We start from the raw sequence: 288,358 nt of genomic DNA, 5'->3' as shown, positions 1-288,358 counted from the left end.
AGCTTCAATCCGGCTCAAAAGTGTTTTCTTTCAACACATGGGTTGCTCACCAGCACAAACTAAGTAGATAGACTAACTGCATTCCTGTCTTGTTTCTAATTTATTGTTCCCCATCCCCAAGACAAATTATGTTTGGGTACATTTACGGATAGTAATGATAGAACAATCTGTAATTAATGCGCTCCAACACGAGCCAATAGTTTATATGTTTGTATACATATTTATATGAGTGTATAAAAGGTTTAAGTTAAACTTTTCGTAGCGAATGAATCGTTAAAGAGCTCTGACCAGGTTAACATTACAGGTTAAAAGCTTCCAAAAAGTGAGAATGCTACGGGACTTTGGTCGTTAAACTTCTAAATTCCGCTGGACATAAGGAGTGACTGAAAAGTTCCTAGACTATTAAATTATCATGATTTTTAGTTAGCCTTCAAGACACGTGCATACATTATACAACTATCGTTATTAGTTTGTTAGATATTGTATTATCAAGAAACTTTTGTTTGTTAAAAAAAATGGATAATAAATACGAATTTATTCCAACGTAGGCTTGCCTCTAGCGACGTTTTCCTGTCCTCAGACCAGAGAATGCTCGCTGAGGACAATTTGCAATGATGCAGAGGTTATCGCTGAAACTGAAACTTATGATGAAGACAAATAGTACTATAAAAATGGTATCGAATTGAATGACCACTATCGTTGTATCGAAGGCCATACTGAAATCAAATTACATTTAAAAAAGTTGTTACGTACTTTTCAGCCCACCTGAAAGATATGATAAGTGGCAAAAACGGAACTGCTACTAAAAGTTATAGAATGTGTATACAGTGTAATAAAATATATTATTATACAGAGTTATGTATTCTACGTAAATATGTGATAAACAAAATTAGTTATAAGGCGGAGGATATATAAAAGTATTCATGTGGCTGTTGTAGATAATATATAAATATATTTTATATTATGACGCTTTATTTATTGTTACGAGCTAGGGGATCGGATAGAAAATGCCGTAAATTTATTCAAGGGTTTATTTCTTGATAAATCAATGAGGAATTTATGGGCACAAATTAATTGCAGAGATGCACTAATAACACACAAAAACACAGTCACTAATTACTTCACTTATGCACACTTCACACAGTACTTTATCACTTGTATTCACTTTATCGCTTCGGTGTTTCTCTCGTGTTATCGCATTCCAAACTAAAGGTGACTAGTCGCGTTTCGGCTTGCTTATATATCCCTGGGAATAATTCTAAACAATATTCGAGAACTTTCTAGACGGGCTTGCTACTGAGTAGCGATTGCGCAATTCTAGAACGTCCGCACTCTTTGTCTCTTTCGCACGTTGCTCCGTCCTTGTCGTACGGCGTTCTAGAGTGCTCAGTCTAGTTTCGAGAAAGTTCTGATCTTCTCTCTCTCTCTCGTATCATTTCATCCTTGTCTCACACCTAGAAAGTTCGGTCTAGAATATTCCTTCATCAAAGGGGTATACCTAGGCCTGAAAACGCCTGAAAACGGGTCTCCTGAAAACTGCACCACTCTACTACACATGTTCTGAAACCGACTGAAAAAGGTTTCAGCTTCCTGAAAACTAGGGTAACATTATGGAAATTACAATTTTCTAATATGTGATTGACCATCTCCTGAAACGGTCAGAAATCATATTACAGTCTGCTGAAAAGTTCTCTAACTAGTGGAAAAATCTAGAAACATTCAGTCGACCCGTCTTCGTAACATTATTAACACTTCGTTGCTTACATAAATAAATAGAATTTACATAAATGAACTGGAATACTGTGAGAAGAAAATTAAAAAAAAAGTAACATCACGTCATTGTCGTACGTTTACGTTCATTAGAGTCCATCTAAATCGGAAATAGGTTATTTTTTGCGACTGTATTCGGTTCTGATTTTATAGCCGAATTAAGTTGGTGGTTCACAACAATCACCAACAATTACGGGTATCTGTGACGACACCGAAAAACTAACGTTTTTGCCTCACCACCATCACCACCGCCACCTCTTTAGGGAACCAGCTGCCCACTATAGTATTCCCGAACCAATTCGACCCTTGGTCATGGCTGTAGTGTGGTGACACCGTCATCATGTGTCAATTCCTTACATGGCATCACGTGTGAACGGCTGGACCGATTACGTTAATTCTTCTTTTGTCGTGTTTATTATTGTCAAGAGAAGGTTCTTATAAAAGAAAATAATATTAAGAAAATTGCGCGGATAATTAGAAAATTTAAGAAAACTTCACCACCATAAAAAGTAATCCTGACTTTCTTTACGATAGCAATTTTTTTTCAATGCGTAGCGGGTTTACAATTCAAACTTATTTCGTGTAACCTTATGGTGTTTGACATAACATTGACAGAATGCGTGCTACAAATATTGTCAAAGAGAAAAATGAGTCTGAGTTATTATATTGATACAATACATATAAAATAATTACAGTCGCTAATTGTTTGTGGCATTAATCTTGGAAATCCATGTTTTTCACATGGCCAGTTATATGTCGGAATACCAACAAAACTATTTATATACGCATCAGAAAAACAAACAAAGAATGTTATCATAAAGCATTTCTAGTTAATTATACCAATTCGAAATCAATATTCATAGTTAAGACAGGACAACGTCTGTCGGGTCCGCTAGTAAAGAATATAACTGTAGTGGATTTATTGGATATTATCGGAAACATATATTACAATTTATGAGTGTGGGAAAACCTAAAGGGCTCATTTTGGCTACAAGTGTGCGATGATTATTAATTAATATATATAAGGTTACATAACTTACTTTAAATATTATTAATCATAAAAATAAACCAATTGATATACGAGGAATATTGAACATTAAATGTGACCTCAATAAAGTAATAATGATTGTACAAGGGCATATTGTGTAATTGATAATGCGTAATGGAGCTTTCATTCTTTAGGATTGTCCCAGTGGTTTTAAAGAAATTATAAAATAAAAATGTTCAAGATACAATTTAATTAATTAATATTACATAAGATAACAAATTGCCTCAGGGAACAAAGTCGTAAAACACTATTACGACTGTTTAAATGTTTCCTCCTTTTTGACTTCCTTGGGTGATGCTACTGTAAAATTTTCAGAATTTTTGCAAAACAAAAATCACAAGGATGTCTTTGTTCTATGATATAAATTCGGCACAATGTAAGTCATACTAGTTTGCCTTTGCTTTCCTGAAATACAACGCAATAACCATAAAGAGAGTTTTAGTTTCGTTTGTAATTCTACCAAATAATCATTAAATGCGACAGTTTAAAACTAAATAAAGACCGTTAATATATATGTAATATTGCCGCCAAGAGTGGATTCATTATCACGTTCTGGACATTCGTCGAAATTGCCGTCGTAAAGTGTCGTCCGTAATTATGTTTAAACAGTGAAACAATCGTAAAAGGCTCTGCTCGTCAGTTTAATAAGATGAATTACTGTAATAATAATCGTTTATTTGCCAAGATAGTGGTACAATTAGATCGATCAACTACAAATATCCGCACAATCAGCCATTTAAACAGGCTTACAAATGTCATAACAATTTTAACAATGTCTTATAGTAGGAACATTAACATAATGTCAAAGTTAAGCTATTGACAATTGGTGTCAAAGCTATGGTCCTAATACTCGCCTACGATACAAAGGCACCTTGCTTGCAAATATTTAATCATCTGTGTGATTGTTATGTAATGTATATTTAGTTTTTTTTTTCAATAAATATATAACAATAATATTAATATTGGTCAAATAGGCATGAAAAATAGCTATCATTTGATATACTATATACAGTGTCAACGCTATAAAACGACACTGAAGAGGCTGTACATTTTATGGCGTTAAAGACAGTTGTCGTGAAAAACGTATAGATGACGCATGACTCCAATTATTAGTCATGGTCAACAACAGTCTACCAGTGCAAGTTATCCCAATTTGTTAACAAAACAACGAATTTCTTAGAAAGTTCGTATGCATGAGGCCGACAGTCGAGGATAATAAAGCGACAAAAGGACGTACATAGCTGCAGTTTTTACTAATTTTTGCAACTTAAAAAGTACTTTATAACTGAATTGTTGTCGTTATTGAGAGTGGGTGTAATGCTATATACAGTATCATAGTATGGAAGACAAACTAAACCAACAAAAGCCAATTGATTTCGACGCTTAAAACGATGGACGTTACATGAAGTGTACACTATATTTGTAATTACTTAGTATCGTAGTAATTTTTTTTTATATACATGTATCTTTACTACGATATCATGGAACATTACGATCTAGCCTAACTTAAGACTAATAAGTAATTTAAGTCTAACCTAATTTACTAAAAAGGATTCTTATCACAAGTAAGTGTCCAATAACGCTACTTATAGCCTCTATTAAAGGCAAGACACTCTGTTCTTGTGTTCAATATATTTTTGTTTTCATTCACTGATTAGCACTTAATAATAAAGTTCACTAACACTAGTTCACTAGCTCAAATGGTTTTATCCTTTTCAATCTTCTCACTAGGTCAGTGGTGTCAAGGAGTTGAATAGCCTCGACATTCACGTGATGGTGGAGCCTATGTTCGTGTGCTCCAGCAGTCTTTTTTATTAATGTGGTGACGTCCTCTACATTAAGGTCCCGATGGAGGTCGTAATTTCGAATGTACCAGGGAGCATTGACTATTCCCCTGAGCATTTTGTTTTGGAATCGTTGGATTACTTGGATATTACTATTACTGGTACAGCCCCACAGCTGGCAATCATAAGTCCATACAGGTGTCAGGACTTGTTTGTAGATCAATAATTTATTTTGTACTGATAACGTGGAATGCTTTCCGAGCAACCAGTACAATTTAGAGTAACGGAGATCCAACTCTTCGCGTTTCTTTTTAACATGGACCTTCCATCGGAGTTTGGTGTCTAGCGTGATACCTAGGTACTTAGCTGAATTTTGGAACGGCACTTTGACGTTATCAATATAAACTGGCAGGTAGTTTGATGTTTTGTTGGAAAAGTTTATGTGAACTGATTTAGTTTTATCCGCCATTTTAAATCGTAGTAATAATAGCATTTCTTTTCTTCACTGAACAATGTAGATTTTGCTTTAACAACTATTCTCAGGGCAAGTGAAATGTATTAGCGACGGAGGATGAAACCGAACTTAGTATTTTAATTAACAGAAACTAATACTCAGCCAGATAGGGTACAAGGCTACATTACCAGTTCAAAGCAGGATCAAAATGAGTAGATGCGTAAACAACAGTTATAAATCGAAATGTTTTATGTAGATTTTTACATATATAGTACTAAATTAAAGACTTAGACCTTACCGTAAACTTTTTCAGATTATAATGAACAGTGTTTTTATATACCTAATAGAAAACTTAGCAATAATGTTGGTGAATAAAGGCCTCATACTACTTTTATCGAGAACTCAATAAGATATCTCATCGTTTAGCGTGGGAAAGAAACGTTTGATCGTTTTAACTAAATTTAATTTCAATTTAAGCTTATAACAATCACTAACGTGTAGTAATCCACTTTTGGTAAAGTAAATTTTCTTATGTAGCTAAGTTTACATTTACAGGATCGGCATGCTCGCTTAAATGTCATTGCTTGTGGCGGTGTCCATGCGTCGGGTTGTCTCCCTAAAATATGGCGAGAGGGCCGATGGATGACCATGCATCATACTCGTGAACTACTTTTGGTGACTGTCGTACTTGAATTCGTGTATTCGACTATATATTTGCGTGTCGTTCCCACGAGAATGTAAGTGCGTGCTTAATTCACCATGTCTCCTGCTAATACAGGATCTTTGACAATCTCAGACAAATCTTTGTTTTTAATTAATTTTATTTATTACTTAAGATGTCATGTGGAACATGGTGTAATGGTTGCAGCTGCTTACAAACGTTGTGTAAACAAAAAAAACTTGGCGATTAAAGTCTGGCGGAGAGTTTATTGCCAGTTCTTCTCTTCCGTTCTACGCCCTTGATTTGAGAACTGGCAGTAAATTAGAAGCATTTAATGTATATTTCCTTGTTTTGACGTTGATAAGTGTACATTGTGTTACTTAAATAAGTAAATATTTTTTGACTTTTACTTTTGATATATCATTTAGTAGGTCCAGAGATTACTCTCTCAGAAACTAGACCTTTACAATATTAAAAATAAATCATTGGCGCAACCTTTTTAGGCCTGGGCCTCAGATTTTTGTAATAGTCAAGTAGGTGGTCAGCTGTGCCTGTCACGCCGTCGCCTTTTTGAGTTTAAGACGAGCCAGTTTCCTCACGATGTTTTCCTTCACCGTTATACATAATATCCGGGTCCAGTGGTCCGGGAATCGAACTTATGACCTCGGGGATGAGTCGCTTAAGCCACTAAGCTAATACTGCTCTACTCTACAATATAGATAATAATTTTCTTCACTCGACCACAGCATCTTGATTTCATATATATATCTCGTAATGTAAATTAAATAAAAACACATTTGTAAAAATTCACTTTAATACAATTAATTCGACATATTTACAATATCAAAGACCGCTACACACGCGCCATTGAGACACATCTTCACACTTCTATACCACACTTATTTGACCCGATAATAATAAGTATAAATAACAATCTTAACAGCTTAAATTGAATAAGCAAGGCTTAGAATGCCTGCTTAGTCTAAATTTTGGGACAAAATTATTACATTATAACAATACTAAGAGATTTACGCTTGAAACACGAATGCATACTCGTCCGGACAGAAACCTGTGGAAAAAGATAGGCCGCTCTAGATGCTTCGTTGCTGACCACGTCGTTCAGACATGAGCTGCTTAACGAACGAACATAATCCAGCGTCTGTACTCTGCATCCCCCAAAGGTTTTAAATTTTGACTTCGACTTCGTAATTCTTTCAATTTCTCCACCTCTCTTAGTATATCTCTAAAAGTTCGAGAGCTAAAATCGACGACCATACGTACAACGTATACGTTATACGTAAAAATACAATTAACAAGATAACATTTGATTTGATATCAAAATTAGAAGCCACGAGTCGTAAATATAAAATATTGTGTAAAACACTTCCAGAACGGTTCGAGCGATATTTATGAATTTGATAGGTCGTAAATTATGCTACGACCGTAAAACGACCCGTAGCAACAACGATTCGTATTTTTAATATTACAGGGCTTAAGTAAGTTTAGAACGCAGTATAGAGTATATAGGGATTAGGGAAGAAATCGCAAAACGATTAACGATAAAATATTTTTTTTTTTAAATCATTTGTCATGCATTGCTTGTACTAATGGGCCTTAACACATCAGTGTGATCAAAAATTATAGATGTTTTTTACATTAGGGACCGTTCAAGTTAATACTGCAATTTATCCCCCCCCCCCCCCCCCCCCTTGTCAGCAAAAGTAAGCAAAGCTCTCAAAAGTTCGTTATTAATTGTTGGTAGGAATCCTCGAAAATGCATTAAAAATGATAACGTTAAAAAAAGTAAATAATTACTGTTGACGTAATCACCAAATATAAAAATCAAAGACCTCCCCAACCCCCATTGACATTTAGATTGAATTTTTTTGGTGTAATTTGACATTTTCATGTCTAGCATAGTATTTAAATGACATTCGACATTTATGTCAAACATACATCGCTCATCTATTAATACTTTTAAAGACATCGCGTTGCTAAATACATAACAAACAATTCCCTTCCATTCAATTGATATTGACATTATGTCATTAGAATACTGACCCCTATAGTTATAATACTTGAACGTTATAGGTTGAAGAACGTTGAAGTGGACGTTGAAGGTTATACCAGTGACGATACAAACTGTCGGTCTGGGCGTCAGATTTCTGTCAATAAGTAGATCAGTCAAAACTGACACACGCCGGCTCTGTTTGACACTAACATTTCTTGGTGTGTATTTTAAAAACTTATTTATCGACCTTAAGCCGCAAATTCCAGCTGAAGTATACCCGAACTTAGGATCATGAGCCTACCGTCACTTAAGCCGGCAACGCATTTGCGAGCCTGGCAGTGAGTGCTTCTACCCACTATTCTTTTAAAATGTATTTTTGTCAAAAGGCAACCATTAAAAGTTAGATTTCACCATTAAAAGTTCATGGTTGTAACGTCACTGGATTTATGTAAATCAAAACTATGGATATTTTGTCTCGGGCTATAAATACCCTATACTCAAGATACCGAACAAAAACGTCTTAGATACGAGAAAATCTACAAATGTAGTTTCAATTGAACACGATTCCTATATTTAACGAACAGTACAACAACCATTTAATTGGCTTTCAAAATATTTACAAGTTTCAACACTCGCTTCAGACACAGTTCTGGGTCCGTTTCGAAATTTATGTAAAGTCTAAATTCACAAAACTGTGAACCTATTATAAAGGTGGCTTTTAACTATAACGAGAAAAGGAAATCAGCGGGATTCGAACCAGAGCCATATATACCAATGATCGAAATTAATTCCCAACTGTTGACACGGCACATTCTGACATATGTCATAATGTAAAATTAAAATGAAACGTCAATTTTATTCGACGGCAATGCACCGCATACGTACCTACCGAACGTATAATTCCCAACTATTAACAAAACACATTCTGACATGTCAATATGTGAAATTGACATGAAACGTCAAATTTAATTGACGGCAATGCAGTGCAAACTTACCGCACGTACGCCTGATTGTTTTTTAACTAGACGTTTATAAAGGAAGGAAGGTTTTGGAAGAGATAAGGAATCTCTTCCAAAACCTCAAAATTTCCTTCATTTGAATGTCATAAGATGTAATTAGAATACTGACATTGTCAAATGCAATCAGAATTTTTAAATTGACGTGTCATCAGAATAACAATTGACAGACTTTAATACAAGACATCTTCCAATATTCAAATGAAAGTGTGATTGACATTTAAGTTGGATTTTATTGGTAAAAATTGACATTTACATAATTACATAAAGCGTAGGATTTAAATGACATAGCTTGTCTCGTAATACTTTTAAGAAAATCGCGTTGCCATATAATTCCCATTCGTCCATCCCCGTCGTATGTCATAATAATACTGACAATTGATAGACTCTAATGCAAGACATCCTTCAATATTCAAATGAAAGTGCTATCGACATCTAAGTTGCATTTTATTCGTAAAATTTGACATTGTCTCACATTTAAAGAACTATACAACGCTTAGGATTTAAATGATGACATCTGACATGTCTGTCAAAATGACATCGCTCGACTCGTGACACTTTGTTTTTGCGTTGCAAAATGCATAACGAACAATTCACCACCAAATTATGCTAATCGGCTTTGCACTGGCAAAATTAGAGGAACTGACACATGTCATTAGCTACAATACTGACAGTTAACGTCAAACTGTCACCTATACGTCTCCTTGTGGCTCCTCTTCGCAGACGATTTGATACGTTATAAGGTATTCGGGATACGCCTGAAAAAAAAAACATCATTATGAAAAGTTCATCACAAAACATTGGGGGACGAACTTCGAGAAGACTGAGCGTTGTTATTTTTGGATTCAAAGTCAAAAATCATTTATTCATATAGGTAACACAATGTACACTTATGAACATCAAAAAAAGAAATATACATTAAATGCTTCTAATTTTACATTAACTGCCAGTTCTCAAATCAAGGTCGTAGAACGGAAGAGAAGAACTGGCAATAAACTCTCCGCCACTCTTTTTATCGCCAAGTTTTTTTTGTTTTACACAACGTTTGTAAGAAGCTGCAACCATTCCACCATGTTCCACATGACATCTTAAGTAATAAATAATAAATTGAAAACAAAGCTTTGTCTCTGATTGTCAAAGATCCTCTATCAGCAAGGCATGGTTAAATAGGAACACGAACTTCACGTGTGATTCACGTGGGAACAACACGCAAATACATAGTCGAAAATACCTAATCACCGCATACACGAATTCAAGCACGACCAGTCATCACAAGCATTGATTATCTACTGAAAAGAGCAACCCTAGTGTTCTCCAAGAACTCAATTTCTTTGTGAGGCCTCAGTGAAGGCCAGAGTCTGTTGTATAGAACTCCGTTGAAGAAGTTGGTTACTGAATGCTGTTTCCGACTTTAGACATCTTTATACGTCCGCAGAGATTTCACAGCGATATTGTGTGTCTTATGTATTTATTATTATATATTATTGGACATTATCGTATTGGCTTCGTACTGTAACAGTCTATTTTTGTGAATTATTATTTTATTACTTAAGATGTCACGTGGAACATGGTGTAATGGTTGCAGCTCCTTACAAGCGTTGTGTAAAACCAACAAAAAGTCGTTTAAAAGGAGTGGCGGAGAGATTATTGCCAGTTCTTATCTTCCGTTCTACTCCCTTCAAGAACTGGCATTAAATGTAAAATTAAAAGCATTTAATATGTATTTCTTTGATGTTCGTTCGTTATCGTAAAAATCTATATTGAATTCAACCAATTACTTCGTTTCCATATCCAACGGGTTGTAATTACTACGATTCGTCAATATATGTCGAAAGTATTTTTGTGGAGCAATAACCTATATATAACCTATCAAACCTAGGTCTTGTTTACAAACAATATTTCGTGATACACAGAAGTTACCCATGAGAACCAGAAGGAACACTCACCTGTTCCCCTCTATAAACCACGTACTCGGGGTAGCACAGACCCCCGGTAGTGGGACGGCCGGCAACGCTATGATGACCAGGCGGAGCATGAGCCATCTTCATGGCAGTTGCCAGCTGAAAGCCCCGCCCCAATGTTACACGGCATAGGAGCATTTGTCTGAAACGAAAGAGTTTTCACGAAAAAGTTTTTCATCTGTCGCAGACCAATTTGACAGTTCCAAAACAAGTCAAAGACAACTCATTTATTTCAAAGGCCTATTGCAAGTTAATGATATCAAAAAAGTAATCGCTATATTTGATGCATAATGTCAATATTCATAGACGTAAACAACAGAAGACATTGTTACGAAGACGGGTCGACTGCAATGTTTCTAGATTTTTCCACTAGTTAGAGAACTTTTCAGCAAACTGAAATATGATTTCTGACCGTTTCAGGAGAGGGTCAATCACATATTAGAAAATTGTAATTTCCATAATGTTACCCTAGTTTTCAGGAAGCTGAAACATTTTTTCAGTCAGTTTCAGAACATGTGTAGTCGAGTGGTGCAGTTTTCAGGAGACCCGTTTTCAGGCGTTTTCAGGCCTAGTTATACCCCTTTGATGAAGGAATATTCTAGACCGAACTTTCTAGGTGTGAGACAAGGATGAAATGGTACGAGAGAGAGAGAGAAGATCAGAACTTTCTCGAAACTAGACTGAGCACTCTAGAACGCCGTACGACAAGGACGGAGCAACGTGCGAAAGAGACAAAGACTGCGGACGTTCTAGAATTGCGCAATCGCTACTCAGTAGCAAGCCCGCCTAGAAAGTTCTCGAATATTGTTTAGAATTATTCCCAGGGATATATAAGCGAGCCGAAACGCGACTAGTCGCCTTTAGTTTTGAATGCGATTACACGAGAGGAACACCGAAGCGATAAAGTGCGAATAAAGTGATTACAAGTGATAAAGAACTGTGTGAAGTGTGCAATAGTGAAGTAATAAGTGATTGTTTTTGTGTGTGTAATTAGTGCATCTCTGCTATTAAATTGTGCCCATAAATTCCTCATTTGATTTACCAATAAATAAACCCTTGAATAAATCCACGGCATTTTCTATCCGATCTCCTAACTCGTAACAATATGTTAAACTGATTCTAAAAGCAAGCCAAGAGCGAAGACAAGAAGAACTGGCAAAAAAACTCTCCGTTAGTCTTTTTAATCGCCAAGTTTTGAGTCATACAAACTGTTTCAACTGGAGCATATACAATTGACAGAATTAAACGAAGAGGTCAACTGGCGTATATCGCTTTCGAGCGATCTCTTCCAGGCCATCTTCCCATCTTCATAGGAACCAATGCGAGGAAATATAAAGACATATACAAAGCAATTCAAACGTATAAACAGTAATCTGGATTAAAAAGGGACACTTATCCATAATAATATTGTCTATTACCACAAAATTTCCAATGAAAGAAGCTGTGTAAAGCCTTACTACAAAATTAACGATTATCTAGTTGATAAAAGGGCCTGGAATTAGTGCTAGACTATAATTCTTTTTTTGGGACAAGGGATACGCTTCTTTAATAAAATCACAAAGGCTGTTTTTATCTCTGCCTTTTAATAAATTTAAGAAATGTATTAAAACAAAACTGTGTAAAGGCTTACTACAAAATTAACGATTATCTAGTTGATAAAAGGGCCTGGAATTAGTGCTAGACTATAATTCTTTTTTTGGGACAAGGGATACGCTTCTTTAATAAAATCACAAAGGCTGTTTTTATCTCTGCCTTTTAATAAATTTAAGAAATGTATTAAAACAAAACTGTGTAAAGGCTTACTACAAAATTAACGATTATCTAGTTGATAAAAGGGCCTGGAATTAGTGCTAGACTATAATTCTTTTTTTGGGACAAGGGATACGCTTCTTTAATAAAATCACAAAGGCTGTTTTTATCTCTGCCTTTTAATAAATTTAAGAAATGTATTAAAACAAAACTGTGTAAAGGCTTACTACAAAATTAACGATTATCTAGTTGATAAAAGGGCCTGGAATTAGTGCTAGACTATAATTCTTTTTTTGGGACAAGGGATACGCTTCTTTAATAAAATCACAAAGGCTGTTTTTATCTCTGCCTTTTAATAAATTTAAGAAATGTATTAAAACAAAACTGTGTAAAGGCTTACTACAAAATTAACGATTATCTAGTTGATAAAAGGGCCTGGAATTAGTGCTAGACTATAATTCTTTTTTTGGGACAAGGGATACGCTTCTTTAATAAAATCACAAAGGCTGTTTTTATCTCTGCCTTTTAATAAATTTAAGAAATGTATTAAAACAAAACTGTGTAAAGGCTTACTACAAAATTAACGATTATCTAGTTGATAAAAGGGCCTGGAATTAGTGCTAGACTATAATTCTTTTTTTGGGACAAGGGATACGCTTCTTTAATAAAATCACAAAGGCTGTTTTTATCTCTGCCTTTTAATAAATTTAAGAAATGTATTAAAACAAAACTGTGTAAAGGCTTACTACAAAATTAACGATTATCTAGTTGATAAAAGGGCCTGGAATTAGTGCTAGACTATAATTCTTTTTTTGGGACAAGGGATACGCTTCTTTAATAAAATCACAAAGGCTGTTTTTATCTCTGCCTTTTAATAAATTTAAGAAATGTATTAAAACAAAACTGTGTAAAGGCTTACTACAAAATTAACGATTATCTAGTTGATAAAAGGGCCTGGAATTAGTGCTAGACTATAATTCTTTTTTTGGGACAAGGGATACGCTTCTTTAATAAAATCACAAAGGCTGTTTTTATCTCTGCTTTTTAATAAATTTAAGAAATGTATTAAAACAAAACTGTGTAAAGGCTTACTACAAAATTAACGATTATCTAGTTGATAAAAGGGCCTGGAATTAGTGCTAGACTATAATTCTTTTTTTGGGACAAGGGATACGCTTCTTTAATAATATCCCAAAGGCTCATATATCTCTGACTTTTAATATATTTAAGAAATGTATTAAATAACAGCTATGTTGAAAGGCTTACTACAAAGTTTGCGATTATCTAGTTGATAAAAGGGCCTGGAATTAGTGCTAGACTATAATTCTTTTTTTGGGACAAGGGATACGCTTCTTTAATAATATCCCAAAGGCTCATATATCTCTGACTTTTAATAAATTTAAGAAATGTATTAAATAACAGCTATGTTGAAAGGCTTACTACAAAGTTTGCGATTATCTAGTTGATAAAAGGGCCTGGAATTAGTGCTAGACTATAATTCTTTTTTTGGGACAAGGGATACGCTTCTTTAATAATATCCAAAAGGCTCTTTTATCTCTGACTTTTAATAAATTTAAGAAATGTATTAAATAACAGCTATGTTGAAAGGCTTACTACAAAGTTTGCGATTATCTAGTTGATAAAAGGGCCTGGGATTAGCGCTAGACTATAATTATTTTTTTTGACAAGGGATACGCTTCTTTAATAAAATCCGAGAGGCTATTTCATCTCTGACTTTTAATAAATTTAAGAAATGTATTAAATAACAGCTATGTTGAAAGGCTTACTACAAAGTTTGCGATTATCTAGTTGATAAAAGGGCCTGGGATTAGCGCTAGACTATAATTATTTTTTTTGACAAGGGATACGCTTCTTTAATAAAATCCGAGAGGCTATTTCATCTCTGACTTTTAATAAATTTAAGAAATGTATTAAAATTCTCTAGTTGGTTAAAGGACCTGGGACTAGCGCTGGACAGGCTACTTCTAATTAATTTGCGATATTTATTTTAAAATAAGTGTTGTTTGATGATTTGCTATTTTAAAAGAGTACCGAGAGTTTTACTCCGGCTTTTTCTTTCGGCCTACATCCTGTCTTCTCCATCAGTTGGGATGTCTTATTAAAATTTAATGACGTGGAATAAGTGATACCTGTATCTTAAACCTTAATAAACACATTTTATTTTAACATTTATTTATTGTATACCTGATCTAAACTAGAAAGGAAGTTGGTGTGGTGGAAACACAACAAGACAGTTTTCCTGTCCACCAGGACGTCGAACATCTAATGTCTGTTGATTTGTCAATTCACTCACCTATGACAGAGATAGCAACTCCGGTCCTTGTGGGCCGGACAGCCGGATCCACCGCCGAACCCATATACATACTGATTACTTTTCGACGAATGTTCGGCAAAGTATATTCCCGCGCCGAACATTCCACCTGAAAACAAGATTTTTTTTAATTTGTTTGTTTTCTATAATATGTGTATGTGTTCATTAGAAGCGATTTTAATAAGTGATAACACGAGTCCTATAAACTAACATTACTTAAGTCACATATAAATATTTTAGTTAATAATAAGAAGCGTAAACAAAACGCAAACAATCATCGGACAGTTGAAGCCAATATTGAGTCCCATACTCGCAAGTTGTTTCCGATAATGTCCAATAGGTCGCCTACCTATACTGGTAATGCGGGGCATTTTTCACTCGCTTAGATACCGATCTCGTGGTGATGGATTGACTACTAAGTCGGACTATATATATATGTTTTAGCTAATAATCATAAAAATAAATCAATGGCGCTTCAATCTTTAGGTCTGGGCCTCAGATTTCTGTATCTGTTTCATGTTCATTTGTTAATTGAATAGGCAAATAGGTGATCAGCCTTCTGTGCCTGACGCACGCCGTCGACTTTTTGGGTCTAAGGCAAGCCGGTTTCCTCACGATGTTTTCCTTCACCGTTCGAGCTAATGTTAAATTCGCTAATATAAAATCCATTGGTGCACAGCCGGGGATCGAACGTACGACCTCAGGGATGAGAGTCGCACGCTAAAACCACTAGGCCAACACTTTACACTGGTCAACAAATAATGTTATCTTAGTTAGACATATAAGACAGTTGATCAAAGCTTCAAACCAACAGCATCATTTACTTGATCATTCCTCCAACAACGACAACCGAACCTAACTCAAAATGTACTATGACATATAAGAGGGAAAAATAACATAAAGATTCTTGACCCCCCCCCCTCATGAAACGCGGCCGTAACTTCTCTGTATCCAATAGTAAAACATGGAAAGTAAAGGTATGGAAAGTGTAAAGTACTGGAAAGTCGAACATAATATTATCAATAAAGCGTAATTAAATCCCCGCCCCGCGTCTTAACGTTCTGCAAGAGGAAACCCCCCCCCCCCAACATTCGTTACGTAATACGTGAAAGCTGCCTTACCTGAAAAATTCTTTAGGACAAAGACCAACATTTTGAGTCGTAAAAATTTCTCACCAATATAAGCGTGTCGTTCATCGAACCCCTTCTGAACGATAGCGTTGATGAACGGCGAACCGTGGAAGAGCATCCGTTCACTCGCGCCTCCCGCCTCTTCAGTCACCTCGCTGCGTCTACGCGCGTAACGCTCCCATAGGCGGCCGTTCACAATTTTTTGTATCTTGAAAATTCAGAAAAATACGGCAATTGTTAGCCTATGGAATATTAAACAAATATCATATCAAACATAAATATATACTCGTAGTATATATATACATATATGTCGGAGATATATCATCACTCCATCGTTATGGACTTCGTCGTGCTTAGTGGGTGGAGTCCCAAAGCCAAGATGACGCCTCGACCCCACTTGAGGCATTTGCTCTCTGATTGGTTGTAACAGTATACGTTACGTACACATAATAATTATTACGTCATAAATCATGTTTATCCGTCTGTCTCGCTCGCACGCAAGTGCATATCTTAAGTTAAGCTAAATAATGTTTAGTATTGCATAATTGCATATTATAATTGCATAATGAAGCGAAAAACATAAGTGTTAATACATTGAAAGAAGACAATTTTTTAAACGGATTAAAGCTATTTGTATTATTATAAACTTATAATTAATTAAATTTTCCGACGTTTCGCGTGGTCACGGTGACTGAAGACAAAAGGTGTTGAATTTCAAAAGTATCACAGCTGTAGAGAAAGTTGTGTTATCTGTATTTATTTCCCCGGAGTTGGTATCGACTATTTATAATATATTTGACGGCGCCACTATAAATGTTTTGTAAAACTGATGGTGCCACTATAAATGTTTTGTAAAACTGATGGTGCCACTATAAATGTTTTGTAAAACTGATGGTGCCACTATAAATGTTTTGTAAAACTGATGGTGCCACTATAAATGTTTTGTAAAACTGATGGTGCCACTATAAATGTTTTGTAAAACTGATGGTGCCACTATAAATGTTTTGTAAAACTGATGGCGCCACTATAATGTTTTTTAAAACTGATGGTGCCACTATAAATGTTTTGTAAAACTGATGGTGCCACTATAAATGTTTTGTAAAACTGATGGTGCCACTATAAATGTTTTTTAAAACTGATGGCGCCACTATAAATGTTTTTTAAAACTGATGGCGCCACTATAAATGTTTTGTAAAACTGATGGCGCCACTATAAATGTTTTGTAAAACTGATGGTGCCACTATAAATGTTTTTTAAAACTGATGGTGCCACTATAAATGTTTTGTAAAACTGATGGTGCCACTATAAATGTTTTGTAAAACAACGTGCAACGGGCGATTAGTTGAACGATCGTACGATGTGTCACTCGATCCCCACTACAGAACCTATATAAAGCAGCGCGCGCGCACAACTCGGGCAGTCGTTCATCGACCATTGCCCGGTGCACACGTTACGTAACTACCGAGTAGCCGGGTAGCGATTAAAATTGTATTGAATTAACGAGACTGAAATTAGAATTGGAATAAATCAAGTGATTGGGAGAAAACTTTGTGTTTGTTATCTTAACAACTCGTCGGGGCCTGACGCTACATATTTATATACAAATAGCTTTAATCCGGTTACAAAACATTGTTTTCTTTCAATGTGTAAAAGCTGTGTTAACCAAAGACTAAGTGTTATAACATCTTATATTGATAGAAAAACAGTGACACACTCGTAACGACCAATCAGGAGTCACGAGCGCGTGCGCAGGTATCTAAGTAACGATGCAACCAGCATCGCTACTGTCAGAGACTTTTGGACATAATCTTTAGTATTCTATCAAAACGATGAGAGGACATTTGAGCAAAAAAAAGTGTTCTACTCACCCTAACAACGTTGTATCTGGTGAAGTGGCCACCAGCGTGATCGCGATGAGCTCGCACCGAAGCCTGCATCTCTCTTTCTATTATCACATATTCACTATCACCACATTCTCCGGCCCCACACGCCACGTCCACGAGAGTCGTGCCGCCGTACCATTCTGGAAATTCCAGTTAAATACGAGATTGTAACGTTGGCGTACGTAGACGCGTACACGCACGCGTCTTCTGTATAAGGGAGCGTTCAATTACTTCACGCAATTTCTGGAGATTGTTAACCCCCCCCCCCCCCATCAAACGACCACCCCCCAGTGACTCTTTATTACTAAAAGTTACCATTATGTGGTGTAACGTACTGGAAAGTGCAAAATATTATTAACGATAATGCGTAATTCAATCCCCGCCCCGCATCGTAACTTTTACAAGTGGACCCCCCCCCCCCCAAATTTATTACGTAATACTTGAACCTGCCCTGGCCTGGCCCTGGAGGAGTACCAAAGAGTTGGAGGTCGTATCTCTCAGGGAAGCCTCAGAAGTGATAGTGATGAGAAGCATACACCTTACACCCTGAGAGGTGTCAGCGGTTACCCAGTGGAGTTTAAACCCATTCCAAAAGGTCACACAAACAAGTCACAATTTCCGTAAATCTTAAGTGCTTTCAAATGTCAAACAGACGTGAACGCTCCCGAAATGAGACTTAAGTTTAAAAGACGTTCTGAAACACTTCAACTCCCAAATGCCAGAATTTGGATTTTGACAGTTAAGCGTTGTCAAATGTCAAACAAATTGACAGTTAAGCGTTGTCAAATGTCAAACAAATTGACAGTTAAGTGTTGTCAAATGTCAAACAAATTGACAGTTCTCGATTCGGGATCAGTTCGTGAGGGTTAGACCTTACCGGAATGCGATTGCAGACTGTGCCTGGCGGCCTTCATCAACCTATGCCTGTGCCCGTACGCAGCCACGCCTATCGCCCGGAGATCCTCGTGTGACATCTCCGAGAGGATGTCCACCGTAATCTGCTCCCTCTCCAACACCGTCGCCAACTGCTCTAGGCCGATGCTGAAATGTCAACGACTTATAGGAAAAAAAAAAGACTGGTATTTTCACCAAAGCCAAGGGATTCGAAAGAAAAGCACCATTCATTGCTGTCAGTGAAAAACTACGTGCACCTTTCAGTAATATTTTTTAGTCCGTAGTTTACGCGATGACGTCATTAAAGCTAAACTCAATTCACAATTCTCTCACGAAATGTATTAAGAATGAGAGCTGTGCAGGCCTAGTGGCCATGTGACTCTCATCCTTCAGATGGTAGAATCCATCTCCAGGTTTCGTCCAGAAATCTGAGACCTAAAAAGCAGCGCCTCTAAAGGGAGGCGAATGACTTACCTAGTAAGAAACGTTTGAAGAGATTCAGAAGTTGAGAGGGCTGATGCAGGTCTACCCGCTGCGTCTTCCAAGCTTCCTCTTGACCCCTCCGACCAGTAATTGCTTGCCATTACCTGGAGTAATACTATTATTAGTATTCGAACACTACTGAACGGTTTTAAAAGAGCACAAGAAGCCAACTTTCAAATGCATATACTTACCGGAAGCGGAAGTGGCACTGTATCCCCACTAGGCAAGAGGACCGGCAGCTGTGGTGGGGGTAAGAGCGAGGCTGTCGGGACGGACACGGCCTCCGAGTCGGAAGAGCCGCCTGCCGCTCCCGTCATTGCGTCTGACAGCAGGGACCGTACGTCGTCAGCCCCCGCCAGTTCCAGGGCTGTTTGCCCCTCTTGGTTCTTCAGGAAGGGATCTGCCCCATGAGCGAGCTGAAGATACATTAAAAAAGACGTAATGAGTGAGCGTCGTGGTCAGCAAGGAAGCGTCAGTGTTTCCACCGCTTCCTGTTCAGCGTCTCTCTTATGACAGTGTACAGGGGAAAACTAAAGGGCTCTTTTGTTAGTAAACTGATTATCAACTAAAACATATATATAGTCCGAGCTAGTTGTCTTTCTACCACCACGAGATCAGTATCTAAGCGAGTGATACCCCCGGGCATTGCCAGTAAAGAATATAAGCAGGCGACCTATTGGACATCAGAAAGGAGAATGTAATATTACAATTTAGGAGTGGGAAAATCTAAAGGGCTTCATGTATGCGATGATCGTGTATATTTTGTCTATTACAGGGAATTAATTTTTATAATATATAATTATACATACGAGCAAGAAGAAAAGAGTATTATGCAACAGAAAGAGACATAAGAAGATATCGTCTTTAGTCCAATTTTCACATTCAAAATGATCCAAAAAATTCTGGGATTTTTTTCACCAGAATTGTCCGGGGAAGAGAAACAAAAGACCGATGTCTACTCACCAACAAAGAGCACAATTGCGTTCTGGCTTTATGAGCAGCTTCATGAAGGGGAGTAAAGCCCCAACGATCAGCAGCATTGGGGGGAGTTCCAGCTCGTAGTAACAACGCTGCAACTTCTAAATGCCCGTAAGATGCTGCATTGTGAAGTGGTACTAGTCCCCCTTTGTCCCTGGCTGATACAGCTGCCCCCGCTTCCAGTAGGGCTTCTGCTACTTCCAGGTTGTTGTATCCGGCTGTTTATAAAATAAAGTTTATACTATAATCGAGTATTAAGATAAATACAGACATAGACGTATAACGACGACGAACATTTCTTACTGAAGAAACATATAAAAAAATTAAAGTGCGTACGTACAAAGTACACATGTCAGAAGTGGATCTTCCCAAGTGGATAAGAGCCCCAAAAGAGCACTGTATACGTGCTAATGATGATATACATATATAAAAATCTGCGTTTACGGCACAAGTATTACGTAACGAATGTTGGGGGGGGGGGGGGTTCCTCTTGCATAACGTTAAGATGCGGGGCGGGGATTTAATTACGCTTTATTGATAATATTATGTTCGACTTTCCAGTACTTTACACTTTCCATGATTTACTATTGGATACAGAAACGTGACGGCGCGTTTCATGGGGGGGGGGGGGGGAACGCTCCCTAAGACGTTATGCGACAGAATTGCCATCTAAACTACGAAAGGAATACATTAACCAACAGCGTGTATTTTTCTCGATCTCCCTTTCTCACTCCCTCTCAATCTTCCTCACTATAGCTCTCTCCCACCTCTCGCTCCATGGCACTGTGTGTGATGTGCGGTTCGCTCCATCTCACTCTCTCGATCTTTCTCAATTGCCTGCTCCCTACTCTAGATTCATGGCAATTTCCTTCATTCTACGTTCGTCCTTTCTCACTCCCTCTCAATCTTCCTCACTATAGCTCTCTCCCACCTCTCGCTCCATGGCACTGTGTGTGATGTGACGTTCGCTCCATCTCACTCTCTCGATCTTTCTCAATTGCCTGCTCCCTACTCTCGACTCGTGGCAATTTCCTTCATTCTATGTTCGTCCTTTCTCACTCTCTCTCTCAATCGGTCTCAATCGCTCTCTCCCTTTTCACTGACGTTTCCTTTGTAAAAAAAATTACCCTCATGCGCCTAAAGAAGCTTCACTTCAAAGGTGACCCAGGAGTCACATGCATACTTGGACACATTTTGTGCACACAGCATGAAGCAGCATTTGTGCAGATGTGAAGCAAAACTCACAGTACCAGAAGACTCGCAAGTGCGTAAGTGCCTTTTTGGTACGCTCTTAACTTGATCGCGTTGATTAATAAAAAATACAGTTATAACAGTAAAAAATGGTTGTCTGAAAAGTCGATCTACGGACGATAGTTTAACGTGACAATGTCATAACAAAACTTTTATAAATACCATTGAATTATCACTATTTTACTACAAACAAGGTGAATCCTCGGACGTATACTCCAATCGAGTGGATCAGCGCAAGCGTACAACGAGCGTAACGGGACAATGTGCGTAACCGGACAATGTCCGTAACGGGACAATGACTGCATGCGGACAACTATCATCGATTTATTGTAGACGTTCTCATGTCAATTAGAATTTTAAAACGATCCTCTCTAAAAAGGCTGTATAAGAACATTGTACGTTACCAGCGAGATGAAGAGGCGTAGAATTCCTTCCATGCGCGTCACGGCAGTTGACATTTTGTGCGGTTATTAGTTTTCTGAAATTTTACGAATATTATTTACATTACATTAATTAACTATAAACACATTACTCATTACAAAAGGGTTGCTACAAAATTCATCTTTCGCTATACGACACAGCAGTCTCTGTTGTGGGTACCTACCTAGGTAACAATTATTACGTGGTACATGTCAAAAATTTTGTTTATTATAAGTAGTTTTTAATTAATGGTTAAAATCAAAAGAATCATATATATGAAATAATCATATATCAAGATATTGCGATTGGGAAAAAGTTGCTGCATCTGGTAAACTCCAATGATGGAGCAGCACCAGACAGAAGTGGTTTTTCACAAGCGTAGTCAACGAGTCGTATATATATGTAGGGAAATAATTATATTTCCTTGAGATTGTTATTTGTCAATTGTCAAAACTGACGTTTCATTGAATTGTAATATTGAGTTTATTAGTCTGTGGAAAGAGACGTTAGGGTTGTCATGTGATTTTTACGAGATGCTTTTTGATTTTTGGATTCTAATTAGGAATTCGATTACAATGATTTTTTTAAGAACTTTTATGAAATCCTTTAGATTACTATCTGTCATGTGTCAAAACTGACGTTTTATTTAATATCGACAGTTTGATAGTCTGTGGAAAAGAGGCGTGTTTTGGTTGATTACTTAAATTTTAATCATAAATCACAAAACTCTACAAAGCTTTAGTATTTCCAAAAAATCTAACAAAATCTCTATTTTCCTAAGTAAAATGGCGTTCAATTAAAAAATAATATTACAGTTAATATTTACAAATAGATTATTATATAAATGAATCACCTAGCTCTAGCGAGGTCTCCCCTCTTAGCGGCGTCCAACAACGCCGCATCACCCCTCAGCGCATCAGCCGTATCACTATCACCAGCTCGCACCAACTGGAGTGGGGTTAAGCCATCGCGATTCCTACGCGTTGGGTCAGCTCCATGCTGGAAAATTATCACAAAAATTGATGACTTCCGCATGATGATTTTAAAAATAAGATATATATTTTATAAACAGAACTGGACAGACGTTTGGCCACAATCCCACCTCATGAGATGTGGCACACCTGTCCAGGAGATGCCTGTTTAACCACCGCTTATATGAACCCATATTTAACTATCTAGGGAAAAGGGGAGTTTCACTCCTCTACTGTGAACAAGAAACTATCCATGCAGTGCCTTGAGACGTCAACTACGAAGAGATGCTTCTAGATAAGCGTTGTTTGAAAGGGGATCACGAAATCAGACAGTCTTTTTCCATGAAGCATTCCCCATGGGCAAAGGCAGACAACTGAACGGCGATGGTCAACACTCAAGAGTGTCCAACGAGTGAATCAAGTTCATCAATCCTCATAGCAAGACAGGTCTCATCCAAGATTTGGCAGCACCGTCCTACACCTGACTGCGTCTCTTCCCACACGTAAGAACAGCTTGAAAAAGATTAAGAAGCTGTTCCGTTCCGCTCTGCCATTTGGGCCTTAGAGTGAATAAAGCGCCCAAAGATCTCTTTGGACAAGACAAGATGTGATATTAAGAGATAACGTTGACAATTATTACTGGACCTGACGCCCCCATGACAACATACCTTTAAAAGCAGCCTGACGATATCCGCCTTGCCCTTAGCAGAAGCCTCGTGCAAGGGTGTGAAACGCCACAGGTCAGCCGCGTTGACACCAGCCCCAGCAGAAACCAACAGTTCTGTCACTTCAAAGTGGCCGTACGAGCAGGCGTTGTGTAAGGGCACAAGACCGCTGGAATTGTTATGTATACTCATTGCAGGAGTATTGGCCTAGTGGCCCAAAGCCTTAGACCCAATATACACATATTGGACACAGCCGGCTAATCCCCTACTTGAGAAATAAAATCGTAATTGTGAAGACGTAACTTCATATAAAGCCGAAAACCTTCGTATTTTTTATTTTACTAACTTAATTACAAAAATCGCTTGTCTGTAAAGTCGGTTAAATGACGATGGTTAAATTTGACAACGTCATAAGAAAATACTGATGGAAAGGTTGCTTTTTCAAAAGAAAATTTCAATTTTATTTGTTTGATAGATATTTTGTATGGATATAAATTACTTCAAAAACTTATATGTGCTAAAGTCCCTTTAAAGAAAACTCAGTTTTATACCTAAATTATAATAATTATATTTATCATTATCCAAAAAAAAAAAAAAAATTTACCCTTTATCCTTAGCGTGCACATCAGCACCTCTTTGCAGAAGAAGCTGAGCTAGTGGCAGTCTGTTGTATCTGAAAAGGTAACTTTTATGTTTCTCCGTTCTTTGACGGCTAATCTACGCCTTTAAACGAGCGTAAAAGAAAATACACAAATGTATACGTAATCACTACGTACACGTACACGTGCGCGTTCGTGAGCGTGACATCTTCATTCATCCGAAGCAATGTTAATACATCACCTAATCTTGCAAATTTCGGAAAGACTTAATTGTCGCTTGGTTTTGTTGTAATAAAAAAAAAATCCCATTTATCCCCTTATATTCCCCTAAATCAAGCCCGGATATGGCTGCCTACATACCCAGCGGCAAAATGCAATGGCGTTGAATGCCTTCCATCAACATCACGACAATTCACCAATCGCGGCCGAGAATCCAATATAGTTCTAGCAGTTTCTACATCACCCGTTCTAGCCGCTTCTAGAAGCCGAAGAGCGGCCGCGTTTGAGCATGCATCTGAAATATTTATACATAAATATATTAAGACTGTAGGGGGCTGTTTACTTGTCATATGGAATGATGGAAACATAAATAATATACTCTGGTTAATACATAATATATCATGAGACCGAAAATATATAGTCAAGACAAAAATATCTTCATATAAAGGAATAAATTTCAATATGTGGCCTAAAAATATAGCTGAGGAAGCAAGATGGATACACTAAATAAGAAAAAGTCTGGAATGGTGGTGATGAGAGAGAAAGAGTAAGAGTGGAAGACCATGCAGAAACTATAAGGAAAGATTTCAAGAAAAAGAAAATCATCTGGTATCATGAGGGCAACAAAAAATTGTCGTTTGTAAATACTGTTTACGGACGATAGTTTAACGTGACAACGTCCTAACAAAACTTTTATGAATAAAATAAAATAATTTTTATTGAATTATCACTATTTTATATGGATACAAAGGAGTGAATCCTTGGAGGCGTAACGGGACAATAAGCGTAACGGGACAATGAGCGTAACGACACAATAATTTATGCTTTTTCGTGCGTGCATTCATTCATCAATTTACTAGACGCTGTCACGTCAATAAGAAGATAGAGAAGAGTCAAAGAGCGACATTCAATAGAGGAACATTTGATGGGGGGATAATTCGACATACCATGCTGTGTATGTTGCGAGTCCAGGGTATCCGCCCCACATGCTAACAGTAACCGACAAGCGGCAGCAGAATCCCTTCGCGCTGCCAACGACAGAGCACTCTCTCCACGACCATCACATGCATTAACCTTTGCACCTACGAAATTAAAACATACAGCTTGATCCATTTCATAGCCAAGGTCTAACCATCTACTGGATCCAAACTCAATCTCAAAATTCATACAGGTAACCAATTACACTTATGAACGTCAACAAATGTTAAATTTATTGACTACCAGTTCGCAAGTCAAGGACGTAGAGAGGCCAAGAAAATCTCCGCCACTCTTTTGAATCACCAAGTTTTGAGTCATACAAATTGTTTGGACTGAAGCAAATCAATCCCAAGGATTATAAATCAATATAGCCTTTATTGACAATCTTGTAAGTCTCATCTCATTCCTACTTAGTTATTGACGAATTTTTGTTATAGTAAATATTATCTTATTATTAGACACCGGTTTCTGTCTTTCATTTCAGCATAGGCCTCCCCAAGAGTTCTCCACAACAATCTATCTCCTGCTTTCCTCGTCCATGTCGCTTCTGCCACCTTTTTAATATCATCTTCCCATCTACCATGTTGTCTACTCTTCTTTCCCGTTTTCTGTCTAGGGCACCATAACTTCTTTGGTTCCAGTTTAGTTTAGTCCAGTCCATTAGTTTGTTTTCCTATTGTTGTTAAACGATCTATGTCTTTTAGATTTATGTTAATTTTTCGAAAAATGAGGTCATAAAGAATTTTCACTTACGTGTGTACACTAGTACACGCACACATTTTTTATAATTAAAACATTTTAAGCAACCATAACCCTTATTGTATGTACAATGTATATTATTTTTTGTATATTCACATATAGTATATTTTTTCATGGATCTAGTTAGCGTTGTCTAATATTTCATAAGCCTTTGATTGTCCTCAATTCAATATTGAAATAACATTTCAGACAAGCATTTAACACCTGCAATCTTTAAAATTGACAAGCATTTAACACCTACAATCTTTAAAATTGACAAGCATTTAACACCGGCAATCTTTAAAATTGACAAGCATTTAACACCTGCAATCTTTAAAATTGACAAGCATTTAACACCTGCAATCTTTAACATTGACAGCGCATTTAACACCTGCAATCTTTAACATTGACAAGCATTTAACACCTGCAATCTTTAAAATTGACAAGCATTTAACACCTGCAATCTTTAACATTGACAAGCATTTAACACCTGCAATCTTTAAAATTGACAAGCATTTAACACCTGCAATCTTTAACATTGACAACGCATTTAACACCTGCAATCTTTAACATTGACAAGTATTTAACACCTGCAATCTTTAAAATTGACAAGCATTTAACACCTGCAATCTTTAACATTGACAGCGCATTTAACACCTGCAATCTTTAACATTGACAAGCATTTAACACCTGCAATCTTTAAAATTGACAAGCATTTAACACCTGCAATCTTTAACATTGACAACGCATTCTGGTACTTCGTATGGGCGGCAATTGACATCGGACCTATTTCCCGATTCCTTTAATACAAATCATGCACAGTTCAGATTCCAAATTGGAGCCGTTGACTCCTCGAAAGCTTCGTACAAATAAACTTATTTTTTTCGCAATTTTCGTTTTAAAATTTAGCATTTTTAGTACAAACATTTTGATAAAAACTTAATATATAGGTGTATTTTTCGTGTTGGCAGCACTAATGAATTGTATAGAAAACTTACCATGTCGTAACAAGAGATCCATGGCGTCCAAATGCGAGTGTTCGGTCGCCACGTGTAAAGCACTTTGTCCCGCGTTGTTCTTTTCGTTGACACGTGCGCCTTTGCGTAAAAGGCTCTCTATAACCTATAATTTATATTTTATTTATCTATTAAGAAAATTAACAGCACAATACAGAAACAGATGTATATATATGTCATCGTAAAATTGTAAATACCGTTAGTTTGTAATATATCTCGAAAGATTGTGAACTGACGAAAGATTGTGAACCTCAACGTACTGCTTGCAACCGACTACAACTTCGTTTAGAACTGAATACCGGTTATATAGACCGAAATCAAAGGTCCCGGCTGAATTATATGTATTAGGTACTTAACAACAACGTCATCGGCTGTTACGACCAAATATACATCCTTTCGATGCCGTTACAACAGATTTTGACTGTACGGTTAGCAAAACAAATGTTTCATACATTGTTTGACACCAGTGTTTGGTGGCAGACAATACATTTATAGAACTGTTAACCTCACATTTTTTTTAAAACTTATACATAAATTTAAAACAGCGTACTAATATTATAACCACGCGATAAGAAGTGTTCTAGAAGCTAGGAAGGGGCCAGGGGGTATCAAATCCTTTCCTATAGGGACTTTCGTCCGACACACTTTTGCCTAATTAAGCAAACAAGTACAGTTATAAACGTCAACAGAAGATGATAAATTGATTTTAAAAGTGCATTTACTACCAAATCAAGGACGTAGAGAGGGCAAGAAGAACTGGCAAGAAACTCTCCGTCACTCTCGTTAACCGCCAAGTTTTGAGTCATACAAATTTGAACTGGAGCAAATCAAAGACTAGGATCATTATCCCAGATCGCCTTCGCAGTGCGAACAAACTTCACACTTCCAATTACATTTTATAATATACAAATTTTCCTTACCTGTTTTCGTTTCGGATAAACACTACCAGCCACACAGTGCAGGGGCCGATCACCTGTACTAAGATGTTGAAAGTTAACTAATTCAGTTATCCTTTCATTTGGAATCGAACCCGCTATCGATTGACCGCTGGTCGATTGGACGTCCTGAAATTTAATTCATTTTCCTACATGGCTTGGTTCTGAGGCTGCAAAAACTAACACGATTGCATGGTCTCAAATAGGTATGGACGATTTTTGTATAATAAAACTTTTTTGTTAAAAATTCCTTATTGGAGCATGGCACAGCTGTCTCCTGTCACCCAAGTGTGGGGTCAAGCATCAGGTCCATTTTGTTACGACGTCGTAACTACAGTGTCACACTTTTCTCAACCGTCGATTAAAATTGGAAGAAATATCCAACAAAAATGTATTTATTGTTATTCCTTGCATTATTAACAATGACAAAGTTTCAATTATCTAACGGTTCAAACTCAAACTCAAAATATCTTTATCCATATAGGTAAACCTGTACACTTATGAACGTTAAAAACAAGTTAAATTAATTGTAAATTTACATTTACTACCAGTTCGCAAGTCAAGAGCGTAGAGCGGGTAAGGTTCTGATTGCTAGGTATTTTAAAATATAGTATTGTCTTTTGTTAACACGGCTTTTACACATTAAGAAAACACTTTTTAAATTAATTGCAGCTATGTATTATTATTATAAACTTATAATTATTTAAATTTTTCCGACGTTTCGCGTGCTTTACAGCGTGCATGGTCACGGACTGAAGACAAAAGGTGTTGAATGTCAAAAAGTATCACAGCTGTAGCGAAAGTTGTGTTATCTGTATTTATTTCCCCGGAGTTGGTATCGACTAAAAAAACGGGTTTTTTGCAGAAATGACTCACGGTGTCCTATATTTTCGCGGATTGTTTTGTTGTATGTAAAATAATTATAAGTTTATAATAATACAAATAGCTTTAATCCGGCGAAAAAGTGTTTTCTTAATTTTAAAATATATTATATTAATATTACAGGTAACAATACATCATGTAAGTTGTTCCTAAGTGTGTCACATTTAAGCCTAGAACTGTCTTCCAGATACTAGTATACATTGTCTTATTAAGCCTGCATAACTTACTAAATTATTCCCCATATAATGGTTATTATTTATTTACTGGCAATACTAATATTGACGACGCTTTTACCGACCCAAGTATGTGGAACTATATAGTCGTTTTTTCTTATTACAGTACATGGTGTTCACATATAATTATCAAATCAATGTACAAAATATTATAGAAACAATTTTAAAAGAGTAAATATTTATTTATTTGAATTCCGTCTTCCGTCTGTTGATTTATTTGAGTAAGATTGCAAAAATTAATCATTGTATTGACTATTTCCTGTCATTTGAATGAGCGATCGAGCCGCCATCTTGTCGAGGCGCCAAATTGTATTTACCTCACTCTGCTCCAGGTCATTTCTGATTCATCCCAATTGGTATCGTGGTAGGAAGCAGACATATCACTTCCAAGTTAAACAGTGAATATTTTCTTTATTACGGATACTGTGTGTATAATTTTCGGGCCCTAACGAGAATTACAACAAATTCAACAACATTATTGTACCTAAACAGTTACAACTAATTCGATAATCAAAATAATACCTACACCGATTACCCTATAATAAAAACAATTAAAAAAAATATATTTGTAGGCCTAAATCTAAACTAACAATATAGCAAGCAGCTCTTGTGAACTCAGCCAGTGTACCAACAAATAGGTCTACCTCAGAAGAAATTTTGTTAATTGTTCGTATTGCTCGCGTGAGTGGAGCTTTGTTAACCAAGTTGGAATGTGCTCGCGGTACATCCAAAAGTTTTGACGGAAGCCTCAGGTTTCTACTTGGTACCCTTGGACCCAGTTTCTCCATAATAACCAGTAGTATAAGTACACTGACACAGCTAGCTCTTCTGAGGCGTAGCTGGTCGTAACCCACCATACCCAGAAAATATGGAGTTTCTTGTGCTCGACCTTTTAGAAGGTACTAAAGTCATATATATAATATAATTTTGACGTTCAAAGTGCCATTTTATTAGTCCTAATTGATATAAATGATTAGACTTCGACCATACATTGTTACATTACTCACGATCCTGGTTATTTTTATTACATTTCAAGTAGTTTTATCCACTGACGTTTAGACATCAAAGTGACAGATGTAGTTAGTCTATGGCGTTCTAAATCAATATTGAGGCTGTCAAACTGATGTTCTGTTGAGTGACATTTGACAGCGCACAACAATTCTGACAACGGATTAGAATATAATATATTGTCGCAAAGTTGGTTTTAGAAATGCTCACCAGGACTTCAATGGACCTAATATTGTTTATATAACAAACGGGCAGAAGTCTCTCATGATGTTAAGTGATAGCCATGAACACTCAATGCCAGAGGACTCTCAAGGGCCGGCCTTTTAAGAATTGGTACGCTTAAGAAAAACACTTTTTGAACGGATTAAAGCTATGTATCATTATTAAAACTTATATTAGATAAAACAACTTTCTCTGCAGCTGTGATACTTTTGACATTTAACACCTTTCGTCTTCAGTCACCGTGACCACGCACGCTGTGAAGCACGCGAAACGTCGGAAAAAAAAATTTAGAATTATGTAAATAACTATAAGTTTTTAATAATAATACATAGCTTCAATCCGTTCAAAAAGTGTTTTTCTTAATGTGTAAAAGCTATTTTAACAAAAGACAATCTATTACCTAAGTCGAATTGGTTCGGAATAAAACACATACCTGTGAGTTCGTTATTGACAAATGTTTCTTCACTCTAGCTGGTTCAGCTAAACGACACGCCTCCAACAAACAGTAGCCACGAAATTCAACTGAAAATTCAATTTTTTTACATGGCTTCCAAAATACATCTTTTCCAGCATGAAACGACTGCACTCTGTGGCCAAGTTAGCACTATGTTAGCTGGTCCGGCTAGCGTTTTGGCATTTTAAAAGTGTTTTATTTATTTTATTAAAGTATTTCCACAGCTACTAATTAAACAATTACATTAAACACAAACCCAAAAACGGAATACACATTCAAACATAAACCTTAGTTTTACCTATTTATACAAAAAATATAACAAAGTACACATTCATACTAAATTCTAGATTATAAGTTCTAAGATTCATTGATCGTTATAATAAATGTTTAATATAAATGAAGAATAACAAAGCCATTATTAATAAAAGGTACTAGAGTTTTTTTTATTTATTTTTTTAAGCATTTTTTAGTCACATTAAATAAGTCTATTTGCTGGTAATTTGTGTTATAACATGGCTGAGTTACGTAAATTTTTATTAGACCGAGGAATCTGGAATAGTTGGGTTTGCCTTGTATTGTATGATGAGTTCATCTTTAAAAGGAAGAATCTAGGACCTTCGGGCCAGTCAGTTGTCTCTTTTGAATGGAATCTCGCTGTTGGCCTTAAGGGCCTTTACAGTTCATCTCAGGCTGTTTTGTACCGCGACTAGCGCAAGGGCGTCTCCTGTGAGACTCGAACCTGGGCTTGGGCCGTCGCGGGGTGGTCAATCGCCTGAAGGGCAGGACAGAAGCTCACTGGAGTGAGCGAAGTGCGAAGTAAAGGTCCTCGCCTTCCCCGGTGAAGGCGGTTTTTTACCCTAACCTAATCTTGGCTATTATTATTTTCGGCTTTTAATTTATTGTTAGCTACGGTAATTGGATCGTCCGGAACCGTTAGTGTGTGTCGAGGCCTCCTACGAGCCCTTTTTGTCGGGAAGGGGTAGCAATTGATGCTTTTACCAGGGGATTGGGATGGTGTTAAGCCTTGTCGATGAGCTATGAGAGGCAGCTCCAGGTCGTGGTGGAGTTCGACGTTTCTCACGTAAGTGAGTTGTCATCGAGAAGCCGTTGGTATATATGCATAGCTGGAAATGTTTCGTAACCGCGTTTTAGGGTATGACGTCATCGATACGTGTCACAGATTGGTGTTAGTAGACATATCGTAAATGGATGTTAGGTAGGTTCATACGTATTTTTAATGCTTAATTATGAATAAATTGTCCTAAAATAAACAAAAACACCCAGTAGCATTTCGAAGACAAAGTGACCAGAGAATTTGACATGAAGCTTTCCTACTTCCAAACCCAATATAAAAAAAAATGAAGTCTATGTCTGTGTCATTATCATTTGTTAATCTCAAGCAAGTAGGTGATCATCCTCCTGTGCCTGACACATGCCATCGACTTCCTGGGTCGAAGGCAAGACAGTTTCCCCATGATATTTCCTTCACCGTTCAAGTGAATGTTAGATGCTCATATAGAACGATAGTTCATTGGTGCACAGCCGGTGATCGAACCTACGACCTCAGGGATGAAAGTCGCACGCTGAAGCCAAGCCTGCTTCCTATTTAATACAGCTTAAGAGAAACACTCCTAGCAAGCATTCCAAATTCCTGTGCACCAATGGAGGCTGCAAAGAATCTACTTGTCTATGTGAGCCATATGCTGGATATACTTACAGGCGAGTCGATCCCTAAGTTCTCTCGTAGGTGCAACATCTAATGCTGACTTTCCATGGCAGTTCAGTAATGTCGGGTCTGCACCTTCGCTGAGTAGTAGCGAGCAGACCTACAAACACAAATAACCAGTTTGTTGTAATACATAAATTTAATTTAATCTTCAGTCTTAATTCTGTATTGAATTTAATCGTTAGTATTAAATCTGTAATAAATTTAATCTTTAGTCTTAAATTTGTATTAAGTTTAATCTTGTGATGGGGGGAGGGGTAGTGTAGTACCAACAATAACGTAAGGAAAACCTTTTAATAAATTAAAAGGCTTTATTTATGTATACCCTCAAATTTCGGTTAGTAGTCAATAAAGGAGATCAAAAACAGCGCATACGCAGACATTTGTGACAATGAAAGGTAAAACGCTAAATTAAATCATAACCAGAATTTGCTGTGTGCTTCATCACGATAGGTTATTTATTATTTAAATATAAGAATACTTATATATAACCACCATATATAGTAATAATGACTTTTGTTACGATAATTATTAGTGCCTTTATAATTCAAACCTTTTTGGTGTTGTTTATGGCGTTTGACATAACATTGACAGAATGCGTGCTGCAAATATCGTCAAAGAGGATGAAAGAAAAATGAGTCAAGAGTTATTATATTGATACAATACATATAAAATAATTACAGTCGCTAATTGTTTGTGGCATTAATCTTGAAAATCCATGGTTTTCACATGGCCAAGTTACATGTCGGAATACCAAAAAACTATTTATATACGCGCCAGAAAAACAAACAAAGAATGTTGCATAATACAGCATTTTTAATTAATTATACCAATTCGAAATCAATATTCATAGTTAAGACAGGACAACGTCTATCGAGTCCGCTAGTTTTAAATGAAAACGTCAACAAAATTGCTAGTTGAAACTGTCAAAACTGTCAAAAACAAATAACGTTATTTACACGTCTGTAGTCCAGTGTAGAAACACAGCCTTCCTAAAAACTTGTTAAAAGTGCCAATATCGTGTGGCATTGTGACCTTTTGTTTTGCTGCTACCTGGAGTCTTGGGGATTAGGAAAACGGACCCAACACTACCTGATACATTACAAAACATTTCACTCATATTATTTACTAGAAATTCGTCATTTGTTAATTATAAATACAATTTGACAAACATCTGCTATTTGCTTACACGTTAATAATAAATAACGCAAAAAAAAATTAAATCAATATAAACAATAATAAAAAATATATAGAATTCTAATGACATATTGATATATTTCCAGTACAAAGAACACCTACCTCCAACCTCGCCTTGCTAGCAGCTTCATGCAACGGTGTAAAGGCCCAGAGATCAGTCGCATTCACATCGGCACCAGCTCGCACCAACAATTCCGTCACTTCATAATGCCCATACGAGCAGGCGTTGTGCAGGGGCACGAGACCGCTGTAAATATAAGATAATCTTCACAAATAGAGAATTAAAAAACAATTATAGATCACAAATTTATGGTAATGAAAATATACCTCGATACGTACGCACGACACGTACGCAGTCTACGAGCGTTACGAACGTACTGAGCGCTAAGCGTTTCTCCGTCTCATAATTTTGACCTTAAAAACCTGCGCTTGAGTACACAGCTCGTAAAACTATATGCCGATGAGTACCGGGATAAAGAAAACTCCAGAGATCAAGCACCACATCTTACATTTAACCTACAGGAACATGCGGATTAGGTACACACACACACACAAACTGTGTCTCTATGATCACGTCAAAGAATTATCTTACAAATTAAAATCTTTTATTTTCAGATAGCGATTTTTTTCTAATTAACATAATTACGCCCATATATATACCCATAAGATGTAAGCCTTAATGCTAACACAATACTAAAGACAGTCATGTCATCATAAGCAAAAGTAGTTAGATAACATTATTGTCTTTTGTTAAAATAGCTTTTACACATTAAGAAAAACACTTTTTGAACGGATTAAAGCTATGTATTATTATTAAAAACTTATAATTATTTACATATTTCTAAATTTTCAATTTTTTCCCGACGTTTCGCGTGCTTTTCAGCGTGCGTGGTCACGGTATATCACTTGTATACGTATTAATCATTTCAAGTTAATAATTAAAATAAGTATTTTTAAAAGTGAATCCACAAACTCGTATAACAGAACGTAGCTATTCCCATAAGACATGTAACGCGTCGACTATGGGCTCGGCAGTACGTTGCCGGACCTTTAAGAATCAATTTAAAAATACATTGGCATGTCATGTACAGTTGAATTCCTGTATAAAAACGTTTTTGACATACAAGCATTCGTGTAACTCTCTCCACACACCGCACGTGCTAATTAGCAACCTTCTAGGCTTTTAAGCTTGATTAAAAAGAGTGGCGGAGAGTTTATTGTTTATATATTATGTAACATTAGAAGCATTTAATGTCGATAGTCGATACCAACTCCGGGGCAATATATACAAATAACACAACTTTCTCTACAGCTGTGATACTTTTGACATTCAACACCTTTTGTCTTCAGTCCGTGACCATGCACGCTGTAAAGCACGCGAAACGTCGGAAAATTTTAAATTAAAAATTATGTAATAATTATAAGTTTATAATAATACAAATAGCTTTAATCCGGTTTAAAAAAAAACCAGTTTTCTTTCAATGTGTAAGAGCTATGTTAACCAAAGACAACACTAAGCATTTAATGTATATTTTCTTTTTTTGACGTTCTTAGTGTACATTGTGTTACCTACATGAATTTTTGACTTTAACTATGACTTAGGTCTGTGGTTCATGATCCCATGTTTTATTTTTAATAGGCAAGACAAAGAGCAAGCAAGGGCCTGGCACATAGACTTTTGGGGATTACGCCGGTTTCCGCACGATGTTTCACTAAGTCTGCAGCACATACGGGGTTCGAGACTATGATCTTTGGGATGTGTGTGATGTTAAGTGGCATGCTGAAGCCGGTAGGCTCTACTCTATATGATATATTTCTTGCCAATTCTTGCCTCTACGCCATTAACTTGCGAACTGGTAGTAAATGTTGAAGTTCACAAGTTTACTTGTTTATCGATATGAATAATATTATTTTGAGTTTAAGTTTATAAATCAATTTAAAGGAATCAATGTCTCTGTCGCAGTAAAGTAGTTGAATCAGAGAGTCAATTGAATCTCTAGACAGTTAATTAAATGTCGATATTCAATCAAGTCGCTAGGATTTTGATTCAAATAAAGCAGCGTCGAAAACGTTTAACTAACTGTCTGACCGAAAGCCAGCGTGTTGATTAACAATGTTAAACAAGATGATGAAGAACTGAGAGCTTGGATATACCGTGTTTTGCTTTATTATAAATGGTTAGGTTAGGTTAGTCTCGTTGCCTAGCAACGTTTAAGAATATCGTTAAACGTTTCGTTCAATCACTTGTCTGACGGAACTTTACTGCGACAGCGCTTCAACTTTTTACGTCTGGACATCTGTATACATGTATATATGTATTGTAGAATTGTTTTTTATTTTATTCATGTTAACTGTATTATTTCGAAATATATATATTGTAATTAAAAAATTATATAATCTTTGGTATCTTTTATTAATGATGGCTTTGTACCTTTTTACTAAATATATATAATAACGATCAAAGCATGTTGGATTTGATTAGAAATATACACATCTGTTTTAAATTAGGTAATAATTGTTAAGGTTAACCTTTCGCCTTGCAGTCAGCCAGGCGTCAACCTAAAGTATGAACGTAGCCATAGCAGCTCCTGTGCGTCAACTAGGCTAGGCAGCACCGCGCTCCCCGACAGGCTGACCTGATAGCGGTTACGTCCCGATTTACAATACTTGAGATGGCTATCATAACCATAGAACTTGATGAAGAGGAATTGGACAGGGGCAAGAGTTGACAAAGAGACGTGAGTTCGAGTACAGAAAGATGTCATTGCGGAACTCATCGCATCGAGGTTCAGAGCCAGTTTTGAGGCGAGGCGATTGCGTTACGATTCCGATTAGTGCCTTGCAGTATGGAGTTTCATAGAAACTGCACTCGAGGTGATATGGTGACCATTAACTGTGCCTCATGTGAGTTTGGATGTGTATTCCAATTTTGGCTTTCGTGTATAATTGTTAAGGTTTAATACATAGTTGGAAAACTGATGAGAAAATAAAAAACTTCGTCCTATACTAATACCGTTTTGGAATTTCAGATTAAAGATAAAAATATTAGTTGAGAAACGTTTCATACTGGCCAGGCTGAGATTAGGAATTCTAAATTAAATTTTTCTCAAACCACTGTTTCATTTTCCCATTTTTAAAATGGAAAACATGACATAAATTCAAATTAATTTCTTCCAAAAGTAATACATTATAAACCTGGATTGTCAAAAGATAATTTTTCCTGTACCAGATGTACTTTTGGCACAGCCAATATCTCCCCAATTCTACTTCGACAGATGTCTATTCCCGTTGAATCAAAAATCATCCAGGATACAATTCTGAACTTCATAAACAGCAATGAGAATCTGATCAACTCTAGTCACAGATTACTGGTCAGTTTCTCATCCCAGTCCCACCCCAATGAACTTTTATATATCATTCGTTCTTACAGATACCGGCAAACTTCTTGAGCATTAAACAAGGGAGTGGGGGAAAGTTTGCGCATCGTACACAGCGCGGGACCCAAACGTCAACTGATTTATCAATCCCGCGATCGACACGTCACTACCTAAAAACCGCTTCTGCGCAGCCAAGGTCATTTGTTCAAGATGTTTGCCGGTACCTGTACCAAGGAAGACATCCTGAAACCTTTCCGACTCAAATGTGTCATGGAAAGGCTGATCACCTACTTGCCTATTAGATTACTTCGTATTTTAATTTACATAACACTTGAGTTAAACGTATATTAATCAATAAACCTTTTTATAAATTTGACAAATCGATTTACTCCAGATGAAACAGTTTGTATGACTCAAAACTTGGCGATTAAAAAGACTAACGGAGAGTTTTTTGCCAGTTCTTCCTGTCTTCGCTCTTGGCTTGCTTTTAGAATCAGTTTAACATCACTTCTGTTGACGTCCATAAGTGTACTTGGTAATATGAATAAAGTATACCAATTGAATCTCACCCTTTATCCTTAGCGTGAACATCTGCCCCTCTCTGAAGGAGCAGCCTCACCGCCCTGGCCCTGTTGTAGCCGGCTGCCAAATGTAAGGCAGTGGATCTCCTTCCATCACTGGCATGTACGTTTACATTTAGTGGTGTTAAGAGTGACGCCAGACGGTCATCTGCGCCGGACCTGGCTGCTTCCAACACGTCTGAGGCGCAGTATTCGCCTGGACAATTAAAAAGTTTTGGTTAGATTGGCGTTTAGTCGATCTACCATTCGTTACATGTTAAATAAAGGCTGTCAAAAGATCAACATAAAGTTGGAATACAGGTAAACCAAGAGAAATACAAAGATTTTGTTTGTTTTTACCAGAAAAATGGTATCAGTTTTGGACACGTCAGCCACTAGGGAAGCATCCGATACCGATATATAGGCGATACTTTGGGTCTTCTGATAAATCATTGGCGATATTTTAATTGCTGATACAACAACCATGCGCCGGGTTGTCTCTCTCCATAAAATATGGCGAGGGGGCCGATGGCTGACCATGCGTCATACTCGTGACGGGTGCTACTTGTGGTGACTGGTCGAATTTGAATTCGTGTATGCGGTGATGTTAGTTATTTTCGACCATGTATTTGCGTCTTGTTCCCACGTGAATGTAAGTGCGTGCTCCTATTTCACCATGCCTCCTGCTGATAGAGGATCTTTGACAATCTGAGACAAATCTTTGTTTTAAATTTATTTTATTATTATTAATTACTTAAGATGTCATTTTGAGCATGGTGTGATGGTTGCAGCTCCTTACAAACGTTGTGTAATACAAAAAAAACTTGGCAATTAAAAAGAGTGGCGGAGAGTTTATTGCCAGTTCTTCTCTTTCGTTCTACGCCCTTTGAGAACTGGCAGTAAATGTAAAATTAGAAGCATTTAAAGTTTTTTTTATGACGTTCATAAGTGTACATTTACCTATATGAATAAATGATTTTTGACTTTGACTTTGAACGATACTTTTCGAATTTCGTGCTTTAAAAGAGTAATGTAAACGTGCATCTTGTTTGATCTAGTTCGTTGCAAACGAGACACGCACTATCTATGCCCGGGAAATCCCCGCGTTTAATTCAGTTTGTTGTCCCTCTCACCCGTAAGCACCAACCTTGTGCCCGCGCATTCCAATTCGCTAGACATTTCAGTTGGCTTCTAACTGCTATCGAGCTTAGTATGTTTTTGGTACAAAATAAAATTACATTACAAAAATCTTATCAATGTTTATTTTAATTTAGCTATTTCGTTTAATAACTAAACCCTTAATCTTAATAATATAAGATGTATTGTACCATAATTAAATTTTAATAAGCGTTTGTACGCTCTCGACAATATTTCTATAAGATTATCGTAATTGGTATTTAACGGAATTCGTAAAAAAAAACAAAACTTACAGATGCACTGTTATAGAACTAACGGGGGAAAAATACTAAGAAAAATGGAAAAATATGGTGAAGGCTTTTAACATACAAAAAATAGACCACTAAAAAAGAATTGTAACTTAAAAATTTTGAAACTTATACTAACACAACTAATACAAATATTAAGGAATGTATACTAACCATTGTTGTATGGATTAATAAATGAAGCTTTAATAATAATAATAATAATCGGAATTGGTCACTTTGTCGTATCACTTGGCCACATTGCATGGTTTATTTTTTTTCAACGCGGAAAATTAGTTGTATAGAACCGAAAAAGCATCGCATAAAATGCCGTTTAAGTAGCGATAATTAAAAAAAAATGCTTGTAATAGATTATTTATTTTCTTGGATCAATCACTATCAGACCTAATACCTACCGGGTGATAGGACTTCCTGTCCTTTCGTCTTGATGTATCATCAATATGATCATCAATATGACTAAAAACTTTCATACGAAACCATTCTTATGAAAGTTCATTCATTGTTTGTTGTTTTTTTGTTTTATTATACATGTATACTAAGTCTTCGTTAAATTAATTTTAAATTTATGGCATGATGCAGAAGTCACAGGCTCCTGGAATACAGCTTTCATATTCCTTCCTAAATGTTATACGGTTGGACTAACACTTTAACACAGAAATCTTACAATAGTTTACAATTGTAATTGTTAAAATTTTATAGTGTTATGTAGGAATGACTGTCAAGTACAGATGGAAGAGACAGGCAAAGACACAGGGAATCTCAGTATGGAGGCTTGTCCAAGGCTTCGAGGAGCAAGAGCACAATTACCTTCCAAAAGGAACATTTCCTGTTAATCAATTAACATATTGACTTATCAATGTCACATATACTGTATTATTGTTGGAATAGTCAAAATTACATCAAAATCCGTTTAGTAGTCGAGATAAAACTATTACGGACGGATTAATCATTGAAAAATGAGTTCAAAGTTTCGCTATCTTTACTGACGCAGGCGCAAACTAAAAGCCTCATTAAGAAGCAGATAAATGAAGATGAAGTAGCAATAACAATTAACATTACCTGTGAGTACAGGCCTCGCTACAGAATCGGATAAATCAAGTGGAGTCTTTCCCTCTGTATTCCGTATGTTCGGATCAGCTCCATGTTGAAGTAATGCTGAAAAAAAAATGTCTTTAGTTCGACTTACAAAAAAAATCGTTTCAATATATACTAATTGACATCAATAAAAAAAATATAACCATACAGATTCAGTCTTTTGACTTAGGGAGCGTTCAAGTATTACGTCACGCAATTTTTGGAGATTCTTAACCCCCCCCCCCCCCCAAACGCGCCGTAACGTTTCGGGACCAACCCCAGTGACTCTTTATACCTAAAACTTACCATTATGTGGTGTAAAGTACTGGAAAGTGGAAAATAATAAAAACAAAAACGCGTAATTCAAATTCAATAACGTTTTACAAGAACCTCCTCCAGCCCCCCCCCCCCCGCAAAACTCGTTACGTAATACTCGAACGCTCCCTTACTATCATTTACCAACAAGAAGTATATATATATTTTTTCATGAAGTGAAAATGCGCTTACGCAGGCCCGCGTCACGCTCGATGGGTCTCCACTCAAAACCCTCTGCTACTCGAGAGGTAGCGAGACTAAACACACCTCAGCCCTACACATGCTCTTAAGGTGGGCCCTCGGGGTTCTCCAGACATTCTATCCAAGGAACAAGATATATATAGGTTATATATAAGGACAGAGGCTATTTCAGCGCAGAGGAATCAGTCACCCACGTAGTCCTAGAATGCGAGGCTGCGACTAAACAACGTGCAGAAATCCTTGGAACAGCAAGGTCGCTCCGTGAAGCCTGCGAAGTACCCAGGAGGCTTCTGTGCTTTTGGAAGGAGTTAGACTGGCTTAGTTAACCAGGACTTTACGCACAATGGACCTACTGAGCTTCTAAGTGCGGAAACTGAGTCCACACATACATACATACGTTATATAAATTCATCCCTGTGTATCTTAATTATAGTTAACTGCAGTGTTGGGCATCAGAGTGCAACATGGATCCTAGAGCTTGGATAACCGCTGTGTACAAATAGTCTCTATATATTGGAAACCAAACTGAAACTGGCTTGCTTTAATAACAAAGTCGTCGTGTGTCAGGCACAGAAGCCTGACATATTAAACAAATTGTTCGAAGTACTACTTATTACTTAATTGACTGCATTGCAGTGACTATAGTCTTATGAATTTATGTATGATCTGCAACTATATAAGCTGATAGATATCAGAGCTTCAAGAAGATGGTCCGTCCACAAAGCTAATGGGAAGGCATGCAAGTATTGGTTTCATTTTTTTAATTGCTTTTAAATGTTCATTGTGTACACATTAAGGTAGTATACTTATAAGAGTACAAAACATACAAATATCTATGTCAAGGAACACCTTAGGCATATAACATTTTGTTACGAAGACGGGTCGACTGCAATGCTTCTAGATTTTTCCACTACTTAGAGAACTTTTCAGCAGGCTGTAATATGATTTCTGACCGTTTCAGGAGAGGGTCAATCACATATTAGATAATTGTAATTTCCATAATGTTACCCTAGTTTTCAGGAAGTTGAAACCTTTTTTCAGTCGGTTTCAGAACATGCGTAGTAGATTGGTGCAGTTTTCAGGAGACCCGTTTTCAGGCCTAGGTATTCTAGACCAAACTTTCTAGGTGTGAGACAAGGAAGAAATGATACGAGAGAGAGAGAGAGAGAGAAGATCAGAACTTTCTCGAAAGTAGACTGAGCACTCTAGAACGCCGTACGACAAGGACGGAGCAACGTGCGAAAGAGACAAAGAGTGAGGACGTTCTAGAATTCTGCAATCGCTACTCAGTAGCAAGCCCGCCTAGAAAGTTCTCGGATATTGTTTAGAATTATTCCCAGGGATATATAAGCGAGCCGAAACGCGACTAGTGACCGGACGGTCTTCTGCCTTTACAGTGCACACGAGCCTCTCCATATACTGTATTGCCGTAGCTTTTATTAGTAAAAACTCAAGCAATCGCCGTTGAGGATCCGCCTTGCACCCACTTACGCCGACGCCGAAGCAGAGAAAGCGCTGCGCCTAGTCCGGCCTCCCACCAGCGGGTCTCACCGGAGGATGCGCATGTGCGGACCGAGCTGAGGTGTTCAGGCTGTGCCTGGCAGACTCCGGCTCCAGCTATGGAGCGAAAACCGCGTCGCGATGCGTCCGGCCCGCGTGCCAACGTACGCTCCCGCTCTCGCGGTCGAGCCGCGTTACCGCCGCCGCCGTCGTCGTCGCCGCCGAAATCAAGTTCGTCGCGCAACCGGTCCTTGAGTGGCTCTCGCTCGCGTAGCGATCGAGCCCCGGGACCCGGAGACGAAAAACCGGGCGAAAAAGCTGTTTTTGCGAAACAGCTCTCGTCGCGGTATACTGCCGTTCGACACCCTGTCGAACCGGCCCCCCACAACCCCTCCCCCGCAGTGTTTACTACAGCGGACCTTTCAGACAATTCCACACTAACTCACGCAGACCCCGAGGTCTCTGGTGACTCGCGCCCGGCTGGCGCTCGAGCCCCCCTCGCGGTACACAGTGAAAGTTACAGTGAAAGTGTTTGTGTTCAAGCTAAAAGTGCCGTTGAACAGTCGCAGCTCTCGTCGCGGTATACAGACGATGAGAGTACCTATACGACTACCCCGCACCGACCTCACCCCTCGACATCGATGGCGCCACCGGACTTAGCTACGCACCGAATAGCAACTGTAAGTACCGGTGTTGATATTCATCGTGCCGAGGGCGATAGCCACGCTCATGGGCACGACCCCGAAGAGCTGTTGGCCTATTTGGAAGGCGACCTGCGGCCATCGCAGCCCGTCTCACCTCGCGCCGGCTATGAGTTGGATGCGCTTTTTGTTGCGCAAACAATCATAGGCCGGTTCGCTACAGACGGGCTCGCACGCGCTATGTGTGAGTACCTAGCGCAGACCCGCAGGCGCCTTCTAAGTGAAGGCCTAATGACTTCGCCACTGTCGAGTGACGAACATGACGCGCTTGCCGAGGCAAGACGCGTACAATTACGCCGCCCGCCGCCGCGCGACTCCGATGAGGACGCCGCCGGGTCGGCACCCAAGCGTGTCTGTGCGCAGACCACGCCACCTGGTGTCAAGTTCACGACACCAATCACACAAGTGCAACCGGCGCCGCTCTCGCAGCGAGACCCGCGCCGCCGGCGCCAAACGGACATGCCCACGGACACGGCGCCTACCGCGGCGCCCCCCGCACCCCCCGCGCCCCGCGCTGCCCTTGCGACGGCTCTTCCGACGCCGCAAGATGCGGCGAACAATAATAACGATAACGCAGCGGCCTCTTACGCCGCAACGACCGCCTCGCCGGCAGTAGGCCGCCGGCCCCCCCTTGCACCCCTGCCCCCCGCGCCTCCAAAGCCCAAGTATCCGCCGTTTGTCATCGAGTCTCTCCCTGACTGGACAACGCACGTCAGGGAGATGAAGCGGCGGCTTGGGCGCACAATTAATGCGCGCGCATTCGGGCAGGGGTTAAAAATCTTACCCCAAGACGAGGAGGAGTACCGTTTGGTGCAGCGGTACCCAGGGGAGTTAGAGAGTAGCGGCGTAAAAGTCGTCTACTTCTCATACTCCCTACCAGCGGAGCGGCAGCTGAAGGTGGCGCTACGAGGCATTCCGGCGGACACGGAGCCCGAGGCCATCTTGTCGGAGCTGCGCGACTTAGGGTTCGAGCCGGAGCACGCTCAGCCCATACGTGCCAGAAGGGGCAGGCCGGGGTGCATATTTTTAATTATCCTGCGCCGCACCCCCGACCTCACCCCCGCTATATACAACATAAAGGAGCTGTTGTGTATACCGGGGGTCACCATTGAATCTTGGCGGGGCAAAAGGGGCCCCGCTCAGTGCCACCGCTGCCAAGGATTTAGGCACTCCTCGCACCAATGCCACCGGGCCTTAGCCTGTGTGCGGTGCGGGGAGAAACACCACTCCGCCGACTGCCCCCTACCAAAGGGGGCCACGCCGAAATGCGCCAACTGCAAGGGGGCGCATACGGCTAACCACAGCACGTGTCCGGTGCTGAAGGAGGAGGCGCGCAATAAGCGCGCAGGCACGGTGGCGCACACCACAGGGGGCAAGGGTGCCGCGGACGCGCGCGGTGCGCGCGGTACGCAGTATGCGGAATTAATTTCGTACCCTGCGGAGCCTCCCAGAGGTCAACGCAGGCGCCCCCGAGGTAGAAGAGGCCGGGGGGGGTTACAACCCCCCGCCCCCCCGCGCGCGGAAAATTCCGCGCACTTCGCGGAGGGCCCCAGTAGGGCCGCTCCTGACTCCGCTCCAGCCGCTGGAGCCTCCAGGACCGCCGGACAGCGCGCCGCACGCCCCCGCAGCGGGGGCCCTCTGAGGGGCCAGATGTTCCTCAGCGAGGCGGCGATTGCTGAGGCGGTCGACAGGGCGGTCAACTCATTGTTGAGCGCCCTCTACCCGACTCCGCCTGCCCCGACCCATGGAGGACGCCGGCCGCGCAGTCGAGGCGTAAGACACATACATAACCAACAACAACAATGATCTTACGCCTCCTACACTGGAACGCCGAGGGCCTTAGGGGGAAAGGTCCCTACCTGCGCAACATCCTACGTACACACAACGTAGATGTTGCGCTCATTTCAGAGACACACCTGCGCCCCACCGACCGCCTGAGTGCTGCGAGCTACTTCGTTTACCGCGAAGAGCATCAGGCGATCAACGGGGCGCCCATGCGCGGCCTGGCAGTGCTGGTTAGAAGGAGCATTCCTCACCGCGCTATCCAGGCCGTCAACCTGACTGGCATCCTGACGCTTACGCTTGGCCTACGCTCCCCCCGGCGCAAATTTCATTGAAGCCGAGCTGGAGGCAGCTCTCAGCGCGAAGCCGACGATCATCGCGGGTGACTGGAATGCCAAACACATCAACTGGCATTCCCAAGTCACGAACGCGCGAGGTCGTCGCCTCCTGCACCACGCCGAAGAGCGCGGCTACCTGGTGTGCGGACCTGACTCCGCCACCCACTTTCCTAGGATAGCCGCCCACAGGCCGGACACCATCGATCTGGTGGTGCACAACCGGCCTGACCTCCACCTAGCGCAGGAGGTCCTGATGGACGAATACCAGTCGGACCACCAGCCGGTGCTGTGCCTCATCGCGGGGGCTCCATCCCCGCCCGCACGCACCCGGAAGGTCACCGACTGGAACACCTTTGAGTCCATCATGGAAGACACCCCTGCGCCCGGCCCACCGGATTCGACAGGCGCCGTTGACGACATGGCGGAGTCCATGACGCGGCAACTCCAGGCAGCTCTGGCGGCAGCGACCTCAACGCGCACGCCGGAGATCACCTGCCAGGACCTTGCACCCTATGTGCAAAGGCTGATTCAGCGCAAGCGCGCGCTCAGGAGGCAATGGCAGCGCAACCGCTGCCCCGCGCTCAAAACGCAGCTGAATCGCCTCGCCGAACGTGTCAAGGCCGAGCTGGCCTCACACGAACGGCGCACATGGGAGTGCACACTGGGAGAGGCCACCACAGAGCCTACCCGCCTCTACCAACTTTGCCGCCGTCTCTACAGGACTCCAGAGCCGAAGCGTCCCCTTCGCGACAGCAACGGCGCCATCACTTACGATGACACAGATCGGGCCGAAATATTCGCCGAACACCTCCAGCGTCAGTTCTCGCCGAACCCCGCGACGTCCCCTACGCGCGTGGCAGAGGTGGTGAACGCTGTCGAGGCGTGGCTGACGTGCCCGATCTCTACCGATGAAGCCCAGATCTTCTTCTCGCCGTCACAAGTGCGGAAGAGGATCTCACGACTGCGACCCAGGAAGGCGCCGGGACCGGACGGCATCACCCACGAGGCGCTGCGCCATCTGCCCATGAGGTGGATAGTCGCGCTGTCGCGCCTCTTCACGGGTATCCTCCGGTATACGCACTTCCCCAGATCATGGAAAGAGGGCAAGGTGATCTTAATATCGAAGCCCGGGAAGGACTCTACCCGACCCGAGAGCTATCGACCCATCACCTTGCTCTCGACGCAGTCGAAACTGTTCGAGTGGCTGTTGCTGCAGAGGATCGAACAGTACCTGCAGCCGAGGCCCGAACAGTTCGGCTTCCGCGGCGAGCACAGCACGACGCTGCAGCTGACGAAGGTGCTCTACACTGCAGCCTCGGCCCTCAACAAAAAGGAGGGGGCCGCCGCCGTTATGCTGGACATGGCGAAGGCCTTTGACCGTGTCTGGCACGACGGCCTCGTGCTGAAGCTCATCGAGTCTCCACTACCCCGCCGAATGGTCGCCGTGCTCCGCGCCTTTCTCACCGAGCGCACGTTTTTCGTTGCGACGGGAGAGGCAGCGTCGAGACCGCGACCCATCACGGCAGGAGTCCCGCAAGGCAGCGTGTTATCGCCCCTGCTGTACACCACATACACCGATGACGTTCCGTGCCCCGAGGGGTGCACACTCGCCCTCTACGCCGATGACACGGCGTATGTGGCGACATCGCTGGGGGCCTCGCACGCCGCCCGAAAACTCCAACGCGCTCTGGACCTCCTGCCAGAGTGGCTGGACAAGTGGAGACTCGCCGCCAACCCGGACAAGACACAGGCAATTGCCTTCGGCCGGGGTAGGTTGCCACCACCTTTACGCTTCCTGGATCGAGACGTGCCGTGGAAGTCGCCGGTCACCTATCTAGGGGTCACCATAGACCGGAGTCTTACCATGAAGCACCACATCTCCAGGGCTGTAAGGAGCGCCAAGTGGGCGACGCACATGCTTCGCCCACTGATCACAGGCAACCTACCCCTCCGCACCAAGCTCGCGCTACACAAACTGTATGTGCGCCCTCACCTCACGTACGCGGCACCGGCGTGGTTCTCCTATGCCAGCGAGACCAACCGCCGAAGACTGCGCATCGTGCAAAACACCGTCTTACGACGCGCAGTAAAGGCACCACGCTACGTGAGGAACGCCACCATAGCGCGAGACTTGCGGATGGAGTCGATCGACGAGTTCGTCGCACGGCTCGCGATGAGGATGTTTGATCGAGCGGACGCCTCTCAACATCCTCACCTCCAAAACATCGCGCCGTGGCACTCCAGGCCGCCCGACCGATACAAGTACCCGCGTGAGCTCTTCTCCGCGGGTCCCGACGACACCAGGGCAGCAGCTGCGGCTTCGACCGCTGGTCGCCTCGCTGGGCCTCCCCCGGGGCCACCGGGGGTCTCACCCGGCGGAGCTTGACCGCGAGCCGCGCTAGCTGCCCGATACCACCTATCATGACACCAGGGCCAAGTCGAGACTACTCCTTGGCCCCCTCATTACCACCGGATTTGACACCCCGGACATGACCCCACAGGCTGCGCGCAGCGGGTAGAGACTGAGTCTCCCCGCGCGCCTGCAGCCCCCACCAAGGGCTATATGCCCGCCCCCGTACCGCCCTGTATCAGCAGGGCGCGAACAGAAACACCACTTGAAGGGGGCATACGCCCCGAACAAGACAAAACACCCCCCTCGCGAGGGAGGGTGCAACAATAACCACGATCGACTAGTGACCTTTAGTTTTGAATGCGATAACAAGAGCGAAACACTGAAGCGATAAAGTGCGAATAAAGTGTATATAAGTTATAAAGTACTGTGTGAAGTGTGCATAAGTGAAGTATTTAGTGAGTGTGTTTTTGTGTGTTATAAGTGCATCTCTGCAATTAATTTGTGCCCATAAATTCTTCATTGATTTATCAAGAAATAAACCTTTGAAGAAATCCACGGCATTTTCTATCCGATCCCCTACCTCGTAACAATATGAAGCGTAAACATAAAAATAATGTCAGTGCTTAACTGGTACCATACAATTTACCAAGAAAAAGTTGGGTTGGTGATAAAAAGAAGATAGAAAGAAGAGGTGTTAGTTGCTCAAGACAGAGAAAACTGGAAGAAAATGGTCAAAGCTTCTACCCCATTTGTATAAAAACTGTGTAGTTACTGTAGTATTATCAATAGCAGGCAGAGAGATTGATAACTATTGTAACAAATTTATTAAGCTTTCACAAAGTTATTACTACCACCTATATATAAAATCCCTATTTCCCTGGGTCACAGCATCACGCGTGAACAGCTGGACCGATTTTGCTAATTCTTTTTTTGTTGTGTTCGTTATTGTCAGGAGAAGGTTCTTATGAAAGAAAAACTTAAGAAAAGTGCGCGGAAAATTAGATTATGTAAGAATACTTTTATTGATATGACAAATTTATTTTTCATTGAATTGCGCTTTTACAATTCAAACCTTTTTGATGTAATGTCGTTTGACATAACATTGACAGAATGCGTGCTGCAAATATGTTCAAAGAGGATGTAAGAAAAATGAGTCAAGAGTTATTATATTGATACAGTACATATAAAATAATTACAGTCGCTAATTGTTTGTGGCATTAATCTTGAAAATCCATGTTTTTCAAATGGCCAGATATATGTCGCCTGTTCCCGTTGTATATCATAAAGCATTTTTAGTTAATTATACCAATTCGAAATCAATATTCATCGTTAAGACAGGACAACGTCTGTCGGGTCCACTTTTATTACATCCAACTTACCAATACAGACATCGACCTTCCCTTTAGCAGCAGCCTCGTGTAAGGGTGTGTAGCCCCAATTATCCCTAGCTGCTGGAGGAGCTCCTGCAGACAGTAATGCCCTGACCACATCAGCATGACCAAAGGAACATGCATTGTGTAATGGCTGCAGACCACCTTCATCGCGAGCTTGTAGTGCTGCACCACCCGCTATAAGGATCTCAACAACTTCACGGCGGCCATAACCTGTAAAATTTTGTGATGAAGTTTATAGTAAAAATTGTTTTATTAATAAAAGTATTTAACTAAATTATTGAGAAGTATAAAGTAAAAAAGAGACCACTATATCTGGCATTTATAGTTTACGCAAAAGCTTTCGATTCCATATCACACAGCAGCATGTGGAATGCCCTCCACGAATGTAAGGTACCATCAGGGGTGATTGAACTAGTTAAGGATATTTACTCAAAAACTGTAAGCTGAGTCAAACTAGAAAAAAGGGGACCTAAAATAGCCATTAAAAGAGGGGTTAGACAAGGTGACCCACTTTCTCCTGCCATATTTATAACAGTACTTCAAAGCATAATGCAAAAGCTTAATTGGACACAAAAAGGTATAATTATTGACGGTAATTACTTAAACAACTTAAGATTTGCTGATGACATCGTTTTATTCTCAGAAATATCACTACAAATAGAGGAAATGATAAACGAACTATGTTCTGTTAGTCGAGCAATAGGATTACAATTAAACAAAAACAAAAGAAAAATAATGACAAATCACCTACAAGATCCGGTCAAAATTAATGGATACCCCTTAGAATATGTGCAGAACTACATCTACTTGGGTAAGGAAATATCTTTTAAAAATTTACGGCATCATGATGAAGTTGATAGGAGAACTAGGATGTCATGGAACAAATTCTGGGGATACAAAGAAGTACTGAAAGCAGAGATAACAATATACTTAAAAAAGAAAGTCTTAGATACGTGTATATTGCCATGCATTTCTTACTGTAGCCAATCATGGTTATTTGACTCGAACACAAATAGAAAAATAACAACTTGTCAACGAGCAATGGAACGCAGTGTATTAAATTTAAAACTGAAGGACAAGATCCGAAGTACACAAATTAGAAACAAAACGAAGGTTGTTGATGCACTATCCCATTGCAAAAAACTTAAGTGGAAATGGGTGGGTCATACCGCTCAAATGAACAATGACAGATGGACAAACAGGGTAACAAAGTGGAAAGGTCCACCAGGAAAAAGAAAGCGTGGTCGCCCTCTTGCACTTAAGAAAGTTAGTGGAGAGGATTGGGAGAAAAATTTTCAAAACAGAGAGAGATGGAGCCAATTGGAGGAGGCCTATACTCAATAAGGTCCTTGAAAAAAATAGAAAATATATATACATATATATTTTATGTGTGTGTTTATTTTGTAAATTTTCAAGGAATAAATGAGGCTTAATTATTATTATTATTTAACTTTTAGTAATGCTTTAGGTTGCGATGACAGGAACATATTGTCAATCAACTGTACTGTTGTGCAGCAGAAAAATACAGGACATCATTTTCGAAACCTTAACTCTAACTGAAATCTCAAAGTATAATTTCACTATAATTCTCATCAGAGAAGTAATCATATTAGTGTAACTACTCATTAGGTTGCATTCTTACACTCTGGAGCCACTCTTAGAGATTCCCCTAAACAATATTTATGTTATGTGATTATCAAAATGAAGTATCCAAAAAAAATTGACTCATGATAGCTGATTAAATGCATTTATTGGCATAATATGAAGTCATATAATAATCACAATCACAGTTACTAAATTACAGCAAGTTCTATATAAAAAAATTAAGTCTCAACAGTAAGTCTTACATTTAGGGCTTTTTGAAGTTAAAAAAGTTGTAACTCCTTACACTAAATATATATATATATGGATACATCCTAGCCAGGATTAGTAAGTACCCTATAGAGTCTTTTTATATATCCTAATTTAAAAATTATTATATTTAGTACTTATTTTAGTTAATTTTATTTAATTTTCTGTATGACCTAATTACTTATATATATATATATTAAATTACGAAAAATATGATGAAGAGAATAGATTAAGTATTATACTGACTTGTTTTGTTAATATTATGTTATATTTTGTTAAAATAAATAGTCATAAATGAAATAGTAAGTCAGTAAAACAAATAAATATAATTATAGATACCTACATTAAAATAATAGTGTATTCTCGTGTTTACAACACATTAGTTAATGACCTTAATACACTTAATTAACATTTTAATGTTTTTTTTAATGAATGATCTAGTTAATCTCCAACATCAAATTGATTTTTATGATTCATGTATTAGTAACGGTAAATAACAAATGGAATATAACAAATTCAAAGTGAGGAAAACAAAAAAGATAAAACATGACTGAAATCAGCGACCGTAGAGCAATTATGCAATTTTAATCCCCAAAAACCTTTCACTATTTTTTTTCGATATAGTAACTATCGATGACACAAATTTGGTTCAAAAGAGTAAAATTTACCTGCGGCAAAGTGAAGAGGCGTAGATTTGCGTCCTGCAGTATCCCTTGCGTTTACAGTTTGAGAATTTACCAATTTTTTCACTCGATTTGCGTCTCCTGTTTTGCAAGCTTCAAACAATTCACGTAATGGGTCTGTTGGTGCCGGCAACGAATCTAAAGCCGATCCGAGCAACGAACGACGGCTCGACATTTTGTTATTAACTATTTAACCACGGTAAATGAACATAATTAAACAAAAATACTGTATAAAAACACAGGAAAAGTTGATACAGCTGCTTTCAGCAGGTTTTTTGACATTTAATCTTAGTATTGCCATTAACCATATGATTAAATTCCTATAAGAATTAAGAACTAAATTATAGAGAGCTCGTAAAAGTAAAGCTCCTGCTTTCTTCTCGGAATGTTAAATATTTTATGTTTAAATTGCTGTCTTGTTTTGCTGGTGGTTGTAACGCATTTATCAAATCATGTTTGAGGAAGCATTTAACCCTTAAAAATACTAACTCATTAAGTGTGTCGTTTGTGTACTTACATGTGCTATTAAAGTCGGTAAGAATGACCACTTACTTGGGTCAAATTATAATAACAAGCTGTTATAAAAAACGACTTATCTTCTTTTTCTAATTGGATGCTAAGAATCCCACATAGAAAAAAATAAGAAACCATTAACTTTCATCGGTATCAATTAAAGAAAATTTAGTCGTCTTTTAGATTAAAGTCTTGTCTCTATCTATTTATCTATCTTGTCTAGAACCAACAAGACATTACCTCAACATAAGTTTAAGCTTAACAAAAATGTTTATACTTTATATTGCTAAATTTAGTAATAAATATTTTATTTACTCAATTATTGGTCTAATGTTGTTCGTTTTATTCATTTTTATTTGTTAGATATTAATAAATACGTATTAAAAGTTTTTTTTAAATTACAAAAATACAGACATGGTACAAAATATTTAATATTTATAAGTTTATATTTCTGAACGATATCATTAAATTGTCTATGTCAGACGTTAGTTGACGAAATCAAAATGGCGTCTTTCACGAGATAGGTACATCCGCCGCATACGGTAGTGCGATAAAAATAATCGTGATATCTAAAATTTCGTGTGCGAATATAAACTGTTTGTGAACTTTTTTAAAGTGTGTGTGATAAATTAGTAACAAAGTGCAGTTTGGAATTTATTATCATCACTTTTCTCAAGTTTCTACAAGGTATGTCCCCTTTCACTCATCAAATAATTAAGGATTATTCTTTATTAAATTAATGTTTTTAGACTGAACAATTAATACAGTGTAGAAAGTAACCTTATAGGTTTTAAATTCATGTATTGCGGGCCGGAAACTGCGTTCTTTAGTTTAGTAGGTGACTCAAGTATCAAGTTTTTTTCCCCGAGGACGCATAGGCGAGGTTGCAGATCTTCAATTTTCATACTAGTTCCTCATTCTTGTATGTGTTCACTTGACTTATCAGTGCTGTTCAAATATTTGTCGCCACAACGTCGGCATCACTAATTAAATTAGGCGAAACTGGTCCCTGCAATTTCTCGACTGTTTGTGTACATTTTCACTTTTGCCATTCGTATGTGGTTTGACTATAAATTACGTGTTAATGTGATATTCTATGTTAGACAATATCTCCATTTGGAATTTCTAAAGTTAGAGATATAAACTCTAAAGTGAACCTCCATTTAAGCTAATTTGATTAAAGAAATGTGTCAACACATAATGAATACAATTTATTACATTAGAACTTGTTTAGCTAGATTATATTCTTATTTGCACTTAAGTTGAAGAAAAATGGCATTTGTAAATGTTATCTTTTTAGGTAAAATCTTGATTATTAATCTTATCTGTTATAACTTTAACTTAGTCAAGGTCAAATGAAATAGTTTTTGATATACTACAACTATTGGCCCTTATAGACATCTATTTCATATACAACTCAAGAAACCACATTTATGCACTGTACTTTATTGAATTTTAATCAAGCACATAATTTAAAAGCGTTTCATAGTTTAGCATTATAACATGCCTTTAATCACTAAATGCAGTATTTAAACTGTTAAGTTATTAGTTATTATAAATGTTACTTATTACATTAAGGAAGTTACATTACCAGTGACTATAGTAAAAAATAATACTCCATATGGTTAGTTTATGCAAATTTTGTTTGTTTTTACTGAAGGCCATGGAATATTTCATAATATGCGTAATTTTAATTAGATAAATATTTGATTTTCTAATTAAAAGAATTCTTAATATAGAGGACATCAGATTTGATTCTCAGTACTAATTATGTAACTTGTATTTCAATTCCAATATGTTTTTGACATACAAGACTGCTCAGTCCCTAGTCTAGTCACTTTGCATCTAGCTCAAACAGTGCTCAATCTTTAATTCCCTATATAGTCCAATCATATATATGAATTACAATGAAGTGAAATATAGTAATAAAATATGTTTTATTGTTTATCAATTTAGAATAAAATGTGAATGAGGTTGATACGCATTGTGACATAATCTTATCTTCATATTTAGAATGCTGATACCACCCACATTCATAAAATTATATGAAACTAGAAAAAGACTTGGAAGACAGGTTTTTCACTTTCAGGACAAACCCACCTTCCTATACTATAACAGAGCAATGCAAATGTTTAATCGATTGATACATTTCTGGTAGTGTAAATAGAGTTTCTCAATGTATGCTTGTTGTCTTAATTTGTTCAACATATTAGTTAATAGATTTGCCAAACTTTAATACCTTTTTCTGTTTCTGAAATGTTGAAGGTTGAAACTCAGAGATATATAATTTACATTCATATATTTACAATATTATATTATTAACAGTTATGTCAGTGGGTCACATTGATAGTCTTTCATAAAGGTGTTCATTAAAGACTCAATAGTATGTTCACATTAATGCAACAATACCGTTACAACTGTTAGTGTGTACCAAGTAACTGCTTCGGAAATCTTAATCTATGTAACAAGTGCAGAACAGCATCACTAAATGTATGCTCACATTCAAAGGAGGGATGAGAGTTTGAAGAGGTCAATAATAATAATAAAGCCACAGTAATTCCATACTATAAAAATTAAAACTCAGGTGTGTGTTACTTTTGTTTATATACTTAGTGTATGTAAATTATTGATACTTCCATTATTTTGTGTTCTGCAGCATGGTTTTGGGCGTCGTTCCACTTTTCATTTGGATCTGTTCTTTGCTTCCTCCATCCATTCAAGGTTGAAACCTTTTAGGATGCTTATAGTATGTAGACAGCAATGGGAACTGTAAATAGTTCTAAGTTATCTTACTCCCAAATATTTCCAAATACTACAAGAGGCTCTCTATTACTGGAGGTTGCCTGTCAGTCTCTTGAAGCGTGTCTTGCCCAGTACCAAATGCAGCAGCTCTTCCGCATTGATTAACACACTGTTTTTTAAAAACATACTTAACACTACTCGATACTTCTTTTGAGCTTGATTTACATTCATTTATATAAATGAATTGAATAAAAAGTCCTTATTCAACATGTTCGTAATAGAGGAACTGCTGAATAATAAAATCAATTACCAATTGTAATTTATTACAAGAATCTTGTGTGACTGATTGAATCTATCGTGAATTCCAAGCATTCTTGATAAACTATGAGTTCTTCCAGTGAGTGTCATAAAGATCATATAAGTATAATACTCTGAGACATAGACATAACATTTATTACTAACAAAACACTTAAAATAACAACAATCAAAAAATAAAAATGAATAATAATAAAAAAGGTTTAGTTGTGTAATGCGTGTGTGCTGTGGTTGTAATTGGCCCTGGCTCAGTATTATGCTGAGGAGCAGAGTTGTTCCACAGCGCTGGTCATTCTGCCAGAGACCACAGCAGCTAGTTTGCTCCTCAGTTGCAAAAAGAATAAGAATCTATTACTACTAATACTCAGTAGAAACAAATAATAATAGTAGTAATACCATCCGTATCACGTCGACGTCCGTCCCACAACTGAGCGTTTTCGAAGGCAGTTTTTGCCGCGCACCACCACTATGTGGAACCACCTGCCCACTGAAGTATTTATGAACCAATTCGACTTAGGGTCCTTCAAAAGCGAACCAATTCTTAAATGGCCGGCAACGCACTCGCTAGCCTCATGACATTGAGAGTGTCCATCGGCAGCGGTACACTGTTATATAAAAAAAAATGGTACATAAAGTAAATGTCCCCAAAAATCGAACATAGTACTTTCAATAGATAGTTGAAGTTCGTGCAAAATGTTTCGAAAATACACAAAACGTTTTGGAAAAAAAAATCAATGGCGCTTCAACCTTTTTAGGTCTGAGCCTCCGATTTTTCAGGTTTCACGATTATTTGTAAATTGAATAGGCAAGTAGGTGATCAGCCTTCTGTGCCTGACGCACGCGTCGTCTTTTTGGGTCTAAGGCAAGCCGGTTTCCTCACGATGTTTTCCTTCACCGTTCGAGCTAATGTTAAATGCGCACATATAAAGAAAATCCATTGGTGCGCAGCCGGGGATCGAACTTACCACCTCAGGGATGTACCACGCTGTAGCCACTAGGCCAACACTGCTCGAGAAGAATTTCGGAAGACGGTTTATGAATAATCTTTGAATAATGGCGCTGCGGCCCTTTTACATGTGTCCATACCACCAGCTGTGTAATTTGGCTTTTTATGGATCAAAGACGGTCGTCTCGACGTGTATAATAATAATTCCATATATATACCCCATAGTTGACTTATACAGAACAAGTGGATTGTTATCGGTATGACAATTACACCTGCTAAATGTGACCTTATATCTACATAAATCTATTTCCATTTAATTCTGCATGCCGGTATAGAAGACGGAGTGATATTTTCATGGTGACGTGGTCGACGAAGGTTCGTTAGATTTTTTGCAAGCCGTCAGGATGTGACTCGGTCTGCATATATTTACAACAAAAGAAACGCTAAACTTCAGTTGCATCCTAGATGAATCTATGATGATCCTAGAAGTTTTGTATGAATGTGAGAAAGTTATAACAGATTGGCAAAAAACTTTAACATATGAGGAAACTGAGCACATTTCAGTACGAACTCGGTAATTTGAGACATACATACATACAAAATTTGTAGTAGAATTTTCAGAGAAACTATGATGATTTTTTTACCGGCTTTGCTTCTTGGCAGGCTTCTGTTTTGTATTCTTTTCTAACAATCGTCTCAATATTGTATAAATAAGCGAAGTAGCGAGTCAACCCAAACACAAGTGTCTCTGACTATTTACGGGGGCTGTCTCAACTCATGTATTTTCGATTTTACTACTACTAACTTTCAGTACCTTTGATCAGAACGCCTCACGGATAAAGGCATTCAGTATTTTTTTAAATATCCAATCGATTCATGGCTTTCTCCACTCGCTTCCTGCTGATACCTTTCGTCATCGCCAAGTGGAGAGAAATTAGATTACAGCTCTCACTCCATCATCCACTAGGGCGTCGCTGTTCTCAGTGTAAATGATATTCTTAATTAAGACAAAGTCCATAACTAAACAGTTATGCAACGCTTTCCTCTCTAATTGAGTGATTTCGTTTATATTTTAAGCCGTAACTAAGTCGACAGTGCAGTGTTGGTCCAGTGGCTTCAGTTCTATCCCCGGATGTACACCAATGGTGAATCTACGTGCGTATTTAGTTGCTTCAACATCTTTAGATATAAAGAAATAAAATGATAGTTATCGAGCATGTACCCGAAATATTAAGAGTCTTCAGGAATCGCAACTGGAAGATATTTGCAGTGAAATGCGAGACGACGGGTCCTACTCGCCTATAAATATAAAATATGATTAGTATTATAAATATCTATATACATTATGTGTATAAAATAAGTCCCGCACCACAAGGGTCACGGATTGATTTTAAAAGGATTGGCCTCAGATGTTTCATGATCGTTTGTCAGTCGAGTTTTTAAGTCCAAATCCTCACAATGTTGTCCTTAACTGTTCGAGCGTCAATGTTAAATGCGCACATGGAAAGAAAGTCGGTGCACGGACGAGGATCGAAGTCGAGATCGCACACTGAAGCCACTAGGCCAACACGAGGAAGGAATGGTTTTCTTTCCATGGGAGATTGTAATGTTATAGCCATGATATCAAGTTGGGAATTTAATTTGTAGAGCGGCAAGTGTCGAACGAAAGCGTGTCACTAGGTCCACCTTACACCTGTACGCTCTCGTCCAGAAGTGGTTTTACGATTATTAACTTCTATCATTTGTGGTATTATAACACAAATTATTACGTAACTCATGTTTGAAGGGTTAAGGTAGAGGTTACACTGTTACGATAAAATATTTTTGAGATGGTATCGAAATAGATAAATGCATGGGTATCAAGCCAAAGATCAAAGTCACTTAACTTTGACTTTGGATTGTCAGTTACTCCACAGTGACACCTCTCACTCTCTCAGTTTCTGACATGGTGAACAATAAGATAAATCATTAAGTGAAACACGGTTTTGGCGGTAACAAACTACAATGCAGCAAAGAAAGACCGGCCACAGATCAGACACCTGTCAGCTGTCAGACAGATGTCAGCTGTCAGACAAATGTCAGCTGTCAGACAAATGTCAGAAAACAGATGAGCGTCCTGTTTTTTGTACATGCATAAACTTTTTGAGGCTCACGTCTGATTTTCTTTCAATTTTCCGGTTTCACCATTCGATAGCGTTCTTAATTTACTATTAGATGGCATTGAGAAAAATACTGATTATGAACCATCTTCCTCTGTACCATTGATTTCGTATATTGTGTATTTGCGTGTCAGTTATGTCTTTTTTGTCTTGAATAGACATTAGTAACTTATGAAGAGATAATCGCCAAGAGTGAAGGATATTTTGAGGTTACTTTAAAAATGGCATCGACAATAATCTACTCCATAATCGTTGTATCGCTCTCGAAGAATACATGAATAATCAAATTGTATACTGCCTAGTATACAGAATACAATCCGTATCACCTCGACGTCCGAGGTTTCGCAACTGAGCGTTTCTTGAGCCAGCTTTTGCTGTGCACTATGTGGAACCAGCTGCCCAACTTTATTTCCCAATCAATTCGACTTAGGATGCATCAAGAAAAGAGTGTACCAATTTTTAGGAGGGCCAGCACTTGCGAGCCTTTTGGCAATGTGAGTGACCATGGGCGGCGGAATCACTTGACATCAGGTGCCTCCTGTTACATCTATTATAATGTCATGAGGTCAGGAATATACAAATCTCATGAGTTCAGGTCCCTAACCATAACTGAGTGACAATAGCAAAACTAAGTGAGCCAATAAACGTTATGAGCAGTGTTGGTCAAGTCAAAAATCATTTATTCATACAGGTAACACACTGTACACTTATGAGCGTCAATAAAAAATAAATATACATTAAATGCTTCTAATTTTACATTTACTGCCAGTTCTCGAATCAAGGGCGTAGAACGGTGGAGAAGAACTGGCAATAAACTCTCCGCCACTATTTTTTTTCTGGCTCTGGCACTGGCTCATTCCTGGGGTCTTCGAGTCCCGGTGCACCAATGGACTTTGCGCGCTATATGTCTAAAAACTAAAATTGCAGTTGGAAGTGTAATATTTTTACTGTATTTTGTAAAATTTCATCCTAACTGTAGTTAAGCTCGGTGGTGGTTTTTGGATGTGTTCAGATATACGTTAAATGAAATGTTTTGAAGCTGGATAACTTTTTTTTTTTTTTGGAATCTCGCTGTTGGCCGTCTCCTGTGAGACTCGGACTCGCCTGAAGGACAGTACGGAAGCTCACTGGAGTGAGCGAAGTACGAACTAGGAAGTAAAGGTCCTTCCCCGGTGAGGGTGGTTTTTTACCCTAACCTGATTTTGGCTATTATTATTTTCTGCTTTTCGGATTGGATTATCCGGATCCGTTATTATGTCTCCAGGGCTTTTTTTTGTCGGGAATTGAATTTCATTGCACAAAACCTGAGCTTATAACTAACGCCAAAATGAATAATGTTTCCTCAATCTAAGATTATAAACAATCTTGAATTGATTCATATGTAAGGATCGATATCCATCCAATAATCATGCCAATATAACAAATCTGCTACGCGATTGTCGATCCTTCCTTCTCGAACGCGTTTCGTTCAATGCAATATGTTTGTTCAAGCATACTAATAGTTTGTTGTTTTTGGAACGAAATAAAATAACTAAAACTATGTATCTATAGTAATAAATATTTTTAGTTGTAGCTAATAATAATAACGTTAAAGTTCTCTTAAATTTAAGTTAATGTGGTTTTAGTGACGAACGTAACGTTTCATTTTTGTGACAAGTTTCTAAACCTAAGTGTCGTTTGGTTGTTGTAAATATTACCAATATTTATATTTTGTGTTTTTATTTCGCCAGCACATAAACGACAACGGTTAATGATGGATTATGAAATCGTAAGTATCTATTTGCCGTACAATATATAAGTTTTACAAAGTATTTCGCGTAATGTTATATAAGAAATTTATTTTTTGTTACTAGGCAAAAGGCAAGCCTTTGACAAAAGAGGAATCCAAGTTTCTGATAGACCTTATAGAAGCAAGCAAAATAATTACCACCAAGTCTACGAATGCCAGCAATAATACATTGAAAAATGAAGAGTGGGTCAAAATTACAGAGCGCTTTAATGCTTCGGCTAGCAGCGGTAGTAGGACTGCGCAGCAGCTTCGTTTGAAATGGGAGAATTTAAAAAAAAATTCTCGCAAACGCTCCAACAAAATTAGGATAAACCAATTGAAGGTTAGCCAGTTATAGTCACTTATTGTTGAGTTTTATCAGATTTTAATACAACTTAAATTAACAAATGTTTTCAGAGTGGTGGTCCCGCAGAGTTTATACCCCCAGATGAGATATTGGACCGTGTGACTGTTATGCTCCGGAGTACTGTGCCAATTGGGGGTGATAGAGAAAAAGTGGGGCTTGATGTTGGCGTGCCGATGGGCGGCGATGGTGGAAAAAGTGGAGATGGTGATGCCACAGTAGCTGTGGAACCAACCAATGTGGTAGATTTTAAACTCATGTCCATTGATGGTAAACAGATTGTGGTATGTGATGGTGAAGGTGAGGGTGTTGGTGTCAAGGAGAATGTTTATACAGATGAAGTCCCAAGTAGACCGAAAAGATTCTCATCTGATACAGATTGGGCAGGTAATAATTATTACATAATATATTTTTGGGTTATCCATATACTATATATATATACTAACTGCCTTATTGTTTGCCTTTTTTTTAGTTTTCCTACATGATAATGAATCTATCAATCGACTTAACATGTATCAATTTTTCAGTGAGAAAGAATGTTGATCAAGATGACAGCCGGTCTGCGAGAGACATGTCAATAGCTGAATATTTCTCAGCGAAGAAGAAATGCTTGGATTCTAAATTAAATAATCTCTATTTAGAAAATGAAAATTATAAATTGAAAAATGCACAACTGTCGTTGGAAATTGAAAAGTTAAAATTAGAAATAGAGAAACTAAAGAAGCAATATTAACGGTATCAATATAATTGTTGTGTATTTTCATTATTATTATAATAAAAACATTAGCATCAAAATATAGAATTATTTATTGATTACTGTCGGTTAATCCAAAAAGTTCAGTCAGTTTCATACTGTAAATAATTTCTTTGGTATGTGAATGTGCATCAATTTCTGCATCTTCTAGCAGAAGCTCCACTGCAGGAAGTTCCTTCATGTTGTAGTTTCTACAAATATTGTGTAAAACAGAACTTGCAATTGTTAGCCTGGCCGTTGGGTTATGACTTGACATTGTTAGAGCCGCTATAGGAAATCTTTGCTTTCAAACACCAAAAGTTGAATAACCTGAAATATAACAAATAAAATGATACCAGATAATATTATGGCAGTATGTTTCTACAATAACATCATTATATATGTACTATATTTTAAAGTTGTTTGAAAATAGCTCTACATTATTGTGTGATTTGTTATGCTTCAGAAGCAGGATCTAAGTGGTGTTAATAAATATGATCTGTTTGGATGAGCACTGTCACAAAGCATCCAGCAGTTACCAAACACACCTGCATCGCTTTGCTATAAACAAGATATAGTTTATTAATAAAGTTTTGTCACAACTTTAAAAATATAACAATTTCAAACAGTTTAAGCTAAGAACAGAACTGTTGAACATTGTAGCATCATGTGCTGGACCTGGCCATTGAGCAGCTGTATTCATAAATCTTAAATCAGCATCACAAATTGCTTGGACATTAAAGATACCTTTGCGTATTTTAAATTCTTCTCCTATTTTAAATTCTTCTCCTATTTTAAATTCTTCTCCTATTATATGAGCTGCAAGTAACCATTGTTAGATTTTAATATTATACTAAAGACAAAAACATATACAACTAGCGGACCCGATAGACGTCCTGTCTTAACTATGAATATTGATTTCGAATTGGTTTAATTAACTAAAAATGCTTTATGATAACATTTTTTGTTTGTTTTTCTGGACCGTATATAAATAGTTTTGTTGGTATTTCGACATATAACTGGAACTTTGAAAAACATGGATTTCCAAGATTAATGCCACAAACAATTAGCGACTGTAATTATTTTATATGTATTGTATCAATATAACTAACTAATAACTCTTGACTCATTTTTCTTACATCCTCTTTGACGATTTGCAGCACGCATTCTGTCAATGTTATGTCAAACGCCATAAGGTTACATGAAAAATGTTTGAATGTAATGAAAAAAAAATTGCTATCGTAACAAAAGTATTGTTAGATTTTCTTAATTTTTTGTTTCATAAGAACCTTTCTCTTCTGTTTGATAATTTTTCTTCTTATGTATTAGCTACTTATGTATATTAATTGTGAGTCAATTAACCTTTGGCAGAGCATTTACATGTATGTTTATACATGTTATTATTTATATTTTTCTTTGCATTTTATTTTATTTAATTTTAGTTATAGTTGCATGTTATTTCGATGATGTTCTATGTTAATTGTTCCAAAGAAGAAGAAGGATAAACCCTTCGTAGGTGTTTCTATTTTTATTCCCCCATATTAGGGTTGCCTGGAAGAAATCGCTTGTTAGCGATAAGGCCGCCTGTAGCCTAATAACTCGTGTAACTTATTTACTTTTTTTTGTATAGTTATGTATATTATGGTAACAAACACAACAAAAATTAACGAAATCGGTCCAGCCGTTCACGCGTGATGCCGTAACCAAGGGAAATGGGGATTTTTATATATATATATATATATATATATATATATATATATATAGATATACAGGGTTCTTATGAGAGAAAAAATTAAGAAAATTGCACGGAAAATTAGAAGAGTTAAGAATACTTTTGTTACGATAGCAATATTTTTTTTTCATTTCATTTAAACTTTTTTCGTGTAATCTTATGGCGTTTGACATAACATTGACAGAATGCGTGCTACAAATATTGTCAAAGAGGATGTAAGAAAAATTAGTCAGAGTTATTATATTGATACAATACATATAAAATAATTACAGTCGCTAATTGTTTGTGGCATTAATCTTGAAATTACATGTTTTTCACATAGCCACTTATTATATGTCGGATAGAAAAGCAAACAAAGAATGTTATCATAAAGCATTTTTAGTTAAATATACCAATTCGAAATCAATATTCATGGTTAAGACAGGGCAACGGCTGTCGGGTCCGCTAGTATCTCATAAAATCGCTAGTAATAGAATTTTAAACAAAATTTTACACTGTATTGTGTCGCGAAATTCTGGCATACGTGTGATTCGCTAGTGTAGTGGAGCGGTCGGTGAGGACGCGTGAAACATAAATTTTCTGAAGCCTAATGCGCTCTCAATACAAAAATCTATTTACGAATTTTTTGTGTTGTAGCTGGTTCGAAAACACGAAAATTCCCTCAATATTTTTCAATTGTAAATGGCCGAATATTATCGTAATTTATCGTAGTTTATTTGTAATCGTAAATCCACGTATAAGCCACTGAAATCTAAAAGTGTGGATCCGAAAACTAGTATCGCATTACCGTTTAACGATGTTTTAAAAATTGAGTGTACAGTGTAGTTCATGAGCTATCACTTCTCCTCAACCTCAACCCGGAGTTAAGTATTATCATCGGAAGTCCATCGCTGAATGTTATTATTATATTGTCCAATTCGACTAAGGGTCCTTCATGAGCGTACCAATTGTGTATGCAAGCCTTGGCAACGTGCGTGTCCATGAGCGTTGGTATGATGTAACGATAGATGATCTTCCTGCATGTTTGTTCCTGTTTGAAGGTACGAAAAGAGATAATGCAGAAGAACTTCATCACTCTATAAATAACTGGCTGTGCTCTGCAGTTCCACTCGCATTTTATTGTCTAAGGGAACGATACACGCAATTTTTGCACATTCTTGAAACACCCCCCCCCCCCATGATACGCACCGTAACGTTTCGTGACCACCAGTGACTCTTTATACCTAAAACTTATCATTATGTGGTGTAAAGTACTGGAAAGTCGAAAATAATATTAATAATTACGCGTAATTCAATCCCTGCCCCGCATCGTAACGTTTTACATGAGGACACCCCCCCCCCATAATTCGTTACGTAATACTTGAACGCTCCCTAAAGCTTTTTGTCAGTTAGAACCAAAAAAAATGTTTGTTAGATACATGGTCGCGGACTTTGAGATGCTGATGTATTTTATAAAACTGTAGAACATTGCAGAATTGTCAAAGTTTCCGCAGCATATAGTAATTTTTATTGCCAGTTACATGTTGGGTTATACTATAGTAATTACTAACAGAGACCTAACTTTTTGGATATACAGCCTATCTTCACCAGGTGTAACGAAGGGTTCTTACGGTAATGATTGAGCTCTGTGAAGCCCTGGTCTCTTGGGTAGAATGCTTGGCCAACCCCGAAGACTCATCTTGAGGTCGTGTGAAGGGCTGAGTTGTTTCTAGTGAGGAGTAGCCTCTGGCTATAAGCTGAATAGCAGAGGACGTTGAGTGTAGACCCAGCCCCGCAGTCCACGCGTCAAGCTCGACAGCCATGGCTTGGGCCTGCGCAGGCGCATTTTCTCCTCATTAAAAAATAATTGATTGAATACATTGTGATGCAACGGTCGGCTCTGCAGAAGTAGTTATCTAGAAGATATTTTAGTGATAAATTATGTATTATTCTTGGTACATAACGTTACGTTATCTAAGATAAGGTATAAGATAAACTGTTCTAGAATACAGATGATGCAAGATTTTACTTTAAAAAAAGTACTAGCGACGTCATGGATGTAGTGTATCTTTACTAGGTAGTATTTTGGATTTGAGCCTCAGATCTGTGTCTGTGATGTGTCTAATAGGCGCCTGGGTCAACCTTGTGTGCCTTCACACCTTCCCGGTCTAAGGCATTGCCGTTTTCTTTCACCGTACGAGTGTTTAATACGAACGTAGAAAGGTCATAGGTGTACAGCCGGAGCTCACGACTCCAGAGATGACATAAAAGTATATAATAAAAAAAAATATATTTGTTTATTCATTTTAAGTTCAATTGCATTACAATGTGTAAGATTTGGGAAGCCTTTTTAAGTAAAAAATACCTGTGTGTGTTCCAGCTCTTTCATAACAAACTTAATTATACATTCCTCAATTAATTTATATATAATTTACTTACATTTTTTATTTTATTTATTTTAGTTATTGATGTGTAACTGTTATCAACACGCTTGAGTGCTTAAGTGAGTGTGTGAGTTAGTCAGTGAGTACACAGTGAATGAATAAAGTCTGTAACTACATACTAGGCCTCAGAAGAAGCTCTAAGTCTGCGTAGGGTCATGTAGATGTTAAGCAGCCTATTTAATTTATTATAGATGCAGTCTGCTTGCATATTGCGTCTGGCGAAGTCAGTCCTTACGGTCTGACCGACGACAACATCCCTATTTCTGTTTAAGAACCGCCTACTATCAAATGGTAGCGCTCTGTGTGATTTTAAAATTAGACTCAGGACATACAGCTTCCTAACGGAAAGTAATTGGCTGAGATGATAAAGCTCTTCCGATGGGAGTCTGTATGGCCGGAACAGCATGACCTTTAACAGAGCCCTAACAGAGTCCCTGTTCCAATTCCAAAATTTTTGTTGTATTGGCCGCTCCCCATATGTTTATGCAATATGTCAATACGGTCTGAACGAGTGCTATGTAAATTCTTTTAAGTATTATATTCGATGTAATGTGTCGCAAAATTTTAAAAATATATTGTTACGAGCTAGGGGATCGGATAGAAAATGCCGTATATTTATTCAAGGGTTTATTTCTTGATAAATCAATGAGGAATTTATGGGCACAAATTAATTGCAGATATAACTAAACACACACAAAAACAATCACTTATTACTTCACTTATGCACACTTCACACAGTACTTTATCACTTATATTCACTTTATTCGCACTTTTTCGCTTCGGTGTTTCTCTCTTGTTATCGCATTCCAAACTAAAGGTGACTAGTCGCGTTTCGGCTCGCTTATATATCCCTGGGAATAATTCTAAACAATATTCGAGAACTTTCTAGGCGGGCTTGCTACTGAGTAGCGATTGCGCAATTCTAGAACGTCCGCACTCTTTGTCTCTTTCGCACGTTGCTCCGTCCTTGTCGTACGGCGTTCTAGAGTGCTCAGTCTAGTTTCGAGAAAGTTCTGATTTTCTCTCTCTCTCTCTCTCTCGTATCATTTCTTCCTTGTCTCACACCTAGAAAGTTTGGTCTAGAATATTCCTTCATCAAAGGGGTATACCTAGGCCTGAAAACGCCTGAAAACTGCACCACTCTAATACACAAGTTCTGAAACCGACTGAAAAAAGGTTTCAGCTTCCTGAAAACTAGGGTAACATTAAGGAAATTACAATTATCTAATATGTGATTGACCCTCTCCTGAAACGGTCAGAAATCATATTACAGCCTGCTGAAAAGTTCTCTAACTAGTGGAAAAATCTAGAAACATTGCAGTCGACCCGTCTTCGTAACAATATGTTAGATTGCTTAATCTACCAGTCTTGGACTCTAAATGGGGATATAAGTGTAGCACTTCACTAACGTGTACGAACAGGAACTACAAATTCAAATGGATTTGTTCTTATCAGTCTTCTTGCTAGGCCTGTGGTGTCAAGGAGTTGTACAGCCTCGAAATTCACGCTGCATAAAGAAGTGTGTGTGTGTACTAGTGTACACACGAAAGAAGTGAAACTTCTTTGTGATCTTTATTTTTCGAAAAATGATCTACTATATGCATATTTACAGAAATTGGTTAAATAAAGTTTAACAAAAGGCTTTTATTATCATAGACATGAATACAAATAATACAATTATCTCATTTTACCTTATCACTGCTAAGATTATTACAGAATTTCACTAATTGTCGTTATTATATATTATTGTTATTAATGGCTTCGAATCAACCGTGGTAGGGAAAAGAAAAATATGGCGCATTACGGAAAAATGTGACGGTAAATTTTTCCCAATGCCGATAAAGAAGTGTCATAGAAAGCTCTCATAAAACTTATTTAATTAAATAAAAGCGGGGCGGTGTCTAATTAAAAATTCACGTTGTTTTGAACTGTGCAGTGCAAGCCTTAATGAGGTTAACTATTGACCTATATACTGACCATATGAGGTAAATAAGTCTGTGGTCGTGATTGAACCAATGTTATATAAGTACTTGGGTGGAGCCACTAGGCCAACAAGTCTCGTACAGGTCGTACGTTCGATCTCCATCTGTACACTGGATGTAGGATGAAAATATGGCTGAAGCAGTTGTTGGCCTAGTGGCTTCAGCGTGAGAATCTCATCCCTGAGGTCGTAGGTTCGATCTCCATCTGTACACTGGATGTAGGATGAAGATATGGCTGAAGCAGTTGTTGGCCTAGTGGATTCAGCGTGAGAATCTCATCCCTGAGGTCGTAGGTTCGATCTCCATCTGTACACTGGATGTAGGATGAAGATATGGCTGAAGCAGTTGTTGGCCTAGTGGATTCAGCGTGAGAATCTCATCCCTGAGGTCGTAGGTTCGATCTCCATCTGTACACTGGATGTAGGATGAAGATATGGCTGAAGCAGTTGTTGGCCTAGTGGCTTCAGCGTGAGAATCTCATCCCTGAGGTCGTAGGTTCGATCTCCATCTGTACACTGGATGTAGGATGAAGATATGGCTGAAGCAGTTGTTGGCCTAGTGGCTTCAGCGTGAGAATCTCATCCCTGAGGTCGTAGGTTCGATCTCCATCTGTACACTGGATGTAGGATGAAGATATGGCTGAAGTAGTTGTTGGCCTAGTGGCTTCAGCGTGAGAATCTCATCCCTGAGGTCGTAGGTTCGATCCCTGACTGTGCACCAATGGACTTTCTATGTCCGCTTTTAACATCACCTACTTGTCTATTATATTGACAAATGGTCATGTAACTGATACAGTGAAAAAGTTTGTAGCGTTAATTAATCTTTGTTTGAAGCTGGGGAACAACTGACTTTATTGGTTTAAAATATGAGATTGTAACTAACACAATGTTAGGCGTATGCGATACAAACATAGCCAATTTTGTATTTTTTTTTCTATCTAAGGGTTCATAAATCTAAATGATACATATGTTATTGGACATCATTGAAATCGAGAATGTTAAAATACAATTTATGAGTGTAGGAAAAACTAAATTTCATTTATTTGTACACTGATTATTAACTAGCACCGAATGAGCAGTGTTGGCCTAGTGGCTTTAGCGTGCGACGCTCAGCTCTGAGGTCGTAGGTTCGATCCCCGGCTGTGTACTAATGGATTTCCTTACTATGTGCGCATTTAACATTAGTTCGAACGGTGAAGGAAAACATCGTGAAGAAACCGGCTTGCCTTAGTCCGTAAAAGTCGAAGGCGTGAGTCAGGCACAGAAGGCTGATCACCTACTTGCCTATTCGATTAACAAATCATGAAGCAGGTACAGAAATCTGAGGCCCAGACCTAAAAAAAAAGGTTGTAGCGCCATTGATTTATTTTTATGATTATTAGCTAAAACATATATATAGTCCGACTTAGTAGTCAATCCATCACCACGAGATCGGTACCTAAGCGAGTGAAAAATGCCCCGCATTGCCAGTATAGGTAGGCGACCTATTGGACATTGTCGGAAACGAGAATGTTATATTACATTTTTTTGAGTGGGTTAAAACTAAAGAGCTTCAAGTATGCGATGATCGTTTACATTTGGTTTACGCTTCTAGTTATTAACAAATATATATATATGTAACTTAACTAAAGGCTACATAACTCGCCACTGATTTGATTTTTAAACACTTGGATAAAAACGGGAAAGCTTAACTGTCAGATACAAAAGACTGAGTTTTAGTTAACACAACGAAATCCCCGTCTTATGTCAGCATTGTTAATAATATTATTAGTCATACGCTAAATAATATCTTACTTGGAACGATGTTTATAATGACATCATGTATGGTCGAGGATGTGTTGTTGAGAGGAGCGATAAGTATACGTCAAGTTCGCCACATTATATATGATGTGGTATCTAGGCCTCTGTGCGTTGGGTTGTCTCTCTCGCTGAAGGCAGATCGTACTTGAATTCGTGTATGCGGCGATGTTAGTTATTTTCGACTATGTATTTGCGTGTTGTTTCCCACGTGAATGTAAGTTCGTGCTCCTAATTCACCATGCCTCCTGCTGATGGAAGACAAATCTTTGTTTTTTTTGTGGTTTTCCGTTTTGTTTGCCAAGTTTTGAGTCGTACAAATTGTTTGAATTGAAGCAAATCAATCCCAAAGATTAGGATTGGGATAATCGTCAAAATTATACGAATTTAACACAAAGCTGGAAGGTGTGTATTTACAAACACGCACAGATGATTTATATGTATAAAAATCGCTAGTCGCTCCGCTGTCTTACGCAAACGTCGAAACACTGGCAGACTGCAAAGTAAGGTCGTGTTATCCTCTTGCATTTAATTATTCTCAATCCCTTGGGAGTGCATTCACATTGCAGGGTCACTATAATTGAAACAATCTCGAGAAGATACAGTTGACGGATTTAAATGTCTCCATTATGATTTATAACGTTATAATAAAGTTATACATTATTTATTTTATTTAAAAGAAAATTGTTTGTAAAAAAAGATATTTATTTTTGTAACTACCCTCGCGAACTTCGTTTAACCTTAATATATTTTTTCTTTGCCTAACTTTTTATATAAAAGGCTTCCTTAGAGATCAAGGAATAAAAATTTAATCTAATTGGTCCAGCCATCTTCGATTGTTTAAACGTGAATGTTTGAACATTTTTGTATATTATGTATTTAATCTTTGGCTATATGTTATGTATAATTGATTATATAATTTACTAGCTGACCCAACAGACGTTGTCCTGTCTTAACTATGAATATTGATTTCGAATTGGTATAATTAACTAAAAATGCTTTATGATAACATTGTTTGTTAGTTTTTCTGGCGGTATGTAAATAGTTTTGTTGGTATTCCGACATATAACTGGCAATGTGAAAAACATGGGTTTCCAACATTAATGCCACAAACAATTAGCGACTGTAATTATTTTATATGTACTGTATCAATATAATAACTCTTGACTAATTTTTCTTACATCCTCTTTGACAATATTTGTAGCACGCATTCTGTCAATGTTATGTCAAACGCCATAAGGTTACATGAAAAATGTTTTGAAATTTAATAAATTTGCCATCGTAACAAAAGTGTACATAAATTTTCAAACTTTCCGCGCAATTTTCTTAATTTTTTTCTTTCATAAGAACCTTCTACTGTCAATAACGAACACAACAAACAAATAATTAGCGAAATCGGTCCAGCCGTTCACGCGTGATACCGTGACCAAGGGGAATGGGGATTCATTTATATATATATACATATATATAGATTAGACATATAGGAGTCGATAAGTCTCGTTTCTGAATGTCAAAAGCGAAAGATGTATTTATAGATTGTCATTTAACAATATTTATTGTGTAATTATCGCGTGCCGGCGGAAATTTGTGATACTATTATAGTGGATGATGAATCACTGGATTGGTGTATGTGTTCAGAGCAAGCGGTTTATATGTCTGGCTGGGCTTATTAGCATATGTTCTAATAGTCAATGTTTTATTGTTATAATAATTAGATACAGAAAAATGAGTTAAATAATTGAATTTGACTCGATTTTATAGTTTGTAATCATTTCTTAACGAATAATAAGTGTATTGTTACGACAATGGCGACAATCACGAAAATGGTTATTTATTAATACAATTGATATTAACACGAACTTATATACACGACGTAATTCAAAATATCAGTCATTTATTAAGTTTATTAATTCCACATTACAACATTGATATATAAATATGTGAGCTAACGAATATATCTCAATTACACACTAATGAAATTGGGATTTTACTCGTTTAATGACTCAATAATCATTCGGCATTATGATGGCTTGATCAGAATGATCAGTTCCCTGTTTTGTTTCGTACTGTCAGCTGTGTCGCTTTGTGTCGTTTGGAAGCTGCTCTGTGATTTTATTCCGAAAAAAAAAAACAAGAATAAATCTGGATTTACAAATATTATCGTGTACATAGACGCATGAGACGATAAAGCAACACTTTGTTTAGTCACACTACAGTACAAATGTTTGCTTCTCAGTGACCTTGCGGGGATGAAATGATGAATTTTGCTAGTCTAATACTATGTTAACGGCTTAATGTTTTCACAGTGTCGTAATGAAAGTACTTTTCGCTTATACAACTATTACATTGTTGTGTACGTAACACGCCTGTGACTTGGCTTGTGTATGGGACACCGCCCACGCTAAGATAAGGCTCACGCTGACAAGACACGAGACAAGGACGAGCTTTGAGCTCGCTGTATTGCGATGAATTGATTATCGGAAATATTTAGTAGAAAGATTTACGGTGTGTGTTAGCGATGTGTGTGTGAAAAGACATGGTCTGGTCGCTCTTGTAACTTAGATTTAAGTTTGAATTTCTAGAATATCTGTTAAACGATCCGTATTGGGGAGTATTTTTTAATTATTAAGCATTTATTGCTGACTGTATATAAACATTTGTTTTATTCAAAGTCAAACTCAAAATACCTTTATTCATATAAGTAGACAATAGATTGCGTGATTGGTAAATCAGTTGACGTTTGTGTCCCGCGCTGTGTATGTGTCCCCCCCACCCCCTTGTTTAATTCTTAAGAAGTTTGCCGGTATCTGTAAGTTAGTTATTAACAACAGACATTATATTTATTTTTTCTTTTTTCAGACGCAAGCAGCGGTGGTAATAGCGGCATAATGTATCAAGGCGGGTGAGGCGCTGTCGCGTCGGCTCACGACGCGTACGCAGTCATGTCGTTCTTTAATAATCTTAAGAAGGTAAATACATTTCCATGGGACGTATCAGGTTTTTAATCATAGACGTTCCTTATTCCACAACTGAGCGTGTTTAATCACCACCGGTATGTGGAACCAGCTGCCCAATACCAATTCTTGAAGCCTGTGATGCAGTTGCGAGTCCTCTTGAAGAGTCCATGGATGGGTCACTGAGGTTTTAATCCAATCAAGTCTCTTACTTAAATAAGTTTGGCGGTGTATTGTTTGAGGTATACACAGAAAAGGTGTTTTAGTTGGTATTTATTATTATATTTCAAAGGCAGGCAACGCAAACCAACTTGCAAGCCTTCTGGCTGTGTCACTTAACATCAGGTAAGCTTGACCTACTTTTCTTAAGAAAAATCCCACGATATATGTATAGTTTTTAATCCGTCCATAAATATAAATTATTTTTATTTTTGTATTAACTATATACACAAATCTTCCAATAGAGATTAGATATCTGGCAGAATGACCATCGCTGTGGAACAACTCTGCTCCTAAGCATAATGCTGAGCCAAGGCCAGTTACAACCACAACAAACACATTACACACTTATAATAAATCTTATTCCTTGTTTGATTATTATTCTGTGTGTTATGATAAGTTAGATTTAGTGTTAATCTACGTAAATGTAAGCTTATTATAACATCTATATACTTTCAGGTGCTACACCTGGGCGGTGGAAATGACGCGAAAAAGAAAAAAGTTTTCAGTAATATTAGGGATAATAGTGATCCTAATGAAAACTGGGACATGATTGGGGAGCTGGGCGATGGCGCCTTTGGAAAGGTATTATTATTATATATACAGAAAATGTGTGTGTGTATGTATACGCATTAGAAGTTATACTTCTTTGGCGTAACAAGATAAAAATCTTTACACAAATTGTACTCTATGTTTGAAGAAAAAACAACACTAACAATAGAAAAAAGGTATTGAATACATTGATAGTTGTATTATAACGCATGATCTAGTTAAATAATGTTTAGTTAAATATCACAAAAAAACAAAATGTTGAGTATAGCTAACTTCAGGGTCGGTTTTTTTTTGTTAAAATTTACTCTAATAATTTTTCTCTAACGCGCCAAATGAAGAAAATGATTTAATTTAATAAACAAGAAGATTAATTATATAATGGCCGCCGAATGTGCCTAGAATCTGCAAATCTCACCCCTGAGATCGTAAGTTCGATCACCGGCTTTGAACCAATGGAGTTTCTGTCTATATGCGCGTTTAGTACATGGTCGAACGGTGAAGGAAAACACCGTGAGAAAATCGACTTTTTTTAGTCCTATTAGATTGACAAATGAGACAGATATAGAAATTTGAGGCCCAGACCTAAAAAGGTTGTAGCGCCACTGATAATAACAATAATTAGTTCATAGTGTTCACTAGTTCAAATCGTTCTGTTCTTTTCAATCTTCTCAATAGGCTCGTGGTGTCCAGTTGAATAGCCTCGACATTCGCGTGATGGTGGAGCCTTTGTTCATGTTCTCCAGCAATTGTTTTTATAATTCTGACGACGTCCTCGTCGTTACTGCGAATGTAACATGGTTTCTATTAATAATTTTAATTTCCAGGTGTACAAAGCCCAGCACAAAACAACAGCCCAATTAGCAGCCGCAAAAATGTGTGTCTTGGACAATGAGGACGATTTAGCAGACTTCACAGTGGAGATTGACATTTTAACCGAATGCAGACACCCGAATGTGGTGGAACTGCATGAGGCTTACTTCATTGACAATAAGCTATGGGTGAGTGTTGCTATATATATATGTATATGTGGTTTATTTCCTATAACCCCTAGGATTCAACGGCTTTGAGCCTAGTATTTCCTCTGTGCGTCATCTTCAATTGTCCGATGTCAGGTTTGCTTTGGACTTTACCGCTTTTCTTGTGGGTTCCAATCAAGCCTACTTGGGGATATAATTGGGATCTCATTGGGGTGTATGTCCAATTCATTTGCTCCATCCACAGCACAATAGAGATCTTCTCGTGCCAGTATTTTATATACCTAATAATAATGATTGTACCCATTTGCCTTCTTTCATCTCTTCTTCAAAATGGTGGTGATGTGATCTGATCATTATTAATCAGTTTAAAAGAACAAGTCAAGAAACTCAGTTGGTTTACATTTTTCTCTCTGTCTGAGATCGTTCTAGTACTCCTGTACATAGGCTTTAGATTGGTACAGGCCTTCAAAGTCAGTACATGCCATGCCAATGTCTCCAGTATGGAGTTATCTGGATAGAAATTGTTTTGACAGATTCGGCCGAAGATGATGTTGAAATGATGACTTAAACCAGTATTTCTTGGCTTAATCTAGTGAAGTAGTTCCGTTCAATGAACCACGAGAGTCAGTTTTATGACCCACTGTGGACAGTCCAGGCTATGCACCAGCTAACAGTTTGCGCCACTGCCTCGTTTGAGATTTTTGTCAGCTACATTCCCAGCATTCACTCGTCTGTCTATATCATCGGCAAGTAGCCGATCTTTCGTGCTTGTTTTAGGTCTAAGGCATGTTTTCCTAGAAGTTCCTGACTGAAATGATGTACCTTCTGTGACCTTAATGTGAATAGATGATTCATGCTAATACAAACCTGAAGATCAGCTAAGAGATTATGCCACTGGCTGATCTTATCGTAGTGACGTCTGAGCAACTCTTCCTTGCGCTGCAACTCGCATTTCAAGTCGTTGTTCTCTTCTTTAAGAGCAGTTTCGGCATCATAGCTGATAGTAAGAACCTGGAAACTTCTCATTCATAAAGTTTCAACTTCGGATCCATACATTTTGGATCGAAACTTGATGACTCAAAAAAATGTGGAGTTTTTGCCGCGCACCACCACTATGTGGAACCAGCTGCCCACTGAAGTATTTCCGAACCAATTCGACTTAGGGTCCTTCAAGAAAAGAGCGTACCAATTCTTGAAAGGCCGGCAACGCACTCGCGAGCCCTCTGGCATTCAAAGTGTCCATGGGCGGCGGTATCACATAAGAGAGTTAACCAATTCGAATTAGGGTTCTCTAAGAAAAGAGCATACCAATTCCTAAAAGGCCGGCAACGCACTCGCGAGCCCTCTGGCATTGAGAGTGTCCATGGGCGGCGTTATCACTTAAGAGAGTTAACCAATTCGACTTAGGGCCCTTCAAGAAAAGAGCGTACCAATTCCTACAAGGCCGGTAACGCACTCGCGAGCCCTCTGGCATTGAGAGTGTCCATGGGCGGCGTTATCACTTAAGAGAGTTAACCAATTCGACTTAGGGTCCTTCAAGAAAGGAGAGTACCAATTCCGAAAAGGCTGGCAACGCACTCGCGAGCCCTCCGGCATTGAGTGTCCATGGGCGGTATCACTGAACATCAGATGAGCGCCTGTTTGCTCTTGACAGCCTTTTAAAAATAATGCTTTATATTAACAATTATTTTCGCAGATGCTCCTCGAATACTGTGATGGTGGTGCCCTCGACTCGGTGATGGCGGAACTGGAGAAGGGCCTCAACGAATCGCAGATTGCCTACGTTTGTCGCGAAATGTGTAAAGGACTGGAGTTCCTGCACTCCATGAAGGTCATTCACCGGGATTTGAAGGCTGGAAATGTACTGGCCACTATGACTGGTGGTGTTAAATTGGGTTTGTTTGTTTGTATTTAGATGTGTGTGTGTGTGTGGACACCTGTCCCTGTATCCTGTACTAATAGAGTTTTTTAATGTCAAAAATATACACAATGAAATTTATGTTGAATCGTTGTTCAAATTCAACTCTGCTAATCGAAAAATACAAATAAATCGCGAAATATAAGTCGACGTTACAGCAGTTAAATCGTATTTAACTCGAAAATTCTTGCTAAAGGCCTATACGCTCGTCAAACTCCAAAAAACCACATTTATTTATTAACACTTCGTTACACTACAATATATATAAAAAAATTGAACAAAATTAAATGAAAATGAGGGCAACTAGCGGCCTTGTATAAATAAAAATTTATTAAATTACATAAGATAGGCAGGTGACACATTATTCACTTGTTTCTTTCCATTTTTTGTCAACGTTTCTCGAAACACCTTCCCCAGTGACGTCATCGACAGTGGTTGCAGATTTGATGGGCGTCATGAGGGTAATGCGCGAGCACAAAACACGACGATTGTAGTTTTCACAATATTTGATTTACACTGATGATACAAATAATAATAAATTATAAGTTTTAAGACCGAGCAGTGAGTTCAATGCACCAATCTAGCGACCAAAACTCAGGGATCCAACTCGATCCGTCCCCACTTCAAAAAGGCCCCGTAACAACCAACGGACTGGGCTATATATAGATGGCGCTTCGACCCCACTCGAGCAAAATGCTCTGCTCTCATTGGTCGTTTGTTTAATAACGATTACAATCTTATAAATTAGAAAAACGTAACTAATTTTAACTAAAATCACTAATTTGTTAACAGAAATATGTTACGTAAAATCGCGTATTAAGTTAAATTAAGATTAATGCAATCTGTTTAAATGATAAAGAGAATTTAATGTATTATTGTACAATCAACAAGCAACTCGTTGAATGGCTTCCTCCGACATATATATAATATATACTGGAGTTGAAAAGGTTATGTATCCATTTTGAAAGAACGATAAACGATTTAAATAACTTTGTAAGGAGCTGCAACCATTACACCATGTTCCACATGACATCTTAAGTAATAGTGCCAAGGTTCATATCGATCACTTATAAGCGTGACGATTTCCCAAATCGTCGGAGTTACGTCCCGAGAGTATAGCCCGACGCAGGCACTCTCTTCTACATACAGTTATTCGTTTCATAGCAATTAACTAAATCATGGGAGTTACACCCCGAGAGCATAGCCAGACGTAGGCACTCTCTTTGACTGTTAAATTGTATTCATTCGGTATATAGCAATTAGCACGTCATTATTTCGCTCATATTCTATTGTAACACGCGAATGGTAAATATAGAGTAAATCAATAAATCTCTATTATTTGAAGCATCCCGTTGACCCAGGAACCGTACATTTTGGTCCTTCGAGCCATCCAGAATCGTAATTAATACTAACCTGAAATGTAAAATTTTATGTACTATTATGTAATATAAATTTTGTAATGCCTTCTTTTGCTGTGCCCTAACAGGGTCCATAATATTGTACCTAGCTTTAAGCCTCATAAACATCTATTGTAACGTTATGGAATGCAAATAAATATATGAATATGACTATTACAGTACAGAGCCAATACGATTGTTAAATATATAATAATATATACATAAGACACACAATATCGCCGTAAACTCCTTGCGGACGTATAAATATGTCAAAAGTATTTGATTAACGGTTAGTTGTTGTAATTAATAGTTTTTATAAACCTTTGCAGCGGACTTCGGTGTGTCAGCGAAGAATAAATCCACACTGCAGAAGCACGATACGTTCATCGGAACACCTTATTGGATGGCGCCAGAGGTGGTTCTCTGCGAGACGTTTCGGGACCATCCCTATGATTTTAAGGTGATTAATTTGACTTAGACTTGACAGCAGAGCAGCAGGCCTGATGGCTCCAGCGTGTGACTCTCAGCTATGAGGTTATAGAACCTTGGCTGTGCGCCAATGGACTGTCTATGTGCGCATGTAACATTCGCGCGTACGAAGGATAACGTCGTGAGGAAACCGGAAATAGACATCTGAGGCCCAGACCTAAAAACGTTGTAGTGCCATTGATTGATTTGTAGAAATGTCGTCTATAAAATTGTAGTACATCACTTTGCTCTATTGTCAATAGTTAGGTTAGGTTATACTCTGATTTTTCGTTCCGTAGAGTTCTGATATTTCATAAGTGTTGGTACTAAAAAAGTTCTCCACTGAAAATTGGACAAATTTGACCAATTTGATACCAATAAAAATTAAATGCTATATATTTAAAATTAAATGCTACGTATTTTTAAAAAAATGTAACGTATTAAAAAAAATAACGTATTTTAAAAAAAAATACTAATTTTATATTAAACGCTACGAATTTTAGATTAAATGCTACGAATTTTAAATAATATGCTACGTATTTTATATTAAATGCTACGAAATTTAAATAACATGCTACGAATTTTAAATAATATGCTACGTATTTTATATTAAATGCTACGAATTTTAAATAAAATGCTACGAATTTTATATTAATTGGTACGAATTTTAAATAACATGCTACGAATTTTATATTAAATGCTACGAAATTTAAATAATATGCTACGAATTTTATATTAAATACTACGAATTTTAAATAACATGCTACGAATTTTATATTAAATGCTACGAATTTTAAATAACATGCTACGAATTTTAAATAAAATGCTACGAATTTTTAGTTTTACTTACCATCTAAATCTTAATATTTATAGTCAAGTGACCTAATAAAAAAATATATTTCAATATCACGAACAATATACCGAATTAACTTTAATTACTTTATTTTATTCTTTTGCTGGCAACAGTGCTTATTAATTCCAGGTTTCGTAAACTTTAAAAATATATATCTTAACTTGTTTTTTTTATGAAAAAAAGACGTTATAATCACTCTCCGTAAATCCACCTTTCATATGGAAGACCGTACATAATATAATGTATCCATAGACTAAGATGGCTACTCGTATTAAAAAATGCCGGGGCAAAATACGAAAGAATAATTTCACTGTATTATCGTCACTATCATTTGAATTTGATTTACACTTCGGTCTAAGTAACACGTGGTTGGCTATGCTAACACCAACACGTGGTAATCATGATATTGAATTGTAGCTTATATGACACGTTTGTCGGTCTACCATAGCAGTGCCATCTATTGATTACTTACTCAATGCAGTCGAAAAGTATCGACATCTGTTAGGATCTTTTGGAGTTAACAGATAATTGTGACTCTCAATTAATTATAGACAAATAATTTGCAATAAAATAAAATTGCGACTATAATTAAAGATCTAAACTATCATATCTCTTAAGTTGGACCAGACTGCTCACGGTGTGCCAATTTAATTTATAATCGGTTAAGTAGTTTAGGAGTCCATCGCGGACAAACATCGTGACAGGAGATTTATATATATTAAGATTATATTATATTATATGTTAATGAGTGTTATATAAAATTTGTGTTAGGTGGACATCTGGTCGCTCGGTATAACATTGATCGAGTTCGCTCAAATTGAGCCTCCGAATCACGAAATGACTCCCATGCGAGTGCTGCTGAAGATACAGAAGAGCGATCCACCGACGCTTGAGCAGCCCTCGAGATGGACCAAGCATTTTAATGATTTTATATCCAAAGCGCTTGTTAAGGTGTGTATTATTGTTCATTTTCCATATAACTTCAAGAGAAGAGCGTAACAATTTTTAAAAGGCCAGCAACGCACTCGCGAGCCCTCTGGGCATTAAGTGTCCAATGGCCGCGGTATCACTTAACATCAGGTGAGCCTCCTGCCCGTTTTCTCACTGTTCTACCAGTACCAATATTTAAAAGGCCAGCAACGCACTCGCGAGCCCTCTGGGCATTAAGTGTACAATGGCGGCAGTATCACTTAACATCAGGTCAGCCCTCTGCCCGTTTTCTCACTGTTCTACCAGTACCAATATTTAAAAGGCCAGCAACGCACTCGCGAGCCCTCTGGGCATTAAGTGTACAATGGCGGCAGTATCACTTAACATCAGGTCAGCCCTCTGCCCGTTTTCTCACTGTTCTACCAGTACCAATATTTAAAAGGCCAGCAACGCACTCGCGAGCACTCTGGGCATTAAGTGTACAATGGCGGCAGTATCACTTAACATCAGGTCAGCCCTCTGCCCGTTTTCTCACTGTTCTACCAGTACCAATATTTAAAAGGCCAGCAACGCACTCGCGAGCACTCTGGGCATTAAGTGTACAATGGCGGCGGTATCACTTAACATCAGGTGAGCGTCCTGCACATTTTCCCACTCTTTTATGAAGAAAAAAAAAGCTCTTTCTTAAACCCAAAAATAGTAGGTTGAGGAAAAATCAACAAAAAGAGACAGAACATCTTTTATTTCAATACTGGTGTGGCATATATGTGTGGGAGTGAGATAGCGTTAGTACATCATTATGGACATCGAAGACAAGCGCGACCACATTTCTAAAACATTATAGGACCCAGAAAAGCGTCCAACATCAACGGACCTTCTCAAGCACGAGTTCGTCAGCGGAAATCTCGACTCCAAATCTCTGAGGGATCTCTTACTGGAGTACAGAGCCGAGGTGGTCGAAGAAGAGCTGTTGGATGATGACTCCGAGGTTAGTATATATTTGAGAGAGCTCCCTGGCACGAATAGCTGTTTGAAAATGATATGGAGAAATTGGTGATGAAAGTATTGTGAACTTAGATTGCTAAAGTTAATTAATGGAGCTAAATTAATTCGAAGATTAATTTGAAGATTTTAATTTAATAAATTAATTTATATTGTAAATAAAAAAAATATTATATATGTATACTAACATGCACTTATATGTGTAATCGCACGCTTACTTACGGACAGAGGAGGCGACGCGCACGCCTAAACCGCGAGCAATATCAGAGGGTTGGTTAGTATGTGTATCGGCAGTGCTTTCAGATCAAAGTAAATTACAGTATAATCAAAATGTAGTTGTTTTTGAGGTCATTCCGGCTCGAAGGACCAGATAGGGTCGATCAATTATTTTGGAATTTGATATTTTTTTTTAGTTTTTCGTTGAAATTCAGTATTTGTGCTGTAATTTCAATAGGTCTGGAAGCAATGGTCTATGGGATTACAGTCGTAATCTATACAAGAGCTTTTGGTGCTCAATTCTTTTCAATCTTTATAGTATCGGAGTTGTTATAAAACATGGACTAAACAGTGTCGTTTTGGTTGCTATGAATACAATTTTTATAAATGGTAACCATGGCAACAGGATTCCACGTTTTATAAGATCGCCTTTTTAAAATCATTTTCTAAATGCCAAAAGGTTTTTGTAGAGTTTATGTATTTTTATAACCGTTGAATACTTATACACCAGGAACACAAAGAATATATGTCATAGGAAATATATAATTATCATAAAAATTAGAGGGGTGGGGCATACATACAAAGTACAAAACATACAAAGAGAACATTTGAACACGGTTCGCTACTGATTTGTAGACGGCGTGTCTAGTAAAATACTAGAAATATTAACAATATAAAAATCTCTAGTCACGATTTTTAGTGAATATAGTTTGTTTATTACGGTCGATGATTATGGTGTTGGACTTGTGGCTTCAGCTTGCGTTTCTCATACCTGAGGTCGTAGGTTTGTACCTCCGCTAGGCACCAATTGACTGTTTACGTGCGCATATAAATAGCTCGTACGGTGAAAAAAACATCGTGAGGAAACATGACTCAAAAATGTCGTTGGCGTGTGTTTGAGGAGGCTGAACACCTAATTGGCTATTAGATTGACATATCATGAAACAGATACAGTAATTTGAGGCCGACCTAAAAAGGTTGCAACGCCAGTTATATTTTTTATTATGATCGATTTTTTTTCTTTTACGATTACGTGTGTATGTATTATCCTATTAAAAAAACACTTTTGAAAGTCAAAATTACAAGTTAAAATATTTATGAAAAATGACTAGTTGCCGTACAAAAGGTTTCATATGGAGAAGACAAGGAACTCCAGACTCTTTTATAATATAATGCATATATTATTATGTATATGTCACAGCCAACTAGCTTAATTAGCCGTTGAATTTACAGCCTAGCCGTTTAACTAGCGGCCTGAAAGATGTTCAGCCAGTTGATCAAACAGCTAGGCAGATACACTTGGATCAATGATGTTCCATTACTTGCCTAGCCTGTTGACTGTTAATTTAAGTTTAGTTCCACTTTCTGCCACTCTCAAACTCGAAACTAAACTCTTCAAAGTGTCAATATGGCGTCGGCAAACCCCAACTTTGATGGTGTTGTCCAAAGTTTCACGAAAAGGCAATAAGAACAATGGAAGACTGTAATGACAATAAAAAAGTGAATTTGACTTAGCAATTTAATTTTAATGCCACCAGCCAGTTCATTAAATGTTGTAACAAACGCTACGGCTAAATATCTTTGAGGCCGCCACTTAAACGGCTACGTTTAGTTGAAAGGCTGGTCTGTTAATTGAACGGCTAATTAAGCTAGTTGGCTGCGATATAAGCACATATATTGCAATTATAGATTTTACATTATTATTTTAAAAAATATATATAGGCCTTGCGGCCTGAAGGCTTGGGACCCACTTGTCTAGAACAAATCTGAATACGAAACAGATATTGAAATTGAGTCATCGAAGTTCTAGTTTCGCTGGGTTAGTAGCACAGTGAAAAACACACTCGCTGATGTATACTTTAATATTTTTCGTATTCGTCACATTCACCCACATATTTATATATGTTTATGACTGTAATACCTTTGAGTGTTGTATTTAGAATTAGTTTTTTTTATTTGTATGGTTTTTTTTATTTGTATCGTTTTTTTATTTACATACGTTTCTCTTTTTATATCTTTAAGGACAGTTATATACTGGTGAATAGTATATAACTGTCATATGTCAAACTTTTAGCTTATATATAATTCTACTGTACGTGTGTACGTCACCGAACTCCTATTAAAGGTTTTTGTGTTGCGTTTGAGTGATGCTCTGGATGGTTTAGATTGACAAATTATCCCGGCAGATGGTACTGCAGCCATTATCTAGATTATTTATCTACTTCAGCTGGTTTTTCAGTTACGAGTCTCGGACAATTTGACTGGTACAGCGCTTTCCGCGTAATCAAACGACCTGGGTTCGATTCCCAGTCTGAGCCGTCCCAATTACTCTTCTATCTGTAATATGTAGAATCGTAATTTGTTGTTACCATGTGTATAGGTAGAGATTTTGTTTTGTGCATTGCTATCATTGTGGATCTGCAGCAGCGAGAGTTTCATCCCTTGTTGAAGGTAAAATTGAGGAAATATTGTTTTTTTATCAGGATACGATAATAATAAGACAATCCACATCATTTTATACATTAGACCACTGTTTCGGACTCACGCTCCACAGAGGGCCAATTTGATAGTTGTAATTTCAGTTTTTCATTATGTTTTAATATCTACTAACTTACGTGGTAACTAAGTTACGTGTTACTTGTTAACGAAACTAACCAGTGTATCGTTAATTTTCAAGTAATTTCTTCCTAAAAGCTACAGGCCAGTTTTAATCTAGTAATTTAATTTTTAATATTAAGGGGGAGGGGGGGTCATAAATTTTAATATGGTTAAGGTGGGTACAAAAACCTTGGGGAAACACTGCATTAGACAAAATCAGAGATGTATTCATTCAAGTCATTATTCCAAGATGCGGCTCCCGTCTGGGAGAAGGCCTGCTGTAACTTTGTCGACCCTATTTATCGTCATCCCTCAGCATCCAATTTTTGCAAACCACCTCCACCTCCCGCTTTAGGTCTGCATTTGTTTCTTTATCCTTTTGGGCCAGTCCATACGGTTGACAAAATCTCTTATAACGACATCGAAGGGACTCACATTTGGTCGTAAAAACCGGTAGTCCTAACAGATGACGTTGTTATGTATTAACCTAATACATAGAATTCAGCCGGGACCTTTGATTTTGGTTAATATAACTGGTATGCTGTTCTTAACGATGTCGTCGTAAATCCTTTTGTCTGTAGTTTTAGTTTAAGCATAACTGCCATCTGCATATCAAATTTTATTTGCTTATAAAACCCGGGTGTGTGTCGAATTACGTACGTACTATTATACGTATCTACGTGCACGTACCTACATGGCCAGTCTCAATAGAGATGCCGCATGCCGTCACCGATTTTAACCTCTCAATAAATGATTGCAGGAACATCGCAGCTCTCAAATGCAGATGGAGATCGAAGATGACTCAACATCTGTGCGGTCGGGCGAGACGCCGGACATCAAGAGTGAGTGGTTGTTTTTACATGTTGATCCAGCAGAACCAGCAGAGTGAATGTGGTATACCTGCCTGTATACCAGAGAAGCCACGTAGTAGACTATTTATGCAATAAAATTATTATTAAATTCAAAACCTCAGCAATGCATACGGCATCCAACGACCACTTTTTAAGCCTTGACTTGTTTAAGTCATCGCGGAATATACTTAAAATGAGTATTAAGAATATCGATAGACCTAAATCACCTGCATTATGAGCACACCAAACACACACGCCACATACGTACACACACACCCCACATACATACACACACACCCCACATACATACACACACACCCCACATACATACACACACCCCACATACATACACACACCCCACATACATATACACATACACACACCCCACATACATACACACACACCCCACAAACATACACACACCCCACAAACATTTAAACACATACATACACACACCCCACATACATACACACTCCCCACATATATACACACACACTCCATATACATCGACATACACTCACACACACACTTACACTCATACACCCCAAACACTCATACACCCCAAACACTCACTCACACCTCCAAACACACACCGTGTAAAAACAAATTAAAGTTATGAAGTTATTATACTATGCGTATAATGATGAGGGAGTGTGCGTCGGGCCGTGCTCTTATAGAACAAAGAAAGCCCGAGTGAGGAAGATGTTACAGCCTTGGCTCGTTTAACCATTACGAATTTCCAGTGTCGGAACAAGAGGCGTCCGCCCCCCGCGCAACCGCCGCAGCCCCGCCCCGATCGCCGCGCGCTGCTTCGCCGGCGCCCCTGCAGCCCTCGCAGCCCTCGCAGCCCTCACAGCCAACGCAGCCAGCGAAGCGGCCGCACGACGACGTGGACAACGATCACCGGCACGCTGACAGGAAGCCGCCCGTGAGTTATTATTTATAATTTTGTTGGGTGCCAAAAATCTGTCATTCATGTGGCATTTGTTTTTGATATGTTCAGATACATGTTGAATGAAACACTTTGTGTGAGGCGTTTCAAATGAGCTTATAACTGAGATAACATTAGGGCTTGTCGGGTTGTTAGACTAACAAAAAACTAACGACTTGAAGGGTTCGTAAATCTAAATGACACGTATGTTATTGAAAACGAGAATGTTAAAATACAATTTACTAGTGTGGAAAAAACTAAAGGGCTCTTGTATTAGTAAACTGATTATTAACTAAAACATATATATAGTCCGAGTTAATAGTCTTTCCACCACCACAAGATCGGTATTTAAGCTAGTGAAACCGCGGGGCATTGCTAGTAAAGAATATAAGCAGGCGACCTATTGGACATTATCGGAAACGAGAATGTTATATTACAATTTACGAGTGTGGGAAAAACTAAAGGGCTCTTGTATTAGTAAACTGATTATTAACTAAAACATATATATAGTCCGAGTTAATAGTCTTTCCACCACCACAAGATCGGTATTTAAGCTAGTGAAACCGCGGGGCATTGCTAGTAAAGAATATAAGCAGGCGACCTATTGGACATTATCGGAAACGAGAATGTTATATTACAATTTACGAGTGTGGGAAAAACTAAAGGGCTCTTGTATTAGTAAACTGATTATTAACTAAAACATATATATAGTCCGAGTTAATAGTCTTTCCACCACCACAAGATCGGTATTTAAGCGAGTGAAACCGCGGGGCATTGCTAGTAAAGAATATAAGCAGGCGACCTATTGGACATTATCGGAAACGAGAATGTTATATTACAATTTACGAGTGTGGGAAAAACTAAAGGGCTCTTGTATTAGTAAACTGATTATTAACTAAAACATATATATAGTCCGAGTTAATAGTCTTTCCACCACCACAAGATCGGTATTTAAGCGAGTGAAACCCCGGGGCATTGCCAGTAAAGAATATAAGCAGGCGACCTATTGGACATATTTAGAAGTGTAGGAAAAACTAAAGGGCTCATTTATTAAACTGATTATCAACTAAAACATATATATAGTCCGAGTTAATAGTCTTTCCACCACCACAAGATCGGTATTTAAGCGAGTGAAACCGCGGGGCATTGCTAGTAAAGAATATAAGCAGGCGACCTATTGGACATTATCGGAAACGAGAATGTTATATTACAATTTACGAGTGTGGGAAAAACTAAAGGGCTCTTGTATTAGTAAACTGATTATTAACTAAAACATATATATAGTCCGAGTTAATAGTCTTTCCACCACCACAAGATCGGTATTTAAGCGAGTGAAACCGCGGGGCATTGCTAGTAAAGAATATAAGCAGGCGACCTATTGGACATTATCGGAAACGAGAATGTTATATTACAATTTACGAGTGTGGGAAAAACTAAAGGGCTCTTGTATTAGTAAACTGATTATTAACTAAAACATATATATAGTCCGAGTTAATAGTCTTTCCACCACCACAAGATCGGTATTTAAGCGAGTGAAACCGCGGGGCATTGCTAGTAAAGAATATAAGCAGGCGACCTATTGGACATTATCGGAAACGAGAATGTTATATTACAATTTACGAGTGTGGGAAAAACTAAAGGGCTCTTGTATAACTAAACTGATTATTAACTAAAACATATATATAGTCCGAGTTAATAGTCTTTCCACCACCACAAGATCGGTATTTAAGCTAGTGAAACCGCGGGGCATTGCTAGTAAAGAATATAAGCAGGCCACCATTGTCGGAAACGTGTATATATTACAATTTATGAGTGGGAAAAACTAAAGAGCTCATTTTGGCTTCAAATGGGCGATGCTTGTTAACGCTTCTAATTATTAACTAAAATATATATGTAACTTAACAAATGTTAGGTTACATAACTCGTGTTATAGATATATTTATATAAAATATAATGTATTCCACTCCGGGAGAGTACTTATGAATTTTAGGATAAAAAACAATTGTATATGAACTTAGACATTGAACATTACAATCCAGCTTAGAACGAATAATTTAAAAGTTACCTACTGGACTAAAAAGTTTATTAAACTGACAGTCCCTATTGAAGTCTTAATCGTTAATTTACTAATAAACTGATAAACATTTCAAAAGTTAAAAAAATAGTATTGTCTATGGTTAACATAGCTTTTACACATTGAAAGAAAATAATTTTTTTACCGGATTAAAGCAAAACGTCGGAAAGTTTTAAAACTTAAATTATGAAAATAATTCTAGGTTTATAATAATACTAATAGCTTTAATCCGGTAAAAAAATTGTTTTCTTTCAGTTAAAAATATACAAATTCCGTGCAATTTTCGCAGGATAATGTTAATTTTTTAGTAATGAATTCTATAATTGTTACAATTTCAGGCCCCAAAGAAAGAAAAAGGCCCTGCGCCCCCTCCCCCCGCGGTATCAGCGACCCCGCCAACCCCCACAACACCCGTTACCCCAATACAGTCACCGGCGACCCCCATACCTCCAGCCCCCACACATCCGCCCGTACAGTCAACGACACCCGTCACACAATCCGCTACACAGAGTACCCCAACGCAATCACCTACCCCCATACAGACTCCAACGACCCCCACTCAAAGCCCTATAGAAACAGCGCCTCTGACACCCTCACAGGCCGCTTCGCGTGGTGGCCGCAAACAGCCCGCGCCGCCACCTCCAGCCCCCACTCCCGCCAGTCCCACCACCGCTGGCAAGTTTATTGTGGACCAGGTGAGGAAAATCTTTCTATCTTCTATTCCTGGCTTTATTTAAGTGAATCTCTGAAGTAACTGATTTGTAATCGTGACTGAAACAATAAGTTTTTATTATAAGACCGATTGCTACGTTTTACTACGATCGAACACATACGCGTACGTAGCGCAACGATCGAATATACGAATGTATAGGTTAACAATTGAATATTTCAATAAATTAATTCCAGGTGTGTCGAGAAGCCGAACAGGCGGTACAAAAACAATCAATAAATCCAGAGGTACAGTTAGCAGATACAAAACCAAAGCCAGATAGACCCGAGGTGACAGACAACGAAGGTGTCAGTGTCACTGTCAAACATGACGTTAACAGAAACAGCACGGAAATTGACAGGAATAATATCAAAATTGACGCTAAGACAGACGATGAGACAAACGACAAAAATGCAGATGTTAAAAATGTAATTAAAAGTACAGACGATTCTAGGAAACAAAAAGAAGTGAAGAGAAGAAGTATGGAGATCGAGAGCAAACTCGAAAAGTCCAAAGGTCTAGCCACGCAAAGGCAAAGTCTCACCGACGTCAGAGAAACTTTCGAAAAGAGAGCTTTGGAAGAGAGGAAGAGCTTCGATTCAGAGGTGAGAGAGGTTAAAAGAGAGGGAGAGAAGGAGAAGGCTAGATCGACGGATGAGATTGGTGCGAGCGAGACGAAGAGAGTCAGTGCTGAGATAAGTAGAATCGAGTCGAGATCGCGGAGTATGGACGATAAAGATCGATTGGATCGAGTGATTCGGGATTATTCGAGGTCCAGTTCGATAGATAAGAGTTCCATCGAGATCAAGCCAGTCGTGGTAAGGGTTTTAACTAGTAAATGCATGTCTTCTTCAGCTGCACTCTTCATTTCTGAAGGTCGTGTTAGTGGCGACCCAAAATTCCAGTCGGCAGCGAGCAGCCAGAGGACAACATACTGTATTTATTTCCCCCCTCCCCCTCCTCTTGTCAGCAATAGTAAGTGAAGCTCTCAAAAATAATGTATGGGTCATATGTACAAAAGTAAATAACTGTTGACGTACTAAATGAGAATACCAAAGCAGTCCCCCCCCCTCCCCCTATATTGGTTACGTAATACTTACCCCATATCAATATAATATATACTTTCAGACACCAATCCGTCAGCCATCACCATCCCAAGCGGTGACGGTCGTGTCTGTGAGCGCTGAACCGAACTCCTTGGACGCGGTGCCTTGCGGTCTCGTCACAGTAACCACGACGCATCCACCCGTGCTTAGCACGGGCGCCAGAGTGAGTAATTCAAACTATTTTTGGACTACCTTCCTTTAAATGTTATTTTTGGACGACCTTCCTTTAAATGTTTTTTTTACATACGTCGAATAAATGTATATCCTGAATAATGGTAACTTCTCGGTCATAGATGGCGGTAATATACAATTTTTAAAATAAGACAAATCCGTTCCGAACGTATATGTGCGTGCGCCATACGTTCGGAACGGATTTGGTTGCGTGCGAGTGTCGATAAAGAATAAAATAAAATTGAAATGAGACTTTTAAGTCGATAAATATTGTGTGGAATTAATAATTGATATACATGTCGCAGCCAACTAGCTTAATTAGCCGTTCAATAAATAGCCTAGCCGTTAAACTAGCGGCCTGAAAGATGTTCAGCCATTTGATCAAACAGCTAGGTATTGGATCAATTATGTTTCGTTGCTTGACTGTTAATTTAAGTTTAGTTTTACTTTCTGCTACTCTCAAACTCGAAACGAAACTCTTCAAACTGTCAATATGGCGTTGGCAAACCACAACTTTGATGGTGTTGTCCAAAGTTTCATGAAAAGGCAACAAGAACATTGGACGAGTGTAATGACAATAAAAAAGTTAATTTGACTTAGTAATTTAATTTAAAAAAAATTGTTTTTTATCTCATATTTATTATTTCTGACAAATAATGACTCTAGCACAAGCCAGTTTATTAAATGTTGTAACATATGCTACGGCTAAATATTTTTGAGGCCGCTAGTTAAACGGCGACGTTTAGTTTAAAGGCTGGTATGTTAATTGAACGGATAATTAAGCTTGTTGGCTGCGACGTGTATGCGGCAAGCTCGTGTTTTAGGTGGAGGAAGCGTATGTATGTAACGAATTTTGGGGTGGGGGTGGGCCCCCCTCTTGTAAAACGTTACGATGCGAGACGGGGATTGAATTACGCGTTATTGATGATATTAAAGTCACTAGGGGGTGGTCGTTTCATGGGGGGAAGGGTCAAGAATCTCCAAAAATAGCGTGACGTAATACTTGAACGCTTCCAAAGCTGATTTTAGTTGATCGGTAAACAACTTAAGTTCAGTTTAAAATCATGATTTGTTTGAAGTTATAAATTTGGTTTCAGCTGCCTCCAAACGCAGTGACGATATCCAGCACTCCGCCCATCAACGACGAGGTGGTGGTGGTGGGGGGTTCGGCCAGCGTCGTCACCACCGCCACGGGATCCTCCTCCGACGACGACTGTTTCGCGCCTTCGTCTCTTGACTCATTGGATTGCACCACTTGTTATACAGGTGAGTTGTTTGAAACTATAGTGGCTTCAACTCAAGAGTGGTTCAGAAGAACTTGCAAGAAACAGTCTCTCGCTCGCGATTACTGAGAATCAATCGAAATGTTTTTCGTAAATAAATTTGCGATTATTTAAATTGCCTGTTATGTTACAGAGAAGAGTAGAGGCCGTCGCCTGGACAGCAGTGAAGTGCTGATCCTTAGCCCTGGAGCTGGTGATTCGGGTCTCGGGTTCGACGATTCTCATAATCTCAATTTGGTGAGTGTTTTTTTTTTACAGAATCTAAATCATGGTATATTACTGAAAACCACTGTGGTTACATGCACGTTCACCCACACATCCTCTCATACACACACTCACTCATACACCCACACATTCACTCATATACCCACACATTCACTCATATACCCACACATTCACTCATATACCCACACATTCACTTATACACCCACACATTCACTCATACACCCACACATTCACTCATATACCCACACATTCACTTATACACCCACACATTCACTCATACACCCACACATTCACTCATATACCCACACATTCACTTATACACCCACACATTCACTCATACATTCACACATTCACTCACTCATGCAGTCACTCTTACACGCATGTTTCTTCATTAAAGAAAAAAGTATTTAAACCCTTAAATGGATTAAAAGTCGTATAGTTATCACTATTTTAAAAGTTTTACATTAAGCCAATAGACTAGACTCTTATCCCTGAGATCGTAGGTTCGTTCTCTGGCTGTGCACTAATGGACTTTCTATGTGCGGAATTTCACTGTCGTATAAAAGAAAGAAAATATCGTAAAGAAACCGGTCTTAAACCCAACACGACGGCCTGTGCCAGGCGCAGCCGATCACGAACTCTCCTAAACCGAGAAATATCACTCATATACCCAGACCTAAATATTTTTTTAAAATTTGAATTTTAATTTCAGGACACTTCCCATGTCTCAGTGGTGACGGTCGGGGCGGAAGAAGTGCGGGTTCGGGACTCGGCGGCGACGCACATAGCGTTGCCGCACAACGACCACGCCAGACTTAGCCCTGATAGCTTTGAAAGGTTTGTATATTATTTTCAGTTTCGGTAGTTCGTACGTAAGGGAGCGTTCAAGTAGGTAACGAATTTGGGGGGGGGGTATCCTCTTGAAAAACGATCCTATTATGACTTTCCAGTACTTTACACCACATAATGGTAAGGTTTAGGTATAAAGGGTCACTGGGGGTGGTCACGAAACGTTTTACTATTGGATACAGAAACGTTACGGCGCGTTTCATGGGGGGGGGGGGGGGGGCGGCAAGAATATCTCAAAAATTGCATTTTTACGTTATTAATGGGTTCGAATCTTTTCAAACCAATCCTGGTTACCCATGGACAAGAAAAAGACGGCGCATAACCGAAAAATGTGACGCGTAACGGGATAATGTGACGCTTAACCGAAAATATGACGCGTCACGGAATAATGTGACGCGTAACCGAAAAATGTGACGCGTAACGGGATAATGTGACGCTTAACCGAAAACATGACGCGTCACGGAATAATGTGACGCGTAACCGAAAAATGTGACGCGTAACGGGATAATGTGACGCGTAACGGGATAATGTGGCGCATAACCGAAAAATGTGACGCTTAACCGAAAATATGACGCGTCACGGAATAATGTGGCGCGTAACCGAAAAATGTGACGCGTAACGTAATCATGTGGCGCATAACTGGATAATGTGACGCTTAACCGAAAATGTGACGCGTAACGTAATCATGTGACGCGTAACCGAAAAATGTGACGCGTAACGTAATCATGTGGCGCATAACTGGATAATGTGACGCTTAACCGAAAATATGACGCGTCACGGAATAATGTGACGCGTAACCGAAAAATGTGACGCGTAACGTAATCATGTGGCGCATAACGGGATAATGTGACGCTTAACCGAAAATATGACGCGTCACGGAATAATGTGACGCGTAACCGAAAAATGTGACGGATTTTTATTCCAACGTAAAATTCCTGGACTAATAAAAAAAATCATAACCTACTTGAAATCAAGTATTTTTCCATATACTAATGTCCGGACATTCTACGTAAATGATGTTACGGATTTAAAAATGTATAAAATATTCGTTATAAAGTAAAATATTGATTAGATTATGAACGTACTTTTACGAACTTTTCCTATAGCAAAAATATATCTATAGTCCGGCTTACTAGACTTCACTACCACGCGAGTGAAACAACGGGCTAGTAATGTATTAATTAATCAATGGCGCTACAGCCTTTTTAGGTCTGGGCCTCAGATTTCTGTATCTGTTTCATGATTGTTTGTTAATCTCAAGCAAGTAGGATCAGTCTTCTGTGCCTGACGCCGTCGACCTGTTGGGTCTAAGGCAAGCCGGTTTCCTCAAGTTTTCCGTAACCGAATGTTAAATATAGAAAGAAAATCCATTGGTGCACAGCCGAGGATCGAACTTACGACCTCGGTGATGTGAGTCGTACGCTGAACCAACACTGCTAGTAATATATAGTTCATCAGTGTATTGTTTCTTGTTGCTTGCGTTAGCGTAGCGTAGCGTTCTTGTCAGCGTAATTGCCACTCTAATCATATATATTGTCTGGTTGTATATGAATATGTGTTGTATGATAAATAAATAAGACTTCTGGAAGTGGTTCGTGGTGAATGTTGAATTTTTTTTCTTCCAGCCGCCGCTCTGACAGTGGCTCCGGAAGGTCGGAGAGATCGCGCCGTGGTGATGCCGACTCTTTGGCGACAACGGCCTCGCATGACTCGCCACACCTCAATGGCGGTGGACGGTGAGTTTACCAATATTTATCTGTCTGTCTCGCTCGCACTTGTAGGTCTTATGTACGTGCTCGTACGCCTAGATACTAAATTATGTTCAGTATTAGTAGGATTTTTTATTTCTTCAAAATCTCGTTTATTAAAAAAAAAATAGCCTTTGGACGTATTGAATGTTATAAAATAAGTGTTATAACATCTTATATTGATAGAAAAACAGTGACACACTCGTAACGACCAATCAGGAGTCACGAGCGCGTGCGCAGGTATCTAAGTAACGATGCAACCAGCATCGCTACTGTCAGAGACATTTATTGATTACTCGGTTTAAATTCAGTTTAGTTTTTAGGTAAACTGTTATTTATCAACAGCTTGTCCTTTAAACTCAAAATATCTTTATTCATAGAGGTAACCAAGTGCACTTATGAACGTCAACACAAGATATGTTAAACTGATTCTAAAAGCAAGCAAAGAGCGAAGACAAGAAGAACTGGCCAAGTTCTCTACATGTCTCATCTCTTCGACAGAGGCTTCCTCTAAATTGTTCCAATCGTGGCGTTCTTTAGCGGTTGCAGTCCACTTTGGACTCGCTGCCTTTTCTATTTCTTCCTCCCATCTTATGTCTCTCTTTCATTTACTTCATGGAATCCGCTCCATTACGTTTCTGTTCCTTTCGACCATCTGTCATGCTGTGACCCATCTTTTCTTTACTAGTTTTCGGTGTATGCCTTATATCTCATTTTTGACTGGTCGAGGATGCTCCCTTTAACGTGGAACTGGTCATCATCCCCCATAGCATTCATGCTACAGAATGTGGGTACTTAAAATGGGGATGTATCTGATGACGTCACACGATAAAACGCGCTAACGAAATATTTCCAACAAAGCATATATACCTACAGCATCTCCTTTACTTTAGAGCCTGTCAGTGGTCAAACTGATTCCTCACTTTAAGCAGGAACCGGTACAGCGTCCTGCTTCACAAATTATTTAATCGCCGAAATGTGGTTATCAGGTTAGAGGTGGGGCACTCCTGTATATCATTTATGTTTTGTTTCAGGGTAAATAAAGACAGCCAGAGCATAGAAGAGAACGGAGAAGCGGAAGTAGTATTGAGAAGGAAACCGCAAGAAAACGTCAATAGGATACAGAGGTATTGGTTTTTTTTAATTTATTTCAATTGTTTTAATAAGTTTGTCTTGGGTATACTCGGCCATACCTCATCGAGATGACATGGCGACGTGGCCAGCGCCGTCGCCAACTAGTTCTTATTGAAATGTATGCCTCATTTGGCAACTGGCAACACTGGCTACCTGGCGACGTCGCCAGTTATTTGCAGGTGTTTGTATGTTCTGTCACTCACTCAGTCGCCAACCAGTTGCCGACATCATGATTATTGAACATTTTTCAGGGGATTTTCTTAAATCTTCACAGAGTTGGAGAAAAACACCGCTTTGGCTTCTGTTTGATTGATTTACCATATTTTATCGTTTTAAAGTTTCATCATTTGCGACGTTCATTTCTGACTTTTCTAGCCATGGCATCTCGGTGAACCTTACAGTAACCCAATCCAAAAACTCAATTTCTTTGTACCTACTGTCCAAAGGCCCACATGGTATTTGCGATACCAAGGGCCAGAATCTGTTGCACAGATCCTCGTTAAAGACGTTGCCTACTGAATGCTGTCTTCAACTATCGACCTGTTTGTCTTCGCAGTGGGAGTTCACAGCCATATTATGTATTTATTATTATATATTTAACAACATTATCGTCTTGGCTCCGTACTGTAACAGTCTATGTATTTGTGAATGTGGAAGCAGCTGCCCAGAAGTGTTTCAGAATTAATTCGACTTGGGGTCTTTCAGAGAACGTACCAGTTCCTATAAAGCCGGCATTTGCAGCCCTCTGGCAATGTGACTCCATGAGCGGCTTCACTTAACATCAGATGATCTTCCTGCCCGTCTGCCTCGAATCACTTTAACAGAAAGTTTCTTGACATAGTCAAAGTTGGCTAATTGTTATTCTGAACCAAGAGTTCTCTTACATCCCGGCTGCATCAGGAGGTTTCTTTGGTCGCAATTTAACAGTTTCGTGTAGGATTAGTAGGAAGCGAATGGAGAAACGTTCATTAAACAATGGATAGTTTCGTATCTGGGTCACTTGTTGACCGCCACCACCACCAATTATGGGAAAAATCCAGTGTTAACGTCGGATGATAGAAGGAAGATATCATGGCTTTGGAGGGCTAGGGAGTGGTCGGGTATTGCAGGAAGAGTTGCTGCATCTGGCACAGGATAAGACACGCAAAAAACTGAAGTAGTAGACTCCCGTAATGTAGTAGGAGACTCCAGTAATGGAGAGAAGAAGAATGGAAAATTAAAGCCATGGATAGAGATGTTTGGGGAAAGCTGAAGTAGGACTTTACCCGTTAAGGTTTCGAACGGTCCTCACGGAAGATTGGGAAAATCATCGTGAGCAAACCAGAGAATATCCAACAATTTTAGAGGCAGCGGTGGAAAATAGTTTTTTCTAGACATTAATGATGTAATAATTTTTTTCCAGGTCAAAAGAAGACATTCATATGGCGAACCTGAAGAAGAAGACTCGGAAACGCACGAGGAAGTTTGAAATTGACGGCGTTATCGTTACTACTACAACTCATAAGGTTAGTTTTACAGCCGGCGACGTACTCGCGAGCCTTCTGGCATCACACTCCATGGGTGGTAGGTATTTCCAAACCAATTCGACTGAGGGTCCTTCAAGAAAAGATCGTACCAATTCTTAATAGGTCGGCAACACACTATCGAGCCCTCCGGCATTGCGTGTTTCCATAATCGGCGGTATCACTTAACATTAGATGAGCCTCCTGCACGTTTGTCTCCTGTAACTGGACTTTTAGAAATGGGTTGAAATAAGTCCAATGCCATATTTGTATCATTTGTCCAGGTGATATGGGGCGACGAAGAAAGCGGTCGCACGTGGGACGACCACGCCCTGCGCAAACAGGAGTTGCGCGAGATCAAGATGCTGCAAAAGCAGGAGCAGAAGCAGTTCCAGGACCTCAGCGCTAAGGAGGCGCAGCTCAGGGAGCAGCAGGACAAGAGGTACGGCGTTTAATGTATTTTATCGCGCTTCTTAGGGGCCAGTATTACGTACGTACGTAAGCCATATAGGGGGGAGACTTTTCTTATTTTTTGAGAGCTTTGCTTACTTTTACTGTCAAGAGGAGTTTGGGGGGGGGGGAGAGCAAGACAGCCAGACGACTGCTTATGTAATACTTGAACGGCCCCTTATCCTACTACAGTCAAAAACGTTAAAAAGGACTCTTTATTATCTCCTTTCAGATTCTTTTCTCGTCTTCTTCTCTCGAACGTCTTTTGAGATTCTTTTCTCTTCCGACTAAAGCAATTCAGGGGCTGTCTGTCTACCTCTTGTTCTCTCTAGCTCTGGAAACTATTGATTTAAGAATTAAGTCGGCCTGATGGCTTTAACGTGCGACTCTCATCCCTGAGCTGGTTATATGAGGAGATGGTTCTTAGACCCAAGTCGACGTGTGTCAGGCACAGAAGGCTGACCTACTCGTCTATTAGAGGATACAAATGATCACAATGTAGATACAGACATCTAAGGCCCAGACCTAAAAGGCTGCAGTGGGTTTTCAGTATTGAGAATATACGGAGTGTCTAATTAATTCTTAAAGGGCCGGCTACGCACTCGCATAGCCCTCTGGCTAAAAGCCAGAGGGCTTGTGGTGAGGGAGAGCAAGTGTCCATATCACCTTACATCAAATGAGCCCTCTGCCCGTTTGCCCCCTGTTCTATCAGTATCCATTCTTTAAAAGGCCGGCTACACACTCGCGAGCCCACTGGCTTTTAAAGTGTCCATATCGCCTTACATCAAATGAGCCCTCTGCCCGTTTGCCCCCTGTTCTATCAGTATCAATTCTTTAAAAGGCCGGCTACACACTCGCGAGCCCACTGGCTTTTAAAGTGTCCATATCACCTTACATCAAATGAGCCCTCTGCCCGTTTGCCCCCTGTTCTATCAGTATCAATTCTTTAAAAAGCCGGCTACACACTCGCGAGCCCACTGGCTTTTATAGTGTCCATATCACCTTACATCAAATGAGCCCTCTGCCCGTTTGCCCCCTGTTCTATCAGTATCAATTCTTTAAAAAGCCGGCTACACACTCGCGAGCCCACTGGCTTTTATAGTGTCCATATCACCTTACATCAAATGAGCCCTCTGCCCGTTTGCCCCCTGTTCTATCAGTATCAATTCTTTAAAAGGCCGGCTACACACTCGCGAGCCCACTGGCTTTTATAGTGTCCATATCACCTTACATCAAATGAGCCCTCTGCCCGTTTGCCCCCTGTTCTATCAGTATCAATTCTTTAAAAAGCCGGCTACACACTCGCGAGCCCACTGGCTTTTATAGTGTCCATATCACCTTACATCAAATGAGCCCTCTGCCCGTTTGCCCCCTGTTCTATCAGTATCAATTCTTTAAAAAGCCGGCTACACACTCGCGAGCCCACTGGCTTTTAAAGTGTCCATATCACCTTACATCAAATGAGCCCTCTGCCCGTTTGCCCCCTGTTCTATCAGTATCAATTCTTTAAAAGGCCGGCTACACACTCGCGAGCCCACTGGCTTTTATAGTGTCCATATCACCTTACATCAAATGAGCCCTCTGCCCGTTTGCCCCCTGTTCTATCAGTATCAATTCTTTAAAAGGCCGGCTACACACTCGCGAGCCCACTGGCTTTTATAGTGTCCATATCACCTTACATCAAATGAGCCCTCTGCCCGTTTGCCCCCTGTTCTATCAGTATCAATTCTTTAAAAAGCCGGCTACACACTCGCGAGCCCACTGGCTTTTATAGTGTCCATATCACCTTACATCAAATGAGCCCTCTGCCCGTTTGCCCCCTGTTCTATCAGTATCAATTCTTTAAAAAGCCGGCTACACACTCGCGAGCCCACTGGCTTTTATAGTGTCCATATCACCTTACATCAAATGAGCCCTCTGCCCGTTTGCCCCCTGTTCTATCAGTATCAATTCTTTAAAAAGCCGGCTACACACTCGCGAGCCCACTGGCTTTTATAGTGTCCATATCACCTTACATCAAATGAGCCCTCTGCCCGTTTGCCCCCTGTTCTATCAGTATCAATTCTTTAAAAAGCCGGCTACACACTCGCGAGCCCACTGGCTTTTATAGTGTCCATATCACCTTACATCAAATGAGCCCTCTGCCCGTTTGCCCCCTGTTCTATCAGTATCAATTCTTTAAAAAGCCGGCTACACACTCGCGAGCCCACTGGCTTTTAAAGTGTCCATATCACCTTACATCAAATGAGCCCTCTGCCCGTTTGCCCCCTGTTCTATCAGTATCAATTCTTTAAAAGGCCGGCTACACACTCGCGAGCCCGCTGGCATTTAAAGTGTCCATTCACCTAAAAACCGTATTCTATAGAAAAAAAAATACTAAAACCTCTTTAAATATTTTGTCCAAAATAAAAAGGTCGGAATACATTAATCATGAGAGACTTTTACCAGGTTCGAAGCCGAGTTGGCGTCCCTATGTCGAGCCCACGAAGCAGACTTGGACACTTTGGCTCGTGCCCAGAGAGCGGCGGCCGAGCGAGCCGAACAGCAACTGGAGGCAGAGTTGCGGGCCCAAGCGAAGCGCCTTCGAGCAGACCACGAGCGGGATTTGCGCCACTTCAGGGATACGCTCAAGCAGGAGTTGCGGCTGCTTAAACAGGTTCTTTAATTTTTCGTCTTTGCTTACACCGCTAACTTCTACTATTATTATTTGTTTCTACTAAGTATTAGTAGATTCTTCTTTTTTGCGACTGAGCCGCAAACTAGCTGCTGTGGTCTCTGGCAGAACGACCAGCGCTGTGGAACAACTCCGCTCCTCACCTAATGCTGAGCCAGGGCCAATTACGACCACAGCACACACGCATTACACAACTAAACCTTTTTCTTTAAAAATAATTGTTATCTCTCTATTATTATTATTTGATGTGTGTGTGTGTGTGTGTGTTAGTAATAAATCTTATGTATATGTCTCTATTACTTCTGGACGTTTTCTGTTTTGTTTTTTTTGAAATACGTATCATTATCTTTATTATAATCCATGTCCTCTATAGATGCGTTGATATCCATCAAATTTTACTGAACTGATTTTAATGAAACTTTAGTTCTAAGTTGGATTAATTAAAGAAAACGTGTGTCTACGTATTGAAAGTTATATTTCTTTGGCGTGAATAAAAATATTTTTAATTTTTTTATCTTTTACGTAGAATCGTTTGCAGAAACGTTTCTAGTAAAATAAAGTTTATTTAAATATCACAAAATACAATGTTGACTGTAGCTAACTTCAGAGTGTCGGTTTTTTGTGACGGTTTCATCATTTTTCACTAACGCGTCAAAAGCATAACTTCGTTACGAAAAACGTTTCGGTGCGTACGTGAGGGTGTATACATGAGCGTGTGTACGTAAGGGTACGTACGTGCGTAATATTAGACGGTAATTGATTAAATAATTGCTTACCCTCATACTTAATAAAACCTTAAAACCTCTTCAAATAATTCGTACGCGGCTTGGGCAAGATGTTGTTTGCTTTTTTTTAATGATAAACTTAACTTAATACTCGTTAATATATTAAAAATAATTTACAGGAAGTAGAACTAGTCGCAAAGGACCGTCGCAAAGAGGCGTACAGGCAGCGACGGACGCGGCTGGACGCCGAGCACGCGGCTCGCGAGCGCGCGTTCGTCGCCTCGTTGGCCGAGAGCGGGGACGCGGTGCTCAGGCGCGTGCACGCCACGCACCGCGAGAGGCAGGCCTTGGCCGACAGGCAGCACTTGCAGCAGAGGCAGCAGGTGATGGAAATATTATTTCATTTGTTTGTTCTATTGGAATAACATTGAAGTGTTGTCCCCGAGCCCCGGCTGTGCACCAATGGTCTGTGTGCGTATTTAGCATTCGTTGGAGGAAAACATCGCGAGTTAACCGGCCTTTGAGCCGACACGACCGCGTGTGTCACAGAAAACTGATCACCCACTTGCCTATTAGATTGACAAATCATTATACAGACACATATATCTGAGACAGAAAAATGGTTGTAACATTAATGATTTTATTGGAATAATATAGATGATAATGTAGGTAGGTTACAGCCTAATCAAATGGCATGTTTTTTTATAGGTTATTGAAAGATTTATTGAAGTGAAACTTCTTTATCGGAGTTGGGAAATAAGTTACCGTCACTTTTTTCCGTTACGCGTCACATTATTCCGTTACGCGTCACATCTTTTTGTTGTCCCTACCACGGTTGATTCGAAGCCATTAATAACAATAATATATAATAACGACAATTAATGAAATTGTGTAATAATCTTAGTAGTAATAAGGTTAAATGGAATAATTGTATTATTCGTATTCATGTCTATGATAATAAAAGCCTTTTGTTAAACTTAATGTAATTTAACTTTATTAAACCAAAATCTGTAAAGTTCTATTTAGTAGATCCTTTTCGAGAATAAAAAAGTATCACTTCTTACGTGTGTACACTAGTACGCACACACATTTTTTTTATATTTAATTTTGCACACAACAATAAACACATGCTGGTGGCTATTAAGCGATCTCGTCCAGGCAACTCTGTTAAAGGCAATTTAATTTGCAATTCGGCAATCAGAGGTTTCTCGCGATGTTTCTCGTTAACTCAACGATAGAACGTGGTTGCTGCAATACCTGCAGCTGAGTTTCATCATCAGTCAAGGCAGAATACAAATTACCATCCGTACCACCTCGGCATCCGTTCCGCAACTGAGCGTTACATGTGGAACCAGCCCTTGGAAGTTATTCCGAATCAATCCGACTTAGGGTCCTACGAGAGCGTACAAATCTTTAAAAGACCAGCAGTACAGTGTTCCTGGATATCACTTAACATCAAGTTGAACCTTCTGCCTGGTCTTCGACATTGTCTCGTGTACCACAGACGACTTGGAACGCTCAGAATTGGACGATAAATTCTCGTTTTAGTCCATTAAAGACTTTTATGATAATTTTATAGATAATGCGTACCAGAGAAGCAGCTCTCTGGGAATTGGAAGAGAAGCAAATCCACGAGAGACACCAGCTCGCGAAACGACAACTCAAAGACGAGTTCCTGCTCAGACGGCATCAGATGCTGGTCAGGCACGACAAGGAGTTGGAGCAGATTAAGAGGTGAGAATTAACAATAAATTCCACAGATAATTGAAGATTTCAGCTGGCAACTGGTACTTCCGGTGAACTCAGAGCTGGTGCGTTCCTCAACGAATAAGCATCTCAATGCAGCGAGCAAATGTCCGCAATATGAGCACTGTTACAGGGACTATACTTTTTAAATTGTTGAAGTGAAGCTTCTTTAGGCGCATGAGGGAATTTTTCGTCACCACCCAGTGACTGGTAATACCTAAATGTTACCGTTAAGTGGTGTAAAGTAGAGGAAGAGAAAGAGGAACCTTCCTCTCTTCCAAACCCCCCCCCCCCCCCCCCAATTCGTTACGTAATACTTGAACGCTCCCTTGTGCAGTAAACGCAGATTTTTATATATGTATATCATCATTAGCACGTACACAGTGTGAATATGGATATACAAATACATGGAGTTATCATCTTTTGGGGCTCTTACCTTCGTAGTAATTCATTTGAGAAGAAGATCCACTTCTGACATGTGTACTTTGTACGCACGCACTTTATTATTAGTATGTAGGTTTAAAAAAATGTAAATACTGTATATTTGTATGTTAAAGTTTATTTAAATAAATAGCTAGTTTCATATAATATGATATAAAGTATTTAAAAAATGTTATAACTTTTTAGTGAAAGGTAAATGACGCCAGACCAGATACAGTTAAATTAATGATAAAAACCATCTTCAATCAATGTGATTTCAGAAAAAATCAACGCAAAGAAGAGGAGCTGGCGAAGTGCCAGGCGTTAGAGAAGAGATCTCTTCCCAAACGTATACGCGCGGAGCAGAAGGCGCGCGAGATGATGTTCAGGGAGTCTTTGAGAATAGGAGCCGCGACTCACAGTCATGATGATGAGAGGGAGAGGCTTAAAAAGGTATTGTAAAGTTATTTACTACATTGGGTATTTTTTTTTCACCTAATGTTAAGTTATTGCGTCCATGGACACTCGCATTGCCAGAAGGCTCGCAAATGCGTTGCCGGCTTTTAAATAATACCGTGTAAGAGATACAATAAAATGTGTTTGCTGATTTTTTTTTTATGAAATATAAATGTCATAATTTTAATGATTTATTGAAGTTATATATTTATAAATAACAGCACATAAAATACTAGTTTATCTCTACTAATTTACCTCCGTAGCATGAAGTGGCTATAGCCCGGTGACGTACCAGCGATTATTTGTTTTGAGACGCATATTTTGATCTTAAATTATTCGGATATATTGCCTATTAATTTACGGGAGTTCAAAGGTTTTTGACCAACTTCGAAAAATTCGATGGTTTTATCCACTCAACTCCGCTGGGACAAAAAGAGTTTTGGTGTCCATATCGAGAAACTTCCAGCACTACCTATCATGGCCATTGCTGACTTTGGCTTTACTCGCGATGTAGTTGGCGTCTCGCCTTTGAATAATATAAATATTATTGGAAGTGGATACGTCAGTCCTCTCGCGAGTTTTCTGAACAAAATAAGGTCCCGCGCAACAAGCAAGCTGCAACAAATCCTCTAGAAGGATCTAGATTCCATGTGTTTCTCTTTCAGTTCCAAGAGAACGAGAAACGTCGCTACCGAGCCGAACAACAAAGGCTGGCGACGAAGCACGCGAAAGCCAGGGAGGAGCTGAAGGCTGCGGGAGAGGTATGTGTTAATATTTTTCAATTCTAATAAAACAAATAAATAACTAATTTATTCAGAATTTTAGCAAAATATTTTAGTGTATAACTAATTTATTCAGAATTTTAGCAAAATATTTTAGTGTATAACTAATTTATTCAGAATTTTAGCAAAATATTTTAGTGTATAACTAATTTATTCAGAATTTTAGCAAAATATTTTAGTGTATAACTAATTTATTCAGAATTTTAGCAAAATATTTTAGTGTATAACTAATTTATTCAGAATTTTAGCAAAATATTTTAGTGTATAACTAATTTATTCAGAATTTTAGCAAAATATTTTAGTGTATAACTAATTTATTCAGAATTTTAGCAAAATATTTTAGTGTATAACTAATTTATTCAGAATTTTTGCAAAATATTTTAGTGTATAACTAATTTATTCAGAATTTTTGCAAAATATTTAATGCCGCTAAGAGTGGATTCATTATCACGTTCTGGACATTCGTCGAAATTGCCGTAGTAAAGTGTCGTCCGTAATTATGTTTAAACAGTGAATCAATCGTAAAACGCTTAGTTATAAATAACTATCTACACTTAATACATATCAATGATTTAATGGTGGAATAGAATTGCGAAAAGCTTCCATTTGGTATTTACAGTCGAAACCGTTGAACGGCTTCGTTTAGAACGACGTTCCGGTTATATTGACTTCGGCTGAATTCCATGTATTAAGTACTTAACAACGTCTTTGGCTGTTACGACCAAATTATAACAGATTTTGACTATATATGTGTGTATATGTAATGTATTTTGTATCCTAATAATGATAGTATTACCTATTATTGTTTCTGAAAAAATCTAATATCTTATTAGATTATCTCGTACATATAGTTTGGCCTCACCTAGTACGATCGCTGTTCATTTATAGTAATACTAATTTTTTATATAGGCCATATTATACATATATATATATATATATTATGTAAGAATACTGAAATTGTAATATATATCGATGTAAAAATGAAGGCCACTCATACTGAGACACTTTCTCAGTTTCTGTGTCGCAATATTGAAAGGTAAGGTATGGGGCAAGCCTTTTGGGATTGATTTTCGGTCCTAAGACAGTTTTAGGCCTCACGATTTTCCTAAGTAGGAGCGACCGTTAATATGTTGTACGTACAAACTCCGTTGGTGCACGACCGTGATACGAATGCGTACGTACGTGGGCGTACGCGTTATCAAAAGGCCAAAGCAATGTAAACGCTTTTAAAACTAGATTTCAACAATTCCAGGCGTTGCTCCGCGAACTGGAGCAATACCAGAACGAAAAGCGCAAAGCGCTGATGAACCACGAGAGCAATAAGATGAAGGCGATCGAGGAGCGATATGGGCAGGAGTTGAAGGAGTGGCGCGCCACTTTGGGAGACAGGAAGCAGGTAGGCCTTGGCTAAACTATCAAAGTGCTCTACACGAATCCATATCAATGACTACCCTCAAACTTTTGTCGGAAATTAATTTTTCTGTAACTATATTTTACGTTTAAAACATATAGTTTACATTGTTTTTATATGCTAATTTCAGTTTATAAGCGAAACTTTAACGGGCCTCTTAAAGTTGAGAGAGGTATATTGGTAAGCTTCGTGTTTTTCGGTACTTTGACTTTGAGGAGCAGGTCGAATATTTGTTGTTTGTATAAAAATGACTGATTTTGACATGCCTAAGGCATCAAAATCTGTGTCTAGTGTTAATTGTATATATTAAACTTCAAATTTTTATAGTCCCATCTTTTGGCTACCTTTAATTTTTGACAGATTGGAGACTTAGTGTCACGTATCGATGAAGTTGTTACAGTTGTCAAAATTTTTCTGAATCCAGTCGAATTATGTATAGTGAATGTTGCTCGAAGGATATTTTCTTCTTTCGTGAAGATTTGAATGTTAAATGTTGTTTGTAACTAAAAGTCGCAATTTTCAGAAATAATTTACTATTAACCACAACAAGATTGTGACTTCGGTAATGTTTGTTAATGAAAATTGCTACTTTTAGGTTTTGCATGTGTGCATGTGTGCTTGTGGTGGTGGGAAAAAGGCTTATCTCTTCAAACTAACCCCCCCCTTTTAGGAAGTGTGAACGTTTTGTACCGTCCGAGGGTGAAGTGTGAACTGTCACACTAAAACTAGAAAATTTTCTCAGAATCTTGTCGAAGCCTTCAAAAAGCAACTCGACGATCACGAGAACAAATTCGGCATTGCCATACCAGACCGGGAGGGTTACCTAAACGTACCCTGGCCGAAGAACGTCTTGCAACACGTCCTATCCACGTACCACCAACGGAACTCGTTCATTGGCTCCCTCTCGCGGTCCAGGACCAGCCTGAACTTGGTCATCTCCACCGCGAACACGCCGAACATGGAACGCAGGAGCTCGTCGCCGAATCGTCTCACGAAATCCGCGGCATCCAGCGCCACGAACACCGCCAAGCGCGGCAGACTCACCAAGGCCCAGAAGTTTGGATCCACGTCCAATCTGAAGCTTGTCTCCGAGAAGATATCCGGATTCTCCGTGTTTAACAATGACGAGATGAAGCGATATCCGATAATGGCCTACGATGTTATTCCTCGGGAGATCGAGGAGGAGCCGAGGAGGCTGGAGCGTTCGAAGCCAGTCCAGAAGAAGTTGAACAGGCAGAGTCTGAGCGAGCAGCTGTTTAAGGAAGTGAACGAAACGACGATGAAGCGGAGTATGTCCCAGCAGAGTTTGAAAGATGTCAGCATGGAGGCGGTGATGATAGATATGCCGTCACTGGAGGGGAGGTACGATAGCAGTGATGAAGAAAGGCATTTCAGTAGGTGGGGCGCAGTTAGGGGGTCGAATAGCTACGCGAACGCTCCGAGCGTGCCAGTCACTCAATTGTCGACGCTTAATTTGAATAAGGCTAAAAGTCCGGATTCCGTTGCGTAGTATTTGAAAGGACTTTTGATAAAATCGCTCAGTATAGGAATCCCATTTGAGACAAAAATAGTTTGATCTCATTCGGTCACAGCGTCAAGGTCGTTTGCTAAAATGTGATTTTAAATAGAGGGTAGTTTCAATTTAACCAAAATGCTTCATACATTGCGGCTTTCATAAGGAATAAAGAAGGATTTTTAATTTTTTAAACAAACTCAAAAATATTCATTAATAACGATTTCGTGTTTCGAGTAAAGTATGATAAGTATTTAAAGACAAAGCCGGGGCGTGGTTAACATGGCTATTTTTGATGTTTATAATTAGATTTGTCGGTGTGGTCGTGTGTGTGTTCGTGTCACACACAAAAGGGACATTATACCTTTATGGCGAAATCAATGTCCCATTAAAAAATTCGTGTATACGATATTAAAATAAAGATGTTGCCATGTACGATGCCAATAATTTAGTATAAGATTCGGTGTTGCCTTGTAAATTTTAATGCTTCCGAGTTTGTGCCTAAATAGTGTAATGCATTTATAATCGCGGCAGACGAGAAGCGTTCAGGGAAACTGTCAGTTACAGTAAAATGTCTACGAATGTCAAAATATACTAATACGTTTTTGGCTCACTCAAATTCGATGACAGGACAGTTATATAGGCAGGGGGATTATATAGATTTAGTTTCCAGAAAGTGTGAACGCTATCATGTCCCTAACCCCCATATGACTTGCAATAAAAAAGAAACACAAATAATTCATAAAAAAATGCAAATCATGCAACTGGCGGCCTTATCGCTAACGAGCGCTGTCTTCCAGACGACCCTAGTAAGAGAAAAACTTTAAAAAACTTCCTTTAACACTTAATATGAATTTAAAACATACAGATTGTACCTCTATCACCGCCCGTTGTTCTAACTGATCGTTTCTTAACGCAGTTTTTGCCACTGAAGTACTTACCAATTATGGTCCTTCCGTACGAGTGTACCAATTCTTCTAGTCTTTATTGCATTTGCGAGCGCTCTGGCTTTTAGAGTGTCCATGGACGGTATCACTTAACATCAGGTGAACCTCTTGTATCTTTGCCCCTTTGTAATAACCTGAAAAGTGGAGATGAATTGGATTTTCTTTCTATTTTGCGCATTTAACATTCGCTCGAACGGTGAAGGAAAACATCGTGAGGAAACCGACTTGCCTTAGACCCAAAAAGTCGACGGCGTGTGTCAGGCACAGAAGGCTGATCAACTACTTGCCTATTAGATTAACAAATGAATCATGAAACAGATACAGGAATCTGAGGCACAGACCTAAACAGGTTGTAGCGCCATTGATTAATAACCTGAAAAAATATGTCTTGAAAATCTATTGTTTAGGAGATAGACCGCTTTTTTAAATCCGAGGTCGTATCGTGTTACGTACACGCACGTGTGATCCCACTGCCAATCCGATCGCGCATTTAATGTATCAGAATTTCTAAATGAGTATTTGTACTATCACAAAAGCAAATTTTGATAAGAAAAAAATATGGTTTTGTTTTAAAAATTGTCAAATAACTTTGGGACAATTTTTTTTTTTGTAGAGTTGGCTTCAGTGACACGTAACAGTCCTATTATAATTAATCTCTAAAAGACATTGCCCACAAAGTGGATGGGTAAAAAATCTGCAAATAAATGTCGCCCTGCCTATATACACTCTAATCGATTGAGTCGCTTAGCGCCGTGCTTGACTCAGAAGACTTTCTGTCTTTAATTCCATTTTATTTAATTCTTTTAGAATATTTTACATTATAATTAGTCTTAATATATAATGTGTATGCATAAAATAATCACTATAACACACAATTTGATTTAAATGTGTTAGATCGGGGCCATTCTGTAATCACTGAAAATGTCTTCAATTTGGAATTTGGGAACGAAAATTGCAGGAAATCAAATTATTTTTCAAATGAATATACAGATTTCAGAGTCTTGAATGGTTCGAATTGTCACAATTTTTGAGTGCTTGGGTTCAGCCAGCAAGATCATACCGTCTTAACTATGAAGGCCTCTGAAATTTGCTGATCAAGCAGGATCAGTGTTCGGACGGATTTTATCGAAATCCAAAATTTTTATAGCCTTTTTGTATTTGTTAAATCAGACGGTTTAATGGATATAGATTTATTAGATTGCGTTAAGGCCATTCATATAGATGTTCAGTTGAGTTGGTTTTGACACAATGTCAGTTTTCGACAACCGTGACCCACTAACGACGGAAATAGTCGCGAATTCGGAAAAGCGATTTTGACACGAAATCGCGTTTTGGCGGGTGCTCTCCACTAATGACAAACTAATCAGTACATAAACGTTCACGTGGCAGTGTCACCGCTGTCGAATAGTGATTTTGTCTCAAGTCCCTATAAATAAATTTAGTTTTATATACACCATTCTTGGGACATCTTGCCAAAATTATATTAAACAAATGTTAAGCTAAAGAAGAATTGTTTTTATATATGTTATTAAAGATATAGTATTTAAAATCTAACTCACTTTAATATATTTCTCATATAATTTATATTGGTTTGTTTGCTCCATATGCGGAATATACGGAAGGACCTTTTTTCGTGACTTTGATACAATTTAATCTTATGTACTGTTTAATCACATGCCACGTCCAGTCCAGGCTATGGATTGGATTTATGGATAAATACAGACATTATAAAGATTTCGTGTTTTAAATGGTTGAATTTTGTCGGTAACTAACTTGGCGAGGCATGATTTTCCATAATTCAGATATGGAAGCTTATTTCTATAGGTCGGCCTTTGAACCATCCGTTCCCATGATTAACATTTCTATCATCCATACTTTTTATATGTGTGCTCCAGCAAAGGCCACCTCCAAATTCGGCCTCTGTCTTCACTGTGCCACTCTGACATATCAGTTCCCGTAATGGTGTATCCACCTACGAAAGTTTGCGTTCATTGTACCTTGAGCACCAGTTTTACACTTGCTCCACTTTTCTGGTCCTCTTGCCATGTGCCCCGCCTATTGCCACGTTAGTTTATTTTCATTGACAGTGGCGTAACTATACCATCAGGGGCTGGTGGCAATTTCTTCGAGAATTTCAGCGTACACGTACGTTGTAGGTCCCACTAATGCCACAATATCTCTCTTAGGGGAGAGGGACTGGTCTGTAGTTACCACGCTAGCCTAATGCGTATTGCATTCCATAGAACATAATGCATTCATCATCTATTCGCTAGCTTTTCGGTGATGGAAACGTGATGAAACCTGCATACTTACAATGCAATAAAAATAACAATTTTTTGAGCTCGCGGCCTCTTGGGCTTGGGTCCTCTTGGGTCGGGAATCTTGCCGAGCCAGCCACCGTATTGTTACGCCACTGACATCTGCTACCTTAGATAGACAAACACACGATACAAACAAATTGACGTACATACAATAATATGAAAAGTGTTCCGTCAGTACAATGGACGACCAGCGAAATTATTAACGTTATATTATTAAAATATAGAATTATTATTATCAATTTTATTTTTAAGTTTTACATGGAAGAGCTGGGAAGCCACTGGTATTATTTACTTAAAAGGGTACCCATATCATGCGCATTATAATGAATCAAGACATTTTGGAACGAAGTTCCTTCTTGCGTGTTACGAAAGCGGTCTAGACGGAAAAAATTAAGACCAAAAGTTGTAACGACACGCGCACGCCGCATGGCTATGTGCGCTTGTTTCTCTGTCTCGCCCTCCCCCCCCTCTATCTCTCCCTCTCTATGTATATCTGCCCCATCTATATCTCTTCCCTCTATGTATATCTGCCCCATCTCTATCTCTCCCCCTCTCTATGTATATATGCCCCATCTCTATCTCTCCCCCTCTCTATGTATATATGCCCCATCTCTATCTCTCCCCCCTCTCTATGTATATCTGCCCCATCTCTATCTCTCCCCCTCTCTCTCTTTCGCATTGAACAGTGTGGTGTCACACATTCATTTTTATAACTAAAATTGTGCCTATTTATTTAGTTTATATTACATTATATTTGTTAATCATAAAAATAAATATTATTATAACTTTTATAAAAATAAATACTACAATTCCTTCGCTCATTAATCGAAAGGAACTTCGTTCCATCCGGTTCCATCCCTTGACACAACTCAAGTTTTTTTTTTTCAAATTAATTTATTTGTTTATTATAAATGTCTACGCAGAACGTACATGTTTGTAATAGGTCGAATTGTGTTATGAAAAATGATGTATCACTAAAGTAACACAACATTTCTTGTAGAATAAATACGATGGAGAATGGTTGAGCCGGTTTTGTGTAAACTTGGTAATACAATGGTGGTGGAACCTTTGTAATATACGAATAATTTCTATTTAAAGCATGTCCCGCATTGTTGGAACGAGCGTAGTATATAAGTCTTTCTATGTTATACTCTGTACGTCGATGGCGAAAATTCAGGGTAAAAAATATAGTAAAAATCTTTTTAGTTTAAACTCTGATTCTAGGACCTGTTGTAGTGCATGTCTGACAAGCGCAGAACTAAAATATACTTTCAGATATGCAGGACTCTTCCCAATTTAGATATTGTGTTTAATGTGTGTGTGTACTAGTGTACACACGTAAGAAGTGAAACTTCTTTATGACCTTATTTTCTCGAACGATGATAAAGTTTAACAAAAGGCTTTTATTGTCAAAGACATGAATACAAATAATACAATTATTTAGTTTTAACTTATCACTACTAAGATTATTACAGAAATTCATTAATTGTAATAGAATTGTTACTATCATTGTTATCGTTATATATTTTGTTATAAATGTCTTCGAATCAAGTGTGGTAGGGACAAGAAAAAGATGGCTCGTAACGGAAAAATGTGACGGTACGGTTGAAGTTTCACTTCAAATCTGTCAATCCTAGACACGCATACATTTCACGTGGTGGTAAGACTTAGCGGAAAAGTAAAGCCGTTTTCGCCATTTTAACGTTTAGCTGGAGCTTTTTAATCTAATTGTAAATAAACTAACAAATGCCGTAATTGAACGGTCACAAGTGATATCTGCATGTTGCTGCCAACATTTCTTTGCATGGAACTTTTGGATTGCATGGTATGTTTTTTTTTTTGTATTTACAACTGTTTTAGATGGTCTTAATTATATACGCCGATGGTATTGCAAATTCTACTGGACAGGTGGATTCAGAGACAAGGCTTAACCCTATGTCTCATTACTATGTGATGAAGGCGCTTGGATATGTCTCCGTCTCTGAATTCACGCTCTGACGCTCACTTATCAAAATCTTGGCTACAGGCTTCTGATTCATTGGAATTTTTATTATTAAAAAATGATTGGTTCAGAAAGAATGTTGAAATCGCCCATTTGTACATCGCAACGGGCCTTTGAGCTCCACCAGTAAAAAACTGACAAAAAATGCGGGTATGAATACATTTTTTTAATTGTATATTATTTTAAAGCAAAGTAGTTGTGTATACAGCCACGGAATAAGATGTTTGTGTAGCGTGAATGGTGTCTTTAGTTTATGAAAGTGTGACATATGACGTATGTTTTAACCACGTCAGTTTGTCAAATTCAAGAATTGACAGATGACATTTTCTAATGTGTATTTTCTTTAGGCCTTGGATGATGAATTCGCCGCACAGTTAGAGGAGCAAGAGCGTCTAGCAGCCAATGCTAGGCTACCGCCTCCAACCTCTACAATGCCACAGCACAGCTCGGCACTACACTCTTCAAGATCAAGTCTTACGTCTAGCCATTACGAGTAATTGTCAAATAACATTGGTCTGTCAATGCATCGTCTGTCAGAATGCAATCTGCTTTGTCAGTGTGTTTATGCCAAGCCGAGATGTCATTTGTAATTGTCACAGATAATGATTCATCGGAACAATTTGAATCGTACCAAAGTCGATTAAAAATTTACTGTTTCGAGTTGGTAAGCAGGAATGATTTTCGTATTCGTCTGATAATATTTTTATTATGGTCTGAAATTAATATTTGTAAATACATTATTAAATAATTTTTATCTTTGCTTTCTACTTAACAATTAGCCTGTGTTCAGAAGAGTAATGTTAAATTTAACGATAAAATGGCCTAATTATTAAGAGCTTTGAAGTGCCAAATGAAAAGATATTTAATGGCGTTTCTATTGTAAGGCGTGGTTAGTTTAGGAATTGAGAGATTCGAGGTGCTTAGTGGAGACTGCTTAACATAAATTGACCCCAAGTTCGCTGTTCCCATGGTTCGTTTACGATAGTTTACGAAAAACAATTCGTAATTGCTACGACTGGTATATTAACTGACCATTGGTAACACTTGGAGATTTGCCGCACACGTAATGCATATGAAAACACGAGCCGCCATTTAAACAACGGTTGACGTGTGCGGGCTTATGGGTTGTTTGAAAATTTTAATTGACGGACTTATTTTTTTGTATTTCCATAGATAAGATTTAATAGTCAAAATTTTTGTGAGTGTATATTTGTACATACAAATGCTTTTCGGTCTTTTGACTCTTAGATAGTAAGTGGAAAATATTTTTTCATGTACAGTATTTCTTGTCTACTTATTTCCGCTCTATAGGTTAACCAAAGACAATCAGAACTACGACTAGTCTCCTTTGTCCATTTTTCTTTTTAACAACGATATGCACTGCACTAATTTGTTATGTAGATTTAAGTGTTTCAAAGCCTATTTTTAAACGATTTTATTGAAATTATTCTATTAATAGATGAAAAAGGCTCTCGCACTTCCCGTCACACACTTCCGGCCAATGTTTGAACTAAAGTATTTTAGTTTAACAGAACCTTCCATACGCTTAACACCGTCACATGTACAAACATATCTTTAGAGATTTATTTTCTATGTACAATAGCATAATTAAGATTATCAGAAAAAAAGTTTAGTTTACTAAATTAACTTTATAACATTTTGAGGGTATTACTTAAAATTTATGAAACGGACAGGCAATTTTACTCACTCTCACTTAGTTTAAATTAGTAAACTACAACATTTTATAGTCCATGCACTAGTAGAATCCGATTGTTTTAGGTTCTTAATCCGTTTGCATTAATCTACTTATAAACTGTACTAAAAAGTGGGTAGTTGCATATTTTAGACAAGTCCGCATATAACACATGTATAAAGACCAGAGGAATTCCGTTTTTTTAAACTGGGGATTTACTAAAAAGTAGGTAGTTGCAAATTTTAAACAAGCCAGCACATAACACATCAAGTATTCGGACCAGAGGAATTCCAAAGTTTGTATACAACTAGAGATTTAAAAGTGGGTAGTTGCAAACAAGCCAGCATATAACAGAGTCCTTACTATGAAATTTCCAAAAGCAATCCTGACGTTTTTTTTGTGCTTCTCCATCCATAGCTCTGACGCTTGGAATCCTTAACAGAGACTGGAGTTTGTTAATGGAATTTACATAGTAAGGAATCTGCGTTAATATACGAACAGTATACGATATGGTTTCGTATGGAATTTGAAACTTAACAGTAATTAAAATGAGAATTTTGCTCAAAACTTTATAAATTTGGGGTCTATTAATAATCGTTGAAGGTACCCGCGTTTTATGATAGTGAAATTTCTGTGTAATTTTTAGTTTCTAAGGCCCTTGGGTCCAATTTAGTGCAGACGGATTTCTTTTATTAAAAATTATATTATTTGATGTCGTTTTCAATATTAATTTTACGCCTTCACTTCGTAATATACCGTATATTGGAAATTCCAAGCTGATTTAATTAGGTATTTACAGAATTGATCAGCATCCTTTGAGACTCACTTTTCGACGACCGTGACCGTCTAATTTGTACGGAAATGAACACGAGATCACGGCTCTAGAACCCCCATACAAGTTCGTTTATGGTTGGTGGGCTACGATCGTCGAAAACTAATTGTCTCAACACCCAAGCGTAAGGTGTTTACAATTTGACAGACGCTGTCATATGACAGTGACAGTTATTGCATACAATTTTTAAACTTTATCCATAGACTATCATTCTATTTATTATCTTTGGTATATATAATATTGAAAACGGCGTTATTCAAGATTACCGCAGTATTGATGTAATGTTTTAGTTTTTATGTAGACCTAGCCATTTTAAAGTTAATTTTATTTTGTCTATATGCAGTAAAAAGTAAATTATTGTTACAACTTTTTGAAATATAAATACCTTAATTTGTAGTTTTATTTTATTACTTACGCCGTTTGAATCCCTTATAGTCAATATAATAGACACTACGCATATTTGGAAGCATCGAAAAACTGTGAAGAAAGAAAGAAAAATATTTCGCGTAATAAAAAGTATTAAAAGTCCGCACTGGATATTAATATCAGGTAAAGTTAAATAAGGCCTAAATACAGAGCTCCACTTGACAATTGATAATACAATTAGCCGGTAACTGGATCGTAACTTGGAAATAAACTAAGAAAAAACACATATAAAAAAGTGTTGCTCAAGTGGCGTTCGACTTTCTTCCCTGAGGTCGTAGGTTCGATCCCCGGCTGTGCACCAATGGACTTTATATGTGCGCATGTAACGTTCGATCGCTGAAGTAAAACGTAAGGAAACCGGCTTACCTTAGACCCAAAAAGTCGACTACTTGGGGATTAGATTTACAAGTAATCATGAAAGAGATACAGATATCTGAGGTGCAGACCTAAAAAGCCTTGTGGCGTCATTGATTTATTTTTATTTATTTAAAGGTTTAGACTCTGTTATAAACTGGTGAATAATATTAGATTAAAAAGAAATCTGAAGATATGAAAACAGGTCTAGTTCAAAAGTAATAATTAAGCCAGTGGATTAGAGTGATACCATATCAGCGGCGTCTTTAGACGATTTCATACAAGTTCCACTAAAATCTATAACGGTATATAGGTATAATTATGCCACAGGGTATTTATATACATTAGGTAATAATTCGGGCCAAGGACAAGTCCTTGTGGAACGCCAAAAATACACGTTTCGGTCGATAACATGACTATCCTTGTCGAAAGCCTTTTGAAGTTTAGATAATGTTAGTTTGGATATTACTATCTAAGGAATATGGAATCCCTGGAATATGTTGTCGGTAAAACCAAGAAGTTTGGTAAGGGATTATTTTCCAGCAGTGAACCCTGGCTTTGATCAATATCATGATAATGATGATGTTATAGGGTACTTTTTTCAAGAACTCTTTGAAGTGAAACTTCTTACGCTCCATCTTTTTCTTGTCCCTACCACGATTGATTCGAAGGGATTCGAAGTCATTAATAGCAAAATATATAATAACCACAACAATGATAGTTTAGGTAGTTTACTTTAGGTTGATTGGTCCTTATTTGGTTAAAATAAAACTTCCTAATAATTCGTAGAGAAGAGGTGAAGATGGAATGTGTTTATTTTTTAAAACTGTAGATTTATATACAAAAATTATCCTACACTGGCTACTAGTGGTTCCAAGATACGAAGGGTGCGTAAACGATAAAATCGAGGCAAAAAGTTGGTCTTTTTCTGCGCGCAGCCGTCGAAGCGTTCTCAGAACAGTTCGATATCGTGGTCTAACGATAACGCCAATTAACTGTTCTTTTCAGAACATATTATTGTTTAATGACGATAACGTTTACAACTGTCCTTGTCAGGACACATCACTGTTTCATTTGACACGTACTAATCACCTACAATAGTAATAAATCTATTACAATTAGTGAAATTCTGTAATAATCTTAGTAGTGATAAGGTAAAATGAAATAATTGTATTATTTGTATTCATGTCTATGATAATAAAAGCATTTTGTTAAATTTTATATAATATAACCAACCAACCAATTTTTGGAAACTTACATATAGTATATAATTTTTCGAAAAATAAGGTCCTAAAGAAGTTTCATTTCTTACGTGTGTACGCACACGTTTTTTAATAACGCACGCTTCTATACAATTTGTTTAATATAAGCTATATATATCCTTCAACAAGCTAAACATAATATAATTGTAAGCGTGGCCATAACCATACCCGTAGATCAAAATAGCTTTTAACCATTATACAAGTACAAAAGCTCTTAAAATTATGAAGAAAATGAAAATGAGGACAAAGCAAAAAATACTTGCCAAAGAATGTTCTGAAACAGTAAATTCTAAGAAATAAAAGTTAAGAAATATTATCAATTTTATAATGAATTAATATGCTATGTAGTTTTGTAACTATTTCTTTTACTTATTAACTTTGTGAATTCAAAAACAAATGGGTGATTAGGTATAAGACAAACTATACTAACAGGTTCGCTCGTGAATCTCGTTTAATTTCGTAAACAGATAACATAGAAATCAATATGTATGGCGCAATTGTTTATAAGTACGCGGTTGCGAGGCATAGAAAGGTCAAAATCAGCATAATAAACCGCCTTCACCGAGGAAAGCGTGAACTCTTCGTAATTCGCTCACTCCAGTGCACTTCCGTCTTGTTCTTCATTGCTTGATTCACCACGCTCAACGTGGCGCTTGACCAAGCCGAGGTCCAGGTCTCGCAGGACGCCCCTGTCCTAGTGTCGGGATGACGCCAATTCCGGCCGAGCTCTATAGAATATTCTTGAAGTCTTGTCGTATGTACAAAAAATATAAACAGTATAGTACTACAAAGTCAAAATAACTTTATTCATATTAGTAAACAAGTATAGTTATAAACGTCGGAAAAGAAGTAAATTAATTCTAAATTTACGTTAACTTGCACTTCGCAAGGCAAGGGCATAGAGCGGGCAAGAACTGGCAAGAATCTTTCACACAAAAATAAGTCTTTAAACGCTGATTTTTAAGACACAAACTGTTTGAACTGGAACAAATCATTCCCAAGGATTAGGATCATATAATATTTGTCAAAATTATAAAAAAGCTTTATTGATTGATTTAGGTTTGACGAGAGCTTTGAATTGTTTATTCATAATTCTTTGATTTCGCTTGGGAGTTTGTTGTAAAAACTAATGCAGTTTCCATATAAGGAGTGGTTTTTCTTCTAGAGCTTGGTTGGTGGTACGCTTAGATTAGTTCTGTTTCTAGTCCAGAGCTGGATTAAGCCAGCGCGGGGTCTGTAGTAAATTCTATCAAGGAGGCCCTTGGTTTGCTTTACATTCTCAAGTTTAGGATATTGAATAAAACAAAACTGTTACGAATATTTTTTCTGGATCTGGACAAATTGAGAGATAGTAACACTAACAATAGACTTTAAGCAAATCGTGCTCAATATTTAACAAAGTGAGATGATAAAAACGTTATTATAAAAAAATCTAAAAACATCTGGCCACTTGATAGATTTTAGTCTAAATATATTAAACATTACGGTAACATGTTTGTTAAATATCTGCTTATTTAGGTTTTAACGTCATGAAATCGAGTTTTAGATTTTTAAGTGGAAGTTAAGCAAGATATATTACGCTCCTATGTCATATTTTTTTATTGCGGTTACGGAACGTTGGAGGGCGGGCCCCCCAAATTCTCGGGGCCCGTAGCATTTGCTACTCTTAATATGGTTAATCCGTCACGGTTCTAGTCACTCGAAACAGTAAATAATTTTAATTTCTTCTTGTCCGCTCTACGCCCTTGACTTGCGAACTGGTAGTAAATGTAAATTTAGAATCAGTTTAACTTCTCTTCTCTTGACGTTCATAAGTGTACTTGGTTAGTTATATGAATAAAGTTATTTTGTTCTTCTCTATCTACACGACACTGGCGAAGTACCTTGTGCCCAGTTGGCATAAATAAAAGCCATAAACAAGACGAAAAAAAAGTTAGTTTGAGTTTTAAAGTTGTCTATTGATTGGAAATAGGTGAGTGACATGACAGTGACGTCACAAGTGTCAGTCTCATAAAATTCTCCAGAAACATGAAATAAATTGAAAATGCCGTCCGTTGGAACACTAACGTGTTTTGACAACAATGAGAAATATCAAAAGTGTGATTTCCTAAATTGCATCCAACACCTGGACATATACGGAAAGGTCTGTGCGAATTACACCAGAAAAAGCTCGGCCGTGTCGTCAATGTCGTCCTATTCCAGAAGCTTTACACAACCATGTGTGTCTGCGTGTTCAAGGCTCAAAGATTTCTCAATGAGAACAAAGATATGTGAACTACACCCGGGGAACGATATTTTGTCCAAAAAGAAAAACCGAGCAAAGAGCCCTGAAAAAAGTAACTTCGTTTGTAATAATGTTGTGGTCAGGTGAAATATATACATACATCTATTTTAAGGTTGTCTTATTTAAGTTACTGCCGCTGCCCTATGGTCCTGATGTTTATAGAACAGGGGCAGGGATTCTGTTAAGGGAAGCACAACAAGCCGCCTACAGGTGAGAACAGTTCTCACCTGTAGGCGGTATTCAACGAAGAGCGATTCGCATCGTCAACGACCAGTAAATTTCTGTGCGGCTTGATCCCCTGGCGATGCGTAGAGATGTGGAGTCTCTCTTGATCTTCTACCGCATTTACCGTGAAGGGTGTTCAGAGGAGTTGTTAGGAGTAATACCTACAGCTGAGTTTCAGTATCGGACGTCAAGGCAGATTACAAAAAACATCCGTATTAACTCGGCGTCCGTCGTTCCACAGCTGAGCTTTTTAATCCTGTTCTTGCCGCGCACCACCAGCATGTGGCTGCTGCCTACTGGAGTATTACCGAGCAGAGATTACTGAACATCAGATGAGTCTCCTCCCCGTTTACCTTCTTTTACATAAGAAAAATGAAATTAATTAAAGTTGATCAACACAAGGATCGTTTATTTAATTGTCTAAATAAATGTTTCCAGAACTTGCACCAACTTAGGAATCTAAAATATATATCTGTGACAATCACTAGAGATAAATTTCATTTATCTATGTTTGTTAACGAATTTCTCGTAAACTATGCTCTATCTATGAGCTGTACTATTTTCATAACTTCAAGCTTTATTCTCGAAAGGTTAAGTTTCCACTTACTATAGTCCTGTACTTCTCTTGCTTCATCCACTTTAGCATATGCTCTAGTTCCTCCTGGATTTGGTTCAGGTAAGACAACACTCTGCCAACCTGACCTCACAATCCACCGTTGTCTTGTATATACTACTTCTTAACCGCTTATCATTATTGTCTAAACCACAAAACCCTTTTCTCGTTCTATTAACTCACAATGTTCAAGAATCCTTACGTTCTCATCTCTATGGTATTTGTTCTACTTTCATTCTTTATTTTCCACACCCAACATTCACTTCTGTTTGAAAAGATGGATACTAACTTTCTTGCAAATTTTCCTTTCTTTATAAACCTAGATTGACTAGAACTAAAAAATGCTCTATAACTACGGCTCACCGAACTAATTTTAATGGTCCAATGAATAGGCATTCTCGCTCTTTCAAGTTAATTACCAACATTGATATATTTTACAACAATCTTCCAACTTACGGTAAGTTTATCACGTTATTAATAAGGTTTAAGTTTCCATTTAGTTTTAGTGTTTATTGTTGACGTGAAACTTCTTTCTTTTTATCCGTTAGGCGCCATCTTCTTCATGTCCCTACCACTGTTGATTCGAAGTCATTAATAGCAAAATTATATAATAACGAAAACAATGATAGTAATAATTCTGTTACAATTAATGAAATTCTGTAATAATCTTAGTAGTAATAAGATAATTCATGTCTGTGATAATAAAAGCCTTTTGTTAAACTTTATCTAATTTAACTTTATTTAACCAATTTCTGTAAAGTTGCATATAGAAGGTCATTTTTCGAAAAATAAGGTCATAAATAAGTTTCACTTCTCACGTGTGTACACATTACACATTTTTTTAAATTTTATGGGTGATTGTTTAATTTTTTCTTTCGCCAGATAAAATTATGATGTCATATTTTCTTTTATAATTTTATGCGAATAAATAAATAAAAGATTTTGTATTAATAAGTAGACATACATAAAGAAAACTACAGGCATATAGAAAAAGACAGAAAAAGCGTTTATATATACAAAAAATAACACTTTAATCAAAACTAGGCCCGACATGAGCTTTACGTTGTTTTCACCTCTTTGGGTGGGTATACGCAGTGTTGGCCTAGTAGGCCTCCAGGGTGCGACTCTAATCAACGGTTGTAGGTTAGAATTCCGTGGTCACCAATGGACTGTCTTTGTGCACATTTAACATTCGCTCGAACGGTGAAGGAAAACATCGTAACTGTTGTGGTCTCTGGCAGAATGACCAGAGCTGTGGATCATGTCTGCTTCACAGAATGCTGAGCCAGGGCCAGTTACAACCACAAGACACATTGAAAATGTACCTTATTCATTTATTTTCCTTTCATAATTTTATTATTATTAATTGTTTCGTTGTAGTTATAAGCGTTACGTCTGTCAGTGAGGAAACCGGCTTGCCTTAGACCTAAAGCCCATGGCGTGTTCAGGCACAGCAAGCCGATCACCTACTTGCCTATTTCAAAAAAGATTTTTTAGGCGCGTGAGGCCAGCACCATATAATAATAGTTCCTAGACTAGGCAGTAGTGAAACAAAGAAAACTTCTGCGAGAGTTTAGTATGTATATGTAGGTTAAAAGTATACACCCAAGAACACATTAAATAAAGAAAAGAATTGATATCACAGCAAGAGAAAAGAAAACGTTTAAACAAGAATAAATTAATTATAAGTTACTAAGAGAAATTCGTAATTCGCGCGCACAGGTTTCGCGTTAGATAGTTCGATTCGCACTGTCCGCTGGTCGCGCTGCCACTGGCTACAGGCTCCACCCACCGCGCCCGTGTCGTCACACATAGCGGTAAAATCACCGACGCGGTGGTAAAAAGGAGTAGTACAATTTGGTCGCCACACAGATATCTGAGGTCCTGACCTATTATTCCATCAATGCCAACTGTGACTGAATCTGCCTTAACATCCTTAAATCGGTTGTCTGTAAAGTCGGTTTACTGACGATAGTTGAACGTGACAACGTCATAAGAAAATACTGAGGGAATGGTTGCTTTCAAAAGAAAATTTCAATTTTATTTGTTTGATAGAGATTTTGTATGGACATAGAGAAGTAGGTAAATGGGAATCACAATTGAATTGATCAAATTACATTTATTTGTACGCATAAATACAATTATGACAATCCTCTTTGTCGATAGTTCCGCGTCTGCTTGCACTTCAAGCCTTGAATGCAACGCCTCAGAGAGAGGTAACGATGCATGAGTCAGGTTTCAGCGTGCAGCCGGCTCCATCGAATTATAAGACGTTGTCACGTCAAAACTCCGTTTTGTATCGCGCATCCCAGACATACAACGACCAATATTTAGGCTGAATTTAGTCTAACGCTCACCGTCAGCGCGTAGTTCATCAGCGCTGAGGCTCAGCGTGGCTCGTTTCAATATCGTACTAACCGCCTTACTGTACAGACGAAGAACAAAATGCGGAGTGTATTAGTTATTGCTGCTTTGTACTATCTCAAAAAAATGAGGGCTGACGAAAGTAGTTTCCACTCCGCGATTTGCCATGACTGAACACGCTGACGTCCGCTCCGTTCGACACTACAACGCTCACTGAAAGCAGAGGCGCTCTAGCGATTGTCAGCGCTGACAGCTACGCGGCTCCGACGCGTACGGCCGCGCAGCCATCAGCGCTGACCACCATGCGCGCTGATCGCTACGCGTCAATCATAAACGCTTCCTAGAAGTTCATATATCTCGACCATCAGCCTCGACTTGCTAAGCTATCGCGGAATATGGTTAAGAGGAGTATTAAGAATATCCATAGAGCAAAATCACCTGCATTATGAGCATACCACACATACACACAACCACCACATAGTTAAATGTATTATGTTTTTTATCTCTGGCTATATTGGAGTTTACTTCTTAAGAAACGATTTGAGTTATAAGGCCCGGTACGGAAATTTTATGAGGAGTAAAATCAAGTGTAACACGAAAAGTCTTAGTCTTAGTTCTACGTAACGCCTCAGAAAGAGACAAACATATATATCTGTAGGATTGAACTCATTCTCTCTCTAAAATTGACGGTTTTAAGGTCGGAGCATGCTCCGTCGATGACGACCTTAATGCTCCGATCAGCGAGAAACTAGAAATCCAGTTGCATAATTTCTCGGGGAGCCCATAGGCTGGAAGCTTCGAGAGCAGTGCTCTGTGCCACACCCGATCGAAGGCTTTCGCGATGTCCAAACTTACCGCCAGCGCCTCCCCCTTGGACTCAATTGCCTCTGCCCACCTATGTGTAAGGTATACAAGGAGGTCACCAGCTGAGCGACCACGACGAAAGCCGTACTGAGAATCGCTAGTCAGCTGGCTGCCCTCTAGATACCTCAAGAGCTGGCCGTTAATAATGGTTTCCATTAGTTTGGAGAACAAGGAGGTTATTGCGATTGGGCGATAGTTGGACGGATCAGAGCGATCGCCTTTTTTAGGGATCGGATGTATCAAAGCTGTCTTCCAGCACTTCGGAACAGTGTTAAGGGAGTACAGGTACCGGAAAAGGCGCGTTAGGACCGGAGCCAACTCAGGAGCACAAGTACGCAGCACAATTGGGGGGATGCCATCAGGCCCGCTCGACTTATGGATGTCCAGGGAAAATAAATGTTTACGGATAGCACGTTGCCGGAATGTAACTTCAGGCATCGTAGTATCACACCGCAATAATGTCGGTGGTTCCTTCCCCTGATCATCCAAAGTTGAGTTCGACGCAAAGAGACGATCGGCCTTCTCTTTTGCAGTATGGGCCAGTGAGTCATCCTCCCTATGCAGTGGTGGAATAGAGGGCTGACAGAAATTCCCTTGGACAGCTTTGGCAAGAGACCAGAAGGCTCGAGTTCCCGAAGGAAGGTGGGCCAATCTCTCACCAAACCTGGCAATATGCTCTGACTTTGCCTTAGCGATTTCCCGTTTGAAGGACCTAGAGGCTGAATTATATGCTTTTTTACGTTCGCCGATAGCCGCATCACAGGATGTCGCCGCTTCTGCCCAGGCTTTAAAGTATTCACGCTTACGGCGCAAAGTCTCTTTGCACGAACGCCTAAACCAAGGCTGGGACTTGCCACCGACCGGCACCGCAGAGAATGGAATAAAAAGTTCCATGCCCTGCAGGACCACATCAGCGACGGCATCCGGAGTACTCAACGAAAAGCAAATGGGCCCCCAAGGGTAGGACGCAAAAAAAGACCGCATCCCGTCCCAATCCGCTGACTTATAGTGCCACACACGGCGACAGCCCGCAAAGCTAGGCCGTAAAGGGCGCGTGAGCGGCACAATGCTCCGTACCACACAATGATCTGATGAACCCAATGGCGGGTCAACAGAGACTTGGTAGGTCTCCGGATGTGAAGTCAGCAGAAGGTCCAACAAAGAAGGTTTATGACCATCCACATCTGGTATTCGCGTAATCGCAGGGACCATTTGCGTCAAGTCGGAGGCTAAAGCAAAGTCGTGAAAGGATCTTCCCGCGTGATCGGTGGTTTCAGAACCGAGCCAATCGGCATGGTGGGCGTTAAAATCGCCAAGAATCACGATTTCAGCGGTAGGAATCCTTTCGAGCAGGGAATCTGTAGCCATTTGGATGTGCTCAATGAGTCGGTCAGTTTCGGTATTTCCGCAATGGGACCTATACAGGCATGCGTAGAATCGCGGATGGTCATCACAGTCTACTCGCAGCCAGAGGTTAGATAGGTCCCTTCCTTCAAGCGTCCCGAGGCGACGAGAACAGATATCCTCTCTGACGTACACGCAAACTCCAGCCCGCGGCACAAATGAATGTTCCAATTTGTACCCCAGGTAGGAGAGGTAAGAAGTATCAGCCGGGGAGGAAATCTGAGTCTCGGTAAGAAAGAGCAAGGCCGGCTTCGCTTCTCTAAATGATAGTGGACAGCGTGGATGTTGGAGTTGAGCCCCCTAATATTTGTGAAGTCCACGGCGAGTGTGGATGGGGGTGCCTTTGTTGGATTGCTCCGTTTGCCCCGAGACCGATACTTATTTTTTTTAAAGAGCGCAGAATTGCCCCAGAATACGAAGGGCAGCCTGTGCGTCCATCACCGGGTGCTAACTACAGATTAAACAAACTTCTGACTCTTATTAGCCACACAGCCCGTTTGTCGAGGCTGACCACTGTGGATTGGATACAAAATACTTAAGGGGATAATTAAAAAACCAAAAAAATATTCAATTTTAATATCTTATAAATTCACACTTATGCAGCAACGCCATCTTGTGCTCCATCTTCCTCTGAAAGAAAAAACTCACGTTAGACAATTGGGGGCATTCCAGTATTACGTAACGTTATGGGGGGGGGTCCACTTGTAAAACGTTACGATGCGGGGCGGGGATTGAATTACGCATTATCGTTAATAATATTTTGCACTTTCCAGTACGTTACACCACATAATGGTAAGTTTTAGGTATAAAGAGTCACTTGGGGGTGGTCGTTTCATGGGGGGGGGGGGGGTTGTCAAGAATCTCCAAAAATTGCGTGATAAACTTGAACGTAAATGACGTAAATTCCATGACCTGGAAATCGCGTTGTAAGAGCGTTTATGAACAATTCAAAAGCTAGAAACAGTAACTTAAGTCTATATTATAACAGAATTGAAACAGATGCAAAGGTAGGCAATACTTATTAAGGATTTGACAGTGAACTCGAGAAATCTCCTCTTTATGGGGGGAGGGGGGGGGGGGGAGTTTGGATAACTGTAATTATATTATTTAAGATTAACATCAGCTGATCTCCAGATGAGTTCGCAGTTCAATTAAAAGTCGACGCTCCTCATCAGTACCTTTGTCGTCTGTGTCCATCGGCTCCGGCGTTTCGTGGTACGCTGGGGCCAAGGGGGATACCACGACGCCGTCCCATACTGTGATCTCGGTAGATATATCCTTTCCACCTTCGAACGCCTGCAGTCCCAGCACATAGCGGTGACCCCCACGCGCGACCACGCGGAGGAGGCTGAATGTTATAGAACCAATACAAAAAACCCGCCAAAATTTAGACAAGATGGCGTCGCTCCATCCCCTATGACGTAACATGCTTGTAAACAAATCTTATACGTATATATTTAAACCAATCGTGCTGCGACGGAAATTAACCCCAAAAACATTATTTACAAGCATGTTACGTCATCGTTTGACTAATCTACGACCATTTTTATTTTTGACAAATAATGATTATTTACAAGTTATTTGACTCCATAACGACTTTAAAATCCATATTTTATGGAAGAAAAACTCCAGTGTCTCCACAACCTTTTTAGGTCTGGCCCTCATATTTCCGTATCTGTCTCATGAGCATTTGCCAATCCAATAGTGATCAGCCTTCTGTGCCTGACACACACCGTCGTGTCAGGTCTAAGGCAAGGCCGGTTTCCCCACTTTTCTCTTTATACAAGCGAATGTACACATAGGAAGTCCACATACAGGGTTCTAAGACCTCAGGAATGAGAGTCACATGCTGAAGCCACCAGGTCAACGCTGCTAAGTTCATAGAATACTAGCTGCTCCTTCTGTTCCAACCGCTTTAAGTCCAATACAGATGTTGTAAGCACATTTTATTCCAAAAAAATCAAATTACACTCACGTCTGCGCAGTCGCAGCTGCGTGATCTTGCGCCGGTAGATCCAAGGCAGTGTGGGCCCGGGCATGTGCCGCCTCGCACGGGTCTGGCAAACCCGCGCATCCCGGCAGGAACAACCCACCAGCCAGGAGGGATAGGGCACGCCTGTTGATTGTATCACTTGATTATGTGCGTGACCATGCACGTACGTGGTGACAATGTTAGTGACCATGCTTATTTTGCTTAAAGGGGTGGTCTTTTCAACACATCAATATGACCCATACCATAACAGGAACATGGCAAATACATTAAATAGCAGGGCTGAAAGTTACTTGTTTAAATCCAGTACTTTTGAAGAATTCACATTTCTTACCGGAAAGCCACATTGATTGGCAGAACCTGTCGTGCTGGATTGTTCATGATGCAGTGGTGGGCTAGGAGATCAATCATCCAGGGGGTCAGGGGCTCGAGGCCGGAATGGCGTGCGCACATGTCGCGAAGGAGACGGATTAACACCTGGAAAAATTTAATGTGATTTTGCGATCTTGACGTTACCATGGTAACAAAAAAAAAATACGCCGGAGCAAGACAGTTGCTAGGCTGAATAGTCAAATTAGCTTTTGTACCTCCTCTTCTATGGACCTCTATTATAACGAGGTTCTCTTCTCGACCTCCATTAATCAACCTCTTTTGGCGTCTATTATATAATTCTATTTAGTCAAATCAGCTTCTGTACTATTGACCAAAATTTTTCAATCTCTTTTAAACTCCATTATCTAATTCTATTTAGTCAAATCAGCTTAAATTTTAATTACTTCTTGGTTTAGGTCAAATAAGCTTCTGTACTATTGACTTCCACTTTTCAATCTTTTTAAAACTTTATTACCTAATTCATCAGCCTCTGAATTAATTACTTCTCAGATAAGTCAAATCAGCTTTTACACTCATGACCTGCCTAATGTCAAATCACCTACTAACCATCTCTCCAAAATCTTGATTATTATTGTTATGTAAAATAAAATGTACCTTAATCGATGAATGATGTGCATTCTCCTCAAACCACCGGCTGTGTCTGATCGCTGCCAAATGGCTGCTTATTACTTTATACTCCAAGTGAACCTGAACATATTCCAATATTATTTAATACACACACTATAAAAAATCAACATACAAAAATTACACCAGTCACTTGACACAAAAGTCACAGATTAGTCGACGATGACGTCACATGCTTGTAAGCAATCTCCTCGGCCGTCAGAACACTTGAAACGTGAAAAAAATACATTATCAGCTTATATTTCTTAAATTGGCCTTAAGGGCTTATACAGCTAAGCTGGTGCTGTATTGGGGAGCGTAGCTTTCCTTTATTTTACCCAATGAGGGTACCTATTAAAAGGCCGGCCACCCACTTGCGAGCCATCTGGCAATGTGTCTATGGGTGGAATCATTTAACAGGTCAGCTGCCTGCCCACTACCCGTTTCATTAAAGAAAAATCACCTCAGGCTCCAGTTTCCTTAAGTTATGATGCAGCGTAGTAACCAACACTCGAACAGCACTACTGGCTGCTGTGACCGTAAACCCTCGCTCATGACATGCACTCGACACATTACCCAGACCTTCAGCTCGCATGAGCTTGTTCACTTCCTCATTCACCTAAAACATTAATTAACAATTAATATGTAGTTTGGATTCAAGTGAACGGGATGAACCGCTGTCGAAGTCATCAGGTGAAATTGACTATGCCATAAGTGAATCTGGAATTGTATAGAAAAACTTTTGTATGGCAAACAAGGTTTATAATAATTGACCAAAAACATCAAAAGATCTTTCCTACTAGAGTTTTTAAAAATCAACTTGAGCGGAAAAACTCAGTAAATGACTGTGTTGTGACATGACTTATATGTGTGTCCAATCTATATCCGAGGGTTAATTTACATAATCACCTAGTAGAAATATTTATTAGTATACTAGCTCCCGCGAACTTAGTTTCTCATTACTGTGGTTTTACTTAGCCTACCTTGTTAATATATACCAACATGAAAAAAAATTCTATGCTACCTGAACTACTTTTTTGGTATTTCTGTGATTTTTTCTCTATGTAAACCAGATTTCTATATAAATCAGAGTTCAAGTCATAATTTTCTAGTTTACAAATACAATATGGGGGTTGATAGTATAGGGGTGAAAATTAAGGGTTGTATGTATGTTGTATCATAAAAAAAAAAGTTTTTGGGGTGGACCACCTCCTATCACTTAGGGGTTTGAAAGATAGATAGTAGCAGATTCTCAGACTGACTAAATATGTACAAAAAAATTCATAAGAATCGATTGAGCCATTTCCGAGGAGTATGGGAACGAACATTGTGACACAAGAATTTTGATATATAAATTTGTTGCGCCTTCTGAGAGGTATGCAATAATGAATGCATTTGTATTTCAATGCATAACATTGCGAGTTCATGTTACATCTCAATAGAGAAAGGCTGGTGTGACCGAGTCAGTATAGGCTATTATTACAAATAATGAAGATACAAATAAAATTATAAGGATTGTAAATGGTCTGAGTGCTTCCTTAGTAATAATAGTCAACACAATTAAATTAAAGGAAATTATGTTTACGCAATATATTCGGCAGCAATACATACTTACAAACTGAAACGAGCCTACAGGCATGAGGCAGAGCGGTGCTTATCTTATTATTCTATTGTTAAATCACAAATATAAAAAAAATACCTTATTGGATAATCCTTCCACAGCTTCTTTGGTAGGTAAAGTTTTCATAATAACTACAATATCTGCAACATTCTTGCCTGCCATCATTGTACCCTTTTTATATGAACCCACTTGTCGAACTTCTTCCAATTGCTGCAAATTATGATTAACTAGATCAGATTTAACATATAAATGATTACCAAGATGTTTGCTACTGTTACTTAGATTTGTTAAGGTACTTTAAATGTAATATTTTTTCTTTATTTCAACTTTGCAGAAGTTTTCATCATCAAGATAAAGTATTTTATAACTGATTCACTTACACATGCAGCAAAATCCCCAGGAGCAACCACTAAATTATCAAGTACAGTCTGTAATTTTGTGACAAGACTTAAGACTGCAGCCTGCTCGGCTGGTGTAGGGCATAGCTCTGCATGCCTCTTCAAAAGAGCCTGAAACATGTGATGTTTAATTATAAATACAGTCAAAATCTAGAACAATATCGAAGGGTCTACTCTTATTTGGTCGTTCAAATCAATAGTCGTAACATCCGAAGATGTTGTTACTAATACAATAGAATTCAGCCGGAACCTTTGATTTTGAAACAAATACTTATTCGCAAGTAGTGGCAATTTAATGTAGTTACGCTATAACCTAGTTTGGCTAACCTGTGTTAAGGCTGTATCATCAGGGGCCGGTTTACATCTAGGGAAAGCGGGCTCAGCAAGGATTAGGTCGAAAGGAGGCCTTAGCATCATAACTCGGGGCCTATTGAAGGGCGGACGACCCATTCCACCTCGTCCAGGCATACCTCGGCCCCTGCCGCCGCGAACCATTGTTTCACTGATCCCTATTTTAATATCTTAATTTGCATAAACAGTTTTATGTATAAACGTAAATAAACTTAATACTATGGTCTCTGATAAAGGTACAATAATTGTTAGTAATGGAAAACTTAGTATAAAGCCGGAAAATCTAAAAATTATATATTGGAAACACAGACGCTCTTTTGAAAGTTTATGTATACAGTACATAATCATCAGTCAGTCAAGTGTCAACCACAGATACAGTATATGAAATGAGTAATGAGTCAATTGCCATTCTTGAGTCGCAAATTTTATATACTTGTCTCGGTATGTAAATTATAACCATATTTAACTCTTTAAATCAAATATCATGTGTCAAGTGTCAACGGCATTGTTGAATCGTGATTCAAACCTTGATGACAATTAACGTTTCACAATGACGTGGAGTAGTTTATTAGAGATTTGTATTTTATCTCATATTTAAATAACTACAAATGATTAATGTAAAGTAAGCAGTGGAATTTGTTTTTACAATTAATAGGAATATACAACTACCAACATGATTGAGATATCTGATACACAAAGTAAGTAATTGCGCCTTTTTAACGTATCACTATACCATGGGATTTTTTGTGTATTTAGGTGTTAATTTATAAGTTAACTTATGCAATAACATGTTTGAAGTAGATATCGATAAATTAAATGTATTTTAATAGTTAATATCATTAATGTTTGTTATGAAAACCATTTAAATTCAGTGTTAACCCTCATGCAAGTCACCCAACTTAAACTTTTATTCATAAGATATTATAACAGCCCAACAAACTACATATGGAAATATATTTTTTTTATTGTAAAGAATATAATGCTATGAAACAAAGCTTTATAATGAGAATTTAAGTGATATCTGATAGTTTTACTTTAATTTGTGTTTCCTTCTGAGCCATACATGATAAGTGATATTTAAGTAAATCTTATTCATTTTATACTATTTCCATAGTAATATACAAATTTATGCCTACTGTAATTTTTTTTTGCAATTACAGAGATAGGTGTTGGCCTAGCTGGGTTTGGTATGACATTTCTGTTCCTTGGTGTATTATTATTATTTGATAAGGGGCTTCTGGCTATTGGAAATGTAAGTATTACAGGTTTCTCAACTTGGCTTTTGAGGATTTTTAGACAAATGTTTATACAGGTCATAATAATGGACTGAATGATGAATGAATTCATCACTATTATTTTATCTTGGACAATCATATTTTAACCTAACCAAGAATAAATAAACAAGAATTGAATCTAACCATATTCTAACGATATGCAATAATTAATTTTCGCTATTAAATAAAAATCTTTGTGATGGCTGCAGGATTTATTTATATAATTTTATTCTTGAACTTCTGATAATTATTATTTATACCTAAAAGTTTTATCATTAATCATCCTTTAATAGTCTTATTTATTGGGGACTCCTCCTGCTCTTATAATCTTGGATTCTTCACCCTGATACAAATAATAATTGACTATTAGACAAAACCTATGGTTTGGAAAGTGTATTTTTTATTTTAACTTTCACACCTAATTGTTTGTTTCAGATTTTATTTATAAGTGGTCTAGCATGTGTTATTGGCCTACAAAGGACGTTTTTCTTCTTCTTCCAAAGGCATAAAATTAAAGCATCTATTGCTTTCTTTGGGGGCATAACAGTTGTTTTGTTGGGATGGCCAGTGTTTGGCATGATTGCTGAAATATACGGGTTTTTATTACTATTTAGGTGAGCATGTTTTAATTTATAAAATATTGTCTAAATGATAATAATGATTTACTAAATCTAATTGGTTGGGTGGTTCTATGCTTACTTATTTCTATTAGTTCATGATGATGAATTATGATTTTTTTAATTCCATGCTTCCTAAGACTAGATGCATTAAAAAATAACATAATATAATGACTTATTAGCAGGTTACCGCATTGTAACTATTCGGCATTGTTTACCAGCCACATAAACATTATGGGGCCAGCACTCATATCCAACTAAGCTAGATTTGAACTAAAAGTAAATCAGTGTAAAAGCAGTTTTTAAATACTTTCATTATCAGTTGTTTAATAAACTAACACTGACATGAACATTCTGTTTACAACTAATATTGTTCACTGATATAGTATGGATGTTGTGGAACAGTGACTATAAATAAAAAGCTACAAAACATAAAATAATATTACCTAACATTTACAAATTCACACATAAATAATAATTATATGTGTGTATTTCATCCCTTATTTTAAATTTTTATTGTATTTTTTCAGGGGTTTCCTACCAGCTGCAGTGAACTTCCTCAGAATGGTGCCAGTTGTTGGTTCACTACTTAGCCTACCAATCATAGGAGGGGTAATGTTTTTAATCTAAATCCGTCAATTTTGTTTGCCTTTAAATTTAATATAATACCATAAGAATTTAGCAATCGTTTTCTGTTGTCAATCTTTTTTTTTTGTTGTACTCCTGGCTGATAATTACTCTCAATAGTTATTAAGCAAAAAGTAGTATTTAATCACCCCCTGGGATGAGGGGGAATTTGCATATATACATATGCAAATTCATCAAATCAAAGAAGTCATACAAATATTTTTGTTGTTGATGGTTTGATTTAGAACAATATTATTCACCTGCCCGCTATGAAGTGTCAAGAGTGAAATCATATTAGTGACTGCTGAAACCAGCATGAATTTTTTTTTATTATTCTAACAAGTAATTTTTTTTACAGATTGTCAACCGGATAGCAGGTGACAATGGCAGAAATATGGTATGATAATGTTGCCATACCAAAAGACTGTATAGTGAATGAGTGAATGCGTTTGTAAAATATACTTTTTAATGTGTATATGTTTTTAATTTTGGGGGATTATATAGTTTACTTAAAATATTTTTTTGTAAAAATTTAAGAAGACTGTACCCATCTGAACCCACTCTTAGGGGTTATTGGAAAACATTTTTGCCCTCATAGGGTATAATAAGTCAAGAACTGAAAACAAATATTGTCTTAGTGAATATTGAATTCCATCTTACATGTCAGTAATTTAGACATAAAATAATATTCCTCCAGTCAAAAGTTTTCTAATTACATATGAAAAGCCTAAATATATATAATTTAGAATAGCGTTAGGAATATTTTGAATATACAGTATTTTGTATAAATAGTCTCACTGGTGATGGAAGAATATATACATATAGCAGGCATTAGTTGTATAATGTTACAAAATGTTGATAGAGCCATCAGTTTGACCCAGAACTTTTACATCCAAGAATTAACTTAAAATGTATTTGTTTATATACCAGAGTCACATGTTAAGTCTGGACTTAACTAAGGTTTATAGCAAATTCTTCCACTTCATCCTCGCCACCATTTTCCAATCCCTCCTCACTATCCCTTCTATTCCACCTTCCCACGTTTCTTATGGGTGTCCTCTTTTTTCTTTCTCATTCGTTTCATACTCAGTTTGAAGGACTTAAAAACATGCTACCTAATATAGGTTGCAGTTGTTGCTAAACTATGATTTTGTTGAAAGGCGAGAAGCTTAAAATACATCAGTCACAATTTTAACTATTAAGTAACTTTCACTATTCTCCGTTCTATTTACGATGAAATTAAACAAAAGTTAACTAATGTTCAAACGGTACAATTTGATTTAAATAATTGGCACATAGTCAAGGAACTGGGAAGTCAACATAACAAATGCTTCGAGTTACAATACTTAAAAACAGATGTCGCGGATTTCATGTTAGCGTGCCATAGCAAGATCAGTCAGCTGTTAAACACCAAACGACCTTAAAGGCGCCAACTGGGTTGTCAGTTGTCACTTATAATAATAGATCATATCTGGCAGGCTATTCAATAATGGCGCAAACGTCAACATACTTTTGCCGTAATTGTGATTTAATGACTAATGTTATTTAACATTTTATTATTTATAGTTTAAACTACATAAATTATGTCGCCTTACGTCTATGCGCGCCATCTATGTTTAGCATTATCTAACTTGACATATATTCCCGGCATCTGTTTTTGATTATTAGGACTAATTCAAGTTTGGCGCTAAGTGATTAATTTTATCAAACATCAGATTATATATAAGAAAACGTTATGTACAACTGAATTGACCATAAATTATGTATTTTGAAGATTTTTAATTTATTATAAATGTGTTTTTAGGATGGAGGTCTTTAGTTCCTGTTGATGACTGAAATAAAAATTACATAAACCAATATTGTTTTATTTATTGCTTTACTATTGACTAAAGAGGCAATGCAACGCAATCGTGAGCCCTCTGGCATTGAGAGTGTCCATGGGCGGCTGTATCACTTAACATCAGGTGAGCTTCTTGCCCGTTCGGCCCCTGTTCTATAAAATGACGTCTTTAACGAGAACAAAGAAACCGGGTTCTAGGAGAACGCTTGGGCTGTTCACCACCACAAGATTATAAGTAGACAGATCAACTGCTAAGTACAGTTTTGTTTCTAATTTATTGTACCTCATCCCCGAGACAAAAAATGTTGGACAGTAGGAATAGACAACATAGTCGTGAAACAGAACGTGTAAATATATTCTATAAGCGCTCCAAGATACACAATATCGCTGTGAACTCACTTCACTCACTAGAAGACAAAAAGACAGCATTCAGTACACAACATCTTTAACGGGAATCTGTGCAACAGACTGGTTCTGATATATATAAATCTTTAGGTCCAATGTACATAATAAAATTGTATTTATTGATGTAAGTGTTAAACAAAAAATTATTACAAATACCATTTACTTAAGTTGTACATATACGTAAGTTATTAATATATCTACGACGAGTTAGTTGAGGATTTAGCTAGAAAATATATTTAAAAAAAAAACCTGTGTGAAATTCACACGTGGTAGAAGTGAAACTTTCAGAAATGTAGGTTTCAAGATAATGAGACGAATGCAATTTGAATTTTTATGTATAAGTAGCGGACCTGACAGTTGTTGTCGTGTCTTAACTATGAATATTGATTTCGAATTGGTATAATTAACTAAAAATGCTTTATGATAACATTCTTTGTTTGTTTTTCTGGCGTAGGTAGATAAATAGGTCTGTTGGTAACATTATTGATTAATGCCACAAACAATTAGCGACTGTAATTATTTTATATTACGCATGGAGGCATGCAAGACACATTTCCACCACCCAGGCCACTAGACATCGATATCGAACCACCTACACGTGATGAAGTGGAGAGAGCGGTCATGGGTCTTAAGACTGGTAAAGCACCAGGGCTTGATTTAATAGCCGCAGAAATGTTAAAAGCGGACCTGGCTACTACCGTCGACACGCTGACACCTTTGATTGGGAAAATCTGGGCCAGCGAGAAGCTTCCGGAGGACTGGAATAGGGGCCTTCTTATTACTGTGCCCAAAAAAGGTGATCTAAGCCAATGCAGCAATTGGAGAGGTATCACCTTGCTCTCGGCCCCTTCCAAGGTTTTCTGCAGAATTATCTTGGACAGGTTGTCTGCAGCCGTTGAGCCTCTCCTTCGCATAGAACAAGCTGGCTTCCGGCCTAACCGCTCGTGTACCGACCAAATTAACACTCTTCGTATCATTCTCGAACAGGCATCAGAATGGCAGAGAGAGATTTATCTTACCTTTGTTGACTTCGAAAAAGCTTTCGATACGTTGAGATGGAGCAGCATATGGTCGCGACTCTCTAACATTGGTGTCCCGCCAAAGATAATTAACCTAGTTAAGGCCAGCTATAGGAACTATTCTTGTAGAGTGATTCACGATGGTCTCGTCTCAGACGATATTCAAGTGCACGCAGGCGTCCGGCAAGGCTGCTTACTCTCGCCACTACTTTTCCTGGTTGTTCTCGACGGGATTATGGATCGCATACATCAGAACCAGCGTCGCGGAATAGAGTGGGGATTAACCAACATCTTAGAAGATTTGGATTACGCCGATGACCTCTGTCTGCTGAGTCACACGCACCGCGACATGCAATCTAAGTTGGACGACCTGGAACGCGAGGCGGGATTTGCGGGACTCAAAATCAACACCCGGAAAACGAAAGAAATGCGTGTTGGAGTTGAGAATCGCACCCCAATGCGGGTGGGTGCAGAGGACATAGAAAGCGTTCAACAATTTGTTTACATTAAGTCAAGTCAAGTAATTATTTTATATGTATTTTATTAATATAATAATTCCGATCGAAGCATTTATTATAAAAGATATTCATTTTTCTTACATCCGCTTGTACGATATTTGCAGCCCGTATTATGTCCATGTTATGTCAAACGCCGTAAGGTTACATCAAAAAAGTTTGAAAGTAATGAAAACAAAACATTATATCGTAACAAAAGTCATGATTACTTCATAAGTACCAATTCTTAAAAGGCCGCCATCGCACTCGCGAGCCTTCTGGCATTGAGTGTCCATGGGCAGCGGTATCACTTAACATCAGGTGAGCCTCCTGACCGTTTGCCCCCTGTTCTATAAAAAATTGAGTAACCCTCACCCATCATCTTGATGTCTTAAATTATAATAAAAACATAGATAAGCAATTTTTTAACACAGACTAATAAAATTATGAAGATTAAACAACTATATGTTTATATAAATGTATCTTAATTTTATAAGACTCTCTCCATAATAGCTTATAATTTAAAAAAAAAACAAATACACAACTATATAATAATATATAATATTTATCTAGTAAAGTAGGAAACAAACAAATGTAAGTCTTAATGATTGAATTTAGGACAGCTATAATCATCATTATCATCACCATCAATGGCTATATAGCGCCTTAGGGGCCTTAGCTTCATCAAGTATATGTCGCCATCGGAATCTATTTCAAGGTGACAACTTCATCTTCACTTTGGGATTCTGTCTTTCGCATTCGATTCGATTCAATTAGACGATTACGTTATAATGTCTTTTATTGTAGCGAATACGCCAAACGCTTAATTCGAATTTAAAATCATATTTATTTAGGTTACACAATGTACACTTATGAACATAAATAAATACATATTAAATGCTTCTAATTTTACATTTACTGCCAATTCTGAAATAAAGGCAATAAACTCTCCGCCACTCTTTTTAATCGCCAAGTTTGTTGTTTTACACAACGTTTGTAAGGAGCTGCAACCATAACACCATGTTCCACATGACATCTTTGAGCAATTAACTATAATAATAACAAATAAATATACGTGTATATAAACAAAAAACAAAGATTTGTCTTCTATCAACAGTAGGTATGGTGATATAGGATCACACACTTACATCCTCGTGGGAACAATACGCAAATACATAGTCGAAATAACTAACATCACCGCATACATGAATTCAAGTCCGACCAGTCACCACAAGTAGCACCCGTTCACGAGTATGACGCATGGCCAGCCATCGGCCCCCTCGCCATATTTTAGGGAGAGAGACAACTCGACGCCTGGACGCCGCCAAAAGCAATGGTGATTAAAGGCGATAAGCGAACATGAAAATCCTTGAAATATGAACTTAAAAACAAAAGAAAATAATAATAATACTAACACCGTCATCGCAAACAGGTCCAAATATTATTTGAAGAATATTCTATTCGAAAATAAGGAGAGCAAGCTCGTCCTTCCTGCTAAAGCTTTCAGAGGTTTGTATTGAACAAGCACGGTATTCTTTCAGAGAGGTCGTGATCGTAATATTTTCTAAGGCCAATATTACAGCGATCAACTGCGTCTACTAATCTCTTGACTGGGAAAATTATCACTTTCAAGAAATATAATAATAATCGATTTAATTATTTAAAAGTCCTGAAAGTATTCGTCAATGGCGATCGTTAAATAATGCAACAAACGGTACGATCTTCATTTAAGTAAGACTATGTTATAATAACTTTCAGAGCCTCACCTTTGCTAATAAGTAATTAAAGACTTCCGTGTCTGTGCCCCGCGCTAAGTGATTTTAATAGGACTCCCAACAGATTAATATTTTATGCACACACAGACATGCTATTAAGAAAATTGTTAACATGTCCCATTGAACCACGTAATATACAAATTACAATGATATTTGATTTCCATTCAAATCAATATGTACAAAAAGTAATGGTTTTATATTCAACAGGTAGACTATATTGAAAAAGCATAAACTCCAAATGTAAATTAAAAAGTAACGCGTCTATGGCTGCGAATTTTGACAGCTGCGCATCGATATTTTAGATGGCAGCACTCGGGCTGTCAGAGCCCAGTTACCGCCCGTCCCGGGCTGAGGTCGACGTGTGTGAGGGTGTAACTAAAATAAATCGATAAATGGATTAATGTATGTCCGTTATATCTATTATATGTAAAATATATTATTATAAATGCTATATACAGTGTTGAAACGTTGCAAACTACGGACTATCGCGCTAAAATTCTCAACTATGTCGTGTAATTAATTTCGAATTGAATTGTGATTTTACTGTTGAAGTGAATGAATTACAGTACAGTTTGAATTTTGAAGGTAGGTTTGTTAGAATAGTTGAACATTACGTTTTTTTATATCATTTAAATATGTTTCGTCGTCATATATAACGTTTAACTAAGCAAAGGCGACTGAAACAAATACATCGTTTATTAACGTTTAAAGTATATGTTGTTTTAAACCTTTTTCCTATTAAGGGTATAGGAATAATGTTTACACTGCCCGTGGCTATTTATAGTTTCCAAAGCTTTACTCTCTGAAAATTCATCTAAACCTATATACTGATTCATGATTGTGACACTTAAAGAAACTGATTATATTATTTATATAAATTAATGCAAAAATTGCAATAAACAGATTACCTTAAAACCTTATAGCTGAATTAATACATACCAAGGACGGCAACGCATTCGCGAGCCCTCTGACGTTGAGTGTCCATGGTATCACTTAACATAAGGTGAGCCTTCTGCCTGTTTTCTATTAAAAATACAGTCAAAATTGTATATTTTAATTAAATAAAAGAATTCTGATAAATATCCTTCACGAAGTAAACAGTGAAAGGTATTTTTTATTATATTGTATGAAAAATAAATAAATCAGTGGCGCTTTTTAGGTCTGGGCCTCAGATTTCTATATTTGATCATCATCTCGACGTTCATCTTTCCACAACCGAGCGTTTCTTAAGGCAGTCTTTGCCGCGTACAACCACTATGTAGAACCAGCTACCCTTAATTATTTCCCAACAAATTCGACTAAGGGTTCTTCAGGAAATGAGCGTAACAAGTCATAAATGCCGCCAACGCACTTGCGAGCCTTGTGACAATGTAAGCGTCCATGGGCGCTATCACTCACCATAGGTGAGCCTCCTCCGTTTGCCTCCTATTACATAAAACAAATGTTTTGTCTAAAAGGCGAGTTGGTAATCAGCCTCCTGTGCCTGACACACGCCGTCGACTTTGGGTCTAAAGCAAGGTTTTTTCTTCCCGCAGCAACCCACGATGTTTTCCTTTTTCTAGACTAGACTAGCTATCTAGACTGAATCTGACTTTTTTTTAATTATTAGATAAAAGCGCCATTAACAGACTAGAGCAATCGGCCGTGCTGAAGCGTCGATGGCACTCCATAGAGTGTATTGGAAAAAGTTTAAAAAAAGAATAAAACTTCGAAGTGCTTTTGAAAATGGAATGAAGTGTCAAATTATAAATGCCGAATTGTATAATTCCTTCAATTTTGAATGGGAAATAGTACCGGCTCTCCTCGCCCAACGAAAAAGTATCGCAATACAGCGAAATGCTGCCAGCGTTAAAGGTACACTGCCATAGGGACCAAACTTTTTAAATTTGTTTTAATTTTCTTTTTATTATTACTATATAGGTTGATAATTATTATTAATATTTGTTTGTTATGTTTAGGTTATAAATAAACGATAGAACGTATGTGTATTTTTAAATATAAAGGAATTTATTAACCAAAACTTAAAATACTAAATCAAGATTGATAAATTTTGCTAGACATCAGGAAAACAGGCTGTTGAATCCTGCATGCCACCCACCCTCACTGACACTTGCTGATTAATACAGTAATCAAGTGCTTCTTGTTCTTGGGTGAGGTCTCCTCTGATTGTACTCTCTATAAAAACTTCGTCAGAATTCCTGTCCTGGCTAACTAAGACAGCCCAGCTCCTTCCCGAAGCACAGAACTCTCCTGGGCACTTCTCAGGCTTGACGGTGCGACTGCACTGCTCCGAGGATGTCTGGTCAGCCAAAGCCTCGCATTCTAGTACTACGTGGGTTACTGATGCTTCTGAAACTGCCTCTGCACGTGGGGCTCGCGCCTAGGACATAGATATATATGTCATATATCGCTTTTTTTAGTTGGAACATAAATAAAGGTTTTCTTTAACGTGGCTTTCTTATGGCGGAAGATTTATTTACACTTCCTTACCTTATACAAAAACATACGTATAAAAAAATCAGGTTACATAAGTTAGGCAACGGCAGCCTTATCGCTAACAAACGATTTGTTCCAGGTAACCCAGGCGAATAAATTAAAAAAAACACCTAAAGAGGGTAAATTATTTACAAAAAATGGCATGTAGTTAAAATAGTAACTAAAACTAAAAAAAGGAAAATAAACAATAATGAAAATAACTAATCTTAGTTAATGAGTGATAATTAATTCGGCCGCCAACGCAATCGCGGCCTGGCATTATGTGTCCAATCAACTTAACATCAGGTGAGCTTCCTACCCGTTTGCCCCATAATGTATCGTATACATAAGTAGCTTATTGATTACAAATGATCAAAAAGAGGATTTTTAAATAAATTAAAAGACTGCACAGTAAAAGAGGAGTTTATGAGTAGGAGTTTCAAGAATTAGATTGTCAAGGGAAAGCAAATCAAAACTACGGCCAGAGACTATCTGTCTCTTTGAACCAGTGACGCTACAGTCTTTTTCATGATTTTATGTCTGATAGGCATGTTCGTGATCAGCCTCCTGTGTCTGACACACGCTGGCTTTTAGGGTTTGCGGTTCCTAAACATCGCGAGGTACGAGCGAATGTCAAATGCGAAATTTAAGTCCATTGGTACACATCCAGTTTTCTACTATCTTAGGGATGAGAGACGCACGCTGAAACCTCTAGGCCAACACTACTCCAATTACCAGATAAACTCCAGATAGTAATTACTATATCACTTATGCTCCTGGCGGGCCGTAATAATGCAAAAATTTGGGGTTGGGGAAAAAAATTCTTAGCATTTTTAAAATTCACATCATTTATTATAGTTTGTTTACATTTAACGAAAGTATGTAGGTAAAATTTTGTTCGATAACTTTTTGCCATCTTGTAAGGGACATGATCCCATTGCTATAGAAATTTTTGGGCCTTCTGATCAAAATACCGCGTCAATTGGTGTTAGCAGTCCTCTCGTGATGTTTACCTGCCACTGCCTAAAGAATTCTGAAGAGACCGAAACAGGTGCAAGGTCAGGACCATATGGCGGATACATTAACACCTCCTAGCTAAGTTCTCTTAATTTTTGCTGAGTGGCCAAAGATGTGTGAGGTCTAGTGTTATCAGGATGAAAAAACCATACACCTTCTGTTGATTAATTCTGGCCGCTTTCTCTCAACTTCTTGATTTAATCTAATCAGTTGTTTGCAGTAGAGTTCAGAATCGATGGTCCTGCCTGGTAAGCTCATAATGAAAAATGCCCTTACAATCCCACCACACAGCATTACCTTGTTTCGAGTTAAGCCGGGCTTCGCCACTGTCTATGAAGCCTTTTTTCCCACAATCTTCTAGTATGTGAACCACTTTTCAGTACCAGTTATCAGCTTTTTAAAAAATGGTTCGGTTTCATTACCCCGTAATAAAGAATCACAAATGAGTACGGTTCATTAGATTTCTTTCAGTGAGCTCGTGAGGTCAAAAAACTGTTTTGTGGTCAACTCCCAATTCTTCAGCTACCTCGTAACTACTGATATGCCGATCTTGCTCCACTTTTTCAAAAATGGCATCAATTTTATTCGTAATAGGGCGAACAGAGCGACGTGCATCTTTGACATTATTTCCGGAATGAAAGCGCTTAAATCAAATTTGTGCTACTCTCATAGACACTGCACTAGGTCCATAAACATCGCAATTTATTCGCGGCTTGCGTTGCATTTTTACCGTTTTTGTTGTAAAATTTTAAAATGTATCGAATGTCTTCATTAGATTCACTCATGTTGACAGTAACAATAACAAAAATAAAAATCACACATTTTCCTAATTTGAATTTGGAAAATTTCTTTAAAATTTAAACTTTAATGATACCAAAACCAGCCAGATACAAATAGTATAGCCAAATAGATTTTATTACAAGTTCATACATTCTATATTGCGAAAAGACTTTTTCCCTAACCTAATATATTGCTCAACTCTGACACGGCTAATATACGAATAATTCAAGTTTAAGATCTTCTAAAAGCATAAAATAAAAATTCACCAACTCATGCAACCCGAGTCGCGCCACAGAGTGACAGATACTAAACGGCTATCAGATGTCATTTATCATATTTCATTGTATAATCTGTGGCGTGTTTGTCGTTTTGGCGGGAAAGTTTATTCTTTGTGGTAACGCGAGCCAACTCGATTTGTGTTCTCTTTTTAAATTTAATACGAATAAATTATTTGGTCAATGTTACTTAAACGCGTTAGCTATGAAATATTTTTATTATAGTTTAGATTTGGTGTGTACATTTTTTATTATAGCTTTTTTCTTGTTTACTCCACCGTAAACGCCAAACTGGATGACAACTGGGCGACTAACTTTGGATTCTGTGTATAAAGTGACAGTGTAATACGGGTGTAGTGTTACTACTGAAATGCGCTTTTCTTTTTTTTGTCTATGACGTTTTATTCTTTATATCTCAACTGTCAAACACATTTGTATAAACTAAACTGTACCCTTGCGTGTTTTGTTAACAGTCAATAATCACGCGAGTTAAATATAAACTGGCCACAACGCTTTATTGATATTCCAACTTACTTAAATTAATTAACTATTCTGTACTTAAGTTAATTCATTTATTAATAAGTCCTATGGCTAAAATATACATGAAAATATGACTTCACAAATTTTACACATATCAATTAAAACTATTTTTTTCAAACTAGAATTAAGTTCGGCGGCTGTTTTTTATATGGATACGTTAAAATAAAACCCTTTGTTTGAAGCTGGGAAACAACTGACTTTATTGGTTTAAAACATGTGCTTATAACTAAGATAACAGGGGCTAGTGGGGTTGCAACGCTTTAAAAAAGTAACTTATCACTAAGAGTTCTACTACTTAGTACTAAGAGTTTAAATTCTAAATGATAAATATGTTATTGGACATTATGGGAAACAAGAATGTTTACAATTTACAAGTGTGGAAACAAGTTATGGGCTCATATTGGCTTCAAATATGCGATGATTGTTAAGATTTGGTTTACGCTAATTATTAACTAAAATATATATATCTAACTTAACTATTGTTAGGTTACATAACAGGAAGAACAAGAAGACAGGGCATGTACGAAGTATAGTTTCTTTTAATGTAGGTTGAGGTTAGCAGAGTTAAAAACAGAGTTAAAGGATAAGAAAAAAAAATTAGAGCCGTTATTGCCGCCATCACTATGTGAAACACGCTGACATATTTCCGAAGTAATTCGACTACAAACAGGAAGAGAGCGCAACAATTCGTAATAGGTCCGCACTGAACAATCCCTTTGACACTGTAAGTGTCCAGGAGTATCACTTAGCACCAGGTGAGCCTTCTGCCCGTGTGCCTCCGTTGTATAAAAATACTAAACGAAAAAAGAAATTAACTCTTGGCAAACGATTGTTATACCTGTGGCCACAAACATTATAAATACAGAGCAGTTCTTTCATTCGGCGCCAGCCTCTTCCTCGTTATCATGTGTTATTTTAACGCGATGCCACACTGTCTGACACGACTAGGGCTGGCATCTATCGAGTTGTCGGTTTTAAAAGACATCGTATATGTTTTATCTGTGCAATAGTACTGAAAGTTTGACAAAAGATGTCAAATGTTAATCATATCAACTATTATAATGAGTACCTATGCAAAGGCAGAAAAAATTCTGAATTAATTTAAAAATTCTGTTTAATCTGAGTTCTGTCAGTTTGACGGGAGATGTCTACTATTATCATTAAGATTATTAATTTATTTACAGTTCGTTACCATTAATATATATATATACAAAAAACAAAAAAGCAGGTTACATAATTGATTGAGCAATGGGTCTTATCAGTAGCAACTCTTCCAGGAAACCTTAATATGGAACAATAAAAAGAAAAATCACCTACAGAGGGTAAAGAATACCTCAACTATTTATTTGAATAGGCTGCAAAAGTGTTGGATTGATTTAAAAATTATGTGTAATCTGTGTACCAGTACTGTCAGTATGACAATAGATGTCAAATGATGTGTTGAGTGTTGCGTGCCGATAACAATCAACATTAGTATTATAAATATTGTTTATTAAAACGGCTTCAACTGCTCTATTGAATTTCGCCGTCATCCTCTTCCAGTATACAAATATTTGTCAATTTTCAAATATTTGAAAACATAGATAATATAACCCAGGTGTGAAAAATATCCAAAATAGATATCGCATATACTGTAGAAACCATTGACAATAGATCAAAATGACGTAGTATGGTCTGCAATAAAGTCTATGACACCAAATGTCTAATTAGTTGGAAATAAGACTTGGCTTAAAGGTCTCGTTACCGGGCCATAAAATTAATTTAAAAAAATGGGAGCCGTCACCGGACGCCTGGCAGATGTGAAACATCGACATTATTTTGTAAAAGTAATATGCAGAAAAGAACATATTGTGATAGGAACTAAATATGTCATAATGATAAAATAAAATATTACGATTTTTTTCCAGATATCGATAACTATTTATTGAATAAACATTTATTTTCATTAAATACAAAAATTTACGAATTTATTTCAAATCGTGACTACTTAATTCGTTTAATCAGTGATTTCGGTAATAGTTATATTCGATGTTGCCTCTGAGGACGGTATTACTGTGACAATTGGTCGATGGTAACTGAAGTATGTTACATAAGTATTGGACATAACATTATCAAGATATCTAATAAATACAGCATCTATTGTTGTTCCGCGCTCGAACATGCCAGAAATTGGTTTTACGTGCGGCTAGAGATGTTTCACATCAAAATCTAATTACTTGGCTGAGAAAACTAGGAAATTTAAAAAGTTCATGTCCCGTGATAAGCATACGGAACAAATCACCAGTTCTAGGTAGAAAAAATATAATTTTTGTTCCCTTTGGAGTAGAGACTCTCGGCAAAATGCACAGACGCTCAATAAAGCTTTACGATGCCTAGTACCGGTAACCCCAGAGCTGGTGCTTTCCTGAACTAATAAGTATCGCCATACAGCGAGGAAATGCACTGCTACAGGAACTAAACTTTTTAAATTTGTTTTAATTTTCTATTTATTATTACTATGTAGGCTAAGAATATTGTTCATGTGTGTTGGACCTTAGTAGTTCTATTTCTTATTGCTAATATTATTTTTAAATAGTCATTCATAATGGTTAGTCATTATTTTGTGATATTAGAACAAAACCAATTGCATTACAACCTTTTCAGGTCCTGCAATTCTGTTAATTGTTTTATCTAACAGCAGTAAAGCACGCAGGTTTAACGATAGTATCCTTCACGAGCTCGTGTTAAATTCGGACAATGTACAAGCCATGGCATATTTTGCTCACTCACTGTCTTACCCTGAGAGTACGTACGAAGTAGACACTCTCATCAACTACAATGAATTTAGTATTAAAATAAAATAAATTATCTATTATAAACCGATCATACAGAAACCGTAGACACAAAAAGGGATTTAGTTAAATGACATCCAAAGCTGGATAAGTATAAAATGAATCCAGCCATATTTTTTGTTTATCCTACACGACAACCCTAGCCGTTATGTACATCTATAGAAACTGCTTGAAAGCGCTGGCCACCATCCAAAATTCAGTCATTAATATTGAAAAGAATACTTGTGCCGAGTACAGGGCAGTTTGAGTTTATTGCTTCAGTGATATTTGGTACGGTTGCTTAACATATCGCTTGCAAACTATGTTTAAAAGCAAAATCATTTTTTTTTTCGGAAAAAATAATAATTGAAGTGAAACTTTTTTATCGGCATTGGAAAAACCGTCACATTTTTCCGTTATGCGCCATCTTTATCTTGTCCCTACCACTATTGAGTCGAAGATATTTGAAGCAATTAATAACAAAAATATATAATAACTATAGTAATAATTCTATTACAATTAATGAAATTCTGTAATAATCTTAGTAGTGATAAGGTAAAATGAAATAATTGTATTATTTGTATTCATGTCTATGATAATATAAGCCTTTTGTTAAACTTTTTTTAATTTAACTGTAAATAAGGTCATAAATAAGTTTCACTTCTTACGTGTGTACACTGTTACACTGTGTGGTACACACACTAGTACACGCACACATTTTACTAGGATACTAACTACGTTACATATACGTTGTATATATCAGACGAAAGCTATTTTTGAAGTTTACTTCTTTTGGTGCGTTAGGGAAACATGATGTGAGCAAAATTTTTACGATTCACACACACGTCGCAAAAACTGACAGCCTGAAGTTAGCTATAGTCAAAAGTTAGTGTCGTTTTTTCTACAATTTTTATCTTGTTATGCCAACTAACTAACTAACTTCTAACGTGATCCCGAAACAAGAGCCTTATGCCTTTTAAGTCAACCCCGCGAACCTCACTTCGAATTAATATGTAGTTAGCCTAACTTTTAGTACATACATATGGAATGTTATTTGTTAGCTTTTCCGGAAAAAACTTAATGTATCAATTTTACTCTACATATACGATTTTTTTTCGAGAGATCTAATAATTATAATAATTTCTCCCATATAACATTTGCAACAAACAATAAAATTACATTTAAAGAAAACACTTTTTCAACGGATTGAAGTTATGTATTATTTATTATAAACTTATAATTATTTTACATAATTTTCGCGTGCTTTACAGCGTGCGTGGTCATGGTGACAAAGTGTTTTCTTTAAATGTGTAAAAGCTATTTTAATAAAAGACAATACTATGTAATAAGACTACAGTTAATAAAGGTATTGGGAGACTGGTTTCCAAACTAGAAACCTGTGATATGGATGACCAGGCTTCCATTCCACAGCACAGTCATATTTATTCCATTAAATAAGGAACGAATAACATAACAAAACAGTCAACTAGTGAGAAGTTAGTAGAAACAGAGTTGAATAGGTGTATGAGAGGGTGTGTGTGTGTTTTTTTTTAATGTAATAGGAGGCAAAAGGGCCAGAGGCTCACCTGATGTTAAGCGATACCGCCGCCCATGAACACTAACATTGCCAGAAGGCTCGCAAGGGCGTTGCCGGTCTTTTAAGAATTGGTACGCTCTTTTCTTGAAGGACCCTAAATCGAATTGGTTCGAAAATACTTCAGCGGGTAGCTGGTTCCACATAGTGGTGGTGCAAAAGCTGGCTCAAGAAACGCTCAGTTGTGGAACGATGGACGTCGAGGTGATACGGATGGTATTTTGCCTTGACGTCCGATAATAGAACTCAGCTGCGGGTATTAGACCGAACAACTCTTCTGAACTCTCCCCATGTTAAATACGGTAGACTCCCGCCCAGAGGTGAGAACAGTATTCCATGTGGGGCTGAATTTGCGCTTTACGAGTTACAAGCGGTGGCCCGGAGTGAAGTACCGTCTCGCCTTGCTGAGCACACCAAGCTTTTTGAAGGCTAATTTGATAGTGTGATAGAGAGAGAGAGGCTGTGTACGTGTGTGTGGGTATGTATCAGGCGTGTGCCTGTCAGTCATATATAAGTCACATATATATTATATAAAGTAAGATGACAGAATCTATGTCATCTTACCCTAATGTAGTTTTCACCAATCTTTATATAGATAGGTTAACAGGTCATTTATCGATTATATAAGTGACTTATTTCCCTTTAAACGGATACATTATTTATGGGACAGTATTTAAATCATAAGTTTTGCAAACAATTTAAAATAACTTTTCTGTATATAATATGGCTGATTGTGCGGATTTTAAAAGTAAACTATTTATTATATTGTTACGAAGACGGGTCGACTGCAATGTTTCTAGATTTTTCCACTACTTAGAGAACTTTTCAGCAGGCTGTAATATGATTTCTGACCGTTTCAGGAGAGGGTCAATCACATATTAGAAAATTGTAATTTCCATAATGTTACCCTAGTTTTCAGGAAGCTGAAACATTTTTTCAGTCAGTTTCAGAACATGTGTAGTCGAGTGGTGCAGTTTTCAGGAGACACGTTTTCAGGCGTTTTCAGGCCTAGTTATACCCCTTTGATGAAGGAATATTCTAGACCGAACTTTCTAGGTGTGAGACAAGGACGAAATGATACGAGAGAGAGAGAGAGAAGATCAGAACTTTTTCGAAACTAGACTGAGCACTCTAGAACGCCGTACGACAAGGACGGAGCAACGTGCGAAAGAGACAAAGAGTGCGGACGTTCTAGAATTGTGCAATCGCTACTCAGTAGCAAGCCCGCCTAGAAAGTTCTCGAATATTGTTTAGAATTATTCCCAGGGATATATAAGCGAGCCGAAACGCAACTAGTCGCCTTTAGTTTGGAATGCGATAACAAGAGAGAAACACCGAAGCGATAAAGTGCGAATAAGTGAATATAAGTGATAAAGTACTGTGTGAAGTGTGCATAAGTGAAGTAATTAGTGACTGTGTTTTTGTGTGTTATTAGTGAATCTCTGCAATTAATTTTGTGCCCATAAATTCCTCATTGATTTATCAAGAAATAAACCCTTGAATAAATCCACGGCATTTTCTATCCGATCCCCTAGCTCGTAACAATATTATACAGAACTGGACGGACATTTGGCCACAAAGTTAAAGTGTTTTATAAATTAGACGAATATTGAAATGATCCTAATCCTTGGGATTGATGTGCTCCAGTTCAAACAATTCGTATGACTCAAAACTTGACGGAAAAAGAGTGACGGAGAGTTTCTTGCCAGTTCCTTTTGTCTGCTCTACTTACCACTTGCGAACTGGTAGTAAATGTAAATTTAGAATCGATTTAACATATTTTCTGTTGATGTTCATGGCATGAATTTTTTTTATCAAATCAGCCACTATACTTCAGATTTCTGTACCTGTTCCATGATCATATGTCAATCTGGTGATCAGCCTCCTCTCATCACACGCCGACTTCGGTCTAACGCCAGTTCTCTCACGATGTTCACCGTACGAGCGAATGTCACATTGGCACATAGAAAGTCCATTGGTGCTTGCGGGGTTCTACCACCTCATGGATGAGAGTCACACGCTGAAGCCACTAGGCCAACATTGCTAGTTACGCTACGTTACTAACGTAACGTATAGCTATAAAAAAAGAGAAAAAAAAAACAATGGCGCTACAACCTTTTTAGGTCTGGGCCTCAGATTTATCTATCTGTTTCATGATCATCTGTTAATCTTATAGGCAAGTAGGTGATCAGCCTTTAGTGATTGACACATGCCTTGACTTTTTGGGTCTAAGGCAAGCCGGTTTCCTCACGATGTTTTCCTTCACCGTTCGAGGGAATGTTTAATGCGCACATAGAAAGAAAGTCCATTGGTGCACAGCCGGGGATCGAACCTTCGACCTCAGAGATGAGAGTCGCACGCTGAAGCCACTAGGCACTGCTCTAACGTATAGCTTTCATTAAATTGAGAAAATATACAACAGGTATTACGATATGAGCAAAGCCTTATATCGTACTCCGGGGTATCATTATTTCATTCCACAAACGGTAGGATAAATTAGGATGCAACATTATATGGAATTATGTATGAACTGTGTACCAAAGGATCCCTTCTGATGTTTAAACACGCAACCTATTAGGCGGGAAATATGAAGGATTTAAAGAGTAATCTTTAAAGGAACTGGAGGCTCGTCTATTATTCATTTAGTGGCGCTACAACCTTTTTAGTTCTGGGCCTCGGATTTCTGTATCTGTATCATGAATTGTCAATCTAATAGGCAAGTAGGTGATCAGTCTTCTGTGACACACTCCATCATGTTGGGTCTAGGGCAAGTTGGTTTCCACGCGATGGTTTCCTTTCTGAATGTTAAATGCGGACATAGACAGTCCATTGGTGAAAAGCTGGCGACCTGGGATGGGAGTCTCATGCTGCCGCCATTAGGTCAACATTACTCCTAACAACCATATAGCTAATTAATATAAGACATAGTTAAAAAGCATTTCCTTCAAGAAAGCAACGCACTCGCAAGCCCTTTGGCATTAAGAGTGTCCATGGGCGGTGGTATTACTTAACATCAGGTGAGCCTCCTGCCCATTTGCCCCCTGTTTTATGTAAAAAGCATCTGAAATACGTATTATAGTCACACTCAACCGAATTGCTACGGCGTAGCAACATAGCAAATTGACCACAGGCATGTATCCGCTACCGTAGAGAGACCGCTACGTGCCGTAGCAAGCTACGACCTACAATTGCTCAGTAGGACAAAATGATTCCCTTAAAATCTTTATTCTTGTAATAATTTTACAAAAACAGTTATTTATTTCCAACACACAAATGTATCTCTTTTTAACCTACATAATAATAATTAAAAGTCTCTGTGACAGTGCATCTTTAACGCTGTACTAGGTTATCTATATGAATAAATTTATTTTGAGTTTGACTTTAACTTTACCGGTGACCTTAGAGCTGGTGTTTTTCTCAACTAATATGTTTCGCGATACAGAGAGGAAATGGTTGCCAGAGTTTAAGGTTAACACTGCCACAGGGTTTTTAATTATTAATATTATTATATAAGTTAATAAAAATGTAAATACTGTATATGTGGTAGTTATGTTTAGGTTTTAATAAACTATAATATCATTACCAACAAATTGAATACTTTTATGACGTAGAAAAAGTTGTTGTCATTGTAATAATCAAAAAACATGCTACTGACAAGTGACAATATAAAAATAAAAAATTAAGATAAAACTTTTAGCCTCCGCTTAGCTCCCTTAGCTTGTATGAAACTATGCTATACCGCTGCTTGGCCACCATATACTAGTACACGCGGTGGGCACGATGCCAGACTCAAACAAATACTGAATATATAATATTCTCGTGTTTGTAACCAATTTGTAAATAAGGGATTCACAGAAACTGGTATCCTAGCAACGGAAGAACACAAAGATAAACAATAATGGAAGGATTGGAAGGATGAGTTACCAATATGATGATCAGCTGAATATAGAAGAAGGCAGGAGAGGCCTATCGAGGGCACTTCTTTATCGGCGTTGAGAAAGATGTCTGTCGTCACATTTTTCGGTTACGCATTTTTTTTCTGGTCCTTACCACGGTTGATTCGAAGAGATTCGAAGCCGTTAATAACAAAAATATATACGATAACAATGATAGTAATAATTCTATTACAATTAATGAAATTCTATAATAATCTTAGTAGTAATAAGGTAAATTGAAATAAATATAATTATTTGTATTCTTGTCTATGATAATAAAAGCCTTTTGTTAAAATTCATCTAAAAGAAAACAATTTTTTAACCGGATAAAAGCTATTTGTATTATACTTTACAGCGTGCTTGGTGTGTTACGGTGACGCACGCTGTAAAGCACGCGAAACGTCGGAAAAATTTGAATTTAAAATTATGTAAATAATTATAAGTTTATAATAATAGAAATAGCTTTAATCCGGTTAAAAAATTGTTTTCTTTTATTGTGTAAAAGCTATGTTAACCAAAGACAATACTAAACTTCATCTAATTTATCTTTATTTAACCAATTCCTGTAAAGTTGCATATAATAGATAGTTTTTCGAAAAATAAAGTCATAAAGAAGTTTCACGTCTCACGTGTGTACACTAGTACATGCACACATTTTTGTTTTATATTAACACGCATCTCATGGTTGAGGGTTGCAGGCTTGCTACGAGAACAACTCCGCTCAGTAATAAATAATAATGTATACACAACAAAACTCTTTACTTTTTACTATGATGTTTACTGCAGGCCACCAATAGGTGCATCTGCCACCTTGGTTTAAAAAAAGGCTCGCATGAGAACAACTTCGCCTTGACCCGCCTTTACGTATCTGTATAAATTACAAATGGCGTCTACAGAATAACTAATGAAATGACACAAAGAATATTTAACGTGAATATAATTGAAGCAACATTAGAGTTTGTGAAACAGGTGTAAAGTGTTGACACTGCACTAGTTTTATTACTATTTTTTTAAGAACAACGTTGGGGCTGGAGGGGGGGCTTGAGGTGATAGGAGTGGAATTTCGTAATTTACAGGTGCCTGGCAGTACCACTATGTGGAACCAGCTACCCACTGAAGTTTTTCCGAACCAATTTGACTTAGGGTCGCTCAAGAAAACAGCGTACTGATCCGGCTCGAAGGACCAACATGTTGATGACGAAGCGGAAAAATAAAGGAATATTTTCGTAAATTTGACTTTGACATTTCATATATCTAATAGAAATATGGTGTACAGATAGCAAAAACAAAATATCTAACATAACAAACTACAAAATAAATTAATAAAAGCACTATTTAGATACAATTTAGGAACACAGACTAATAAAAACTACCAAGATATCAAAATTATGACGATTAAACAACTATATGTTTATATAACTGTATCTTAATTTAAAATATAAATAACTCTATCCGTAGTAGCTTATCATTACAAAAAAACAAACACACAACTAATCGCAATAATCGTCGAGCGAGTTTGCTTATATTGCCGAAGCCGCGTACAAATACATTATTTGAAGTCTACAATGTATGAGGGTTTGCAATTATGTAATCAAATACCATCTAACATTCGTAGTATTATCGCGTTTACAATTCAAAAAGGAATTGAAAATATATAATAAATCCCATTTAATTTTCAATTGTGACAAAAAGATAAATACAGCTTAGATTTATACATTATTTCATTTATCTATTTAACCTATATATCCTATATCTTAGCTAAATTCACTACCGTCGATCGGAACCCCTAAACGGCTAAAGGCCTCCTCCAGCTTTTTCCAAGTGACTCTGTGCATTGCTTTCTTTCTCAATTGGCTTCTTGTTACCGCTTCTATTTCTTCAATACATTTTTTGTGCCAGAGTGAATCAGGTGACGTGTATCTCGTTCGAATATATTAAGTTTCTCATGTAAATAACATACATTTGTGTAATAAGAAATAAAATACTTCAAGCATGTTCAGTTAAAAGAGAAAATGATTCCCCGTGTCGTGGGCAGTTTGACGTCGTGACAATGATTTGGGTGTCTTGATAAATTTATAACACAATTAAATTACTGTTGAAGAATACTTTCTGAGAATAGTAGGTTTAGAAGATGGTGTAGATAAGTGTATGTAAAAAGTTTGGAAAGTGGTTAAAGAAAGGGTCTTTGAAAGAGCAAAAGCGTTGTGCAAAGAGACGTTTTTTAGTGGTTAAATAACAGTGAACGAAACTACGAAGCTGGCTATAAAACAAGATGAGTTTTTCCCATTTATACCATCGGGCAGGAGACTGATGTTTGGTAATACCGCCCATACGACTCCCGAGTGCGTTTCTGGTTTTTTATGCTAGTCTGTACAACTCTTATTACGTCAATTTGTTAGACAGAATAAATTATATTCGAACAATTGGTTCAATTAATTTTTTTTTCTATTTCATTGTTCTGGAAATTTTCTAAGCGTATTGACGTATCTGTTGACGTAATTATCGTAAACGGATACGTTTTAATTGCAATTTCAAATGCTAATTGTGACATTTCACCACAATATTCCATTTATGCAACAGATAAGCGAACTAGCTGACTCACTTGGCGAAAGGCCACAGCCAGCCATTTGCACGCTTAATTGAATGTGATATGGAATAAAGGGATACGGTATGAATGTTAAGTAATTAAAAAAAAAGTAAGTGCGTACAAATTATAAATGTCAGAAGTGAAACTTCTTTGTAATTTAATTATTACTAAGGTAAAAGCCCCAATAAGATGATAATGTACCAGTATATGATCACTCCACGTATTTGTATATCTATATTCACACTGTTTACACACTGTATACGAGCTAATGATAATATAAATAAATAAAACATCTGTGTTAACTGCATTAGACGCTATGCGACAGAATTGCCATATATAGTTCTAATCTGTACCTGCTAAACGAATACATCAACCAATAGCGTGTTTTGTTCTCGATCTCCCTTCCTCACTCTCTTTCAATTGGTCTCAATCGCTCTCTCCCTTTTCTTCGGCAAAACCGCTGCACATTTTCGTGACGTTTCATCCGTAAAAATTTTATCCTCATGCGCCTAAAGAAGTTTTACTTCAAAAACTAGCACAGTACCCTTGCAGAGATTTCTCAAAATATATATCTGTAATTAAATTTGTCAATTTCATACAATGTGTTTTATAATTAAACTTTATTAAATTCGTATTTCTAGTTTTTTGAATAGTCCTATAACGCCAAAGTACAAAGTCAAAACAGATTGTTAAACAAAATGTGCCAAACAGATTACATACAATTAAGTACATTAATATAGAAAAGATAACTGAAAGTACACAATAAGCAAACTACAACTATGTTACCACTGCCGTAAACATAACCTTTTTGCTGTGTTCCTCACTCACATAGTCCAGCGTCAACAAACATCCATACCCTGCCTACTCTCACAGCTTTGTAGTTTCGACTCATTGCTAAAGGGCGACCCATTTGTGAAGCGTAATATACTGTGATTGAAAAATATATGGCAAAAGATTTTCTGGTAATTCAATAAAAATCACTGAATATTACAATAGTTTTGGCCTAGTGGATTCAGCGTGCGACTCTCGTGTATGTGCGCATTTAACAAGTTTCCTTACGATTTTAGACCCAAAATAGTAATAATAATAATAAATAGACAGCGTGTTTCGTAGTTTGATCTCCAATTTGCCTATTAGATAGATAAATAATCATAAAACACATATAGAAATCTGAGGCCCAGACATGAAAAGGTTGTAATGACAGATTTTTTTGTTGAAATTTAATAAAGAATCGGTTGTCTGTAAAGCCGGTTTACTGACGATAGTCGAACGTGACAACGTCATAAGAAAATACTGAGGGAATGGTTGCTTTCAAAAGAAAATTTCAATTTTATTTGTTTGATAGATATTTTGTATGGATATACAGAAGTAGTAAATGGAAATCACAATTGAATTGATCAAGTTACATTTATTTGTACGCATAAATACAATTATGATGTCGAACGCTGCCAAAGGCGGAGGCCGATTGTGCTTCTTTGTCGCTCGTCCCGCGCTCTCGCTTGCACTTTAAGCCTTAAATAGAACGCCTCAGAGCTAGGTAACGCTGCATAATTCATGTTTTTTCGTGCGTGCAACCGGCTCCATTGAATTATAAGACGTTGTCACGTCAAAAATTAACCAATATCCTTACTAAATATATTACTTGTATTGATGTGCTTTTCAAGTAAATTTCATATTGAATTTGTCATCAATTTACGCCTATATATATTAAAATAAGCACAATTGTTTTATTAAGTAAACTTTTTTATTTTGGATTTTATGACCTAATGTTTACTTAAGTAAAATTTTATGACAGTACACAGATACACAGAACACTGTTCCAGAAATGTCGTTATACGTTCAACCAATAGTCAAAATATCCAAGATTGTATTGCTATTTGGATAGTTAAGTTTTATTTAATTAAACTAAATACTTAAATTTAACTACAATAGACAACACTCGCAAAAACAAAAGAGCATACCGTATTGATTGTGCCATGTAATATTGCTGTCACTTTTGGCGGGAACAAGTCGCCATGTTGTTGTTATTCGTCTGTCCTCTTTGGTTTTATTGCCTTGTTTTTCGGGGTTGCCCTAATTGAATATATTATTGAATTTACTCTTTTGACGTTTTTGTGGAGGTTGGGGTTATATTTAATGCATTAAATATGGAAATAAATATAAACTTTTATTAGAGTATAGTTTCACAGATCCCCGTTAAAGATGTTGCCAATTGATTGCTGTCTCCGATTATCGACATCTCTGTCATCGCAGATATTGTATTTAATTCGCATTGATTTAGTAAAAATAGTATATGTATTTTAGTGAATAAATAAATAAATGAAATTTTCTTGTAGCAAACAAGTTGTAGAAAATTTCATTTATTCATGTAGGTAACTGACGACAAATTAATTAAAAAAAACAGTCTATAAAATTCAATATAAAACCCTATGGTGACTGTGCCAAGTGGTTTTGGTCGTTTGTCTCTGGCAGAATGAACACGTCTGCTCCACAGCATAATGTTGCCAGCCAGGGACATTAACATACACATTACACACTAATAATGTTTTTCCGTATTTTTTTTATTTTTGTTTTTATTAATATTATTTGTCTGTTTCTCTGTTGTGTTTCGGTAGTTATAAATGTTATGTATTTCTGTCTGTATGTTTTCTATAAAATTTTCTTTACGATATAGAAAGTGGTGTGCACGAATTTCGACATATAAATAGTTAATTCGAATTTCGAAACATTTTTCTTGCCAGGTTTAATTAATTCAATTTCACGACCTCATTAGATAATTGCCAGACGCAAAAATATTCAAGTGGCTAGTTTAAATATATATTTTGAAGTGTTATACAACTATATAAATCTGTGGCTTAGTACAAACAGAACACAGAAAGACTATATGAATCAGTCATGCTACAACGGCCTTCTAGATCTAAAAAATTTTGTCCACGAGCGAGTATTATATATAATGATAAGTCCATTGATTCATCCAGCCACTTCAGGGATGAGAACGAAGAACTGGGACATCACACAGTCAAGTTTTAGATTATACCCCACGAAATAATAGGAGATCTATTAATAAACGTTAATCAATAAAGCTTTTTATAAATTTGGCGATTATTTAAATAATTTGTATGACTCAAAACTTAAATAAAAATAGTGGCGGAGAGTTTCTTCTTGTCCGCTCTACCGTCCGCAAACTGCTAGTAAATGTAAATTGAGAATTGTAACATCTCTTCGAGTGACGTTCATAATTGTACTTGAATAAAGTTATTTTGAGTTTGAGTTTGCAAGTATTGCCATTTGTGATCAACGCTTGCTCGTATGGCGATGAACTAAACAAAGCGCTAACTTTTGGTCTTGGCCTCGAATATCTGTGTGAACTTCCCCCCTTCAGCTGGATGTCGAGCTGGATGTCAAATCGTCGAGCACCAGTTACTATCCGTGCGGCTTGATCCCTTGGCGTTGCGTAGAGGTGTGGAGTCTCTCTGCATCTTCACCCGCATTTACCATTAGTGTTCAGAGGAGTTGTTCGGTATAATACCAGCAGCTGATCTTCATTATCGGACATCAACACAAAATACAAAATACTACCCATATCATCTCGATGTCCGTCGTTCCACAACTGAGCGTTCCACAACCGCGCACCTTCAGTATGTTGAACTAGCTGCCCTCTGAAGTATTTCGGAACCAATTCCAAGAAAAGAGCGTACTAATTCTTAAGCAGCACACTCACGAGCCCTCTGTCATCGATTGTCCATGGGTTTCTTATCATCGGGTGAGGCTCCTGCTGTCCCTGTTCTTTTGAAAACAAGGTGCGTTCGTCTTAAATATCTATAAATAATATACCCAGTAACGATTATTTACGGACAAGACACAAGGTGCACCAGAGACCTCGCGTTGTGGTGGACTTTTAAGAATTGGTACGACCTTTGCTTGAATGAGTTATGAGACTATATTTACCCACAAAACGTATACCCAATACTCGCCCTAGACGAGGCGAGGAGCCATGACTGCACCCCGCCCCGTGATCCTCATGCATCGTTCTCCACGGTCAGTTCACACTTTGCTATTCTGCTATATTAACTAGACTAGTTATATGAAAAAGCTGTTTTCAGCTAAAACGTTTTAATATTTTATGATATTCTTTTATGAGTGCGTTATACACTAGGGTGGATATGATTTTAGGTTATGATGATATTATCTGGATAATATGGAAATTCTCTTTAACTTGTCAGTCTAAGTCTCTTGAACGTGTCTGTGTTCTCTTTTTGTTCTCTATTTTGTTCTCTCTATAGGGTTTGCTGTACTTGTCGGTAATGACATCGTTTGTTTTGTTTTTATAGAACAGAGGCAATATATAGGAACATGGGCAGAAGGCTCATCTGATACTACGTTATACCATCTATGGAAACTCTCTAAGCCAGAGGGCTCGCAAGTGCCGTTTAGAATTGCTACGTCTGTGTATTTTTTTCGAGGACCGTTAGAACAGTTGCACCTCCCCCAGAACATGAAGGATAACCTATGCATCCACGACCTAATGTTGAATGTTTCGATGGTGGACGCCCAGAGGAGGATTATTCACAGCGGAAGCTGTGCTACCCTGGTTCAAGCTCTCTTGTTATTATATTTTGTTTCAATATGTAAAGGCAATTGTAGCAGTTGTTTACAATTTCATTACAAAACTTTGTAATATAGTGGCGAAGAGTTTATTTATCTTCTCTCTCTATGCTGTATCATTATGATTAAATAAATTTTATTTTGATTTTATAAAAGCCAGAACTGGATTCCATTGGAACCATCCATTTCACACCAGAAAAGTCTCGTATAGCTCATCGCTTTTGTGATCTTCCCACATAATCCATGGTGGTCCTTTCTAACGTAGGCTTCCTTAAACAATACTAATAATCATAAAATCTGGCTACATCGTCTTTAGTTCCCGTATTATTTAATTGACTCGAAGTGTTTGTCTTAAATATATAAATCATACACACAGAGCGATTCAGACTAATAAAAACGATTCTGATAGACATGTTTATGCATCGTTGTTGTAATGGTTTTGAACATTCTATGTTTATTCACCTTGATACGCATTTGCGTACTAATGTCGATACTTGTGTTTTACCGCGCCTTTCTGAGTTATGTAACCTAAAATTAGGTATGTGTATACAGTGTAAACTCTATATAACGACACTGAAGCGACTGTGCATTCTATGGCGTTATCGAGAGTTGTTAAATTGAAAACAGAAAAGCGTATGTATAATTATTAATTATTATTCAATTTGTAAACAATACAACGAGTTTCTTAGAAAGTTGGTATGCATGATGTCAACAGTCGTTTATTGCGGGCTAGGACACTAAAACGACAAAAGAACGTACACAGCTGCGCAGTTTTTACTAATTTTAGCAACTAAAAATGTACTTTATTACTCAATTGCTGTCGTTATTGAGAGCGGGTGTAGTGCTCTGTACAATATCATTGTATGGAAAACGCTGCAGACAGTCGAGTTTATTGCGGGCTAGGTTAATAAAACGACAAAAGAACGTACACAGCTGCGCAGTTTTTACTAATTTTAGCAACTAAAAATGTACTTTATTACTCAATTGCTGTCGTTATTGAGAGCGGGTGTAGTGCTCTGTACAATATCATTGTATGGACGACCAGCTAAACCAACCAAAGCCAATTGTTTTCGACGCTTTGGAAAGTTTTTTGTTAAGTCGACGGACGTTACATGGACTTTACATTAATATTTAGATGCGTAAACCAAATGTAAACAATTATCGCATACTTGTAGCCCTTATGTTTTCCTACACTCGTGAATTGTAATATAACATTCTCGTTTCCGATTATGTCCAATAGGTCGCCTACTTATATTCTTTACTGGCAATGCCCCGTGGTTTCACTCGCTTAGATACCAATCTCGTGGTGGTGGAAAGACTACTAGCTCGGACTATATATATGTTTTAGTTGATAATCAGTTTACTATTAAATGAGCCCTTTAGTTTTTCCCACACTCGTAAATTGTAATATAACATTCTCGTTTCCGATAATGTCCAATAGGTCGCCTGCTTATATTCTTTACTAGCAATGCCCCGTGGTTTCACTCGCTTAGATACCGATCTCGTGGTAGTGGAAAGACTACTAACTTGGACTATATATATTCTAGTTAATAATCAGTTAAGTAATAAATTAGCCTTTTAGTTTGTCCCATACTCGTAAATTGTAATATAACATTCTCGTTTCCGATAATGTCCAATAGGTCGCCTGCTTATATTCTTTACTAGCAATGCCCCGTGGTTTCACTCGCTTAGATACCGATCTCGTGGTAGTGGAAAGACTACTAACTTGGACTATATATATTCTAGTTAATAATCAGTTAAGTAATAAATTAGCCTTTTAGTTTGTCCCATACTCGTAAATTGTAATATAACATTCTCGTTTCCGATAATGTCCAATAGGTCGCCTGCTTATATTCTTTACTAGCAATGCCCCGTGGTTTCACTCGCTTAGATACCGATCTCGTGGTAGTGGAAAGACTACTAACTTGGACTATATATATTCTAGTTAATAATCAGTTAAGTAATAAATTAGCCTTTTAGCTTGTCCCATACTCGTAAATTGTAATATAACATTCTCGTTTCCGATAATGTCCAATAGGTCGCCTGCTTATATTCTTTACTGGCAATGCCCCGCGGTTTCACTCGCTTAGATACCGATCTCGTGGTAGTGGAAAGACTACTAACTTGGACTATATATATTCTAGTTAATAATCAGTTAAGTAATAAATTAGCCTTTTAGTTTGTCCCATACTCGTAAATTGTAATACAACATTCTCGTTTCCGATTATGTCCAATAGGTCGCCTGCTTATATATTCTTTACTAGCAATGCCCCGCGGTTTCACTCGCTTAAATACCGATCTTGTGGTGGTGGAAAGACTATTAACTCGGACTATATACAGGATGTCCCAAAAGTCGACGTCAAGTCGAAATTTTCTCATAGAACCACGTCATACCACGTTAGAATCCTTATTAAATGCGCGAACTTTTAAAGCTGCTTGCCTAACTGGAGTAGTACATTTTTTTTTTCAGGACGATCAGTTGAACTAGTGCGAAAAGTTAATTTTGAAAACTTGGTACGGTATAAAATGACATTTTCCTACAAGTTGGAGTGATCGGCACAGGGTTTAGGATCATAGGTTACATAAAGCACTATTCGGGATGACGTAAGAGAAAAAAAATTGGCAAAAAGTAAATATTTGTAACAACAGAAATGAAAAAACTGTCACATGGTGTACATTTTCTGGAATAAAAGGAAAATTTCCATAACTTCAAAAATACATGACTTAATTTTTTTTTAATTTTTCTGATAACTGGTGTGGCATTACCTATGAGAAAATTTCGACTTGACGTCGACTTTTGGGACACCCTGTATATGTTTTAGTTAATAATCAGTTTACTAATAAATGTGTCCTTTAGTTGTTCCCACACTCGCTAATTGATTATGACATTCTCGTTTCCGATTATGTCCAATAACATAAGTGTTACTCAGGTTTATGCACTCATTAATAGGTCAAATTAGTTTTTTGTTAAAACCCCTAATGTTATCTTAGTTATATGCTCATGTTTTAAACAGTTAAAGCCACTTGTTACCTAGCTACAAACAAAGTGTTTCATTTAACCTTTATCAGATCTTATCCATACAATAATATTTTATAAGGAATTTAAAGAAATCTGGACCGTGTATTCAAAATGTTTAATAATAATATATAATTTAGATACTTTTACACTTAAACACATTTATATTTCTATATATTTTAGGTATCTGTATTCACGAAATCCCTCATTTGCGCTGTGCCAATCTCTGATATGTTTTGCCGTTATCCTAAATCTGGTCTATCCACTTCTGGATAATGTTTAAGCAATAATAAAACAATAGTATTATCATCGAACGTTGAGGCAGAATCCGAAATTCCACCTGTATTAAGACGTTTATCATTCCACAACTGTGAATTTTTCAAGAGAGAATTCAATAATAAATTAACATTTACCCACTATCTAAATATGAATGTAAAAAGGTCACTAATTGGCTGAAGACGTTGGGTTATGATGAGATTTAATAACTGTCACTCTGTAACACACCCACTCACCCACACATACACACACCAAATTTTCTTTACGACGTCTGCAATGTTTTCTTTTAGCATTCACTTATTTTCTTCTATTGGTCTGTATCTTATGACAATGACTTGATTATACATGTTCCGGTCTGGTGGTGGAAAGGCTGGCTATCTGTCACTCAGGTCTCCTGCCCCATAGACCAGTCTCTCACATACACTTCCAAATATTATCATCTTAGTTTAATCATAATAACCTGTGTAATGTGAGAGAAGTAATAAAGATTATTTGTTATTATTATTCTCGTGAACCGTGTCTTGTCCTGTGCCAGATAAAGCATCTCTCTAATCGCAATACCATTTCACTTCCTAACGTTATGAAGCCGTGATTTTTTCCTCTTCAGCACGCCGCTGGACTGTCAAAATGCTTACTTATTTGTATTCAGAATCACTCGAAGTCATCTTGAATCCTCTGGCAAGGTTTAACACGGATTAAGATAAAACTGTTAAAGTACCTCTCATCCATAGCAAGCAAATGGTCAAGTATTTATCAATTTTTAATTATATATAGAATTATTATTAACAATTTTGTAAATAGGTACTACATATTTGTGTTAGCTGTTATATATTACAGAAACAAATTAAAAAAAAATGTAGATGTTAGTTTAGTTTTGCAAGATAAAAAAGCATGTTTTCTTTATGTTTTCATTACTATATTAGCTCGACATATTAAGTATTATTGAACAGGAGCAGTGTTGGCCTAGTGGCTTCAGCGTGACTCTCATCCCTGAGGTCGTAGGTTCGATCCCCGGCTGTGCACCAATGCATTTAACATTCGCTCGAACGGTGAAGGACATCGTTAGGAAACTGGCTAGTCGTAGACAAAAAGTCGACGGCGTGCGTCAGGCTGATCACATACTTGCCTATTCGATTAACAGATGATCATAAAACAGATACAGAAATCTGAGGCCCAGACCTAAAAAGGTTGTAGCGCCATTGATTTATTTATATAAACATCTTAGGAAACGTCATTAAGTGTTATACCTGTGTAAAAGAATTCGTACCTAACACGAAATATTGTCTCTAAGGATAATGTCGGGGCTAGCTTATAGAACCGTCTTCAGAAAGAGTGTCCTTCGTTCGTTGTTTGGCTTCTATTGTTTATGGTATGAGAAAACATTTTAGTAATCTGTGAAGCCAGATAAAAATGTTACAAAAATATACTTTAAACTGCGAGAAGCTTTGTGGAAGAAAAAGAAAATTTCAAGTTCAAACTAATAAATGCGAAAAGTGTTTGTCCCCTTTGTTGAAACGTATTCTCCTCCACTCTGTCGATCCAGCGTTTCTGGTCTCCAGCTGGCTGAGATAAGCAGAATTGTCTGTCAGATTTGCTAAGTTTCAGTCGCTGATTTAATTTTATCCTCAGCATCTATTAGTAAATATAATAACAGTTTAATTCCAGGAATTTATATATCTAACACTGGCACGAACGTACTTTCGCTGTTGTTTTGGAAAATATTTTTACCCCTAGAAATTAATTGACTATGAAACCGCTGTGATTATATCTCCAGCTAGGTGCATTAGTCACGCGAGGTCGACGCTGATAAAATCTTCAATAGCTTATCTAATTATGAAGTATTGATTTTTATTTAACCTCGAAGGGTGTAATACCTTTTCATCATCAGACTTCGATGCAGAATACGAAATTCGTTTTGATTTTTTGCTTTATGTTCTAATATAATTGATGTTTATGTGTGTTTAATTTGTGATGTCATATTTTCTTGTATTTTTTTAGCATACACATTTTATACACTCACAGCAGTTGAACGTATTAATACTGGATACGTTGTTTTGTTTTTTCGTTAAGTATTTTTTTCACAGCGAAATAAACTAAATTATGATTTGAGATTTCTTTTTATCGTACAACTTAATATTAATTTCACTACACAACAGTATATAGCATGTCTAACGCTAATCTTATCAGTACCCTAGTCGATATTATGAAAAAGATACAGGTTTATATTTTTTAACAAGAGTTAGTAAAAAAAATGAAATTTTCATTTAAAAACGCATTATAAAAAACTCTGCAGGGTTCGAGTTTAAGGACCTCCTGAAGAACAATTTTTTGCAGCTGATGACCCCATCTAACCCCTAATTGCGTTTGATCCACGACTTTTTGGCCACTCTGTATATAAAAGCGTAGTAAAAATAAATTAACGATATTTTGTTAACACAATTTTTACACGAAATGGAATTCCGAATTCACATACAGTGCTTTAAAAACCTTTTTCAATCGGCTTAAATTGACAATTGACACTTTTAATATTGTTGCATTTATTATTTGAAGTAAGTTTTCATGATAATAATCTTTAATTGCCAACGTGGGAAACGTGGGAGACGACAAAGGCGATGGGTTGACATAGTCAGGTTTCTGGGGAGAAATGGATGGAGGGAGCTAAGAACAGCTCCAAATGGAAATATCAGGATGAAGCCGAATAGAACGTGATGTGGGAACGCTTCATTGTATCCAAGTGCCTTCACATTATTTATTGCCAAGTTTATTACATCATAATAGGGTTGGAGAAAAAGTTTCTTCGCATTTTTTAAGAAAATTCACAACATTTATTAACACAGTTTATTTACTTGTGGTGACTGGTCGAACTTGAATTCGTATATGCGGTGATGTTAGTTGTTTTGGACTATGTATTTGCGTGTTGTTTCCACGAGAATGTAAGTGCATGCTCCTATTTAACCATGCCTCCTGCTGATGTCATGTGGAACATGGTGTGATGGTTGCAGCTGCTTACAAACGTTGTGTAATAAAAAAAAAACTTGACGATCACAAAGAGTGGCGGAGAGTTTATTAACAGTTCTTCTCTTCCGTTCTACGCCCTTGATTTGAGAACTGGCAGTAAATGTAAAATTAGTAGGATTCCTAGGTATCTAAGTTTGAAATTACAAAATGGCGACGGTAGTAGCAATTTCAACCGTCGCGTCGGCCAAGAAGACACATAATATGCAATTATTATACGATTACTATAATAACCAATCTTAATATATATAAATCTCCTGTCGCGATGGACTCCTAAACTACTTAAACGATTTTAAATTAAATTGGCACACCGTGAGCAGTCTGGTCCAACTTAAGAGCAATTTTATTTTATTGCAAATTATTTGTCTATAATTAATTGACAGTCACAATTATCTGTTAACTCCAAAAGATTCTAACAGATGTCGATACTTTTCGACTGGATTGAGTAAGTAATCAATAGATGGCACTGCTATGGTAGACCGACAAACGTGTCGTATAAGCTACGATTCAATATCATGATTACCACGTGTTATTGAGGCTAAAGTATAAATAAAATTTATTTTGTAGTAAACGAAATACCGTGAAATTGAATTATTTCTAATTTTTGGTGTTAGCATAACCAACCACGTGTTACTTAGACCGAAGTGTAAATCAAATTCAAACTATAGTGACGATAATACAGTGAAAGTATTCTCTCGTGTCACGGTATTAAGGCTAACTAAAACCACATTAAGGAGAAACGAAGTTCGCGGGGGCAGCTAGTTTATTTATTTATTAAAGTTCACCACATCATACATAATGCATCTACAGTACACTTACAAGCTATATTATCTAAAAATGATTTATTATACGAAAGAAATTGCCAGGATGAAGCACTTACTTGAATAACCTCGACATTCACGTGATGGTGGAGCCTGGTTCGTGTGCTCCAGCAGTCTTTTTTATCAATGTCGAGGCTATTCAACCCCTTGACACCACGGGCCTAGTGAGAAGATTGAAAAGAACAAAACCATTTGAACTACTGAATTAGTGTTAGTGTACTTTAATATTAAGTGAATCAACACAAGAACAGAGTGTCTTGCCTTTAATAGAGGCTATAAGTAGTGTTATCGGACATTATGATAACAATCCTTTTTAGTAAATTAGGTTAGACTTAAATTACTTATTAGTCTTAAGTAAGGCTAAATCGTAATGTTCCATGATGTCGTAGTAATGATACATGTATATAAAAAAATGAGGCACTTACTTAACAATGCTTTATTTGAAATAAATCAGCCATATATCCAGCTCCGGATAGTACGGTTAATCCGTTATAATCGTGAATTCGAATAAGAGGTGCCCGAACTCCGGTTGGTTTTTGCAGACGGAATTTAGACAAATTCTGCTGATTTTATACCTTGGGACCCACGTAGTCCTGGAATGCGAGGCTGTGACTAAACAACGTGCAGACATCCTCGGAACAGTGACGTCGCTCCGTGAAGCCTGCGAAGTATCCAGGAGGCTTCTGTGGTTTTAGAAGGAGTTAGGCTGGCTTAGTTAGCCAGGATTTTAGGCACAATGGACCTACTGAGTCCATATGACTACATACATACCTTGGGAATGAGTAAAGGGGGAGGCAGGTTAATAGTTTACTAGTGTGACTAACTAGTTCATACGGGATATACGAAAACATTCGCTATTCCTGGCTATAAAGTACATTGTATCACGATTAATGTTAGTTTTACGAGTATTTTAAATGCAAATGGCGGTTTAACCGTCGTAACAGTATATCACTAATGCGATTAAAGTTATTTGATTTTATATTTATAGTCTATAATCTAATTTTACTGTGAAGTTGTACTCTGTGGGTGATCTATTGTCATTGACAATGTCTTGGACTTTGTCTATTATTTTTCAATAAATAAACGGGTTTTATTGTTTATAATATGTATAATCTTATATATATATATATACAGTCATCAGTAATAACGCGGTATTTCCTCTTATCGTTCGTTTTCGTATAACGCGATTTCCGTCCCCCGTATATATATTTGAAAATTTACATATGAAATTGGCGTAACTGAACCGGCACAATAATGAAGGTATTTTAAACCGAATCATTACCTGTGATGAAAAATGGACTCTTTACGATAATCGGAAGCGCTCAGCGCAATGGTTATTTCCTGGCCAGCCAGCCAAATCCTGCCCCAAGCGAAAATTAACCCCAAAAAAGTTACTTGTAAGCGTTTGGTGGACTAGTGCCGGTATTGTTCATTGCAGTTTTCTCAAATCTGGCCAGACTATTACGGCTGATGTCTATTGTCAGCAACTGCAAACCATGATGGAAAAGCTAGCGGCTAAACAACCTAGGCTGGTCAATCGCTCCACGCCACTGCTACTTCACGAAACCGCTAGACCACACACTGCACAACAGACGGCTACCAAATTAGAAGAGCTTCAATTGGAATGTCTAAGACATCCTCCGTACTCCGCGGACCTTGCTCCAACATTTTTTTCGAAATTTGGACAACTTCTTGCAAGGGAAAAAATTTAACTCTGATGGGACAGTCCAAATCGCCTTCACAGATTTTATTGATTCCCGTCCGACTGTTTTTTTTAGTAAAGGGATCAATGAACTACCTATGAGATGGCAAAAGTGCATAGAAAACAATGGTTCATACTTTGATTAATTGAATATATTATATTTAAAAATATTCGACTTTTTGTTCCTTCCATACAAAACGCCAATTTCATATGTAAGGACCTAATATATGTAGCTACCCACAAAACGTACGCCCGACATTTTTCTGCTTTAGATGCACTTTCTTTAACCACTTTCAAAGCTTTATACATTCCCTAACAATCTTCAGTAATTTCTTAACCTATCTTTTGCAACATTAGCTTAAGTGTTGCCCCGTCTCACCTGGGACAGGTGAAAGCAGGCGGAAAATAATAAACTGCTCAAATATCTTTCCAACTTTGATTCTGTTACTCGTGAAGTAGAGACTCTTGGGCCGTGGAGTTTAAGTGCACAGGGGCTTATTAAAGATTATTTATTAAGTTGGCGACTGGAAGATACCGGTGGCTCCAGAGCTGGTGCATTCTTTAACGCAATACAGCGAGGCAATGCTACCAGTGTTAAAGGCACAGGGACCAAACGTTTCAAATTTGTTTTAGTTTTCTTTTTATTAATTTTTATTATTAATAAGTAGGTATGGAAATTGTATATATTTGATTGTAATAAATAAATATATGTTATGTATAAGTCACTACGTAACTGCTTAAAATCATTAATGCGACACATGGAAGAGACTGCAATTTCTCTTTTAATTAAACCTAACTAACTTTTTATGGATTTGCATACGTAAGGCATAGTTTATATTTGTAGGTAGTTACTTGGTTATTATAAACTACGACACATGGGGCTTCCTTAACGGATTACCACAATTGGATTATTATATCTCCGAGTTGGTTCAAGTTCAAACTGCTCCAATGACAGAATGCTATCAGAATTTTGTAACAGTTCTGGAGAAAAGTTATTATTCGTGGTTTGAATTGCGACATTTCACAGGAGACGGACACTATTTTCATATAATAATAATATTTCTCTCTCAGTACTTTTAAATATCTGCACCCAGTAATCTTTCTGCCATGTCAGGTACATGTTTCCTGTTTCCTATGAACTATATATGTAACGGTGAAGACAAAGAAAAGTAAGGAACGAGGGGCTGTGGCGTAAAAATATGGAAACACCACTCACAGATAGTCTGAATCTTCTCTTATCTCCGTGGGAGAAGACAACAAATAATAACGTAAGCATAAGCGTGACCTTGCATGAATAATGGTCCTCTCCTATACTTGGGTATGGCAAGACTGAGAGGTGTTTAGGTAATGAACAATACATTTTTGAAAATATATAATAAGCATAACCTCAGATGGCAGTGGGCCTCACATTTCTGTATCTGTATCATGATTTGTCAATCTAATAGGCATGAAGGTGATCAGCCTCGTCCAACACACTGACTTTTACGGTTTCCTCGCGATGTTTTCCTTCGTACAAGCGAATGTTAAATGGGCACACAGAAAGTCCGTTGACACAGCCAGGGTTCTATCACGTCGGGAATAGAGTCACACGCTGAAGCCACTAGGCCAAGATAGCTTTGATGATAGCTTGCACCTGGGAAGAGTGATCACACATAGGAGTGTCCCAGTTCTGAGACCAGCGCATCTAAAATATTGCTATAGAATAAGGTTTACATAAAAATTTAAAACGACTTGATTTCCGGTGTATTTCATAGTTAAATGATTAATTTTTGAATTAACAGACCAACGGGCAGGAGACTTCCATGATTTTAAGTGATACCGCTGCCCATTGACTCTCACATTACCTGAGGCCTCACTAGTACCAGCCTTTTAAGATCTGGTACGCTCTTTTGAAGGACCCTGAGTCGAATTGGTTCGGAAACTTCAATGGGTACTGCTTCCACATAGCGGTGGTGACAAAAACTGCCATAAAAACTTTATAGCTAACAGAAGCGTCACTTAGACTTAAGAACCCTTCAATAAGTCAAGTTAGTTTTTTGTTTACGTCGCAGCTCCACTACCTATAATGTTATGTTAGTTATAAGCTCATATTTTAAATGATTGAAGCCAGTTGACACTTAGCTTGATACTTGTCTACATTATTTTAACAGATTTTTCCCATTTTCTGGCAGATATTATTAGAATTAGCTTACTTGTAGTATATGGTTAGCCTATACTTACCTCTGCTGCTTTACCTCTCTCTAGCTTCTGCGTTTGATACTAGCCGGTGTATATTTTTTTAAATCTATGTCCACAGACTAAGGCACGATTAGTTTATAGGATGAGGTATAACACTGATTAAGAAACAAATCACCAAAAATTAGTGGATGTTGAAGCTCACTCAATCAATCCACTGCCTCTGTGACCCAAGAACTGTCTTGGCCTCCAAAATGACAATCTTACAGCGCGTCCTGTCGTGTGCTACCACCTGCTAATTGCCAGCTTTCAGCTGCAGCTCCTCCTCCACTCTGTCGATCCAGAGTAATGGAGTGGAGGCTGAACCTTCTTGCTTATAAAAGAAGATTAACACATATATTGTTGCTGCGCTGTTGATTTATCATTAATAAATTCTACATAATATTATCAATATACAAATCAGAAAGCCCGCCATTTGTTACCATTGCGCCATTTGCAGATTAAAAACATAACTCTTTGTTACAGATAACCTCCTTGTGCCTCGAAGCGCGCGAATGTCAAACGTCAAAGTGTCAACAAGCCATAGACAAAATGTGTCATAGATTAAAATATACTTAAACGGGTAGCAAGAAGCGTTCTATAATGGCTACGCCTCCAGAGTCACCCGTTGAAGAACATGCGTATGAATTGGAACCGAACCGACCTCCGAAGCCAATACCTGTGGCGTTAGAAGAATTATGTAGGCAGACTAAGTTCTCGAAACAAGAAATTAGAGTTATGTATAGAGGATTCAAGACGGTGAGTTTATAGACCATTAACCCTTTATTGGACAGAGCAGTGTTGTCCCAGTGGCATCAGCAGGGCACTCTTATCCCTTAGTTTGTAGGTCGATATCCCTTGCCGCACCTGAATTTCTATGTGCGTGTTTAATATTCCCTCGTACAGTGAAGAATAATATCGTGAGGAAAGCAACACGTCTTAGACTCAAATGTCGACAGCGTTTGTCAGGCACAGATACACATGTCAGAAGTGAAACTTCTTTGTAAATTAATTATTACTAAGGTAAAAGCCCCAATAGATGATCGTGTACCAGCATATGATCACTCCACGTATTTGTATATCTATATTCACACTGATTACACACTCTATATGTGGTAATGATAATATAAATAAATCTGCGTTTACTGAGACGTTATGCGACAGAATTGCGGTCTAAAGTTCTAATATGTAACTACTAAACGAATACATCAACCAATAGCGTGTTTTATTCTCGATCTCTCTCTCTCTCTCCCTCTCAACCTTTCTCACTATAGCTCTCTCCTACCTCTCGCTTCATGGCATTGTGCGTGATGCAACGTTCCCTCTATCTCATTCTCTCTCTCGATATTTCTCACTTGCTTGCTCGCTACTCTCGATTCATGGCTATTTGCTTCATGCTACGATCGCCCTTCCTCACTCTCACTCAACCGCTCTCTCCCTTTTCTTCGACAAAAACGCTGCACATCTTCGTGAAGTATTCGCAAAAATTTTACCCTCATTCGCCTAAATAAGTTTCACTTCAAAAAGCTCTCGAAACATATACAACAATATTTTTAGTTTTGGTCTATGCGTGCGTGTAAAGTTCGTACGGTGAAGGAAAATATCGTCGGGAGGCATGTCTTACACTCAAAAAGCCTTGTGGCGGACTCGGCTGATCACCTACGTCCCTGGATAGATGATGACAAAATATGCACAGAAATCTGAGGCCCATAGATAAATGCGCCAGTAATGTTTATTTTTACTTTGGAAAATGCATTGTGGTAACATGCCATCATCATTCGAATCAGGCGGGATGCGGTGACAACGCAAGAGGAGAGGCAGACAGAGAACCTCTCCACGCCCAATGTTGATTTGTAAAGATACTTGATACAAGGATCCTAAGCGCCAGTTATGTAACCTAACAATACTTCAATTACATATATTATATTAAATTTTTATATTAGAAGTGTAAACAAAATGTAAGCAATCGTCGCAAAATGAGCGTAAGCGCAGAATGAGTTCCACACTCGTAAATTAAAATATAACATTCTTGATTCCGACAATGTCCAATAGGTCGCCTACTTATATTCTTTATAGATAACAGAAGTTAGATTTTATTAAAGCTTTATTAATTAATCCAAGTTTGTAAGAAAAATTAAGACCATTGTCTTTTTTAGTGGTCTAGTTTTTGTATGGCCACTTTTAGGGTAAAAGCCTCCTCCATATTTTTCCATTTCTCTTTGTCTTGAGCAACATTCATCCAGTTTTCTCTCGCTAGTTCTATAACGACATCTGTCCATCTATTCTTTTGTCGTCCTATACATCTCTTTCCAGTAGGTCCAGTCCATTTTGTTATTTGACTCTGATGGACTCTGGAGTCCATCTTTTATCCCGCGCTCCAGCAATATGACCTGCCCATTTCCATTTAAGCCTTAGAGCGTGTATAAGTGCATCTGTCAGTTTTATTTTTTTACGAATGTCAACATTTCCTGTTTTGTTTATTCTTCTCAACTTTTTAACTTAGATTTGAGAACCTTCAACTTGTCATGTCAGTTATTGTTAGCGTCCCAAAAAATATTTTACATGCAATGAAATTGTTGGATTTTAAAAATCATCTTCGACACGTAGAGGCAAGAGCGGCAAAAACTTCACAGCAAATAGGGGCTGTTCAAGTATTACGTAAGCACTATAGGGGTGACGGTGAGTGAGAGTGAGAGAGTAGTATTTGCCTAGTGGCTTCAGCGTGCGACTCTCATCCTTGAGATTTTCTTTATATGTGCGCATTTAACATTAGCTCGAACGGTGAAGGAAAACACCGTGAGGAAACTGGCTTGCCTTAGACCCAAAAAGTCGACGGCGTGCGTCAGGCACAGAAGGCTGATCACCTACTTGCCATTCAATTTACAGATGATCATGAAACAGAAATCTGATCCTACGAAGTTATATATTAATTAGACTCATAGTTGACGACTATAAGAACGTGTAAAAATAATCGTAGCAGTGTAGTTTACTCTTCAATAAGAGAGCTGGACAAAGAGAAAGAAAATCTTTATTATACATAATAAAGATGTAGTGTGTGAAGTGTTTAGTTAAAAAAAAGATCACCTACTTGCCTATTAGTTTAGCGAATGATCATGAAACAGATACAAAAATCTGTGGCCAAGACCTAAAAGGTTGTAGCGCCATTGATTTATTTTGTAGGGTTCGATTTTCTTATTTGGGGCTTACGTAAACAGTAATTATTTATACACTTTACATTTATTTACACACACATTCTCTGTACTTGAAAACGAAATACATTATCGAGGATTATATTTTTGACAGCTTTGCTTACTTTTGCTGTCAAGAGGGGGGGGGGGGGGTAAATTGCAGTAAATCTGCTTACGTAATACATGAACGCCACAATCCTTGAAAATTGGTAGTTTCGCCACTGTAACGCCTCCCCGTACTTCTAATTGCCGAAATCTCGTTCAAGCGATTACATACTTGTGAACATATAGTTGTTTTGTCATTTATTGAAAAACTTGTCCCCATTCGACCTTGCCCGATACAAAATATGCCCCGCAAATTGACCTTAATAACCCATTTTCCAGCAAAGCATTTATATTTTCAGTTCTAAAACTAGCCAGACACGAACGTGTCAAAGTTAGCATCGTATGGTCCAAGTAAAACTTTGTCAACGCGGGACACGTTTAAACTATTAAAGATTCATTTACTTGAACGACACTTAACTCTAGCAAGAAGAAAAATAAACGGTAAAAATTACGTTAACATAACATAAACATAGTATTGTCTTTTGTTAACATAGCTTTAACACATTAATAAAACACTTTTTAAACGGATTGAAGGTATGTATTATATTATTATAAACTTATAATTATTTACATAATTTTAAAATTATTATAAGTTTATAATAATATAATACATACCTTCAATCCGTTTAAAAAGTGTTTTCATAACATAAACAATCAAATAGTTCAATCGTTTATAATATCCTAAAAATAACAATCAATACAGTATTTAAAAAGAAAATTAAAACAAATATAAAAAAGTATAGTCTCTGTAACAGTGCTCATTGCTGACATTTTCTCGCTGCATTGAGATAATTTTTCGTTGAGGAACTCACCTGTGCTCAACGGTACTGTAAGGCGTCTATTTTTAAATAGCTAGAAAGCCACGGCCCAAGAGTCTCTAGTCCAAAGGGAACAAAATTTTTGGAGGAAAGATACTTGAGCCGTTTATTAGTTTCCGCCTGATCTGCTGCTCTACCATTTTTGCTTATCCGAGGGAGGTGAGCCGGGACTTACATGTCCACATAAGAAGCATCCCATACCAAAGCCCGCCCCATCTTCCAAGCGATCAACGGCAGTCTCTAGTGATGACAAAGACCCCCGATGCAAAATAGTTCGTCTAGTATGGAAAGTGTTGCAAAGCGTAATGTAAATATTGGTAAAATAATTAAGAACGTTCAATGAAAAGTAAACCACAATTTAAGGAACGTTTTAAAGTTTATTTTAACATAACTAAGTTCTTTAAAAAGCGTCGTAATAATATATAATAACATAGTTATGCGGCATGTGATAGTAGAACAGTTTAATATTTCATATACATAGAAAACAAAATAATGAAGTTAGAAAAAATCTCACAGAGAATATTTCACACTAGACGAACCATTTTACATCGAGCTTCGTATTATTATTTAACTCCAATATCAGCAAACCCAATTAATTTAAAAAAATATAAAACCTCTTTATTTCAGACCACAAACAAAACTCTTTTGACTCGGTGCAAACCTCACGCCATTTTGCTTTTTTCTTTAACACTCCCGTTTCAAAACTAAATTGCTTTCATTTGCGAATTAATGATTTAACTTTGTAAATTTAAGTGAGCCTAAAGTTAACACTTATACCAATATTTATAGATATATTGTGTTCTATATTTTCCTAATAGTCAAACTCATATACAGTGAATACTCTATACAGATAACACAACTTTCTCTACAGCTATGATACTTTTAACATTCAACACCTTTTGTCTTCAGTCACCGTGACCACGCACGCTGTAAAGCACGCGAAATGATGGAAAAATTTAAATTTAAAATTATGTAAAATAATTATAAGTTTATAATAATACTTACTAATGTTTTCTTTCAATGTGTAAAAGCTATGTTAACCAAATACAATACTATTTGGATGGTTTAGCTTTTCTTCCATACAATGATACACTCTACATAGCATTACACCCACTCTCAATAACGACAACAATTGAGTTATAAATTACATTTTAAGTTGCTAAAATTAGTAAAAACTGCGCAGCTGTGTACGTTCTTTTGTCGATTTATTGTCCGAGCCCGCAATAAACTCAGCTGTTTATTGCGGGCATTACGCATCCGAACTTTCTAAGAAATTCGTTGTTTTGTTTATATTGGTATAACTTGCGTGTATACTGTTGTTGACCATGACTAATAAGTAGGAGTCATGGATCATCTATACGTTTTTCTTCTCTCCATTCAACGACAACTCTCTATAACCTATCATAAATAAAATATCAAAATGCACGGTCCTTTCGGTGTCGTTATATAGAGTTGACGCTGTATAGTATATAGACGCCTAGTGGCTTCAGCATGTGACTCTCATCCCTGAGGTCGTAGAACCCCGGCTGTGCATCAATGGACTTTCTATGTGCGCATTTAATCGCTCATCCGAAGGTGCGTGTGGAAACTGGCTTGCCTTATATCCACAAAGTAGACGGCGCGTTTCTGGTGTAGGCTGATCACGTTCTTGCCTATTGTATAACAAATGATAAAACAGATACAAAAATCTGACGCCCACAAAGGTCGTAGTGCCACTGAATTTTTATAGTCGGAGCTCATTAGTTGGCGGGACTCGCGTCTCCTCTTGTGCTACTTATCTTACTGACATACTTGATAGATCACATCGTTTACACTAAAATTTTCTCAAAAAATTAGTAGTAGTTCGATGTGCGTAAAGTCCTGGCTAATTAAGCCAGCCTGCCAGCCAGCCCAGAAGTGTAGACTTTCAAGGATTTCTGTTCAAAAGTCAAAAATCAACGTTTGTAAGGAGCTGCAACCATTACACCACGTTCCACATTTAACATAAGCAATTAATAAATTGCTGAAGTTGAAAATTATTATAATAAAATAAATTAAAAACAAAGATTTGTCTCGGATTGTCAAAGAAGATATCAACAGGAGGCATGGTGAAATAGGACGCACTTACACTCTCGTGGGAACAACAATAAATCCATAGTCGAAATAACTAACATCACCGCATACACGAATTCAAGTACGAAAGTCACCACAAGTAGCACCCGTTCACGAGTATAACGCATGGTCAGCCATCGGCCCCCTCGCCATATTTTATGGAGAGTGACAACCCGATGTATAGATGCTCGTTCGTTCGTTGGGAAGTATTCACGCATTCCAGGACTACGTTGGTGACTGATTGCTCTGCGCTGAAACAGCCTCCAGGGACTGTCTGTCGTACTTCGAGCGTTGGTTATACCCCATAGCGTATGATGTGTTAGTGTCAGCTCCGATAAGCTCCCGTCTCATGTCGCCTGGTGAGGTGAGGACGATATCTGGATGTTTCTGGATATACTAACAACAGTAAGGACCTGTGAAAATAGAAATAACATTGTTATTTCTAGGAAATACATAATTTCTAATAATATTTAGCAACATAGTTGGCAAGTGTGGCCGAGTGTTTTGCGACGTGTTACGCGGAATTAGTTTTCATACGAGTGCCAAACTATTTATTTTAGGTTCTATAAACACTTGTGTTTTCATTCAAAGCCATTAAATACGATCTTTGACACTCCATAAGTGTCAGTGACAACTAGTGTACGTCAAATCTAATACAGTGCCACGTTCTCTTCTTAGCGGCTGAAATTGTTACTACCGTCGCCATTTTGAAATACCAGACTGACATTATCAAATAGCTCTTAAATACAACATACATTTATGTAGTTTTATTCCTTGCATTATTGATTACTGTGTATCTTAAAACAAATAACAAAACCTATCATGTCAGTGGTTCCTAAGTTAGTGTGACATTTAAGCCTAGAACAGTATTTTCTAGATACTAGTATACATTGTCTTATTAATCCTGCATGACTTCAAATTATTCCCCTTATAATGGTTAATTTTTATTCACTGGCAATACTAATATACATGTCTGCGACGCTCTAACCGGCCACGAAAAATATATGGTACTGTACATCATCGTAAGGGAGACAGAACTTCTGACTATCAATACTCTGCTAGCGGACTTTAAACCCTAAGAGGATAACTCAAAAATACTTTATTCATATAGGTAAATAAGTACTCTTATGAACGTCAAAAAGAAGTTAAGTTAATGGTAAATTTACATTTACTACCAGCTCGCAAGTCAAGGGCGTAGAAGAACTGTCAAGAAACTGTCACAAATCGCTAAGTTTTGATAATCTATATTATATATATAGATATTAAAGATATATTTAAAAAAAAAATATTGTCGTCCCATATTCACAATGTTCAAAATCAGCAGAATTTTCCAAATTCCGTTTACAAAAACCAACCTAGGAGTTCAGGCACCTTTCATTCACAATTATAACGGATTAAACAGTGCTCATCCGGAGCTTGATATATTCGATTGTTGGATGATCGATTTTAACAAATCATTGTTAAGTGCGTATCTCATGCTAGTTTTTTTCTTCTTCTTTACTATAAGCAAAAAATTATTTTTGTTTTGTAACATTTATGTTAACCAAAATTGTCATATATTTTAGAAAATATACCTTGTAACTCTACTGTAGATGCATTATGTATGATGTGGTAAACTTCAAATAAAATCATAAATATATTATAGTTTTAATTACGTTTTTCGGGTATACAGTTTGCATTGTATTTTCATAAATTTAAGACATAACGTAGTCAATATCCGCGATGGACTCCTAAACTACTTAACCGATTTTAAATTAAATTGGCACACCGTGAGCAGTCTGGTCCGACTTAAGAGATAGGATAGCTTAGATATTTAATTATAGTCGCAATTTTATTTTATTGCAAATTATTTGTCTATAATTAATTGACAGTCACAATTATCTGTTAACTCCAAAAGATTCTAACAGATGTCGATACTTTTCGACTGGATTGAGTAAGTAATCAATAGCACTGCTATGGTAAACCGACAAACGTGTCATATAAGCTACAATTCAATATCATGATTACCACGTGTTATTGAGGCTAAAGTATAAATTAAATTTATTTTGTAGTAAACGAAATACCGTGAAATTCAGTTACATACTAGGCCATGAAACCTTGAGTCGAGATCGTTAAGTCGAAATCTCGTGGGATTGAGAAACAATCTCGCGAGATCTCGGTATTTTCGAGATCACGGAATCTTAGATATTTAGGAGAGAATTTGGTAATCATTTCTTAATAAATTGAGATTGCTGTCTAATAAGCGGTATCTTATGTCATTTGCTATATACCAAGATACTGAAAAGGCCTTCTCAGACTAAATACAGGTTGCACAAACATGAATCAGCTATTATAAGTGAAGTGTATAAACCAACCTCTTACTCTTCATTACTCATCTACAGATTAATCTCTACTTTATGACTGACTCTTGTCTATCTTATCTCGCAGAAACATATGAAGGACTTTTAGCTGCTCTCTTCTCTTTTCCTTTTTGAAGATTCGTGATGGTTTTTATAGCACCAACCCATAATATAATTTTCTGTTGCCTTTGAAGATCTTTCTGTTTATATTTATAATGACAGGATTTTCAAATTCGCCGCAATTCGCAGGTACGTACGAGGTACGCCTGTTTGTCGAAGAAATTAACTTTTCTAATACAACAGCCATTTAATCTCGTTAATCCTAAAAGGTCTTGTTATTGAGTTTCGAGATTGATCTCGTAAAATGGTATGAGATCTCGTGGGATTGACAAATAGCCTCGAAGTGAGACTGACTCCCGCGAGATCGGAATGTATTCCCAACATTATACGTACCGAGCTTTCGAAGGAAAATTCGTTCTTTTGTTCACAAATTGGGATTGCTTGCTCGTGCTTTATCATATATAATATAGCTAGGTATGAATGCTGGTGCAGCAAAAGACGTCCGACGAGAAGACAGACTACTCAATAACAGTGAAATAAGAATCGTGTTTTATGTAAATACTAACACTAGTCTAAAATAAACTTTAATATTTCTAATACAGATTTTTCTTCTTACCATTTAACGACAACTCTTAGTATCGTCAAAATATACACAGTCCCTGGAGTGTCGTTATATTACACTATATACAGAGCAAGACATCGGACCTACTTGCTTGTAAAAAATAATAATTTGATAAATGTGTTCTGTGCACTTAAAATGGCGGTTTAGTGCCTTCTCGTTATACGCCCTTGATTTACGGCTGGCTACGTTAATTTGGAATCATTTCATGTTTATTTCACTTATATTTTTTAATATTACATAAAGTTTACATTTTAAAACTAACTTATAACTTAGACTTACACCAGACATGTATTTTAGAACAGAATGCACCCGTTATGTTAAGTGATACCGCCCATGGGCACTCAATGCCAGAGGGCTCGCGAGTGCGTTGCCTTTTAAGAGTTCGTACTCTCTTTTCTCGAAGGACTCTAAGTCGAATTGATTCGAAAATACTTCAGCTTCAGTTATGTCCACTGCCTCAAAAACACTCAGTTATGGAACAATCGTGATATGGGTGGAATTTTGATACCTGGACGTCCGATGATAAAACTCATGTTCAATTCAATCCGCAGAACTCCTCTGAACTCGATTGTTCTCAGCTATAAATGTATCTGTGGCTTATTTTAAATTCGGAACACGATGACATAACATATGTCACGCGAGCTAAATTTGGCGCGTACGGTCGTCGACTTTGCCCACTAACCTTTTACATGTATCATGTGTTCATAATGTCTTCTTGTCGGATTATTTATGAGTATATCTCCACATAGAACTCCTGCAGACGGAGGCCTTTGCCCGTGAAGGGTTTCCGATCAATTACTGAAGGAAGATTATTATGAAATGGTCATATATCAAAAAACACGTACGTACGTATATACACGTAATACTTTGGCGTAACACGATAAAAGTAGTTTGTAGTTTGTAGAAAAAACGACACTAACAATAGAAAAAAATATATTTAATACATTGAAAGTTTTATAATAACGCATTATCGAATTAAATAAAGCTTATTTTTATCATTTCTACACATTGAAATGGACATTTTTTTATTTTAAAAAGCTAACTATGCTAACTTGAGTGTCGGTTTTTTGTCTGTGCACGCGCATCGTAAAAATTTACTGTCATCATTTTTCCGTTACGCTCCGAAAGAAGTATATCTTCAAACAGGACAAATGTACATAACAAATGTAAGTCTACTTTTGTTATATAAATTAAAATGGGTTTTTAATATTCTGCATCAGCTTTTGCGTCGTGACGATCCGTTGAAGGATTCTTTCGTTCGTCACTATTTGGATCCAGCTGAAGCAGTCTTCATTAATGACTGAAAGATTTAAACAACAAAGTCACAACGCCTCGGTAAACAAGTACAACATCGCTTTTCATCGGAATCATTATTGTCGGCGCTCGACTAAAGTGCAATTCTTTGTGAAAACGGATGATTTTCCTCAAAACAAAAGAGTTGGGAAAATGAAAACATTTTTAGGTCGAGCTTTTCACAAATAGGGTTCACGAATCAATCTAGACGGTACTGTTACTGGATTAATGGTGATAAAGATTAACTTAGTGAGAGCAGTGTTGCCTTAGTGTGCCTCATCATCTCAGAGGTTGTTTTCCGGCTGTGCACCAATGTACTGTCTTTTTAGGTGCGCATTTAACACTAGTTCGAACGGAGACAGACAACGTGAGGAAACCGGCTTGCCTTGGACCCAAAAAGTCAAAGGTGCGTCAGGCAGAAGGCTGATCAATGATCATGTACTTGCCTATTAGATTGATAAATCAAGAAACAGGCCTAGACCTAAAATGTAGCGCCACTGGTTAAGTATACAGAACTTATCAGTCGTATTCATCATTGCTGAAGGTTGTGTGACTGTAAGCTGCCTGCTGACCTGCTATTGTCTCTCCAGTTTGTTCCGTCTATAGCTTGCATTAGCTGATATGAGGAGAATTGTTGATCACACCAGCGCAATATGGAAAGTGGCAGAACAACGGACTATCAATTTTTTTTACTAAGGTTATTGACTTTTAAAAGTTTATTGAATATTTTAAGAGTGATATGTTTTGTTTAATTCCACAGAGTATGTCGATGTTGTTCTGAAATTAAGATCTGTTCGCTTAAAACTTTTAAATTATCTTCTTTAAAAACTTTGCTGGAATAGATAGGTATTATTTGTTCCAAACTTGTTATTAACAAAACTCTTCTACGACCTGTGCTCGCTTATGGTTCTGAAGCCCTTAGCAAGAAAGACAAGATTTCTTACCTAATTTTCGAGCGGATGCTTCTTCTCGAAGAGTCTTTACTGACAACCAATTTTGAAGTCAAACTTCACATCATTACAACTAGATTTACGCGTCTCATTTTTACGTTACGAGCCATCTTTTACTTGTAGCAGGGTTGATTTGAAGAGATTCGAAGCCATTAATAACAAAAATATATAATAACGATAACAATGATAGTAATAAATTCTATTACAATTAATGAAATCCTGTAAGAATCTTAGCAGTGATAATGTAAAATGAAATAATTGTATTATTTGTATTCATGTATATGATAACAAAATTCTTTTGTTAAACTTTATCTAATTTAACATTATTTAACCAATTTTTGTACAGTTGCATATAGTAGATAATTAATAAGATCATAAAGATGTTTCACTTCTTACGCGTGTACACTAGTATACGCACACTTTTTGTATTGTCACTAACATATGGAACATTTTGCTACCCCATAGAAACTGTTCACGTAGTCTATTTTTACTGTCGGTTTTTCGTTTTATCGAATTTCAATCTTTAATTATATACTTTAGGTTTTATCAAAATTAAACTCAGTCTAATACTACATTTAGATAATGAAAAATAGTCTAATTTAGATTAAGTATAATAAAACGTTTTTAAATATTGTCATTTTTATGCAAATTAATAACTAGTCAGATCAGTCGATCTATATAAGTATTTACCTTTAAACCATTTGACAGGTCTCTGCCAAAACGTTTTTCTCGTTGTACCGAGGCAACTGCCAATTAAATTTATAATGAGGACCTAAATTTCATCTCCTATTCATATTTAAACAAACCTTTCTCACCTTCAGATTAAGTACCACTGTTTATTTTGTATGCATTAAACTGAACTTGAGAAATTTTCGTTCAACTGTAAAGTTTCTTGTTGAATGTTGCCGGTCTTTGTACTCCCCTTACTTGGAGATTTAGTTTTGAATTTAGGATTATTGACTTTCTATGTTCGCGTTTTACACTTGCTCGTACGAAGGCAAACATCACGAGGTAACCATCATCATGACAGCATATAACGGATAAATAAAAAAATCAAGTCAATACATTAGCGTCTATGCGCTGTTCGTCTGACAGCTGTCAGCCGCCATTGCTCCGATTTTACAATAACTGTTCGCGCTCAATCAGTGTCAATCAAAGAAGCATGACAATATCGATTTGACTTTGACACACGAACCGGAGATGGTAGGTGGTATCACGGCGTAATGGCGCAAGGGAAAAGGGAAGTAAAATTTTCGCTGTCGCGTGCGCACTAAATATATACCGCATACCGTATAGCATTTACTTTTTTTTGATTCTTCAATCCAGTGTTTGGAGTGAGATATGTTGATCGTAAGCGCTAGTTTTAGTATTATCGATTATGGATTCCTTTTTTTATTATACTGACACGCGACAACCGAACCAGCGCATATTTCACCGAGGGAAGGGAGCATCCTGGATAGAGCTTCCGGATACCCAGGCCCACACAATAACAATATTGAATACTAACAATTTAAAAATTCCAGCCCAGCTATGATACATTATTGTAATGTTCAGCGCGCCGTCATATATATCATAGCCCATCTATAATCTCGTGTGTTTTATAACCTAACTCAATACATTTTTATGAATTGATAGTGTAACGTTAAACACACTACACAAAGTACTCGTCGAGCGAGTTAGTTTATCTTGCCCAAGCCGCGTACAAATTATTTGAAGTCTAGAAAAAGTATGAAGGTTTGCAATTATGTCAATCAATTACCATCTAACATTCGTAGTATTGGCGTGTTTAACCCATTCAAATTGGCATTAAATAAATCAGAATTAGGCTAGTAAGCTAAAATTAGGGCGGCTGATGGCCACGTGTATCTCGTTCGTATGTATTAAGTTTCTCATGTAATCTATAATATGAAAATGAATCGCAAAATGTGTTGATAAGCGCATAACTCTGCAACGCCTGGAACAATTGTACCAATTCCTTTTTTTAATGTTCGTTGAAGTCTAAGGATGGTTTTTACGGCGAGAAAAATTCGAATAATTTCCGGGAAAACACTAAAACAGCCCTTTTCTTTTACCATAGAAACGTTTTGTAAATAAAATGTAGAGTCAATTTGAACTTCATTGCTATTCAACAAAGTTCATATTAAATTACAAGCACTCACTGTTGTCAAACCAATCGCGTTAAAAAAAAGATTGAATTTTTGAATTATTAATTTAATATCCCTATCTCAGCAAAATCATTTGAATACATACTAATAGGAAAATATATCAAAGAGGCACAGAATTGTCACTTTTAGGTTCCCACTATCCTTTTAGATTATTTTCCAATCAGGTTTGAACCCTAAGTTTGCCTCTTAGTTTGAAGCCTCTTAGCAGACATCCCAGTCGGGGTTTTTTAGTGGGTCACAAAAGAGTGGACAAAGTTCGTGGAAGCGAGGATACTTTGGTCACCCGAGCTGATCCTCACACATCGGCCTATCATCAGGGTGATGGTTCTGCCATGAGAATTTTTTGCGCCGACTTTAAAATTGGTAGGAACAAAAAACTGCCACATTTCAAATCTTTTTGACAGAACATAGTCTGTGGGGTCCGCTAGTGAGTTATAAAATTCTTTAAAAATTGTAAAATTATTACATCTGTACTACTAGTTTGTGAGGGAACTTTTGTTTGTATTATGTACAAAATACTTTTTTTATTCATTAACATATCTTCGCTACATCTGACATTAGACATAACATTTATTACTAACAAAACACACACAGAGAAAAACATAGTAACAATAATAAAAAAAACTTTTTCAAGAAAAAGGTTTAATTGTGTAATGCGTGTGTGCTGTGGTTGTAATTGGCCCTGGCTCAGCATTATGCTGAAGAGGAGAGTTGTTCCACAGCGCTGGTCATTCTGCCAGAGACCAAAAAACTAATAAGAATCTAATACTCAGTAGAAACAAACAATAAAAGTTAGCAGTGTAAGCAATGAAGAAAAAAAATGTAAATAAAATTAAAAATAATTGTTAAGTACATAAATAAATATTATTGGGCGGTTTAAAAACTATGTGAGACTTTTGTTGAGTTAGTAGATGTTTTTTATAATTGAGACGAAAATTTGATTTTAATTGAAGATTTTTCAACGCAGGATATTAGATTACAAGCTTTATACCTCTTATTTTTGGCAATATAGTACATATTTTCATACCTCTTCCACCATCCATCACAAATCCAATCTCCAATCGGCAAACCTTGCTACGTCAGCCAGTATATATAAATAATTTATAATTATGCCATTACAGGAATGTCCTGAAGGTGTGGTGCATGAAGAGTCATTCAAGGATATTTACGCGAAATTCTTTCCACATGGCAGTGAGTATAGCTTCTTTATATATATATATTCTTTATATATATAATATATCCGACGCAACCTTTTTTTTAAATACATGTATATTTACTACGACATCATGGAACATTACGATCTAGCCTAACTTAAGACTAATAAGTAATTTAAGTCTAACCTAATTTACTAAAAAGGATTGTTATCATAAGTGTCCGATAACACTACTTATAGCCTCTATTAAAGGCAAGACACTCTGTTCTTGTGTTAATTCACTTAATATTAAAGTACACTAACACTAATTCACTTGTTCAAATGGTTTTGTCCTTTTCAATCTTCTCACTAGGCCTGTGGTGTCAAGGAGTTGAAGAGCCTAGACATTCACGTGATGGTGACGACTTAAAACACATAAATATTTATATCACACCACTGCCGTACACTTACATTAGAGTCCATCTACCGAAAAACTTCGCTGACGAAATGGGTATTTCCGGTATATCATCGCCGTGAAGCCTGCAAAAGGCCAGGAGACTTCTGTGCTTCTGGAGCAAGCTGGGCTGTCTCAGTTAGCCAGGCTTTACGTATACCTAATGAGAGTCTAAGTGCGGAAACTGAGTGTACCAGCCACTAACCCATTTGCAGTATCTCAGAACAAGATGTTGTAACTCACTCCGACATAGATAATATTTTTTCGACAGTACTCCGTTCTGATTTTATGTTGTATGTGATTAGTGTTATGCCGGCATAATGTAACTTCAATCCCCTTTGATTGAAGTTACATTTAATAGCGTATTTGGTTATGTACATTTATAAAAAATAATATTAGGCAAGCAGGATGTACCTAACCTTAAACCGCCACCATGGATGTTCCCAGGAGGCTCGCAAGTGCGTTGCCGACGAAACTAAAATAATCCAGTTTATCCATAAAGCAGCAGAGCAGTGTTGGCTTAGTGGCTTCAGCATGTGACTCTTATCCCTGAGGTCGTTCGATCCCCGGCTGTGCACCAATGGATTTTCTTTTCATGTGCGCATGTGTACATTAGCTCGAACGGTGAAGGAAAACATATTGACGAAACCCGCTTGTCTTAGACCCAAAAAGTCGACAGCGTGCGTCAGGCACAGAAGGCTGATCACCTACTTGCCTATGATTAACAAATGATCATGAAACAGATACAGAATCTGAGGCCCAGACCTAAAAAAAGGTTGTAGCGCCATTGATTTATTTTTTATATCCATAAAGCTGCTTTATGGTCATTAATTTTGTGTCAATGTATAGTTAGTGGTAGTAAGTGTAGGATAAAGAAAAGGTTGTTTAAGTAACTTGAAGACCACATACTCCTATCAAATATGTCTTCTGTGTCTGACAAAACTTACAATGAGCCTTTCCCTCAGACCTGCAACGCACCCACGTGAATGTAAATGGGTGTACATGGGCTACGACAATTGCCAGTTTTGGACGGCTTGTTTATGCTATAAATATAAAATAAAGATTTAGATATTGCCGCTCTTCTCTCTTCCTTACGAAAAGATGGATCTTAGATGGTAAATAAAATCTAGATAAACAGGACAGGAAGGAATATTCTTAACTAATAGTAATAATTAAAAATTCATAAACAAAAAATTTAAAGTTCCCTGTGGCAGTGTACTTTTAACGCTTCGTTGAGGAAAGCACCAGCTCTGGGGTCACTTACCAGGCGCCAACTTAAATCTTTAATTAGCTGTTCACTTGAACACGCCCAAGAGTCTCTACTCCAAAGGAAACAATATCGAAGTTGGAGCAAAGACTCTTATATTTTAGCTTATTATTTTCATTGAGAGTGTTCATGCGTATCACTTAACATCAGGTGAACCTCCTGCCTTATAAACTATACTGTATTTCATTTTAATCAAAACAATAGCCAAAACGACAGTAAGATGTTAAATGAAAGTCGTCTTTCATCGTGGTAAAATGTTTATTTGTCGTAAATAAAATGATTTGTTCATTATTTCAGATTCTGCGCTGTACGCCCATTATGTTTTCAAGGCATTTGATGTCAACTGCAGTGGTGCTATAAGCTTTCGGGTAAGTGCTTCATTCTGTTAATGAGGTTTAAGTTTTTTTGTGGTTTCTCTTTTTTTATTTTTTTCCCATGATAGCTTGCTTATGTTGTTATAATTGATGTGTAAATGCAGAGATGAGATGAGAATTTAGATGATAATTGAGCAATTAAAGTACCGAACAATTATAGATTAGTGAACTCTTCTGAACAAAATAAAAATATAACCTATTTTGCTAAATGATATAAAAATATACCAATAGCGTATAGACAAAAGCACCATCTAGTATAGAGAAGCTGTACCATAACAACAAGTAACACTTCGATTGTATCGATCGATCGACGGTTAACTTTGTAAGTACTACAAAGGTCTGACAAGAGATGGTCGTCACTTGTAGCATAAAATTATACTGCCAGTCGATCAATCTAGTATTTACAAATATGGAAGAAGTAATGAATGAACTAAAGAATATCCAAAAGGAACTCGACGAACAAAAAGTTACGGTCCTAAAAGATGGAGAAAGATAACCCAAAATATAAACATCATTTTAGAGGAAAAATTTAAAATATTAGATGATAAATATAATAATCTCAAGGAACAAATTGAAAATCAAGAGAAAAGCTGATATTTCATTGAAAAACAAATAAGGAAGAAACATGTCGTCTATTTTGGTTTACAAGAAACAGAAAAATCAGATGCAAATCTAGAAAAAATAATGATCAACTTTTCTTTAGACCTGGATCATAGGGATATACAAGAAATAAGGAGAATAGGACAAAAAGGGGATAGACCTAGACCGATACCGAGACCGAATAGTCCACACTCGGTATAAAAATCAACATACTCAAAGTGAGCAGCTTATTGAAAAATACAGATTTCTATATAAAGGAAGATTATCCACAAAATGTCCTTAAAAGAAGAAAAGAGTTACAAGAACAGGCACGAACTGAGAGAGAGAAAGGAAATGCGATAAACATGACATCATAAAAGCAAGGATTTGTCTTCTATCAGTAGAGAATTGGTGAAATAGCTGCACGCACTTACATTCGCGTGGGCACAACAAACAAATAAAAGAAAACACTTTTACCGGATGGAAGCTGTGTATTAACTTATAATTATTTTACATAAGTTAACAAAATACTATACGAAACACACAAATAGTCGAAATAACTAACATCACCGCATACACGAATTCAAGTACGACCTGTCACCACAAGTACGTAGTTACCTAACACTGAAAATGTTAAGAACTGGCCAGTTAGAAACATTGCAGGTGAAATCTTTTTTGAATTTCCATTTTAGAACTCTTTGGTAACCTTATGTAATATACTGCATTCATTTGTCATTTGTTTTTGAGAATTGCAAATCTAAAACTCTTGTTACACGTGAAAATGAACCTAACGCGAGAAAATTTTCGGTCATTGATTTATTATGAGTTTCGTTGTGGTCATTACTCAACAACAAAGCTATGATAGGCTGCGATTAGCATTTCTTAATGAAGCCCCATTTCGTGCCATGATTTACAATTGGTTTAACGAGTTCAAGCGTGGACGTAGCAATGTCAATGATGATCCGCGTGAGGGACGTCCTTTAACAGTGACTACTGAAGATAACATCAGTGCTGTTCGACCATGATAGAGGAAGATAAGAGAGTGATCTATCAGCAGATACAAGCAAGCCTAGGTATTTGTATGAGTCAAGTTCAAAAAATGTTCCACGTACATTTAGGTGTCAGGAAGCTTAGTACCAGATGGATTCCCCATACTTTAACCGACGACCAGAAACACCTTCGCATGGACTGGTGTCGCCAGCTGGATATATTGCTACGAAATGGAAAAGAAAAGACAATCAGCACAGTGGGTGTTTATTTTCGAGGTTAACAAAGGTAAAGAAATGAAAAAGTCAAAGAAATAAGATGATTGCCTCCTTTTTTGGTCGGAAAAGTAATTTCCCTACAGTTGTGCTAGAAGATGGAAGGATATTTACTGCAGACTGGTATGTCAATCGCTGTTTGCCTGTTGTCTTGCAAAAAATTCGACAGCAGCGCCCTCGAAGCAGGATCCTCCTTCACCACGGCAATGCTTCAGTGCACTCCGCATATCGGACTGTTGAATTTGACTATGGCAGAAGTAGAGATAATGAGTCATGCGCCATACAGTCCTGACCTGGCACTCTGCGATTTTCATTTATTCCCAAGAACTAAAGATAAAATTCGAGGTATTCGCTTTACGAGCCCTGAAGATGCGGTGAAAGCGTACGAAAATGCCATACAAGAGACTCCTAAAGAAGAATGGGCCCACTGCTATCAGTGGTTCCATCGAATGCGACGATGTGTAGAGAGGAACGGAGATTACTACGAAAAACAATAAAAGTATTGGCAACTTTCTATATTAAGCAGTTTTTCATTTTCTAATACTTTCAGTGTTACCTTGGTAGCACCCGTTGATGAGTATGACGCATGGCCAGCCATAGGCCCCCTCGCCATACTTTAGGGAGAGAGACAGCCTGACGCATGGACGCCGCCATGCACGCAAAAGCAATTACACGTTAGGCTATCCAATAACTGACTGGGTAATCCATTTATTAGCCATATACGTTGTTTGCTCTCAACGTACTTGCGCTAACGCTGGGGTCTGTACGTCATGCTCAACTCATTTTTTTCGAAACAAATCCCAAAACACCACCACACCTTTTTTGTTAAGTGTTTTCGAATAAGAAAATGAATTCACACTTTATTCAATAGACATCTTTTTCAGACACATGGTTGTAAAAATAAATGCGATGATGTATGTACAAAAAGCAAAAAACGAAACGAACTTATCAAAAATGCTTTCTAGTCTAAAGTCGGACAAAACTGTTAGTGTAGTGTTCGATTCCTCGTACCTGAACACTCTTATATTGAGGTACCTTTATATACAATTTTATTACTGTTAGGTACATCCCAGATGTTTGCTTTAAATAATAAAGGGTTTTAGTTTTACTGTATATTAACCAATGGCGTATAACAATATCATATAAGCGAAATAATGTAATGTTAATGGCTATGTAACAAATAAATGCAATGTAACACTTGGCTATATTCTCGGGGCGTAACTCCCATGATTTAGTTAATTGCTATGAAACGAATGAATGCAATGTAACTGTTAAAGACAGTGCCTACATCTGCCTATGCTCTCCGGGCGTAACTCCGACGATTTAGGAAATCGTAACGCTTATAAAACTAAGAAAGCCTGAGAGCAAAATATACAGCCTTGGCTCGTACTTTAAGGTACGGCCCCTGTCCGGCAGAAGGTCTCCTTTAATGCTAACCTGGCAATCTTGTCGGCCCATTGCCCTTGTTTTGCCATTTTGGGCCAGCCCATTTGTTTGGTTTTTACCATCTCCACGTGTAGGGCATGATCATCAGCATTTATTTTTGTTTTTCGTTGACTTTCACTTTTCTGTTTGTCGTTTGTTTTATTCCAAGAATTCTTGTTTCTATTGCAGTGGCGTGGCAGCGCATGTTTTGGCTTTCTTTTTGTTTTGGAAAATTCAAGTTTATACCCCATATGCAAGGCAAGTCATCAAGCCGTTTCACCACGTTTGTTTCTGAGTTGTCTCCTTATAAACGAACTCTGCGTTGTACAAAAGCGGAAAACATATTGTTACGAAGACGGGTCGACTGCAATGTTTCTAGATTTTTCCACTAGTTAGAGAACTTCTACAGTAGCAAGCCCGCCTAGAAAGTTCTCGAATATTGTTTAGAATTATTCCCAGGGATATAAAAGCGAGCCGAAACGCGACTAGTCACCTTTAGTTTGGAATGCGATAACAAGAGAGAAACACCGAAGCGATAAAGTGCGAATAAAGTGAATACAAGTGATAAAGTACTGTGTGAAGTGTGCATAAATGAAGTAATTAGTGACTGTGTTTTTGTTTGTTATTAGTGCATCTCTGCAATTAATTTGTGCCCATAAATTCCTCATTGATTTTACAAGAAATAAACCTTTGAAGAAATCTACGGCATTTTCTATCCGATCCCCTAGCTCGTAACAATATATTATTTCATTCCCCTATCTCTGGGCCGTGGATTTCGAGTACATAGCTTATTGAAGATTAAAATTGGCGCCTGGTAGTACCGGTGATCCCAGAGCTAGTGCATTCCTGGCTCAACGAATGAGTATCGCACACAGGGACCAAACTTTTTAAATTTGTGTTTATTTTGTTTTTATTATTTCATCCATGAAATATTATGACTTATAGCTAGCAATAAATAATGTTGTTTACGTATGATAACAATGCGATAAAGTCGAAAGTTTTCCTACAGTTTTCTACGCTTTTCCTTAATATACGATTTATGTTCGTGTTTTGTTCTCCGAGCCTGAGCATTGTTTGGTATAGTTTTGTACCCATTGACTAGGTATTTTAGTATTTTAGTCACGAAACATGTGTCTTTACTAAGATGTACCATACAATACGATCTAACTACTTATAAGGATTATTAACATATTAAGTGTCCAATATTACTAGTTACAATCTCTATTAAAGGATTAGACACTCTGTTCTGGGGTTGTATTTTTTCTGTATTTACTACTAACTTCCCCTAACTTTTTACAAACAAATTTAAGTGTGATCATAAGGGTATAGTGAAAAAAAACTATTTTAATTGCATACCTACTAACGAATTGTAGGTCGTAGCATTTGCTACGCCACGTAGCGCTTGCTACGCCACATAGCGGTCTATCAACAGTAGCGGAAACATGCCTGTGGTCAATTCGATATATATAGCTACGCTGTAGCAGTATCTACGCCGTAGTACGTCCGTTGGCATACGTTGGAAATTGTATTTTTCTCAACTGTAACTTATCGTCGCGCGGGACTTCTAAGCTATATATCAATATCTTATTCGTTTATGTTAATTTTAGTTATACCTATTCATAAACGGCTTATAAATCTTTTCATAATATCAAGGTTAAGGTCAAGGAATGGGGACACAGTGTATGTTTTGAACGAACTAAATTTATAAAACATTTAATAAAAGTGGTACATTTAGATAGATAAATCATAAAAATCTGTCAGCCATAGAAAAATAGGCATGCAAATCTCATATTAATTATCATGATGTCATAATAAGAACAGTACTTATAACTGTTATCAAAACTTATGGTCCGAATACTCTCCCTTTAAAGACACCTTGCCTTTAAATTTAATCACCCAAATGAAGCATTACTCGGCAGTGATACAGCCGTGTTGGATCCCTCAGTATATACAGGCTTGACACTTTAAATGATTTTGACAATTTCTGATTTTGTTTATCATAATTGCTTTAAGAATATATTAATATAAATTATTATGATAAAAAAGTTTACATATATCAAACACAATAATAAATAAATAAATCAGTGGCGCTATATCCCTTTTTAGGTCTGGGTCTGTGATTTCTGTATCAGTTTCGTGATATATCAATCTAATAGGCCATTAGATGATAAGCCTATGCCTGGCAAGCCCGTTTTGTAACGATGTTTTCATTCACCGTTCGAACGACTGTTAAATGCGCACATGGACAGTCTAATCATGCACATCCGGGGACCTTTTCTTGTATAACATAACTATTATTGGATGATTTCTTCATTGAATAAATGAATTGCTGGCGCTTTTACTTATCACAAACTTATTTGTACTTAATCCTGCAAAGACAGATCTTTAACTTTAAATAATTGTGTACTGGTTCAAACGAGACACGAGACTGACTCATTAAAGGTCACACCAACTTACATAATAAGCCTAAAGCAAGGACGAAAATAATAACCCCTGAAATGACCAACAAAGTAGTAAAAATAATTTAAAAATGTGTGATGTAAGAAGTGAAATTTCTTTATGACCTTATTTTACGAAAAATCGATCTACTATATGCAACTTTACAGAAATTGATTCAATAAAGTTAAATTAGATAAAGTTTGACAAAAGGCTTTTATTATCATAGACATAATCATGGCGCGTAATGGAATAATGTGACGCGTAACCGAAAAATATGATAGTATTTTTTCTACAACGCCGATAAAGAAGTTTCACATCAAAAATGAATTAAAAATGATTAATTAATTGACCAATCTATTACTTCAGCTATGTATCTCGTTGCGGTGGTTAAATCTGTCAGTTGTCAATTGTTTTTGGTCAATTGTCAGTATTTTAACGTTTAACTGTACAATTAAAGCTGCACTTTACACCTCTGTCGAGTGCCTGGCACTATGCCAGGGTCGTTAAGCCTAGGTATTCTAGTTCTAGGCTTGTTTTAGTAATTTTTAATCGGGCTCTTCAACTAGAGCCCACTGTTTAGTTAGAGAGGATTTTGTCTATGACATTTGACTTTGAAATTTTTTTTTAATTATTTAACAAAGGTGTAGGAGTCTCATCTGTTGTTAAGTGATACCCATGGACACATTTACTGATAGCTCACAAGTGCCATCCTTTATATATAGGCATTATTTATCAATAAGAAAACATGTCAGAAATTGTTTCACAGATAAGATTTTACGATGAGGAGAATATTTGATCTCTGGCCTGAAATGTCATAGGATGTTATCGTTCTGAAATAAGCATTTAACACTCATTTCCTGCCAGTATCTATCGTCTTTTCTAAGCTTTTGGTGTTATTATTGGCAATAAATGTAAAGATATTGGAATATTTGACTTTTACGGTTATTTAAGAACAGTGTTGGCTTAGTGGCTTCAGCGTGCGACTCTCATCCCTGAGGTCGGTTCGGCTGTGCAGCAATTGACTTTCTTAACATTCGTACGGTTAAAGGAACCGGCTTTTGGCTTAAGGAGCGTTCAAGTATTACGTAACGAATTTTGGGGGGGGGGGGGCCCTCTTGTAAAACGTTACGATATGGGGCAAGGATTGAATTACGCGTTATTGTTAATATTATTTTCGACTTTCCAGTACTTAACACCACATAATGGTAAGTGTTAGGTATAAATAGTCACTGGGGGGTGGTCACGAAACGTTTCACTATTGGATACAGAAAACGTTACGGTGCGTTCCATGGGGGGGGGGGGAGAAGAATCTCCAAAAATCTTTGAACGTTCCCTCAAAAAGTCAGCATATATGCCTATTAGATTGTCAAATGATCATGAAACAGCCTGATGCATAGACCTGGAAAGGTTGTATAAGGTTCGATGTAAAGAATGAAGTAAACACGTTCATCTCGTATGTTATATTGTGTATTCATCTTAATAATTAGAGGACATTTATCTTATAGACTAAAGCGTTACATATACGTATACGTTTTTACCCACTAAATATTACGATATTTGCTATATACTTACGTTTACGGTTGCAGTGGTCATTCTAACTGGAAAACCTCTGCCGTAAGAAACCTTTTGGCATTATATATATTTACATATTATGATAGTAAACACATATAGAAACTTTTGTGTCTATATCATTATCTTTGCTACTGTTTAAGAGTACAAAAATTACCTACTTACAGTAATTAATTATTTTATTTCCAACAGATAAATGTACAGTATATACTATATTTTTAACTTACATAGTTATGATAATAATTAAAAACGAATAAATACAAAATAAAACAAATTAAAAACTTTGGTCCCTGGCGGTGTACCTTTAACGTTGGCATTTCCTTGCTGTATTGCGATATTTATTCGTTGCGGAAACCACCAGCTCTGGTTTCACCGGTTGTACCAGGCACCAGCTTACATCTTTGATTAGTGCCTTTCCACTTGTACCAAACAAAGGGAATAAAATCAAAGTTGGAGAAAAAACTCTTCTATTAGAGCCGTTTATTATTTTACGACGCGATACACCAGTACAAGAAAAATTTGATATAAGTAATGAATATTGTAAATACTGTATATTTGTGTGTTGAAAATCTTTATGATTACAATTAATAATACAATATTATTAGAAACTGTTTGTTAGAAGTTTTTCTGCTTTATATATGATATTTTGTATTGTACATATGTATTTTTTTCGTAACATTTATGTTTACCAAAATTGTCACAAATTTTAAATAAAATAGCTCTAAAATATACGATTGATATAGTATTATTATTGTGTGATAATAAGCTTCTTACAAGCGTTGTGTAAAACAAAAACTTGGTGATTAAAAGGTTGGCGGAGAGTTTATTGCCAGTTCTCATCCGTTCTACGCCCTTGATTTGAGAACTGGCAGTAAATGTCAAATAAGAAGCATTTAATATGTATTTATTTTTGACGTTCATAAGTGTACACTGTGTTATCTTAATTGTTTTGAATTTAATGACTCAAAGATACCAATCGCAACATAACCATACCTTCTCCGGCGAAGATTCCATTTTTTTAAGCGGGAAATGGGAGCTTGTGTACGTTAGGCTCAGCGAGTGGAATACACAGCATAAAGCTTGTTTCCAGCAGCTATGATAAGTAGGATATCTCATAAACTATCACAGCAAGCGCTTTCCGTCTCGTTATGAAATCAATCAGTAGAACTTTCCATTGCGTCTGCAAAAATCAAAGAAGTTCAGGAACCTCTTTCTCTTCAGGAATATAACAGAACAAACACTACTAAGCTAGGTAGCGGGTTGAAGAAAAAAAGGATTGTGCCTCTCCGATACGAATCCGCTGTTCTGCTAGTAATGTTTTGCTTGCCGCCTTGCAAGACAAACAATCCGCGAAAATAGAGGACACCGTGAGTCATTTTTGCAAAAACCATTCATCTTTTAGCCGATACCAACTTCGGGGAAATAAATACAGATAATACAACTTTCTCTACAGCTGTGATACTTTTTGACATTCAACACCTTTTGTCTTCAGTCACCGTGACCACGCACGCTGTAAAGCACGCGAAACGTCGGAAAATTTAAAATTATGTAAATAATTATAAGTTTATAATAATAATGAATATTCAATCCGTTTAAAAAGTGTTTTCTTAATGTTTTGACTATTAAGCAAAAAATATCTAAAATTAGAAGTGTTTGTAATAAAATGACATTTCATTAATTCGAATTTCACGCTCTCCGAATTTTTATAAGTTGTCTGTGGAAGTTGGTAGGCGATGTGGCGTATGGGAGTGGCGCGCGATTAATGGTGGATGACGTTCAGATGATTTTGTCTTAATTGTATTAATAAATAATCATTAATTATTGTAATATTATAAATAAAACAAAATCTTTGTATATTAATATACTAATAATATTATAACATGTGTATTTTTATATTTTTTTGTAAATTTTATGTTCAACGTAATTGTAATACTAAAAATATCGTTATATATGACACGATAAACTTAATAAATAGAGCAGTGTTGGCCTAGTGGCTTCAGATGCGACGCACATCCCTGAGGTCGTAGGTTCGATCCCCAGCTGTGCATTTCGTACTATGTGCGCATTTAACATTAGCTCGAACGGTGAAGGAAAACATCCTGAGGAAACCGGCTTGCCTTAGACCCAAAAAGTCGACGGCGTGCCTCAGGCACAGAAGGCTGATCACCTATTTGCATATTCAATTTACAAATGATCATGAAACAGATACATAAATCTGAGGCCCAGACCTAAAAAAGTTGTAATGCCTAAATAAATAAAAATCAAATTTGATTAAAGTTAAATTCCTACGAATTACGAACTAATTAGACTCATAGTTGACGACTATGAGAACTTGTAAAAATAATCGTAACAGTGTAGTTTACACTTCAATAAGAGAGCTGGACAAAGAGAAAGAAAATCTTTATAATAAATAAGTATGTTTAGTTAAAAAGAAAGTTTAGTAGACCACATATTCCTTTAATTATTTATTTAATGATTAGGTAAAAGACACAAAGAATATAACACAAAGAACCACAGACAAAAACCGGTGTCCACTACACTATTAGTATTTGATCTATTTATTTTGTATCTAAAAATAACAAAAAACACACTAAACATATAGCCAAACGTAGAATACGTAATATACAAATGGGTTCAAACATTTACGAAGTGAAAAAATCTGTCAAAATACATACAATTAACAAAGTAATTCCTCCGACTGTATAGTGTGTTAGTGCATGGTATTGTCTTGCTGATCTTGAATCTCAGTTATGAGCTATATAAAGCTTTCACTCGGTGAATCAAGTTAATTCAGAACAAGGTAGTCTATCGCAAAATACCAATAAGTCTTGAAGAGTGCTCCAACGATCTGGCGTTTCGCCAAAAATGACAGCTTAAACGGCTATCATATTGTGTCATTTGTCAAAAACTTTAATCTTATGCTGACATCGGTGTCAAGTACTTTTTAATAGCCTGCTTATGTAATTAGTTTTATTAATATTATATATTTAATGTACAATTTAGGAATTTTATAATATAACTAATTGACCTAACGACTTACTGAATGCATAAAAAAATTCATAAGAATCGCTTGAGCCGTTTCGACCGGGTATGGCAACGAACATTGTGACACGACAATTGTATATATTAGATAAATGTTTATTTAAATAGAATTATTTATTTATTATCACTTCAGTGCATACATAAATATAACACAATTGACATAGTTAAATGAAAACTGGCGGCCTTATCGCTTCCGGGTGATCTCCACCAACTGGCATCCACAAATACATAAGACATATAGTTATTTAGACAAAACAAAGCAATTTGTACATATATGTAAACAGTTATCACGATAATATCAGATCAGTGTCACATCAGTTAGTACAAATGTTAGGGATAGTTGTACAGTACAGATTTAATGGAAGATAGAGAAGCAGCTAAGCTAATAGAGACAGGAAGTGAATTCAAAAGCCTAACCACAGATACCTTAAAGGATTCGCCATTATCTACTAAATAATAAAAAGTTAAACTTTAAGTTCCTAGGTTTTTTTTTGTTAATATTGGTATCATTCAAATGTATATGTGAAATCAATTACAACAAACAATTACCTAAAACTAAATAAATAAAAATTAAATGACTGGATTAATTAGAGTTTTATGAAGGGAAAAAATTTAAAAAATGCAAGGCACCTAAAAAAATAATTTTTTTTTGGTCATCATGTTCATGTTATGATCATGATCACCCCCATCAATGAGGCCCCTGAAAACCTGAAACCTGAGGACCTTATAGGTCAGTTTATACTGAGTGGGCTTCCATTGGAAAACATAAAATTTTGTATATTTAATTTTAACGTTTATAATTTATTTATAACAGAAATACATACATTATCCTTACAGCCTATAAATTAAATAATTAAAATATAATAAAATACGTATATAACATTTAACACGTAACTTACACAATATCGCTACTGTGAATTCGCTCTGCGAACATATAAATATATCAATAGTGCGGAGTCAGCATTCAGTAGTCGCAACGTCCTGGATGATGGGGATCTGTGCAACAGACTGGTTCTTTGACCTTGGTATCGCAAATAACCTTGCCAATAACATATCCCATAGGTACCAAGTAACCCAGTTCTTGGAGTACACTTGGTTTGCACACTACACCCCTCAAGGCTTTCATTATGTCTACTACATAACCAACTGTAAGTCCCGTCTGGTCTCCAATTTATTGTACCCCACCACCCTAAGACAAATAATGTTGGGTACATTAATGGATAGTAGGTATTCAGATTTAGCTGAAGAGTAATTTTTAATTATATTTATTAGAATATTGATCAATTGCTGACATGACTCATGTGTGTTCCAAAATGTTAATAGCTGATGGTGCGCAATACACCATCAGCTCACTAAAATAATATTATGTATGTGTGAATAGGTGTAAGTAGTATTTAAAGATATTGTCTTTGAACAATAAATCAGATTTGAATATTGCTCTGTCGCCTCCTCTCAAAGTGGCGAAGACTACTTCAAGACCTTAATATATAGCTTGCCCTGCCCTATAGCTTTGTGATAATCCCACCACTTCGAACCTTTGATCCTACCCGTAGGGCTCCGTCTGTTACCTTAGGTCCTTCGGAGAGATTCGAAGCCATTAATAACAAAAATATATACGATAACAATGATAGTAATAATTCTAATACAATTAATGAAATTCTGTAATAATCTCAGTAGTGATAAGTTAAAATGAAATAATTGTATTATTTGTATTCATGTCTATGATAATAAAAGCCTTTTGTTAAACTTTATTTAACAAATGTCTGTTATGTTGCATATATTAAATCATTTTTCGAAAAAATAAGGTCACAAAGATGTTTCACTTCTTACGTGTGTACAATAGTACACGCACAATTTTTTTTTATTATGCCGTAATTGCCAAAAGAATATTAGCAATATTCTTAATAATAATAATTAAAAGTGGATACAACTAAATCTAAATAAATGTTATTTTCCAACATATATATTTGTTATATTATCTTATGTGTCTATGTATTATATTATCTTATACAAAGCTCGCACCTAAATACATAAACATTCCTACTAAACTGACCAATTGTAATATATATATATATAATGATTTGTCAATCTAATAGCCTCACACACCTCGTCGTGTTGGCTTTAAGGCCGGTTTCCTCAGGATGTTTTCCTTTATACGAATGTTAAACGGGCACATAGAAAGTCCATTGCTAAGCAGCCAGGGTTCTACCACCTCAGGGATGAGAATCCCACTAGGCCAACACAGCTGCATCTTTTTTTTTGTATGAGGTAAAAATGCGCTTGCGCAGGCCCGCGCCAAGGATTTCGAGCTTGACGCGGGGACTGTGGGGCTGGGTCTACACTCAAATCCCTCTGCTATTCAGAGGGGTAGCGAGACCCGACCCACTAAAAACACCTCAGCCCTTCACACGCCCTTAAGATGGGCCCTCGGGGTTCGCCAGGCATTCTACCCAAGGAACACAGCTGCATCTAATATAACACCTTACATATGTCCATGTACCGTTGCTATCTAGGCAGTTTTACTATCTTATAGCTCCCTTTCCTCTTGTAATGCGTCACGATTGAATTACACGTTATTGTTAATATTATTTTCGACTTTCCAGTACATTACACCACATAATGGCAAGTTTTAGGTATAAAGGGTCACTGGGGTTGGTCACGAAACGTTTTACTGTTGGATACAGAGACGTTACGGCGCGTTTCATGGGGGGGGGGGGCAAGAATCTCCAAAAATTGCGTGACTTAATACTTGAACGCCCACGAATAGAATTTGCAGCAATTTTTTACAAACAATTAAATACTTTTGTTAATAAACTTATTAGATACACCAAACTATTAACAAATTTCATAGACACATACGTGTATAATAATTTGTCCTAAGTCTATATGGTTGTGTTAGTTATAATATACTAAAGGTTTTAAAATATCAATCATAAAAAGGCTTCGATTTTGTTCCCTTTGCGGTAGAGACTTGGGCCGTGGTATTCAAGTGCCCAGCTAATGAAAGATTTAAGTTGGCGCCTGGTAGGTGACCCCAGAGCTGGCGACGAAATGCTGCCAGCGTTAAAGACACTGTCACAGGGACCAAACTTTTTAAATTTGTGTTTTATAAAATACTGTATATTTGATTGTTATGTTTCCTAATAAACATAAAAATCATAAAACTAAACAGGGGCACATTCAAGCCATTACACCCATGGGCAATCTAGCTTCCACCACCGTGGTTTTACGGCTCCCCCGCACGCCTGAGTTGCAGCTCGCCAGCGCATTGTGGCGTTAAAATGCACATCGGCACAACCATTGTAGACGCGACAGGCCCCATCAACAACCTGAATGCATTATTGAACAGAAAACAAAGACCATAAGTCACAAGTACAGGACACAAGGAATTCCCTTATACAAGCCACCTGGAGTCAGCACGGGCCAGCAGTTTTGAAAGTCCGTCTATCACGATTGGAGTCGTCCCTTGAGCCGTTTGCCTTTTTGTTTCTTTAATGTGACCGATTTTGTCCCCCCCCCCCATATCCATCTTTTGGAATACTTGTTAAAACTGCTGCTGATTAATATCTTCCAGGAACTCCTAGTAACCCTATCGACGCTGCTTCGTGGTTCAGTATACGAGCGACTCCGTTGGGCATTTCGGCTCTACGACGTGGATGGTGATGGGGCGATCACGCGACAGGAGCTGAGCGAGGTGGTGGTTGCTGTACACGAGTTGTTGGGCCGACGGGCGCCACCTGGATCACCGGCTTCGAGGATAGATGACGCAAAAGCTGCTGAACAGGTGATATTTAGCTTCCTTCATGAGGAGACATTCTTATAATCGGCCGGGCAAGAGTACAGTTAACAAAGACTATGCAATACTGTCTAAGATATATTTTTTTTGGAACAACATAAGCAAACGGGCTGAGAAGCACATCCATGGACACTCTCAATGCCAGAAGGCTCGCAAGTAAATTTTAAGAATTGGTACGGTTCTTGATGGATTCTAATAGCCATCATGCTGGGATGTAGTAATATGTATTTTAAATGTTTAATACAGGTTTCTGTCTTACATATATACTTCTATATAGAGAGGAAACTTAGTGTTTTAAATTAGTAAAATGGCAGAGCATTTTACCCTTCTCGTTTTCTGGTCTTAATTATCCATAACTCTTTCTAAAAACTACATAACTATAGTGTGTGTTACTAGAACTTCATTAGTTGTGGTCTGTAGTTCTCTGCTTACTACACAGACACCATATAAGGCTGATTATTTATTTATTCTATTATAAAAAATAAACACGATACATATACATGAAGTGGTTGTAGCACCACCACATTAATTAATAGATTATTATGATTATATACATTTTTTTATTTCGATAAGATAGTGTATGTATTTTTGCAAATAAATTCAACTTAAGGCCCTTCAAGATAAGAACGTATCTATCAGCGTATAAACGTACCTTGACAGGAATTAAAACGCGTTTATAAACTATCATACACACGTCACGGCTTGATTGAGTCATAACTATGCATAGCAAAAAATGGTGATAACTTTAAACTTATAACTAAACATTTTTATACAAATTCCTTTTAGAGATAGGCTTACAAAGTGTAACTTGTCAGGATTTAAATGGAGTAAAATAATTAAAAAGACCGGCAACGTATTCGCGAGCTCTCTGGCATTTAGTATCCATGGGCCTCCTGCCCGTTTGCTGTTATTAATATGTTACTATTTAATACTTTCCCTATTCCAGGTTGACCGCGTGTTCAGGAAGCTAGACCTGAACCAGGATGGAGTCATAACCATCGAGGAGTTCTTAGAGTCGTGTCTGAAGGATGACGTCATCACTCGATCGCTACAGATGTTTGACACGGGGCTATGACGTCAAAGTGACACACCGCCGCCTAACACTAGGTATTTAAAAGAATCTCTGGTTTTCAGGACTACAAAAGTACGTTAAAAATTGTATCTGTTTTCCAAAAACAACAAAATTGGTTTAAAAAATATTGTCTCTGGTTTCCAGAAACTACAAAAGTACGTTAAAAAATTGTATCTGTTTTCCAAAAACAACAAAAGTAGGTTTAAAGAATATTGTCTTTGGTTTTCAGAAACTACAAAAGTACGTTAAAAAATTGTATCTGTTTTCCAAAAACAACAAAATTGGTTTAAAAAATGTCTCTGGTTTCCAGAAACTACAAAAGTACGTTAAAAAATTGTATCTGTTTTCCAAAAACAACAAAAGTAGATTTAAAAAATATTGTCTCTGGTTTCCAGAAACTACAAAAGTACGTTAAAAAATTCTATCTGTTTTCCAAAAACAACAAAAGTAGGTTTAAAAAATATTGTCTCTGGTTTCCAGAAACTACAAAAGTACGTTAAAAAATTCTATCTGTTTTCCAAAAACAACAAAAGTAGGTTTAAAAAATATTGTCTCTGGTTTCCAGAAACCACAACTGTACTCACATATTTGAAATACCTTGATAAGAAGTCTGTGTCTGACTATAATTTGAATTTGATTTACACGTCGGTCTCAGTAACACGTGGTTGGCTATGCTAACACCAAAAATCAAAAAAGTTTAGCTTCAATAAGACGTGGTAATCATGATATTGAATTGTAGCTGATATGACACGTTTGTCGGTTTACCATAGCAGTGCCATCTATTGATTACTTACTCAATCCAGTCGAAAAGTATCGACATCTGTTAGGATCTTTTGGAGTTAACGGATAATTGTGACTGTCAATTAATTATAGACAAATAATTTGCAATAAAATTAAATTGCGACTATAATTTAAGATCTAAGCTATCCTATCTCTTAAGTTGGACTAGACTGCTCACGGTGTGCCAATTTCATTTAAAATCGGTTAAGTATGTTAGGAGTCCATCGCGGACAAACATAGTGACAGGAGATTTATATATATTAAGATTGTATATTAGCATCTGCTAATATACAATACAAGCATCTGCTTGGTAGGCCCGAATTCTACAATACAAACAGTCCCGTGAGTTGCTGTATTGTGGGCTACTACTGACGCATCTGGTCTGGTACCTTCTTATCGCACCTTTATTAAACAAAAAGACTAAAAAAAATCATTATTTATCTCTTTATAACAAAGTAACTTATCAGAGATATTTTTGAGATTATTTGTTAAATAGTCGGCTTCTTTTTCAGTTGTCCAGTTATGTAATTTAATATTTTCTATGATTACATTATTATAGAAATTTTAATTTTTATAGTAAGTCTTTTGAAATCATAAATTTTTCAATTTTGTAAAGTTTGTTTAAAAACAATGTTACTTTAAATAAAAAAAAGATATTTTATACACAGGTCAATTAAACAACAAATCTAAATATTAAACCTAGCATTAATGTCGTATAAAAATAAACTGTGACGAAACTAAAAAACACACTTTATCAAATATATATAAGTAAATAATTTACATTAATGTCGAAATCTGCCGTAGCTAAACAATAAACCTTTTAGTCAATTCCGTAAATGCTAGGTGACAACTTGGGTAGTAACTAATAATTATGTTTTAAATTTCAGTTTAGTAACGTTTATATTTAGCGCCATCTACCAAAATACTGGGAAATCAAATAGACATATCAAATTCCTCCTGCAGATTTTGACGATAAATTTGTTTCAATTTTCTATTTATACATTTTTAATTATTATTACTATGTAGGTTAATATTGTATATACTGTACTGTATTAGATTGTTTTCTACGTTATATTAAATTTCAATTGTATTAAAGATACACTGTATTTTTTATTGCAGCAGATTGGTACGTCACTGCGAGTGCAAGCACGGATGGCTACACAACATGGCGGCCGCATATCGTCTACGAATCACACAGTACGCGCAGTACATCGCTACAATAGAACGCTTCTATATTCGTGTTCTACGTCCAAACATTCGTTCCGTACTCGTTTTACACTTCTAGATTTGTCTATGCTCTTGTCACCACAGATTAATACAACTTATGATTTGATTATTTTTGTCGACCACAGATTTATGATGCGTCACAAGTATTGGGTTAGATTATTTAGAAACAATCTAGAATGTTTCGAAGTAGATTGATTCACGTTATCTAGTATTGTTATATACAAAAGCTTCTATGTACTTATCGAAACGCCTTATCAGCGCATTTATGACAAGTTTATATATTAAGTTTATATACCGTATAGACATCGTTCGGAAACGTAAATTTAATAAGTAAACACCGACAACCTTCGGGCTCCATCAGAGGTAATTATGATGATGATTACTTCATAAATCAAACCTAGAATCATGTCCATACCAACAAAAAAATGCATCATAATTAATCTAATATATATATATACGATGCCACATACAATCGAACTTATATGCCATCATCGGCTCGTAATATATTTTATATATATGACCTCTACTAGCCTATCAACCACGTGATTAGGCAGATCTATGGACAAGAAGTTAGACAGCAGCTATTGTCTAGTAAGTCCCTTTGCTAATAAGGACATTATGTAGACGCCAACCAGACCTACGTGGTTGGCGTCTCCCGCCAAGCGACGAATACTCCGTTAATATCCTCATGATAGCGAGTCGTAGCCTGCTAACAGACTATTTACAACATAAATTAACGTGTTAACGTGTAAGTAAGTTAAAATATACATCAAGCGAGTGTCAGCAACAATTGTATAATGTAGTCTGTGCGTATTGCCAAATTATTGCCTTGTAAAAAATTTTTTGATGAACACCGTAATTTTAAAATGTTCTTAAATCTTGCGAATAACTTGGACGTTGTTAAGTTATTTGTAATGTAATTATAAGAATTAGTATGCTCGTTGTATGTGGAGTTTTCTGAATAATAAAAAGTTTGCAGACCGGTATTTTTAGATAGTATAGTCTATGAATTAACTTGTCAAAAAAGTTCGCGCGTTATTTTGCGATAGACAACAACGTTACGATAGTTTGTGTTAGTGAACTTAACATTAAATCATACTCTTTTACATCTAAGCATTGGTTTTATAAAAAAAATATACATATATTATAAAACAATATGCTGGTTAAAGTTCGAAGCGCATTTTAGTATAGTCCTTGTTTAATTCCGAGACACAGGGTATTTTTTTGGAAATTGTCAAATTGAAATTTTGTATGTGTTTTCAAATTTTCCGACTTTCAGCTTACGTCCGACCTACCTCAAAGTCACATACTTACACTTGATTCCTACATTCATTACCGCTAAGACGCTATAACTAAATAAAACACAAACAGTTGTAAAGCGAGTCGCGTGATCAAATAAACATTATTCTATAATAAAATGGTGAACTGTATTGAGCTATAAATCATCACAGATAATAATGTTAATATCATAAGATTGTCTGCCATCTCATTGTACTCTATCTCTTTTCTTCACACTGTAAACACAATTGGATAGAAAAAGACGTAATTATTCTTTACTATGCAATCAGGCTGATTTATTTTCCATGTCTTACGGTAATATTTAATTAAAAATACTTGTCTTAGAAGCAGATTATACTATAGCCTATTAGAAATGTTATATCAACTTTTATTTAAATACAAAAATGATGAGTATTTATTGGATGAAATCAATTAAAATGATGGACGAAATCACCGGATCAGATATGTAGTGGCACTTTAAATTAACGACTATAAATATATTACATTTCCTCAAAACAATGTTATGTTTTAAAGTTTTATCTACCAAATTTATGTTCCTGTAAGTTAAGCTATTTTTGTAGAATTTTGTTGATATCTTCGCAAAGTCTATTGTAGTTTTGTAAGCATTTGAGTGAGATTCATACATAGACTAGAGTGAGACTCAGAAACGAGACTTGGCGCGAATAGCTGACGTATGTCAAAATATGACAGTTATTTGATATTATTATTTTCTTTATTCCTACATAATTATGTATTTTTGTGTGTATTAACGGTTACTTACGACTTTTTCATACAAAGTCTCCTCAGGAGTTGTGTCGTATATTGCGGGCTACTGGATTGTGAGGAAGATGCATGGTCTGGTCTGGCGCCTTAAGTTCCCATGTCATTTTCACACGTGTACCTCCTATGTATTACATATTTTCATTGTCCTCATTTTAACATGTGTGATGTTTGAGGGCAAAAATAAAATCCAATAGATTTTTGAACGTCAGAATTCATAAATTCAGAATTAGCGCTTAGCTTAGCTCGTTTCTGAATCTCTTCTAAAGCCTAAAACTTAATTTAGAAAACATTTTTCAAGGGGACAAGCATCTTGAGCTCTGTCAAAATGTTAACATATGACACAAGGTGATTTGACAGATTGACGCCGGCTTCGTCTTAAAATATAAAGGAGGTTGTATTTTCTAATGTCAGAGATTTCTTTTTAAATTTTGCCAATCAAATCAATTCGTGTGTGTGTTCCAAAACATATCTTGTGTTAATGTTCGTAAATGCAATTATTACCATATCATAATTATAAGTTTATTTATTTTAAGATTTCTCTTTAGTCGCTCCTCTAGCAATAAACGATAATTATTTTAGATTAGTCAAATGTACAATAATTTACGTATGAATAAGGCGTGTATTTTTTCAACTTAAAAATATATTCAATACGTAAAAATGTTCGAATGGTAAGGTAAAGTTGGCGCGAATCTACGCAGACATTTGTGACATCTGTCAAAGATAATGCTAACTTGGACAGGTTCAGCCAATACATTTTGAATGACATGACGCTTTCGCTTGGTTACGAAATAATTTGCACAGATAGTTGGAAACCTCGCGAACCTGCGATTACAGTTTATTAATCACATTACATAAATTACGTTTTATATTGAAATCTTTTGATTAGAAATATTTAGTAAAGATTTTCTTAACACATTTTTTAGCTTTTGCTTTAGGTACAAGACCTTAAGATTAAGACTGAGAAAGAAGAATCTAAATTCTCGGTTTGTAGTGACCTCTAGGCCTAGTGATGTCTAGCGTTAGTTTCTTGTTACACTTAAAAATATAATGTTCAAAAATAGTATTTGAAAAATAAATTTAGAGTCCATTTCCCCGCTTAAAACAACAATACGTTGGTAAATCAAATATTTATTATTATTACGAAATTATATTTATACAGGTGTACACAAGGTTTTGCGCTCGCTACAAAAATTTATAAACATAATAGAAAAGGGGAATAATGTAGTCAATAAAATCGTTTCTGTATAGTAAAGAAAATATTAGACATAGTTTTGTTATTCATATGAAAAGTGGTGTGAAAATAAGGTCAATTTTATAAATACTGGCTACCTTTTAAAAAGAAAACAATTTGTGCATCTGTCAATGTCATAGGTAAATGTTTCCTAATCTGTGGACGGTATCAAAGTAATAAACTTTAATTATGCAATGAATAGGTTAAATGTTTAAATATTTTGCTATTTTAGTAATGTTTTGTGAGTTTTTTATTTGATATGTTTATTTTCCCGCCATTTTTTGTGTGGAGATAATTCAGACTTTAAAGTGAAAAATTTGACGAGCTCCTTGTTATTCTATATAAAATGAGAATTCTTACTATTGCTATTTTAATAAGTTAAATAAATCCGAATTAAGATATAATTAATTATAAACGTCCACCAAATTGCTTTACAGCAATTATTATAATAATAACAATTTAAAATGTCATGATAAATTATGTATTCGAAGCGATATTAAGAATTCTTTAAGGTATAAATTTATAATTATTGTAAATAATGTGTCGCTGTGTTAATTGAACACGTCCACGTTAATATAGTAAAAAATTTCTTCATGTTTATATGTGTTTTATTTCCTGTCCGCCATCTTTTAATTTGACGAATAGAATAGAAGAACAAGGCACAATTCCACCAAAATAGAGTGCCACACATTTGTCCACAAATATTTTGTTCAAAACAATAGCAGAACTACATACTACGTGTAACTTAGATTTTTTATCGTTATCTGTGGTTTTAAAAAAGTGCGGTTATTAAAATGGCGTCGCAAGTGAAGTGGACACGGGATCTGACAACTAAATTGTTAACAGAATACGAAAAACATGCCTTCTTATGGGATTCGTGCAGTGAAACTTATAAAAACAAAATTCTTAGAGATAATGCATATGCAGACATTGAAAAAACTTTAAACAAATATAATTAGAGATTCCATATTTTCTACTTGCGATGCGAGTGCTTTTGTCGCTTTTGAGACAACTTGTGATGAAAATATCATAGCAAATGTATATCGGCATCTTAATTAGCACTCCTTTAGTTTAGCATTCTAAAAAACCATGCTAATTAGCACGGAATTTATAGCAAATGTATATCAGCCTTAAAGGCCCTGTTACACGATTATCGAACACATCTCGCTCAACTTTGGCGACAATTGCCTCGCAATGGATAATTTATTGTGTCCGTGTAAACAGAATTTCGTAAGCAATAATCGTATTTCGAGGTTTTGGGCCAGTTGCGCTATGTGTTTTAATTACATCTGTTCTTCTACAACAAGAATTAAACAGAAACTGAAAAAAGATGTGTTAATTTGCATTTTCCGTGTTCCACAAACGTAACTTCTATAAAGTTCAATGATCTTACTTGTATCGGTAGCGTCAAAATTAAAGTATTTTTGTGTCACTACTGAACTCGGATGAAACGTCTCGCACTCATATCGGTTCAAACCGACTTGTACGATATACGATCGTGTTTATACTAGTCGAGATAATTTGCAAACCACATTTCATAAAACTAAACATTATCACTCTACCCTCATTATACATATTGGAAATCTGTAAATTTGCCCATACACACAAAGAATTTTACACCACACGCGAAGACATACACACAAGATATACACTTCGACACAAAAAACGCCTAAACCTACCATCTTCCCGATTACAAATACATGCATCAAGCCCACTAGTGTCAATCAAAATTTATAATAAACTACCGGAGACACTAAGAAATGAAAAAAAGATACATATATTTACAAACAAACTAAAAAAACTTCTTATACGTAAATGTTATTATAGCGTTAATGAGTACCTAGAAGATAAAAATATAGCTTAATTTCATGATTATTAATCCCTATATATATACAAAATTCAATAATTAAAAAAATGTTATTCTATGTAATTGGTACTAGCCTGGAGTGTGAAGTTTTATGTGCTACTTTTAAATTGTGTTGCTATTAGCTATGTTATATAGGTTTCGTAATGCCTTCTTTTGCTGTGCCCTAACAGGGTCCATAATATTGTACTTAGCTTTAAGCCTCATAAACATCTTTTGTAAACGTTATGGAATGCAAATAAATACATGAATACATGAGATTCTCGTTAGTAAGAATATTCTTACTAAAATTGCGATATGTAAACAGGAAATTATCGCCTAGCGACAAATCACTGGCGTTTCTCGTATGACATATGTGGGTGAGAATTTAGTTCTTGCCTCTATATAAACATTTTGATACGATAATGCTATGGCGATTATTGCTGGTGATAAACGCGTACGATTTCTCGTACGGGAAACTCTCTCCATGTAAATGGGCCTTTATTCACTTACGCCCAAAATTAATAATGTATCCTCAATCTAAGATTATAAGCAATCTTTGATTGATTCATATCTAAAGATGGATCTCCAATATGCAGATTAAATATAATCAATCTGCTACGCGATTGTCTATTCAACGGAAGATTGAAAGCAATATTTTGCGTGATCCTTCCTTCTCGAACGCGTTTCGTTCAATGCAATATGTTTGTTCAAGCATACTAATAGTTTGCTGTTTTTGGAGCGAAATTAATCCGAAGGTTTATTGGCTTTATTCAAAATTGTATTACCAATCTTAGATGGAAAAAATTGGATCAGGATTAAATATTAAATCGGTCGTTAGAAGATTTCCTGCCGATAGTTGCCAATATGGACGACGTTGTGCTTTTTATATTCTTTATCAAAAACTTTTTTACGTATACTTATAATTAAATGTATTCGCTTTGATAGCGGAAGCAAGATTGAGTTACTTGTACCATATGCGCGTACAGTTGTGAGCTAACTTTGCTAAACAATCATGAACAATTTGTTATTGTTGAGTAAGTCGACCTAACTTGTGCCCTACGCTGTGCAACACTGTGACCCACAGTTCAGCTCGGTAGAATCGTACTTTAAGTATCTGTCTGAAATCTATAATTCTTTTCGTGTCTGTAATTTTTAGTACGTTTTTTTAATTACTGCGAACACACACTCCATTTAAGTGCTTTCTGATTCCTAGCGTTTAAGTGGCTGCTACTACTTATAGGCTTGATGACTGCTGTATAAATGAAATTAACCACGGCGAATCCTTGCTGCCTCAGCTAACTGTTTATAAATATTTGAAATAACTAAGTCAAAAATCATTTATTCATATAGGTAACACAATGTACACTTATCAACGTCAAAAAAATATACATTAAATGCTTCTAATTTTACATTCACTGCCAGTTCTCAAATCAAGACCGTAGAACGGAAGAAATGCCAAGTTTTATTGTTTTACACAATGTTTATAAACTGCAACCATTACACCATGTTCCAAATGACATCTTAAGTAATAAATTAAAAACAAAGATTTGTCCTCTATCAGCAGGAGGCATGGTGAAATAGGAACACGCACTCTCGAGGGAACCACACGCAAATACATAGTCGAAATAACTAACATCACCGCATACACGAATTCAAGTTCGACCAGTCACCACAATTAGCACCCGTTCACGAGTATGACGCATGGTCAGCCAAAAGTTATGATACTAACAACATTTGTACTAAGTTATTCCTTTCATATGTTGTTTCGGCCTTTTCGTTAATGAAACAAATGAAACCAACGGGATTGATTACCGAGATGTTGACTGGTCTCGGTGAATTCTTGTCGTGTAACAGGTTCAACTTTGGACAAAGCCCTACCAGTCCTTGTAGCAATGCAGCTACGGTGTAACATTTCCTAACCAACTGTCCAATGTATGGATACGACAGATATGCTATAACAAGCTATGGGGATAAAAGTAACTGAGATTAACTTAAAAGAGATTATGTTCAACAATAGGTTGAGAGGCATCTTTCTGGTAGTAGTGCTTAATCATCCGAGGTATCAAAACCAACAACGACGATAACATAGTCGGAGAATCAGCTAAAAAAAATGTGTGCGTGTACTAGTGTACACACGTAAGAAGTGAAACTTCTTTGTGATCTTATTTTACGAAAAATGATCTCCTATATGCAACTTTACAGAAATTAGTTAAATAGAGTTTAACAAAAGGCTTTTATTGTCATAGACATGAATACAATTAATACAATTATTTCATTTTACCCTATAACTTCTAAGATTATTACACAATTTCATTAATTGTAACAGAATTATTAGTATTATCGAGTCCTTATAGGCCAGGATTAAATTAAACGTGTAATTACATGTCTGTTAGTTATTGATTAACAGCCGTCTATGCGCAACGGGAGACAACTGACTGCCAAGTCAGTTTCACTTAAAAAAACATGATAAACGTTTCTTAATATTTTCTGTATACACATTACATACAAAAATATACAATTACACTAATGATACAACAAAGGATTGTAGTTGCACGTGTATCAGTTGCGCAACGTACATCACTTGTCTTCTCAACCAATTTTGCGTTCTGGCTCTGCAGTACCTTCCTATTCCATACAGAACCACGATGTCAAGTAGTACAGTCATAACAACTAATACAATTCCTTATGTATTCAGTTTGTTTTCTACACTCTCTTGCAACGTAGTTACCTGGACCTGGGCCAAAGCCACATTATTGTTAATTTCTTTAGATTTAATATTGCCCATTTTATAAAAAAAGGTAATGTTAATTAATAATGCAAAAACATAAACCAAACAGTTGTTAACTGTAAGTTGAAATTAAAAAATATTATGTTTACTGCGCAATAACTCCTATTTATTAGCGCGAAACGCACAACTCATCACAGATATATATATAAACATTGACACAATGTAAAATAAACAAACTTAAAAGTGTAAAAATGCATGTAGAAATAACAATAATATAGGGTAGATAAAATGTGTAAATAATAATAATAATGTTATTCGATTGCTCAAACATATTTTGATACAACGAGCGCTTAAAACTTAACATCAGCAAAACGTACAGGTCTCCGCGTAACACGACTTGAGCGTGTCGTCATAGTACGTAAGTATGGTGTCATGTTTAACTGTCGCATTTGAATTCGATAAGAAATATGCTGCTTTCAATCGGTCAATAGATATTTTAACATTTCTGTTAGGAAACTCAACTTTATAACGAAAACATATTCACAGTCTTTCAGATCAGAACGAACAAAAAATGAAGAATTACTATGAGACTTGTGATTAGGTCTAAAACTTTTGAACGTAGGTGAAATCATCACCTGTTGTGATTTCTTCCTTATTAAAAATATCGGATGACAGGCGAAGTGTTTGACCGTACGTCATCACGGCTGCACTAAGCTTACTGTCCGTTCGAATAGCTGCTCTAAGACCTAACGATATGGTTGATAATTCGTCAACCCAGGATCTTTGAATTAAACGCGCTGTTAATGAAACAACAAACATCTACGCCACCTTTCTATGGCGCCATTGTTTTGTGGGTGATATAGAGTTAAGAAGACCACTTTTTGAGCGGATTGAAGCTATGTATTATTATTAAAAACTTAAAATTATGTACATAATTTTAAATTTTTGTTACGCGTGCTTTTCAGCGTGCGTGGTCAGGGTGTTGCGTTCAAAAAGTGTTTTTTTAATGTGTAAAAGCTATGTTAACAAAAGACAATACTATGATATAGAGTTGTTCGGATTTTATTGATACCTAGCAACACCGTAAGCTTAGCAAAGTCGCTCTCAAACTGGCGTCCCTGATCGCTGGTTATCCTTAAAGGACAACCAAAACGCGATATCCAACCATACACATACTTGGCTACAGTTTCCGCAGTAATATCCTTAAAAGGATGCTTCCGGCAAGTGTGTGCGTCTGTCTATCATAGTCAGGCAATACCTGAATCCTTCTGACGAGGATACGAGGAGGACGAGGAAAAGGTCCAACGAGATATATGTGCACGTGTTCAAATCTTCCACAATATGGAAAAGCTTGCACGGCTGAATTAGTGTGTCTAACTATTTTAGTACTTTGATATGCTAAACAGTTCTTAGACCAAATCCCAATGTCACGATTATTCTATGGCCAAAAAAAATTTACTAGACACCATTAACAAAACACCTTTTAAACGGATTGAAGCTATGTATTATTATTATAGACTTATATATTATAATTATGTATAACTTTTTCTACAGCTGAGATACTTTTGACATTCAACACCTTTTGTCTTCAGTCACCGTGACCACGCAAGCTGTAAAGCACGCGAAACGTCGGAAAAAATTAAAATTATGTAAAATAATTATAAGTTTATAATAATAATACATAGCTTCAATCCGTTTAAAAAGTATTTTCTTAATGTGTAAAAGCTATGTTAACAAAAGACAATACTGTACTAGACGCCATTTTTCTAGATGAGCGTATGCCTGGATGTTCTAAATTATATATTCTGTCAAAAGCTAATCTACGAAAATGCTTAGGCCTACGGCCTAATGTTTTTCGTCGATATTTCAGAGAAAATAGGTTTGCTACACATGAGCATAACTATTTTCTTGAATAGTGTTCGCCTATTAACGTCATTGATGATGTGTGAGAGCTCCTCATACGCACCTTGAACCCGTCTGCCTCCTCCTCCTCTCCTCCTCCAGAAGTGCATAATTAATTAACCAAAAAAAACAACTCGAAATAACAGGCAAGTATAACTAAAATTAAATAAGATGAAATCCAAAGAAAAGATAAATTAAATAAATAATTGTGTAAACAGACGTGCAAAAGCTCTACCAAAGGTAAATTGACTCACAATTAATATATGTAAGTAGTAGCTAGAAGGCAGAAGAAAAATTATCAAAAAGAAAAGTTTTTAAATAAAATTTAGAGACTGAGCTCGGCTGATATCAACTGGTAAGGAATTTCAAAGTAGGATTCTTTGCACAGTGAAAGAGGAGTGATAGAAATCAGTTTTAAGAGAGTCAGTCGTGATAAGGAATCTGCTACCATGTTTTCGGAACCTGTAATATGTATAATGTAGGTATTATACTCGCTAATGCATGCTAGCTGTCTTATGCGTCTCGGTGTCTCTTTTTTTAAAGCGTAAATCAAGGGCTTATAATCTGTGTAAATGTGTAACTAACGGCCTTCTATTAAATCTTTGAAATGACAAATCGCTAAGTAAATAGTAAGTCGCGATCATAAGTGAAATACTTGGTTTGAGCATCTAAAATTTTTTGCGAGAAATAACGTATCAGTTTCTACTTAATATCTACATATTGTTGTAAGACTGCTCCAACGCAAGAATTTGAACCTCGCAACGTGGGGCAGACGTGATGGCTTCTTGTAAACACGCCTTGCACCGATCAAAAGCTTCGTCATCACCGGATGTCCACAGAATGGGTGTTTTGTCTTTTTTCTTCGCACCAGTTAAATAATTATGTATTTAAAACTATTTAGGTCTCATCGTTGTTCCACAACTGAGCGTTTCTTAAGGCAGTTTTGAAGCCCCTGCAGTATTTCGGAACCGATTAGACTTAGGGTCCTTCAAGAAAAGAGCGTACCAATTCTTTAAAGGCCGGCAACTTTGAAGCCGTTGTGGACGGACGTCGAGGATGGTATTTTGTATTCTGCCTTGACGTCCGATGATGAAACTCAGCTGCAGGTATTATTAGTAATGCTTTAGGTTGTTTGTACCACCTTACATTTTATGTTTGCAAGAGATCCCCTGGCTTATGTCAGGAATATTTTTAAGCCTACAATATTTTATAGTGTTGCCAATTATCCGACAATATTCTTGAATATTTACTAACGTACAGTTTCTCGACATCATATATGTCAACGTTTGTCATATGTCAATTAAATTGATTTAATGAAGGCAAACTTTTTTTGTTAATCTCTGACATCTAGTAGACTAATGTCAGCCCGTATTTGTTTTCGTAAAGTTTTGATACAATAATGAGAAATAATTCCCACTTAATAAGTTAAGATCGTTTTTAAAATGTCGAAAATAGCAAATGTTGTTGACGGTGAAGCTTCTGAATCAGATTCTGAAGTGGAAATTGAAATAGGAAGATCTCCAGTAAGGTTTACCTTGTACTTAAATTTTTATTTCTAACTTGAGTTGATACAGAGTCACTTGTTTCATGTCTTATTAAATATTTATTTTATAGGATATATTACCGACGACCAAAGGTTTTGTAATATCTGGCGAAGCGCCTGAATCTGATGATGGTATGACAACATTTTAATTCTTTGTAAATGTTGAGTACAATATTTTATATAAATTCTGTGATTTTATGTACACTTTCATTATAAGCCCTAAACAATTTAAGTATGAAATTGTTACAGAATCAAAACTTCCTTCACCATCAGCTAGAATTGAAGTTGACTCGCCACTACATATATCTATGTATCCTCCAAAATCACCGACTAAGATAATGTACAAATCTCTACTTCATCAAAAGTTATGTAAGTATCAATTCAAAGTTACAATCTTGATTTTAACTATGAACTTATCTATGAAATTTAATTTTAATAGTTAATGAAAATATTGTACAAAAATAAAAGCAAAACCGTTAAATTTTTCTTTAACTTGAAACATTTACATATTAAAAAGGTTAAATACATTAATATTTGTTTCAGGGGAGAGTAATGTGTCATTTCGGGCATCCCTTGAAGGCCTAGTCGGACAGACAACTGAGTTAGCAGTTGATAAACTTACCAAGGCAGACAAAACATTACTGAATGTCCAGGTAAAATTATATTTTTTTACTTGTTGCATTTCAAACTTTTATTTTATCACACAAATATATAATGTTGGAGAAGATAATATACATAAAGAACTCGTCTTTGATAGCTTCTCTTAGAAGTAGTTCACCTTGTTTAGTTTCAAGCTAACTAGTACATTTCATATATTTGACTTTTAAATTAGTTTTATCAATAGTGTTTTAACACATTCAATAAACTCCCATAAGCATCGAAATCAATTGGCTATGGTTGGTTGTTGGCCACTCTCAATAACAACAACAATTGACTACTAATGTACATTTTAGGTTGCTAAAATTAGTGCAGTTCTTTTGTCATTTTACTATCCTAGTCTGCAATAAACTCGACTATCAGCATCATGCAAACGAACTTTCTAAGAAATTCGTTGTTTTATTTACAAATTGGTATTGCTTGCATCTGTTGTTGACCATGTAGTCTGTATAGGTCCTACACCTAATAAGTTGGAGTCATGGATTATCTATGTGTTTTTCTTCTCTCCATTAAACAACAAATCTCTATAATGCCATAAAATCCACAGTCCTTTCAGTGTCCTTATATAGTTTAAACATCTTTTTCAGGAAAGCATGAGGGCAACAAATGCATCCCTAGCATTAGCTAAAGCGAGATTAAAACAAATACAAGCAGAGCTGGACAAAGTTAACTGTAGTAGTGCGCTTCCCAATGTTAAAATAAAATAGTGCCTACTACTTATTAAGGATATATTTTTCATACATTCCCAAAGTATATATTGTAAGTGCTTTTGGAATAAGAATTTTTTATATAAAACTTATATATGTTAGACATAGACTTGACATACTAACGAAACACACACAATAACAAATCATTATTGAAATAAAAAAATGGAATAAGGTACATTATCAGTGTGTAATGTGTGTATATAGACTGGCCCTGGCTCAGCAATATGCTGTGTAGAAGACGTCTTCCACAGAGCTGGTCATTCTGCTAGAGACCACAACAGTTAGTTTGCGCCTCAGATTTAAAAAAAAATAATATAATGTGATAATATTGAAAATTAACAGAGTAAGTAAAGAAGTCTTAGAATATTTGTGTGTAAAAGTATATAGTTAATAAATATATAATGTTACATGGCTTTAATTAGATTTTCTCACGATTAAATCAAATTGCTATACTTTGTTGTTATAGGCTACGTGCACTCAGTAACTGAACCATATATTTAACTATAAACATAAGTTACCACCAACTAAGATAATGTACAAATCTCTACTTTACTACTTTACATATTTACTAACCATCTATATGGTTGGTGGACAGAAAATGTGTTTGACAAACCCCGGATCCCACATCTGGTTATATAAATTAGTATTTGTTACAAATGACTCATGAATTAGTCGCTATACCTGAATTCGGTGTTACATATAGTCGCTATAATAAAAACAAGGTAATAAATAAAATCTACTGTACTAAGTTTTTTTATTGAGTGTGTAAAATTGTAATTACAATCTGACCTTGGCCTCAGATTTGTCGGTTTCATGATCATTTGTCAATCTAATAGGAAAGTAGGTGATCGGCCTCCTGTGTTGTGTTGGGTCTGAGGCCGGTTTCCTAATGATTTCTTTCATACTAGCAAACGCTAAATGGGGACATAGAAAGTCCTTTGGACAGCCAGGATTTTACCACCGAATGGATGAGAGCTGCTGAAACAACTAGGCCATCATTATAAATGAAATATTGAGCCTTCGTTTGAGTTTCGGCTTAAATATACCAAATAAAATTATATTTTAATTAAAAAATTGTAAAAAATAAAACATTTTTATATTTATCTCCATCTAATCCTTATTTTATTCAGAATCACTTGACTCCGACGCGGCCTCCTCCACGTGAACGTTGAACTTGTACTCTTGATCGGCGCCCAAATATGCGTCTGACATAAAGTATAGTGTGTATGTGTGTGTGCCAGCACTGCCACACACAAAGTCCAGCCGAACGTTCGCTGATCGACCGAGAGACACTCGTTTTATGGACAGGAGTGTGTTCGACTTCGGGTCACCTATGACTACCCACCAGCCCTCTTCGCGTTTCTATAAAAAAATATTGAAAATCAATCTCGTGACACACATTAAGGTCCTATTACACACATGTCAGGGCCTGATTGAGCCTTGACCATGCAGAGCAAAAAATCGCGCTTTACATATAACAACAGATTTTTTAAAAACATGTTATTAACAGTAATCTGTATAAAGCTTTAAAAAGAGTAAAATAACAAAAAAGGCCGGCAACGCATTCTCCAGTCCACTCTCATTGAGCGTCCATGGGCGATATCACTTTCAGGTAAGCCTCCTACCCGTTGGCTCTCTATTCATCCCTAATCATTAAACCATTTATAGGCAGGCAACGCACTCGCGAGCCCTCTAACATTGAGTGTCCATATCACTTAACATCAGGTAAGCCTCCTTCTACCCGTTTGCCCTCTGTTGTATAAAAAAATATATCATAAATATTGATTTTATCGTCAAGTCATGTGACGCTAAACGCTCAGGATTGGTCGATTCCGCGATGACGTAATACGTACATATCACAAATAATAAGACTCGATAGCCACCGACTGCTGTAATAAACCGTAAACGTCAACAATAATATATTTTTTACCTGTGGGAAGAATGGCGCTATAACTGGTCCGATGACGTCATCCTCTCTCTCCAATGTCACTTCCACTATGATGGGTTTTCCCGCGCGAAGGCGTCTTTCATTTTGCACCTAATAAAAAGTTTAAGATTTCGTTATTTAGATCGATGAACGCCGGCCTAACAAAATGATTCACTATCACGTTCCCGAGCCGAGCGTAACATGGCTCATTGTCAAGTTCCGCCTGAGCCGAGCGTAACATGACTCAATTTTCACGTTCCGCCTGAGGCGAGCGTAACATGGCTCATTGTCAAGTTCCGCCTGAGCCGAGCGTAACATGACTCAATTTTCACATTCCGCCTGAACCGAGCGTAACATGACTCAATTTTCACGTTCCGCCTGAGGCGAGCGTAACATGGCTCATTGTCAAGTTCCGCCTGAGGCGAGCGTAATATGACTCATTGTCACATTCCGCCTGAGCCGAGCGTGCAAGCGAGAGCGCGGAACGAGCGATAGGGCACGATTGGCCTAAGCGTTTGGCTTGTGACGCATCTCTCTCCCACTCCTACGGCCGATGCAAAGTAAAAGAGAGACAGCGCACAACCTATACGTTAACTGTTTCCAACTTTTTGATGGGAGCTCTTAAAATTTCAGTATTTTTTTTTTGAATCGGCTATTTTTGTCGGGTCCCAGAGCTGCAGCCCAAAAAACTCTTAGTAGACAACTTCTGGGACATCAAAATTGTCATCCCTTACTCTTTCCCAAGGTCTAAAATCAGCAGAATTTCCCAAATTCCGTCCAAAAACCAACCCAGGACTTCAGGCACCACTAGTTCGAATTCAGTACTTATCCAGAGCTGGATAATGCCAGGAAAGCCATTCTCATATCTAACCCGCCGTTTTCCTGGTAATTTTTTCTGCATAAAAAAATGTTGGGTCTCACCTGATAATTCAACTCGACATTAGGATATCTGTTACAGAATCTCGCAACGTCAGCCATTTCGCTCGCTGACAACTGCAACAACTTCGCGCGGGCGTTGTCTTCCAACTCCATCACATCGAACACCGTTTCCACGCCCTGCAATAAAAATCACAAGTTAACCCTTCAGCCTTCCCAAGCCACTCCACACGTCCACCTAAGCATTCCCTTTGGTGTCCTTGTCAGTACGAACCTTCATCTCCTAAACATTCTCAAACCAATAGAAAAATCCTTAAAATTAATGCACTTCCGTCATACCTTCTCAGCACATCGCTGGACAATGGCCGGTGTGAAATGTGGCAATTGCCGCAAATAGGAGTCCTTGGCCCACATGGCCTGGGTGACCATTTGGGCCAACTCCATGGCGGCCACAGCTGGAGACAACCAACCGCTGCTAGACACCACGTCTACACAGGCTTGGATAAGTCGAATGGCCTGGAATAATAATGGAAATATAGAAATTTTAAGGGCTGGTGGTATATATATTTAGAATGGATGAGTGATTCGAAGAGTGACTGAACTAACGCTTGATTAATGAGAACTAAGATATTAAAGACAGGACGAATAAGTTTTCACTTAAATTAATGAATGAATATTAATACCTGGGTAATATAAATGATTTATTCTTTCCTAGGTCGAAACTAATGAATAAATCACACCTGGGTCAAGCGAATAAATTAATGAATTAAATCTTATTACCTAGGTGAAAACTAATTAATGCACGAATAAACCCGACCAGGGTAAACCGAATGAATCTATTAATGATTGTTACCGAGGTCGAAACTAATGAATAAATAACACCTGGGTCAAGCGAATAAATTAATGAATTAAATCTTATTACCTAGGTGAAAACTAATTAATGCACGAATAAACCCGACCAGGGTAAAGCGAATGAATCTATTAATAATTATTACCGAGGTCGAAACTAATGAATAAATTACACCTGGGTCAAGCGAATAAATTAATGAATTAAATCTTATTACCTAGGTGAAAACTAATTAATGCACGAATAAACCCGACCAGGGTAAAGCGAATGAATCTATTAATGATTGTTACCGAGGTCGAAACTAATGAATAAATTACACTTGGGTCAAGCGAATAAATTAATGAATTAAATCTTATAACCTAGGTGAAAACTAATTAATGCACGAATAAACCCGACCAGGGTAAAGCGAATGAATCTATTAATGATTGTTACCGAGGTCGAAACTAATGAATAAATTACACCTGGGTCAAGCGAATAAATTAATGAATTAAATCTTATTACCTAGGTGAAAACTAATTAATGCACGAATAAACCCGACCAGGGTAAAGCGAATGAATCTATTAATAATTATTACCGAGGTCGAAACTAATGAATAAATTACACCTGGGTCAAGCGAATAAATTAATGAATTAAATCTTATTACCTAGGTGAAAACTAATTAATGCACGAATAAACCCGACCAGGGTAAAGCGAATGAATCTATTAATAATTATTACCGAGGTCGAAACTAATGAATAAATTACACCTGGGTCAAGCGAATAAATTAATGAATTAAATCTTATTACCTAGGTGAAAACTAATTAATGCACGAATAAACCCGACCAGGGTAAAGCGAATGAATCTATTAATGATTGTTACCGAGGTCGAAACTAATGAATAAATTACACCTGGGTCAAGCGAATAAATTAATGAATTAAATCTTATTACCTAGGTGAAAACTAATTAATGCACGAATAAACCCGACCAGGGTAAAGCGAATGAATCTATTAATAATTGTTACCGAGGTCGAAACTAATGAATAAATAAATCAAATCTGGGTAAAGTGAAAGAATGAACGAATAAACAATACATACCTTAGTGATGACGGTGGCCGTATCGGCCTGCAGTTCAGCTGGCAACTGCATTCTTGAGAGATGAGCTTGCAGCAGTATGTGAGCTTTAACTTGTGGCTCGTTATACTTCACGGTGCCACTCGTGGTGGTCGGTTTGTGGGGCACTCTGTGGATAAGTTACATATTAGATAACCAAAGTGCGTGCATCCGGCGACCATCGATTCATAAGACGTTGTCAGGTCAAAATCTGTTGGTGGCGTGACTCGAACGATCTTAGGGTTGAGAGTTCTACTGGAGTCACTATAATATTCTGGTAGAAGCACTAACGAATACGTTAAAAAGTTATGTTTTAGCGATTAAAATATATACAGGACACCTAAGGCAGTTCATAAAGCACGGGCATCCACCAAAGAGTAATAAATCGTACTGCATCAGAGATTACTTCTTTCCAACTCCTACATATTCCCCCAGCAACCATCCTCAAATACCCATAAATATCGATTAGAAATTGAAAAATTGGTACTGATAGAACAGGAGGCAGGGCAGGAGGTTCAACTTAAGTGATACCCCCGCCCATGGACACTCTCAATGTCAGAGGGCTCGTGAGTGCGTTGCCGGCCTTTAAAAAACTTGTACTAATATGATGGGTACTAAGGCGATTGTTGAAGCCCGCCAATTGGCTTCACTGACAAATTCCAAGTTACGTGCACGCCCGTATACGCGCGGGACAAGACCAGTCTTTGTTTAAATGTTATGTGAAATTAATAAATAATGTGTTGCGTGTGAACTCACTTGGCTGCCAAAGCCTTGATGATGTTCTCCTCCCGATGCCTGATGCACAGCTCGGAGTACTCCGCTGCTGACGAGATGATCTCCAGAAGACCACGGATCTTAGTTTTGGATGTCAGTGAGAGGCTGAACAGCTCTGTAATGGATTTTGGTTTCTTTTAGTCTAAATTTTAATATGAATCCGATATATTTCAAGTCGACTTTCATCAAAATTGGTTGAGTCGTTTTTGAGTGTCCACACATCTCTATATTAACAACATCGTTAGTTCATCATCATTTTTTATAGAATAGAGGCAAACAGTCAGGAGGCATACCTGATGTTAACAAATAGGACACACACACACACACACCCAGAAGGCTCGCGAGTGGGTTGCCGACCTTTTAAGAATTTGTCTTTTCTCCCCATATAACAAGCTTATTCTCCCTATACAACAGGCATTTTCTCCCCTATAACAGGCCATTTCGCCTTTTACAAGAAGCACTTTCTCCCCAAATATGAGGCCATTATTCCCCATACAACAGGCATTTTCTCCCTAAACAACAGGCATTTCTCCACATATAACATCTCTAACTAACCCTGTTAATCCTAACATCATTTTCGTGATACCTTTCCTAAGCTTTCTTTACCTAAACTATACTTACCAATGGTGGTATAATTGATGTAATAGTAGGACGCGATCATCCCCAAATTGAGAGGCTGGACATCCATCTCATCTTCAATCGCCATGCACTTGGACTGCTCCAGGTCTGTCAGCGTCGTTTCCACCAACTCCGAGAGGTGGTCCGACAGATGTCTGCAATTATGGAGAATCTTTATTTCTGTTACAACTCGAAATTTACACGGACACATTTGTATTATGACCCCCTGGTAAATATATTCTTGAAGCCAGGACGTATGTCCAAAAAATATAAACGACTTTAATACAAATGGATTCACCAGAATAAGCCTCGAAACAGAACTAATTTATGCGTACGACCAACCAAAATCCAGAAGATAAACCACTCTTTATATAGAACCGTTTATGTCTGTCACATAACACAAACGATGATGGTATTACGTAAGCATTAGGGGGAGGGGGGGGTGGTGTTGTCTTCGATTTTATCATTTGGTGATGACGTCATCAGTAATTATTTACTTTTTTTTTACACATATTACCCATATGTTGTCAAACTGAATACGTTTATGTACTATTATTATTGGGTGCTTTGCTTACTTTTGGTGACGGGGGGGGGGGGGGGGGGGGGGTGTTGGTTTTTTTTTTAATATTTCAAAAAAATTAACGTACCTATGAGTGACGCCTTGGAGGTTATAATAGTTGGGATTTTGTGTCAGACGTCGGTAGAGGAAGGTCCACGTCAAATAGTCGACCGCGTCCTGTTTGTTCTCTATGGTCTTCGTTACAATTTCCGCGTTCATGTGGTCGTGTAGTCTATGGTCGAGGTGACTCTAAAATATTTGTCATAGTAAAAATACAGTAAACTTGCATTACGACTATTTCAACCGATAAATATAATATTCTCAAAAGCAGAAATAATCTTGCCAGACAAAAATTTATAAATAAGGCCAATATATTTTTATAATGAGAATTTAGATTTGATTAATGTTTAAGGTATCTTGGAAATAAATATCTCTAACCTAACTCATAAATACTGAGATAGAATGGAACACAACAAAAATATTGATCCTTGAATGCAATTGAAAAAAGATTAATGTCATTGTATGCAAGAAAGTGAAAAAAGATTTCTCGTCCTTGAATACAAGGCAGTAAAAATAGATGCTTAGTCTTTAATTGCAAGACAGTGAAAAAGATTACTGTTATTGAATGCAAGACACTGAAAAAATATTATTGTCACTGAATGCAAGACAGTGAAAAAACATTTCTCGTCCTTGAATACAAGGCAGTAAAAATAGATGCTTAGTCTTTAATTGCAAGACAGTGAAAAAGATTACTGTTATTGAATGCAAGACAGTAAAAAAAGATTATTGTCATTGTATGCAAGAAAGTGAAAAAAGATTTCTCGTCCTTGAATACAAGGCAGTAAAAATAGATGCTTAGTCTTTAATTGCAAGACAGTGAAAAAGATTACTGTTATTGAATGCAAGACAGTAAAAAAAGATTATTGTCATTGTATGCAAGAAAGTGAAAAAAGATTTCTCGTCCTTAAATACAAGGCATTAAAATAGATGTTTAGTCTTTAAATACAAGACACTGAAAAAATATTATTGTCACTGAATGCAAAACAGTGAAAAAACATTTTTAGTCCTTGAATACAAGGCAGTAAAAATAGATGCTTAGTCTTTAATTGCAAGACAGTGAAAAAGATTACTGTTATTGAATGCAAGACAGTAAAAAAAGATTATTGTCATTGTATGCAAGAACGTGAAAAAAGATTTCTTGTCCTTGAATACAAGGCCGTAAAAATAGATGTTTAGTTTTTAAATACAAGACACTGAAAAAATACTATTGTCACTGAATGCAAGACAGTGAAAAAACATTTTTAGTCTTTGAATACAAGGCAGTAAAAATAGATGTTTAGTCTTTAATTGCAAGACAGTGAAAAAAGATTACTGTTATTGAATGCAAGACATTAAAAAAAGATAATTGTCAGTGAATGCAAGACAGTAAAAACAGATAATTGTCAGTGAATGCAAGATAGTGAAAAAATGATTGTTGTCATTGAATGAAAGACAGCGAAAAAGTGTTTATAATCCTGTAAAACAATTTAAAAAATAATAAAAAATTTGTCCACTCACCTCAAGCGGCAGACAATCGTTCAGCAGCTTGGTGAAGAAACTCTTATGATGAGCAGCGCACATGAGCACGGCCACCGAGTGGTCGTCTTCTAGTGGACGACAGGCGCGACCGAGCATTTGGAGAATCGTAGTTATTGGATATTGTTCGTAGCAGTGGAGTTTGCCGTTGTATCTACAAAATATTTTTAAATTCGGTTTGAATTTTTAACTATAATAAAATTAGTCATAAAGAACAGAGTGAGTTCCCTTTAAATAAAGGGAATAAAGGGATAAAGGGAACATACTCTATGTATGTTCCCTTTATTAATTTCGTAAATAACATAAAGTATATAACAAAAACAATTATACTAAACATATGGTAAGCCCAAGATGGAACACTTATCAATAAAAAAAAATACACTTACACATGCGTATCAGCCACTATAACAGTGTGCGCGTGCGCAGCGAATGCGAACGCCAGTTCAGCGGCCACCACACACACTTGTATGGCCCCACACTCCACTAGCTGCTGGACCACGCGTCTATCATTGCTCTCCACACCCTCGTGGAGATATGCCACACCGGCTGATACGGTCTCCTTTAACATCTGTAAAATAATGGACAATTTTATAAATGTCCTTTAAGGAGGTAAACTCTGTCCGAACGAGCTTCGAGGGGAAGCTTCTTCAAGGAATCTTTGGCCCTGTTTACGACGACTGTGTTTGGCTAACATGAACAATATTATACCATCGTGGAAGACGCCAACAAGTCATAAAATGCAACTAGCTCAAATGGTTGGTTGGCCGAATGGCGGACGACAGGACCTTTAGAAGGTCCCTACTGAACTGACAACCTGATGGCAAATCCGCTCCCGGGACTGCGTTGTGCGGGACGGAGTTGTCAAGCTCGAAACAATAGGTGTTCGAAGCTCAAATGCCGAAAGAGGAGGAGGAAAAGGACCACAAGAATTTTGATGATAAACTCGGGCGAACAGTTACCGCGGTGAGCGCTTGGAAAGAGTTCATCATCACAAAATACCCAAAAAATAGGAAGACCAAGACATCTTATGTCTATAAGGGTGGCGACATGAAACCCGTACGTCCGGCTTGTACGTCAAATACGTATTCATTGACATGAAAGACTAAGTTCTGAATCTCACCCAAACTGCAGCGTTTGGACTCAACTGTCTCTTTCATAACAGTATATACACAGTTTGACAGAAAGAGACGAAGGATCCTGTCTCAATAGTTTTATCCAGGGAAAGTTTATTTTCAGTGAATTAGGTTATTTTTCAATCACTTATTAGTCGAAGTTAAGTTAGGCTAATGTTAAATGCCTCAGTTAAGATATAATTTATAAAAAATGTGTGCGTGTACTAGTGTACACACGTAAGAAGTGAAACTTTTTCATGACCTCATTTTTTGAAAAATGTCTACTGTATGCATCGTTACAGAAATTGGTTAAATAATGTTAAATTAGATAAAGTTTAACAGCTTTTATTATCATAGACATGAAGAATTATTACTACTAAGATTATTACAGAATTTCATTAATTGTAATAGAATTGTTACTATCGTTATAATTTTGTTATTAATGGCTTCGAATATCTTCGAATCAACCGTGGTTAGAAAAAGATGGCGCGTAACGTAAAAATGTGACGCGCAACAGAAAAATGTGACGGTAATTTTTTTCCCAACGCCGATAAAGAAGTTTCACTTCAAAAACTTGAACCTTAATTAAAATACTTTAAATTTAATGTGAAAAAAGTTCTATTTCGTTTAAATTAGGCAAATATATGCATTTAAACAATATCGAAAAACTTAAAATTCAGACAAATTTTAACTCAATGCTGAAAATAAATTAAATATTACCTTATCCTGCAATTTGGTCAAGAACGGCTGCACCAGATCAGATCTAGCGTGCAAGAACCTTCCAGGTCTACCGGCAGCAGCTGCCAAAGCCAGCAAGTCCGCAGCGAGAAGACGGGAATGTCTCCTAGAAGGCACGAAAACCACAGCAGGCTTGGTACCGGCATAGCGGAGTATGCTGTTGTAAATTGGCTTCGTCATGGCTGCTAAACGAGATGGCGCGTGTGAGATGTTGAAGCCCTAAAAATATTAAAATTAATTATAACAATTTTTTTCACACAATAACGTCCATCCATTTTAGACAGTTTTTGCCAGCGCAATGTGGAACCAGCTACCCTCGAAGTAATTCCGAACCCATTCAAACCCAATCGCTTTTGGATTCCATCAATAAATAAATCAGTATCAAAATGAACGTAAGCCATTTTCGTCAACGTGTACGTCCACTCTTTACGAATGCGCGCGTTCGAATGTACAACAAAATGGTTGCTCATGTGTCTTAGAGCAACCGCAATGGGCGTTCTAACTAAAATCTGTAAACACGCACTTGGCTAGAAGCGCGCATTTGCATGTGTAGACTTCAATTGACGCCCAATGTGTACTCGCTGTAAGGGTTCTACAAAGAGCGTTCCAATGCTTATAAAGCCTGCAACGCACTTGCGGGAAGACTCGCAAGTGGGTTGCAGGCTTGCCTTTTTCTTCTTCATATTTTTTCTTGAAAAACCCACCATTCTATTCAATTTCTATTAGGTTTCCAACCAATAAACTAAACCAAATAAAAATGTCCAAACTAGATTTAAGTTCACCGAACTTAAATCGGTTGTTGTATGTTCAGATTTGTTAAATTAAACCCTTTGAAGCTGAAAGACTTAAATCGTTTAAAACATGAGCTTATAACTAAGATAACATTATTGGTTAGACTAATAAAAAATCGCTTGTCTGTAAAGTCGGTTCACGGACTATAGTTGAACGTGACATCGTCATAAGAAAATACTGATGGAATGGATATAGAGAAGTAGGTAAATGGAAATCACAATTACAGATGTCGAAAGTGGAGGCTGATTGTGCCTCTTTGTCGCTCGTTCCGCGCTCTCGCTCGCACTTCAAGCCTTAAATGCAACGCCTCAGAGCGAGGTAACGATGCATGAGTCAGGTTTCAGCGTGCAGCCGGCTCCATCGAATTACAAGACGTTGTCAAGTCAAAAGCTATAGACTTATTGAAGGGTTTGTAAATCTAAATAACTCTTATGTTATTGGACATTATCGGAAACGAGAATTATATTACAATTTACGAGTGTGGGAAAAACTAAAGGGCTCATTTATTAGTAAACTGATTATTAACTAAAACATATATATAGTCCGAGTTAGTAGTCTTTCCACCACCACAAGATCGGAATCTCAGTGAAACCGCGGGGCATTGCTAGTAAAGAATATAAGCAGGCGACCTATAGGACATTATTGAAAACGAGAATGTTATATTACAATTTACGAGTGTGGGAAAAACTATAGGACTCATTTATTAGTAAATTGATTATCAACTAAAACTTATATATAGTCCGAGTTAATAGTCTTTCCACCACCACCAGATCGGAATCTCAGTGAAACCGCGGGGCATTGCTAGTAAAGAATATAAGCAGGCGACCTATAGGACATTATTGAAAACGAGAATGTTATATTACAATTTACGAGTGTGGGAAAAACTATAGGACTCATTTATTAGTAAATTGATTATCAACTAAAACTTATATATAGTCCGAGTTAATAGTCTTTCCACCACCACCAGATCGGAATCTCAGTGAAACCGCGGGGCATTGCTAGTAAAGAATATAAGCAGGCGACCTATAGGACATTATTGAAAACGAGAATGTTATATTACAATTTACGAGTGTGGGAAAAACTATAGGACTCATTTATTAGTAAATTGATTATCAACTAAAACTTATATATAGTCCGAGTTAATAGTCTTTCCACCACCACCAGATCGGAATCTCAGTGAAACCGCGGGGCATTGCTAGTAAAAAATATAAGCAGGCGACCTATAGGACATTATTGAAAACGAGAATGTTATATTACAATTTACGAGTGTGGGAAAAACTATAGGACTCATTTATTAGTAAATTGATTATCAACTAAAACTTATATATAGTCCGAGTTAATAGTCTTTCCACCACCACAAGATTGGTATCTAAGCGAGTGAAACCGCGGGGCATTGCCAGTAAAGAATATAAGCAGGCGACCTATTGGACATCATCAGAAAGGAGAATGTAATATTACAATTTAGGAGTGGGAAAAACTAAAGGGCTCATTTATTACTAAACTGATTATCAACTAAAACATATATATAGTCCGAGTTAATAGTCTTTCCACCACCACAAGATCGGAATCTCAGTGTAACCGCGGGGCATTGCTAATAAAGAATATAAGCAGGCGACCTATTGGACATTATTGAAAACGAGAATGTTATATTACAATTTACGAGTATGGGAAAAACTAAAGGACTCAATATTGGCTTCAAGTCTGCGATGTATGTCCTCATTCTGTAGGAGCCATCACCGTCCCCTGTTCCATAACTCAACGAAGTTCTCACCTGTATATGCAGCTCGAGGGGCAAAGGCCTAACGCTGGGGTGGAAGTTGAATGTCGCATTGGTATTGCAGCCTAGCCATTGGGCCACGTCCCTGGCGTCAGCTAGGGGGAGTGATAGAGCCACGATGCGGATCCCACGACCTGTGGAAATAGTGTTTTTTAAGTTTTGCATTACACGGCAACATTTGTAATCAGTTTTAAGTTAATATCTATGACGGGGATTCCCAGGATCCCAGTCCCAGTTTTTTTCATTACAATATAAATGAAGCATCATTTCCTACTTTATTTTCTTAATACAGAAACATTTATATATAATACGAGTGTAGAAATTTCTAAAGTTTATTTTTAAATTTTTTCTGATAATAATATACAAAAGGAAAATATATCTCTTAAAAAGATATAAAAAATTCGCGAACAGCTATTTTACGTACACGCTCGTAATACACAAAGATCATAATAATAATAATAAAATATGTTTATTCGTTTTAAGTTCAATTTCATTACAATGTGTAAGATTTGGGAACCTTTTTAAGTAAAAAATACCTGTGTGTGTTCCAGCTCTTTCATAACAAACTTAATTATACATTCCTTAATTAATTAGTTACATTTTTTATTTTATTTATTTTAGTTATTGATGTGTAACTGTTATCAACACGCTTGAGTGCTTAAGTGAGTGTGTGAGTTAGTCAGTGAGTACACAGTGAATGAATAAAGTCTGTAACTACATACTAGGCCTCAGAAGAAGCTCTAACTCTGCGTAGGGTATGTTCATGTACATGTTAAGCAGCCTATTTAATTTATTATATATGCAGTCTGCTTGCATATTGCGTCTGGCGAAGTCAGTCCTTACGGTCTGACCGACGACAACATCCCTATTTCTGTTTAAGAACAACCTACTATCAAATGGTAGCGCTCTGTGTGATTTTAAAATTAGACTCAGCACATACAGCTTCCTAACGGAAAGTAATTGGCTGAGATGTTAAAGCTCTCATGTAATCATGTAAAAAAACATATCAAATTCACTCTTTAATTAAAATTACAGATTTAAAAATATCGTTCAATCTACCAATTACGATACCGTACGCACGTACAGCGTGCCAATTCTTATAAGGCCGGCAACGCACTTGCGAAACTTGACAATATGAGTGTCTATGGGCTTGACAATATGTCTATCACTTAACATGAGTGCCTCCTGCCCGTTTGACCTCTGTTCTATAAAAAAGAGGAAAGGCCGGCAACGCACTTGCGATCCCTCTGACAATGTGAATGTCTATTATCACTTAAAATCAGGTGAGCCCCGATCGTTTGCCTTCCGTTCTATTGAAAAAAACCATTCTGAAAAGGCCGGCAACGCACTTTCGAGCTCTCTGGCAAAGTGAATGTCTATTATCACTTAAAATCGTTTGCCTTCCGTTCTATTGAAAAAAACCATTCTGAAAAGGCCGGCAACGCACTTTCGAGCTCTCTGGCAAAGTGAATGTCTATTATCACTTAAAATCGTTTGCCTTCCGTTCTATTACAAAAACATTCTTAAAAGGCCGGCAACGCACTTCCAATGCCATCTGGCATTGAGTGTCCATGGCGGTATCATTAAACTATAATATACAATACAATACAAAAACAATATGTTTTAAAGTAAAATTATGCGTTGTGTGAATTTTTAGTAAGGCAATGTACGCTAATTCTTTATTCTCTATGGTCGAGAATTAAAAAGTTACCTATCTGTGATGCGATATATCTCATTCGGGAGCAGACAACCTCCATGATGGGTCCCTCTTCTCCTCCCAAGAGCTGCAAGGCGTCCACTATCAGCAGGGATACGCTCTGAACGGATTTGCGGACTTTCCATCTAAAAAATATGTTAAAACGTCAAAAATTTATACATATATATATATGTATAAATTTTATTTTATTTTTTGTATGCTCGGCAATGCTCGGATTATCAGGTAATGCTCTGTTCGTGTCAATTCTTCTTTCTCCTTCTATTCTTTTCAGTTTGGAATCAACGTAACGAACATTGTTATGACCAATCAGAGCAGAGCAAATGCCTTGACTGTGGACAGTTCAGAGAACGCAGGACTGTTCTGATTGAGTCCTCATTGGAGCATTGTGGTGATGAGGTTGGATCGAGTTGAATCTAGAAGGTTGTGATTAAGTGGGATCGGTGCAAACTGCTCGACCCACTAAACCCACTAATCACGATGTCCACATCGATGGAGTAATGATATCTCTATGTAACTCCTGCTAAACGGCTGGATAAGCCGATTTTGATGATTTTTTTGTAAGTTCAGTGATGTTTGACAGACATTTTTGTATTTAAAACGTGTGTAAACGTCTTCTTACTGAAATTAGCGAAATCTTAAACCAATACAGCGTCGTTCTAGTATTACGTAAGCAGATTTACTGCATTGCCAACCCCCCCCCCCTTGTCGAATTCATTTATAAAGCATTAAGCATAATAGACAATGTGTAGGTAATATGTGTAAAAAAACTTAATGATTACTGTTGACGTAATCACCAGATAAGGATATCAAAGACCCCCCCCCCTCCTCTTGACGAATTCATTTTTTATAGAGCATTAAGCATAGACAATGTGTAGGTAATATGTGTAAAAAAACTTAATAATTACTGTTGACGTAATCACCAGATAAGGATATCAAAGACCCCCCCCCCCTCCTCTTGACGAATTCATTTGTTATAGAGCATTAAGCATAGACAATGTGTAGGTAATATGTGTAAAAAAACTTAATGATTACTGTTGACGTAATCACCAGATAAGGATATCAAAGACCCCCCCCCCCCTCCTCTTGACGAATTCATTTTTTATAGAGCATTAAGCATAGACAATGTGTAGGTAATATGTGTAAAAAAACTTAATAATTACTGTTGACGTAATCACCAGATAAGGATATCAAAGACACCCCCCCCCCCCCCCCCCCAATAATGCTTACGTAATACATGAACCGCCCCTAACTCCAATATGTATTGATAATGATAAAATAATTTCAACAATATCACAAAATGATTTGACTCTTTAAAGCCACTTAAAAACAATTTCCATTTACAATGACCTAAATCCAATACTAATCTTCCTATACGGTGTCACAACTGCAAAAATGTACATTGTTTTTTTTTTTTGTTTTTTTTTTCATTTTTTGTCAACGTTTCGTGAAGTAGGGCGAATGGAAAAAATATATGCTGAAGTTGAGTAGTCTATGTATCCATTTTAAAAGATCGATACACGATTTAGATAACTTCGCTCGATAGAAAAAAAATCCAAACATAGCCAATTTTTGACACTTTCAATTCATTTGACGAAAATGTATATGGAACATGATTTTGAAATTTACACTATATATGCCATCGCAAGTCAATCCATTTCAGAAAATAATTGATACAATTACATTAATTTAATGTTTTATGTAACTAATTGTTATTAGGGACAGGCGCGCCTCAGCGCTCCAGCGTACCACAGTCCACCCCGAGACACTGACACACAAATTCCAGATAAGGCCTGAACTACAAACGATAGTTTTTACTATTGGCTTTCGTTTAAGAGTCTGATAAACAAAATTATTGAAAAAAAAAAACATACCGTCTCGAAAGCACATCCCATTTATCAGCTGTGGTGATTATAATCTGTCCTTTGTTTAATAATTTGTGATCTGTGGCCGTTTCACCAGTGAGCTGGACCACCTTTAAAAAAAAAATCAAGAAAAACATCGTGAGGCTTGTCATAACGACCCGTCGGACGCATTAGATTGACAAATCATGTGACAGACATCTGAGGCCCAGACCTAAAAAGGTTGTAGCGCTATTGTTTAATTTACCGACATCAAAAAAGCTTTTTCAATTCGACCAGACAGAACTGAAAATTAACATGAACAGTGTTGCCTTGAGACTTGTAACTGTTATTTGACACTTTCTGTTAAATTATGTATAAGTGGAGAAACAGTACACATGTCAGAAGTGAAACTCCTTCTTGAATGACTACGAAGGTAAGAGCCCCAAAAGATGGTCATGTACCAGTATATGATCAATGCATATTTGTATATCCATATTCACACTGTATACGTTACGCGACAGTTCTAATATGTCAAATACTCAATAGCGTGCATTTTTTCTCGATCTCCCTTTCTCACTCTCTTTCAATCGTTCTCTCCCTTTTCTTCGACAAATGCTGTACATCTTCGAGACCTTTCCGTAAAAAATATCCTAAAGAAGTTTCACTTCAAAAACCGAAATATATACTCTTTGCGTTCATGGATAACTTCGTTTGTGAACCAATTTTGAGGATTTCTAGTTGGAAACCTTCTAGGGTCTGTCATCTGACGGCATCCCAGAGAAATCGAAGGGAAGTTCTGAAAATCGGTTCCAAATAAATGAAATGACTCCTTTGAAAGTCGCTCAGCACTCCCATTTCGAAGTATTGGAAAAAATGGGATTTGCATTAAAAAAACAATCAGTTTAAAAAAATACTATACAAAAATCCGTACCTTCAAACTGAACCTGGAGGCGAATTTATGATACCAATCAGCAAACACAATGTCCGCCAGTGCATCTCTGAAAAAAGAAAAAAACATTTTTACCTACCCCTTCACCAGGGACTGAAGGAACTGGTCACAAAGACCATACTGCAATTCGTATGTCAACTCAAAGACTCGTCTTGAGCGCTGTCAATGTCAAACGTCATATAAAAAAAGGCTTTGACAGCTCTTGAATATTAAGTTTGACCGACGGGCCTGAGTCTTATAAAACGTACTTAGGACTAAGTTCAAGAAGGTAAACGGGCAGGAGGCACATCTGATGTTCAGTGATACCGCACATGGACACTCTCAAAGACAGAGGGCTCGCAAGTGCGTTGCCGGCCTTTTTATAATTGGTACTTATAGAACAGGAGGCAAACGGGCAGGAGGCTCATCTGATGTTCAGTGATACCGCCCATGGACACTCTCAAAGCCAGAGAGCTCGCAAGTGCGTTGCCGGCCTTTTTATAATTGGTACTTATAGAACAGGAGGCAAACGGGCAGGAGGCTCATCTGATGTTAAATTATACCGCCCATGGACACTCTCAAAGCCAGAGGGTTGGCAAGTGCGTTGACGGCCTTTTAAGAATTGGTACGTTCTATGAAGGACCCTAAGTCGAATTGGATCGGAACACTTCTGAGGGCAGCCTGCTGGTTTCACGGCAGAAATTGCCATAAGAAACGCTCAGTGAGAATTCTCATCTCGTCAAAAATCAAAGATTTTGTATACAAAGGTTGTTGTGGAAAAAAACAATTTTCTTAAACTACATAGTAATAATAATAATAATTAAAAATTAAAAAAGTTCGATCCCTGTGGCAGTGATCTTAATGGCTTAAATGTGTCGTGTTGTCTCTCTCTTTAAAATATGGCAAGGGGGCCGATGGCTGACCATGCGTCATACTCGTGAACGGGAGCTACTTGTGGTGACTGGTTGAAGTTGAATTGGTGTATGCGGTGATGTTAGTTATTTCTGACTATGTATTTGCATGTTGTTCCCATAAGAATGTAAGTGCGTGCTCCTATTTCACCATGCCTCCTGCTGATAGAGGATATTTGACAGTCCGAGACAAATCTTTCTTTTTAATTTATTATTTATTACTTAAGATGTCATGTGGAACATGGTGTAATGGTTGCAGCTCTTTACAAACGTTGTGTAATACAAAAAACCTGGCGATAAAAAGAGTGGCGGAGAGTTTATTGACAGTTCTTCTCTTCCGTTCTACGTCCTTAATTTGAGAACTGGCAGTAAATGTAAAATTAGAAGCATTTAATGTATATTTCTTTTTGATCGACGTGATAATTGTGTTACCTATATGAGTAAATGATTTTTGACTTTGACTTTTGTGTTCCATTATTGCAGCATTTCCTGGCTGTATTCCGTCAAAGAAAGCACCAGCTCTGGTGTCACCGGTACTATCTACCAGGCGCCAGCTTAAATCTTCAATTGGCTGTGCCCTAAAACCCCACGGCCCAAGAGTCTCTACTCCAGAGGGATCAAAATCGAAGTTGGAGCAATGTCTCTTATATTGAAGAATAATTTTAAATTGAAGTTTGACATTTAACAGTGTGACGACCAGTTAAGATCACTCCTCTTTTCCACCGCGTCGGTGATTTTACAGCTGCGTGACGACACTGTGGGTGGAGCCAGTGGCAGGAACGCTCGAATGTAAAACCTGTACGCGCGAATTACGATCTCTTCTAATCGTTTTCTTTTCTCTTATTGTGCTCTCTTTTCTCTTCGGTGTAATCTTTTATGTTCCACTCTGGCGGTAGTTTTGATTTGCGTTCCTCAGACAATCTTATTGAAACTCCTATTCATAAAACAGATTTCTGTCACTCCTCCTTTACCGTGCAAAGTATCCTGCTATGGAATTCCCTACCAATTGATATCAGACGAGCTGAATCTTTGAATTTATTAAAAAATCTTCTTTTTGATAATTTTTCTTCTGCCTCGTAATTAGCTACTTATATATATTCATTGTGAGTCAATAAACCTTTGGATTAGCTTTTACATTTTTGGTTATACATATTTATATTTTTTCTTTAGATTTTATTTTAGTTATTTTGAGTTCTTTTTTTGTTAATTAATTATGCACTTCTTGTTCTTTACCCTCTGTAGGCGTTACTTTTTTATTCTCCCTGGTTGCCTGGAAGAAATCGCTTGTTAGCGATAAGGCCGTCCGCTGCCTAATGACTTTCGGAACCTGCTTTTTTATATGAATAATTTTGTATATTATGGTAAAGCAGTGTAAATAAATAAATAACTTTAATATACATACTGAAGACCTGCAGAAGTTTATTTGGAAACCCTACTGACTAGCTGATTCCAACAGTGAATAATATTGAAATAATCTTACTTTGGTACCAAATATACAGCTCTACCAGCTGGGTTAGTGGACAGCAATCGGAGTAGGGCCAACTCGGCAACCACAGACTTTCCGGAGCCACCAGGCGCGCCAACGAACACGTTGTCATCCGAATTGTACACCGCGTTGAACACCTGGAATGATAAATCACTTTACGACAAATACGCAAAGTACAAAACCAGAACGGGAAGAACGGTGAGGAGACTCACCGGTGCGTGCCGGCCTTTAATTGGAACGCTCTCTTCTTGAAGAACTAGCTTAATAAACCATTTGTTTAACTCACCTGCGTCTGAACTGGATTGAACTGGTCAAACGTCTCCGAGTACAGTTCTTCATACTTGGAGTTCCGTAGAGCTGATATCGGAAGAGGCTGGAGATCCAGAAGCTCTGTTGGAGGGAGATTCTTCTCGGGAAGTATCAGGTGGCGGAAGGAGACTGGGAGCTGGGTCTCTGCTGCTATCCACCTGGATTTTTTTATATTGTTATATAACATAGTATATTATTGTCCAAAAGCGTAATTAAATAATAACATATATATATATATATATATAATATTGAATTAAATATATATATATAGTTATTTTTATGTAATAGCAGGCAAACGGGCAGGAGGTTGATCTAATGTTATGCCCATGGGCATGGGCGAAATGATTCGAAATAACTTCCATGGGCTGGTTCCACATAGTGTAACGCTCAGTTGTGGAACTGACGTGGAGGTGATACGGATGGTATTTCGTATTCTGCTTTGACGTCCGATGATGAAACTGCAGGTATTAATCCGAACGACTCCTCTGAACACTCTCCATGGTAAATGCGGAAGAAGATGCAGAGAGACCCCACATCTCTGGAACGCCAAGGGATGAATCCACTCGGAAAGTAACTGGTCGTCGAGGATTGCAATCGCTTCGTTGAATACGATCAAGCCGAAGGATTTATTAAAAAAAAAACTAATTCTTAATTATGTCCATCACCTTTTTTTTTAACTTTATCTCACCTATCAGAAACTACCCGCAAAAAGTACTGCGGGGGTAGAGGCTCGAATACCGGCACAAACAGTTTAACGTGATGTTCATCCTTGCAGTACTTCTCTTTGAGGAGGAAGAACTCATGGTGGAGTATCACCTCACCATCTACGTCTTCAACCAGGATCCAGAACGCTTCCGATTGGCCATGGATCTGAAACAACAATTTCATGGACTTTTGGGATTGTACAGCAGTTTTAGCCCACATCTCCACCCTGAGGTCGTGTATTGAATTCAGGCCACACCAATGGACTTTTGTTAGGTGAAAGTGTCAAGGTATAAGGGGCCGTTCCAGTACGTACGTAAGCAGATTTACTGCAATTTATCCCCCCCCCCCCCCCTTCCACTTGTCAACAAAAGTAAGCAAAGCCCTCAAAAGTAGTACATAAACGTATTCAATATTTATAGAGCATTAAGCATAGACAATGAGTGTAAATATGTGCTAAATATGGCTATATGTGTAAATAAATAATCACGTACGTAAGAAACGTCCGTATTCGTTCGTATACGTTCACAAAAGCATAAATATTTTTATGTATGGGAATAGACAACTGTCGAAGTAGACGGGGAGAAATTGGCCGTGTCAGAAATTCTGGTTAAATGTATACGAAGAACAACTTTTGTCGTTATCAAAAACATTAAAAAATCTTCCTACTAGAGTTTATAAAAAATTGTACAACTTTTGGAAAAAAATATTAATACATAATAATTAATATTAGTTATAATATATTTTATTAATGTGATAAAGTAATGTAAAATTCCTGAGACAAATGCACGCCATTATATATGGCAGAACAAGCGAACTTTCGTTGTAAATAATATAATAAAAAATGTGTGCGTGTACGTACACACGTAAGAAGTGAAACATCTTTATGACCTTATTTTTCCTTTTTGATCTACTATATGCAACTTTATAGAAATTGGTTAAATAAAGTTCAACAAAAGGCTTTTATTATCATAGACATGAATACAAATAATACAATTATTTCATTTTAACTTATCACTACTAAGATTATTACAGAATTTCATTAATTGTAATACAATTATTAGTATCATTGTTATCGTTATTATATATTTTTGTTATTAATGGCTTCGAATCAACCATGGTAGGGACGAGAAAAAGATGGCGCGTAACGGTAAAATGTGACGCGTAACTGTAAAATGTGACGCGTAACGGTAAAATGTGACGGTTATTTTTTTTTCAACTCCGATAAAGAAGTTTCAGTTCAATAAATTAACCTAACTTTATTGTAAAGAGATTTTAAACTTTCGAAGGAATCGTTTCATAATTTTTTAATTTTGAACACATTTTCGAAGGTTTCCCTCGATTTCTCTGGGATCCCATCATCAGATCTTAGTTCTCTTATAATAGTACAACCCATGAGATGTCTCCATGCCAACCTAAAATAATCAAGCTGTCTATGAATCGTCATAGACAAAAATATTGAGAGACCTCCTCCTTTTCTGAATTTGCTTCCCAAGTTCGAGGGTTGTAACATCCAGTTCTAACTAACCTTCTCGTCCCACTGAAAGTCCGGTGTAATCGTCAACTCCACCCGCAATGTGGACCTCGTGATCGGCTGTATGTGCGTCGATAGCTCCAACTTGGGGAACTGATGAACGTATTTGTGAATCATTTTGCCGAGCTTCGGCGCTCGGACCAGCTCGCCGATCTCGTTCGGTCCCAATTCGTACAACTTCTCCCATGGGAAGTTCTTCTTTTCGAGTTTCTTTATCACCTGGAATAAATGTGTTAAGTCGCGTTCATTTTTGCCACTAAAACCAACAAAAACAGCCGCGCACCGCCACTATGTGGAACCAACTGCCCATTAAGTATTTCCGAACGAATTCCACTTAATATTCAAAGAGTATACGAATTGTTAAAAGGCCGGCAACACACTCGCGAGCCCTCTAGCATTGAAAGTGTCCATGAGCTGCGGTGTCACATAACATCAGGTGAGCATCCTTCCCGTTTGCCCCCTGTTCTAACATTTCAAATTCTTAAAAGGCCGACAACGCACTCGCAAGCCCTCTGGCATTGAGAGTGTCCATGGGCGGCTGTATCATTTTACATCAGGTGAGCCTCCTCCCCATTTGCCCCCTGTTTTATCATTTCAAATTCTTAAAAGGCCGGCAACGCACTCGCGACCTTTCTTGCATTGAGTGTCTATGGGCGGCGATATCAGTTAACATTAGGTAAGCCTTCTGTCCGTTTAACCCCTGTTCTATAAGTACCAATTCTTAAAAGGCCGGCAACGCACTCGCGAGCCCTCTGGCATTGAGTGTCCATGGGCGGCGATGTCACATAACATAAGATCATCCTGTCCCACCCATTTTATAAACAAAAATATTCCCATTTCTTCTGTGACTGACAACGATTAACGCCGGATTCCTCACGGATGTTTTTGTTCACCGTACGAGCTAGTACTGTAGTGTCATAGACAGTCCATCCAGCAGCAGATCGAAGCTTCCTCGGGGTTCAGATCCGTACGCTGAAGCCACCAGACCAGTGCTCCACGCACCAAATGCGGTAATTTTTCGAAACCACTTCAACTAATTCTACATACCTCTTCCGGCATTTTCCTAAACTGCCTCAACGGTGACATTGACTGCCACATTCGCCTGTCCACCATTTTGCATAACGCCAACGTTTTGTCCACCAGCTGAGCCCAACCTGTGAAATTTATTTCAACATTACAAATTGATAACGACTGTAAACAGTTTTGGACCAAGTGTGTCTCCTTGCTTAACTCCCCTCTTTAACAGGAAATTCCTCCCCGTTTTTGTTCAGTCAGATTGTCGCTGTTAATTTTTTGTAAATTTATTTTATAATTTCAACATATTTACTGTCAATGCCATTATTTATTAGCGACATCCAAATACCAATAATGTCTTAGAGAATCAAAAGCCTTACTATAATCTACAAATTCCGTATATATATCGTTTAACTCAAAAAAAGTTAATTCGGATCATAGTTAACATAGAACAAACAGACAGCTGCAAACCACATTTCATAAAACTAAACATTATCACTCTACCCTCATTATACATATTGGAAATCTGTAAATTTGCCCATACACACAAAGAATTTTACACCACACGCGAAGACATACACACAAGATATACACTTCGACACAAAAAACGCCTAAACCTACCATCTTCCCGATTACAAATACATGCATCAAGCCCACTAGTCATGTCAATCAAAATTTATAATAAACTACCGGAGACACTAAGAAATGAAAAAAAGATACATATATTTACAAACAAACTAAAAAAACTTCTTATACGTAAATGTTATTATAGCGTTAATGAGTACCTAGAAGATAAAAATATAGCTTAATTTCATGATTATTAATCCCTAAATATACAAAATTCAATAAATAAAAAAATGTTATTCTATGTAATTGGTACTAGCCTGGAGTGTGAAGTTTTATGTGATACTTTTAAATTGTGTTGCTATTAGCTATGTTATATAGGTTTCGTAATGCCTTCTTTTGCTGTGCCCCAACAGGGTCCATAATATTGTACCTAGCTTTAAGCCTCATAAACATCTTTTGTAACGTTATGGAATGCAAATAAATACATGAATACATGAATAGCATTTCGATTATTAACGCGGCAATAACTAGAAATAATCTGTTTTGACGACAATACTGTTTTGCACAGAAATTCACAAATCTGTGTTGTACGTACCTCTATGTAAAACAATTTCGAATATGGCTCTCAACAAACGGCAAGCGGACTGAGTGACGTACACCATGTCGGCCATTAAGGCGAACCCTTCCAGCTTCAGCTGTGAGATATACGCTTGCAGGAGCACGTTGATCTTTGCTGACGGCTCTTCAATGCTCTCCTTTATTGGAATTGGTACCTGCACATATCATAAAAATAAGTACGGAAAACTTCCCAAATAACTTTTTGGAAGTAATTGGGTGCTATCCACCGGAATCCTCAAGACTAAAGGAAACGTAGCCGTCCAAAACTGGCCTGACAACGAAGTATCAGTAAAGGCGAAAGGAAAGACCTGGAGTGAAAGCAAAAAGACTTTCAGGCTGGTATTCTATGCTGGTATATATGGTACACATGTGGGACTTTAAGTCAAATAAGTGATATTTTTAAGAATTTCTTAAAGAGTCTTCGTCAACCGTTCTATTTTCAACTTTTCTCCTGACTTTAATTATGTGTATTCGTTGAACTCATTACCAAAACCATTAAAAATAATTAATTTATAACAAATTCCTTTAAGAGCGTGGCGGAGAGTTTATTGCCAGTTCTTCTCTTCCGTTCTAAGCCCTTGATTTGAGGACTGGCAGTAAATGTAAAATTAGATTAGAAATGTATTTCTTTATTGACGTTCGTAAGTGTACACTGTGTTACTGAATAAATGATTTCGATTTTTTTAATTTTAAATCAGCAGAAACTACGACTAGGGTCAGCCATAGACAATCTCATATTTCGTTTACAATCACATAGATGGTCAACAAATGAGGACATTTCACAAAATACATGAAAATTATAAATAATGCAACGGCGGTTTATCGCTAGCAAGCGATGTCTTCCAGACAACCCTGTTAAGGGAAATAAACTAATTAAAGAAATATAAATATATATATATAAACTAAAAGCTACTCTCAAGGATTCACGCAATGCAATACAAAAGAATTGAGCAGGATAGGATATGAAGGTAGAGTGGAATATAGAAGTGGAATTATATAAGAAATGTTTATTCAGAAGAGTTTTAAAAGATGTTAGGGAGGTAGCCAATTGCTTGGAGTCGGAGATCCTAAACGAATTGAAAAGATGGAATTTCCTAAAAGCATGATGAAGAAAAAAAGAGCATCTTTTGTTTAGAAACTGGTTAAGTTAAGTGATATTACGAGTAGCAACTGTTTTTCTACTAACAAATATTTTAGCATACAGGCTCCTGAATTACCCTCAAATAGACCACCTCTCACGTTACATCAGATTACAGGACCTCTTAATCATCGTTGTACCCAGAATAAGCATGTCAGAACTTTCACTCACCCGTTCCATAAGCTTATGCAGCTCCAACTTCTCCTCATCTCTGACATTGATATGCTTGAATTCCCCTGATAACGAGAATACACGGAACAATTCAATCTCCCCCAAGGTAGGTTTGAGGAGTTGATTGTAGTTCTGCATCGTCTCAAATGTACAGTAGAAATGCGAGGCAATACGGCCGAGTTCGGTTGGTTGGAAGTGTCCGGATTTTCTCTCGTATTTAATTAGACCCGCCCTGAAATATAGAACAAATCAACCCAACCTTTTTTCCCCTCCCCCCAGTTTAGCCAAAATTATTATAATCCCCCCCCCCCCCCCCCAAGTATGTAACGTTATGTACATTTACGTGGCAGATACTGTTATGAAGTTTAATTTTGTCGGGAAAAAAAATTACGACTACCCTCAAAAAAAATTACAACTACCCTCAAAAAACTTTTCCATCTCAACTTAATTGCTGTCACACTTTTTTATAATACGGTTAGCGGTGTACTGTTATTTTTGTGTTATAATAACCCTTTGCATTGCCAAATATCTTTATCTATTGCGGGATATTTTTTGGTATAATAGACAAGTCTGTTCTTTCATGCCAAACAACTTTTTGATTCTAATGCCAGTTTTCCGATGTTTTCCTTCGTACGAGCGTGTTAAATAGACAAAAAAGTCCATTAAACCCAGACATAAGGTATGTGGGTAGCACGCACAGCTTTTAAAATCTACCCTCCTATAAAATTTCTGACACTACTCACTTATCCAACAAAGCAGCGGCCGTATGGACCAAGTCAGCTCTGTGTAACTCCAAAAGGTTGTCATCCTTCATCTTATCCGCTTGGATTCCGTATAAGGCTGGTTGGCGAAGCATTCGTATATAGAGGTAAGTGTACCCTAGAAAAGCGTTATAATATAATATATAAAGATGTTGGTATCGATGGATTGGAGAAATACTCAAATTGAAAATTTTCTTACCAAGCCATGTGACAGCATCCCTGACGCTCTGTACCGAACCCAGGACAATCTCAGCATTCAACATATCAGGTAACTTGGCAATCATTTGGGACTCAATCGGCAGCTGTTGGTTGAGTAACGATAGGTAATACTGAAGTTCTGAGTGGTTTGTGATTAGAATACCTGGAAGAAAAGGTTTTTGGAGTCATAAAGGAGAAATAAAGTCGTCTTTTAAGAAAATAACGTAATGCAACTCCTTACAAACTGTGTAAAACAAAAAAAATGGCGATCAAAAAGAGTGGCAGAGAGTTGACTGCCAGATCTTCTCTTCCGTTCTACGACCTTGATTTGAGAACTGGCAGTAAATGTAAAATTAGAAGAATGTATATTTCTTTTTTGACGTTCATAAGTTTTTTTGACTTTGTGGTATTCTTGAAATAATAGAAAAGACAAAAAGTGAAACCTCTGGAATTCCTGGCGTGGGCTGGTTGGTCTCTTCTATTCGTCATATTAATGATTTTATTTATGACTTGATAATAACTACATAACACAATTGTTACATTTCAATTTTTAACAAAGTCAATAACAACAACTTGTTAATAAATACAATATTAAGAGAATCCAAAATGATATATCACCTGCATCATGAGCACACATGTACACACACCCTCACTTCCACACCATCATACAGCACAAGTATTTAATAATGTGTATTTGTTATTGTAATATATAATTTATGTTAATAAATAAAACAAAAATGAAACAGTTAAAAATATCAATGGGGCCACAACCTCTTTAGGTCTGGGCCTCAGACTTCTGTATCTATTTCAAGATATGTTAATCTAATTGACAAGTAGGTGATCAGCCTTCTGTGCCTGACGCACGACTTTTTGGGTCTAAGATAAGCCGGTTTCCTCACGATGTTTTCCTTCACCGTTCGAGCTAATGTTAAATGCGCATATAGAAAGAAAATCCATTGGTGGAGCCGGGGATCGAACCTACGACCTCAGTCATCTATAATATCCAACAACATTCGAATACATTTCTCTCCATCCTATCCATGCATCTCTTTCGCTCCAAAATAAACAGACAGAGAGCAAAGTACATTACAAACATTCTTGCATCCCTTTCACTCATAGAGAAAAGAGAAACTCACCCTCTCCCTTCGTATCATACTGCGGCCGACCAGCTCGCCCCAACATCTGCAGGACATCCAAAGCCCCCAATTCCGTCCATCTTCCTTTTTCCGGACTATACACCTGGGTCCCTTTCACGATTACCGTGTGAGCTGGTAGGTTCACACCCCACGCCAAGGTGGCCGTAGACACTAGGACCTAAAGTATTTATTATTTATTTTATTATGGACATAGACATAACACTTAACTTAGAAAACAATAGACACTCAATGTTAGAGGGCTCGTGAATGCGTTGCCGGCCTTTTAAATATTTGTACTGATAGGACAGGGGACAGGAGGCTCACCTGATGTTAAGTGATACCGCCACCATTCGACATTCAATGGCAGAGGGCTCGCGAGTGTGTTGCCGACCTTTTATAAATTGGTACTCATAGAACGGGGGGCAGGAGGCTCATTTTATGTTAAGTGATACCGCCGCCATTGGACACTGAGAATGCCAGAAGGCTCACGAATGCGTTTCCAGCCTTTTAAGAATTGGTATCCTCTTTGAAGGACCCTAAGTCGAATTGGTTCGGTAATACTTCAAAGGACTGGCTCCAAATAGTGCAACGCTCAGTTGTGGAACGCACGTCGAGGTCATACGGATGGTATTTTGTATTCTGCCTTGACTGATGATGAAACTGCAGGTATTAATCCGAAGACCACCCCTGAACAGTCTCCATGGTGAATGCGGTAGAAGATGCAGACAGACCCCACATCTCTACACCAAGGGATCAAACCGCTCTGAGAGGGATAAGTCCGCCGCAAGGAGCTGGTACTGGAGGGCTCCCGCCCAGAGCTGACGACAGTACCCCATATGGGGCCGAATCCGCGCTTTACACAGTAATTTTAACACTCTACGGCCAGAAATCTTCCATCACAACATACCTGTATATGCCTATCAGCGAACAGGTCCTCCACTAATGTCCTATCAACACGGCTCATTCCAGCATGATGTATTGCAAATCCATACGGAAGCAGCTCCCTCAACTCTGGATTCTTCACTTGCTCCGCCTCAGTACGTAGAACTTCGACACTAGCTGAACCCTCCCTGATGGAATTATATGCCATTAAAAAAACGACCGCTGGCTTTGACACAGATTTGACAAACAAAATCTATTCTTAAGGGAATTTTAACGCAACAGCGTATACGTGCAACCTTCGCACGGAATTCGTACGTTACGTACGTTCAAATACACGCTCGTAAAAGACATGCCTTACTCCATGACCCGTATCAGGCCCAGAAGGCACCTCCTTTCTATTAAGAAGCGATGACGAAGCACAAAAATGTCAGACCAAGGGTTGCAGAGCCACTGGTTTCCTTTAACGGGAACCTATTGGTACAGAAAGAGTTCATGCGTCCTTGGATGGAGAGGATTTCGTTCAGAGATAATAAGTTTGTTCCTCTCCACTCCATGGAGCAGTGTTGGGCTAGTGGCTTCAGCTTGCGTCTCTCATCCCTGAAGTTGAACTTCAGCTGTGCACCAATGGACTGTCTATATCCGCATTGAAGGTTCAGAAAGAAAATCATCACGAGAAAACCAACTTGCCTTAGACCCAACACGACGGCGTGTGTCACAGAAGACTGATCACCTACTTGCCAGTAGATTGACAGGAAACAGATACAGAAATCTGAGGCCCTGACCTAAAAAGGTTGTAACACAAATGCTCACCTAAGAAACTGCCCCAAGGTATCTTTCTCGAGACACATGTCGCGAATCGCACGCGCAGTCTTCCCCGTCTCTTTCCTAGAATGTACGAAGACCAGGATCTGGAAACACGTTACAGAATTACGTAAAAAAATCCACGATTCCAAACCTTAACACTGTTACCTGGTTATTACCTGATTCCTTCCAGCGTGTTCCATAGCTTTTTCATAGACGATATCGTTCATGACCTGGAATCTTTTGAGTGCCTTTTTCTCCGTCACACCAATGTACTGCTGTTCGAGGGCTACCGGTCTGGAAAGAGACTGACAATATACATACAGGAAATGCTTAATATATAAAAATGAAATCCCTATTTCCCTTGGTCACGGCATCACGCGTGAACGGCTGGACCGACTTCGCTAATTCTTTTTTTGTTGTCTTTGTTAATGTCAGGAGAAGATTCTTATGAAAGAAAAAATTTAGAAAATTTAAGAAAATTTAAGAATACTTTTGTTACTATAGCAAATTTCGAACTTTTTTTATATAACCTTACGGCGTTTGACATAAGATTGACACAATGCTTGCTGCAAATGTCGTCAAAGAGGATGTAAGAAAAATTAGTCAGAGTTATTATATTGATACAATACATATAAAATAATTACAGTCGCTAATTGTTTGTGGCATTAATCAATAATGTTACAAACAGACCTATTTATCTACCTACGCCAGAAAAACAAACAAAGAATGTTATCATAAAGCATTTTTAGTTAATTATACCAATTCGAAATCAATATTCATAGTTAAGACAGGACAGCTGTCGGGTCAGGTAGTGTTTGATATTTATGGCTTTGTTTGTCAACAGATTCCTCGAAAACAATGAATCATATCGACTTGATACACAATTTTAAACAACATATGGCTATGAACACAATTCTTCAAATGTACATTCAAATCCAATCAACTTACACAACAATTCCATCAAAATCAGTTCAGTAGTTTTTGAGATATCCACACAATTTTTTTTTTTCGTTTTTCACATACTAATAAATGCCTAAAATATTCAATAATTACCGGAAAGAGTTGTCGAAATAAAACAATCCTTTTTCCGGTTTCACGCGTAAAAACGCAGCTACATCTGTATAGTTCGGCAACGTGGCTGATAATCCTATCAGACGAACCTGTATTAAAAGAGAATTGTCTTTGAATAAAATATAAAGTGATAAGGCACAGACGGCCGATCGCCTATTAGAAATCACGGAACATATACACATTTACAATCTGAGGCGCAGAGCTAAAAGGTTGTAGCGCCACTGGTTCAGATTTTACAAGCCCTGCGGTTTTTGTCCAAGTTTTTGAAGTTATATTTCTGTTGGAGCGTTACCTTGCGACACCCTGAAGTTAGTTAGTCAATATGTTAGTTTTTTGAAGTGAAAATTCTTTATCGGCGTTGGAAAAAAATTACCGTCACATTTTCCGGTTACGCGTCACATTTTACCGTTACGCGCCATCTTTTTCTCGTCCCTACCATGGTTGATTCGAAGCCATTAATAACAATAATATATAATAACGACAATTAATGAAATTCTGTAAGAATCTTAGCAGTAATAAGGTTAAATGAAATAATTGTATTATTTGTATTCATGTCTATGACAATAAAAGCCTTTTGTTAAACTTTATTTAACCAATTTCTGTAAAGTTGCATATAGTAGATAATTTTTCGTAAAATAAGGTCATAAAGTAGTTTCACTTCCTACGTGTGTACACTAGTACACACACCATTTTTTGGAAGCTCGCCGTTGACTTGAAGACACATGGATATTTGGTAAGAGGACCAGAAAAGTGGAGCAACAAAGGACAAAACTGGTACCCAAGGAAAATAAACGAAAAAGAGGAACATTTAGAAGGTGGATAAGTCAGGAGGAAGAGGAGAGGGGGGAGAGGAGGACGAAATATACAGGATTTAAGATGAAATTATTACGATGCTCCAAGGTTACCTCTTCCTGTGTTTGTTCAACTGTCCTCAACGTTCTGGCAACTAGGGCTTCTAAGACCGGACCCCTCTCGTCGTGTAACAGATGGATTTCATCAATGATTATGAGACGAACCAGATTTGTGAACGATCTCTCGCCACCTGCAATTTACAAAGCTCCGTATCAAAGTCCGATAACGCCACGCCCACTACTGATATGAAACTGGGAACTTTTACACGTTTACGGACGTAAAAGTTCTTATTGACGAGCGCGGACACTATACATACACTTATATACGTAGTGTATTTATTATTACATATATGATTAGGTCTATCTCTGAAAAAAAATACATTCCAAGACAAGTTCAGCAGGCTGAAATGTGATTTATGAATGTTTCAAGAAGCGCTCTACCAGATACCAAAAAATTCTGGCTAAAATCGTTTTTAGCAGGCTGAAACATTTTTACGTGCTCTTAAAAACTAATCAAAGGAGAAATTCACGATCCCAACCAGAAATATATTAACTCTCGTTAAACGTAAATTAATCAATAAAGATTTGTATAATTATGCCGATCATTCAAAAGATTGATTTGCACCAGTTCAAACAATTTGTATGACTCAAAACTTGGCGACTAAAAAGAGGGGCGAAGTGTTTCTTGCCAGTTCTTCTTGCCTACGCCCTGGAACTCGCGAACTGGTAGTAAACGTAAATTTAGCAACAGTTTAACATCTCTTCTGTAAACTTTTTATTTATTTATTAACACTTCGTTACACTACAATATAAAAAAAATGAACATAATTAAATCAAAAGGAGAGCAACTGGCAGCCTTATCGCTTTCGAGCGATCTCTTCCAGGCAACCTCTGTGAGTAAAGAAATGTATTAAATTACATAAGATAGGCAAGTAGTGCAAAAATACATGTTATACACAGTTATTAAGACAAAACTAAAAAGGAAGAAAAAAAAAACAACTAAAACTAACTGAACCAACTAAAACAACTAAAAAAACTAAACTAAAAAGATGATACATTAAAAATAGAAAGTAAAAAGAAAATAACAACTTTATCATACAAATAAAAAAACAAAAAGTAGCAACAGCTCCATATGTAGAGTGATACTACAGCCCTATGGACACTCGTGCCAAAAGGCTCGCAAGTGTGAGCCCCTTTAAGACCTGGAAAAACTAGTGAAACTGCTGCTGCTCCTCACCTTTCCTGGTAACAATGTCCCATTTCTCCGGCGTGCACACGATCAGCTGCGTGGCGTCGATCTGTTCCCTCGTAAGCTGATGGTCTCCGGTCAGCTCTGACACCTTCATGTTGTACGCGGCTAAACGCTTGCTAAAATTTCCCACCTAAAACATATAATAAGTAAAAATACTTTTAAATAAAAATATAAGACGGCCAATATCCAGGAATCGTGGAGACCCATGGTAAACGCCGTTGGTAGAAGAAAATGATCGTTATGGCTTCGTAACGGTGTGCGCAAGAGTTGCTGCTTCTTGCGCAGGACAAGACACGCTTTAAGAGACTGACTGATTGCAAATACCCGCAGAAAAAATTGTTTTGAAAGACTTATGTAATTCATTGAATATTCATTATTTTACTTATTCTTCACGTGTATTTAATTAATTATTATATTATTTTTATTAATATTAATTTAAATAGAAAATCTTAACAATAAATTACCTAAATAAACACTAAATTCATATCTCGTATTCAAATCTCTCATCCACAAGACTTTAAAATCTTTATCGAAGTTCAGACTACGGTCTAACCCATTGCAACAACTTAAATAGATTCTACCCTCATTTAGTTTAATAAACAATAAAATTTATAAACATCTTATAACAAACAACTTAACCAATTTCTTATTGACACTGCAAGGATTTAGCGTTTAAAATACAGGCTAGGCCTAGTTTAAACGCTAGTGCTCATAGAAGTATATTATGTTAATCAAAATGAATATTGTATATATGTATGTACAACGTTTCGTTGCCTATTGTATGTTTACAACCTTTAGAATGTAAGTACAAAATATAATGTTTTTTGAGTCAAATAAAGATTTTTTTTATTGGAACAGCCAAGAGAAACTTAGTTTAAAATAATTAATTTAGAAGATACAGCTAGGAACTACCCGCATTAAAGGTCTACCACGAGTTTTAACTTTTTATTATTACTACTATGTAGATTAAGATCAAATATATAACATTCTCGTATTTGTAATGAAACTCCTCCGTAATGGCTCCACGGAATTTCGTGAAATTTTGTTTGCATAGATGTTAAGAGTGGTCCAGCAATATTTTTCTATAATACAACATACAAAAATACATACAACCCAAAATTTTCACCCCCCCTACGACGAACCCCTATTTTTATTAGTTAATAAATACATATGACTTGAATACAGAGGTTTATATAGAGACAAAAATCACGGAAAAACCTAAAAACTTTTCATTCCAGAAAACCGAAGTCACTGTGGTAGCAAAGCAAAATGTACCATGTTTATGTGTATCAAACGGCTAAGTATTTAAGAGTAACGAAGTCCGCGGGGACCATACTTGCATATAGACCTTAGTTATAACGCAACAACAATGTTCTTATATCACTCATAGCTTTTATATGAATTTGTTCTTTTAAACTTGGGCCATGGGGCTCAAGTTCTACTAATGAAAGATTTCAAGGCGTCTGATAGATATGCCGATGGACACAGATCAACTTTTATCTCAACGAAAATGCATCAACAATACATTAAAAGCACAGACCAAACATTTTATTTAACTTTCCATTTATTGAAGTGAAACTTCTTTATCGGCTTTGGAAAAGAATTTAACCGTCACTTTTTTCCGTTACGCGGCCATTAATAACAAAAATATATAATAACGATAACAATGATAGTAATAATTCTATTACAATTAATGAAATTCTGTAATAATCTTTGTAGTAACAAGGTAAAATGAAATAATTGTATTATTTGTATTCGTGTCTATGATAATAAAAGCCTTTTGTTAAACTTTATCTAATTTAACTTTATTGAATCAATTTCTGTAAAGTTGCATATAGTAGATCATTTTTCGTAAAATAAGGTCATAAAGAAATTTCACTTCTTACGTCTCTAGTACACGCAGTTTTAAAATCTTTACACAATTCATCAAAATCAAAACAACAAAAAATACAACTTACCATCTCCTGCACAAGAGACCGCATTGGGGCCACATAGATAACCTTAAAATCGTTGACATTGACAGTTCCGTCATCGTTGACGTGTTTCCCCACCTCCCTCATAATCGTCAGCAGGGCCACGTTGGTTTTACCAGCACCGGTTGGAGCACAGACTAGTAGATTCTCATCCGTTTCAAGGGCCGCCTTTGATATGCGACTCTGAAAGACGGATTGGAATCAAAAATTAAGATTTTAAGTTCGCTTGCCCCGGGGGAACAAAGTCGTAAAAGCGAAATCTATTTTTTACACACACATATAATAAGGCCTATATAAAAAATAGTATTACTATAAATGAACAGCGATCGTACTAGGTGAGGCCAAACTATATGTACGAGATAATCTAATAAGATATTAGATTTTTTCAGAAACAATAATAGGTAATACTATCATTATTAGGATACAAAATACATTACATATACAAACATATATAGTCAAAATCTGTTATAATTTGGTCGTAACAGCCAAAGACGTTGTTAAGTACCTAATACATGGAATTCAGCCGAAGTCAATATAACCGGAACGTCGTTCTAAACGAAGCCGTTCAACGGTTTCGACTGTAAATACCAAATGGAAGCTTTTTGCATTCCTATTCCACCATTAAATCATTGATGTGTATTAAGTGTAAATAGTTATTTATAACTAAGCGTTTTACGATTGTTTCACTGTTTAAACATAATTACGGACGACACTTTACTACGGCAATTTCGACGAATGTCCAGAACGTGATAATGAATCCACTCTTGGCGGCAATATTACATATATATTAACGGTCTTTATTTAGTTTTAAACTGTCGCATTTAATGATTATTTGATAGAATTACAATCTAAACCAAAAACTATATTTATGGTAGTTGTGATCTATTTCACTAAACGAAAACGAACATTCTTTTAAATTAAACACAACGATATCTTATCCTACGTTAATTAACGTAAATCACTCACCTGAATACGATTCAACGTTTTAAAACCCTCAAAGGCCGGCTGCACATACTTCGGCAACTTCTCAATCGCCACCAACGTCTCATCCTCTTCAAAAGGCTTCGGCTTCAACGCTGGCACGTGAACTTCTTCATATCCTGATAATATTTAAAAAAAAAGTTATTTCCTAAAATATCATATATTTATTTATTACAGAAATATAGACTTCTTCTTCTTATCCGGTACACTCTTGACAGAGCGGTCGTGATCGCTATGTAGTAGTGGTAATCAAAGGAGCAGGTGTGATGCGCTTCACGACGTTTCGCCATCGTTGCCTATTAGTGGTCATGCTGCTACACTCATTGAGTGAACTTCCTTCGGCAGACTTGATCTGGTCAGTCCAACGCGTAGGTGACCTTCCGCGCGGTCTAGTGCCTTCTATCTTCCCCTGGACGACAAGGCGTTCTATGGACTGAACACTACGCCGAGATACGTGTCCGAAGAATGTAAGGATACGAGATTGTACTGTTAAAAATAAACGCTGCTTAATACCGAGTTCTTGAAGTATCGAGACATTTGTACGAAACTCGGTCCACGAAACCCCAAGCATTCTCCTCCAGCACCACATTTCTAGAGCGTCTATTTTCTGTCTTTCCACTTCTCGCAAGGTCCACGTTTCGGCCGCGTACAGAAATATGGGGAATATAAGAGTCTTCACGAGCCTGATCTTCGTGGCTTTACACTATGCCAAAGTATATAATATACACAATATCGCGACTGTGAATTCACACATAAATATGTAATTAGATAAAAACCTTTTGAGGTCTGGGCCTCAGATTCTGTATCTGTTTCATGATCACTTGTTAATCTAATATGCAAGTAGGTAATCAGCCTTCTGTGCCTGACTCACGACTTTTTTGGGCTAAGAAAAGCCGGTTTCCTCACGATGTTTTCCTTCACAGTTGCGAATGTTAAATTGGTGCACAGTCGGGGATCGAACCTACGACCTCAGGAATGAATTTATTTTATTTACATTTTTTTTCTTCTTTGCTTACACTACTAACTTCTACTATTATTATTATTTGTTTCTACTAAGTATTAGTAGATTCTTCTTTTTTGCGACTGAGGCGCAAACTAGCTACTGTGGTCTCTGGCGGAATGACCAGCGCTGTGGAACAACTCCGCTCCTCAGCATAATGCTGAGCCAGGGCCAATTACAACCACAGCACACACGCATTACGCAACTAAACCATTTTCTTGAAAAATAATTGTTATCTCTGTATTATTATTTTTTTTATCATTATTTGATGTGTTTCTGTGTGTGTGTGTGTGTGTGTGTGTGTTAATAATAAATGTTATGTCTATGTCTAATTATATTCAATAGTCAAGCGATCGAGACGGCTGTATCAATACACGTGATTTTTGAACTGAAACTTCTTTAGGCGCATGAGCGTAATTTTTTTACAAACGAAACGTCCGTAAAAAAGGGAGAGAGAGAGTGAGAAAGGACGAACATAGAATGAAGGAAATTGCCATGAATCTAGAGTAGGGAGCAGGCAATTGAGAAAGATCGAGAGAGTGAAATAGAGCGAACGTCACATCACACACAGTGCCATGGAGCGAGAGGTGGGAGAGAGCTATAGTGAGGAAGATTGAGAGGGAGTGAGAAAGGACGAACATAGAATGAAGGAAATTGCCATGAATCTAGAGTAGGGAGCAGGCAATTGAGAAAGATCGAGAGAGTGAAATAGAGCGAACGTCACATCACACACAGTGCCATGGAGCGAGAGGTGGGAGAGAGCTATAGTGAGGAAGATTGAGAGGGAGTGAGAAAGGACGAACATAGAATGAAGGAAATTGCCATGAATCTAGAGTAATTGAGAGAGATCGAGAGAGTGAAATAGAGCGAACGTCACATCACACACAGTGTCATGGAGCGAGAGGTGGGAGAGAGCTATAGTGAGGAAGATTGAGAGAGTGAGAAAGGGAGATCGAGAAAAATACACGCTGTTGGTGGATGTATTCCTTTCGTAGTTTAGATGGCAATTCTGTCGCATAGCGTCTTAGGGAGCGTTCAAGTATTGCGTCACGTAATTTTTGGAGATTCTTGACCCCCCACCCCCCATGAAACGCGGCCGTCACGTTTCTGTATCCAATAGTAAATCATGGAAAGTGTAAAGTACTGGAAAGTCGAACTTAATATTATCAATAAAGCGTAATTAAATCCCCGCCCCGCGTCTTAACATTCTGCAAGAGGAAAAACATTCGTTACGTAATACTTGTGCGGTAAACGTAGATTTTTATATATGTATATCATCATTAGCACGTATACAGTGTGAATATGGATATACAAATACATGGAGTGATCATATACTGGTACATGACCATCTTTTGGGGCTCTTACCTTCGTAGTAATTCATTTGAGAAGAAGATTCACTTCTGACATGTGTACTTTACGTATTAGAACTGTTGCACAACGTATACAGTGTGAATATGGATATACAAATACATGGAGTGATCATATACTGGTACATGATCATCTTTTGGGGCTCTTACCTTCGTAGTAATTCATTTGAGAAGAAGATCCACTTCTGACATGTGTACTTTACGTATTAGAACTGTTGCACAACGTATACAGTGTGAATATGGATATACAAATACATGGAGTGATCATATACTGGTACATGATCATCTTTTGGGGCTCTTACCTTCGTAGTAATTCATTTGAGAAGAAGATTCACTTCTGACATGTGTACTTTACGTATTAGAACTGTTGCACAACGTATACAGTGTGAATATGGATATACAAATACATGGAGTGATCATATACTGGTACATGATCATCTTTTGGGGCTCTTACCTTCGTAGTAATTCATTTGAGAAGAAGATTCACTTCTGACATGTGTACTTTACGTATTAGAATTGTCGCGTAACGTATACAGTGTGAATATGGATATACAAATACATGGAGTGATCATATACTGGTACATGATCATCTTTTGGGGCTCTTACCTTCGTAGTAATTCATTTGAGAAGAAGATTCACTTCTGACATGTGTACTTTACGTATTAGAACTGTTGCACAACGTATACAGTGTGAATATGGATATACAAATACATGGAGTGATCATATACTGGTACATGATCATCTTTTGGGGCTCTTACCTTCGTAGTAATTCATTTGAGAAGAAGATTCACTTCTGACATGTGTACTTTACGTATTAGAACTGTTGCACAACGTATACAGTGTGAATATGGATATACAAATACATGGAGTGATCATATACTGGTACATGATCATCTTTTGGGGCTCTTACCTTCGTAGTAATTCATTTGAGAAGAAGATTCACTTCTGACATGTGTACTTTACGTATTAGAATTGTCGCGTAACGTATACAGTGTGAATATGGATATACAAATACATGGAGTGATCATATACTGGTACATGATCATCTTTTGGGGCTCTTACCTTCGTAGTAATTCATTTGAGAAGAAGATTCACTTCTGACATGTGTACTTTACGTATTAGAATTGTCGCGTAACGTATACAGTGTGAATATGGATATACAAATACATGGAGTGATCATATACTGGTACATGATCATCTTTTGGGGCTCTTACCTTCGTAGTAATTCATTTAAGAAGAAGATTCACTTCTGACATGTGTACTTTACGTATTAGAACTGTTGCACAACGTATACAGTGTGAATATGGATATACAAATACATGGAGTGATCATATACTGGTACATGATCATCTTTTGGGGCTCTTACCTTCGTAGTAATTCATTTGAGAAGAAGATTCACTTCTGACATGTGTACTTTACGTATTAGAACTGTTGCACAACGTATACAGTGTGAATATGGATATACAAATACATGGAGTGATCATATACTGGTACATGATCATCTTTTGGGGCTCTTACCTTCGTAGTAATTCATTTGAGAAGAAGATCCACTTCTGACATGTGTACTTTACGTATTAGAACTGTTGCACAACGTATACAGTGTGAATATGGATATACAAATACATGGAGTGATCATATACTGGTACATGATCATCTTTTGGGGCTCTTACCTTCGTAGTAATTCATTTGAGAAGAAGATTCACTTCTGACATGTGTACTTTACGTATTAGAACTGTTGCACAACGTATACAGTGTGAATATGGATATACAAATACATGGAGTGATCATATACTGGTACATGATCATCTTTTGGGGCTCTTACCTTCGTAGTAATTCATTTGAGAAGAAGATTCACTTCTGACATGTGTACTTTACGTATTAGAATTGTCGCGTAACGTATACAGTGTGAATATGGATATACAAATACATGGAGTGATCATATACTGGTACATGATCATCTTTTGGGGCTCTTACCTTCGTAGTAATTCATTTAAGAAGAAGATTCACTTCTGACATGTGTACTTTACGTATTAGAACTGTTGCACAACGTATACAGTGTGAATATGGATATACAAATACATGGAGTGATCATATACTGGTACATGATCATCTTTTGGGGCTCTTACCTTCGTAGTAATTCATTTGAGAAGAAGATTCACTTCTGACATGTGTACTTTACGTATTAGAACTGTTGCACAACGTATACAGTGTGAATATGGATATACAAATACATGGAGTGATCATATACTGGTACATGATCATCTTTTGGGGCTCTTACCTTCGTAGTAATTCATTTGAGAAGAAGATCCACTTCTGACATGTGTACTTTACGTATTAGAATTGTCGCGTAACGTATACAGTGTGAATATGGATATACAAATACATGGAGTGATCATATACTGGTACATGATCATCTTTTGGGGCTCTTACCTTCGTAGTAATTCATTTGAGAAGAAGATTCACTTCTGACATGTGTACTTTACGTATTAGAACTGTTGCACAACGTATACAGTGTGAATATGGATATACAAATACATGGAGTGATCATATACTGGTACATGATCATCTTTTGGGGCTCTTACCTTCGTAGTAATTCATTTGAGAAGAAGATCCACTTCTGACATGTGTACTTTACGTATTAGAATTGTCGCGTAACGTATACAGTGTGAATATGGATATACAAATACATGGAGTGATCATATACTGGTACATGATCATCTTTTGGGGCTCTTACCTTCGTAGTAATTCATTTGAGAAGAAGATTCACTTCTGACATGTGTACTTTACGTATTAGAACTGTTGCACAACGTATACAGTGTGAATATGGATATACAAATACATGGAGTGATCATATACTGGTACATGATCATCTTTTGGGGCTCTTACCTTCGTAGTAATTCATTTGAGAAGAAGATCCACTTCTGACATGTGTACTTTACGTATTAGAATTGTCGCGTAACGTATACAGTGTGAATATGGATATACAAATACATGGAGTGATCATATACTGGTACATGATCATCTTTTGGGGCTCTTACCTTCGTAGTAATTCATTTGAGAAGAAGATCCACTTCTGACATGTGTACTTTACGTATTAGAATTGTCGCGTAACGTATACAGTGTGAATATGGATATACAAATACATGGAGTGATCATATACTGGTACATGATCATCTTTTGGGGCTCTTACCTTCGTAGTAATTCATTTGAGAAGAAGATCCACTTCTGACATGTGTACTTTACGTATTAGAATTGTCGCGTAACGTATACAGTGTGAATATGGATATACAAATACATGGAGTGATCATATACTGGTACATGATCATCTTTTGGGGCTCTTACCTTCGTAGTAATTCATTTGAGAAGAAGATCCACTTCTGACATGTGTACTTTACGTATTAGAATTGTCGCGTAACGTATACAGTGTGAATATGGATATACAAATACATGGAGTGATCATATACTGGTACATGATCATCTTTTGGGGCTCTTACCTTCGTAGTAATTCATTTGAGAAGAAGATCCACTTCTGACATGTGTACTTTACGTATTAGAATTGTCGCGTAACGTATACAGTGTGAATATGGATATACAAATACATGGAGTGATCATATACTGGTACATGATCATCTTTTGGGGCTCTTACCTTCGTAGTAATTCATTTGAGAAGAAGATCCACTTCTGACATGTGTACTTTACGTATTAGAATTGTCGCGTAACGTATACAGTGTGAATATGGATATACAAATACATGGAGTGATCATATACTGGTACATGATCATCTTTTGGGGCTCTTACCTTCGTAGTAATTCATTTGAGAAGAAGATCCACTTCTGACATGTGTACTTTACGTATTAGAATTGTCGCGTAACGTATACAGTGTGAATATGGATATACAAATACATGGAGTGATCATATACTGGTACATGATCATCTTTTGGGGCTCTTACCTTCGTAGTAATTCATTTGAGAAGAAGATCCACTTCTGACATGTGTACTTTACGTATTAGAATTGTCGCGTAACGTATACAGTGTGAATATGGATATACAAATACATGGAGTGATCATATACTGGTACATGATCATCTTTTGGGGCTCTTACCTTCGTAGTAATTCATTCAAGAAGGAGTTTCACTTCTGACATGTGTACTTTACGTATTAGAACTGTTGCACAACGTATACAGTGTGAATATGGATATACAAATACATGGAGTGATCATATACTGGTACATGATCATCTTTTGGGGCTCTTACCTTCGTAGTAATTCATTTGAGAAGAAGATTCACTTCTGACATGTGTACTTTACGTATTAGAACTGTTGCACAACGTATACAGTGTGAATATGGATATACAAATACATGGAGTGATCATATACTGGTACATGATCATCTTTTGGGGCTCTTACCTTCGTAGTAATTCATTTGAGAAGAAGATCCACTTCTGACATGTGTACTTTACGTATTAGAATTGTCGCGTAACGTATACAGTGTGAATATGGATATACAAATACATGGAGTGATCATATACTGGTACATGATCATCTTTTGGGGCTCTTACCTTCGTAGTAATTCATTTGAGAAGAAGATTCACTTCTGACATGTGTACTTTACGTATTAGAACTGTTGCACAACGTATACAGTGTGAATATGGATATACAAATACATGGAGTGATCATATACTGGTACATGATCATCTTTTGGGGCTCTTACCTTCGTAGTAATTCATTTGAGAAGAAGATCCACTTCTGACATGTGTACTTTACGTATTAGAATTGTCGCGTAACGTATACAGTGTGAATATGGATATACAAATACATGGAGTGATCATATACTGGTACATGATCATCTTTTGGGGCTCTTACCTTCGTAGTCATTCATTTGAGAAGAAGATTCACTTCTGGCATGTGTACTTTGTACGTACGCACTTTTTTTGTTCCTTGAACTTTGAGAAAGGTTTCTATGGAGGAGAAAATTCTCGGAAAAAAACAATTTTTGTAAAAAAGCATCTGTACAGCACAGCAAATGTACTAAAAAGGTGGTAACAGTAAAAAAACAAACCAAATTCACGGAGGCAACTAGTACTAATGAATATAGTTGAAATACCTTTTCTTTGCTTCCTAAAAGATCCAGCAGGCAACTGACATCTCTTATTCGCCATCAAATGCGCTCCAGCTGCAAACACCAGCTCCTCGAGCTGAAGGACCTTCCTGCTACCAGTCACCTGACCAGCCGTATTGCCCTGCTCTGTTGTCTTCTGTCGCTTTCTTGGCTGCTCTGACTGCTCTGTCATCTGTATACATTATATGTAATGAAAAACGTAGAACTAAAAGATGGCGAAGGAGTGGAGACTTCAACCTCTTCTCGTTCACCAAAATTTGTGAATTATTCAAAATCTGAAATAATTTTTGAAAAAAGAGGGTAGATGAGAAACTTTGTGCCAACAAAAGGCAAAATACGCTATCCTGCTATCAGGGTTACTATTGCTTAGATTGCGTGCGCAAGATCAATCTCCTTACCTCTTCATCACCCTTCCCAGTCTCCAGTTGAGCCAGAATCTTCTGGAGATGCGGTTGTTTTGACATCTCATCTCGAATCGAGACACGCTCACTTTCCGATTGGGACGAAGCCAACTTCGTACAGTATAGGACTGAAAAAGTTTTTTTTTTAATTTTAACACAAGTACATTATTTTTGGATGTGAGTTTTATTCCCAATATTTATTTTTTCTTTAAAGTGAAACTTCTTTATCGACGTTGGAAAAAAAATACCGTCACATTTTTTGGTTACGCGTCACATTTTTCGGTTACGCACCATCTTTTTCTCGTCCCTACCATGGTTGATTCGAAGAGATGCGAAGCCATTAATAACAATAATATATAATAACGACAATTAATGAAACTCTGTAATAATCTTAGTAGTAATAAGGTTAAATGAAATAATTGTATTATTTGTATTCATGTCTATGATAATAAAAGCCTTTTGTTAAACTTTATTTAACCAATTTCTGTAAAGTTGCATATAGTAGATAATTTTTCGAAAAATAAGCTCATAAAGAAGTTTCACTCACGTGTGTACACTAGTACACGCACACATTTTTTTATTATTTTCAAAGTCTTTAATATGTTCGACATCTTGGTCAACTGTGTGTATACCACATTAATAAAGATATTTTTCTGGTTAAGTAAACAATAAAATAATAAATAAACAAAACAAAATACTCTAGTAAATATAATACTTATAAATATTGTTGTGTATGTGCGTATGTTTGTGTGTACGTGTAAACGTATGAATGTATTAATCAAATAGTAAACAATACTATTTAGGATAACATTTGATCTGTAACTTCCATATCACGTGACTATAGTTATATCCATATTGAAAAGTTTATTTTTCAAAAAAACTAAAAAAAGCAACAGATGGTTTGCGTGCGTGTTTGTAAAAAATATGTGTATGTGTGCGTGTATGTGTGAGTGTTTACGAGAGCGTGTTGTGTTGCTATTTACCTAACACCTCATTTTATATGTTGTTTTTTATGTAATAGAAGGCAAACTGGCACGAGGCTAACCTGATGGTAAATGATACTCGAAACTCACATTGCCAGAAGGCTCGCAAGTGCGTTGCCGGCCTATCAAGAATTGGTGCGGTCCTTTCAGGACGCTAACTCTAATCGGTTCGGAAATACATCAGTGTAGGAGGCCTTTGTTTAACTACGATACTCACTCATATATCTGTACTTGTTCAGAACTTTGACGAATTCAAAGCAATCATAGCCCAACAATAAAACGAGTCTATTTTCCAAATCTCTGTCGTCTGAAGCCTCGGCCAGCGCTTGCAGGACTTCACTTGACTTTGCCTAAAAAAATATATATATTTAGTTACCAGGCTTTTTAATTCTACTATCAGCTGACCCGAAAAAACGTTTTCATTTTGACTATTTCTCTTTCTCCCCTCTAACGCGTCGAAATCAATTGGCTTTGGTTGGTTTAGCTTTTCTTCTATACAATGACACATTCTACAAAGCTTTACACCCACTCCATAACGACAGCAATTGAGTTATAAAGTACATTTTTAGTTGCTAAAATTAGTAAAAACTGCGCAGCTGTGTACGTTCTTTTGTCGTTTTATTAACCTAGCCCGCAATAAACTCGACTGTCTGCAGCGTCTTTCATACAATGATATTGTACAGAGCACTACACCCACTGTCAATAACGACAGCAATTGAGTTATAAAGTACATTTTTAGTTGCTAAAATTAGTAAAAACTGCGCAACTGTGTACGTTCTTTTGTCGCTTTATTATCCTCGACTGTCGGCATCAACCATACGAACTTTCTAAGAAATTCGTTCATTCCTTTAAAAATTGGGATTTCTTGCACGTGTCGTAACACGAAAATTCCTCAACATCGCAACATATTAGTAAATAAGGAAAATACAACATAATAACTGGTGCAGCAGAAGACAAGGGAAAATAACAGACTACAAAAAAGAATTGTTTATATAAAACACTAGAATTAACTTTTTCTCCGTTCCATTTAACGACAACTCGATGTAACATCAAAATACGCCCTTTGAGGGTCGTTACATAAAGTTTTACATATTTTACAAAAACGTAGTCCTATAATCTGTGTGAAACGACATTTGCAGCGCTGTCAACCGTCTGACAAGACTGTCAGCTGTCAAAGTTATGTTAATAATCCAGTGGCCTATATGGGTCTTCTGTGCCTGACACATGTAACTTTTTAAAGTTTTAAGACATGGCGTCACAAAGTTCATTAGAAGTGGCTCATACAAAAAAAATCCATTGGTCAGCCATGATTCCAACGCACGACCACAGACAACGCATACGCCCCTAGACAATGCAAATATTCACTATAGACAACTTAGTGTGGATTTCCGCACTTAGACGTATGGTGTACGTAAACGCGTCATAGACAAAAATAAAATAAAACGTTTTACTCTACTATTTAAAACAGACAAACCTGCGACAACATGGCATCAGGAAAATGCCTCGAAAGCCTCCTTTGTAGCCAATACGCATCTATATCCATGGGATGAAGTATTATCTCTCTTCGCTTTTGGGATTGTTCCTCCGAGAGCTGGAAAATATGAAAAATTTAAGAGTCCAATATTTTATCTATTACACCTTAAACCAGTATCCCCAAATGTTGAGCCCACGCCCCCCAGGGGTCTAATTGTTAAGGGGGGTTAAAAAAATGTATTAAAACGAAAAAGCGTACCAAATCTTAAAAGGCCGGCAACGCACTCGAGCCTCCCGGCAATGTGAGTGTGGCGGTATCACTTAAAATCAGGTGAGCCTCCTGCCCGTTTGCCCCCTGTTCTATCAGTAACAATTCTTCAAAGGCCGGCAAGGCACTCGCGAGCCCTCTGGCATTGAGTGTCCAATGGCGGCGGTATCACTTAACATCGGGTGACGTTCTGCCCGTTTGCCCCCAGTTCTATCAGTAATAATTCTTCAAAGGCCGACAACGCACTCGCGAGCACTCTGCCATTGACTGTCCAAAGGCGGCGGTATCACTTAACATCGGGTGAGCCTTCTGCCCGTTTGCCCCCAGTTCTATCAGTACTAATTCTTCAAAGGCCGACAACGCACTCGCGAGCACTCTGGCATTGAGTGTCCAATGGCGGCGGTATCACTTAACATCGGGTGACGTTCTGCCCGTTTGCCCCCAGTTCTATCAGTAACAATTCTTCAAAGGCCGACAACGCACTCGCGAGCACTCTGGCACTGACTGTCCAAAGGCGGCGGTATCACTTAACATCGGGTGAGCCTTCTGCCCGTTTGCCCCCAGTTCTATCAGTACTAATTCTTCAAAGGCCGACAACGCACTCGCGAGCACTCAGGCAATGACTGTCCAAAGGCGGCGGTATCACTTAACACCCGGTGCGCCTCCTGTCTGTTTGCCTACTATTGTATATAAAAAAAAATTACTTACATTTCCATGTATAGCATTCCGCTTCTCTCCATCGCTCTCCTCTTCCCCGCTACTCTCTTTCTCCTTTTCATTTCCCGAACCCTCACCATCTTCCTTCTCTTCTTCCCTTATCTACATTAGATAGACAAATAAAGTTCATTATGATTGATAAGTTTACAAAATAAATTCTATCAATAATTCAAAAAAATACAAAATATATGTCGCAGCCAATTAATAGCCTAGCCGTTTAACTAACGGCCTCAAAGATATTCAGCCGTAGCGTTTGTTACAACATTTAACGAACTGGCTGGTGCTAGAGACAATAGAGTCATTATTTGGCATAAATAATAAATATGAAACATATGAGATAAAAAATATTTATTTAAAAATTTAATTGCTTGAGTCAAATTCACATTATTATTGTCGCTACAATCTTCCACTGTATTTGTTGTTTCCATGAAACTTTGGACAACACCATCAAAGTTGTGGTTTGCCGACGCCATATTGACAGTTTCAAGAGTTTCGTTTCGAGTTTGAGAGTGGCAGAAAGTGGAACTAAACTTAAATTAACAGTCAAGTAACGAAACATAATTAACCAATACCTAGCTGTTTGATCAACTGGCTGAACATCTTTCAGGCCGCTAGTTAAATAGCTAGGCTGTTTATTAAACGGCTAATTAAGCTTGTCGGCTGCGAAATACACAGAGTATTTATTAATTTCACACAAATTTTCGTTTTCGGGCCGTTCAAGTATTACGTAAGCAGATTTGTAGCAATTTATCTCAAATTCCTACATCTGTTTCATGATCACTATCTAATAATAATCTAATAGGCAAATAGGTGATCAGCCTTCTGTGCCTGACGGACGCCGTCGACTTTTTGGGTCTAAGGCAAGCCGGTTTCCTCAGGATGTTTTCCTTCACCGTTCGAGCTAATTTTAAATGCGCATATAGAAAGAAAATCCATTGGTGGAGCCGGGGATCGAACCTACGACCTCGGGGATGTGAGTCGCGCGCCGAAGCCACGGCCAACATTGCTCCCCTATATATATATATACATACATCCACAAATACCTTATAGACATATAGTTTCTATGCTATATATAGAAAAATGAATTAGTCTTTGTTTATGACAGTTGTCCAGTGGAACTTCTATTCCTATTGAAGCTTCTCGGAACTAAAAATTACATTACTATAGTTAATTTAGGTTTTATCACAAATCATAGATTAACATACCTCTCCATAAGCATCTTCATCATCCTCTTCCGAAGATTCCTCAAACTGAACATTGATGCCATATGTTTCGTCAATTTCAGTGTTGCCTTCAGACGCAGAGTTTATATTAAAGTCTGTTATTTTCTTGCCTGTGAACAAAATAAGGTTGTGTTTAAACGGTCATATAAATACATGGACTAAAGTGATTCTTAGCCTAGACAAAACAGAAATAGACTTAACTAATTACGGTTAGCTCGTGGGTGTGTCTACAGTCTTACTTGTATAATATTTATAATAAATAAAAAAGTTATTTTATTTCTTGCAAAGTAAACTAAATATTATATATATATATATATATATGTCGCAGATTCAAGGCGATTAATAATTTCAAAATTGGTGTTACTACCGTCGTCCGACATTATAACTTAACATTTAAATACAGTCAGTGCGCACGTCCGGCGCAGGCGCCGATCAGAGAGCTATTGCAGTCTGAACTCAAATGATTCTACGCACTACTGACAATTTGACTTAACGCATTGACAACTTACAACTTGTAAGATTGCGTAGTGTTACCATTCTAATAAAACGAAAGGCATTGCGTGGTGTTACCATTCTAATAAAACGAATGGCATCGTGTTCGTTTATTGCGTAATCTCTGACATATTTTTTTGAAGAAAATTACAAATTTTTTTGGTATTCATAGTACTGACCCAAATTCACGAGCACAGCAAATCTCTCATCAGCGATTGGGCCAAGTAATAATTCAATTTCTTTTTTCCTCTCTGGGTCTTTTAATTTGTCATTCTTGAGAACTACCAACACCTAAAAAAAAATATAATGTTGTCTATTTAATGTTGCCATTGTATGTTAGTATGACACATATATGATTAATTCACACCCATCAATTATATGCAAATAAAAAATAGTGATTTTTTTATAGTATCGCAATACAGCGTGGAAATGCTGCCAGCCTTAAAGGTACACATCCAAAGAGACAAGACTTTTAAACTTTCAATTTGTTTTAATTGCAAAATTAAAATACTGTATATTTGAATTTTAAAATACTGATAATATATAAATTATAATATTATTATTTTTATAAAACAGGGGGCAAACGGGCAGGAGGCTCACCTGATGTTAAGTGCCCATGAACACTCTCAATGCCAGAGGGCTTGCGAGTGGGTTGCCAGCCTTTTAAGAATTGGTACGCTCTTTTCTTGACTGAAAGACCCTAAGTCGAATTAACTAGCAGAACAAGTATAACTATAATATACTCCAATAATATTATACTTCACTATAATATACAATAATATTATAGTGTACAAAGAGTACCTCATCACAAGCCCCACACAAAATATCCCGTGGCTGATCTCCTAATGCACTTTGCATAAAGGCAAGTAACAATTCATATGCATGACGTGTATGCTGAGCTCTTGGTCTGTATAAAACACCTGCTGGAGTGTCATCTGCCCAAGCCACGCGTGCAGCTTTCGATTTAGACAATTCATATGTTGCTTCGTCACGTTTTTGACGTCTGTAAATAGTAATTAACATTGAATTTGAAAGGTTGTTCGTAGAGTGTGGATTTAATTAAAATTTGGCTCTGCATGGCTATACTAAAATGCAGTCAGCCCTTGCTTAGTATAAACTCAAATTTTCAAATTATAGACCTAAATCCTCCCAGAAATTACTGAGAACAAGCAAGAGATCAAATTCTTATGTTGGTAAAGTTAAAATTATTAATATAATAAAAAACAAACAACTCTCTTCACATTCTTCACACACAGATTAGTCATACCTGTGCTGTCTAAGCTGAAATAATTATTATTTCAAAAAAAAATACATTTAACTAGAAAAATATTAATCAAACAAAACTTACTTAGCCTTCCTTTCTTCAGCTTTATCAGGTTTAGTTCTTTGTGCTCGATCACCCATCTTTGTACCAGTAAGCTTTCCTGACAGCGATAGAACCTCTCCTGTTGCTTCATCTCTACCACGGCGTTCAATTAACCTCACATCGGCTTGAAGAACAAGATTAGAATTCTGGAACCGTATTACTTCTATATATAGTCATTCGAGAGAAAGAAAGTCAGTAGCTCTACTAGCGGTTTAAAATGGATTGTCAAAGCAGAGAAACTCATAGAACTGCGTATTTGCTAGATGTTATGAATTTCATTATTTACATTTCTGCATTTCTGTGATAAAAACAGGCGCATTAATAATGTCACGAAGAATCAGACTGAGGAATTATCATCTAAGATGAATAGCGATAACTTCAAAAAACATTTCGTAACTATATAAAACAATCATACCGCTTTATACTCGTACTGCAGCTGTCTTGCCGCAGCATCCGCCATAGTGAAGGTTGTTTATATAAATTTACTCGAGAAAAGTGCAGTTTTAAACACACAAACAAAAATATTTATTCATGGAAATTTTTACAAAACGGCGTTTCAACTTGTTAAGGTTATTGAATATTTACGCCGAAGACGCCATTTACATTTTTGACTTAAGAATTATGACTTATGTTTCGACAACTGACAACTGATATTTGACACTGTTAATATGTAGATAGGATGAAACGATTCTATCCGATCGGATCATTTAGATTTCAGGAGTAAAGATAAATTTTTACACAATACTGCATTGTAATTAAAAAGATTTTTCTTTTAATTGTGGTTAGTGAATCAATATTTATCTAAAAACTATTTCTCGATTTATTTAATTTCAACAGAATTTATGCAGTTATTTATTATTATTTCTAAGAGAATATTTTTAATATCCTCATTAATTCTCAAAGTTAAGTCTTTTTTTTCCAATGCTTATGGCTCCTCGTTGTGCTCTAAAACAAAAACATACAAGAAATAATAACTATAGAGAACTAGACTGTAGGTGAAATGTGTTTTTTATCGTTTTGACGTATATAAAAAATACTACATGTAATTTTTATAAAGTATAGTGACGACATCGCTAGTCTACTCAATTGAGATTGAATATGTTTTGTATATAAAATAACCAATTATACTAGGTAATGCCTGATATACAGTATACACACAAGAGTCATAAGTCGTAACCATCTCGGATTATTCACAATTTTAACCAATAATATATAAAATCTGCAGGGCAGCACTATGCAATATGCATTGCTGTAATAAAACGAAACTAGAAAGATAATAGTACTTAGGTTTTCAGTGTTTTAGTCCTAGTCTGTGATTTAGAGATACCTAATGTCCCCTGTGACGCCGGGAGCTGAGCATGTGTGCCAATGGTTGTGTGTTGAGATGTTGATAATGTAAATAACAGTAACAAAATAAATCAAATTTAGTGTATCAAGATGGCTGCTCCATCCAACGGGACTGGAAATCTTGTAGACGAGTTTGAAGAGTCATTCCAGGTATACATTTGATAATAATTTAAATAAAATATGAAGTTTAATTGATTAGTATTTGGTAAATTCTAACCTTCTTTCTGTTCCGGTATCTGTCAAACTGGAAGTACCAACATAAGAAAGTAAATCTGTGTCTTGTTAAAACCAGCTTGAAGCTTCATAGGGTAAATTTTGACGTTTTTTCATAAAACAGTCCATATGAATGGTCTACGTGACCTACTTTTACTTATGCGGCTTCAACCGATTTATAGTGATTTTTGTTGCAAGCGTATCGAGTCGGCCATTTTAGTAATCATTGGTGTTTTTACTGTAAATTAAGGTTGCTCTTAATAAATAAATATAAAACTTAGAATGAAACATACAGAAGATAATCAAACAATTGAACGTCGATCAATAAATTATGGCTGCTAATATATAAGAGAAAAGTGCGGTAAATAATTGACGAAATATTTTGATTGACTGTGATCGTGTTGATATTCGACAATGTCTGGTGGAGATGAGATATGTTCGTCGGGGACAGGTGTTAACATCCAAGTTTTTCGTCCTACTTGGGATGAATTCAAAGATTTTAACAAATATATACAGTATATGGAATCAAAAGGAGCAAATAAAGCTGGTCTTGCTAAAGTTATTCCTCCACCAGAGTGGGTTCCCAGGCGAAATGGTTATGACTTAGAAGACCTGAACATCACAATTCCGTCACCAATTTGTCAGGTTGTTACAGGAAAGCAAGGTTTATTTCAACAAATTAATATTCAAAAAAAATCAATGACAGTCAAACAGTTCTCGGTACTTGCGAACTCTGCGAAATACTGTACACCACGACACACTAGTTTTGAAGACTTAGAACGTAAGTATTGGAAGAATGTCACCTATGTGGCACCCATTTATGGCGCAGATGTGAATGGAAGCATTACAGACCCTGATGTTAATGAATGGAACATCAACCGCTTAGGTACTATCTTGGACTTTGTTAACTCTGACTATGGCATCGAAATAGATGGTGTGAATACGGCATATCTCTATTTTGGTATGTGGAAGACAACATTTGCGTGGCATACAGAAGATATGGATTTGTATTCAATTAATTATTTGCACTTTGGTGAGCCTAAAACTTGGTATGCAGTGCCTCCTGAACATGGAAAACGGTTTGAACGAATAGCTGCTGGTTTCTTTCCGACTTCCGCTAAAACATGCCAAGCATTTTTAAGGCACAAGATGACTTTAATCTCACCTCAAATCTTAAAGCAATATTCTGTACCGGTTAACAAAATTACTCAAGAGGCTGGTGAAATTATGATAACATTTCCCTATGGATATCATGCTGGGTTTAACCATGGTTTTAACTGTGCTGAGTCAACAAACTTTGCTGCACCAAGGTGGGTTGAATATGGAAAGCGAGCCACTCAGTGCACTTGCAGCAATGACATGGTAAAAATTTCTATGGATACATTTGTGAAACGGTTCCAACCTGACCGCTATGAGTTATGGCTTAAAGGGCAAGATATAGGCTGCCACCCAGAACAACCAGAAAAAATGGTTCCTGCTCCACATCCGTCAGGTCAAGATATTCTTTGTAATAAAAATAATACAGAACTTCCACAAACATTTATTGAAGCTGAAGAAGAAGGTTTGAAAAAGAAGAAAAGACATCCACTACACTTAAAACGTGCCATGGCAAGTAAAAGCATTTCTGAAGGGGCTATTGCAGTGTCAATATTGGGTCATGATGTCATGGATGATGACGAAATGGCTATGGCGGAAGGAGATTTAGACATGATGACATCAATGAAAAAACCTATAATGCCAATAGAGCCAGGAGACCCACAGCTGGATGCCCTAGAAGATATATGGCTGAAAGGAGACGAGATGGACCCTTCAGAAGCACAGTTGCCAGATGTTGGTTACATGGATTCTGATAAAGACTCAGACTATGAAGTACCTAAGACAAAAAAGCCCAATAAAGTCAGAAAACCGAGAAAGGACAGTATTAAAAAAGAGAAAAAAGAGGTAGATGAAGTAGACAAGCCAAAAACTACTCCGAAAAAAAGGCAGATTAAAACGAAAAAATTGTCAAACAAAGAGCTTGAAGACATGTCAGATGTAATATCAAATTGGGACTTACCACATCACAACATTTTAACTGAAACAGTAGTTAGTCAATCAGATCCATTAAGTAACATTACCGACACAAATACAGAGGCTAAAAACACAACACTACAGAGAGACATCACAAATGAACCTAAAAAGAGAAAACCAGGTAGAAAACCTAAAGACCCTAGTCAGGACACACCGAAGAAAGATATTAAAAAAGAACAGACTAAACGCACACCTAGGCCAAAGAAAGAAAAGCTTGAAGGGGACAAATTACGCAAACCAAGAAAACAAAAGGCTCCAAAATGCAATCCAGACTTTGAGTATCATTCACCTCTACAGCCTGTTATTTCCAGACAGAATAAAATTTATAACGAACAGTCTCCAAAACATCATAAAAAGCCACCTGGTTGTCCTAAAGTATATCCAGGACTTGCCGACACAAATTCACGAGTACCTTCAGTATTGCCACCTATAAATAAGAATCCTAGTGCTTTTGAAAGTGAATTTCACAAATTCATGACAAAAAATCAAAACGAATTAACGCCTATATACCATAAGAAGTCCCCACCGAAAACAAAGAGAACTGAAACTAAACCAGTAAAAGAAGCTATACCACAGAGAACAGACTTTCCGCTTCCAATTGGGCAGTATAATGATAATATTTTCCTAGACACACCGATAGATTATAGAATGTATCAAACACAAGGTATGCCACCACCACAGATGGCAAACCCCTCACAAGATAGAAAAGCATGGCGAGGAGATTATTATTCGAACTCTTATAATTTTAATAACCCTTATGATTCAATGAATCACCCATTTTACAGAAGTCCCTATCAAACACCCTGGTATAATTATCAAAAATAGGCAATATTTTATCTATATAGTTTTGTTGTATGTTTCTCTAAATATGGTTTTATGTATAAGTAATAAATATTCTAAGACATAATTTTGATTATTATTTCACCACTCACATTTAGCGGAACATACATCTTTGGTCCATATTGAAGAACTTAATTCTTTTGGATGTAGTCGAGGACAAATCAAGAATATTTTTCTTGCATAACGATCTCCCTATGAAAGCTAATGAAATTATAGCTGTTTAAATTATGAAATTAATTATAAATTTAATGTAAGGTTAAAAATTATAAGGCTGAACTCAATTATATAAAGAACTAAATTCATTTTTATTTATTTCATGTTTAAGATATTTATCAGAAGATTATTAGGATTTACTAGTATTGCTTAAGGCTTAATATTTTCTTCCTAATTAGGAATGAAAGACAGTAACAAAAACCAAGTCGTTTTTAATTTTAAGATCTTTAATAAAATCATTTTCTGATTATTTTTTTATAACAATTAAATTATAAACAGTTTCCACCCTTGTTTGCTGTTGCGGCGGTCTAATAATGTATTGCAATTGACGTCTAGTCATAGAGAAGATGCCAGAATAGATCATCAGGTTATATTTTATTGTCTGTGGTAAGACGGACGAGACCTAGCATTAGTTCATTTGTTAAATGTGATGTTAGCCGTTTTAGTTAAGAAAAATCAGTTAAGAAAGATTTTGGATTTTATCAGTTCTACTATGGATTGTCTAAGTCATCGTAAGAGGGGGTTCCAGGGCGACCCTTGGGAAGGTCGAGTTTGTTTTAAAAGGAAGTTGCAGTCTGTTGAAAAATATCAAATACAAAAGATTCGTTAAACAGCTCGCCATATACAGATTATAATTACTCATGGGTCGCGACATAGAATTGAGAAACGATGGCCTGGTGGATGGATGGAAATCTTTCTTCTTGTGGTGTGGTTCTTTTTAATTTTTAATAAGTGTAATTTTGTGTTTTAACCAATAAGTGTGTAAATAAAAATGTGTCCACCGTATACGATTTTGATTTTCTCCCATAATGTAAAGGCTTATGAACGACATTGGTAAATTGGTTAGCAGGAGGTCTCAGCTGTGAAGCCGACTCATCCAGAATATATATTACATGACAGAATATAATGTAGCCTTTTGATATTTCAGTTATAGCCACAAATTAGCCATTATAAACATCTTTATTTAAAGCTGGGTACAACTCAATTTAATTGTTTAAAACATGAGCTTATAACTAAAATAACATTAGGGCTAGTGGGGTTGTTAGACTAACAAAAAACTAACGACTTGAAGGGTTCGTAAATCTAAATGACACTTATGTCATTGGACATCATCGGTAACGAGAATGCTATATTACAATTTACGAGTGTGAGAGAAACTAAAAGGCTCAATATTGGCTTTAAGTGAGCTATGATTGTATACATTTTGTTTATGCTTCTAATTGTTAACTAAAACATATGTAACTTAACTGAAGTTGGTTTAGTTTTTTGGTTACGTTCGAGTCTTATATAAATTTTAAAGATGCGTTTTTCATTACAACACCCTCTGGACATCTTGATTCCCCCCTAAATTCGGGGGAATACCTCAAAGTTGGCAGTACTGGTCTTAAATATAAATACCAGGTGAATGGTGCAACTGCTGGTGATAGACCTGTGTACACAGATCTCGATATAGCTTAAGCGCCTCCAGCTGGAAAACACTTTTATCATAAACAAGGTGCACCGTTTATTATCAATAAAATCCCAGAGGCTCTTTTATCTCTGCCTTTTAATAAATTTAAGAAATGTATTAAAGAAAATCTGTGTAGTAAGGCTTACTACAAAGTTAACGATTATCTAGTCGATAAAAGGGCCTGGGACTAGCGCTGGACAGGCTACTTCTAATTAATTTGCTATATTTGTTTTAAAATAAGTGTTGTTTGATGATTTGCTATTTTAAAAGAGTAATTGAGACTTTTTCTCTCGGCCTACATCCTCTGTCTTCTTTGCCGATGTGTAGGGTATTTCCATAATAAACATATTTTATTTTATTAGTGTTTAGTGTATAAATCCACGAAAACTTAAAATATTTTGTAATTTTGGTGTGATTTTCTACTACGCATAATATATTATAAAGTTTTATATATATAACTAAAATAAAAGGTTATTTATGTACTTTATTCATCATAATCGAAATAATTTTCAATTCAAACCTCTCCTTGCTCTAACCATAATGTTGTTCCCTATATTATTTATATCACTTTAGGAACATGTAATAGGTTCTTTTGTCTTAGTGATTTGTTATATGTACGTAGATTTATTTTCCTTAACAGCTCGATACAATTGACCGTACATATACCGGCAAACTTCTTGAGTATTAAACAAGGGAGTGGGGGAAAGTTTGCGCGATACACAGCGAGGGACACAAACGTCAAGTAATTTACCAATCGCGCGATCGAGCCGTCACTCCAACTCCCAGTGATGCCTAAAAATCGCTTCTGCGCAGGCAAGGATATTTGTTCAAGATGTTTGCCGGTATCTGTACCATTATTCTCATTTCACCAGCTATTTTCATAGGTAGACAGCGTCCGCATAATCACTGTACTCAAGTAATACATGTTATATTAAATTAGATTTATATATTTATAAGTCTCGACAATGTATCCTTAAAATATACAAAAAAATATGACATCACAAATTTTACAAACACTCATCAATTATATTAAAACATAATCAAAGTAGATTATGTAACCGTTAAGTTAGGTTACGTATATTCGTATATATTTTAGTTTTTCCCACTCATAAATTGTAATATAACCTTCTCGTTTATGATAATGTCCAATAGGCGATTCTTATATCTTATTGAAGGGTTCGTAAATCTACTTAGATTTACGAACCTCGTTAGATTTGGCAGCGTCTCAACACCACTACCGATAATGTTATCTTAGTTATAAGCTCATGTTTTAAACGATAAAAGCCAGTTGATAGTTACCTTCAAACAAACGGTTTCATTAGGACATCTCACCAACCATCGCCACGGAACGTGACTCGAGAGAAATTGAGACCGATTGAGAGAGAGTGAGAAAGGGAGATCGAGAGAAATACACTCTATTGGTTGATGTATTCGTTAAGTAGTTACATATTAGAATTGTCGCGTAACGTATACAGTGTGAATATGGATATACAAATACATGGAGGGATCATCTTTTGGGGCTCTTACCTTCGTAGTAATTCATTTACAAAGGAGTTTAACTTCTGACATGTGCGCACGCACTTTTTAATATAACATTCGAGTTTGTATGATGCTATTGTTAGTATAAACAAAGTAAATGTTATCGCTAACGATAATGCATAAATAATATTTCAGCATTGTCTAAACGTGTTTACGAAGCAAGAAGCGTCAACATGTGTGGAGAAGGAAGAAGTCAAAGTCGAAGTTGAAAGGTTCATTGACCTGGCGAGGCAGATGGAAGCCTCCTTCTTACAGAAAAGGTGACGATCATAGTAATAACCCTGGTTCTCTTTTGGATCCATTACTTCCATCTGGGGCTCGATTTATCATTTTGAACGTTTACCCAAACTTAGACAAGTTCACCAACATTTATACCACTAGTCCTGCATCATCAAGTAATGTGTTATATTCAAGATAGTCCGTTGAAGTGGACACTGACCTTGGCGCGAATTCCAGGTCTTTTTTAGGTCTTTTTTGGGCTTCAGATTTCTCAAATTGTATCATTTGTCAATCTAATAGTAGACATCTATAGTTTTGGAGGCATTTTTTTTATTACTAACCTAAGATGTTGGCCTAGTGGCTTCAGCATGTGCCTCTCATCCCTAAGGTCGTAGGTTCGATCCCCGGCTGTACACCGACGTTCTTTCTTTCTATACGCACGCTGAAGGAAAACATCGTCAGGAAACTGACTTGCTTTTGACACAAGAAGTCAAGGGCGTGTGTCAGGCACATGAGGATGATCACCTACGTGCCTATTGGATTGACAAATGATCATGAAACAGCTACAGAATTCTGAAGCCTAGACCTAAAAAGGTTGCAGTGCTACTGATTTTTTTAGAGTCATCGCGTTTCGATCCAAAATGTATGGATCCGAAGTTGAAACTTTATGAATGACAAATTTCCAGGTTCTTACTATCAGCTATGAAGCCGGAACTGCTCGTAAAAGAAGAGAACAACGACTTGAAATGCGAGTTGCAGCGCAAGGAAGAGTTGCTCAGACGTCACTACGATAAGATCAGCCAGTGGCATAATCTGTTAGCTGATCTTCAGGTTTGTATTAGCATGAATCATCTTATGACATTAAGGTCGCAGAAGATACATCAGTTCACTCAGGAACTTCTAGGAAAACATGCCTTAGACCTAAGGCAAGTACGAATGCAGATCGCTTACTTACCTATGATATCGTCAAGATGTATATCTCAGGGTTTCGTCGGGTATTTTCGCTCATAGAATACCTTAATTTTAAAATACAGAACTGGCTGGTTTGGCCACCTGATGTGATGAAGAGAGATGTGGTCCGGGAGTATATTGAATCGCTGTTGAAATTACCCCTATTTTGTAAACGGAATATGGTATGGTGGAAATAGTTCCATTCGCTACAATGTCGGAAATTTTTAGGGTCACACAGTATACAACAAGTGTCAACAGCAAACGACACCGCAGCCGATGCAACAAGCCGCCTCTCCGATGCAACAACCGTGCAGCGTGCAGCAAAGCGTGCAGGTACAGTGACTTAATATGTTTTATAAAATTTCGGAAACTACCCTCATTTTGACTTGACAACATTTTGACATGTGATAAAATATGAGATATTCAAACAGGTCTGATAACCTTAGTTATAATAATACAAATCTTAGGCCCAGCAAATGGCAGCTGCAGCAGCCGCGCAGCAAGCGGCGCTCCAGCAGCAAGCAATGCAGCAACAACAGGTCAGACCTCCTTTACCGCCCGCGTATCCTAATACCGTCACGAGGCGGTAACAAACAATATAAACTGAGAAACATATACCCATCTCTCTCTTACATCAACGATTATTGTTGCCGTCCCTTTCTATTAGTATTAGAGGGGTTGCTAGATTACAAAGCAGTTATCACAATTTAAATGAATGTAGTTGTATTTAAAAAAAACACAACAATGGTTTATTATTTAAATATATAATTATGTTTATTGTAAAAGTACTTAAAAGGTTTATAAAGATTAATTAATTATTATATAAACAATTCTCGAACTTTAAAAAAGTAATATTTGAAGCTGATACCTAACAAAATCTTAATTATAATAAAATAATAAATATAATTGGTAAAATAAATCAGTAAAAAGTACTTACTCTTAAAATACAAAGATCATGAAATGATATTCTATACATTATATTAAATTGAATTAAAATAAAATTAAAAATGCACGTCAAAAAGGACTGCTTTAGTACGAAAAACGAGTACTGGCCGTAAACAATAAAAATAAAAATAACAATAAGCTAATGTTATTGCCGCCAATACCATAAATTGTAAAGCAGCATTATCCATAAATTTAGAGGTTTATTAGGTCTAGTTACCATAAAATATAAAAAAAAATTGTTTGAGTTTTTTTTAATATGAAAGTGTAAAATGAGGTTTTATAACTCAACAATTAAATATTTAAGAAATATGCTAGTTTCCGATCGGAAAGTAATTTTTTATTGACATCATGAACCGTATTCATTAATAAACGACTCTAGTATTAAATCAAACGCCTTGTAATCAAGGCATAGATAACATCCGAAACGTCAATTTATTTGTGTAATTCACATTTTTATGTTAATTTTTATTAGATAACTGATTTGTTAAGGTTTTTTGAGGAATGGAGTATTTGTTTGTTTCGCTAATTTTTAAGTGTGTTATTTTTGTCAAACTTTTCCCGGGTTAACCTTGATTAAAGAAAAATCATTCTCTACAGTATAACGTAATACCGAAGTTTACGTAAAAGTTTAGGCGTTTTAATGGCTTTAATATACGATATTTTGCTAAACTTTTTTGAATGAAACGTAAAATAAAATTGTTGAACGATACTTGCGCTTGCTTAACCTTGAACCGCTGACCGAGTTTGAAGAGTTCAAGGTCAAACAAAACGGTGTGATTTACTCGAAATAAATTTAGTTTTAAAAGTTAAACTATTTTATTAGGAATACGGTTTTTGTGCGTTATTATAGATATAATTTTAAGTAATTGTTTATTGTAGGCATTTATTTATGCCTACGCACGCATGTGTTGTAATTTTAGTAGCAATTGGTAGTAGTATATTGCCACTGTTATATTTAATAAATACATTTTAATTTTATTTTTTTGTTTTATTTTGCATGCACCTGCTTTTTAGAGTAATGCACGCATGTTGAATTTTTTTTATCCAATCATACATTTTTGGGGCTGAGACATAAATAGGTGATAGGCGTTAACTGTCTACGTAATATATTGTATTGTAAAGAACTAAGCCCATACTTGTCTATTATATAGAAAACATATCAAAGATTTGCGATTTATATGGATATGGGGCTTGACAACATTACATTTTAACTTATTCTACCAATGTGAATTCACGTAGTCACGTGGCAAAGCGTCAGTTACGTACACCATGGCGGACTCCGACCTGATTTGACTGTAATGTCACTGGCACGTAGCTTTGTATACAAGTCAGACAATTATTAGGACCCTAAAGTCCAGAATTTAATACGATATATAGAACAACTAGCTGCCCCGAAATTCGTTTCTCCTTAATGTGGTTTTAGTTAGCCTTAATACCGTGACACGAAAGAATAATTTCACTGTATTATCGTCACTATAATTTGAATTTGATTTACACTTCGGTCTAAGTAACACGTTGGTTGGCTATGCTAACATTAAAAATTAAAAAAGTAGCCTCAATAACACGTGGTAATCATGATATTGAATTGTAGCTGATATGACACGTTTGTCGGTTTACCATAACAGTGTCATCTATTGATTACTTACTCAATGCAGTCGAAAAGTATCGACATCTGTTAGGATCATTTTCAGTTAACAGACAATTGTGACTGTCAATTAATTATAGACAAATAATTTGCAATACAATAAAATTGCGACTATAATTAAAGATCTAAGCTATCCTATCTCTTAAGTTGGACCAGACTGCTCACGGTGTGCCAATTTCATTTAATATCGGTTAAGTAGTTTAGGAGTCCATCGCGGACAAACATCGTGACAGGAGATTTATATATATTAAGATAATTCTATTTATTATTGAATGTTAGTACAACTAAATGTATGGCGTCCTTGAAGAAAGTGTTGTGGGCAAGCTTTCTACTCCCCTTGTGGAGGCTGGTGAACCGTTCCTAACTAACCTACCTAACCTATAACTAAAAATAGGATCCTGGATTTGATCACTGACTGACCCAAAGACACCAGTGGTAATCCAGAAATTGTATGATGATTACGACATTTCATTCAGTGCTTAAGACTTTTCTTTTCCTCTTTGTCGGACAAGGCGGTAACAAACAATAGCAATCGATAAAGATATAGCTATCTCTGTCTAACGTCTAAAGAGCGCTAAAAGCTTTGACATCTGAGTCTAGTAGTTGCAATAGTTGCCAGCTTCTAAAACCGTTTTACATATAATATTTTAAAATTAATGTTGATGTATCAATTAATAAACCTATCCGATGTTGCAAACATAGTTACGTTCACGAGTGGACTAAACTGACGCGCACCATTGTCCATTCAAACTCAAATCATAATAACTTTATTCATATAGTATATTTCGTCGACAGAAAGTTAATTGGTTCTAAATTCACTACCAACTCGCAATACGGTAGAGCGTGCAAGAAGAACTGGCAAGAAACTTTCCGCCACTCTTATTAATTGCCATGTATTGAGGCACACAAATTGTTTGAACTGGAGCAAATCATTCCCAAGGATTAGGATTGAAATATTCGTCAAATTTATAAAAAGCTTTATTGATTAATTTACGTTTAACGAGAGTTTTGAATTCAGTGATAATTCTTTAATTTCGCTTGGGAGTTGTAAAAACGAATACAATTTCCATATAAGGAGTGGTTTCACTTCAGCCTGGTTGGTCGTACGCTTAGATTAGTTCTGTTTCGAGTATTATATTGGTGTTTTAAATTATTTTATATTACTTTGTACGTACAACAAATTCTCACTAATGGTAGATTTATTAAATGTATTTGTAACAGCGTTATTAGAAGTAAACAAAGTCTATTAATCCTTATAAGTCTTTTTTCATTCTGATTGGAGAGATTTACGACTTATAAAAAATGTGTGCGTGTACTAGTGTACACACGTAAGAAGTGAACTTTCTTTATGACCTTATTTTTCAAAAAAATATCTATTATATGCAACTTTACAGGAATTGTTTAAATAAAGTTAAATTAGATGAAGTTTAGTATTGTCTTTGGTTAACATAGCTTTTACACAATGAAAGAAAACAATTTTTTTAACGGATTAAAGCTATTTCTATTATTATAAACTTATAATTATTTACATAATTTTAAATTCAAATTTTTCCGACGTTTCGCGTGCTTTACAGCGTGCGTCACCGTGACCAAGCTGTAAAGTATAATACAGATAGCTTTTATCCGGTTAAAAAATGGTTTTCTTTTAGATGAAGTTTAACAAAAGGCTTTTATTATCATAGACATGAATACAAATAATTGTATTTATTTCATTTTACCTTATTACTACTAAGATTATTACAAAATTTCATTAATTGTAATAGAATTATTACTATCATTGTTATCGTTATTATATATTTTTGTTATTAATGGCTTCGAATCTCTTTGAATCAACCGTGGTAGGGACAATAAAAAGATGGCTCGTAACGGAAAAAATAGACGGTAATTTTTTTTCCAATGCCGACAAAAAGAAGTTTCACTTCAATAAAGACCTTTATGAAGCGCGGAACGAGGACTGAGGTTGCCAGAATCAGAGCCTGTTGAACCTTTGTCATATGATATACGGACGATGCTTGATACTTAATGTTTAATTTAACAAACGCGTTTGTTCAAAATACATATTTTTTTTTATTAGATTTTTTATTGGATTAGATTCACTTTTTTGTTTCGCTTGGTTTATTCTAGACGCATTTTGAGTTTGATTACCTTTTTGCCAATTTTTTAGTAATGCCCTCAATTTTATAGTTTCTTAGTGATACGTAATTGTGAATTCTTTATTATCTGTCTAAGCGAGTGTTTTCCAACGTGTTGGACAATTTGATTGTTAACTCTACGAAACCTTATCGGAACGAAATTTCTTATCGCGCGTTGCGAAAGCGGGCTAGACGGAAAAAAATTAAGACCAATAACGACAATCTATATATAGTCTTTCTATTTCGCATTGAACAGTGTGGAGTCGTGACTGTTATTTTTGTTGAGTGTATTTATTTGTAAGAATTTTATTTAAGAATTATTATTTAAGAATAAACATTAAACCAGCAGAATCAACAACAAAATATAATACTACAATCGATGCAGCCTACTGATTAAGTTTATATTATATTTGTAAATAAATAATAAATATTATTACAACTTATAAAATAATTACAATTCCTTTACTAATTCACCGGCTGTCCCTTGTCACGTCTCAAGTTTTTTAAAAAATAATTATTTGGAATTTAAATTCAATATTATATGTTTTAAATTTAATAAACTGTGAATAAGTAAACTGTAAATTTTTCGTAAAGAATTTATAAGTATTTTTCTTCCTAAAACCTATAATTTAAGTTTCTTAAATGAACGATTCAATTTTAGATATTAAAAACTATATGTTAAATAAGGGGATCATAAAATAAAAGGCTAAGGTGAGGCATGAAGAGCAATGTTAGCCTAGCAGCTTCAGCGTGTGACTCTCATCCCTGAGGTTCGATCTCTAGCTGTGCACCAATGGACTGTCTATGTGCACATTTAACATTCGCTCGAACAATGATGGAAAACATCGTGAGGAAACCGGTTTGCCTTAGACCCAACACGACGGCGTGTGTCAGGCACAGGTGGCTGATCATCTATTTGCCTATAAGACTAATGATTATGAAACAGATTTACAAATCTGAGGCCCAGACCTGAAAAGGTTGTAGTGCCAGTGATTTATTTATTTTTTAAAACATGGCATTGTCTAACTTCTCATGGTCCCCATACTAATTTCCATCTTATCCTTACGACTGACACGTGGTGACTTTCATGTTAGGAATATATGGAAACGAGGTATGTTGTTTGTATTGACAAGAATTGATTGAGCCAGGATGCCCCCTATCCATATCAACGGTGTAATTTTAAATATTATCCGTACAGTAAAACATTTGGGGGTTATTTGATCAAAATTTATCCTGGGAACAGCATGTTAAAGAAGTAACCTGCAAATTGTACGGTGCCTCCAGTATCCTTCGACGTCTTAGTAATTTTATTCCCTTTAGCACTAAAACCTCACTGGCACAATCTCTCCTCCTGCCTTTATTGGACTCTTGCTCCTCCGATCTAAACGAGGAATTGCTAAATAGACTGGATCGTCTCCAAAATTTCTGTATCAGATTTATATTCGGTCTAAAAAAGGACGAACATATCTCTTCGTAAGCGTAAGCTCCGTCAGCGGCTAGGCTGGTTACCGATTCGCCAGCGACGTTATTCTCACATTCTTCATTTTTTATATTCCATCCTAAATCTCCTTCCTATCTCAAAAATGATTTCAATTTTTTGGGAGCCCATAACTATAGCTTACGCTCTTCCGAAAACTATACCCTTGAAATCCCATCTCATAACTCCTCTTTTCTTGGCGAATCCTTTAAGGTCTCTGCAGTTAGGTTATGGAATTCACTTCCCGTCCCTATTCGCTTAGCTCCTTCTCTATCTTCCTTTAAGTTTCTTCTGTACAAACATTACCTGTCCACATCGCTTCCCTAAATTTCTTACTAACTACTAACTGACGTGAGACTGATCTTAAATTATCGTGATTTATGTATCTTTTTATTTTTAATGTATCATCTTTTTAGTTTAGTTTTTTTTTGTTGTTTCCTGTTTAGTTTTGTCTTAATAACTGAGTATAACATGTATTTTTGCACTTCTTGCGTAACTTATCTAAGTTAATTCTTTTTTCTTTACTCACAGTGGTTGCCTGCAAGAGTTCGCTTGAAAGCGATAAGGCCGCCAGTTGCGCTCCTTTTGTTGTTATGTTAAGTTTTTAAATTGTAATGTAACGAAGTGTTAATAAATAAATAAATAGATTAAATTGTGTATCAACGCCGCCGTTGTACAGTGGCTGTAAATAATAATAAACCTTTTATTCAGATCGACATACATAAACAGAGATCATAATATTAAACTAGATATTAGAGGGTCAAAAAAAACTATTCTAATATTTGGATCTTGCTTGACTTGCCTGTAAATAAACTTTTTATTATAATCTATGAAGCGTGTGTTGGTCATCTTCAATCATTTTAGATGCAGAGTAATTTAGCTCAGAGTATGTTCCTGGCTGGTGGACGAGGTGGTTACGCGGGTGCGGCCCTGCAGGGACCGCTCGCGTACTTGGAGAAGACTGCGACCAATATAGGTATAAAGAAATTATTTTTTATCTGTGGGTGATTTTCGAAACCTAAAAAGTTGCCAGATCGAATAATTGGATACATAAGAATTGGTTTAACTGGATGGTAGCTATACACTGACACGAAAGGCCAGTAGAAGCCCCGAAATGTCGTTACGGATCCGGATGATCCAATCACAATAGCTAATGATAAATTAAAAGCCGCCCATGCCAGTGAAGGCGTTTTTTGCACATTTCTCCCTCTAGTGAGCTTTTGTCATGCTCTTCAGGCGATTGACCACCCCGTGACGGCCCAAGCCGGTTCCCAGTCTCACAGGAGACTCCCTTGCGCTAGTCTTAAGAAAAGCCACGCGCTAATTCAGCCCAAGGTGAGCTGTAAACGCTAAGGCCAACAGCGAGGTCCTATATACAAATCCGATCTTATTCATCTGGGGCGCAGCAGTGCGCCCGCTAAGTCGAATAATGTGTGGCATAGCCATCATTTTCTCATAGCATGCCATTCGATCCCCTATAACTCCGTTGAGGTCCTCTGCACGATCTCCGGCTGTGCACCAAATGACTTTCTATGTGCGCATTTAACATTCGCTCGAACGGTGAAGGAAAACATCGTGAGTCGGCTTGCCTTAGACCCAAAAAGTCGACGGCGTGCGTCAGGCACAGAAGGCTGATCACCTACTTGCATATTAGATTGATATATCACGAAACACTCCACTAAACATATCAGTATTAAAAATCTTTTATGTTTTTAATATATAGATTGACTTTGTAATCGCATTAAACAATCTCATTTAATATAGTTTGTGTTACTTGTGAGATACATTGTGTTTCCATGCGATGGCCACGTCAATGTAATTTAAAAAATAAATATTGTTAGGACGTTGTCATTAAGATGTTGTTAGGTTATTATTACGTAATTATTAATGTCTTAATTATTAATAATATCAATAATTAAGACACAAGGTCGCTTAAGTTCTCCCTAAATTAAACGACTTGGTACATGGATCTCAATATTACGGTGAAAGAAGTGCGCTGCAAATCTTGTTCATTTTACAAGTTATGTTTTTGATTGACACCTTTAATTAACGCAGACAAGAACGTAATGTAATACCGAATTCATAAAATAAAGCTCACATGTTTACATATGTCTCTTTTCATCACATCGTCAGCAATATGTCAGAAAGAGATGAAAGAGGGCTTTGTTTAAAAGAGCATTATCTATATTTTTATGCTTGAAAAGTAGGTTTTATTCTAAGTCGATTTTTGCGTGCATTAAATAAATGTATTTTTCAGACATGGTGGGGCTGGGTGATGGGCGAAGGTGACGCGGTCGCGGGAGGGGAAGGGGGCGTGGACGTGGCAGAGGCAGAGGTAAAATTTGACTCATTCGTTCTTTATTCATTTAGTATCGATGGACATACAATTCTCTCACTCACGCTGGTGCCAATCAGTGTTGAGGCATTTCCATCTGGTAGGTAAATAGCGACTGACAGTTGACGTCGCTTTTCAGATAGCACTCTCGATACCCTTGATTTCTTAAGAAGTTATTTCAGAATCACTCTATCTAGGATTCCGGGATTAACTCTTAATCCCACGAGATCTGAAATTGACAGCCGCGAGAATACATTTACTACTTGAATGTGAGCCAAGATTCGTATCATTATTCCTTTTTTTAATAACAAAGGGGCAAACAGGCAGAAGACTCACATGTTAAGTGATATTGCCGCCCATTGACACACACTTTCCCAGTCGCGCAAGAACATTGCCGGCCCTATAAGAATTGGTCAAAATGTTTATTAACCATTGGATTCTTTTCAGGTCGCGGTGCATCCCCTGAATACGGTGGTAGCTTGACGCCTCCGTAGCCCTCCCTTCCCGCGGGGACCTCCCCCGCCCCTCACTCATTCGCTGATCTACTAGATTCACTCATGTCTTAACTCTGCTAGTGTAGACACTGTCAAAATACTTTGTGGGATGGATTTTTTATAGTAAGGTTTTTGTGTTTGCATTCGTTAGGTATATGGAGGAGGAGGATGGGTGGAGACAGATATGTTTATTTTAATATACATCAAAGGCGTGTTAGTTACACCGTTTATAATTCAAAAAATTTCAGGTTTAAGTTGTTTTGAATGTTAACATAATATTCATAATTAAAACACATTAGTGTTACCGTTCCTTTGTTATAAATGGTATAACGCACTGACACTTCTTATAATCTATGGTTAGTTTTAAAAATGTCATAATTTTAATTTGGAGTTGACCATTTGTTTGTTAAAGTTAAACTAAATACTTGTGAATTAATTTTACAATCTTAAATCTGCGAATTCTTCGACTTCGACGTTAAGACGTTCGCCTAAACTTGTCTGCCTCCATTAGTAAATCAGTGAGTGACATAGAGTGAGTTTATTTAGAGAATATAATATGTCAGTCTCTCAAAGTAAGTACTCAATAACACCCTCGGAATAAAAGTATGTCTGTAAAGCTAGTTTGGACTCAATTTCCGTACTTAGACGCTTATTTGTTTATGCATAAAGCAAGCTAATTAAGCAAGCCTAGCTTCTCCCAGAAGCTCAGAAGGTTCCTGGGCATTTCGCAGGTTTCACGGAGCGATCTCAATGCTCCGAGGATTTCTGTATCCGTGGATGCTCGTTGGGAAGCATAGCATAGCATTTCAGTACTGCGTTGGTGACTCATTCCCCTGGAGACAGTGGCCCGTAATTATCCCTCTTTTGATAGGGCCGAGGGATTAGTTATGTTTCGCTTTAGAAGTTGCTTTATTACACTACTTCTGCGTTTCCCGACCATCGCATCATTTTAGATTATATTTACTCTCAACCCTTATGGTTGATAACTAGAGTTGCGTGCCAGGCGTTGATTACAGTACTGTGCAAGCGTCATTGTAAGTATTTCTAGCCTTACACACATACCATTATTCGAAGGGTTCACTACCTTTTCTACTATAAATATAAATAATCTATGACGATTATTATCGATTAACATGACTGTTGCATAGTCTATGACAGCACATGAGGTCTTGCTCTATTAACATAAGTATAATAATAAATAGTATCAAAACGATTCTCCCCATGAATCCGACCATGAAACGACCGATTGTTACATGAAATTAACTAAGTGGTCAAACGGAGGTTCAAATATCATTAAACGTTAAACAATTGTATACTAAGAGATGTCCTATTAATGTTGTTTTACAATAAAATTAGTTTGAGAGTGTATTAAGCAAATAGGAATTATTAAAATCTTTTCCTTCTTTTTGTACATTGGAGCAAGCCACCAAGAATTTAGAGTTACGCCGGTGACGTAGCATGGCAACCCTTGGCTACTTCCGGTAGCAAACTGTAGTTGCCAGCAGCTACTATCTGTCACTCAGTTCGCGTGACACACTATGGTCAGGTGACAGGAGAGCGCTAATCTCACTTGACAGTCTGTTTATGTCAATCATGCCTGTTAAACATAGGATTTTGCTGGAGATTCAGCCCCCGTTGAATTGAACATGAATGATGAATTAACATTAAACTTAGCAATAATTCCAATTTATTTTAAACATAAATAATTAACCTAGTTTATATTGGTACATATAAATATGTACGCTAAACATTATGAAAGCTGTAGCTCTAATATAGCTAATACAGACTAAGTACAGCTTAGTGTGTGTTGCCAGGCACTATATTTTCATAAATTAGTTAACTATTAGAAATATAGGCTCATAACTTATATACATTTTTCATTTCTGAGAAAGTCAACTGTCTCAATGTTCAGATTATTCTTAGTCTTCCGTTTAAGCCATTCAGTCCTGAGTTCAAATCTCGGCTGTAAACCAATGGTATTTACTTTCTAAAGGCGTTAGAAACCGGCATATTAATTAAAATCGATGACATGGGTCAAATACTGTACCAATCCACAGTCCAGGCCGATCACCTTTTTATTTTTTTAATTCCTTCATCTTCCCGAAGCTTGTGGTACGAAACTTCATTTTATTAACATATTTTGTTAAGAAAACTCGTGATATGACTAGCAAAGCCACTTCCTATAATATTTAGAAGTTGCATTGCATTTATATACTGAAATCTGTAGATGTAGAAGTAATAAAATTGTTTCTGTATGTTTAGTACACAGTAGGTACTAGGTATTATGCCTTGTCTAGTATGCGCAATGATATAAGAATATTTATTGGATTACATTAATTATACATACCCCACGGAAAACGTGAATGGCTAGGTTGTTAACACCTGACAGCTGTCAGGCTGATAATTGAACGGTATACTTGATGGCATACACTGAATGAAAGTTTTCGTATGGAATTGTTAGCTGACTTTATTAATAATTAGCATTAAGTGGTCTAATTTCTAATGTGTTAGTGTGGATGTAGCTTTTAAGTATATTACATCGTTAAATACAGAATATATAGTAAATATATTCATATATTAATTGGTCAAAAAATCCTTTTTTAGTCTGTAATTTATAACTAACTTTAAAAAGTAATAAATTAATGTTTATATAACATTATACAAATAGAAATTATAATTCTAAATTATACGTTATCTATTTAAACGAGTGTAGTCATCGGGAAATAAGTTGGCAAGACTGAGAGGTGGTTTTATCTTTTATCTTACACTTTTTTTCAGCACGCAAAATCTGGCAGTTCATGCCGAGGCTTAATATAAATATTTATATAATCTGTATGTAATTAAGGTTTTTTATAGTCTGTGTAGAAAGATCACCGCATTTGTTATTAAGGTCACTGCAGTGCTAGATTATATTTTATATTGACGACACTGTGATGTTAATATAGTTCGACAGTTTCTGAAAGTATATCATTTTTAACGTAGCAAATGCGAGTGATAATAGTTTGAATTAGCGCAACGCTGAGCTTTTAGCACAGACTATAAATGTATATGTAATATATAATGTATCTAATAGCGTGTAGAAGGAAAATTCTGAAATTAATAACATTTATACACTTACCCTTTCAAAGCTATATTCGAATATAATTGTAGAACATTGAAATATATGCATTATTAATTGAAACATTGTTTTATTATTAATAAAGATATTTATCTTTACGGCTGTGAATGTATTGTGACTATTATGTCACAGGACATCATCGTTGTTATAAAGCGCGCCATTTCTCCTCACTGGCATTTTTCACTCTTTACTAATCTGTGGATGCGACATTTACCGCGCCATTACTTCGTTATTTCATTGAACTTTTACAAGCTTGACATTTCTCGTTGGAAACTGATGCGAATTTTTATATAAGCATTCATATTGAGTCCCTGCGAAGCAATTTATGTTTTGTGATGGGGAAGAGACGTATTCTGTACGTATATTTGACATGGGGCCGTTCAAGTATTAGGGTTAGCAGATTGCCTGCAATTTGTGTGTGTGTGTTTTGTTGACAACAGGTGGGGATCTGTTGTCAGCAAAAGACAGTAAAGTTCTTATTTTTTTATAGGAATCCTTGATAATGCAATGCATTTCGTGTTCAAGCATAGACAGTGTTAGTGGGTGATGTATAAAAAAGTAAATAATTACTGTTGACGTAAACATCAAATAAGAAAATCAAATTTTGGCGGGAAAAAAACAAAAGAAACATTAACATAAAATCATTTATTTTCAAAACAGATAATATTTTACGCTTAAATCTACTTCGTAAATGCTAAGTTTTCGACCAATTATTACATTCACAGCCGAACTCAGAGTCGTTCGTTAAGACGTATGCTTTTGTTTTCGTTTACAATAAAATAAACAATGTCCAATGAATGTATTAAGAAATTTATAATTCAATTTATATTTAGAAATCAAAACTAACACATGCGCGGTCTTCAATACGTTATTAATCACTTTGTTAGGCTACTAAATCTTTCAAGATAATATTAATTATGATAATTAAGTGGACGACTCTGTGTAAGGCATATGTCAGTACTCAGCAATAATGTTGCGCATTCCTGTGAAGATCTTGATTTTATTCCTAGATTATCGAAAAATACGTTGCACAGTTCATTAATACCTGCAGACATACCCTGTAATTAATCAGCGCTGGTAGACCTACAACTTCCAAAAGCGATACACAATCGTTCTCTCAATATCACGCAATACAAGTCTCAACAACAGTCAGATTTATTAAAATTCCACCTTTACAGAGTATACCTATAAGGAGGGACGCAAAATTTATCGCAGAGTACTGTTTCACTGATTTTACATACAATGACTTATCTAACGGCCACACACCGAGAACGGACTGAGTCTTGACAGCTGTCAAATTGTAAATTGTCAAAACTGACAACTCGCGTATAATGGAAAGGCTTTTGGAAACCCACTGCGCGTATGCAGGCCTCCTATAAAAGGCATATTTTCAGTTAAACAATTATTGTGTAATATTTAAAAATGACAACTATATGACAAAATCTATCACGTTTTTGACATACAGGAGTCGTACTTCTGTCTGTGAACTGTTAATTGCGTAAACAGGAACACGTTGAAACGCCCAACTATGATTAGCAGTGCACTTGTGCATCTTCAGTCCATTCTTTATGTATGGCATAGCAAATATCGCAGCATTCCTGGTTATTAACATAAAATTAAGTACTTTTAAATCCCTCCGAAAACAGTATTTTCTTATCAAAAATCTATCACAATTGGCCTACAACGTTTCCCCGCGTAAAATTGTTTTAGTGGCATTTTAATTTAAGCTTTACTGAACCTTTACAATTTACAGATGCCATATTGGAACCAAAATCGTAAGTTACAATTTTGATATATACCTTGCCCCGGAGAACAAAGTCGTAAATACGGTTTTAAGGTTAGTATTATTACTAGGATACTAAGTACATTTTATTCTATGTGACGGTTCTAACATATATTTAGTGTAAAAAGTTTAAAAATAACTACATGTATATTAGAGGTTTTTTTTTTATAATTGAGAAGATCACTCTCTGTGTTACGATTGTTTCACTGTTTAAACAATTATGGAGTTCAGCACATGACAGAAATGATGACAAATGACTAGAACGTAATGTCTTCGTGGAACTATTATAACCTGTGTGAAACACTGATATATCATTCTTTATTTGTTTTTAAACGTTAACTTGTTTATGATTATTTTATAGAATTACAGTCTAAACTAAAACTTATATTTTTGGTTGTTCCTATCTATTTCAGGAAAGTAAAATAAGGTATACGAATACAACTCATATTATTCACTAATTTCTGTAGGCTAAAGACATCCACATATTCTTTATAGTTAAATGTTTTGCGAAATTTCTAAAAAAAGTCTATTGTCTGTAAAGTCGGTTTAGTGACGATAGTTGAACGTGACAACGTCATAAGAAAATACTGATGGAAAGGTTGCTTTTTCAAAAGAAAATTTCATATTTTATATGAATATATAGGAAATCACAATTAAATTGATCAAGTTACATTTATTTGTACGCATAAATACAATTATGACAATCAGAGA

At 37.0% G+C, this 288,358-nt stretch overlaps 9 protein-coding genes across 12 annotated transcripts; 6 read left to right on the top strand and 3 right to left on the bottom strand.

Moving 5' to 3' along the window:
- Positions 1-9,174: 9,174 nt before the first annotated feature.
- On the bottom strand, positions 9,175-51,510 carry LOC123717978 (poly [ADP-ribose] polymerase tankyrase). Its single transcript, XM_045674287.1, has 24 exons — positions 51,225-51,510; positions 48,691-48,915; positions 40,107-40,202; positions 37,615-37,822; positions 33,771-33,915; positions 32,463-32,571; positions 30,725-30,813; positions 27,932-28,075; positions 26,994-27,117; positions 25,227-25,361; positions 24,421-24,574; positions 24,066-24,134; positions 23,465-23,630; positions 22,679-22,824; positions 21,810-21,883; positions 20,140-20,372; positions 19,368-19,592; positions 19,168-19,280; positions 18,677-18,840; positions 17,785-17,939; positions 15,962-16,124; positions 14,769-14,895; positions 10,691-10,847; positions 9,175-9,502 (listed from the first exon to the last, which is right to left on the bottom strand). Exons 1-24 carry the CDS (start codon positions 51,412-51,414, stop codon positions 9,437-9,439), a joined length of 3,477 nt encoding a protein of 1,158 aa, XP_045530243.1. The 5' UTR covers positions 51,415-51,510; the 3' UTR covers positions 9,175-9,436.
- A 753-nt stretch (positions 51,511-52,263) lies between these two features.
- LOC123717990 (serine/threonine-protein kinase 10) lies at positions 52,264-111,808 on the top strand. 2 transcript variants are annotated; one of them, XM_045674320.1, is made up of 27 exons: positions 52,264-52,439; positions 71,572-71,681; positions 72,345-72,470; positions 73,262-73,435; positions 75,111-75,309; positions 77,059-77,189; positions 78,822-79,001; positions 79,825-79,968; positions 83,557-83,638; positions 84,391-84,575; positions 86,991-87,347; positions 87,559-88,179; positions 88,490-88,630; positions 89,736-89,904; positions 90,055-90,158; positions 90,859-90,983; positions 92,621-92,731; positions 93,778-93,870; positions 95,280-95,382; positions 95,664-95,821; positions 98,278-98,485; positions 99,408-99,611; positions 100,808-100,962; positions 101,676-101,847; positions 102,516-102,611; positions 103,885-104,028; positions 111,174-111,808. In XM_045674320.1, the coding sequence occupies exons 2-27, from the start codon at positions 71,655-71,657 to the stop codon at positions 111,321-111,323; spliced, it is 4,359 nt and encodes a 1,452-aa protein (XP_045530276.1). In that variant the 5' UTR covers positions 52,264-52,439; positions 71,572-71,654; the 3' UTR covers positions 111,324-111,808. The 2 variants fall into 2 exon arrangements, with proteins under 2 accessions (XP_045530276.1, XP_045530275.1); XM_045674319.1 differs by lacking the exon at positions 111,174-111,808 and adding an exon at positions 104,786-108,237.
- Positions 111,809-123,707: 11,899 nt separating this feature from the next.
- On the bottom strand, positions 123,708-128,844 carry LOC123718209 (interleukin enhancer-binding factor 2 homolog). The gene is made up of 9 exons (XM_045674654.1): positions 128,480-128,844; positions 128,135-128,263; positions 127,833-127,964; positions 126,597-126,752; positions 126,125-126,217; positions 125,472-125,614; positions 125,123-125,263; positions 124,326-124,495; positions 123,708-123,777 (listed from the first exon to the last, which is right to left on the bottom strand). The coding sequence occupies exons 1-9, from the start codon at positions 128,645-128,647 to the stop codon at positions 123,743-123,745; spliced, it is 1,167 nt and encodes a 388-aa protein (XP_045530610.1). The 5' UTR covers positions 128,648-128,844; the 3' UTR covers positions 123,708-123,742.
- A 184-nt stretch (positions 128,845-129,028) lies between these two features.
- Positions 129,029-132,878, top strand: LOC123717971 (vesicle transport protein GOT1B). Its single transcript, XM_045674274.1, has 6 exons — positions 129,029-129,201; positions 129,664-129,755; positions 130,213-130,391; positions 130,925-131,006; positions 131,380-131,418; positions 132,826-132,878. The coding sequence occupies exons 1-6, from the start codon at positions 129,177-129,179 to the stop codon at positions 132,838-132,840; spliced, it is 432 nt and encodes a 143-aa protein (XP_045530230.1). The 5' UTR covers positions 129,029-129,176; the 3' UTR covers positions 132,841-132,878.
- A 4,023-nt stretch (positions 132,879-136,901) lies between these two features.
- On the top strand, positions 136,902-206,147 carry LOC123717970 (Kv channel-interacting protein 1). 3 transcript variants are annotated; one of them, XM_045674272.1, is made up of 7 exons: positions 136,902-137,139; positions 168,703-168,975; positions 182,969-183,038; positions 184,998-185,068; positions 198,965-199,174; positions 200,133-200,293; positions 202,161-206,147. In XM_045674272.1, exons 2-6 carry the CDS (start codon positions 168,820-168,822, stop codon positions 200,259-200,261), a joined length of 636 nt encoding a protein of 211 aa, XP_045530228.1. In that variant the 5' UTR covers positions 136,902-137,139; positions 168,703-168,819; the 3' UTR covers positions 200,262-200,293; positions 202,161-206,147. The 3 variants fall into 3 exon arrangements, with proteins under 3 accessions (XP_045530228.1, XP_045530227.1, XP_045530229.1); XM_045674271.1 differs by having other exon boundaries at positions 202,158-206,147; XM_045674273.1 differs by lacking the exons at positions 136,902-137,139; positions 168,703-168,975 and adding an exon at positions 180,918-181,032 and having other exon boundaries at positions 202,158-206,147.
- Positions 206,148-213,369: 7,222 nt separating this feature from the next.
- On the top strand, positions 213,370-215,353 carry LOC123718239. Its single transcript, XM_045674717.1, has 5 exons — positions 213,370-213,556; positions 213,648-213,708; positions 213,826-213,945; positions 214,120-214,229; positions 214,821-215,353. Exons 1-5 carry the CDS (start codon positions 213,476-213,478, stop codon positions 214,938-214,940), a joined length of 492 nt encoding a protein of 163 aa, XP_045530673.1. The 5' UTR covers positions 213,370-213,475; the 3' UTR covers positions 214,941-215,353.
- Positions 215,354-216,017: 664 nt separating this feature from the next.
- On the bottom strand, positions 216,018-265,497 carry LOC123718238 (putative U5 small nuclear ribonucleoprotein 200 kDa helicase). The gene is made up of 43 exons (XM_045674716.1): positions 265,292-265,497; positions 264,859-265,022; positions 264,312-264,513; positions 263,690-263,801; positions 263,001-263,128; positions 261,787-261,897; positions 260,812-260,928; positions 259,555-259,687; positions 258,352-258,482; positions 257,939-258,125; positions 250,454-250,587; positions 249,473-249,670; positions 247,500-247,644; positions 246,317-246,453; positions 245,394-245,500; positions 244,517-244,634; positions 244,347-244,444; positions 243,562-243,724; positions 242,655-242,832; positions 241,520-241,681; positions 241,303-241,438; positions 240,560-240,791; positions 239,228-239,405; positions 238,099-238,205; positions 237,046-237,270; positions 235,504-235,685; positions 234,793-234,973; positions 234,501-234,643; positions 232,113-232,179; positions 231,212-231,312; positions 229,335-229,465; positions 227,618-227,757; positions 225,037-225,273; positions 223,591-223,772; positions 223,187-223,358; positions 221,718-221,878; positions 221,074-221,225; positions 220,435-220,567; positions 219,664-219,808; positions 218,083-218,259; positions 217,789-217,923; positions 216,871-216,978; positions 216,018-216,302 (listed from the first exon to the last, which is right to left on the bottom strand). The coding sequence occupies exons 1-43, from the start codon at positions 265,334-265,336 to the stop codon at positions 216,063-216,065; spliced, it is 6,435 nt and encodes a 2,144-aa protein (XP_045530672.1). The 5' UTR covers positions 265,337-265,497; the 3' UTR covers positions 216,018-216,062.
- A 712-nt stretch (positions 265,498-266,209) lies between these two features.
- On the top strand, positions 266,210-274,551 carry LOC123718009 (mediator of RNA polymerase II transcription subunit 28). The gene is made up of 5 exons (XM_045674347.1): positions 266,210-266,373; positions 272,684-272,808; positions 273,454-273,598; positions 273,947-274,051; positions 274,186-274,551. Exons 1-5 carry the CDS (start codon positions 266,314-266,316, stop codon positions 274,306-274,308), a joined length of 558 nt encoding a protein of 185 aa, XP_045530303.1. The 5' UTR covers positions 266,210-266,313; the 3' UTR covers positions 274,309-274,551.
- Positions 266,433-269,413, top strand: LOC123718008 (probable lysine-specific demethylase 4B). Its single transcript, XM_045674345.1, has one exon. The coding sequence runs from the start codon at positions 266,851-266,853 to the stop codon at positions 269,329-269,331; it is 2,481 nt and encodes an 826-aa protein (XP_045530301.1). The 5' UTR covers positions 266,433-266,850; the 3' UTR covers positions 269,332-269,413.
- Positions 274,552-288,358: the final 13,807 nt, after the last annotated feature.

Source organism: Pieris brassicae, chromosome 14 (assembly GCF_905147105.1).
Source record: "Pieris brassicae chromosome 14, ilPieBrab1.1, whole genome shotgun sequence".
Classification (NCBI taxonomy): Eukaryota; Metazoa; Arthropoda; class Insecta; order Lepidoptera; family Pieridae; genus Pieris; species Pieris brassicae.
The sequence above is the reverse complement of the archived record's forward strand: the minus strand, read 5'-3'. Positions and strand labels throughout refer to the sequence as shown.

Bases quoted from the DNA above. Each gene is read 5' to 3' on its own strand.
- LOC123718238 (XM_045674716.1), bottom strand. From the start codon at position 265,336: ATGGCGGATGCTGCGGCAAGACAGCTGCAGTACGAGTATAAAGCG. The intron at 250,588-257,938 runs GTATTTCAACTA...AAATATTATCAG, and splicing joins TTTTAGGAAGCAAAGAAAAG to GATATGAAGAAGTTCACGTG. The intron at 221,226-221,717 runs GTACGTTAATTT...CCATAATTGCAG, and splicing joins CTCCAAGGCGTCACTCATAG to ACATCTGTCGGACCACCTCT.
- LOC123718009 (XM_045674347.1), top strand. From the start codon at position 266,314: ATGGCTGCTCCATCCAACGGGACTGGAAATCTTGTAGACGAGTTTGAA. The intron at 273,599-273,946 runs GTTTGTATTAGC...GGAAATTTTTAG, and splicing joins ATCTGTTAGCTGATCTTCAG to GGTCACACAGTATACAACAA. The intron at 274,052-274,185 runs GTACAGTGACTT...TACAAATCTTAG, and splicing joins GCGTGCAGCAAAGCGTGCAG to GCCCAGCAAATGGCAGCTGC.
- LOC123718008 (XM_045674345.1), top strand. From the start codon at position 266,851: ATGTCTGGTGGAGATGAGATATGTTCGTCGGGGACAGGTGTTAACATC.
- LOC123717970 (XM_045674272.1), top strand. From the start codon at position 168,820: ATGGCTACGCCTCCAGAGTCACCCGTTGAAGAACATGCGTATGAATTG. The intron at 168,976-182,968 runs GTGAGTTTATAG...ATGCCATTACAG, and splicing joins TGTATAGAGGATTCAAGACG to GAATGTCCTGAAGGTGTGGT. The intron at 199,175-200,132 runs GTGATATTTAGC...TCCCTATTCCAG, and splicing joins ACGCAAAAGCTGCTGAACAG to GTTGACCGCGTGTTCAGGAA.
- LOC123717971 (XM_045674274.1), top strand. From the start codon at position 129,177: ATGATTGAGATATCTGATACACAAA. The intron at 129,202-129,663 runs GTAAGTAATTGC...TTGCAATTACAG, and splicing joins TGAGATATCTGATACACAAA to AGATAGGTGTTGGCCTAGCT. The intron at 131,007-131,379 runs GTAATGTTTTTA...TTTTTTTTACAG, and splicing joins GCCTACCAATCATAGGAGGG to ATTGTCAACCGGATAGCAGG.
- LOC123717978 (XM_045674287.1), bottom strand. From the start codon at position 51,414: ATGTCGAGCCGTCGTTCGTTGCTCGGATCGGCTTTAGATTCGTTGCCG. The intron at 32,572-33,770 runs GTAGGTGTTCTT...TTGTGTTTGTAG, and splicing joins CTAGCAAGGCGAGGTTGGAG to GTCTGCTCGCTACTACTCAG. The intron at 23,631-24,065 runs GTAAATTTTTTT...TAACAATTCCAG, and splicing joins GTGCACGCTAAGGATAAAGG to CGGTCTTGTGCCCTTACACA.
- LOC123718239 (XM_045674717.1), top strand. From the start codon at position 213,476: ATGTCGAAAATAGCAAATGTTGTTGACGGTGAAGCTTCTGAATCAGAT. The intron at 213,557-213,647 runs GTAAGGTTTACC...TTTATTTTATAG, and splicing joins TTGAAATAGGAAGATCTCCA to GATATATTACCGACGACCAA. The intron at 213,709-213,825 runs GTATGACAACAT...AAATTGTTACAG, and splicing joins AGCGCCTGAATCTGATGATG to AATCAAAACTTCCTTCACCA.
- LOC123717990 (XM_045674319.1), top strand. From the start codon at position 71,655: ATGTCGTTCTTTAATAATCTTAAGAAG. The intron at 79,002-79,824 runs GTGTGTATTATT...AAAACATTATAG, and splicing joins TATCCAAAGCGCTTGTTAAG to GACCCAGAAAAGCGTCCAAC. The intron at 84,576-86,990 runs GTGAGTTATTAT...TTACAATTTCAG, and splicing joins ACGCTGACAGGAAGCCGCCC to GCCCCAAAGAAAGAAAAAGG.
- LOC123718209 (XM_045674654.1), bottom strand. From the start codon at position 128,647: ATGGTTCGCGGCGGCAGGGGCCGAGGTATGCCTGGACGAGGTGGAATG. The intron at 125,615-126,124 runs GTACATTTTATT...AAATTTTTCCAG, and splicing joins CACATCATTCATCGATTAAG to GTGTTAATCCGTCTCCTTCG. The intron at 123,778-124,325 runs GTACTGATGAGG...TTTTTCTTTCAG, and splicing joins GATGGACACAGACGACAAAG to AGGAAGATGGAGCACAAGAT.